Here is a 237341-nt window from a genome sequence, read left to right as displayed (position 1 = left end):
GCAATTATTTCATTATTATTACTTCAGAGGAAAATTTAATAGTTTTGTTGGTGTGATGTGAACCAACACAGTGATAGGCACTGTGGTAGAATTTGTGAGCATTATTTTATATAAACTCTGCTCTGAGGAAACTGACATCTGTTCTTAGAGCAGGACATGGGAACTGAGATAAAAGCATTTCCCAGGGCTGGAGAGATGGTGGAGTGGTTAAGAGCGTTTGCTGCTCTTGCAAGAGGACCCAGATTCGGTTCCTAGAATCCTCATGGCAGCTCACAACCATCTGGAGCTCTGGTTCCAGACGACCTAATACACTCTTCTGGCCTCTTTGGGCACGCAGGATGAATGTGGTGCGTATACACGCATACAGGTGAACTCTTCCTCAGATCTCTTAAAACCTTCACTATCCAGTGTCATGAGATTATTAATGCTGTTTGTATTACACCTATCCAGCTAGCAGGTTGGAGACATGGTAAAGTTCAGGTCTGTCATTTTAGTCTCCTCATGTGGTGGTGTCACGGGTGTTCAGATATTTAGTCTGATTCTGGTTCCCCAATACCCTCCCCCCCACCAAGGATATGGATAAGGCTTAAGGACTTTCCTGCCTCCTTTTGTGTGTGTACACGTGTGTATATGTACAAATGTGAAACTGAGATCAAACCTATGACTATAGGTATTGTTAACCCTACCCTTTGAAATGAATTGTTTTTGTTTTTTTTTAAAGCAGGGTCTCACATATCCCAGTGTAGTCTCAAATTCTACATGTAGCCACAGCTGGTCACGGACACCTCATCCTGCTTCTCAAACGCTGGTTTGATAGGTGTATGCCAGGCTGAGGTAAATTTTTAAAAATTAAGCAAATCATATTCAAGGTAAAGTGGTGAACCTCAGACACTGTCTGGTCTAGGCCCCCAACAGGCAGCTGGCCTCAGTGAGAGAAGATGCACCTAACCCTTGAAGACCTGAGGCCCCAGGGAGTGAGGAGGCCTGGTGGGGTACAAGTGGGATGGGGACATCCTCTTGTAAATGGGAGTGGGGTGATAAGGGGAGGAGAAATGGGATGAGGACCTGTCAGAGGGCAGAATGGGAGGGGGATAATGATTGGACTGTAAAAGAAGATTAAAGATAATATGAAAAAGAAAAGAAAGGAACAAGAACCCGAGTTCTTTTAGCACTCTTTCCTCTGATGGCAGCTGTTCTTTTTTTTATTAAATCATGTCTGTCTATCTGTCTGTCTGTCTGTCTGTCTATCCATCTATGGAGAGCGGGAGAGAGAGAGAGAGAGAGAGAGAGAGAGAGAATTCAGACATTAGGCAGGTGACAAATACTCAACCCTCTTGCCGAAGGGGCTTCCATAGGGATGAAGGCAGTGTGAATTGCTGTCACATTGCATGGCTGACATGTGACATGTGACTTCCCTACACAAAGACTGAATGGTCTCTGTCATATATACCCGGCTTTCCTGCCTTTGACATGTAGCATAGGTCATGCATCCGACAAGCTTGCTTTGTAGTGGTGCAAGGCCTCCCTTCCCTCAGAACCTTTAAGAGTGGACGCTTTGCTTTGGCTGATGAGAGTGAAGCCTCCTGCTTCAGACTCAGGCTGTACCGTCAGCTGTGGCACTGTGGCTGCCTAAAGGAAAATACTGCTTGGTCTCTTTATCTTGAACCCTTTCTCTCTCCCTTTCCCAAGCCCAACTGACTAGAAACTAATTAGTTAAAAAGTTATATCTGACAAACTGGCTGCTTAAACAAGGCAAAGACACCTTTCTGTGACAGCCATATCTCTTTGGAGTGAAAAAATATGCAGAAAGAGTAGGAAACTCTTTCTAAAGCTGAGTGCCAAGCTGGGATTATAGCAACTTTCTTCTTATTGCTCTGTTGAGATTATAACTATAACTATGCTATAAAATCCACCGGTCTAAGCTGTACAATTCACTGGCTTTTACTGTAATGTCCAAGTTTTATTCTCCCATGCAATTTAGATTATGTAAACCCAGGAAGATACATTCAGTTCTCCTGCTCCCCCTATGACTGGTGATCTCTACATTACTGTCCATCTCTAAGAGTCTACTTATTCTAGCTACCCTATGTGAGACCACTTAGCATTTGTCCTTTGATCCTTGGCTTCATTACATCTTCATGTTATAGTGTTGATCACAATCTCATTTCTTTTAACGGCAGAGTAATAATATTCTGTTGAAATGTATATGTTCCACACTTTGTTTTCCCATTCTTCAGTTGTTGGCACTTGGTTTTCCATATTCTGGCTTTTATAAAAAAAATGCTGCAAGAAAGTACTTGTCTGAGTCCTATTTTTAATTCCTTTGAGTTTGTATCTTACAGTGAAATAGGTCATATAATACTTTTATTTTAAATTTGTTGTGGAAAGGCCATATGTTCCCATGGTGACTGTCATTTTGCATAGGTATGTATCTGAGTGTGGGTTTGTGCATATGAGAGTGGTGTCCAAAGAAACCACAAGAGGGTGTCAGGCCCTCTGGAGCTGGGGTTACAGGTTGTGGTGAGCTGACCAGCGAGAGTACTGGAAACGGGATCCAGGTCTCCTGGAAAGGTAGCAAGAGCTCTCCCAACCTTCTTGATGCCTTATGTTTGAACTTAGATGAAACAGTTTTTCCCCTTTTGTTGTTCTCAGTTTTCAGATCCATTACCAAATTGCATATCCCAGGGAATTATCCCTGTGTTTCCTTCTAAGAGCTTTGGAGGTTATTTTTAGGCAAACATACAAAATAATGACTTTAGATGGCATTTTCATACACGTGTGCACTTTGTTCTCACTGCCCACACTGCCAACCTTCGTGCCTTTGACTCCTCCACACAAATACTCCCCTCTTCCTGACTCCCCTCCCCGTCCTTCTCAGGACCTCTCAGTACTTCTTCCCTTCATAGTCCCCTGTGTAGTTTCATTTCACATACATTTGCATGTATGCGCGCGTGCGCACACACACACACACACACACACACACACACACAAGAAAGAAGGAGAGAGTAAGAGAACAAACTTACAGAATTTGTCTTTTGAGTCTGGCTTAGTTCATTTAACATATACATAGAGAAACTTTATTCAGTCACTGAGCAGAAAAAAAAAGGGACATTTTCGGGAAGATGCACGTAACTGGAAATTTCAATGTTAAAAAATAGGATGCAAAACAAGCACAAAAATCAGTAGTATTTCTATGTACACATGATGAACTTACTTCAAATGTGGTTTCTTACAGATATATAGGAAGGCTACTGAACTTTTTGTAAATATGTAAATTCTTTTCTTTCAATGAATGTCTAGGCTGTTCCCTTTTTTCATTTTCTGTTTCCTGTTTTTTTGGTGAACATTACAATAAATGTGGATATACAAGTATCTCTGTGTTATGTTAACACAGTACTTCGGCTGTATACCCATGAGTTGACTAGATAGATCACATGGTCTATAGATTATATTTTTTAGATTGTATTTTTAGAAACAGTATAGGGAAAATGTTGAGGTCCATGGACTTTCTAATGGAATCTTTAGGGTCTTTTAAATGTAGCTTTGGGTTGTCTACAATAGGGACATATTACTTTCTGCCTGTCATATTTGTGTCCATTTTATTTCTTTTTAACTCTTTCTCAAGCTAACACTTTGAAAGATATACTGAATAAGAATTATGTATGTGGGCTCTTGTAGGAGACACAGCATAGAAACAGGAACATAGGCACAGGAGAAGGCATTTGAGGAGCCAGCGAGCCTATTTTCTTCAAAGGAAGAAAATAACGGATACCTGGTCACCTAGAAAGCTGGGGTAGGTGTTGTCTGACAGTTTGGTGTCAGACAACAGATCTTTTTGCTGTTCTACGGAGCCAGCCTTCCGGAACCCTCCCACCCCCGCCACATCCTGAGCATTGTGTAGCCTTGACTCTCAGTGAATAGACCCCGACTTACAAAAGAGGCTCAGTGTACTTTGTATCCTCCATCAATAATCTATCATCCTTCCTCCTTAGGCCCCGAGCTCTGTTTGTCAGCCCATCAAATTCATTCTTATTGTAAATGTCACAAATGCTTTGCTATACTATAGGGAGTTTCTATGTCTCTATGCCTAAAGCTTCATTGTGATAATGGTCACATGGAAACCTTTCCCTAAAGTTTTACTGTGCTTAAATGTGTAAGAAAAAAAAAACTCCAAGGTCAGGTTCTGGAAGTTTTGACCCAGCATCTGCAAAACTGTGCTGATTTGAGTTTCATTCTTCACCTCACACAGGTGGTTTACCTGCTGGCCACGATGCTGCCGAGGTCCAGCAAACACTCTTTTCTCATCTCCTCTGTTAGAGGCAAGGCCGTTTCCCATTTAGCTCGGTCACGTAGAGTGTTGTTTTATATGAGCTTTATTATGCTAGGTTTGGCTCCTTCTAGTCTTAGTTTCCACAGGGCTTTTATCACAAAGGATGTCAAATTTTGTCAAAGGCCTTGTATGTGTGTGTGTGTGTTAACATAATCACATGATATCTATCCTCTTCTACGTTTGTGTTATATTAGATTTATCGATTTGTGTATGATGGATTAACACAGTTACATCCCTGGATATAACAAAGGTGGTCATGGTGTGCAATCTTCCCAATCTGTAATCTGTTCCTAACTTTGATTCCTTGATGTTTACTGAGCATCATCACGTCTGCGCTCATAAGGGATTGATCAATGCTTTTTTCTTTTGTGTTCTTTTCTCTGGTCTCGATCGGGGCTGTGCTGGTTTTGTAGGGTATTTTTGCTAGTGTTCCTTCAATTTTCACCCGAGAAACAGTTTGAGTAGCGGTAGTGTTAGTTTTTCTTTAGAGATTTGTTTGCTGGCTGTGGATATAAGTTGTTTATATCCTCTTGATTTGATTTTGTTATGTTACATGTGTCTTGTAACCCCTTTAAACAATCAATTGATTGAAACAACAAAGCTTGCCTTTGTGTGTGTGTGTGTGGGGGGGTGTTGAGTATACATGTGTGTGGAAGTCAGAGGTTGACATTAGGTGTCTTCCTCAATAACTGGTCCACAAGCTTCAGGATCCTCCAGTCTCTACCTCCTTATCACTGGCTGGGATTATAAGTATGCTCAACCACAACTGGCTTTTTAATGGTCGTACCAGGAATTCAAACTCAGCGGCTCTGTGTGTGTGTGTGTGTGTGTGTGTGTGTGTAACAAGCACTTTAGCAGTTGAACCATATCATAAGATCTACTTTTACATGTAAGAGACAGGATCTTTCTGTGTTGCTGAGGCTGGCCTCAGACTTGCGATCCTTCTGCTTTTTCCTCTCCAATGTTAGGACTACCAGTTTGTCTATCACACCCGGCGACAGAGTACCTTTTAATAATTATGTTGTGTTGACTCTCAAGTGTGGAGACTCAATGAACAATACAAAGAATTTGTTAAACAGCAATGCTTCTATTTTTCAAACAGCCACATTTAAAATTGTGTGTGTGTGTGTGTGTGATGTGTATGTGTGCATACACATGCCATGGTGCACAAGCGTAGGTCAGAGAACAATTTTCCAGAGTCTATGGTTTCTGGGTTCCATCTTCCAAGTCTATCTTCTGAGGGTTCCAGATATCGAGCTTAGCCAGTATGCTTGTATAGTAATTACTTTTATCCCCTGAGCATCTCACTGTCCCCATAGATTTTATCTGATGCTGTTATCTTTGAGTATTATAAAACTTTAGACCTTAACTTAAAAGTGTCTGTGGGTCTTATGTTTGCTGATATGCACAACAGAAGTCTAGGAGCTGTGAGTAGAATTTGTGGTGTTAATATATAGATTAAAAAGGCTCTATGTTGTGTGCTCAGCACTTTATCTCCATGCAGTGTGCGTAAATGCATGCTAGAAATAGATTTCTCTTCATCTGCTATGCAAATATGTACTAATACACACGCACACATTGTCAGTATAATTACTTCTCTTTGTATGAACACCAGCTGCCTTTCCCTGCCTTGGGCCACTCTAGGCTAACTTGTCTTAGATATACATTTTGTGGTATTTGCTTCCCATCAGCAAGTCTTTCTAGAAGCACTTCACAGAATTTTAAGAATAAGATCCAGTTACGAATAAGAATTGAGTCTAGATGACTGAGAAACTAGCGACAGATCAGAGGGCTCTGTGAAAGCATCCGGCTTTATGAACTCAGTGGCCATCTCCTGCAAGGGCCACATTTCCACCCAGATGAACGAAGGTGCATAAGCTTTCTGAGTCCCTTTTCTGTCAACAGACCTTCTTTGTCTGTAGTTGTACCAGAGTTGATGGATCATTTCCTTGAAAGGTCTAGTGGTCAACGTGTAGATAATTGGGTTCAAAGCACTGTTGATAGGCAGAATAAAAATCACCACCCAAGAGGTAATAGTATCTGGAAGAGAAAGATGAAACATCTGAATGATGATGGCGTGCTGTAAGGCATTTCTTGCATCTCTGTCATCAGCCTTCCTTTTCTTTAATGTGACATAATTAAACACCAAGCTATTTTCAGGATGTCTTTCTGTAGTGTGAGTGTTTGAAGGAATGTCAGTGCTGTGAAGGCACAGGCTGTTGCTGAGAGGCTTTGAATACATCAGAGTGCCAATGAAAGACCACTACTGGGAGCACTGATGCAGAGTTACGACAAACCATTAGGAGTCCATTTAAAGACAAACCATGTTAGTTAGCATTTAGTTGTTTGCATAAATGCAAATGTTTTAACCAATAGAAAGTACATGCAGAATTTCTCAGAATATGTAGATTTATCTTGAATGGATTTCTTGTTTGGTCTGTATTTGATTTCCTTCTAGGGATTGGACCGAGGTTGTCATACATGCCAGATGAGCACTCTGCTGGCTCCCAGGCCTGTTTATTTTAAAAATAGGCATATATTTTAGGTCTTGCACATGTGTGTGTGTGCATGTACATGCATGTGTACATGTGTGTATGCATGTGTGTGTGGGTGAGTGATACATGTGGGTACCTGTGTGCTCATGCATGTGGAGGTCAGAGGTCAATGTTAGTTTTTTTTCTCCCATTTTTCTCCACATTATTTTTTGAAACAGAACCTCTCAGTGAACCTAGACCTCGCCAAATGGGCTAGGCTGGCTGGCCAGTGATTTCTGGGATTCCCTCACCTCTGTCCCCTCCCAGAGCTGGGGCTATAGATGTGCTACTACTGCACACTTTGCTTTTCTTGTGGTTGCTGGGTAACCCAAACTCCTGCTTGTGTGGCAAACATCTTATAAACTGAGCCATCTTTGCAACATATTTAGGCTTTTGACCACATGTTTATTTCAGTGAAATATTGTTGAGTAGATTGGCAACACAGGCCTAAAACCCCAACTAATTAGAGCCTGAGAGAAGCCAGGTGTGACGGTGCACATCTTTAATCTCAGCACTTGAGGCAGAGGCAGGCAGATCTCTGTGAGTCTGAGGCCTTCCTGATCTGTATAGTCAGTTCCAGGACAGCCAAAGTTACAGGGAGAAACTCTGTAAAACACTGCCCTTGTTCTCCCCACCCCCATCCCCCAAAAAGAGGCTGAGAAAAATACATGGTCATTCTGAGCTATAGAATGAATGAAGCAACTTAACATGACTACTCAACATACAAAGTGTGTGTGTTGGGGGGAAGATTTAGATATATAGCTGGGTGGTAGAGTACTTGCCTAATGTTATGAGGCTCTAAGTTCAACCCCTAGTGCCACAAAGGAACAACCCAAAACATAAACATATGTGTCACATGTGTGTGGGTACCCAAGGAGGCCAGAGGAGGGAGTCGGATACCCAGGAGCTGGGGTTTCAGTTGGTTTTAAGGCTCCTTGTGTGGGCACTGGGAACTGAATGTCTGTTCTCTGGAAGGAGAGCTAATTCTTTCAACTACTGAGCCATCTCTGCAACTTTCTAAACCTATCTTAAAAATTACCTTTATATATATATATATATATATATATATATATATATATATATATATATATATATAACTACCAAATACTCAGGTTCTTGTCATGATATATTTGATACTATTGTCCCTCTTATTCTTCATGAATTGTCAGATTCTACTATCATCACTTGTGGGATCAAACAAATCTAAATTATGCCTATGTAGATGTCAAAATGTGAACATACACTGGACTACATATACAGTCAACAGGGATACTTGTACTTTTTTGTGATAAAATATGCATGGCATAAACTTGGCTCATTAACCTTTCACAATGCACAGTTTTGTGGTGCCGAGCACATCTGCATTGTTGAGCATCCCTTCCCACCCTGGGCTCAGAATGTTCTCATCTTCCCAAAGGAAACTCTGCTTGTTAAACGATGCCTCCCACCCTCCCCTTTCTGCCCTCCGGCAACCACTAGTCTATGTTCTGTCTATGAATTTGTCTATTCCAGGAGTCTCATGTAAGATGAATCCTAAACCATGTGGCCCTTTTCTGTCAGGGCTACTTACTCAACACAACACCTTCAAGAGTGTCACATGTGCATAATGCAGTACATGCTAGAATGTCCTTCTAAGGGCGGATAAGAAGGCTCAGTGGGTAAAGGTTCTTGCTACCAAGTGTGACAACCTGAGTTTGATGCGCAGAATATACAAAGTGAAAGGGGAGGATTGACTCCAGCAATTTGTCCCCTGACCTCCTCATGTGTGCCCGCATGTATACACAAACATGAAATAAATAAATGTAAAAAAATGTAAAAATAACAATCTTTTTTTATAAACCTGAAGAATGATCCATGTATATGTTTGTTACATTTTGTTTGTCCATCAGTAGACATGATATGATCCATGTATATGTTTGCTGTGCTTTATTGTCCATCCATCTGTAGACACTATACTGCTTCTGCCTATGAATGCTGCTGTCAACACAGGTGTGCTGATATCTATTTTAGTTCTGGTTTTCAATTCCCTTGTGTCTTTATCCAGAAGTGGAATGGCTGGCTTGTATGGCAACTCTATAGTTAATATTTTGCAATCTCTAGCACTCTCTTCTATAGTAGTCCCACCATGTTCAAATCCTATTATCAGTGGACAAGGTGTCAGATTTCTCCTCCTCACCAACATATTCATATTCTGTCACTCAATGTAACAGCCACTGTGATGCATGTGATGTATTTTATAATGCCATGCCATTTTCTATTATGTCACACTCCAGCACAGTGTCCTATGTCATATGTATTGTAGGGAAAAACATTTCTCACAGTCTAAAAGGTAAATTCATGATTGAGTAATTGTTGGGTTGTTTTTCTTCGTGGTCGTTTTAAGCAGGTGGTCAATTTAAGCACCGTGTATCATTTGTTTTGGTCATTTTGTTTTCATGATATAGTCATGGTTTGGTCCTTTTGTTTTCATGAGAACTGTGGCACTAGGCATTTGTGGGAAGAACTGAACAGTTCCTCTCAGTAAGCATTTCATCGACAATGGAGCCAGAGTCCACACTACTCTGACTAATGATTATTGAAACGAGTTGTTGTTAAGAGTAGTAATTGTCTTTTTTCAAGAATAACCCTGCACAGATTTATTCTTTCCAGGAAAAGATTGTACCTGGTATTTCCACCTGAAGCAGTGAAAGAAATTTTAATATAAAAATGGGAATCCAGCACAGCGCATCAGTAAACACGATAAAGAAAAAGCGCTTGGCGAGAACCATCTCCTTCTTCACTTGCTTCTGTATTTCAGTTGCTGTTATGGTGCTTTGATGAACACTGTAAAACATGCTTCCATAGGAGAAGACAATGATGATAAATGCCACCAGGTTAATACCTGTTTAGACCATGAAGAACATTAGTAGTATATGTTAGCATTCTCTTAAGACAAACAAATAAAAAAAATTGGCTTAGATGTTACAGGCCACAGAACCAATTAAGTGGTATTTATTTATTCACTTATTTACTTTGTGACATGCTCTTACTATGGACTTCAGATGAGCCTTCAACTTGACTAGGTAGCCTAGCTGGACACCAACATACAGTCCTTCTGCCTCAGATTACAAATATGTACCAGATATCCTCCCTGACCTCCACTTCCAATTACAGTCTCATCCCCAGTACTACCTCCGATATTGTCTCAGAGGGTCTCACTGTCTTTCCTCTCTGCCTCCATTTGCTGGCGGTTCTGCAGTGACTCTCGACCCAGGTTTCCTCTCTCACCGCATCCCTTTGTGTCATCCACCAATACCCAGAGGCACTCTCTACCTAGACATATGCTGGCCAGTGAGAATCAAATAGGCAATCTTCACTCTCCTTCCTGGCTTTTGATTCCAGTTCCCCAGACTCATCCCCAGCCCTGTAGCAGAACCTGCCTTCTTCTCTGCCTGTCCTTCTCTGACTCCACTCTCTGGGAACTCTAACAAACCTTGCAGCAGACCCAGCTTTCCTTCTTCCTCTAGTCCCTTTCAGCTCCATCACCCTTACAGCCCATCCCTGTTCCTTCATGTTAGCTCCCGAAACCTAGAAACACATTCAACCTGGGACTCCCAGTGGCCACGCCATGCAGAGAATCAAAAGTACTCCTTACCAGGTAAACATAGCCACCACACTCTTTTTAGGATTCAGAGAAGACAACAGAAACCAGGGAGTGGAACACTCAGCCAACAAGGACAAGACCTGATATCAATGTATAGAATCACAATGATCCCAAACTCTGATGCCTAAATGTCAGTGCAAACACAACCCCACAGTCATGAGCAGCCCAGACAATGTTGCTCCAGAACCCAGTAACACCACTGCAGCATTCCCTAAAAAAATAAAGCAATATAGGTGCTTCAAAAACAAGGATTTCAAAATAGCTATTATGAATATGCTTAAGGACCTCAAAGAGGATATGAATAAGTCTACTTACTAATCAGTCTGTGAGAACACAAACTAACAGTGGAACAAAACGATGAAAATGGTTCAAGACATGAAGTAGCAATGAATCACTGGAGAAACCGAAACTCAGGTAAAACTGGAAATGAAAAATGTAGGAAGTCAAACAAAAACCTCAGAAGTAAATGTCCAACAGAGTAGAAGACATGGAAGAGGAAATTTAGGGCATTCAAGACAAGATATAGAAGAAATGGATCAAAGAAAATGTTAACTCTAAAATATCCAAGCACAAAACATTCAGGAAATCTGGGACATCATGAAAAGACCAAATCAATGACTAGTAGGAATAGAGGAAGGAGAAGAAACCCAGGCCAAAGACACAGAAAGTGTTTTCAGCAAAATCATAGAAGAAACTTTCCCCAACCTTACTAAGGAAGGGCCTATCGAGGTATAAGAAGCATACAGAACACTAAATAGACAGAACCAGAAAAGATTACGTCCCTATGACATGTAATCAAAATATTAAAGGACACCAACTCACATATAAGAGCAAACCTACTAGGCTAACCCCTGATTTCTCTCAGTAAGACTGACAACCAGAAGAGCCTAAATGGATGTTTTACAAACTCTAAGAGACAAACACAAATACCATTTCAGATTAATATAGCCAGCAAAACTTTCCAGTCAGAATAGATGGAAAAAGAAAAACATTCCCCAATAAAACCAAATTTATCTATGAAACCCTCTGGAGAAGTCACTAAAAGAGCAGTTGTCAACACATGGACCACTACCTCTTTGAGGTTGAATCTCACGTTCACAGGGGTCACCTAAGACCCGTCGGAAAACACAGATATATACATGATGATTTATAATAGCAGTAAAATTATAGTCATGAAGTAGCAATGAAAATAATTCTATGGTTGGGGTCACCACACATGAGGGTCATAGCATTAGGAAGTTGCTAAACATTGGGTTAGAAGGACCAAAGTTTGTAAACAATCGAAGTTATAAATGAGTTTCATACTGCGAGATACCCTAGCGAGAGCTGGAACACAGGAAGGCTTGCAATGCAGGGTTTCTTACCAAGAAAAATTACCACTGAATAAATCTGGGCTCCAGTACTTCCCGTGTCTTCTGAATGAAGAGGAAAGCATACTCCATTGGTGCCATAGTAGTTTTTGAAAAATTCCTTATTGCCAAGCGGAGCAAAAGCCACTATAAACCCAATAATCCAAATGAAAATCAGAACCGTGATTGTTCTGCATTTTCGAGGCCTTAAACACCGAAAAGGATACACAATGCAGATGTACTTCTCCAGTGTCAGAAATGTTAAAAGTAGAACGGATACTTCTGTGGACAGAATGGCCAATGACCCCATGAACTGACAATGCACACTCTCCATCCACGGCTGGGCGTGCTTGTTGTACTCGCCCCGAAACTTGAGGTCAAAGGCACCAATCACAAACAAATATACTCCCATTAGGCAGTCAGCACCTACAAGGGTCCGAAGGTCATAGGTTCAGAGAAGCAGAGAGTATGCATCTTTACACAGAACATTTTAAATGACCCTCTTCACAATATTACCAAGACATCTTACCCTCTTTAAGAATTCATAGATTGGTTAGATAGCTTGGCAGTGGCGTGCTTTCTTAGCATGAATAAAGAAGAACAGACAGAGTTCTTACCCTCTGAGTCAACTCTCCAGCCTCCTGAAATCCATTTTTTTTAATTGAAAAAAAAAATCATACCATAGATTCTAATTATGCTTTTCCCGTCCCTAACTCCTCCCAGATCCTAACTCCCCACCCAACCAACTCCGTACACTTTTTTCTCTCTTTTTAAATAACAAAACCCAAGAAACACAAAACTAAAAAGCAACCCAAAATAGAAAAGCAAAAGAACAATAAGAAAAAAAAAACAAAATCAAAACAAAGCAATAGGAGATAAAAGTCTACAAAAAGACCCCTGACTTTGCTTGTTTTGACCAAAATACTCCTGCTTGGGGCCCGGCCTCAAATGTGGTTAATATACCCAAATGAGACTCCATTGGAGAAAACTAATTTTTCTCCTATGTGAACATTGACGCTATGTTTTTTTAAACAATGTAGTTATCCTCCAACCTTGCATAGGGAAACTGAACTTGACTCAGAATTTTGTAGCTAACCATACAGAGTTGTAGGCATTTTGTAAATTTTGCTTCTCACATAGCTTGCAAAGGAAATCAATTAGTACTCGGACTTTGCACAGTGTCTGTGATAGTAACTGTGACCACTCGCACAATGGTGGACATTGTATGGAGAGCGGTTTTACTTACCTGAGGGGCTGCACATGCATCCTCAGCTTTGGGACCCAGGCTGTAAACATCCTGAAGTTTTGATTTTTATGCTTGTTTTCTTTGTACAATTATGTTTTAAAAACTTAAAAAAGTGGGCTGGAGAGATGGCTCAGTGGTTAAGAGTACCTACTGCTCTTCCAAACGTCCTGAGTTCAAATCCCAGCAACCACATGGTGGCTCACAACCATCTGTAATGAGATCTGATGCCCTCTTCTGGTGTGTCTGAAGACAGTTACAGTGTACTTACATGTAATAATAAATAAATCTTTAAAAAAAAATCAATCCCTAAATTAATTGAAAGAGGAATTACAAACATTTTCTGATAAAACTGAAGATTTACATGAAAATTTTTGTTAGTCTCTGTCTTTTTATTGGGGAATTGAGTCCATTGATGTTAAGAGATATTAAGGAATAGTGATTGTTGCTTCCTGTTACTTTTGACATTGTTTTTATGTTTGTGTGGATATCTTATTTTGGGTTTGCTGGAAGAAGATTACTTTCTTGCTTTTTCTAGGGTGTAGTTTCCCTCCTTGTGTTGGTGTTTTCAATCTATTATCCTTTGTAGGGCTGGATTTGTGGGAAGATATTGTGAAAATTTGGTTTTATCATGCAATATCTTGGTTTCTCCATCTATGGTGATTGAGAGTTTTGCTGGGTTTAGTAGTCTGGACTGGCATTTGTGTTCTCTTAGGGCCTGTATGAGATCTTCCCAGAATTTTCTAGTTTTCATGGTCTTTGGTGAGAAGTCTGGTGTAATTCTGATAGGTCTGCCTTTATAAGTTACTTGCCCCTTGCCGGGCGGTAGTGGTGAATGCCTGTAATTCCAGCACTCTGGGAGGCAGAGGCAGGCGGATTTCTGAGTTCGAGGTTAGCCTGGTCTACAGAGTGAGCTCCAGGACAGCCAGGGCTATACAGAGAAACCCTGTCTGGAAAAAACCAAATCCCCAAAAAACCCAAACCCAAACCCAAACCAAAACCAAAACCAAAACCAAAACAAAAAGTTACTTGCCCCCTTTCCCTTACTGCTTTTAATATTCCCTCTTTGTTTAGTGCATTTGGTGTTTTGATTAATATGTGTCGGGAGGACTTTCTGGTCTGGTCCAGTCTGTTTGGAGTTCTGAAGGCTTCTTGTATGTTCATGGGCATTTCTTTCTCTAGGTTAGGGAAGTTTTCTTCTATAATTTTGTTGAAGATATTCACTGGCCCTTTAAGTTGAAAATCTTCGCTCTCATCTATACCTGTAATCCTTAGGTTTGGTCTTCTCATTGTGTCCTGTATTTCCTGGATGTTTTGGGTTACAAGCTTTATGAATTTTGCATTTTCTTTGACTGTTGAGTCAATGTTTTCTATGGTATCTTCAGCACCTGAGGTTCTTTCTTCTATCTCTTGTATTCTGTTGTTGATGCTTGCATCTATGACTCCTGAATTCTTTCCAAGGTTTTCTATCTCCAGAGATGTCTCACTTTGTGACTTCTTTATTGTTTCTACTTCCACTTTTAGATCCTGGATGGTTTTGTTCAGTTTCTTCACTTGATTTTTTGTGTTTTCCTGTAATTCTTTAAGGGATTTTTGTGTTTCCTCTTTAAGTCTTCTGCCTGTTGACCCATGTTCTCCTGCATTTCTTTTTCTTTTCTTTCTTTCTTTTTTCTTTTTGGTTTTTCGAGACATGGTTTCTCTGCATAGCCCTGGCTATCCTGGAACTCACTCTGTAGTCCAGGTTGGCCTCAAGCTCAGAAATCCGCCTGCCTCTGTCTCCCAAGTGCTGGGACTAAAGGCGTGCGCCACCACCGCCAGGCTGTCCTGTATTTCTAACAGAAATATTTTTCATGTAAATCTTCAATCTTATCAGAAAATGTTTGTAATTCTTCTTTCAATTAATTTAGTAATTTTTTATGTCTACCATTTTATCTGCATTATTTTTCATGATAATCTTCAATTTTAACATGCTTTTCTATATATTTCTTTTATTTTATCAGAAATGTTTTTCATGTAAATCTCTGATTTTATCACAAAATGTTTTTAATTCCACCTTCAATTAATTTAGAAAGATTTTTATGTCTACCACTTTATCTGTATAATTTTCTACAAAATAGTAATTTTTTTGAAATAGTAAATTTTAACATGCTTTTCTATGCATTTCTTGAATTTATCAGAAATATTTTCCATGTAAATCTTCAATTTTACCTGAAAATGTTTATAATTCCACTTTCAATCTACTTAGAATTATTTATTATACCATTTTATCTGTATAATTTTCCATGATAATCTTCAATTTTACCATGTTTTTCTACATATTTCTTCAATTTCATCAGAAACATTTTTCATGTAAATCTTCAACTTTCTCAGAAAATGTTTATAATTCCACTTTCAGTCAACTTAGGAGTACTTTTATGCCTACTATTATTATATCTATGTAAAATTTTCCATGATAATCTTCAATTTTAACATTTTTATACATTTTCTACAATTTTATCAGAAATATTTTCCACATAAATCTTCAATTCTATCATAAAATGTTTCTACTTCCTTTTTCAATTAATTTAGCAACGTTTTTTATGTCAATCACTTTACTCTTTAATTTTCCATGAAAATTGTCAGTTTTATCGTGTTTTTCTATATATCTCTTCTATTTTATCAGAAATATCTTCCATGTAAACCTTCAATTTTATCATAAAATGTTTTTACTTCCTTTTCAATAAAAGAACATGCTTTTCAGACAAAAGATATACTAATAAAACATATTAGCTTGAATTAAAAAAATCAATCCCACTTGGAGACATTTCCCTATTTATATATTTTAAGCTGTGAGTGAAAATTATTCTAGAAGTAGGAGACCTAAAAAATTTGTAGCTGTAAAGTCAGTGTTTATGAACTGGACATGTAAATCAATCACCGGTACAGGTCTGGGTGTGAAGATGTGATCATGAAAAGCAACCGTTTCTTTTGTTCTTTTTTTTTTTTTAATTTTTTTTTGTTTTCCTGAAAACAGACTTTTTTCTTATGCAATCTATTATGCAATCTCATGCAGTATTTTTTAGCTGGGCAGTGGTGGTGCATGCCCTTCATGCCTGCACTTGGGAGGCAGAGGCAGGCAGATTTCTGAGTTCGAGGCCAGCCTGGTCTACAGAGTGAGTTCCAGGACAGCCAGAGCTACACCCTGTTTCAAAAAACCCAAACCAAAAAACAAACAAACAAACAAACAAACAAACAAACCAGATTTTTTTCTCATGCAGTATATCCTGAGCACAGTTTCTGTCTTTCAGTAGAAAAGAACAGACTTCGAAGAGATAACAATCAAACACAACAAAACAAAACATAGTAAGATAAAGCAAAAATTATTATATTGAAGCTGAACATGGCAGTCCAACAGGAGGAGGCGAGTCGCAAGAGTCAGAGACCCACCCGCTCAAGGTCGCAGTCCTTAAAGTACAGGTGCCCCATAAAGACACTAAGCCCATAGCTGTAATGCACACACCAAGGACCCGGTGCAGCCCTGTGTCCGCCCTGTGCTTCCTGCTTCTGTTTCTGTGAGCATGTATGTGCATTGCTTGGTTGATTCAGAAGGGGAAGGTAACAGTCTCATCTGTAGTAAAGTCATTCAAAATTTAAAAAAAGACTTATTTATTCTATATTTCTGTGTATCTATGTGTGTTGGGGTACATGTGTACATATGTGCACACATGCCTGTCTTAGTTTATGTACCTCACATGTGTACATGTGCTATGGAAGCCAAGGAGTGCTGGAACCCCTCCAATTGTAGTTACAGGTAGTTGTGAGTTGCGTGATTGTGGGTGCTGGGAGCCAAATCTGACTCCCCTGTCAAGAGCTGTGCTTGCTCTTAACCGCTGATCTCCTCAGCCCTGATGTTTGAACCGGGCATGCTTTAGGAGTCATGCCCTGCAATGAGGAGAGAGTTGTGAATGAAGCCTTCTTTAAACTGTGTAAGCTGGCTGAACGTTGAGCTTCTTGGTTTATTATTAATAATAGTATAAATATTTGTGTGTGGGCGTGCCCGTCCATATGCATAGAGGCTGGATGAAAGCATTGGCTCCTAGGGAACTGGAGTCACAGGTGATTGTGAAGTAAGTGCTCTGAACTGCTGAGCCCTTTCTCCCTTCCCTATGCTTTCTTACTGTAACAACTAATTTTCTTATAACTAAAGTGATTCATGTTTTTATAGTAGAAAATGCAGAGATGCCACATAAACAAGCCAGTGGGAGGGGAGGCCCTTGGTCCTGTGAAGGCTTGATGCCCCAGCATAGTGGGATGCTAGAGTGGGGAGGCGGGAGTGGGTGAGTGGGTGGAGGAGCACCCTCATAGAGGCAAGGGGAGGGGGATGAGATGGGGGGTGGTGGAGGAGTAACTGGGAAGAGGGATATCATTTGAAATGTAAACAAATAAAATGATCAATAAAAAAAGATACTTGATAATAATGTAGGTAGAGAATTGAGGGGCTGGAGAGATGGCTCAGCGGGTAAGAACACTGACTGTTCTTCCAAAGGTCATGAGTTCAAATCCCAGCACCTACATGGTGGCTCACAATAACCTGTAAAGAGATGATGATCATATCTATAAAGAGATATGATGCCTTCTTCTGGTGTCTGAAGACAGCTCCAGTGTACTTACATACAATAAATAAATAAGTCTTAAAAAAGAAAAAAAAAGAAAATTGAGGGGATAAATAAATGCCTCCTCTTTTCACAAAAAAGGGAAAAGAAGCTTTTTAAATCTAATTCTAACACTCATGGAACTTGTTTTCTCTCTTAAATTTTCTTTTAAGATTTATTTGAGTATGGTTGTGTTGCTTGTATATAACAATACTTATCATATGGGTGCCTAGTGTGGACAGAGGTCGGAAGAGGGTGTTGGATCCCCTGAAAGTGGAGTTATGAATAGTTGTAAACTACCATGTAGGTGCTGGGATCTGAACCTGTGTCCTCTGTGAGAACATCTCTCCAGCCTCTGTAGCCTCTCCTCTCTCCAACTGTGGGTCATGACTGTGACTTATTATGTGTGTGTGCAGTGGTGCTTGTATGTAAGTATGTGCACATGCCTGCAGGCCCCTTTGGAAGCCACAGGTGTTGGAGTCTGTGGAGCTGAAGTTATAACCTGCTGTCAGCCACCAGCTGGGGTGCTGGGGACCCAACTTGGGTCCTCTGGAAGAACAGTATGTGCTCCAGCCCCACCGATTTTATTTTATTTTATTTTATTTGATATTTTCTTTTTTTTAATTATTCGATATATCTTTTATTTACATTTCAAATGATTTTCCCTTTCCTGGCTCCCTACTTCCTGAAAGTCCCATAAGCCCTCTTCCCTCCCCCGAATTTATTTTCTAGTAGCAACAATTTTGTGCATTTCAAGCCTGCTTCCCTTTAGCCAGGAACTACTCACAGCACAGAGAAATGATGGACATGGCGTGCAGTTTGTTCTCAGATCTGATGTACGGTCGCATACAAATAACAAAAATGTTTCCAAAGCAGGTAACTGCAGATACGACCCAGACAAAGACTCTCTGGATGATGCTTGCCAAGAGGTTCTCAAGAGATGAAATCCCGTCCGTGTTGGGCTTACAGCTGCGCACGTGGGGTGCATATCCACAGTACTGAAATTTCTTAAAATATCTGATCACAAAGGGGAGACAAAATTATAATATATATTTAACTTAATGTCATCATGTTTTCAACATGTTCTCAGTAGAAAATATGTTCATATAAGATTCAGTGGAATGGAAAATATTTCCTTACCAATCTCTCATAATTCTGAAGTTAGAAATTTAACTTTTAATTACTTGACTTTTATAGTAAAAGAATGTGTGGGTAAGAACTACAAGCAGGCACGATGAATGCATGCTAGCCATGTCTTAGCATACGCATAAATGATTAACTTGTGAACAAGAGAAGGGATTTATCTAATGAAGCTTTCAATGGCTGTTTCCACAATTCGATCCATACAAACCAGTGGTTCCCAAACTGTGGGTCATGACCCCTTTGAGAGTTAAATAACCCTCACAGGGTTCACCTAAGACATCAGAAAATACAGATATTTTTGTTACAATTCATAAAAGTAGCAAAATTACAATTATGAACAGTTCTGAAAATAATTTTATTCTGGGGGGGGGGGGTCACCACAACGTGACAACGGTGTTAAAGGGTATGACTGGTATAAACGCATGGTTACGAAGCACATACAACCATAGCTTTGCCACAGCTGATCTTACTGCTCAACTCTTAGGGGAAAAATTAAATTCTTTCTATTTGCTGCTCCCATGGCTTTTCTGTTACAAAAGTTATAACACAACATTACATTGAGTTATTATCTATAGGGGCTGGAGAGGTGGCTCAGCAGTTAAGTGCGCTGACTGCTTTTCTGAAGGTCCTGAGTTCAATTTCCAGCAACCACATGGTGGCTCACAACCATCCATAATGAGATCTGCTTCCCTCTTCTGGGGTGTGTGAAGACAGCTACAGTCGACGTACATATAATAAATAAATAAATCTTTAAAAAAGAATTTAAAAAAGGAAAAAAGTTATTATCTGTAACTACTAACCACATCGATAATTCCTCACACTAGATTTTGAAATGCGACGAGGAATTAAGTGTTGACTGAATTTTTTCATCTCTAGAGATACCTGCTTGGATAAAGACATCACCTGGATAAACAAGAATTGCTCTTGTGTCAGCAGCGACATGAACGCCACTTCCTGGGCATGTTTTAGATACTAAGAATAAATTCTCTAATGAACTCCATGAAGTCAGTGCTAGCAATACCGCAATAGGAGATTAAATCTTCAGCAGAGGAAAAATGTTTGACAGGAAATTTTCTAGTAATTGTCGAGATTGGAATTCAGACTGCATCAGTCTGCCTTATAGGCAAAGAGTGTTGGCAAAGCAGAAATGATCTCTATGGCGTAAACAGTTTAAACAATACAAGGTAGAGGTCATTTTATGTCTTGCACAAGGACAGGGCATTTGCTGCTATGTCCATCTGGTTGTTTGCATTTCTCTATGATCTATAATGGGGTGGAGCAGAATATAAGGATGGGTGTGCTGTTTCTTCTTGTTTAAGAGTCTGAACCACTTTCATCAAGAGAACCTCAGGGGTATTTGTTTGTGGTTAAGCTGCTTAGCATAGACTCATCTTTTAGCAATAGTGTCTTCTGAGGGAAGCCATTCTCCAGCCACAGGAATCATGGTGGATGTTGAGTGGAAGCCTTTTCTAGCTCAGGGTAGGCAAATACCCTAAGAGGAAGGAACCCTGAGCCTTGTTCATGGCATGCAAATATCTTATTTCAGCAGGGCTAGGCTAAGACCACTGGTCAACTCTGGTTCCCATGATTCCTGCCCACTTTTTTTTTTATACTCTTCTTTGTACTTATATCTAGATTCTGTGAGCTGCACCAGTTTCTTGCAATAAACTCTTCTCGGTCAGACTGTTTTGTTGTGAGCAAGCAAAGAAGCTTATAAAAGCCTCGTCTCTGAGGAATCATGGGAAACAGAAACAATGCCCTGTGTTATACGTACAGCTCAAGGAGATTTACAGAGTGGTTGATAAGACACTTCTAAAGTACTGAAAATTACCACAGTGTGAAGAACAGTTTAGTACTTGCTGTGATAGAAGCTCAACTCAAAATATTTATAAGGCCTTTGATCAATGTAAAACCAGACACAATGTATAGAATTCACAAAGGTTACCATTTCACCCACATACTTTCTCCAATCATACTCTGATATTAGGGGCAATTTTCCCTGAGGAAGAGTTCTCCCACCTACATTAATTTGTAGCAATTATTTATATCTATTTAAAATACATATTTGTATATTACATATCATATTTTATATATACATTCATATGATATATAAACACATATTTAAAAAAATAAGAAATAAATAATTGCTACAAATTAGTGTGTGAGATGTGTGCATGTACGTGACTTGTGTGTCCTATGCATGGATGATGTAGGTCAGGAAATGGCTTCAGGAGTTGATCCTGACTTTCTACCTTGTTTCTGAGGCAGAGCTTCTCTTGTGTGTTACTGCACTTTATATTCCAGGTTATGTGGCTCCCAAGCTTGAGGTTGGACTGTCCTGTCCCTGTGGCCCAGCTCACTGGAGGAGTGCTGAGATCACACACACACACATATCCCTCGGTCTGTGCTTAACTTGGGTACGGGGATCTGAACTCAGGCACTTTGACCTGCTGAGCCACTTCTCCAGCCTGTTTGTAATTCTTTTATATTACTTACATACATTCTTGTTTCCTCATCTGGTGGCACTTACACAAAGTGTACACATCACTGGATTGTCAGGTAAATATCAGCATCACATTTTTACTATGTGTCCTCACACAGTGGATGGTGCAAAAGGGATCCTTCTTCCTTCCTTTTCTCCCTCCCTCCTTCTTTCCCTCCTTCCTTTCTTCTTTTCTCTCCTAAAGTTTGATACTTTTAACTTTCTTATTTTTGCTCTTTTGTCTGTAATTCATGGTAAGAGGCTCACGTGGTTCTAGGCTCACATGGTTCTAGGCTCACGTGGTTCTAGGCTCGTATGGTTCTAGGCTCGCATGGTTCTAGGCTCACATGGTTCTAGGCTCATGTGGGTGCTGGTGAACTCAGGTCCTCATGTTTTCATAGCATTTTCCCCAACTGAGCTCTCTCCCCACCCAGGATTCCTTTCCCTGCCCTGTCTCCTCCTTCTTGTGGGAATCCATCAAACCCAGTGCTTTGATGTACTAGTTCCAGCCTTTCTTAAATTCATTTTTTGTTTTGAGACAGGATATCACCATGAAGCTGTCACTAGTTTTGAATTCTCCATATAGACCAGGCTGACTCCCAACTTAGAGATGCGCCATCTCTGTTTCCCAGGTGCTGGGTTTAAAGGTGGTGTGCCACCACCCTCTTTTCAATTCTCGTTAAAAGTGGTACTGATGCTGTTCATGAAGGATCTGCCCTCAGGAGCTTATCAGTTTTTCCAGGCGTTGCCGTTTAATAATACCATCATTTTGGGGTTAGGATTGCAATGTACAATTTGGAAGAGGGACACAAATACTAACCATACAGAGACAAAGTAGTAGAAATTGTTAATATTTTATTTATATTTAGTATGTATAAATTATATGGGGACATAAAAATTAAAATCAAGGTAAACAACAAGAAGACATCTACTTACATGTGAGAGAGATTTATGAGAGGTCTAAACATCCTTTGTTGGATATTTGAAATTTCTATTCCTTCAAGGCTGCTAAAAATACCAAGTAATAGTCAAAAGAACATATGTTATCCACAGTACAATAGAACGATTATTTTTGTGATTGACAGTGTAGTAATGCACCTTTAGTTAATATTAATCTAAGTGAAATGATCAGACTCAGCCTATCTAGACCTTCTTGGTTTATAGACATGTATATCCTTTAAAAAAATAGTCACAGTTGATGGTACAATGCCTAATGCATGCTAACTAGTCAATAAATGTTTGTAGAACAAGCACATACACATTATATTCTGGACATCTTTAATTTTTCCAATACCTTTTAAATCATACTTTTTTTCTAATAAAGTGCTATTTTACTGCAGAATAGTTAGATAAGATGAACTGAGACTTATCTTTCAAAGACAATTAGACATTAACAGAATTTTTGTTGTGCATGTGTGAGTGCTTCTGTGTGTGTGTTTGTCTGTATGTGTGTATGCGTGTGTTTCTCTGTGTGTGTCTGTGTGTGTGTTGTGGGAGTCATGATTTACATAGTCTAGAAAATTCCATTTTAGGGGAACCTTTGTTGTCATCTTGACACACTTGGGAAGAGGGGACCTCGATTGTGGTAACTGCCTCCATTCTTTTGGCTAGTGGGCATATCTGTGGTGCATTTTCTTGACTACTGATTGAAGTCGGTGGGCCAGCCAGCCATAAGCAGCTTTCCTCCATGGTTTCTGCTTCAAGCCCTCAGTTCCTGCTTTGGCTTTTCTCAGTGATGGATTGTAACTTATGAGCCAAATAAGCCCTTTTCTCCCCAAGTTGATTTTGGTCAGTGTTTTTAATTACAGCAATGTTTCATTATAGCACACTAGGAGAGACACCTATAGTAAATCTTAACTACCCAGAATTAATGGAGCAACGAATATGCCCCACACATTCAGAGAACATGAGTGCACAATTCGGTATCTTAATCTTGGTGCCACAGAGAGATGTAGAGGTTCATTATCATTTAATTTTTAGTTTATTAACACATGATATAGGAGCAATACTATATGTCTATAGTCCATTATGGACTCATATATTTTAGTGGAGCTGTAAATAAAACATAATTAAAAGATACAAGAGCATGTATGCTATTAGTATTGAAGTAAAACTGTATATGCATATACTTACAGAGACTTGAGTTTGGCAAGATAATCAAATTGATTTACTTCAATTTTCTGGATTGGGTTATAAGAAATATTCCTGAGTTTAAAAAAAGACAACCATAAGTAATTCCTAAAAATTGTTTGGGGAAAGAGAGTATATTTGTTGACTTTGAATGAATTTGAGACATTTACCAAAAAAAATATAGTACAACTCAAATATAATGAAAAATTAAATGTGACACTGGCCCGGCAGTGATTTGTTTTGGATGTGATTTCCAAAACACAAACAGTAAAAGCAACAAGAGCCAAAGAGGACCACACCAACCCCAAAAGCTTCTTCACACCACGAAAGAAGTCTACAGCATAGAAAAACAATATGCAAGGCACTCTCCTCATTTTCTTTCTCTTCCTCTACTTCTTTGTTTTGTTCTGCGGGGGTAAGCACACAGTCCACCACTAAACCACATCCCTATCCCTGCAGAGCATTTATAGGGGATGGATATTATTATCTAAATTGATTAATATATCAATGCAATATAAAAAAGACAAATAACATGATAAAGAAATAGACAAAAAACATGAGTAGATATTTCTTAAAAGAAGATATACAAGTGATCAACAGATATATAATGCAACCTCAGAATCAGTATTCACCAGAAAAAAAACTAATTTATTTATTAAAGATACAATATAGCTGAGGCTTTGACTTTTGAACTTCTTAACCTCAAGAACAGGGAGCCACATAAAATTCTATTGACTATAAATTAGGCAGGCTGTTGTATTTTGTTATAGTAGCAGAAAATGAACTAGATCAACAGCAATAAAGGGAAAAATATTCTTGTTCATGGCATTGGAAGACTCAGTCCATATTAGTTTATGAATTTATCTAAGGCATTAAAGGAACTCAAATAGCAAAAGCAGTATTGGAAAAAGGAACATTAGGGTTTGCACAGTCTCTACAGCTGTGTAGACCAAAGTGATCAATTACAGAGCCTGGGATCAGCCCCACTCAGATATAATCAGATAACTTTTTGACATAGGTGTCAGAGGCATTCAACAAGAAAAGGACTTTTTTTTTTTTTTTAACAAACAGTGTTGGGAAAATTGGGTAACTTTATGCAAAAGAATAGAATTAGACCCTGACTGGACCATTTATCCAGGCTTACTCAAAAAGGATATACCTAAATGTAAAGTTATCAAGATAGAAGAAAATGCAGGAAGAAAATTTTATCGAGTGGACTTGACAGTGTCTTAGATGTGAAATCCAAAGTATAAATGAGAAAGTAAAAGATACAAAAGTGGCAGTGTATTAATATTAAGGAACACTGTGATAGAGGGAAATATCACTCATGACAGAGGGGAAAACACACGAGCCCTCTGTCTGTAGGACATAGGACTATCTGTAGGAAACACAGGATATATAGAGAATTAAAACTCACAACTATAAAAGGAGCTCATATAAAAATGAATGACGCGTTTGAGTAGATTTTCCCTCAGAAGACAGGCAAGTGACTAAACACGTGGGAAAACCACTCAGGACCACTGTTTTCAGAGCAGTGAAAACCAGATCCTCAAGGATTCTCAGCTAAGATGGCTGTGAGCCAGAGAAACGAAAACAACAGGTGTTGGAAGATGGTGGAAACTGGAGTTCCGTGTACCAAGAGAGATGTACAGTGGCAGCTCTGACAGGAAATACAATTTAAACAGAACAAAGCTAGAACTACCGTGTGACCCAGTCACCTAATTTCTGGGACTGTGCAGGTGGTCTTCGGCCCAGGAATTTTTCACTTTACAACAGTGTAAAAGCAATGTACCTCTAATGGAAGCTGTGCTTTAAGGGCGGTTGTATAGTTTAGTGGTAGAGTGCTTGCCTAATGTGCATTATTCATCCCCAAATACAGTATCACTGTCTTGATACAGTACTATTGAGAAGGGAGGTATAAAGGGACAAATAAAAAGGAGAGTTCCTCTAAGGTCTTTTCGTGGGCTTGAAGTATGAGTTACTATATAGTGTGTGCTGCAGCTCCCAGCCAGCCATAGAAACTCAAGATACTCTACAGCACACTGGTTCCTAATTTACAATGGTTGAGAGATTATTAATATTAAATGAGCTTTAAAGATAATAGTTGTGATTTATGATGCCTTCATTAGGTATGCTTAAGGTTGCTGTGAGTTACGAAGGAGCATAGAGCCCAAATAACTGAGTGTAGACATCCAGACGGGAACGGGCACAGGTGTTCATAATAGCATCATTCAAACTAGCCAAAAGGTGGAATTAATCCAAGAGGGGCCATGTGCTGGAGGATGATTACACACAGTGTATGGGGTTTTATTATTCAGTCTTCAAAGCAAAGAGAATTCTGACACACGAAACAATATTAATGCACCTTGTTGGTATGGTAAGAGAAACAAGCCAGTCACAACAAAACAGCCACTATGAGAGAGAGAGCAGGATGGTAGTTGCCAGGGCTGGGGCTGGATGGATGTGGAGTTTGTGCCTGATGGTTACAGGGTTTCAGATTTTCACTTAGTAAAAATAAATAAATAAATAAACAAATAAACAAATAAACAAATAAGTGGAAGTGGATGTCAGTGAGAGTTGAACAGGAATGTGGAAGATCTTGATGTAATCTAGTGATATATAAACAGATGGATAACCCAAATGCTATGTATATTTTACCACAATTAAAAAATAAGATAAAGAAATGAAGAGGTAAGTTAATGTCTTACAATTGCGACAGCTCCTTCAGATCCTTAAATATGTTCGGCGGAAGGTTTTCAATCTTATTACTTCCTAAATCCCTAGGGAAACAATTGAAACACGTCATATTGTTTTCTGAAGACTTCATTCACTGGTAGAAGAGTCACTCTCCAACAGTGCCATTGGGGAGTTGGGTTAAATACCAAGAGAAGATCTATCTCCCTGCTGTGGGGATTGAACTCACAGCCTCCATCCTGCTCAGTGTGTGCCCTGCCTCCACATCCGTGAAGCCAAGAGGCTTTAAAGGAGGGAGTGAAATAAAAATGGCTTTGTCAAGAGCCAGGAGTGGTAGCACATATCTCTTTTATTTTTTTCTTTTTTTCTTTTCTATATTCTTTGTTTACATTCCAAATGCTTTCCCCTTTCCCAGTTCCCCCTCCCCATATGTCCCATAAGTCCTCTTCTCTCCACCCATTCTCCAATCACCCCTCCCTTTTCTCTGTCCTGGTACTCCCCTACAATGCTGGATCATCTCTAATGCAGACATTTGGGAATTAGAAGCAGGGCCAGAAGCTCATGGACATCCTCAGCACTAAAATGTATTTAAAGCCATAATGGGCCTAAAAATCTTCTCTCTCCGTTCTCATCCTTTCTCTCCCCAAGTTCTCCTTTTCTGTTAGAGTAAGGACACAATTTGAAGCCCCGATTTTTCTTTTGTCCCGGTTTCTTACGGTTACCTCAAAGCATGCAATTTGAGGTTCACGTTTCTTTCAGAGAAATGCACAGGCTCACCCTCTCCTGGGCAGGACATACGTGTGCAGAGAGGGTGCCTAACATGGTGTCACCTTGGAGCTATGAAGGGCTTTCAGCAGCATTGTCTGCTAAGTGTTGACATGACATGTCTTAAACAAGAAAAGGTCTCAGTGAGCTTGAATTAGGAGATTGTGAGTTACGACAGGAAAAGTGACTTCTCCCATCCACCTCTAGGGGTCAGGAGGGAGGAAAAAAACCTGTGGGAATCCCACCTCATTGGAGCAATAAAACAGAACAGTGTAGGTTGAATTTTATTTATTAAATTTACCCCGCTTTTATTCTTTGTCCAAAACTATATTTTCTTTATCTAACCTATCTCAAATATTTTTTTTTCATATTTTATTTTGTATTTACTTTTGTAAGCTATCTGAATTGTTTTGTGACCCATGGGTACATATACTGTTTGGAAAAAGGACATTAATATTTTAAAATATATAAACATTATATGTGTAGCTAATATGAAGTAAAACTGGAAAAGACCATTTTTAATGCAAATGTATATTTAGTTATACTTACAATTCATCTAGTTTCTGGAGGTGTGTAAATGCATGTTCATTTAAGTGATTGATTTTGTTTTTCCTCATTACCCTGAAAATAAAAAAGAATACATGTTAACATGTGGATATAACGATTACTAAATGCAACTCCTGAAAGATATAAAACTTATGAATATATAGATTGCATTCTCATATCAGAATATTTTGAACAGTACGATTGAACATCTGGATTATTTATTTAGAAAACATAGTCTCAGCGATGCAGCCCTGGCTTGCCTCAAACTCAAGATCTTTTTGAATCAGTCTCTGGAATGTTGCAACTCCAGGTGTGTGCCACTGTGCCCAGCTTCAGTCTGAGTTTATTCTTAAATTTCTCAAATCTTTTATTAAGTACAATATGAAAACATAATTCAGATCTGTGATTAGAAATGGAGAAAGACTTCTTCAGAACAAAAACTGAGTGTCTTGCACTATGAGCACAGGCTAGGGGTTAGGAGGAGGAAAGATCCTGGGGGAAAGTTAAAGACAGGTATCCTGCCTCACTGGAGCAATAGAGCAGAACAGTGCAGGCTGTATTTTATTTATTAACTTTACCCTGCTTTTGTCAGACTTGCCTCTTCAGTCTGCAAGGTGTGTCTAACAAAAGGTTCCGTGCACCACAGACCTGTTATTTGCTAGTGCGTGGAGGTAGGATGGAGTGGCCTAAGAGAGACTGGCTGAGGGGACCAACTCAACGTCTCATTAGTTTTTCCAAATATGGGCATTTGGAAAAGAATATGAATCAGATTGTAGCCAGCCCTTGCTCTTGACTGTGTGTGTGTGTGTGTGTGTGTGTGTGTGTGAGATGAGGGTTGAGCCTAGAACCTCATACACAACGTGTACTTGCTTTACTGCTGATCCACACCCCATCCCCATCTTCTTAGATTTCTGTGCTGTCCGCTAGCATAAATGGCTAATTTTGGACATTTTAAATGGCTTCCAGTTGCCTTTGAATCTACCCTTTTATTTATTTTTGCTCAGCATATAAGATAATGGGACTCACTGTGGCATTTTTATATGATGCGTCACAATCCCTTATTTTTATTCATACTAGGAGCTCTCTGTCCTCCTCCTTCTCGCTTCCTTCACTCGTGCTGGTTCCCCCCTCTACCCAAATGGTCCTTCATTTTGCTTTGATAGCACATGTGTGCTATCACAGTCTTTGCCCTCCCCCCATCCCCTTAAGATATCTTCCTCATTATGGTCTGTTTTCTGTTTTCATAACACAATGCACATGCACACAAACACACACACATACACATACACACCTCACAAAAGTAAATTAGATTCCATTTATGAGAGAAAACATGTAGTATTTGTCTTTATGAGTCTGTGGCTTATTTCTCTTAACATAATATCACCATTGTATTAATTTTATTATTTTATTGATTGGCTAATGCCACAATTGTTGAATAAAACTCCATTTGTACCACATTTTCTTTAGCCATTTATCTAGATGACATCTAGGCTAGTTCCACTAGCTATTGTGAATACTAAAGCAATAAACATAGATGTACAGATATATTTGTATCTTGTCGACTTAACAGTCCTTTACGTTTGAATTCACAAGGCATATGTCTGGGTTACATGGTAATTCTGTATTTATTTATTTATTTATTTATTTATTTATTTATTTGGTTTTTTGGATTTTGGTTTTTTTTTCGAGACAGGGTTTTTCTGTTTAGCCCTGGTTGTCCTGGAACTCACTTTGTAGACCAGGTTGGCCTCGAACTCAGAAATCTGCCTGCCTCTGCCTCCCAGAATGCTAGGATTATAGGCGTGAGCCACCACCGCCCATCTGGTAATTCTGTTTTTAGATGGTTGAGGAAACTTCATACTGACGACACCTTGGTACAATCCCACCAAAAGTGTGTAAGTATTACTCTTTCCCCACAGCCATACCAGAATTTGTCACCGTTAATTTATTTCATTAAAATATTTTTATTTATATGTATGTGTGGGTGTCTCTTGTGCTAGCATGTGAATGAACATCTGGGTACCTGTGTAGGCCAGAAGGATGTCGTGGAGCAGGTGGTGGTGAGCTTCCCTGTATGGATGCTGGGAATCAGAACTCAGGTCCTCTGCAAGAGCCACATACTGCTCAGCCTCATCTCCACGCCTGCTTTGCACATTCTGACATCTTGACTATAATATGCTGTAGAGGCTTTTCTCTGCTCATGCCTATTTGGGCTTTTACATAACTATTTGCTTTTCTATGTCCATCTTTTGTCTAGATCTGGGAAATTTACTGCTACAATTTCATGGAATATGTTCAATATGCTATTAGTTATTTTCAGTTCCTTTCTCTACCCTGTGGAGTCTTAAGTTTGGTCTTTTGATTGTATTCCAGAATTCTTGGATATTGTGGCTATGATGACTGTTTTTCCTTATTGTTATTTGAATTTAATATTTCCTGACCTTGGCTTCTCTACATCCAGTGTTCTTTTGTCCTTCCTTCCTTCCCTCCTTCCCTCCTTCCTTCCTTCCTTCCCTCATTCCTTCCTTCCTTCCTTCCTTCCTTCCTTCCTTCCTTCCTTCCTTCCTTCCTTCCTTCCTTCCTTCCTTCCTTTCTTTCTTTCTTCCTTTCTCTCTGGTGATACTTTCTACAGAGTTTTATTGATTCATTGAGTTTTTCAGGTTTAACATTCTTATTTTTTTCTCTTTGAAAATTCTTAATTTCTTTCACTGAAGTATTTTAATATTGTTTATGCATATATAAATATAATTCTCTTTGAAAATTCTTAATTTCTTTTGTTGAAATTTTTTCATATTGTTTATGCTTTTATATATAGTGCAGACTTTCTCATCCCCTGCCCTCATTTTTCTTTATGCTGATAACTTTCCTCTTTAAATCCTAGATTTAATTCATCTGCTTGTCTGTCCTCTGTTAGGTCACTGATAATAACTCTGACCACCAAGCCCTTGAAATCGTTACCTCATGTTTTGCACATTTTGGTCTCTTTGATAAAAGTAGTTGAAGAGTATTGGAGAAGTCATTGTTTTTGGATCCCCCTCCCCTCCTCTCTCTTCCCCTACCTTCCCTTCCTACCTCCCCATCTCTCTCCCCCCATCTCTCTCTCTCTTCCCATCTCTCTATCTCTCTCTCCCATCTCTCTCTCTCTCTCTCTCTCTCTCTCTCTTTCTTTCTCTCTCTCTCTCTCTCTTTCTCTTTCCGTGATGTGATTTGTGATTCTGTAGGTTTGGGCAGCTTTTCTGGTTTTAGAGAGCTTTCTCATTGATCAACTTACCCCCAGTACAACAACTTTCTATGAGCAATAACATGAATCTGTATAAGATAGGAACCCATTGAAAATCAAATGAAGACCACTAATAATCATAAAAGATAAAGTGACAAAGCTGTTGTCAAATTTGCCTTGAAGTTAAAAATCATTTGTAGTAAATGTGGACATAGTAGTGAGATCAAGGAAGGAGTCAGGCAAAGGTGACAGAGAGGAAACCCAGGCTAGACACATGTATAGAGGAGGAGGAGAGGACAAGACAGCCATGGGGGGACGGCTTGTGAGTGGCTTTTGTGAACGATACAAACTAGGGTCACGTGGGACTTTAAAATGCCTCTATCAGATTAGCCCGTAGGCTAGACTCTGGGGGACATTTTCTTGATTTATGATTATTGATTGATGTCAGAGGGCCCAGCTCACTGTGGGTGGTGTCACCCCTGGACAAGTAGGTAGGTGGTCCTGAGTGGTAGAAAAAAGCGTAGCTGAGCTTGAGGCTGAGGAGCAGGCCAGTAGGGTTGCTTATCCGTGGACTTTGCCTCAGTTCCTGCCTTGGTTTCCCTCAGTGGTGGACTGGAAGTCCTGGAATGTAAGTCAAATAAATGCTTTCTTCCCCAAGTTGTTTTTGGGCATGGTGTTTATCACAGCAATAGAGAGCAAGGTAGGAGAGAGGGGGAGAGAACTGATTAAGAGATTATATGAGAAGAGATTAGATTAGATGAAAAGAAAAGAAAAAAGAAAACACAAATCAGTTTTCCAGTAATGTGAATGTATGACAGCAATGAAGTTAGTTAAACGTGAAGAATGTGACTACAAGGGGCTGGAGAGATGGCTCAATGGCTAAGAGCCTGGCTGCTCTTCCAGAAGTAATGAGTTCAATTCCCAGCAACCACATGGTGTGACTCACGACCATCTGTGTGTGTGTGGGGGGGATCCAATGCCCTCTTCAGACAGGCAAATATATATGCAATAGAGCAGTCACATATTAAATAAATAAAATTTAAAAAAAAGAATGTGAACAAAAAAGTAAGTGAATAAATAAGTCAATTAATTAATAGAAATAAGAAAGTTTTGGAAACAACAAAAGCATAAGCAATTCCTCCCAAAAGTACATAGGAGAGGATAAAAGAAGGGCAAGGTGAAAATAAAAGTACTATACAACATGAGATGAATACACAAAAAGGAAGGAAAATAAATCATAACTCATAAAATCAAGTAAAGTAAAAATACTGCTAACAAGAAGTGGCAGGCATGGGGGGGGGGGGAGTGAAGATAGTACACTCATCAAATGCTAGATCTGCTTCAGTGGGAGCTCAGGAAGGGGACCCTAGGCCTAGGCATGATGTACATGTGACTTGGGGATTGGGTGGGCTGAGCTTGTGCATCACGACTGTCATTCTTATGTGCTAAGTCTCTCTACAGGACTAATGTTTAGATGACTATCAGAATTGTCTTCATTTTGGTCGCTTCCCTTCTTTGCCTACCTGAGCTCTTTGCTGGACACATTTAGCTTTGCATCTTGGGGCTTTGTGTCTTCTCTCACCCTTCCAGGGCTTTCCAGATCCTATCCCTGGGAAGCTAATGTTCTAGCAGGGGATGTCTCCTAGGAGAGTTGAAAGCAGAGGAAGCAACCACAGTGCTGAGGTCTGCATGAACTGAGGATAGAAACTGCTCCTTATTTTCTAACCCTCTAAGCACCAATCTGTCTGACGGAGAGATGCAGCTATAGACTTTAAATATTTTTCTGGAACATCAACATTCCTGACTCTACAACAGGGGACAGCTCCAAATACTGATGTACCAGAAACCCCCAGATTCAGGGATGAAAACTCCAGGGTGAGTCTCTGATGAGATCTTCTCAGAGACTCTGCGGCAGGGCTACCTTTCCCTATCCACATTACCACCAGAGCTGAGCCTTGCTGCCTGCCTTCCTGTCTGATAGTAGCTATTCCCGGTGTACCTCCACGCCAGACTGTAGGTGATCTCTTAAGATCATGCCTGACCACTGCCCTCTGAATCATAAAGAGCAAGAGAGGAGCCTCTCCCTATTGCTGACCCATCTGTCAGAAGAATTAGTCTCACTAAAGCCCAGAGCTGCTTTTGAGGCTTGTGAAATAGGCCTTTGAGGCTTGCTTATGGGATTTTCAATAGGGTAGAGCTCCCAGTCTCTTTGTACTAATGTCATCTGGCTTTATTAGATCCTGTCAGTGATCTGTGCCTCTGAAGCTGTACTCTGCTGTCTTACTTTTTGGTGGGTTGTATCTTTTCCCCCATTTCCCCCAGCTGTTCAGTCACTGTCTCTGTGGAGTTCTGAAACCCTTCCTTTCTGTGATTAAAAGAACTCATTCTTTCATATATGAATCCTTCTCTTACTTAATCCCATGGGGCAGCTTCTAGTCTAACTTGACAAAGTGAAATCACCTCAGAAGGAGTTGCAGTGAGGGATTGTCTTGATTGCTGTCTTAGTTAGGGTTTTACTGCTGTGAACCTACTCCAACAAGGCCACACCTCCAAATACTGCCATTCTCTGGGCCAAACATTTGAACAATCACATTCTAGTTCCTGGCCCCCATAAGCTTGTTCAAACATGAGAGTTTATGGAGGCCATACCTAGACATTGAATCACGCAAAATACATTTGGTTCCCATAGTCTATAGCAGTCTAAACAATATTAAAAGTCCAAAGTTCAAAGTCTCTTCTGACATTCGTCCAATCACTTAACTGTAATCCTAAAAGCAAGACAGGAAGCCAGTTGGGCAAACTCCAAACTCTGCATCTCCATGTCTGATGTCAAAGCAGCCTTCATGTTTCCAACTCCTTTTTCATCTTTGTTGACTGCAACAAATTTCTTTCTCCTGGGCTGGTTCCACTCCCTGTTAGCAGCTTTCCTTGGCAGATATCTCATGGCTCTGGCATCTTTAACATCTTGGGTCTCCAAGTCAACTTTAGCTTCACAGCTTCTTGTTCCAGCATCTAGGATCCATACATGATCTTCTGGACTCCTCCAGAGGGCTTGGGTCACATCTACAGGTCTGCTCTCTGTGGCACTCTAGGATCTGGTTGACTCCATTCCATGGCTGCTGCTGTTCTTGCTTATCATCCAATGGTATTGGCATCTCCAATACACTGTGGTCTTCCACTGCAACTAGGCTTCATCAATATCCTCTCATAGGCTCTCTTCATGATGCCAAGCCTCAATTTCTTTGCATGATCCCTTCAGTCCTGGGTTGTCAACTGCAACTGAGGTACCTTTACCAATGGCCTTCCATGGCTTCAGCTGCTCTCCATGATCCCTTTATACCTTCAAACTCAGTACCACCTGGGTAATTCTTACACATTACCAAGTCCAGCTGCAGCATAAGGCACAACCTTGGCTATCTCTGGAACACAGCTTCTTTGTGCTCTCAGAAAACTCTGTTCAGAAGATATCACCTCAATGATGCTGATCTCTTCTTAATCACTGCTAATTTCTTAGCTCTAGCTAAGTTGAATCAATTGTCCCAATAGTTCCTTCTATTCTTGATACTAAAGCCAGAGCCACAGGCCAAAGCTGCCGAGTTCTGCTGCTTGATGGGGCTGGACCATGGCCCTGTTTATTCTGTTATCAGCTTTCTGTTTTCCAACTCCCTCACTGCCTAAGCTTGGCTGCCCAGGAGCTTGTTCTGTAAACTTGCTCTGTAGATTGACCTAGTACTCAGAGATCTGCATGGCTCTGTCTTCTGGGATTAAAGGTGTATCACCACATTTGAATCTAAAATTAGCTGGGTGGGATCTTGCCCCAAAGTCCCTCTCCCTAAATCTGTTATCTCCTAGAACATAGGATTCAGCTTTATTCTACTTCCTGGTGCCCCTTTAATACTTTTTTTTGAACCATATATTTTGTATTTTTTCTTTCTCAGCTTGCTCCTTTTCATTAAAATACTCCTCATTAGAGTGAACTTTAATAACTACACAACAGAATTTATACCAGGCTCTTTTGAGACTTCCTTTTGCAAAGCAGTTAATCTAAATCTCTTCACCTTAGCCCCTGGTAGGCTCTTCAGCCAATGGCAAAAAGCAGCCACATTCTTTACCAAAATTCCACAAAACAGTCTCTTGGCCACACATTCTTCTTCTCTGAAACTTCCAGAGCCAGGCTTCCACTGTTCAAATCACTCTCAGCATCAAAGTCTCTCATATTCCTATTAGGATGGCCCAGTAATCCCACTTAAAGCACTCTACTATTTTACAAATCCAAAGTCCTAAAATTCACATTCTTCCAAACAAAAGCATAATCAGGCCTATCACAGCAATACCCCACTCCTGTCTTAGGGTTTTATTGCTGTGAACAGGCACCATGACTAAGGCAACTCTTATAAGGAAAACATTTAATGGGGCTGACTTATAGGTTTCTGTGATTCAGTTTGTTATCATCAAGGCAGGAAGGAGCATGGCAACATCCAGGCAGGCATGATACGAGAGGAGCTGAAAGTTCTAGATCTTGTTCCAAAGATAGCCAGGAGAAGACTGACTTCCAGATAGCTAGGATGAGGGTCTTAAAGACCACATCCAAAGTGACACACCTAATCCAAGGCCACACCTACTCCAACAAGGCTACACCTCCAAATAGTGCCACTTTCTGGGCCAAACATTTTCAAACCATCATGATTGCCTTAATTAATATAAGAAGACTGTACTGACTGGTTTTGTGTGTCAACTTGACACAGGCTGGAGTTATCACAGAGAAAGGAGCTTCAGATGGGGAAGTGCCTCCATGAGATCCAGCTGTGGGGCATTTTCTCAGTTAGAGATAAAGGGGGGAGGGCCCCTTGTGGATGGTACCATCTCTGGGCTGGTATTTGTGGGTTCTATAAGAAAGCAGGCTGAACAAGCCAGGGGAAGCAAGCCAGTAAGTACCATCCCTCTATGGCCTCTGCATCAGCTTCTGCTTCCTGACCTGCTTGAGTTCCAGTCCTGACTTCCTTTAGTGATGAACTGCAATGTGGAAATGTAAGCTGAATAAACCCTTTCCTCCCCAACTTGCTTCTTGATCATGATGTTTGTGCAGGAATAGAAACCCTGACTAAGACAAAGACCTGGCCTGAAAGTGGGCAGTACCATTTTCCTGGGGCCCAGGGCTGTATAGAAGTAGAGCGATGTAGCAGAGATCAAGTACACCTGCGTTACTGTTCTCTGCTCTTGAGCAAGGAGGTGATGTGACAAGCTGCCTCAAGCCCTGCCACTATGACTTCTCTGTAACGATGAACTATAACCTGGAACTGTAAGCTAGAAGAAGCACTTTTCTCCCTAATTCACTCTTTGTCACGGTGTTTTATCATAGTAGAAATGAGAAATTGACATCTATCTTCTTTCCTCGAGGTCTAATATATTCTTTGCAGATATTTAAATACTATGTGACATGACTTCAAGTAGCCTTGTGCTAACTCTATATATTTAACTCCTTCCATTACTACAATACATTGCCACCAGTAACTTCTCCCAGTACCTCTGGACCTAAACCATAGACACCTCCTGGGAAAAACTCCAATGATTTTTTTCTATATAGAAGTTTAAAAGTCAATGCCAATATCAAAATGGCTATTCCTGAAAACATACATATAAGTAAGATTACATAGATTGAGCAGGTTATATTTATGAGTGAGTTATATATTTATGTTTAACATATCTATCTATCTATCTATCTATCTATCTATCTATCTATCTATCTATCTACATCCAGCTGGCTTGGGAATCACTATGTAGATCAGGGTAGCGTCAAACTCATAGAGACATACTTCTGCCTCTGGAGTACTAGGATTAAAGGTATTGATCTGTTTTTCTTTTATTCTTCTTTTTTAAAAATAATTATTTATTTTGTTTATTTGAGTACACCGTAGCTGTCTTCAGACACACCAGCAGAGGGCATCAGATCCCATCACAGATAATTGTGAGCCACCACGTGGTTGCTGGGAATTGAACTCAGACCTCTGGAAGAGCAGTCAGTGCTCTAAACCACTGTGCCATCTATCTAGCCCCATATTCTTCAGATTAGAATTACATCACTTTCCCCTTTATTTTCCTTTCTCATATCCCTTCTTGCTTTTTCCCAAATTCATATTGTCTTTTTTCTCTGATTGTTTCATATATATATATATATATATATATATATATATATATATATTGTATATAGATATTTTCACTATCTATCATCTATCTGTCTATTATCTAAGTTTCACATAAAGGATTCATTTGGCTTGTAAGGAGAGTCAATATTACTTTTAAAAAGATAGTACTTACAAAACAGTTAAATTATTGCAGGAAGTAAAAGTCAAATTCCTTAAGTTATGGATACGGTTGCCTTCAAAGTCCCTAGAACATAAAAATGAAACACAAATTAAATTGGCTAGGAATTATTTGCTATCAAATATCATTTCTTTACATTCTGTTTACAATAATTTGTATAGCAGCTGAATATACATATATATCTATGCTGTATAGATGTAGTCTGTCTTTTATAGCAATAGTAAAAACAATGTGAGGTTTACCATATTCCCTTTTCCTTTTCTCCCTCTAATCTCGTCCATTTTCCTTAGTCCCTGTCAATTTGCTGGCCTCTTTTTTCTTTGATTTTTACTGCTACACACACACACACACACACATGCGCGCACACACACACAATCTGTTGAATATATACATACATATATATATATATATAAATTATATATATAAAATTTCAGAGCTGACTATTTGCTATTGGATAACCAATTAAGTGCTGTGCTCATCACTGGGGAAGACTAATTCTCCCTCTTTTAGAAATCATTAGTTGCCTGTACTTCTCTAGTGGTGGGGCCCAGTGAGATTTTCCCCCTTTGGCTTTAGCAGGTTTATTAGTATTATCGTTGTTCAAGTGTTGTTTCGGTGGCCATAATGTTGTGGCATTGAGTGTATAGCTTTCTGTCTATTCTGGAAGACAGTCTCACAGCTGGTCCTTTTGTTTTGGCACTCTTTCTGCTCCCTCCCCTTGTGATATGTTCTTTTAGTGCCATGGGTGCAGAAGTTGTGTTGGGGCTGGGCACACCATGACCAGTTGTTTTCTTCGTTTTGATGGTTGTGGTTTTTTTGTGATGATCTCCTGAAGAAAATATTTAGTTCCTGTCTTCCCAAATTTAGTCCTAGAAAAGATTCCTAACAGTCTGCCGCTGCTGGGAGCCATCGTATCTGCCCTTTCGGATGGTCATACAAGCATCCCTTGTTCTGCACTTCAAGCTGGGGAGCTGCCTAGACATTGCCCTGGAGTGCTTGTACTGTGTGGAGCTGACATCTCTCTCTCTCTCTCTCTCTCTCTCTCTCTCTCTCTCTCTCTCTCTCACACACACACACACACACAAGGCTTTGCCCGTAGTAGACTAGTACCCTTCCACTAAGCTATATACGTTCCTAGCTGGGGCTGTTCTCACATTGCACCCCTCCTTTGACCCCAGCAGTAGGTGTATGGTAGAACTTTGCAGAGCACAAGCTTCAGGGGTTTCCTGCCCTGAACACTGCCCTTGGGTCTAAGGGCATCACATACTTAGTTTAATGGTTGCCAGATGGCATGGAGTTACTCAGAAGCAACAGCGATTCATGTGGGTAAAAATGTGGGCAAACTACTAAAACCTCCAAGGAAAACTTAAAAAGCTCTAGAGAAAAGCCAAAGTCTTGTCAGCACCAAGGACACTGTCAGCCTTGCTTTAGGAAGTACACGTTAGTCGACACTGACAGAGTGAAATATATCCGAAAGATTGGGAAGATCAAGAATGAAGGATCTAAATTCTGAATACATTGAAGAAGGTATGCTTACAATGGAGACTAACATAAGAGAGCGTATTTAAAGTCAGGCTGTAGAAGGAACAGCAGATTGCCCTTCTGCAGGAAGAGTTCTTCATTCTATGAAAGTGGCTGTTAAACTAGAGCACTGTTTTTCAGTCTTGTCTTGGTTCAGGCTTTTGGTCTGACCCTGTTCCTTTTATTTTATTGCTAATGGTTATTCATGAAGTCACCACCAGGTGGCAGTGATATACAACAAATCAAAGTAAATTATTAAGTTGCCAGCAGCAACTCCTACATGTAATCACAGCAGTAGAGAGACAGGGTCAGGAGGATACCTGTGAGTGAGTTTAAGGCCAGCCTGGGCTACATAATGAAATCTTGTTAAAAAAAAAAAAGTCTTGATTCACATTTTTCTTTTTGGTTGCTTAGGATTCAACCCAGGACCCTTTGCACTAAGTTACACTCAACCATCAAGCTGTATCCCCAGTCACACAGTGTACATGATTTTAACTGTTGACTGCTTCTGGAAGGTCTGCTTGATTGTGTTTGGTTACTAAGTTTCTCATTGTCTTCCTGATTTTATTACTCAGTGTTTCTAGTTTGCTGTGAATTTGGATACCAAACAATCAATTTTTGAAAATTTCATACAAAACAGGAGGTAAAGGGAGTTTTCTTGATTTCAGTAGGTAGTTTGTGGATTGAACTTTTAAATAGGAATTTTGGTCATTTCATTAGAAGAATAAAAAACAAAACACAAAAGACACAATGAAAAAAATAACAAACCAAAAAAAAAAAAAAAAACCCCAAAAGAACCAAAGACCAAACCAAACCAAAACCCCAAACCAGATACCGAACAAACAAAACCGCTGTCATTTTATTTATTTATTTTGATAACAGAACCTCACTCTACCCCAGGCTGGCCTTGAGCTTCTAGTGATCCCTCTGCCTCAGGCCTCTTGCTTTAGCCTCCTAAGATTATAGGTGTGAGCCACCACATCCTGCCAAACCTGAACTAGAGAACTCTATCTAGTGGAATGACACTATACAAAGCCACTCTGTCAGCGTATCACACAGAACAAGGAAGGGACTTTCTCAAAACATCCAACAGCCCCCATTGTATCGTGATTAGTGCTAAGCAATAAATCCTCATCACTCAGAAATAGGGGTAAAACTAAACAATGCAGTTTTCTGCATCAACCTAATAGGTGAGAGATTGACAGAGGGAAGAGGGAGTGTGACACAGACCATGTCACATCCCTTCCGATTTCCTTCTCCCGGATTCCAAAATACTTTTCTCTTTCAGGCATTGCATTTTGGTAAAAGTTTAGAAAAGTCATCCAATGAGAGTGTTTAATATAAAAATACAGTACTAAAATAATACAAAGAAAATTGATACACTAGTTACCTGGCACAGAAGACCCTTGGTGTCCAATATGAGTTAGTCAAATTCAGAAAATGTAGCAGATAGATAGATAAATAGATGGATAGATGGATAGGTGGATAGATAGGTAGATAGATAGATGAATAAATAGATAGGTAGATAAATAGATACACGGATAGGTGGATAGGGGGATAGATGGATAGGTATGTAGATAGATAGATGGATAAATAGATAGGTAGATAGATAGATGGATAGGTGGATAGGGGGATAGATGGATAGGTGGCTAGATAGATAGGTATGTAGATAGATAGATAGATAGATAGATAGATAGATAGATGGATAGTTGGATAGGTGAATAGGTGGATAGATGAATGGATACGTGGATAGGTAGGTAGGAAGATAGATAGATAGATAGATAGATAGATGGATAGTTGGATAGGTGAATAGGTGGATAGATGAATGGATACGTGGATAGGTAGGTAGGAAGATAGATAGATAGGTGTATAGATGGATGGATAGGTGGATATGTGTATAGATGGATGGATAGGTGGATATGTGTATAGAAGGATGGATAGGTGGATATGTGGATAGATGGATGGATAGGTGAATAGGTGTATAGATGGATTGATAGGTGTATAGGTGGATAGATGGATGGGTAGGTGGATAGGTGAATAGATGGATGGATAGGTGGATAGACAGACATGGAAAGGGAGACTGACTTACAGCCAGTGCAGCCGGGGCATGTGCTGACAGAGGGGTTTGTCAGGCAAACGGGTGAGGGCATTATTCATCAGCACCCTAAAAAAGGAAAGAAACAATGAAAAAAATCACATTTTCTGGTTCTCTTCTGTCTCCAGGTAAACACGGTGTTATCATTACTGTTCAGAAACCTCAAGAACCCCATACTACAACTTTTTGTCTGCACGCCCTGCAGTACTGAAGTGCTTTGGTAGTAAGAACATCTCTGCATACATTGGTTCTCCCTCAGGGAACAGTAATATTAGTCTCTGAGCAAATCGGCAGCAGGCTGGGTAAATGAGGTGAGCTTTATTGGAGGCGTTCCTGTGCTGATGGTGCTGCATAGGGGAGCTGGTGCTTACACACACTTCAGGACAGTACAATGGCCTCCTGTGCTCGGGTCTGGTGAGCTGGCAGAGCACTGTTACAAAAACAGTCAGAACTGTACGTTGCCTTAGAGAAGATGGTCAAGGTGGTTTAGTCAAGAAAGCTTCTTTTAGGTTTTAATAATTATAAATTAATGCTACTGTGCTTAAACTTTTGATGTTTCATTTCCGTCTGTTTCTTCAGCTGGAATACTTTAAAATTTTTATTATACTGATTTACATATTTATTGATGGGTATGTGTGTATCTGTGGTGGATTGAAAATGAACAACCCCCATAGATGCCTGTTTGAATCGTTGGCCCATAGGGAGTGGCTCTATTAGGAGGGGTGTGGCCTTGATGGAGAAAGTGTGTCACTATGGGGTTGGGTTTGGTGTCTCAAAAGCTCAAGTCAGTTCTCCCTCTGCTGCCTGCGGATCAAGATGTAGAACTCATAGCCCCTTCTCCAGCACCTGTCTGCCTGCATACCATCATGTTCTCTGCCATTGCCAGCCCCAGGGAAGTGGTATCTTTTCTAAAAGTTACTGTGGTCATGGTGTCTCTTCACAGCCATGGAAACCCTAAGTAACACAGTGTACTACAGTTCGTATGTAGAGCTGACAGCGGGCAGGAGTGGACCTTTCTACCTCAGAGGTCCTGGGGATTGAACTCAGGTTGTCAGACTTGGTGGCAATCACCTTCTCTCACTGAGCCATCTCACATCCCTGTTTGTTTTAACTGAGTACTTACAAGAGAATAAGAGAATTTAGTCCGTAAAATGTGAGTGGGGAAATTCGACTGAGGTGATTGTCTTCAATTATCCTGTTGGCAACAAGACAACAGAGTTATATGCTTGTTTTCAGAACCTTAAAAACCAGTATAAGGAAACATCACATGAATGAAACATACAGCCATTCCAGTCTGTGGAGATCTTCAAAAACTCCTGGCTTTAGGAAGGTTATTCTGTTGTGACTGAGGTACCTGGAAAGGAGACAGAACAGCAGTGAGTTTATTGTTTTTGATGTTTTACGATCGCCTCCCTATACCACACTCAACACACACGCCACGTCCTGCCTTTGAGTTTCTAAGGCCCTTACCATTTATTATGCCATTTCTAATTTTAAACTTCCCACAGTTAGCTAATGAATTGGTCTACGTCTTAGTGGCCTACTCTACTGTCTTTTGGACAGGTATCAGCCTGCGATCAGTCACTCAAAGGCTTTGTCCACCCCCCACCCCCACCCCCGTGCACTGTTGGGAGGGGCTGAGGACCTTTAGGAAGTAGGACCCCATGTGTCTCCTCAGGTCATTTGGGATGTGCTTTTCTGTGGTGTTCTTACATGATGTCTTTCTCTTCCTTACTTCACAGCCATGAGGTGGGTGAATGCTCGGCTATGAGTTCCCACCCCCTGGGACCGCCTCATCCCAGGCTCAGAGTCATGGAGTCAGCCAATCACAGACAGACATCAAGGGAGAGACAAGGTCGGTCCTCTTTATAAGTTAATCATCTCAAGGATTTTGGTACATCGACAGAGGATTAACACATGGGATACTTTTAGCAAGTACATCAGCCTGTTTGTTGAAGAACATTGAATCCGGAGAGGCAGACAGGGTGTGAAAAGGTAACTGGGCCACGTGTAAAACCCGGAGGGACGGGTACAGCATGTGGTTACTCATTTGCAGAAGGCACCTGATCCGTAAAGATTGGAAACTGAGGAGTTCAGCGGGATGGAGGGGAGAAAAAGGAGGCACAGAAGCATCCCGGATAAAGGCAAAGCAAAGAACTGGCAGGGGAGAAAGAGTGAGCAGAAGCAGGAACCCCAAGGAAGGGAGGCATTAAGGGATCCACCTCATTGTGACAGGGAGGACCCTGGAAAGAACCTGGGAGTCGGAGGGGGCTGTGCATGGTTTGCTAATAATGATTCTGACTTCTGAGGCTTGCTTTGAACTCTTGACCCACCCACCTCTGCCTCCCAAGTGCTTGAATATAAGAGTGCACAACTCTGCCTGGTTTTAAGTGGTGGTGGGGATCGAGCCAGGGCTTAGTGTATGTTAGGCAAGTAGTCTATCATCCCCGGCTCCCCACTTTCAAAAAGTCCCCCCCCCCTTTTTTTTGATTTTCTCACATCTTATAGCTGACAACCTGCAAAGTTCTCCTACCAGGAATGTGCCCTTTTGTCAGGTTTAACTTTGACTCCTTTGTCTTAGATGCTAAGCCACTGCTTTCTCTGCAGGCTTGGGTGCCAGGCAGACCAGGAGGATTAAGAAATAGCGTTAGCACACCTGTGAACGTCGTGGGGCTCTCCCAGGAATGCCCTATGCTCACGAGTGCCCATCCCTTCCAGTACAAGGCGATCGGCCCACCCTTGCACCTCACACACATCTGTACTGCCCCACCCTCCTCACATCTTAGAGCCATCCTGCATTGCTCTAGACAAGAAACGATCACTTCTCACAGAGTACCTGTCACCTTGACCCTGACCACCAACTTGATTGGTTTGAGAAGCATACAGGAGATCAGTAAAATACATTCTGTGTCGGGTCCTTTTTTTTTTTTTTTTTTTTTTTTGTTGTTGTTGTTGTTGTTTGTTTGTTTTTCAAGATAGGGTTTTTCTGTAAAACCCTGGCTGTCCTAGAACTCTGTAGACTAGGCTGGCCTCGAACTGGAAATCCACCTGCCTCTGCCTCCGGGATTAAAGGCATGTGCCAACACTGACCAGCTGTCTGTGTCAGGTTTTAGAGTGAGGCCAGTGGGGACTTCCCAGGAATGTAGGTAGCACCATGTGGTCTGTAGTGATGGACTTCTGAAGCTACTCATCACGTTGAATCTCCTTTAAGTTGTTTGTGTCAGGTGTTTGTCACAGTGAGCAAACTGTCACTGGCACTATTGATGAAGGCAGAGTTGGTGTGAGCAACACAGGTTTCGACTTTGGCGGTATTGCTTTCTCTTCAGAGAGTGAGAGGCTTGATGCCCTCCAGAACAGCTCAGGGAGCCCCAGATTTCTGAAGTATCAAGCAGCTCTTTAAAGACAGGGTGTCTGACCCACTGTGCTGTGTTCCAGAGCTGTCTACCTGAAGACTTTACCCAGTAAAGGACGAATGCGTACTTGTATGCATGAATAAAGGCAGATACTTAGTGATATTTAAAAAACTAGAGCTGACATGAAATCATTAACAGTCAGACAATAGTGCAGTGTCTAGGGACAAATGAGAAGAGATGGAACTTTTAAAACATCTTTTCCATCTCTGTTCTGACTTTCAAGAACGTCTCCTGTATCTAAAACATGAAGCCAAGCGAATGTTTCAAAGTTTCAAACACACCCAAGGAGAGGACCGTGGAGCCAGGTGAGAAGGGAGCTCCTTGCTGTTAAGACAAGGGCAGCGGGCTCAGAACAAAAGGCAGGGGGAGGGGCGGAGGTGCCGAAGTCTCTGCGTCCAGTCTCCTGTGACCAGCTTCCAGTTCTTCCTGCTGCCAGGTGTTCTTGACTGGATCTCACACCTTGAAACTATAGACTATAAAGATGGTAGAAACGGATTTGTTGGGTAACGATCAAGACTGGGGTAGTGAGATGGGACAAGACAGGTAGGATGAGAAACCAAATAAATAGGATTGGCGAGGCGGCTCAGCAGAGCAATGTGCTTGCTCCAAACCCTGGTGACCCGAGTTGAATGCCCAGGGCCCACGTATTAGAACGAGAACACTGAGGTGACAAATTAGACCTCCACGCTTGCCGTGTCCCGCCAGTGCACAGCCCCACCCCTCCCAGGCAAGAATGAAATAAAACTGAAATGAAGAAAATCTAAGGCAAGCGGAAAGAATGAAGACGCAGGGAATCATTTGTTCATCCAAGCTTCAGATGTGCCTGTTTGTCAAAGGCTGCTTGGTGAGGATGAGGATGAAGGCCACGGAACTTCGAAAGTTCCCTGGGCTGGAGAGATGGCTCAGTGGTTAAGCGCATTTGCTGCTCTTCCAGAGGTCCTGGTTTTGATTCTCTGCGTGCACACGGTAGTTCATGTGGATGCGGAGTTCAACCTTGCCTTGAGAGTACAGAGTACATTTGATACTCTTTCCTAGCACTCCCAGGCACTCAATGTACACGGCGCATAGACTCACATACAAGCAAAACATCCCTACACGTAGAATTTAAAAGGGGGGAAACGGTTTTCCTTTTCCGCCACGACACACAACTTCAGACACATTTGGATAGTCAGTATCAAAAGAAGCCACCCAAGCCAGGAAAGGATGAGTGTGGGTGAGGGTGGGGCTGTGGCAGGGGGCAGGGGTGGGGATGGGGGCGTGGCGTGGCGTGGCGGGGGCGGGGCAAGGGCAACTAGAACTTATGTGCTGTTGGAGGGAGATTCAAATGGTGCAGAGGAAGGAGTGTAGAAGATAGTGCTATAAAGGAATAATGGAGAAACTAGAACACGGGGAGTGAAGGGGTGGAGATGGGAGGGTAGGAGGAATGGGGGGTGGGGACGGAGGTCAAAGTACCAGAGGGAGTGTGGGGAAAAGTAAGTAACTCCAAAGGCCCTTTGGCCTATCTATTCTCACAACAGCCTGGAGTTGGCACTGTTAGAGGAAAGTAGAGGGAGCCGGTGCCCAAGGCCACCCAGCGACATCGAGGCTCATCCTGAACACAGTGTGCTCTCAATCCCGTGCTCCCAGACCCCCTACCACATGGTCCCTTCAGCACTACCCAAAGGTACCCTGCCACTCTCTTGAGCAGGAGACCTGGTTTGGACTGGAACCGATTAGCCTGACTGAATGCTGTTCATCCAGAGAGCCACTTAGCGCCCCCTCCCCGCTTCCCCACTTACAGTTTACTGAGGCTGTGCAGTCCTCTGAAGGCAGAGACGCTTACGGAGTGAATCTTATTGTTTTGCAGGCACCTGTGACCAAGAGTAGTCAAAAAGAAAACAATAAAATAGTGTCAGCTTCACAAGATAAAAAGTCGCTGTCACATACAATCGGAAGTGATGGTGGCACATGCTGGTGCCAACAGCCTTGTCCCTGGCATAGCTGGTAAATCTCCTTGAGTGTATTTTACTGAAATTAGAAACTGACCTGAGAGGAAAGGGAGATACAGTGGAATAACTGGCCAAAACTGGTATTTTGCTGTTAAATTCTTGTGTGCTTGGGTCAGTGTTTATTTGCAAGTTGAAGCTATAAATGGAAATAGTATCAGACTGCCCTCCAAGCCTGTGTATCTTTACTCAGGTCAGTGCAGCTGTCAGACCTCACCAGGGAAGTTTCTTTGTGCAGTGGATACTCAGAACCACCAAAGCGCAGAGAGCATGTGCAGTGGAGCACTGGGCTGACTGGACATCTTCATCACAGCCCAGCCTAAGCCTCAGGGACCACTGTGGAGGAGGGGGTGTAGAGGCTGTGAGAGCCAGAGGTCTGGAGCAGTGTGTTCAGTACTTGACAGGACCACTGCTCGTGAGCTCAGGGAGGCTGCTGCTTTGCGGAAGAGCAAGCCAGTCAATGTTTCAGCGTGGGGGAGGGGAAGTGAGGGGGTCCCGCACCCCTGCCCTTAGCTGATGAGGTTCTGGCAGGTGATGGCTTCTAGTGGGAGGGAGATCCAGTTTTCTTTAAGAGTATGCACCCTGGTAGGTTAACTCTGCTCCAGCAAATGCCCCTCCCCGACCCTAAGTACATGGGCAAGTATATGGTGCCTGGAATCCACAAATTAGACTCAGTGCATCATTAAAACACACACACACACACACACACACACACAGAGAGAGAGAAAGAAGTCACATAGCTGGGAGAGATATGGAGGTGGGGGTGAATCTGTGGGATGAATATCATAAAAATACATTGCATGAAATTCTCAATTAGTAAAACTACTACAAAAAATTGAAGCTGTAAAGCTACACCAATAGGAGCTAAAGTATCCACCTAGAATTTTCTAGACAAGAACTAATGCAGAGAAAAGCACTCACTGATAATGTGGGCCTGAAAGCCAGGCTTTTACATTTTCCTGTTATAGTTATTCAGATTTATAAGTGATTACATAGAAACAGACAAAAAAATGTTTGTGACATATGATACCACAAATCTTATCACAAAGCAACCCCAAATCTTAATATATCAAATTTAGTTTGAGTAATCTGATGCCCTAAACCTTGTTTGCAAAAGCTCTTGAGACAACCTGTAAGGGGTTTAAATGGCCAGCGAACTAGATCGGAATGGCAAGACAAAAACACAGGCTTACAGAGTGACCTCGAGCCACTGGACGTCTGGGCTCTATTCTTGACTGAATATTAGAAGGAACAGGATCCAGGGCGAAGCTCTTCCGGTGTGCAGTGTTGCCCCCGTGTGGTTGGGAGGCACAATGAAGCAAAGATGGAGGGCCTGGAATCCACATTACTATTGTTCTGGAAAGTGTCTTAAATTTATATATGACGTATTAGTAGTAAAAAGAGTGTAATCAATATGAGTGGACTTCAGTTAGCTTGATTTTGATTCAAAAATATCCCCCTGATTCTACTTGAAAAATGCAGCCATGGAATTGATTCTTTCATGTGACATGCCGTGGCCCGGTCATGTGGTAGGTACCACATCTTATTTACTGACACACAGGGAGACTTGAAGATGGAGTGTTTCGTTTCATCGGTAGTGAGCATCTAGTAAGCGGCAGTTCGCACTGTCCGTGTGTGGAGCCAAGGTGCGCCTCCAGAAAGCGGACGGGATGTTTTGTCATTAGGCGCTTTGGAATGTGGTTTGGAGTGATTCACAAAAATTCAAGAGTCAGGAGTGGAGGCTTATGCCTTATGCCGAATACTTGGGACACTGAAGCAGGAGGACTTCTCTTAGTTCTAGGCCAGCTGGATCGTCAGAGTGAGATTTGTCTCAAAACACAAGCAGGGGATGAAGAGATGGCTCAGCAGCTGAGGGCACTAGCTGCTCTTCCAGAAAATCCGGGGTCCATTTCCAGCATCTACAACGTGGCTCACAACCATCTGTAATTCTAGTTCCAATGAAGCCAAAGCCTTCTTCTGGCCTGCACAGGCACCAGGCATGCGCGTGGTGCACAGACAGACATGCAGGTAAGGCACTCATAAACAACCAAACAACCAACCAAATTGTTGTTGTTGTTTTTTTTTTTTTTTGTAGGAATGCTACAGAACTGTTACCGATGCCATTTAAATATGTGGCCACAAGGGGGAGCTAGATATCAGGAAGCGCCTTTGGACACCGAGATTCTGGGAGTTTCCCTGAAATGCCTTTTTTAGCTGAGAAATTCTGAAAAATGGATTGTCATTGGAGTTCTATTTTCAAACATGAAACACGTCTTTTTAAAAGCTATCTGGCGCTTTAGAATAGTTTATTTGTATGAAGTAGCTAATTTTTCATTTGGGTTCCCTCTGCTTCCATCTATTATTTAAAAAACAAACAAACAAACAAACAAACAAACAAACAAAAACAACTCCAAGTTTATTACACAGTTTAAAATATCGCAAAGACAAAAATCTCAGACAACACGAGGCAGAGTCTGGGCCTTTTGAGGGTTGTGCCTTTCTTTTTATTTTGCTATCAGAAGACAAAATGGTAGAATTATGTCTGTCCTGAGCACAAGATGTCAGAAACACGGACGGACATATTTGTGTCTTTTCACCCAGTCAGAACTTACTGGATAGCAACAAATTTGTAAAACTTATTGTTTTTGTTGGCTGTAGTTTATAAAATAGTTCTGATAGCTCTTTACAGCAATAGTTCTCAACCTGTGGGTCACATATCAGGTATTGATATTACGATTCATAACGGTAGCAAAATTACAGTTATGAAGTAGCAGTGAAATAACTATTTTTGGAAGTCACGACATGAGGAACTGTGGTAAAGGTTTGCGGCGCCAAGAAGGTTGAGAACCACTGCTTTACAACATAGCTACGGAAATCACAGGTTCTTCTATTACCAATATTAACTCTTTGGTAAACCCCCAACTCACAAAACACACACACACACACACACACAAACACACACACACACACAGGATTGTAAAAAGGTTATCGAGGCTGTAATCTGAGGGCTTTACTGAAGGCAGAGACAGCTGATGGAGACGCTTAGATGAAACATTAGCAAATACAGGTGGAGATTTGTTGAAGGCAGTAGCAGCCACAGTGCGGAACTGGGACCGAGGAGGCAAAACACCAGATTTGGATGGATGAATTGGGCGGGCAGCAATCTGAGCGAATCTTGTCACCTGTTGGTGACTGTGCTGAGCTGAAGTCCTCGGGATGGCTGGGAGTTCTCTGTGTGTGGGTTGCTTGGCATAGCACAGGATGGTCGGATGGCAGGTTTAGGTGAAGATGTCTCACTCTCTGTTGGTCTGCTGGTTCAGAAAGCTCATGGGTCTAGACTTCATGCTGTGGTCTGAATACACCGTGCACCCGCAAATTCCCGAACAACTTAGAGAAGTTGACAGGTTGATTTTCACTTTGCAGAAGTACGTTGCAGAAGTACGTGAGACAGTCAGTGTCTCACGGTTTGTGATGGACAGGCAGCGGCGTGTATGCACATGCACAGACATGATAGGATCAGTTAGCTTCATTTCCAGTGATGTGACAAAACACTGACAAAGAACAACCTAGAAGAGGATGGGTTTATCCTGGCTTGCAGTTTGAGGGGATGCAGCCTCTCAAGTCAGGGAAGGTAGGGTAGGTGGAGCAGGAGGCAGTTTGTCAGCTGTACCTTCAGTAAGGAGAGCGGAGGCAGAACAGGAAATGGGCTACAGAATCCCAGTCATCCATTTCCTCCAGTAAGGCTCCACCCTCTAAAGCTCTATAACCTTCCACAACAGCGCCACCAGCTGGACACCGGGTGCTTAAGCGCTTAAGCCTAAGCAATTCATATTCAAACCACAACCCTGAGGCCTCTGCTTGCTGTACTCAAAATGGAACCAACTGCTACCTTGTAAAACTGCTTCACTCAGGGTAAGGGGTAGCCCAAGGAACAGTGCAGTGGCTAAGATTCTTTCTTGGCAAGAGGAGGTATGGAGTTGGGAGCGCGGCCAAGCTGTCTTCAATCCTGAAGATGGAAGTATCATCTGGGTGTTTGGAGGAGGTGAGGGGTTTGGAGCCCTCTATCCTTCAGTCCTGATCAAGTGAGGTGATATAAATCCATGTAAAATCATTTTCTTCTAGCCAGATGCCTTTCTGGACGGCGCTGATGCCAACCTGTCTCATGGTGTCGCTCACGCTCTGGTTCCTTCCTGGAAATAGTGGCTCTTTCGTTATGAGCAACAGGAGGAGATCTGAGTGTTGGCTGCTGCTGTCCTGGGTTGACTGGTGACCTCTCCCGGACTAAGGTCTTTTCCTGGAAGAGCTCCTACTGGTTCTGAGGAGTCCACTTTTTCTTCGGTAAAACTTTTCCTGGAAAGAGTTCCAACAATTCATGGATAAAAGTTTTCAGAGGCCACTCCCACTTCAGCCATTTGCTTGATAGATGGTCTTGTCACAATGTGGATCACACACCAGCAGCAAATCCAGCTTCTTCACTCTGTGATAGTTGCTGTTTAAAGCCAGTGTCTTGCACACACTGAACAAGTGTTCTTCCCCAGAGCTACATCCCACGCCCACTACGTAATAGTGATAGTGGATCTTGCTGAAGAGCGCCACATCTTTAAAACTTCTTTTAAAAGATTGATTTTATTTTTTGTTATGCATGGGGGTTTGTGTTCATAGGTGCATATAAGTGGGTCTTACACAGGCCAGAGGTGTTAGATCACTTGGAGGTAGAATTACAGACAGTTGTGAGTGGTCACCTTAGGCTGAGATCTGATTTCTGGTCTTCTGAAAAAGCAATATTCATTTTTAACTTAATCATCTCTACAGTCCCTATCTCTCCTTCTCCTCCTCTCCCTCCTTTTTGTACCTTTTATTTCTGTATGAATACACACACACACACACACACACACACACACACACACACATGTTCTGTTACTCTAGAGAACCCTGACCTGTTGTCCAGAAATCACCTCACAAACCACATGAACATTGATCTCAGACAGGGATAGTTTATTGAGCATTTGCCCCAGGATTGATGGTCCAGAGCCATGGTCCAGATTCAGGAACTGAACTGTGACCTTGAGTTAAGGTCCTAAATGGCTTTTTAAGCCTGAGATCTATAAACATTTGTGCCAAGTTATTCCACCAATCAGGATTTAGGGAGAGGGGGATTTCCTTAGGAAAATGTCTTTGTTGTACACTTATCCTGCTCTCATTGGTTGGAGTATTTGACTGTGGCAGGAACTTGCCTTGTCTAACATTCACATCTTAAGTTGCCAACCAGGGTGTCAGTTACTTTTGTATATGTCTCTGTCAAGTTGGATGTCAGTTCCCAGGGAGGTCCTGGGAGCTTAAACTTTACTCCACCACTACTCAAAATGCACATGAAGTGTTGTTCCAAATAATTTCTTATATTGGTGCAGGTGTCTCTCTTATGTCTGGGTCCATCCCAGAGGCAACTTATACCTCTTATACATAGGTTCAGGAAGTGCTGCTGGGTGGTTAGTTTGGGTCTTATTATGGGTAACCATACAAAACAGTTCTACTAACTTCTCTCATTATGGGTTTCTAAGGGCATAAAACAGAACAGAATATGTGATCGACTTGTCATTAGAAAGTTTCCTAGTAACAGCAGAAACATATGAAAGTTTCCTTATAATGGAAGGGTACTGAGGTAACAGTTACCTAGGCCTTGACAGACTGCTATGGCTGATACACACTGAGCCATCTTGGTTGCCTTAAGCTTGTCACACCTTTCTCTGAGATCAACACTGAGCTGAGCCGTGACAGGAGGAGGCAGAAATACATATGTCCGTTCTGTGAAGCATGGCGGAGGACCCGCAGCACACAAGCTCCCATTTGTTTAGGGATAGTTATCTGAGGTTTTAAAAGAATGTCTCTTAAGAGCACTCAGAAGTTTTACATGCAAGTCTTCAGCTAAGGGATAAATACTTTCTCCAGGTGGGATTATCAGACTTAATATGTAGTATGATGCTGTTACAGAAGTAGCAAGAAAAAGGCACACGAGACTGAAGGTTCCCGGAAAGCCCAGAGTTAGTTTTCCTTACAGCTTTTGCAGGTCACGGTACTTCCGGAAGCTGTCGGGAGGGAGTGTTCTTATGAAGTTCCTTTGCAGGGACCTGAAACACATACACAGGTCAGTCTTGCTGAGGGGCTTTTCACGGTGATGTCTTACTTCTAATTATAACACTGGCGATCTTGGGCTGGAGTCTGAGCTGGATGCACCGTAGTCTGGGTTTAAGGATGTATTTTAAACGAATGACTCAGAAAGCCTGGCTAGTTACACTTTCTCCAAGTCAGTCTGGGAGGCTGAGCTAAACCATCCTCTTCTTACCCCTAGCTTACTGATGCTCCCTCTCCTACCAGCGTTCCGACTTAGCTTCCAAACCAAAGTCAGCCTTACTGTCTTCCAGTGTCTATATTGTGGAAAGATAAATTGTGAAATACTTGAATTGGCTTAATGACTTCGGTGAAAGTTCCGTGTGCTCTCAAGTGTTTATTCATTCATCTATCTGTTCCTTTCTTCCTTCATTTATCCATTCTCTCAGCAAACGTCTGCTAAACTCCCACCATGTGTTTTTGTAAGAAAAATAGTAAGTATCTCTGCCCTCTATGTGGATGACTGATGATATCTCTTGTCTATAAATTAGAGGTTTCTCTCAGAGAAACTTATCCCTATTCCCTAGGGATAAGGAGGCAATTTGTTGTCTATTGTTATTGTGTGTGTTTTTTTTATGTACATGTTCTTTTCAAAGTAATTGTTTCAGTGTGTTGGGAATTTTGGAGGATATCTAGGAAAATATGAAGTGGATACGTTTTCCCTTTTCATGAGAGAAGGTCAGGACTCCAAAGACTATGTGAGGAAGCACAGTTAATATCCCTAAAAAGAGGTACAAGTGAAATCCCGAGAGCCTCCAAGCACTGTTGAGTGCAATGGTTTGAATGGAGGTAGGGAGGTTCCTTTAGGAACTTGCAGGAAACCTCTGATGTAAAGTTGGATCCTAACGCATGCCTAGGTCTTCTAAACAAATTCTTTCTAGATGATACAAGTGAAGAGGGGTGGATATTAGTTTCATTGAACAGGAAAGCCCCACATCCTCTCCTCATGTCAGACATCTTTATATCCTGAATTCCCATGTCCTGCTTGGTTCTTCACGAAGCACTCATACACAGTGTGTGCATGTTGTAAGGAGGAGGCACAAGTCAGGGCTCTCCTTTTTACTGGTTATGTTTGGGGATCTAAAAGTCAACTCTCAAAACAAAGTTAACATTTATTGAGCTGGAACGGGGTATAAATATTTATAGCTATCTGTGTTTGCTCACATCACTCTTTAGCATTTATGTGAAGCATTTTCAAAAAGCCTTGACTTCGATAAACACTCATTGGATGATTAGCTTCTTTCATTCTTTACTTACACATGACTTAGGCTGTTTCTGACATTTCACAATAGTTGCAGCTCAAAATCTGGAAGAACTAATTTACTAGTGAAACGTGTGATATTTAGTCTTGTAATGCATTTACACTAAAGCCTAGAGCTCCCCCCTCCCCCCGAACAGAACAAACCGACTGGAACAAGGTGTAAAGTAGAGCCAGGGGTCTGCAAGAAGTCTATATGGACAACTGGACTCAAGTGGTTTAGTCAAAGTACAAGACAATGCTGTATAGTTGTGTCTATCGGTATATAAAGTGCTAGAGTTGCAGTGTGTGTGTGTGTGTGTGTGTGTGTACACTCCTGATATGAATTCAGGGTCCTGTGTATGTTAAGCAAGTACAATATTATTGAGTTAATACCTCAAGTCTGATAATACTCTTTTCTTTTCTCTTTCCTTTTTTCTTTCTTTCTTTCCTTCCTTTCTTTCTCTTTTTTTCTTTCTCTCTTTCTTTCTCTTTCTCTCTTTCTCTCTCTCTCTCTCTCTCTCTTCTTTCTTTCTTTCTTTCTTTCTTTCTTTCTTTCTTTCTTTCTTTCTTTCTTTCTTTCTTTCTTTCTTTCTTTCTCCTTCCTTCCTTTCTCTCTTTTTTTCCTCCTTTCTTCTTTCCTTCCTCCCTCTCTCCCTTTCTTTCTCTCTTTTTCCTTCCTTCCTTTCTTCTTTCCTTTTTTTCCCTTCAAAAATAGCCAAATGTTATAGATTTAAACCTCAGCATTGTACCTATATCTACAAGTGCCTGTTGAATATTTACCAAGTGACTTGTTAAAGTTAAATTGAAATAACAAATCTAACCTTGGTGTCTTGATCCTTCACACTTACTGGGACCTAGTGTCCCAATCCTCCATCAATCTGAAATCCAGGGCAGGTCCTGAAGCCACTTCACAGTTTCTTCTCTTGTCTTCTTGTAGAATATGATCTTAGGTTTAGTTTTTAACTCTCCTTCCATCCCTCCCTCTCTCCCTCCCTCCCTTCCTCTCTCCCTCCCTCCCTCCCTTTTTCCGTTTCTTCTTGGGTTAAAGCTGGCTGATACATATCTATTTTTGTATATATGCTATACATATATGGCCAGAACATTTCTTTTTAAACTGAATTATAATTTATCTACATGATTTACTCTGTTTCCTCCACCTTCATCCATCTAGCATTCTTTATTTGTTACTTTATTTTCCAGTAACTTAACTTGATGTAAGCAGTAGAGTTGATAATTCTCTCTCTCTCTCTCTCTCTCTCTCTCTCTCTCTCAACGAATTCATAGAAACTGTTCCTAGGACCTCCATCTGTTTCTTTGGAGGAGCCATTAACATTTTCTCCAGCAGGACTAATTACTATTCTAACCTTGGTAGGTGAGGAAGGAAGGCCCTAGAGGATACTTCCTCTTTGTCCAGGAAATGTCACTTCCTTCAGAGAGCAAATTTTTGTGGATGATTTCCCCAGGTTCTCAGTTTATGTTCCCAGACTGAGATGCACTGGGGGACGCCCAGATTCTGTGAACCTGACAGCTCTGCTGCAGTCCCATTACCTGTGTGCCAAGCATCTGAGCTGTTATGTAGGTTGTTTGAGAAAGGCAAGACTTGCCAACACCTGTATACTCAAGGGTTACTCTTACTGTGTCTACGTGAACCAAAAAGCCAGAGTCATAAGATATTAAAACAAATGGATGAAGAATCTACACAAACAAAACCCAAAGCCCCACCAACTCAATAAAAATAGACAGAAGCTTCTATTTTCCACCGAGTTCTTTAAAAAAAAATCTGGACCAAAATGTGTGTTTGTGTGCTGCTGAAGTTTGGTTAAGTCAAATAACCATGACTAGAAAGTTAGCATCACAAATGCTAAAGCTCAGCAGGACACTTTTATACAACTCTTTTCTTTTCTATAAGTAAGTATGAATTGTGTATGAAAAGACCACAACATCAATATGTCTGCCTCAAAAATGTGATTTAGAGGTTAATTTAAATGTGAAATTCTGGGAATATCTTTTCCAATTTATTTTATTTGTTTCTCTTTATTTGTACACAAACACACGAAAACCTCTCTGCGTGTAATAATAAACTCTGAAACAGCTCTTGCAATAAGCATCGAATAAAAATTCTGTGTAATGAGAAAGCTGTAAGTATTTATTTAGCCTCCTCCCCCTCTAGTAGCAATTGAAATGGATGGCGTCTTTTGCCTAGATGAAATACTGTGAATAGTCAATACTTCACAGAGTTGTTTATGAGGTAATTTAAGGGGAGGTCTAATATTTAAAAGTATTTCAAGCCATGCGTGAAAAATTCATTATAACTGATTTAAAAATTATAAATGATAAATTATAACTGATTAAATTACAACTGATTTAGGGAGGAAACCAAAACGCATTCTTAGTGATGACCCAGGGTCTGCCCCAGAGGTTCATTCCCTGCAGCACTATTCAGCCTTAAGGACGAGCCAATCTTTGCTACTTACATTACAGTCACATTGGAAGAAACTGATGGTACAGCTCGTAAATTGGCTTCATCACAGTCAAGTTCTAGATCTCGGCACAAACAGTGCGTGGGCACAGAGCCAAGCACTGAACAGAGAGGAAGCGGGAAGACGTGATGAAGTGGGGGAGCAGGGGGAAGAGGGAACGAAGAGAAAGAAAGCAAAGCCATGAGAATATTGCCTACGATGAAAGTCTATCACGCTTTACCTGAGCACTTGGGTGAAGGCTTTAAATTAAGGTTCCACTGTTTGCTCTGAATTTAAGGTCAAGACCAGGCCAGCCTGGCATTAACATTAGACCATATACACGCTGAGGATCCCAGCCCTCTTTCCTTTATTTCCTTTTTTTAAAAAAGATTTTTTTTAAATGTGGTGTGTGTGTGTGTGTTTGTGAGTCCATGGGTGCTCCAGAGAACATCAGATCCCTTGCAGCTGGTGGTGACTGGTTACAGGTGGTTGGGAGCCTCTGCTGCTGGGAGCTGGGGAACCAAACTCCAGTCCTTTGCAGGAGAAGCAAGGGCTCTTAACCACTGAGAAATCCTTCAGCTCCCATCTCAGATGTTTCTTTAGATAACGGAGCGCTGACTAACATGGGGGTGGGAAAAGAATGAAGTTTCCTGGACAGAACTTCTCATCGTCTTTTAAGTTTTCTTTAAACATAAGAGATAACGAAATGGCTTGCATACGAGATGGACTGGTGATGGGAGCAGGGACAGAGGTGCCATCTACCCAGCCCTGCCCATTGGCTTTATTTTCATAGAGGACTGACATTTCATTTGTCGCAAAATGAGTGAAATGTCTGCTTCTCTCACTGAAGGGAGAAGTGACTGCGTGTGCGTGTCTTTCTTTCTCTCTGTGTAGGGGGGAGGCTTTATGTCCATTTGAAGGCTTATGTTTGATAATGAGTACTGAAAGTAATAAATAAAGTCTTTGGTGGGAGACTAAATAATTGTAACCAGAAGCCTGCAAGAAGGAGACACAAGCACAGAGCTGACAGCCTTTCGCCCTTTTGAAAGGGTTTTTCCCTCAGAGCTCAGGGCTGAGAGCACAGAACCCTGGCAGCAACTCCTGCTTGTCCCGCAGTGTTTTAAATGAGCAATTATTGTTTAAAAATAAGCAAGTCTGCGAAGCATTGCGTTTTTAGTGTCTTTGAAGGCGTTGGTAGACATGAATACACATGGTATCCTGACTGATAACAGGTAGAAGTGGTTTCTTTTGTGCACTGAGGCACTGAATATTTATAGCTGTAGCTGCTGCTATGTGGCTCCCAGCACCAGGAGTCAATAGCTGATGCAGAGGGCAACAGTCACTGTCTCGGCAGTGTCTATTCCTCAGCAAGCAGAAACCACAGTGTAGCAGGAAGATGGAAGACAAATGCCATTAGACCTTGGCTTTGTGAATGGGAGGGCTCTAGTAGATTTTAGACTTTTTGAATCACATCCACAAGATGCTCCAGCCCCACAAGAGGGTCAAAAGTCTACATCCCATTCTTCATCTTCCCAACACCCAGTATCAGTGAAAACAGGATGGGCAGAAAAGCACCCATCCCGCAAGTGAAATTTTAGGAGTTATTCAGCTTATTTATGATAAAACCCTTTCAATATTTTAAAACCATCTTTTGAAAAACTTCTGGAATGTGGTGACACACACCCATGATCCAGCATTTGGGAGGCAGAGACAAGAGGATTGTGGGTTCAAAGTCACCCTGGTGATTTAAAATTATATTTAAAAATGTTCATGTAAGAATTTTAACAGGGTTAAAAAAAGATTATTGCAGAGAGGTTAGTGCTTATAGCCAATGAATACATAATTTCTTCCTCAAATCCTTCAAAGTCAAACTCTGATGATGCGTTGGCTATCTTACATAGGATGCTCTCCATGACATTTCTCTGAAGAGGTGACTTTAGAATGTGAGCTGCTCACGTTCTTTCAAGTATTCAAAATATTTTTGGGCTGATCTTGGGGTCATTTCTAACACGAATCTGATGTGAGAAAAGTGTCACAACAGGAACCTTAATTTAAGTTTCACCCCACCTCATGTGCTGCTTGAAATGTTCAATTTAGATATTACGATCCCCACTCTTTCTAAAGAAATCTAATTACAAACTGAGCTTTTTGATGTCTTCTAAGCATCAGCAAAAAATGACCTTTGTATTGATCTCGATCCGTCACTTATTGTCGTGTGCCACACTTCTTGAATAATTCCTTGTGACAAACCTCATCCATAGGGACGGAGCACGCAAAACTGGGTTCTTTTCTGGGTCCCTCTGTTTCCCCTACTGCTTTTGCTTTTCAAGCCACAGTGTGAGCCATAGTGGGTCAAGTTGGCATTTCTCTCCTTGACCTTAATGGTCTGAGCTTTGGATGCAGCTGCTGAATTCTCTCTCTCTCTCTCTCTCTCTCTCTCTCTCTCTCTCTCTCTCTCTCTCTCTCTCTCTTCCTTCCTCCTCCATCTTTCCCTCCCTCGCTCCCTCTCTCTCCCTCCCTTTCCCCCTCTATTTCATTTTGTTTCTTTCTTCCTTTCCCCTTTTCTTCCCAGTGTTTTTTGACACAGGCTCCCACTGTGGCCAGGATGGCCTCGAACATCAGATCTACTGCCCAGCTTCTGGTGCTGCTGGCATTGCACTGCTATATCACTGGGCTTTTAAGGTTTGACATATATGCAGGTGTGCACCGTTAGACCAAACTGAGCATTTTCTTAGCGATTTTTTTTTTTTTGCTATTACCTTCTTTGCCGTTTAACATTTGCCTTTTATAACTTGGTAATGTGTTAATGATTTAATTCTGTTAATGACTATACATTAAATGTTTCTATTACCTTTTCTTTTGCCATTTAACTTTGCCTTTTATAACTTGTTAATGTGTGTTAATGATTTAATTCTATTAATGACTATACTTTAATTTTAAATTGATAAAATATTTTTGGAATATGGTAAGATAGAAGATTCAATTCAATTTTTTTGGATAGGGTAAGATGAAATTTCAATTTAAATATAAGAAATGAAAACATAAAATACAAAAACGAAATTACATTTTAAGATAATATACTTAGTTTATGCTTTTGTATTTTATTAATAACAATGCTATGCCTTTCACATCTTCAAAAGGTTTTTCAGCAATACTCAGAATTAAACCTAGAACCTCATATGTGCTAGGCAAGTGCTCTGCCGGAGAGCTACAGCACCAGCTGAACTTTCACCTTTCCAATGATCCAATTTGGTCCCCCACCTTTGAGAGGCAGGTGTGACACTGACAAAGGTTGCTGGGCAACGAAGGCTGCTGGGCAGAGACGGGCATACCGCATACCGTTTCATTGGGGTTTGTCTTTTAATCTCATTTGAGTAGTAAAGACAAAAACATATCAATATGAAAAGCTAAACTTTAAATTTGTAGTAGAACAACAAGGAAAAGAACACAACAAAAGAACCTTCCTAACCCTTGGTTCATGAGTACAGTTTTGCAAATTACAGGTCCCAGGCACACATGTATATTTGCAGGATTTATTAACTAGAAAAAACGTATTTAAAAGAAACCATTTTAGTATGGATTCCTGATTGACATCACGATGAAGTGACTCTCCAGGCTTTCTCCCTTCCACACCCCGGGCAGCATCTGCAAGTGTGTAGCAGGGACGGCAGTGGCGAGCTGCAATGAACAAGGCTTTCAAAGGCCTGTGGCTTGGCGCCGTGGCTGGAGACCACAGGCACATTTTCACTTGTAGACATGAAGACCCAAGCAGTGAGTGGCTCTGCTCCTCCATTTCCTTGCTTTCCCTCACTGTACAGTTTTTCTTTTCTCTTCTTTCTGCCTGACTGCCTGTCTTTTTTTTTTTAAACATAAATTTTTAAGTTGATTCTTTGGGAATTTCACATCATGTGCCCCAGTTCCGCTCATATCCCAGCCCTTCCATATCCACCCTCCACCCTTGTGACCTCCCCCATGAAAAGAAAAAAGTTAAAATTAAAAAATTGCCTTTGATGGCCAAAAGGACGTTATATAAAATAGCAACCCTGATCACTGGCTTTGATTTTGTTCGTAATACCTGATTTGATTGATTACTCTTAAAAACAGAATTCCAAATTGAAGCTTCCTTTCTTAAGATGCTTGCAACTAGAAAACCATAATTGACTTTCAAAAACAAAATGTTGTATCCAAAAGGTAAAAAGCAATGGTGTCTTACCACGACCTCATCAAGGGGGGTGGGGGGGACTCAGCTGCTGTGGTTACTTACAGCATTCCGAAGTTTCTGCCTCAAAGGAATTAGTGGAAGTCAGTTTGTAGTAATTAGCAAAATATTTGTCCAGTTGTAGAGACCACCCATTGTTGTCTCCTGAAAAGAAAAACCCGATAGCAAGGAAGTTAAAAAAAAGAAAAAAAAAAACAAGCCAATATGTTTTGCTATCTTGGCAAAAATAGTTCCTCTAAAATAAGGCAGTGAATCTCGAAGGTAGTTTGTTAATTATCAAGAACTTCCTACAGGTGCGCGTTTCTGTCCCCTGAGGAGGCCTGGGGTGGCCCCAATCTCCTGTTTATCAAGCTCTGTAGTAGCTTCCTGCAAGCCCTATTTACCATGATCTAGCCAGAGATTGATCAGATACGCTGCAACAGATATGCTCCCGGTTGTTTTATGTTTTCCTAAACCACCCTCATTAACTGAAACTAATTCTCATGTATAGACATATCATCTTTATTCATCTAAACTGGTTTTGTAGATGTACAGACATGGATAGGTGGCGGTGGGGGTTTGAATGACACCCACTTCCAACCTTTCGCGCTTAGTCTCTCCTTGAAAGTGGCTAAGGAACGATTAGGAGGCGTGGCCTTGTTAGATGAAGAGCATGACTGGGCGTGGTCTTTGAGGTTTCAAAAGTCCACAACAGGTCCAGTGTCTCTTTTATCTTTTTCTGCTGCCATCAAATCATGATATAAAGTCCTCAGCACTATGTCTGTCTGCTTCCTACAATGATAATCATAGACTAATTCTATGAAAGTGTAATTAAATGCTTTCTTTTATAAGAGTCACCTTGGTTATGATATCTCTTCGTAATATTAGCAAACCAAGATGGATAGGATGGTTACACTTCACGCACGAAGCGGCAGCCCGGAAAGGGGTCTCAATTGGAAAGGTGCTGGTGGTACAAACACGGGGACCTGGGTTTACTTTCCAGAATCCGCATTAAAACAAACAAACAAAATCAAAAACCAAAACCAAAATTAAACAAAACAGACGTGGGTATGGTGGCACGTTCTTGTGATTGCAGTATTAGGGAAGAGAAGACAGAGAAACTGGATATAAGGAAGAGAGCTGACTCCAGAGGAAGACTGTACTGCGTGCGGGTCGCAGAGCGGGAGAAAGCCGCCACTGGAGTCCTTCGGAGCTCTGATTGTTCCATCAAGAACGCCGGAGGCTGCACTCGGAACTGTAGGGTTTGGAATTTGGCCTTTGGTCTTTGGTCCTGCTCTGGTCTGATCCTTTCTTGCTGTGCAACTTCTCTGTTGGAATGACAGCAGTTATTCTGGGCCATTGTATATTAGAACTCATCTGTAACTTTGTAGAAGTCCACAGCTAAGGCATTGGCTCTAGTATCGGAAGACTTTGGGCTTTTAAATGATGTTGAAACTGTTAAAGCCTGTATAGACTTTTGAAGTTGGAATGGACCCATTCTGTATTATGAGATGCCTACAGGGACAAAGAACAGACAGTTACTGCCTAACAGATATAGTTAGGTGTCAAACTGATAAGGTATAAACTTGTGATAGTTCATACTGTCGACTTGACAGAATCCTCAGTCACTAAAGACACAAGCTTTGGGCATATTTGTGAGGGATTATTGGATTGGGTGAGTTGAGGTGGGAGGCCCCCCACTAGATGCACGCAGAACTACTACAAAACTAGGTTAGGGCTCCAGGTGGGATAAAAAGAAAATAAGCTGAGTACAATAATTTAGCACCCTTTGGGCCCCTTTTCTCTTCAGCACTGAGGAATGAATCTATTCCTGCCTATGAGGTGAATGTTCTACCAGTCAAGCGTCTGGCCACCGGGATTCCCCTTCTCTAATGAACTGTACTCTTGAGGTGAGTGCCAAAAATAAACCTGTGTTCCATTAGTCGAATTTGCCAGGCATTTTGTTAACGCAATAAGAGACCCTCCTAAGACTTGCACATCCTCTCACTGAGTCCTCTGAAGCTGTGAGAGGAAAAGCAATCATGGTTATATAAACAAGCAGACTAGGGTAGAGGACTGGCCTAGTGTGAGTGTGTGTTTGTGTGTGTGTGTGTGTGTGTGTGTGAGTGAGTGAGTCTTTGGGTTGAATCTATAGTACTATATGTGTCTGTCTGTCAGGTTCTGAGGTCTGTGGCACTAACATTTCCCCTTTCCTAGGCTTGGCAGTTTGTTGACTCCTTTGTAAATATTTAAACGCAGAAGCATTTAGGAATTGAAATTTGAGTTTATTATTATTAGGCTTGAGGAAAGTATTGAAATTTACAAAGTGTTACCAAACATTTTCAAAAGAAATGCATTTTTAAGAGTAGTATTATGAGGTGGTATTATGTATTTATGAATAAAATGCACTCACTGGTCTCTGGTGATACTGAGGGGCTTCCCCCCTTTTCCCCCCAATCCCATCTCTCCCTCTTTTCTTTCTTCTTTTGATGTGGTACTAGGGTATCACAACCCAGGGACTCACACACACACACACACCAGGCTAGTGCTCTACCTTGTTCTAACAGCCACGGATGCTTTTCCTGTACAGCTGCAGAGGACTCAGTGAGAGGATGACCAAGTCTTAGATGGTCTGCAGACCTGACCTTTTAGGCTGCAGGGCCTTGTGAAACTGTGGACCTGGGTGACTATAGCTCACCTGGTCAGATGTTCCCATTCAGAAGCAGTGTGGGGGTGGGGCTGAGGGGAAGCAGGTGACAAGGCAGCTCTCTGGAACACAGGGCTGTTTAGTAGATGACATTTCCTTGCTGCGGAGACTGATAGGCAAGCCGGTGACTGACACGGTGTTATTTGCAGTACCTCTTTAGCAGGTTCTATCTTTAACTCACCTTTTTTCAAGTGGACTATTTTAAGTTGTCACATTTTTACTATACACGGTGGAGTGACTTAGCATCATGGGCTTGGTGCCCTTTTCCTGGCTCTCCTCTCTCATGGCTGCCCTCTTGCCCTGCTTCTGTTTAAAGGCATGCAGTGAATGTGATTATCTTAGTTTCCTTACTGTTGCTGTGTGATAAAATATGCCGACAAAAGCAAATTAAAGAGAGCTTAATTTAGCTTCCAGGTTACAGTCCATGGCTTTGAGGAAGCCATAGCCACGCAGGAACTTGGACAGTTTGTTACACTGCACAGTATGAATGAGTTCATACTGCTACCCTCAGCTCTCTTTTGACATCTTTACAAGACCCAGAATGCTTTGTCGAGGGAATGGTGTCATTCCTCAGTTAATTTAGTCTAATAGCCCACTAAACTCATGCTCAGAGGCCTATTTATCTGACAGTTCTAGATTTTGTCCCTGTGACAATTAGTATTGGCCATCACTGTGGCCTTTGTTGCAGCAATTTTGTCAAGTTCAAATGGTGTAGTTGACATTTCAACTTTCTTCCTTTCTTTCTGTTAAATAATGATCTTAGTGGGGCTTTTGCTGGGACACCATCTTGGATCAGGTAGACTGTTGGGGGCAAGGATGGTTTCACAGACAATATTGACCCTGTAGCAGGGGTTACTGAAATGTGAGTGTCCCCATAAACCCCACCACATGCTGTCTGCCTCATAACAGGTATAAAAACATCTTAAATATTTCCACTCTTGTCATACTTCTTTACGGAGCCGTGGGGTCAGAGGGCCCTTCTGCAGAGGACAGGCTGAGTGTAGAGCTGGCCATCGGGGAAGGCGTGGTAATGCCATCTATTATTGTCATGGTTACCATGAGTGGTATGGGGAGGGGGTGGGGTCAGTGGATGTTAGAGATGGGGAAGCCTGCAGCCCAAGTGGTGGTGGGAGAACTCTTATAGATGGGCTGCTCTTGTGGCACAGGGGCTACTAAGGTACAGTGTTAACCACGGTGTTGGTGGCCTCCGTGTTTATTCTCCTGAGGATTCTTCCCCTTCAGAGTGAGTGACAGCCGTGCTGGTGACCTACTCAAAGGTGACATCGCCGAGCAGTTATGGAGGGGAATCCCTGCACGTCTGCTCTTCACTTTGAACTTCTTCCTGTCATTTTCAGTGACTGCTAAAGCTGAGCTGCTGTAATGATAAACCCGTGATAAGCTCATGATAAAGAGTTGTGGCTTTAAACCAACTGCCATGTCTGGGACAGTGCCCTTGACACACTGAGTGGACACTTGAGGTTGGAATGGAGCCACTCCGACTCTTTCTCGCTCTCATTCTTCTTTTCACTCTTTCCCACCTCCCTCCCCTCCCCCCAATACATACAGAGAGCAGTGGCCAAACCAGGGAAAGGCGAAGGTGAAGCCAGAACAGCTGCAAGGAATTCTTCGCCTGGCAGAAACAGTACAAACTTGCCTATTCTTCTTGAGGTTAGATCATGTATTTTGTAGAAATTTCTCTTTAAATAATAAACTAGTCACAGAACCAAGCTCTTGGTAATTAGTTTTTACCCTCTTTTGCTTGCCAAGGCATTTTCTTCTTCCTAGCCTTTGCTTCCTCCCAGCAGAAGGCAGGCACACAGAACAGGAGACATGTGGCCAGAATTGCAAAGTTGGAGTTAGCATTTTTAAGAGAACAGCTTTTTAGTATTATGTGTTTCTATATTTTAACTCATATATGCTTGATATTTTAAGGATACGCAGTTTTTCATACATTAGTAACTATTGCAGAAATTTAATTCTCTGCTTTTTTTTTTTTTTTTGAAGGAGCTCTAAAGTAATCTACTTTATATTGAAAAAAGAGTTTGGGGAAATACTCACTGAATGGATGGAGTTCTTAGATATATACCAGTTGTACTGGCTGGTTTTGTGTGTCAATTTGACACAGGCTAGAGTTATCACAGGGAAAGAAGCTTCAATTGAGGAAATGCCTCTGTGAGATCCAGCTGTAAGACATTATCACAGTTAGTGATCAAGGAAGGAGGGCCCATTGTGGGTGGTGCCATCCTGTGCTGGTGATCCTGGATTCTATAAGAGAGCAAGCTGAGCAAGGCAGAGTAAGCAAGACAGTAAATAACATCCCTCCATGGCCTCTGCATCAGCTCCTGCTTCCTGACCTGCTTGAGTTCTAGTCCTGATTTCCTTTGGTGATGAACAGCATTGTGGGAGTGTAAGCTGTAAAAACCTTTTCCTCTCCAACTTGCTTCTCGGTCATGATGTTTTGTGTAGGAATAGAAACCCTGACTAAGACACCAGTGAAAGAAAACCCAGTCTTCTTTGTGCTAATAGAATTTGGAAATCAAGACACTTATATAGACTCCACTGTTATAGTTCTCATCTATTTTGCCAGTGTGGGGCCTGGGAATCTGTATTTCTATATTCTGTCTGGGTTTTAGGTCAAGTCCTTGGGGAACAATTTAATATCATTGTATTTTCATAGTGAGCCAACTCTTTGATAATGATTGCTTTTGAGGGTAGTATTCTTCTCATGGGGTTGTAATGGAGAGTAAGCCTGATACCCTGCATAACTGTCCAACAGAGGAAAAGAAAACCTCAATATTACTACAACCTAGTCCTCCTTGAAGTTTGCAAATACTTCTACTGAAAGAAGGCTAGTAAAAAATAAGAACAAAACCAACCAAGCAACAACAACAACAAAACCCAAACAAACAAATAAACAAACAAACAGAAAACCAACCCATGACCTGTTTCAATAAATCTAAATGCAGTAAACAGGAAACATGTGTGTCCAAGCCTCCACCTCCAATGAGAGTGAATCACACAGAACCCCAGACAAAGAATTAAAAAGAATAAGATGAGTTGTACAAAGAAATGAAAAAAAGGAGCAAACTCTTGAGTGAATTCCAAGAGAATACAATCATTTGAATGACAAAAGGAAGTTAGCATAGGATACAAAGTAGAATTAAAACAAGAGATAGAAACATTGAAGAAAAACTAAACTGAAACATTGAAGAATTCTATGAGTCAAGTGGAAAAACTCAGTAGAGAAACGTCATTAGAGCTGGAGAGATGGCTCAGTGGTTAAGAGTATGTGTTGCTCTTCCAGAGAACCTGAGTTTGATTTCTAGTCAGGTGGCTTATGGCCACTGGTAAACCTAGTTCTAAGGGATCCAATCTTAAGAACATTATGAAAAGAGAAGATCTCAGAAACATGAACATAGAAGAATGATAAGAATTTATTGCAAAAGAAATTAGAGAATAGTTTCAATAAAATTACAGCAGAGAATCCTCCAAATCAAGGTAAAGAATGCCCATCCAGGTACAAAAAGCAGCGAGAACACTGATGAAACAAGATCAGGAAAGAATTTTCCTACATTACATTAGGTGAAGGATTAACATACCCAAAACAAAGAAACAATGTGGAAAAATTGTGAGAGGGCAATACTGAACCACACATAAGACAGTCCCATCCCAATAGCAGTAGATTTATCAAATAAAATAAAGCAAGCCAAACCACACCTTTAAAGTAAAGAGGGCTTTGAATGATGTTATTTCAAACTCTAAAACACAAAAGCCAACCTAGACTATTATACCCAGAAAAACTAGCTATCACAATTGAATGCAAAAGAAAAAGTTGGCCACTAGTGATAGTCTGCTATACTCATAGATTGGTGTCTAACCCAATTGTTATCAAAGAGGTTTTGTCTAGCAACTGATGGGAGCAGATGCAGAGAACCACAGTCAAATGCTAGGTGGAGGCAGGGGGATCCCCACAGAGGAGGAGCAGGAAGGACTATAGGAGCCAGAGAGGTCGAGGAGAACATGGCCCACAGAAGCTACTAAGCAGGGCTCATAGAGGCTCCAAGAAGCTGAAATGACAAACATGGACCCTGTATGGTTCTGAGCTAGGTCCTCTACATGTATCTTATGGTGTGTAGCTTTGTGTTCTTGTGGGACTCTGAACAATGGGAATGGGGATGTCTGTGAACTTTTTTTTTCCTGTGCTTGAGAACCTTTTCCTCCCACTGGTGGCCTCTTTCAGCCTTGTTATGGTGATTTGTGCCTAGTCTTATTGTATCTGGTTATGCCGTATTCAGTTGATATCTCTGAGAGACCTGCTCATTTTTTTATTTTTGTTTTTTTTTTTTAAAGGGAAATGGAGGAGGAGTGGATTTTGGGGTGAGGGGAATGGGTAGGGAGGGACGGGGAGGAGTACAAGAGGGGAAACCAGTTAGAATGTAATATATGAAAGAATGAAAAAGACAGATGGGGGAAGAAATGAATGAAATGGAAAGGAAAAAGACAATGCAAACTATCAATGGAACTAAGACTTAAATTTTCAAAAGTCAAGTTAAAATTGTCAAACCCTTAGCCAAACCTTAAGACAAAGGGAAGATTGGAATTAATGAAATTAAATATGAAATGGGAGATGTATCTTAAAACTGCATATTCCATAAAATAGGAAAACCTAAAAGAAATAGATAAATTTCTAGTCACATATGACCTGTTAAATTAAGCTGAGATGATTTAAAATGAATCTGCAAATAGCAAGACTAGAATATGAATAAAAAAATTTCCCAACTGAACAAAGTCCAGGTCCAGATGTATTCCCTGGTGAATTCTACCAAATCGTTCAAGAACTAACACATTTACTTCTCATGCTAGTCCAGAGTAGAATAGGAAAGCTACCAAACTGCATTCAGTGAAGCCAGTGTTATGCTGATATCCAGATAAAGAAATGAGAAAAATGAGGAAATGATAGACCAACCTCCCTGATGAACACAGATGCAGACTCTCAGTAAAGAGATACCTGCACATTTCATTCAAGAACACTTGGGTGGGTCCTTTACCACCACCAAGTTCATTAACAAATGAACAGTCTTCAAAAGATAAAATACAAGTGGTCAATAAACATATGAAAAAATTTCCTACCTTACCAGCCATCAGAGAAAGTACACATCAAAGCTACTTTGAGGTTCCATCTTACCCAGTTAGAATAGCATTCATTAAGAAAACAGATAACAACAAGTGCTGCTGAGGATGTGAACAGAAGGGTATCTTTCTACTCTGCTCGTGAGGGGGGATAAAAAGTTATCCATCTATTATGGAAAGTACAATGAGGTCTCTCAAATTAAGAGATCTACCATATGCCTCAGTTCCACCACCTTGGGTGTGTAGCAAAAGGACGTAAAGCTAACATAGCAGAGATGCTTGAACATCAATGTTTATGGCATCACTACTCACAATCATTGAGTTACAGCACCAAGGTTAGATGTCTATCCACAGAAGAATGTATATGGAAATGTTGTTTATGTACACACTGGAACTTTTTAACCACAAAGAAGAAAAGTTGTGTCACGTGCAAGAAAATGAAGACACATTCAGATACCATTAGTGAATTAAGCCACCTGCAGAAAGACAAATATTAAGACTTTCTTTCACATTTGGTTCCTAGAATTTATATAGATACATAAAATCACACTTGCATATATGCTGTGAAAGTGGAAGTGAAACTGTCTAGGGAGAAAGAGTAAGGAGACGGTTGAGAAAACACAGCATGGGAGTTTGGGGAGATGCGTTCAGTGTGCGATATATTCTGGTACGAAAATGTCCTTCTACAACACAGTTCCATCTACAATCAATATACATAATGAAACATATTTTAAAGGCATATGATATATATAGTCTACTGAACATCACAGGTCAGCACATAGAACACTTGAGCGTACTAGATTTTTCTCTACCCGTGTGTGGCTTGACATCAAACCAAAGCTTAATGCTACTGCACGATATTATAAGATAATATCCGGCATACCACTAGCTTGTGAAATGAGCAAAATTCAGAATTCAATGTGTGTTTTTGAAAACCAAATGTATATCACTTTCACATTGTTGTAAAGTTGAAAAGTTGTAGCAAACGTTTGTAAGTCAGGACTGCTAATGTGGGCCTCTATACACTTTGGAAATCTGCCCTACATACTTCAGAGGCTGAGTCTGGGTTCTCTGATGTTCGGATTTCTCTTTAGAGGTGATGAGGCTGGAACCCTGAACCTTGAGTATGTGGTAAGTGCTTTATAGCTGTGGAACACCCACCTCTTAACTTTGAATAATCAAAAATTGAAAGACATATTCCCATTGGAGAGGAACCTAGAACAAAGCAGGGTGTGATGCGGTCTCATGTTAGATGGTCTGCTCCTTTATTAAGATGGAGGAGTACATCTGATAGTCTACAAAGCGTACACCGTATTGGTTGATGAACGAGTAGACCTCATTAGTAAGGTCTGGACTTATGCAATCCAGAGCATTCTTGGTGCTCACATAGTCATTCAACATTCAGCCCACATTCTTGGCAAAAAGTAGAGCATCATTTCCTAATAATGTGATTATCCTTAAAAAGAGAGATCCCCCAAACTACTGGAATGAGCCTGGGGATATAGAGTGAGTTCAGCAGTTTGTCAAAGCAGTTATACGGAGTCTCTTTGAATTTTAACAGCAACAGTAGTTTGCTGTATGAAATGAAGATGCCTCTGTCTGTAGTCTTAGTGCCATCAGAGGCAAATATTTGAAGACACCAAGGAGTGTGCCATTATCCTGGGAAGCTTCTAATGCAAACTAAGGCCATGGAAAAGAACTACATCCCTCTCTTCTTATCTAGTAAGATGTGTTCTGAGAAGAAAATCCCATGGGATAGCATGATCAATACATGATAGTATGTATTACTTTTAGATATTTTCTCTTGATATAGGTTTCATTTTGTGGCTTACACTGGCCTCAAATGCCTGGGTTCAAATTATCTTCCTTTTGTAGTCTTTCAGGTGTCTGAGACAAAAGCTGGCTGCCCCTGGGTCTGGCTCTGAACAGTGTTGGACTTTCACAAACATACTGGAAGTGAAGATTGGGCCGATAATTTTAGAAGAGCTAAGGTTTCTGCTATTTATGCTTTCAAGACTACTGACTATAAAGCCAATTTGTTTTGAACATAAGATACTTGTGGGCATGATGGCGCAGGCCTATAGTTCCAGCTATGTAGGAGGTCAAGCTAGTGGAGACTTAGTTTAAGAGCTTCATAGGATGTAGAGTGAGTTCACAGCCAGTGTGGGAAACTTAGTGGGGTCAGGTCTCAAGATACAAGTCAAGAGAAGGCTGGGTCACGGCTCAGTGAGAATGCTCACTCATATTAGTCCCTAGGACCAATTCTCAGTCCCACAGAAGACGCAAATACCCAAGCATGACTGTACATTCATACCAGAATCATGACCAATGTCACTTCGCTTCCTTTGTTTTTGATGTTAAAAAAGACACCGACTTTAGTGTAGTATCCTGAAATGGGAACCGACTCCTGCTCACACCGCTGGGCACCACTGTCCTCCTGAGAGCAACGTAAGAAGCTTATTTAAAAAGCTATGGAATATTTAGTGTTTCTGAATTTTAAATGCAGGACAAATTAACATTAAGAGTCCTTGAACATACTTCTGTTTTCTAATCCTATTAAAAATATATATCATCACCATCACACTCCAAAATAGACACTATTTATCTAGTTCTCATGATTAGTAAATGCCAAGCCAGCCTCAGATGTACACTCTGTGCTGTTAAAAGTTTTTCTTTTCTAAAATTCCTTGCTCTCCACCCCTTTCCAGTTTTAGGGAACTAGACATTCACACTCTGTCATCTGAAAAAGGATGATTTAGAAGTTCAAAGATCCACAGAGGAATTAAATTCCTGGAACTTTATTTTCAAACCCTGAAGTCTGACCTTTGACAATAAGTTTGCAAGCATATTAAAGACAGGCATTGGGCTTTCCTGGTCACAAAGTAGACAACAAACCCTGGCCAGGAAAGGACAGTTTAAGGGTCCCCCATTTCTGGGCTCATATTTTCCACACTGGATTCTGGAGCAAGGTAGCCTGGGATCACTGGATCATTGTTGCAGAGCCTGGCTTGACCTGGGAGCAGCCGAGTAGAGGCAGCCACAAGGGCTGAGGCGCTGAACATCAACATGACCACAAAAGTCCTCTAGGGGCACAGCTGTCTCAGGAGCAATGAAATGATTCCCTTGATCCCCAGAGGACTAAGGATATAGGCCAAGGAGACCGGGCATGATGGTGGGTGTCTGTGACAGGCTGGTGACTATTCAGAGGTGTTTGTGGCAGAAGACCAGGTTGATTCTTGCATATCTTAGGGGGTTCTGTGGTTTCACATGATGACAGCCCATCAGACCTCTGTCCCTGTGGACCCTGTATAGTATCCTGGCACCACAGAGATTCATGAACTCAGCTGGGGTCCCAGTAGATGGGAAATGGATGAGACTTTTAAGTGGTTTCTGTCTCGTGGAAGGATGGGAAGCTTCTAATGGCAACAACCTCTGCACAGAGAAAGATTTGCATGAATAAAGATTGTTACTCATTTGGGATCGTGAGCTGACATTCTCAGTTCATGCATAGTACAAGGCTTCAGTTTCCTTCACTTGAAAGGTACTGAAATAGTTCCTGTCTCAAAGATTGTCAGGAGGATTAAATGAGGCAAAGTACAGACTTAGACTAGTATTTTATATTTAGTAACTATGGTAAAAACACCAAATCATCCTTGCCATTTTAAATTTGGAGGTATATCTAATTTCTCATATATTACTTTTCTAAGAAGAAACTTAAAAATACTTTCCTTTAAAAGAATTAAAATGTTTTTTATATCATGTAAGGAGAGACCCCATCCAATTTAAATTTTATGAACAAAAGATTTGTTTGAAGGTAAATTCACATAACGATACCACGTAACGAATAACAGCACAGACATTGTTCTTCCACACAGGCAAAAACAGAATGTGGGAACTGTGTTTGGATAAGTGTCCCTCTAAAGTCCCTGTGCTGATAGAGTCATGGTCCTTCACCCATGCCATTCCCGAGAGGCGATGGATCTCTTAAGAACTGGGACTGATGGGAAATTTTAGACGACTTAGAATGGTCCTGGAAGGGGACCCTATTCCCTTTAGGCTCTTGGCCATGAGCGGTTTTCTGAGCACGTGCTCCTGTCACGACTTTGCTGAAGGCTAAAAGCAATAAGGGCCAAGTGATAATGAACTGAAACTTCTCAAGCTCTGGTCCCGAATGAGCCATTTTCTGTTAACAGGCTGGTTATCTACAGTGTGTTGTTAGAGTGCTGAGAGTTGACCACACAAGCCAAACAGTTGGGATGAGATTCTGATGAAATGGTGTTATCAGGGGACTTACGTAATCTTTCTGCATTTTCATTTTCTTTATGTATAGAGTGGATATATTCCAATATATCTAATTACAGTGAGGATGAAATGAAACGAATCATATGAAGGACTTATATTGTGTCTGGCACACATACGTACTCAGACATAGAAGATAATTTAGTTATATCTCTTATTAGATAAAATCAAATACTGCCAAGAAAGTAAGAAGAATCATAAGAAAAGCTATTCAAATTTGGGCTTTCCAGCATAGGGATATTGCCAAATAAAATGTGTTATTACCAATTGATGTGCAGAGGGAGGCACAAAGGAGAAACAGTTAAGGTAAGATCTGCAAAGAGCTTGCTCAAGTCCAGCTTTTCACTATCTCCCAAAGCACCCAAAGGCTTGGTCCTAAGAGTGCTGCTAATGGGATTTTTATGTGGTGGAGCCTAGTTGGAAATCTACAGACCCTTGGGCATGTAGCCTGGGAGAGGACTGCCATCCCTTTCTTTTTGTGTTTTACTTTCTGGACATAAAGTGAATAGTTCTATTCGGCTATGTGCCTCTGCCCTGTCCATCATTCATGGACCAGAACTCTGGACTGGGCCAGGCCCAACTGGCATGTGAGCCATTTGTGAGGCAAAGTAAACCTCTCCTCTTTGGAGGTTTATTAATGAATTTTCTTAGGAACTGGTTACACAGCCAGGAAGCTAACACATACCTGCAATAGAAATTCCAAAAGCGATCATCCCCATATTTGTGGGGAGCTTCCCTGGCAAAGCACTTGCAGTTTTTGCTCTGCTCTCAAAGCTGACTTCTGCGTACTGATAACTTGTTGTTTCTCTTTCGTGTGTATGCTTGTGAGCAGGAAGGCAGGGAATTCACAACTGAACTCACAGAGATGTGATGTGCTACATACTAATTTTTGAGTTCATGTGCCCAGTAATGTTATGCTACTAACCTTTCTGGTTGGGGACAGCTGGCTATCCAGGGCCCAGACAGTTCTCAGCGAGAACAAAGAACACAGCTGTGAGAAAGGCTCATGACCATCTATTAATGAAAAATATATCTTGTCCAATTACATGTGAAACGACCAGTCTGGAGCCAAAGTAGTTCATCTATTTGTTCCAAGGACACAGGAGACATCTTCCTCTGCATGAAATATCTAAGCCTAGGTACAAGGAGACCAGAGATATCCAAGGATCGCTTCTACCATGTGGAGTCCTTTGAAGTTATCCAACCTTAGCCTGTTCACTTTTCTTTTCCTTTCCAATGGCGCTCTCATCAAAGACTCTGGTCTAAGGCTTTCCCTTTCTACAATCTGTCCCCTAAACACCTTGATGTCTTTCCTAGGTGCTCTATGTGGGGGTCTCTGCCTCTTGTTTCTATGAGTATAAGAAATATTCTTCCCTATCTTGTGCCCCCCTCATGGCTATATATGACTAACCATCCCATAAAACAATATAGAATATCCAGAAAAATATTTTTCAAGTTGAGGGCAACTATGAGTGTAGAGAACTTATCTTCAGGGAGTTTACGTCATGTGCAGTAAGGTATAAGATTGAGTCACTGGAAATAGAGTCTAGAATCCAGATTGTGTTCATCTTGGCTGGGACACAATTCTACAGAAGGACTACCTTTTTCTATTTCCCCTGCCTTGACTGCTGTAACAAATTTCTACAGTCTGGTGGTTTGAAACAATAGAAGTGTATTGTCTCATGGTTTTAGAGGCTAGCATCTAAACTCAAGATGTCAGCAGGGTTACTCACTCTCCCTGGGCTCTAGATTTTCCCTGCCCCTTTGGGCAGTTGCTTATTTCTAGTGTCCTGGCAAAACTCTAGCCTTTGCCTCTTTCTGCCTATGGCTACTACTCTGTGGTCATTTTCTCTTCATTGGCTTTGTGATCTATCCTAATGATTAAATCTGAGCGTGGTCTTCATCCTTGTCTTTATTGTTTTTTCAGAGACTCTGCTTCTGAATAAGGCCACGTTCTTAGGTTCTAGGAGGACACAGAACTTTGTTGGATACTGTCTCATTACTGTACACCATTCCAAATATATTGGAAGATGTTTCACCCTCCTTCTTCTATGGCTTACAGAAATGCTACTGTGCAAAAAGGCCAAAATGTCTTCATTCCATTTTAGTGGATGACTGAATGGCTACAGAGGTGTAGACAAGGCAAGAGATGTTCAATGTGCAAATCTAGCAAGGTCAGGCATGATGATTTTGGTCTCCATAGTAGAGTGAGCAGCTGATCTTGGAATGAGGTGGTGTAGTTGAAGTGAGAGGGAGGTGCTTTGTATATTGGCTCTGCTTATAAAACATGAAGAAATGTTGGAAGTGCAGAACTCTATCAAGTGGAAGTCTAGTTGTGGTAAATTGATCATATAACTACATACATATATACACACACATACATATATGAGATCTCTCTTTCTCTCTCACACACACATACACACACACACAGAGAGAGAGAGAGACAGAGACAGAGAGAGAGAGAGAGACAGAGAGACAGAGAGACAGAGAGACAGAGAGAGACACACAGAGAGAGAGAACGCACTACCACTGAGTTTCAACCCCAGCTCTCACTCAGGAATTTGATGATATTTAACTTTACAAATTTACTACAGAGTTGGCACTCAGTTTGAAATGAACATAACATGATTTCTGCATGAGAACCATCAACATTTTGTAATCAAATTCTCTTGGTGTTTATCTAAGCATGTCCTCCCAAATGTCTGATCATTCTGTGTCAAAAAAGGAAAAGTTTCTCTGCTTTGCAACTGACACACCAGATTCCTGCTCTGATGACTTTGGAGTTTTGCTTGGCTTGTACTCAGAATGTGTTTATTAAAAGTCTCAGGAGAGATGAAAACTGCATTAGTGGCACATGATTAAATGTACAGAAACTATATAGGAACTATGTTAAATATATGAACTCGTAGAAATTCTTTTTTATCTTAATAATTACATATTTCTAATTGTAACCAGCATTAATTACACAATTAGACAATAAATGTCTAATCTAAGTAAATTACATATGTAATCTCTATATTTCTTATATTTTTAGAAATATGGGATTCTTTCCCATATTTAACCTTAACTAAAAGATTATAATTTTTTTCACTTGAATTATGCCCGTGAAAATGTTGACTGGTTTAATAATGTTTTATTAATTTTGTATCAGGTGTTTTGTTCTTCAGACTTGGCTACTGTGTTTGTTACTCTTATTTTTGGGATGTAATTCCTGATAGAAATAGCTTAAAGAAGTGAGAGTGCATTTTGTTTCACAATTCAAGGGAATGAATCATGGCTTGGGAGTCATGGCAGAAGATTAAGGGCACAGGCCACCTTGCATATACTGTGAGAATGCAAACAAAGGTGAATGCTGGTGTTTAGTTTGCTTTCTCCATTTTATTCATGTTATGGTAGCTACACAGTTGGGGTGGATTATTCTATCTCAATTAACTTAGTCTAGGAACTGCCTCACAGCCGCACCTAGAAACTGCCCTCTTTGGTAATACTGGATTCTTTCAGGTTGACAATCAAGGTTAACTACTGCAAATCTATCTCTTACAAGCTTGACACACAAATATATCAATTTGAAGCCACTCCTGCTTTTTTGTACCCACAGGCTCATGACCATTTAATAATGAAAAAATATCTAGTATAATTACAAAAGTACCCCATAGTTTTTTTTTTTTTTTTTTTTTTTTTTTTAAAGGTCACTTTTTTTTTATTTGATATAATTTATTTACATTTCAAATGATTTCCCCTTTTCTAGCCCCCCCCCACTCCCCGAAAGTCCCGTAAGCCCCCTTCTCTTCCCCTGTCCTCCCTCCCACCCCTTCCCAGTTCCCCGTTCTGGTTTTGCCAAATACTGTTTCACTGAGTCTTTCCAGAACCAGGGACCACTCCTGCTTTCTTCTTGTATCTCATTTGATGTGTGGATTATGTTTTGGGTATTCCAGTTTTCTAGGTTAATAACCACTTATTAGTGAGTGCATACCATGATTCACCTTTTGAGTCTGGGTTACCTCACTTAGTATGATGTTCTCTAGCTCCATCCATTTGCCTAAGAATTTCATGAATTCATTGTTTCTAATGGCTGAATAGTACTCCATTGTGTAGATATACCACATTTTTTGTATCCACTCTTCTGTTGAGGGATACCTGGGTTCTTTCCAGCATCTGGCAATTATAAATAGGGCTGCTATGAACATAGTAGAGCATGTATCCTTATTACATGGTGGGGAATCCTCTGGGTATATGCCCAGGAGTGGTATAGCAGGATCTTCTGGAAGTGAGGTGCCCAGTTTTCGGAGGAACCGCCAGACTGCTTTCCAGAGTGGTTGTACCAATTTGCAACCCCACCAGCAGTGGAGGAGTGTTCCTCTTTCTCCGCACCCTCTCCAACACCTGCTGTCTCCTGAATTTTTAATCTTAGCCATTCTGACTGGTGTAAGATGAAATCTTAGGGTTGTTTTGATTTGCATTTCCCTAATGACTAATGAAGTGGAGCATTTTTTAAGATGCTTCTCCGCCATCCGAAGTTCTTCAGGTGAGAATTCTTTGTTTAACTCTGTACCCCATTTTTTAATAGGGTTGTTCGGTTTTCTGGAGTCTAACTTCTTGAGTTCTTTATATATATTGGATATTAGCCCTCTATCTGATGTAGGATTGGTGAAGATCTTTTCCCAATTTGTTGGTTGCCGATCTGTCCTCTTGATGGTGTCCTTTGCCTTACAGAAACTCTGTAACCTTATGAGGTCCCATTTGTCAATTCTTGCTCTTAGAGCATACGCTATTGGTGTTCTGTTCAGAAACTTTCTCCCTGTACCGATGTCCTCAAGGGTCTTCCCCAGTTTCTTTTCTATTAGCTTCAGAGTGTCTGGCTTTATGTGGAGGTCCTTGATCCATTTGGATTTGAGCTTAGTACAAGGAGACAAGGATGGATCAATTCGCATTCTTCTGCATGCTGACCTCCAGTTGAACCAGCACCATTTGTTGAAAAGGCTATCTTTTTTCCATTGGATGTTTTCAGCCTCTTTGTCGAGGATCAAGTGGCCATAGGTGTGTGGGTTCATTTCTGGATCTTCAATCCTGTTCCATTGATCCTCCTGCCTGTCACTGTACCAATACCATGCAGTTTTTAACACTATTGCTCTGTAGTATTGCTTGAGGTCAGGGATACTGATTCCCCCAGATTTTCTTTTGTTGCTGAGAATAGTTTTAGCTATCCTGGGTTTTTTGTTGTTCCAGATGAATTTGATAATTGCTCTTTCTAACTCTGTGAAGAATTGAGTTGGGATTTTGATGGGTATTGCATTGAATCTGTATAGTGCTTTAGGCAAAATGGCCATTTTAACTATATTGATTCTACCGATCCATGAGCATGGGAGGTTTTCCCATTTTTTGAGGTCTTCTTCCATTTCCTTCTTCAGAGTCTTGAAGTTCTTGCCATACAGATCTTTCGCATGTTTGGTAAGAGTCACCCCAAGATACTTTATACTGTTTGTGGCTATTGTGAAGGGGGTCATTTCCCTAATTTCTTTCTCAGCCTGTTTATCCTTTGAGTATAGGAATGCCACTGATTTGCTTGAGTTGATTTTGTAACCTGCCACTTTGCTGAAGTTGTTTATCAGCTGTAGGAGCTCTCTAGTGGAGTTCTTTGGGTCACTTAGGTAGACGATCATGTCGTCTGCAAATAATGATAGTTTGACTTCCTCCTTTCCAATTTGTATCCCTTTGACCTCCTTATGTTGTCGAATTGCCCGAGCTAGTACCTCAAGTACAATATTGAAAAGATAAGGAGAAAGGGGGCAGCCTTGTCTGGTCCCTGATTTCAGTGGGATTGCTTCAAGTTTCTCTCCGTTTAGTTTGATGCTGGCTACCGGTTTGCTGTATATTGCTTTTACTATGTTTAGGTATGGGCCTTGAATTCCTGTTCTCTCCAAGACTTTAAGCATGAAAGGATGCTGAATTTTGTCAAATGCTTTTTCAGCATCCAATGAAATGACCATGTGGTTTTGTTCTTTGAGTTTGTTTATGTAGTGGATTGTATTGATGGATTTCCGTATATTGAACCAACCCTGCATTCCCGGGATAAAGCCTACTTGATCATGGTGGATGATCGTTTTGATGTGTTCTTGGATTCGGTTGGCAAGAATTTTGTTGAGTATTTTTGCATCGATGTTCATAAGGGAAATTGGTCTGAAGTTCTCTTTCTTTGTTGGATCTTTGTGTGGCTTTGGTATCAGCGTAATTGTGGCTTCGTAGAAGGAATTGGGTAGTGTTCCTTCTGTTTCTATTTTGTGGAATAGTTTGAAGAGTATTGGTGTTAACTCTTCTTTGAAGGTCTGGTAGAATTCTGCACTGAAACCATCTGGTCCTGTGCTTTTTTTGGTTGGAAGACTTTCTATGACTCCTTCTATTTCTTTAGGCTTTATGGGACTGTTTAGATGGTCTAGTTGGTCCTGATTTAATTTTGGTATTTGGTATCTGTCAAGGAAATTGTCCATTTCCTCCAGATTCTCCAGTTGTGTTGAGTACAGGCTCTTGTAGTAGGATCTGATGATTTTTTGGATTTCCTCAGTTTCCGTTGTTATGTCTCCCTTTTCATTTCTAAGTTTGTTAATTTGGATACTTTCTCTGTGCCCTTTGGTCAGTCTGGCTAAGGGTTTATCTATCTTGTTGATTTTCTCAAAGAACCAGCTCCTAGTTTTGTTGATTTTTTGTATGGTTCTCTTTGTTTCTACTTGATTGATTTCGGCCCTGAGTTTGATGATTTCCTGCCTTCTACTCCTCCTGGGTGAAATAGCTTCTTTTTGTTCTAGGGCTTTCAGGTGTGTCATTAAGTTGGTAATGTATGCTCTCTCCATTTTCTTTTTGGAGGCACTCAGGGCTATGAGTTTTCCTCTTAGCACTGCTTTCATTGTGTCCCATAGGTTTGGGTATGTTGTGTTTTCATTTTCATTGTGTTCTAAAAAGTCTTTAATTTCTTTCTTTATTTCTTCCTTGACCAAGGTGTCATTGAGTAGAATATTGTTCAATTTCCACGTGTATGTGGGTTTTCTGTTGTTTCTGTTGCTATTGAAGACCACTTTTATTCCATAGTGATCAGATAGGAGGCATGGGATTAGTTCTATCTTTTTATATTTGTTGAGGTCTGTCTTGTGACCAATTATATGGTCGATTTTGGAGAAGGTACCATGAGGTGCTGAAAAAAAGGTATATTCTTTTGTTTTAGGATAGAATGTTCTATATATATCAGTTAAGTCTAATTGGTCCAAAGCTTCAATTAGTTTCATTGTGTCCTTGTTTAGTTTCTGTTTTCCTGATCGGTCCATTGAGGAAAGTGCAGTGTTGAAGTCACCCACAATTATTGTGTTAGGTGTAATGTGTGCTTTGAGTTTTAATAGAGTTTCTTTTATGAAAGAGGGTGTCCTTGCATTTGGAGCATAGATGTTCAGGATTGAGAGTTCTTCTTGTTGTATTTTTCCTTTGACCAGCAAGAAGTGTCCCTCAGAGTCTCTTTTGATGACTTTGGGTTGAAAGTCAATTTTATCTGATATTAAAATGGCTACTCCAGCTTGTTTCCTGAGACCATTTGCTTGTAGAATTGTCTTCCAGCCTTTTACTCTAAGGTAGTGTTTGTCTTTGACCCTGAGGTGTGTTTCCTGTAAGCAGCAAAATGTAGGGTCCTGTTTACGTATCCAGTCAGTTAGTCTGTGTCTTTTTATTGGGGCATTGAGTCCATTGATGTTAAGAGATATTAAGGAATAGTGATTGTTACTTCCTATCATTTTTGACGTTATTTTTTAAATTTGATTGCTTAACTTCTTTTGGGTTTGATGAAAGGTTACTATCTTGCTTTTTTCAGGGTGGAGTTTCCCTCCTTGTATTGGTGTTGTCCTCCTATTATCCTTTTTAGGGCTGGGTTTGTGGATAGATATTGGGTGAACTTGGTTTTGTCGTGAAATATCTTAGTTTCTCCATCTATGGTGATTGAGAGTTTTGCTGGATATAGTAGTTTTGGTTGGCATTTGTGTTCTCTTAGAGTCTGCATGAGATCTGCCCAGGACCTTCTAGCCTTCATAGTCTCAGGTGAAAAGTCTGCTGTGATTCTGATAGGTCTTCCTTTATATGTTACTTGGCCTTTTTCTCTTACTGCCTTTAGTATTCTTTCTTTGTTTAGAACATTTGGTGTTTTGATTATTATGTGACGGGAAGTATTTCTGTTCTGGTCCAGTCTGTTTGGAGTTCTGTAGGCTTCTTGTATATTCATGGGCATCTCTCTCTTTAGGTTAGGGAAGTTTTCTTCCATAATTTTATTGAAGATATTTGCTGGCCCTTTAAGTTGTAAATCTTCACTCTCATCTATGCCTATAATCCTTAGGTTTGGTCTTCTCATTGTGTCCTGGATTTCCTGGATATTTTGGGTTACAAGCTTTTTGCACTTTGCATTTTCTTTAACTGTTGAGTCCATGGTTTCTATGGAATCTTCAGCATCTGAGATTCTTTCTTCTATCTCTTGTATTCTGTTGTTGATATTTGCATCTCTGTCCCCTGATTTCTTCCCAAGGCTTTCTATCTCCAAAGTTGTCTCCCTTTGAGTTTTCTTAGTTGTTTCTACTTCTGATTTTAGATCCTGGATGGTTTTGCTTAGCTCCTTCCCTTGCATGTTTGTGTTTTCCTGTAATTCTTTAAGAGATTTTTGTGTTTCCTCTTTCATGAGCTCAGCCTGTTGACCAAAGTTCTCCTGTATTTCTTTAAGAGATTTTTGTGTTTCGTCTTTCATGACCTCAGCCTGTTGAGCAAAGTTCTCCTGTATTTCTTTAAGTGTTTTTTGCATTTCCTCCTTGTTGGCTTTTGTATTCTCCTGGATTTCTTTCAATGATTTTTGTGTTTCCCTTGCAAGGGCTTCTAACTTTTGATCCATTTTCTCCTCAATGGCCTTCATGTGTTCCTGTACCAGCATCATGACCAGTGATTTTAAATCCAAATCTTGTTTTACTGGTGTGATGGGGTATCCAGGACTTGCTGGTAGAGGAGAATTTGGTTCAGATGTTGCCATATTGCCTTGATTTCTGTTAGTGACGTTTCTGCGTTTGCCTTTTGCCATCTAGCTCTCACTGGTGTTACTTGGTCTTGTCAGTGCTGGACTCACCAGTGCAAGCTGCCCCTTCCCCGTTGGCCTCTGGTGCACAGCTTACACTCTGCACTGCCTATAGACAGGGTGCTGTTGTCCAGGCTGTTCAGATCCCGAAGCAGGCACCTGAAGGCTCCCGCTGGGGCCCGCAGGATTTATTGGAGCACACCGACTTCTCCCAGCTGGCCGCCCGGAAGCCCCCACTAGCCTCTTGAGGGACCTGGAGATGTGGCAGCCACCCAGGCTGATCTGAAGCGGAGAGAGTTGGGCTGGGGGCTTCTGCCTGAGGCCTTGCCCCAGATTGTGTCTGTGGACCAGGTGGAACCCGTGTGCACCCCCAGGGAGCTCCGAAGGTGAATGTTGCTGTGACCTCCCCTGTGCTCCGCTCACTCCGCTGGGCAGCCGATTTCCCCAACCGGGCTGGCGCACACTAGGTTAGCCTTGTCGCCTGGGCCCTGAGTCCAGGCAAACGCCTGGGAGGCCAAGGTCCGAGCAAAGTTCCCCTAGGGCTATGTCTGTTATTTGGGTCCGCCAGGTGACCCGGATGGCGGGCGTGCGCGTCCGCGCTCCGCGAAAGCACCGGGAGAGTCTGTTGTGCTAATAACCTCCTGGGCTGGTTGACACACAGATGGCCCACCAAGCCGCCCAGTTCTTGGGGTCAGTCCTGTGCCTTTTGGGGCCTAGACCCCCGTTTTGTTAGCCTCAGGCTACGCTTGTTAGCAGTCTCTGCCCTCCCGAGCACTCTGGCTCCTGTAGGCAAAATGGCGGCGCGTGCACCGGCCGGGGCAAAAAAAAAAAAAAAAAAAAAAAAAAAAAAAAAAAAAAAAAAAAAAAAAAAAAAACTCCTGGCTGGGTTGGCGCCCCGATGGCCACTCGAACAGCCCAGGGCCTGGGTGCAGGCCAACGCCCGTCTGGCTCTGACCCCTGCGGTGTTGGGCCTAGGATTATGTTTGTGTACCTCGGTCTGACCGATCTCTGGAGCCCGGGATCAAGATGGCGGTGAGTCTCTCCTGACTGGCGGGCAGCCGAGTTCTGAAGTGGCTTCCGTGCAGCGAAAGGCTCCACAGAACCGCAGTTGCTTGCCGCCCGGCTGGTCAGCGAAGGTCAGTGGTCGTGGGCGCAGGGCCTAACTGGACCCTGTGTCGCCTTGGTTCCACCGCTGATGGCCCTTCAGCTGGAGCAGCCACTGCTACCGCCGCCGCCGCCGCCGCCGCCGCCGTAATCCCCCATAGTTTTTTAAAGCAGTTCCAACATAGTTTAAAAGTCCAAAATCCAAGTCTTGTCTAATATTCAAGACAGTCTCTTAACTATGACCTCCTATTATAAAAACGGACAACAATGCGCACCTTTAATACAATGGTTCAGACGAAACATTTCCATTCCAACAGGAAGGAATGCAGACATAGAAAGGGAAGGGCCAACCAAATCAGACCAAAACCCAGGAGGGAAAACATCAAATCCTGCAGCTTACTGTTCGGCACCTAGGACTTTTGGCCAAATCACCTGGGCTCCACAGGGGCTTATTAGCCCTGTTTCTCCAGCTCTGCCACCTACAGCAGACACAGTCTTTCTGATGCTTTCTCTGTTCTCTTCAGCTTTTCTTGGTGGCATCTCCCACATCCTGTAGTCTCCACTGCAATGTTGACTTTACCTTTCCAACTTCGTGCAACTGTTTTTCAGAGTCTCCTTACAGGAACTCCAACCCCACCACCTCTTGGATGGCTCGATCCACGTTTAAGGATCTTGCTGCAAGCCTACACGACTCCCTCACTCTTGCATTTTTCATGTGTATAAAATCAGTACCGTACAGATGCTGTTGCCAAGCTCTGCTGCCAGCTCCAGGTGTAGTCTGGCTCCCTTCAACTATAGCTGTAGCCAGGGCTGTGTGCTGCTGACGCTGAGGTAATTCTTCTTTAGGGGATTACTTTGGAACAAAGAACTAAGCACTCTTAGTTTATGCTCTCTCCTTCCAAATTAATTTGTGGTTTATAAGTTGGAGGCTTTGCTTGGTAGGATCTTGTCCAGTGCATATTTCCTGTTGTTCCACTGCAGAACATGATGTTTATCTTTTATGGTGCTAATCAATTTACATACTAAAGTGCATCTGCTACACCTTATCCATAGCCTCAAATGTGCTGACACTCTTTTCCTTGCTGGATTTAGTTTCTGTGACTTTCTTTTCTCTTTCCCTGTAGATCTGAGCAAGAAAGTGAGGAGAAGTCAAGCCACAGCCTGATCTGATTCTTCGCTCACCAAATGGAGTTCGTTAGAGCTCCTAGTTTCTCATCACCTCACTCTACAGAGGTGATAAAGTTCTGCGGTCCTTCCTGAATGCTCTCTGACATGGACAGAAAGCAGCAGCACATATCTGGACACTTTAAAGGTTTGATCAGAATAAAGACTTGGACACAGGCAGAATGAAGTCCTCAAAAAATGGGAAAACCTCCCATGCTCATGGATCGGTAGAATCAATATAGTTAAAATGGCCATTTTGCCTAAAGCACTATACAGATTCAATGCAATACCCATCAAAATCCCAACTCAATTCTTCACAGAGTTAGAAAGAGCAATTATCAAATTCATCTGGAACAACAAAAAACCCAGGATAGCTAAAACTATTCTCAGCAACAAAAGAAAATCTGGGGGAATCAGTATCCCTGACCTCAAGCAATACTACAGAGCAATAGTGTTAAAAACTGCATGGTATTGGTACAGTGACAGACAGGAGGATCAATGGAACAGGATTGAAGATCCAGAAATGAACCCACACACCTATGGCCACTTGATCCTCGACAAAGAGGCTGAAAACATCCAATGGAAAAAAGATAGCCTTTTCAACAAATGGTGCTGGTTCAACTGGAGGTCAGCATGCAGAAGAATGCTTCTAGCCTTGTTCTTTCTAAAGCTTTAGGAGCTGAGTCTCCACTGTCCACCTTTCCTTTGGCATTCTGATCTTTCTTTTTCTTTTTTCTTTTTTCTTTGTTTTGTTTTTTAGTTTGTGCAACACTTTATTTGCTTTTGGTAAAGCAAAGGAGTGACTTCAACTCCTGGTACACAGTTTTTTTTTTTTTTTCTCTATATTCTTTGTTTACATTCAAAATGCTTTCCCCTTTCCTGGTTCCCCATAGGTCTCATAAGCCCTCTTCCCTCCGCCCATTTCCCAATCACCCTCCTCCCATTTCCCTGTCCTGGCACTCCCCTACAATGCTAGATCGAGTCTTTTCAGAACCAGGGCCCTCTCCTTCCTTCCTCTTGGGTATCATTTGATATGCTAATTGTGTCTTGAGTATTCAGAGCTTCTGGGCTAATTAATATCCACTTATCAGTGATTGCATTCCATGTGTATTCTTTTGTGATTGGGTTACCTCACTTAGGATGATATTTTCCAGTTCCAACCATTTGCCTAAGAATTTCATGAATTCATTGTTTTTAATTGCTGAGTAGTATTCCATTGTGTAAATATACCACATTTTCTGTATCCATTCCTCCATTGAGGCACATCTGGGTTCTTTCCAGCTTCTGGCTATTATAAATAAGGCTGCTATGAACATAGTGGAACATGTGTCCTTATTGCATGCCGGGGAATCCTCTGGAATGCCCAGGAGAGGTATAGCGGGGTCCTCCGGAAGTCTGATCTTTCAACCTTCCATCAAGATGGCCCCTTAAGCTCTGCTCCCTGAGGCCTGGAACTTCCTAATCCTGCACTTTGTTCCTCCCACAAAGCAGTTTTAAAAGCCTATAAGTTATGGGCCATGCTAATCACAGCAATGAAGCTACTTCCTGGTATCTATTTTCTGTATTAGTTTCTTAAAAAAAATTATGTGTGTGTGTGTGGGCCCAGAGGGAAAAACAGGTTTCCTAAAGCTGGAATTACATGCAGTTGTCAGCCTCCTGGTGTAGGAGCTAGGATCAAACTCTGGTCCTCTGGAAGAGCAGCAAGTGCTCTTAATTGCTAAGTCAATCTCTCTAGAGCCTGTATTAGTGACCTTTAATGTTCACTGCTGTGATGAAATGTCTAACAAAAGTGATCAAAGAAGGAAGGGGTTCTTTTGGCTCACAATACGAGGGTATCATCCAACTTGGTGTGGCAGGAATCGGCCCCAGGAGTCTGAGCAGCTGGTTATAGTATAATTATGTCTAGGGAAGAGAGAGATGTGCACACAGCTCCCTCCCCCTTATTCAGTTGGCGCTTCAGACGTGGAAAGGTGCGTTGCATGTTTAGGATGGGCGATCTCACCTCAGCTAACCCCATCTAGAAACCCCCTCACAAGTCTTCCTAGAGGTTTGCCGATCAGATGATTCTAGATCCTGCCAATGGGACAGTTTTAGTCAGTCATTAAAATTACAGACCATACTGGATCCTAACTCACAAAGACCTTTCTGCCTTTGCCCCCTGCATGCTGGGGTTTTAAGTTAAATTTCACCTTGATTTTTTTTTTTTTTGTTAAGGAAATATGATCTCTTCCACCAAAAAAAAGGATATTTTATTTGACAATATACTTTTAATTGCCAATGATCATTTTCACAGTTACCTGTGTATTCATCTCATTTATATGGTCTAATACATTTTACTTTTACACAGTTGGAAATATATCTAATATGGCTTCGTCAAATATGCATGAAGTTTATATATTCTGAAAAGGCCAAACTTCTGGTTTAATTTAATTAGCATTAGCAAGAATTTAAATATGGATCTCTTAAAAATGAGCAGCCTTGGGAGCATAAGTTATCCAGATACCCGAAAAAGAAGAAGAAAAAGAAAAAAAAAAGCCACAGCTGGCCAAGGAAATTAGAACAACAGGAGTCAGAAATAAGTCAAGTTCCTAGTCCTTATCATCTGACTCTACAGATGGTGATGAGTTTCCCTGCTCCTCCTGAGCATTGCAGCCTACTCTAGCCTGGACAGACAGCAACAGCGCATCGTATAGGTTTGATCACATTGCTTCCCTCTAACATCTTTACATGTTAGAGGGTAGCATTCTCTTGTGCGAACTTGGGGGGTGAGGCAGATGCTTTGTACTTATCTTCTGCTAACCATCTCCCATATAGCATCACATTTAATGCTCTTTTAAAAATTGTCTCTCTCTTCTTTCCCTGTCCTGCTCCCCCCTCCCACTCCACCCTGTGTTTTACCCTTGGAGGGAGTCAGATCCTCTGGAGCTAGAGTTGGAGATATTTCTGAGTCACCTGCCATGGGTTCTAGGAACTGAACTTGGGTCCTCTGCAAGAGCAGTAAGTGCTCTTAACTGCTGAGCCATGACTCCAGCCTTCATTAAATTCTTTTAGTAAACTGTGGCCACAGGTACTGTTTTATTGCCATTTTCTAAAAAAGAGAAGAAGGGTCACTCACCAGCCTTCATATCATCACTGAAGGAGAAATCCTGGAGGCTGGGGCGCTGTCTGGAATGCCTTATTGTCTAGGAGTCTGAGGAAAGCACCTAAGGACTATTACCACAAGGACTGCGACTTATTATTATTATTTTCCAATATGATTTCCTGGAGGTTACCACCAAAGTTGGACTTCCCTTTATGCCGAGGACCTGTGTTTACTGATGCCTTTGAGACAGCCACCAAGCCTCTGCCTCCTGGAAGCATCCCACTCAATGGGGCTTTACCTAGGACTGTGTCCAAATAACAAACAGGTGCAGAGAGAAGTGGCTGGCAGCCTGCAGATCACCGCAATATTTTAATCTTTAAGAACTATGCAATATTCAGTTATTTTAGCAAGTGGTGTTATTTAAAATGTTGGCCGCCCTCTAACTCAAAGGGAAGAGGAGCTCTGACTCATCAGTTTAAGTGTCTACCAATGTGGAGCTAGTGTCCCAAACTGAGTTCTGAAAATAAAACCAGGGGAAGGTGTTAAAACCAAACCAAAGCAAATCAAACCTAATCAAACCAAACCAAGCCAAACCAAGCCAAACCAAACCAAACCAAACCAAACCAAACCAAACCAAACCAAACCAAACCAAACCAAACCTAACCTAACCAAACCTAACCTAACCTAACCAAACCTAACCAAACCAAACCAAACCAAACCAAACCAAACCAAACCAAACCAAACCAAACCAAACCTAACCAAACCAAACCAAACCAAACCAAACCAAACCAAACCAAACCAAACCAAACCAAACCAAACCAAACCAAACCATAAAAGCCTGAGGCTGGAGGGTGCAGTTCTGATGCCAGAGCTGACTGCTTGCCTAAATCAGACCTTCAGTTCCATCCACTTGGCACAGTTATTAGACAGAAGGCAATTGTCACAAAGTAGGAAAAAGTACAGCTTGCTGTTCAACAACTTAGCCCAGGGGAGAGGCTCCGCAGGGGAGGCCTAGGAAGTGAAAGTGAGGACAGTGCTAGCGCTCGCTCTGTAGACTTGGCTACTGCCCTAGGGATCCCCACATGCTGAGCCTGGATAAAAATAGTTACTTTGTACCCCTTAGGAAGATGACTTAGTTTTGTTTATGATTTTAAGATTCATCATCATGAAATGACCTGTTTCTCCTAGGCACAAACATCGGTCTTACAACATAAACTGGGTGAAGTTTTGCTTATTCAAAGTGGAGTTTTAAAGCTTGGTCTCCCTCTAATTTTATTTGAAAAAAAAAAGTTTAATTCATTCAGGGTGGTGCTTTCTAAAAACTTACCATCCAGAGTTGCAACAGCAAGGCCTCTCATAGGCTCACCATTTACACAGCGCTTCCAGTGTTAGCGTTGTAGGTATATATGTATATGTGTACATGTGTATGTGTGTGTGTGTGTGTACTCTCATCTAAAATTAGTACCATATTTTCCCACAAGTGAGAATATTCTTAACGTGTGTATTGATTAACAGATTAGTTTTGCAGTGAACCAGTTTTCTGGCTGGTATCAAATTGTTTTGATAAATTTGTACTTTAAAGTTTTAGAAATTTGAGCAGGAATCTCAACTATATTCCTAAATATTCTACCGTGAACAGCCTCACTTACTGGCCTTGCAAGGCCGTGGGGCAGGTTGTTGCTGGGACAGGCAAGTCCCATTTCCCTACTTTTGTTTTTAAGTTTTCCCCTCTCCTCCTTAGCTGTACTGGATAGACAACAGTATCTAACACGTTGTGAGTCTTGCTCATCAACCCACCACTTTCTGACTCTTTTATACTTAATCTCCCCAAAGTCTCATAGTTGAGGTACAATTATTAAACCCCTTTATAAAATGAGAAAATCAAGGCACACAGAGGTCAAGAAGTGTTCTTAAAGGTTTGCATAATTGGTTAATTTGGTTTGCATAATTGGTTAATTCAGTTTCTGGAGACCATATTCTCCATTTTGACACCACTGTGCTTCAAAGACAGGAACTCTGCAGACTTCTTGGTTTAAAACACTTGTGCAGAGTAACTACTTTCCTGAAATCTTGGAGATGACACTAAAAAACCACAGGCATTAGATATGGCATTTTATCCCTGTAATAACAGCACCGGGGAAACAGAGGCAGGAGGATTGTGTTAGTATAGTAGAAGCCAGCCTGAGTTTCTTAGTGAGCTCCAGACCAGCCTGGCTTTAAGGTGGACCTTACTTCAAAACAACAAACTAACAAACGAGTATATACTGAGGCAAATCAACCGTTTGCCAACACGCACTCTGAGTTCCAGTCTCTGGAGTTCCGGTTAGAGCAGCCAGGCCTGGCTGGCTGGGCCTCAGCTGCTCACTCACCACAGTTGTCCTCATCAGCTTGGTTCCCGCAGTCGTCCACACCATTGCAGTGAAGCGGCTGGGGCAGGCACTTGCTGATGTTCCCGCAGGGGAAGGAGCCAAGAGGACAGCTGACATCCTGCGCACTTCCAAGGGTGACTGGGGAAAGAGGGAGAGAACTATGACGGTTGGAAAGGTTAACACAAATGTAGCACCCAAGGTAGGCCCCTTCACAGCTCCCACATGTGTGTCCCCTGGTCTGGTCAGTGTAGAAACCTGGCATTGCTGTCACCAGGGCCATAGCTGCTTTCCAGAGCCCTTGCCTCACTAGGGAGCTCTTACCAGCTTCTTTCCCTAGGAGTTTCTTACCAACCCCCATTTCTCTGTCCTCTGTCCTCGTCCTTCTGCTAGTGCCACATGGATCGAAGCTATAACCTACTGCATGCTGGGCAAGTATTCTACCACTAAATTTTGTTTCCAGCTTCCAACTCTGGGAAAGTTTTCTTATCTCCCCTTGGAACAAAAGGTTGCTTGCTCACACTTTAACTTCAATTCTACTCCTCTCTTCTATAGAAAACTTTCAGTTGTATTTTTGTTTGTTTTTGTTTGTGTGATGGTTTGCACATGCTCAGTCCAGAGAGTGGCACTTTTAGAAGGTGTGGCCCTGTTGAAGTAGGTGTGGCCATGTTGAAGTAGATGTGTCACTGTGGGTGGGGCTTTAAGACCCTCTACCTAGCTGCTTGGAAGTTCGTATTCTGCTAGCAGCCTTCAGATGAAAATGTAGAACTCTCAGCTCCTCCTGTACCATGCATGCCTGGATGCTGCCATGTTCCCACCTTAATGATAATGGACTGAAACTCTGAACCTGTAAGCCAACCCCAATTAAATGCTGTCCTTATAAGAGTTGCCTTAGTCATGATGTCTGTTCACAGTAGTAAACCCCTAAAGACATTTTTTTAAAATCAAAAATTTACTGCATCTTTCCTATGGACTCAGAATCAAGGCTGCTCTGGTTTGAGGGCATGGAGAAGTGAGCACCACCTGCTCATTTTTATATCGGATGTTCCTAAGTGTGAGGCCTTGGCAAGACTGTGTTGGCGTGTTAGCTAACTCCCAGCTGCGGTCCTGGCAAGGGCTGTTCTCCATTGGAAGGACACAACTGAACAAGTCAACAAGTGATTCCCAACTGAGAGGCACACTAAGAAATGAAACCTGAGTTCTTATGATATAACTGCTGGTATGTGTACGTAGGCCTCCGAGAAATGGGTCTGAGTCAACTGAGAGGAAAACAAAAGAGGAGAACCTGTGCAGCAGGAGGAGGGAAGGGTGTGGGAGAGATGTGCAGGGGTGAGTAGGTTTAGGTTGAGGATCAGACACCTTAAATAGGTTCTGAGGAGCACAATGAGCAGGCGTGTGTGGCCTAAGCTAAGGCTGGGGAGACAGACAAGCTCTGGAGAAGACTTTGGTGTTATTTAAAATACAAGAGAGGAGACACAGCCATCTTTGTGCCTATGACTGAGTAGCAAGGATCACCAGAGTAGCGGATCACTTGGTACACACACTGCCAGGACAACACCTGCACCCAGGAACTCGGCAGCACCACAGCAATCTGTGCCAGGGGAAAGCAGGTCACCCAGGGTTGCTGAGATAGGCTTGCAGGCACACAGGACAGGCAAGAACCAGCCAGTGTCACCAGGACCAACTAACACCAGAGTTAACCAGATGGCAAAAGGCAAATATGGGAACATTGCTAACAAAAATCAAGGGGATATGGCACCATCTGAACCCAATTCTCCCACAATAGCAAGTTCTGGATACCCCAACACACCAGGAAAGCAAGATTTGGATTTAAAACAACAGGGCTTCAAGAAGGGCATAAATAACTCCCTTAAAGAAATACAGGAGAACACAAGTAAACAGGGAGAAGCCCTTGAACAAAACAGGTGAAGGAATTGAACAAAGCCATCCAGGATCTATAGGAGGTAGAAACAATAATAAAATCACAAAGGGAAACAACTCAAGACATAGAAAACCTAGGAAAAAAGTCAGGAGTCATGGATCCAAGCATCAACAACAGAATACTAGAGAAAGAAGAAAGAATCTCAGATGTAGAAGATACCATAGAAAGCATTGATACAACAGTCAAAGAAAATGAAAAATGCAAAAAACTCCTGACCAGAAACGTCCAGAAAATCCAGGACAAAATGAGAAGACGAAACCTAAGGATTATAGGTATAGAAGAGTGTGAAGATTTCCAACTTAAAGGGCCAGTAAATGTCTTCAACAAAATTATAGAAGAAAACTTCCCTAACCTAAAGAAAGAGATGCCCATGAATATACAAGAAGCCTACAGAACTCCAAATAGATTTGACCAGGAACAAAATTCCTCCTGTCACATAATAATTAAAACACCAAACATACTAAACAAAGAAAGAATATTAAAAGCAGTAAGGGAAAAAGGTCAAGTAATATATAAAGGTAGACCTATCAGAATTACACTGGACTTATCACTAGAGACTATGAAAGCCAGAAAAGCCTGGATAGATATCATACAGACCCGAAGGGAACACAAATGCCAACCCAGACTGCTATATCCAGCAAATCTCTCAATTACCATAGATGGAGAAACCAAGGTATTTCATGACAAAAACAAATTTACACAGTATCTGTAAAAAACCAGTCCTTCAAAGGATAATGAATGGAAAACACCAACAAAAGGAGGGAAACTACACACTAGAAAAAGCAAGAAATTAATCTTCTTTCAACAAACCCAAAAGAAGATAACCACAAAAACGTAAAAATTATATCAAAAATAGCAGGAAGCAACAATCACTATTCCTTAATATCTCTTAACATCAATGGACTCAATTCCTGAATAAAAAGACATAGACTAACAACTGAAATGTTGGGTATGTAAACAAGACCCAACATTTTGCTGCATGTGGGAAATGCATCGCAGAGTCAAAAACAAACACTACCTCAGAGTAAAAGGCTGGAAAACAGTTTTCCAAGCAAATGGTCCCAGGAAAGAAGCTAGAGTAGCCATTCTAATATCCAATAAAATAGACTTGCAACCAAAATTCATCAAAAAAGAAACAAAGGGATACTTTTATACTCATCAAAGGAAAAATCTACCAGGAAGAACTCTCAAATTTGAACATCTATGCTCCAAATACAAGGGCACCCTCATTCATAAAGGAAACTTTACTAAAGCTTAAAGTACACACCACACCCCACACAATAATTGTGGGTGACTTCAACATCCCACTCTCCCCAATGGACAGATCAGGGAAACACAAACTAAACAGAGACACAGTGAAACTAACAGAAGTTTTGGGCCAAATGGATTTAATAGATATCTATAGAACATTTCATCCTAAATAAGAAGAATATACCTTCTTCTCAGCACCTCATGGTACCTTCTCCAAAACTGACCATGTAACTTTTCACAAAATAGACCTCAACAGATATAAGAAGTTCGAACTAATTTCATGCCTCCTATCAGATCACTATGGAGTAAGGGTGGTCTTCAATAGCAACAAAAACAACAGAAAGCCCACATACACATGGAAGCTGAACAATGCTCTACTCAATGATACCTTGGTCAAGGAAGAAATAAGGAAAGAAATCAAAATCTTTTTAGAATTTAGTGAAAATGAAGGCACAACAACCCCAAATTTATGGGACACAATGAAAGCAGTGCTAAGAGGAAAACTCATAGCTCTGAGCGCCTCCAAAAAGAATCTGGAGAGAGCATACACTAGCAACTTAACAGCATACCTGAAAGCTTTAGGACAGAAAGAAGCTAATACACCCAAGAGGAGTAGAAGGCAGGAAATCATCAAACTCAGGGCTGAAATCAACCAAGTTGAAACAAAAAGAACTATACAAAGAATCAACAAAACCAGGAGCTGGTTCTTTGAGAAAATCAACAAGATAGATAAACCTTTAGCCAAACTAACCAGAGAGCACAGAGTGAGTATCCAAATTAACAAAATCAGAAATAAAAAGGGAGAAATAACAACAGAAACTGAGGAAATTCAAAAAATTATCAGATCCTACTACAAACGCCTATAATCAGCACAACTGGAAAATCTGGATGAAATGGACAACATCCTAGACCGATAACAACTACCAAAGTTTAATCAGGATCAGATAGACCATCTAAGTGGCCCCATAACCCCTAAAGAAATAGAAGTGGTCATTGACAGTCTCCCAACCAAAAAAAGCACAGAACCAGATGGTTTTAGTGCAGAATTCTATCAGACCTTCAAAGGAGACCTAACACCAATACTCTTCAAACTATTCCACAAAATAGAAACAGAAGGAACCCTACCCAATTCCTTCTATGAAGCCACAATTTCGCTGATACCAAAACCACACAAATATCCAACAAGGAAAGAGAACATCAGACCAATTTCCCTTATGAATATCAATGCAAAAATACTCAATAAAATTTTTGCCAACAGAATCCAAGAACACATCAAAATGATCATTCAACATGATCAAGTAGGCTTCATCCCAGGGATGCAGGGATGGTTCAATATACGGAAATCCATCAATGCAATCTACTACATAAACAAACTCAAAGAAAAAAACCACATGGTCATTTAATTAGATGCTGAAAAAGCATTTGATAAAATTCAGCATCTTTTCGTTTTAAAGGTCTTGGAAAGAACAGGAATTCAAGGCCCATACCTAAACATAATAAAAGCAACATACAGCAATATAAAGCAATATACAGTAGCCAACATCAAACTAAATGAAGAGAAACTTGAAACAATCCCACTAAAATCAGGGACCAGACAAGGTTGCCCTCTCTCTCCATATTTATTCAATGTAGTACTTGAAGTTCTAGCTAGAGCAATTAGACAACAAAAAGAGGTCAAGGGGATACAAATTGGAAAGGAAGACGTCAAATTATCACTATTTGCAGATGATATGATAGTATACTTAAGGACCCAAAAAACTCCACCAGAGAACTCCTACAGACGATAAACAACTTCAGCAAAGTGGCTGGATATAAAATCAACTCAAGCAAATCAGTTGCCTTCATATACTCAAATGATAAACAGGATGAGAAAGAAATTAGGGAAATGACACCCTTCACATTAGCCACAAACGATATAAAATATCTCAGTGTGACTCTAACCAAACAAGTGAAAGGTCTGTATGACAGGAACTTCAAGTATTTGAAGAAAGAGATCCAAGAAGACCTCAGAAGATGAAAAAATTTGCATGCTCTTGGATTGGCAGGATTAATATAGTAAAAATGGCCATCTTGCCAAAAGCAATATACAGATTCAATGCAATCTCCATTAAAATCCCAACTCAATTCTTCAAAGAGTTATAAAGCACAATTCTCAAATTTACCTGGAACAACAAAAAACCCAGGATATCGAAAACTATTCTCATCGGTAAAAGAACATCTGGGGGAATCAGTATCCTGGACCTCAAGAAGTACTACAGAGCAATAGTGTTAAAAACTGCATGGCATTGGTACAGTGATATGCAGGTAGATCAATGGAATAGAATTGAAGACCCAGAAATGAATCCACACACCTATAGTCACTTGATCTCTGACAAAGGAGTGGAAAACATCCTGTGGAAAAAAGATAGCCTTTTCAACAAATGGTGCTGGTTCAACTGGAGGTCAGCATGCAGAAGAATGTGAATTGATCCATCCTTATTTCCTTGTACTAAGCTCAAGTCCAAGTAGATCAAGGACCTCCACATAAAAGCAGACACACTGAAACTAATAGGAAAGAAATTGGGGAAGAGCCTTGAGCACATGGGCACAGGGGAAAATTTCCTGAACAGAACACCAATAGCTTATGCTCTAAGATCAAGAGTTGACAAATGGGACCTCATAAAATTACAAAGTTTCTGCAATGCAAAGGACACCATCAAGAAGACAAAACGGCAACCAACAAATTGGGAAAAGATCTTTACCAATCCTACATCCGATAGAGGGCTAATATCCAATATATACAAAGAACTCAAGAAGTTAGACTCCAGAGAACCAAATAACCCTATTAAAAAATGAAGTACAGAGCTAAACAAATAATTTTCACCTGATGAATTTTAAATGGCTGAGAAACACCTAAAGAAATGTTCAACACCATTAGTCATTAGGGAAATGCAAATCAAAACAACCCTGAGTTTTCACCTGACACCAGTCGGAATGACTAAGATCAAAAACACAGGAGACAGCAGGTGTTGGCCAGGATGTGGAGAAAGAGGAACACTCCTCCACTGCTGTGGGGTTGCAAGCTGGTACAACCACTCTGGAAATCAGTCTGGCGGTTCCTCAGAAAACTGGGTATAATAGTACCAGAGGACCCTGCTATACCACTCCTGGGCATATACCCAGAGGATTTTCTAGCATGTAATAAGGACACATGTTTCACTATGTTCATAGCACTCCTATTTATAATAGCCAGAAACTGGAAAGAACCCAGATGTCCCTCAGCGGAGGAACGGACACAGAAAACGTGGTATATTTATTCTATGGAATACTGCTCAGCTGTTAAAAACAATGAATGTAGGCAAGAGGGTGGAAGTGGAGAACGTCATCCTGAGTGAGGTGTCCCAATCACAAAAAAACGCACATGGCATGCACTCACTGATAAGAGGATTTAGCCCTGAAGCTTGGAGTACCCCGGAACCAATTCACATAGCAAATGGTGCCCAAGAAGAAGGAAGGAGAGGCCCTTAGTCCTGGAAAGTCTCAGTGCGACAGTGTAGGGGAATTCCAGGACAGGGAAGAGGGAAGGGGTTGATTGGGGAACAGGGGGAGTGAAGAGGGCTTATGGGACTTTTGGCAAGGGGGGGATCCAGGAACGGGGAAATCACTTGAAATGTAAATAAAGACTATATCGAATATAAAAAATAAAATACAAGAGAAACAGAAGGTGGGCCTAACCTTCCGCCAGGGAGGACGTGTGCCTTCCTCACATTTCTTTGGCTACTGAGCTTGGTCATAGGTCTCAGAGAGTGAGAGTGGGGCTGTCAGGGGCCTCGGGGAGACTGTGGCGATCCAACTAAAAGACGGTGGAGTTATAGCCTAGGCTATATGGAGTTACATTTCAAACACACACACAAGTGGAAGTAGTGTGTGTGTTTGTGGAAGTGGAAGTGGAAGCCAGGGGCCAGAATGTACCTTTACTCAAGTCTCCTGGGATACGACGGGCGCAACGAGGCACGCGGCACATTCTCTCTCTGTTCCATCCTTCACCTGAGCTTGGGCATGTGACATTCTGTTTTCTCACTCAACATCACATCCACTCCCCATTGCACCGCCTTTAGAGGCCTGCAAGCCCATCTCCTACCTACAGCCATGCTGCCTAGTCTCACACTTCCGTAGTTTCTGGGACCCCTGAGGCACATTCTCTCTTTTAATCTTTTCCTTGGAGAGCTAGAATCCAGTCTTGCTGGGCTTCCTGCCTCAGTCTTGTTCTAGGTGAGATTCTACACTTACTAGGTAAATATTTATTCATCAATTGGTAGAAAACTAGTTACTATTTGAAATCACGCTTTTAGGACATAATGCGTTCTGAATGTCCCAAACAATTTTAAAATTAAATGACACATATACCCCTACGAGCACATAATAAAACAAGGAGGATTATGGGAACTTTGGGACTTCCAAAGAGTTGGGCACATTATTTGCCCCTCCTAGACCCCAAACACATTGTAACAAAGTCCCTGACATTGTTTGCCCCTTGAGGGGTTTGGAAAGGGACTTACCGAACAGGAAAATTAGAGATCCAGGCATCAGGAGTAACAATTGTTCCTAGATATTTGGAAGAAAGTGTATGGAGTAAGCACAGGAACTTAGTGCCTTTGTTTTGAAGCTGGGGAAAGGATGGAATGACCCAGATTCTTGAGAACCTTTTCTTTACCCTATTCCAGCCATATAGGAAGGTAAAGTAGATTTTATTCTTTAGAGACATTTCCATTGCACAGCAAAATAGAAGGGAGGGTACCTTTCCCTGTATGCTTCTACGCCCACCCAAGCAGAGCCTCTTCTGCCATCAGAGTCCTCCACTAGAGTGGTGCATTTGTTAGACAAGATGAACACACACACGTCATTGCCTGTCGTTGATGGCATAGTTCCTTCTTGGTCTTCTTGACAAATTGGGATTTTTGACAAATGGGTAAATGTGTAGTCACCATAATTTATTGTAATGTCGTGACATAAAACTAGGCTCCAGGACCTGGAGAGGTGGTTTTGTGGCTATGAGCACATTGCTCTTACAGAAGGCCCAACTTCAGTTCCAGGCAGCCATGTTGGGTGACTCACAACTGCTTATAACTCCAGCTGCAGGGAGATCCAGCTTGCCTCTGCAGGCACCTGCACTCACGCGCATTCTCCCATACAGACGTGCACACATGCATCTGCAGCCCCCCACCCCACCCTCAGGAGAAACCTGGCAGAGGAATCCTAACTCCTGTGTCATTCACTGTGCTGTGAATAGTGTTCTCACTTGGGAAGTTATCTTAAAATTAATCAGCTCATCATTTCCCCCAACTATTGATTAAACCACATTGGAAACTAAAGATTGTATATCCCAGAACAGAGATATCAAAAGCACATTCATGTTGACATGGATTTTTTAATAACTTCTTAATTAAACTTTAAAAACTGAACTTTAAAGATCAAGATTATAAATTAAAAAAAATTCTCTGACAACAAATTGTCAATCTTCAGCCTCAGCCACTGCTTAAAGTTTTAGCTGGATGGACATGGTTATACCTTCACGCTGCTGTTTTGAATATTCTGAGTTACTTGCTTTGGTGACTACTATGTTTTTATAATTTTGTTGTTGTTGACAGTACCAAGGTTAAGTCCAGAGCCTCTGGAATGCTGAAAATATCCTCTGCTGCTGAGACAAATTTTCAGCTTACATCTTATCTCTTAAATTTAAATTTATATTCATTAGTAAATACAGATTTTCAATGTCAGTGCCATGAAATTAGCTTATTTCCTTAACATTATGATTCAATAGATACATTAGAAGCCTTAGATATTATGTTATCATTAGAATATAATTAATATTTTATTAGATTAAAGCTAACAGAATTTTAAACGGTCAAACTGACACTTGCAAATTGAGGATAAAAATCTTTTTATTTCCTTGACTTATCTGCGCGTAAAGTGCTCACCTGATATTACCCTTAGACACTTTGATATATATTTCCTACAAGCAAAGACATTCTTCCACTGCATGACTCAACCATCAAAACAGATTAACACTTACTTACCCTTCCCCAAGAATCCTTAGCTTCTGCTCGAGCTGTGGCTCCCAAATATCTCTTAAGCAAAGAGGCCTAATTTGGACTTGTCCCTTGAGATAATTTATGCCTTCTCAGAGCTCATTTATCTGACTAACAGCAGAAACTTCTGGAACCACTTTTGTTGCCTTTAAAAATCATTGTGTGTGTGTGTGTGTGTGTGTGTTTGTGTGTGTGTGTATGTGTGTAATGTAGGGTATGAGTGGGCATGTGTGCCTCAGCATGTGTGTGAAGGCCAGTGGACAACTCTGTGGTCTCACTAAGTAGGTTCCAGGAACTCATTTGGTTTCAAGTACCTTAACCTGCCGAGCCGGCTTACTGCCTTCCTCCTCTCACAATTCACCATGTGTGGCCACGGTAACAACCTCTCAAGTTGAGTTTGATCCTCTCAAGCCTCAGAAAAACCCATGGGGTCTTGGAGGACTTCCATGCTTTCCGACACTGAGCGATATTTCAGAATCACCTATTTTCCTTGCTGCAGCTCTGTAATCCACCATGCCTCTGAGTTCTAGCTTCTTCCAGGGTTGGATCATATTTAGAAGCCAAGATAAAGACTCTGGGTGTACAAATTGCTACTGGGATGTTGCTGTTCCCAGTGTCCTCAGCAGATGGACTGGGACTGTGTAGTTATTAAGGCCTGTGGACACAGACATCTGCTTATCAGTACATCTCTCAGCAATGAACCACGAGCACCTCTCCTACCTGCCCCCACTCCCATGAAGTCCCATAAGACTAAGTTTAGTTTTCTCCTCTTAAGTTTCTCTCCCCACTTTTTCTAACAGTGAAAAGCCTGCTTTCTATTACTTCAGTATAATTATCCTGACAACTTTCCTCTTCTCTGATATATTAAAATGCAAATAACCATTGTTATTAGAGATACAGATTTTCTGTGGTAGAAATGAGATGGTGAGATACATTAATTATTGTCCCATGTTACTGATTGATTTTGTATGCTTTTATTCCAGCATTTTTATTGACTAAGAACCCTCCCCCCACCCCCATCCCCTGCTTCCTGAATTACCACTGGTTCTCTTATTAGTAAATGTCGTCAAGACATTTTGATTTTATGTTTGCATGACTCATGATTTTTATCTCTTATTCACCTCAATTCTTGTTAAATTATCCTTTAACAGGGATGGGGATTTACTTGGAGTTCCAAAGTTGATATTTTGAGCTGAATACATTTAAGACTCAGCAGATGGAGAGATATGCCTTCTCAGAGCTCATTTATCTAACAGCAGAAACTTCTGGGAACTAAAGCTGGGGTTGACTCTTTCTTTGGGGCCAGTCTACTTCCAGGAGAGAGGACAAAGGTAAACTTCCCATTTAGTTCATTTCCTGGGGCTGTTCACAGACCTTTAGTGGTCTGAATGAGAATGGCCCCCAAGGCTCATATATTTGAATGTTACCAGGTAATGGAAATGTTTGAGAAGGATTAGGAGGAAGTATGTCACTGGAGTTGGCTCTGAGGTTAAAAAAGCCTCTGCCAGGCCCAATCTCTCTCTCTCTCTCTCTCTCTCTCTCTCTCTCTCTCTCTCTCTCTCTCTCTCTCCTGTGGATCAGGATGTAAAGCTCTCAGCTACTACTCCAGTGCCATGCCTTTCTTTCTGCTCCTCACCTTGATGAGAATGGACTAACCCTCTAAAACTGTAAGCAAGCCCCAATTAAATGCTTTCTTTTTGTAAGGACACATGGTGTCTTTTCACAGCAATAGAACAGTAACAAAGACAGTCCCTAAGAATGGGTAGAGACCCACATCAAATCCACATGGATGGAGATATCACAGACTTTCTTATTTACTATTTGTTCTCTTAAAGACCTCTTTGGGAAACCAGTTAGAAGGACAGGTGAATGAGGCCCTGCCAGTTGTGAATTCCTTTATCTCCTAAACAAGTGAAAGACCTATAAGAGGACCAGGAGCCAGAGGCTGGATAGCCCAGTGATCCATGATAGAACCAAACAAATGTTAAAAAGAGGGCCAGTGAAATGATTTCTAATAATATTTTGCTATACTCATAGACTGGTGCCTAGCATAACTGTTATGAGAGAGGCTTCATCCAACAACTGATGGAAATGGATGCAGAGACCCACAGCCAAACATTATTCACAGCTTGGAGAAACCCTTAGAGGAGGAAGAAGAGGAGGAGGGAGAGGAGGAGGAAGAGGAAGAGGAAGAGGAAGAGGAAGAGGAAGAGGAAGAGGAAGAGGAAGAGGAAGAGGAAGAAGGGTTGTAAGAGCCAGAGGGGTCAAGGACACCACAAGATACTGAACCAACCGACCAGGGAGCCTGCATGGGACTGACCTGGGCCCTCCACACCTACATTACACTGTGTAGCTTAATCTTCTTGTAGGATTCCTTGTAGGATTCCTAACAGTGGGAGCAAGAGCTATCTCTGAATCTGTTGCCTGCCTTTGGGACCCTTTATCCTTGTCTAACCTTGATAGAAGAGGAGGTGCCCAGATTTACTGCAACTTAATATGCTGTGACTGGCTGATATCCATCGAGGCCAGCTTTTTTCTGAAGATAAGCAGAGGAGGCCTGGATGGGAGTGGGGGTGGGAGATGTGGAGGAGGGACTGGAAGGAGTGGGGAAGCATTGGTCTGTATGTAAAATAAATAAATAAAATGTATAATATATAAAGGATCTTTTGGGGTAAGTGAGCTGGCCTAGTGGGTAAAGTCGCTTACCATCAAGTGTGATAACCTAACTTCCATCCTGAAGCCCACAAGAGAGTAGGAGAGAAGTACTCTCGCAAGTTATTCTCTGACATTCACGTGCGTGTTGTGGCATGAGCATGTAAACAGACAGACAGACAGACAGACAGACAGACAGACAGACACACACACACACACACACACACACACACACACACACACACACCTGACTTGCTTGTTTGAGATGAAGCTCTGCCTGATTTGTATAATTCTCTTTTTAAAAGATATGCATATTTTCTTTCTTATGGTTTCTTAGATTTTTTTTCTTGAAAAATTATTTATATGCATGTGTGTGCCTCTCTACCACATACATGTGGGGGCTGAGGAGGCCAGCAAAGGGTGTTGTTGGATACCCTGGAGCGGAAGTTACAGGTAGTTGTGAGCTGTCCAGCCATGGTGTAGAGAACAAACTTGGGCACCCTGGGTATTCTTAACCACTGAATCACCTCTCCAGCCCAGCTATAGTTCTCCTTCCTTCCTTCCTTCCTTCCTTCCTTCCTTCCTTCCTTCCTTCCTTCCTTCCTTCCTCCACCCCCCTCTTCCTATCTTCATTTCTTCCATTTTTTTTCTTTTTGAGACACAGTATTGTTATATTGCTCAAGGTGGTTTGGAACTCTTATCCTCTTACCTCAGATTCCAAAGCACCTGTGGTTATAAGTAAGCATCACTGTGTCGGATTCTACATGTGCACTTTAATAAAAAAAAATGAAATGAAATATATAAGCAACCTTGAAATGCTTTAGAAAGTTGACATTTGCTGTATTTAAAATACATTTTATTAGATTTTTCTAGAGGTTTAAACACACATTTTAACCATGTAAAATAAAATTAGTTTCCATGTAAGGTTCTCTCCAAGCAGCAGTTCAATATATTTGTAGAAGGGACTAATTGTTAGGAGGAGCTCAGTTCATTCAACTTATAACTCTATAACTTAGAAAGTGAAGGTAAAAACCCCAACACTATTGTGAATGCCAAGAAATGCTTGCTGAAAGGAGCCTAATATAGCTGTCTCCTGAGAGGTCCTGCTAGAGCCTGACAAATATAGAGGCGGATGCTGGCAGCCAACCATTGGACTGAGTGTGGAGTCCCCAATGGAGGTGTTAGAGAAAGGACTGAAGGAGCTGAAGGGGTTTGCAACTCCATGGGAAGAACAACAATATCATCCCAGGGACTAAGCCACTAACCAAGGAGTCCAAATGGCTCCAGCTGCATATGTAGCAGAGGATGGCCTTGTCTGACATAAATGGGAGGAGAGGCCCTTGGTCCTGTGAAGGCTCCATAGATGCCCCAGTGTAGGGGAATCTAGGGCAGGAAGGAGGGAATAGGTGGGTTGGTGGCAGAACACCATCACAGAAGCAGGGGGAGTGGGGATGAGATTGAGGGTCTCTGGGAGGGGGGAGGGGGGAATTGGAAAGGGGATAACATTTGAAATTAGATGTAAGTGTGTCTGGCACTGCTAATTTGCTGATTAAATGGCTATTCCAGAAACCCTGCCCTCTCACTTCCTCCCATTGAAGAGACTGGAAGGAACACCTGTCCTAGCTTTCTTGCTTTCAGGCAGCTACAATGCATTCTTCTCTCCGCTGAGACTGCATGGGCTCCCTAGGAAGTCCTAGAGGAGGTAGCATTCTTGAAACAAGAAACAGATGCCACTGTTGCTATCCTTTCCATATTCCAGCCTCCAACATGAGATGCTACACAACCGCAGCAGCCTCCTTACAGCTGTGATTTAACAAGCATTGGAGAACCAAGGAAAGAGATGCTGAGACACACCCCACTTTAGAACTACCAGCCCACCAGACGGCTCTCAATGAGAAGAGTAAACCCATTTATTTTAGACTGTGGTAGGATCAGATTTCTTCTCTACTAATAAGTTTATTTCTAATGATCTGGTAGGTGGCACATGCCTTTAATTCCAACACTTGGGAAGCAGAGACAGGTGAATCTCTGTGAATTTTAGGCTGGCCAGTCTGGTCTACAGAGTGAGCTCCAGAACAATAGCCAGAGCTACATAGTGAGACCATGACTGAACCCAACCCAACCCAACCCAACCCAACCCAACCCAACCCAACCCAACCCAACCCAACGAACCAATGAACCAACCAACCAATCAACCAACTAACCAACCAACCAACCAATCGATCAACCAACCAACCAAACAACCAACCAATCAACCAACCAACTAACCAACCAACCAACCAACCAATCGATCAACCAACCAACCAACCAACCAACCAACCAACCAACCAACCAACCAATCGATCAACCAACCAACCAACCAATCGATCAACCAACCAACCAACCAACCAACCAACCAACCAAATAAACAAACAGAAACACAACTGTCTTTTTTCACCAAGTTTCCTTTCAAAGGTGTAAAGTCTCAGATTGGCAATGTATTCGAAAGGACATCAGGTCCATCAGGGAAACTATGGAGGCTACAACCCTGTTCTGTTTAAGAGGCTGGGCCCCAGCAGCCTTGCAAGCTTCAAGTTCCCATTCTCCACAGAAGCTGGGGAGGAGCAGCTGAAGGAGAGCATGGACCCTTCTGCTTCCTGTTGATACCATGCCAGCATCCCAGGTTATGCCTTTCCTCTGAGGGAGAAAAGTTACACTAAATATTAGAATATTCTACAAGTCTTATACCTTGTTTTTCCTTGAGTGAATAGTCAACAGTTCTGAGGTTCCTTTGGCCTAAATTTCACTTGTCATTTAATTTCATGTATCAAGCTCATGCCAATTTGATAATATCACCAAAGCAGAGGAAAGCATTTAACATGTCTGTAGAATTTTATAGGAATGTTACTTTTCTACTAAAAAGACAACTGCATCTTGACTGGCTTCCTTCTGTCCCAGTTTGCAAGTTATAATCTTGCACTTCATATTAGAAAAGAAAATTAATCTTTCTTTGTTAACACACAAGCCATTAATTGAGAATTTGTAGCCACTTGTTTAATATTGGATGCTCAATTGTTATACAGATATTTGCAAAGCAGATCTGTCCCCGAAGATGTTTCTTGTTTCAGGAATGCCACCTTCCTAGGGAGTCCATGCAGCCCATGGAAGAAAAGCAGTGAGTGCTGGAACTCCATGGACTAGGGGCCCAGCCCTCGTCTGTGAAGGTATGAAAGCCTTGACTTTAGCTTTCCTTATGTGGAAAATCAGTGAGCACGGTAATTAAGTGGCTTTCCTTCACACTGACAGCCCCTCTTCTGCATCATGTCATACCATATAGTTAAATCTAGGTTCGGTATATAGAAGAAAGAAAATGCATTTTGTCTTTCTATGTCCCATGAGCTTCTTTTGTTTTTTCTCATCCTTTTTGATAACTTCTTCCATTCTTATCATTCCCTATATTTATGTCTTAGGGGTGTGTGTGTGTGTGTGTGTGAAATATTAAATTTTGATCCTACTTATGAGAGAGACATGTACTGTTTGTCCTTTTGAGGCTAGATCACTTTATTTGAGATGATGATCTCCAGTGCCACTCATTTTGCTGAATTACACAATTCCATTCATCTAGTTGGTGTTTTTCTTTATCCATTAATGATTTGAGTCTTTACCTTGGTTGCTGTGGCTAGTGTTGCAACAAACATGGAACAAAAGGATCTTCAGGTGTCTCTGCAGTACACCCGATGGTTCTTTTGGGTATTTGCCCAGGAGTAGAATAGTTTGGTATTATGGTAATTCTATTTTTGCTTTTCTGAGGAACTTTCACAATAATTGCAAGTTATTCCAGTTCCTAATTGGGTTGACTTGTAGTCGCTTGATGATAAGACTGTTGGATATATTTTTTCAAATACTGGTTAGCCATTTGGCTTTTTTCCTTCTTCCCCTCTCCTTCCTTCCTTCCTTCCTTCCTTCCTTCCTTCCTTCCTTCCTTCCTTCCTTCCTTCCTTCCTTCCTCCCTCCCTCCCTTCCTTCCTTCCTTCCCTTCTTCCCTTCCTTTCTTTCTCTGTCTCTGTTTCTCCATCTCTCTCTGCATCTCTATCTCTGTCTGTCTCTACATACATATTTATATATGCATGTAATGGTAGGGTCTCACTATGTAGCTCTGGCTGGCCTTGAACTGACAGAGATTTTCCTGCTTCTGCTTTTTCTAGTCAGCAAAGAGGGAGAAGCGCTGAGGTTCTGACACTTTCTTCAAACGCACATCCCCAGTGACCTAGCATCCTTCCATGAGGGCCTACCTCTTAACGACTACTTCCTATTAGTGTCACTGTCTGGGGACCAGCCTAACATACACTGCTGGGAGACACTTTTGAACCACAGCAATGCATGATAGAAATATCCACAGACTGCTCATTATAGAAGAGATAGTTAACTATTTTTCTGGTTCTGTGTCTTATTGTTATGATTTTATAATTGATCTCAAGACAATTTGGAAGTAGCTGGACACTAGCAAGTAGGGGCAAATGCTTTTTTCCCCCCTCTCTTTTGGAAGCAGTGAAGGTTTTTGCTCTGGATAAATGTCTTGGGAAAGAGACTGAAGTTTATGTCACTTGTACCACAGGGGCATATCCATAAGGAGTCATTTTATAACTATGAGGATTATTAAAGAATAGACTGAATTACTGAAATAATTTTGGGAGGTTTCAAAAAGTTAGACAATTCAAGTATGTCCTACTCAAGGAAAAGACAGCCACAGAATATTTTCAGGAAGCATGCATTAGTTCCATAAACCTATGAATACCATCAAAAGATGCTACAGGGGACTCAGAGAATATTTTAGACTTTGTATGAGATTTTTTGATGTGTGTACTGTGATTTCACAAAACACCTTGATGTGGTAAATCTTTATTGAGTCTGACCAGAATAGTAAATATTTTTGAATATGGATTTTGTTAATTTAGAGAAGTTAGAGTTTATACCTAACTAGACTTAAAGCATAATTTCATTTTGTGGGGTTGAGGAAACCTGTTCTGCTCAGAAAAATGAGACCCTAAAGCAGTGGTTCTCAACCCATGGCTTATGACCTCTTTGGCAAATGTCTAGCTTTAAAGTATTTAATTATGATTCAGAATAGTTGCAAAATCTCAGTTTTGAAGTAGCAATGAACTAGTCTTATGGTTAGTAATCACCACAGCATGAGGAACGGTATTAAAGGGTCACAGCATTAGGAAGGTTGATAATCTCTGTCCCAAAGTGAAGTCAGAAGCAGGCTCAGAAGCACAGGTTCTGCTTTTCCCCTGTTTTCCTACCTCCCATCCCTATTTCTCCTCCTCTTCACTAGATAAGCCATAGAAACTGGAATTCTTCTTCCCCATGGTAGGTTATAGAAACTAGAACTTTCCCAAAAGTCACTAACAAAATCTAAAAATACTGCTGTGACTTTCCCTTGTTTTTCTGTGTGAGCACTGGCCATAAAGAGCTTCTGTGACCTGCCCTTGACCCACAGTAGGTCAACGATCTTCTGTGGGATGCCTGCCCTACTTGAGAAGAAGAAATGCTTAACAGAGAGGCCAGGAAGAGCTCAAGTGCACAGCTCTTCTGGATCTCCACCCCACACAGTCTGCTCCCTTCAGATTAGACATTTCTAGGCGATCACATTTCCACAGAGCTGTCTATATGTCAATAAACCAAGACAAAGACAGACAATTACAGACCAACTTCCCTTATGAGCAAGATACAAAATTTCTCAATAAAATACTTGCAAACCAAATCCAAGAACACATTCGAAAAGTATTATCCTCTATGATCAAGTAAGCCTGATCCCAGAGAGGGAGAGATGGCTCAACATATAAATTCAACATATCTCATAAACAGACTGAAAGTAAAAAAAACACATGATCATCTCAGATACAGGAAAGGCCTTTGACAAATCCAAACATGCGTTCATGCTAAAAGTCCTGGAGATACCAAGGATAAAAGGGACATACCACAATATGATAAATGCAATTTACAGCAAGATCACAGCCAACCACAACCTAAATGATAGAAACCCAAAGTATTTTAACTAAAATCAGAAACAAGGATGTCTACTCTCTGCCCATCTGTTCAATATAGTACTTGAAGTACACACACACACACACACACACACACACACACACACACACACACACACACACCAACCAAGTGAAACTTCAAGTGCCAGAAATGAGTTACATCTGATTGAGTTGCTGGCCGAAGAGGCTCTATATAAATGTGCAAAAAATAGCTATTGCCAGGGCTATTGGTTGCTCTCCACAAGTTGACAGTAAGGCCTATTGCTGAAGACAATACTTAAATATTTCATTCTACACGGAGAAGTCAGGTTGGTACCTTGCTGTTGACTAATGTTCATGGTACTGAACGGTATTCTCCCTGTTATCAGCAGTGAAAGGTATCTACCAGCTTAGCCACAGACCCTGAAATCTACAACAATATCCTTCCTGTATGCTATGTGGAAATGACACCAGTGGCACAAACATTGTGGGAGTAACCGACTACTATCTTACAAATTTTCAATTAAAAAGGGGTTTTGTTTTGTTTTTGATTTTGTTCCTCTTTCCCATTTCACTTAGATCCCCATTTCTTATATCTCTCTTGTAGCGAAATGTGTGACAGTTCCAGTTCTGATAGACTCCTGTTGGCTTAGCTTTACTTCAGAAGTTTCCATAGTTTTCTGACTGGAACATCTACCTTGTGAAGCAGTCCAGGATGCTCTTAGGCCTAATTGATTTTTTTTTCTGTGTCCTGTGGAGTTCTGTCACCTTTTGTTAGCTTTCCTCCCCTGTATTTTCACCAGCCATCCACTTGTGTCATTAACCTGTCTGGCTCTGTGATATCATTGCTACAGTTCCGACCTCTTAATAGCTGAGTCCGCTACAGCTGAAGACAGATTCTCATGGCTGTTAGTCCTCTGTAAAGAGTGAACAGAGGTGCTCTGAGTAAACACTAGTTACCTTCTCTTTTCTTTTTGTTTTTTAATGCTTGCGATGTTAAAAACCAGTTTTGAGAGGATTAAAAAAATACCTCAATTGTGAGATGTGCTACATATTAATCTGGGCTCACTATTTGTTCAATAAACACATGAACACACCCATTTCCCAATACAGAATAACTGAGATTTCTGTGCTTTGCGTTTATGTATTTCCAAAATGTGTCAGGCTGTGGCATTCTTCTGCCACCAGTCTCAGTCCATTCCTTCTCTCTGATGTGGGAATGGGCAGTTCCACTGATTATCCTGCTGGAGCAGCCAGGAATAAGATACAAAATCAAGGGCACTTGAGTTATATTTCTTCTCAATACCTTTTCACTTAACACTTAATTTCCACCCTTACTGTTTCATTCACCATTCCAATCTGTACACTTCAGACACTCCAAAAGAGGGAGTCAGGTATCATTACAGATGGTGTGAGCTACCATGTGGTTGCTGGGATTTGAACTCAGGACCTTTGGAAGAGCAGTCAGTGCTCCTTACTACCTAGCCGGTAAGCTCATGTCCAGGAGACAAAAAGGTACTGTCTACCTTTTGTTTACTGCTTAGTCTTATGGTCAAAATCTCCCTGATCAGCCATTATGACAACCTTCTTTTTCCTTAAGGAGTATGTTTTCAAGATATTACCATTAAATTATTAGTAGTGTTATTACACTGCTGGAGTTTGAATCTATAGTTTTTGCACATTCTAGGGAAGTAGTTGGATTATAGAGGATCACACTTTAGAAATGATGCTGTGGGTTATGGAGATGGCTCAATGAAGATTTTTCCATGTAAGGTTGAAGAGTTAAGTTTGGATTCCCAGCACTTACATAAAAAAGCTTGGTGTGATAGCTTATGCCTGTAACTCCAGCATTGTGGGGAGGTAGACAGAGACAGTGTGTCCTTGGATTAGCCTCGCCTCATCAGTGAATTCCAAGTTCAACAAGAGACCTTGCTTCAATAAATAAGGTGGAGAATGAGTGGAGAAGACACCCAAAATTGATCTTTTGTCTCTACATTCATAAACATGAGCATGCATTTAACAGGTACACAGAAACACCAGCACTCCACAACTAACTTTGAAAGCTAGAGGAGATGACTGATGTTTCATAGTGAACACTGGCTGAGAACAATTAGAAGACCACAGACATGGAAAACAGGAGATCCCATGAACCATGGTATGAAAGGTAAATTGAGGTAGTTGTGAAGACTTGCTAGAACTCAACATGCAGATTTCCCCTGACTATTCTTAGGACAGTTTTGCTACCGTCTGTGTTTCCAGTGAATGCACATTTAGCTCTGTATTAAACATGTGCTTGGGTGGCTGGAGAGATAGCTCAGCAGTAAGGAACACTGACTGCTCTTCCAAAGGTCCTGAGTTCAAATCCCAGTGACCACATGGTAGCTTACACCATCCGTAAAGAGACCTGACTCCCTCTTTTGGAGTGTCTGAAGACAGCTACAATGTACCTACATATAATAAATAAATAAATCTTTTAAAAAATGTGCTTAGATCAGACAAACTCAAACTGAGGAATACTGCATTATATACTGTAAAGAAATTTTGCCGGGCAGTGGTGGCGCATGCCTGTAATCCCAGCACTCTGGGAGGCAGAGGCAGGCGGATTTCTGAGTTCGAGGCCAGCCTGGTCTACAGAGTGAGTTCCAGGACAGCCAGGGCTATACAGAGAAACCCAGTCTGGGGGGGGGGGCGGAAACAACAAAATCCCCCCCCCCCCCAAAAAAAAAGAAAAGAAATTTTAATTCAGCAACATGGTTGTTCTGGCAAATGACCACATATCTTTAATCCCTTAGGATGGAATACACATCTTTAATCCCAAACAATGAAGGTAAAGTTAGTTTTTAGAAGGAAACACCATGTTTGAAAATGATGTCTAATTGAGAGGCAGACAAAATGATGAACTGACAGAGAAAGATTTGACAGAATAGGATTTGCCAAACTCTCAGGAGGACAGAGAGGAAAGAGAGGCTATTTAAGAGAGAGCAGCACAGTTGGGGAGAAAGAGGAGGCAGTTTTGCCAAGAGAGTTTTAGACAGAGGTTGCAGAGAGAGAGAGCAAGCTAGACACAAGTGAATACAGAATAGGCCAGACAATGAAAAGGAAACAGAAGATTAGAACATATTGCCAGAGTTAGTATAAGACCAAGCAGAGCAATTCAGTCAGGAGCTGTGATAAGCCAGTTTGAATCAGTCAGCTAAGAGGAGCTTGAGCCAGAATATTTGAGTTGAACCAGTCATCCAGAGTTCAGAAAGAACTAGGAAGGGTGAGCTTGTTCAGCAGTAAGTCTTAGAGACTGAACACATTTTAGGCCTAGGTAAGATTGTATGGAGGCTAGAAGCTTCCAGGACTAGGCCTACATTAGCAGACAGAGGCAGTGAGCCTCCAAGATGACAATTACATCTGGCAAATATAAGGTACTTTTATTAACCCTGAGATTCCAACTCACACCAGTTGGAATGGCTAAGATCAAAAACTCAGGGGACTGCAGATGCTGCTGAAGATGTGGAGAAATAGGAACAACCCTCCATTGCTGGTGGGATTGCAAGCTGGTACAACCATTCTGGAAATCAGTTTGGTGATTCTTTAGAAAATTGGACCTGAGGACCCAGATATACCACTTCCTGGGTATATACCCAGAAGATGCTCCAAAATGTAATAAGGGCACATGCTTCACTATGTTCATAACAAACTTATTTATAATAGCCAGAAGCTGGAAAGAATCCAGATGTCCCTCAGCAGAGGAATGGATACAGAAAACGTGGTACATTTACACAATGGAGTACTACTCAGCTATTAAAAACAATGAATTTATCAAATTCTTAGGCAAATGGATGGAACTAGAAAATATCATCCTGAGTGAGGTAACCCAATCACAAAAGAACACACATGGTATGCACTCACTCATAAATGGATATTACCCCAAAAGCTCAGAATACCCAAGTTATCATTCATAGACCACATGAAGTTCAAGAAGAAGGAAGACCAAAGTGTGGATACTTTGATCCTTCTTAGAAGGGGGATCAAAATACTCACGGTTCACAACCAAACAATGGACTGAGCATATGGTCCCCAATGTTGAAGCTGGAGAAAGAACCCAAGAAGCTGAAGGGGTTTGCAGCCGCATAGGAGGAACAACAATATGTACCAACCAGTACCCCCAGAGCTCCCAGGGACTAAACCACCAACCAAAGAGTACACATGGAGGGACCCATGGCTCCAGCTACATATGTAGCAGAGGATGGCCTTTTCAGACATCAGTGAGAGGAGAGGCCATTGGTCCTGTGAAGGCTCAATGCCCCAGTGTAGGGGAATGCCAGGTCAGGAAAGTGAGGGGAGGAGAGGGTAAGCAGGGGGAGGGGGAATGGGATAGGGGGTTTTCAGAGGGGTAACCAGGAAAGGGGATAACATTTGAAATGTAAATAAAGCAAATATCTAATAAAAATTTTAAGAAAAGATACTTTTATAAATTACAACTGCCTCTATCCTATCTCCATGCGCCGAGAATGTCACACATGATACAAGACAGGGGAAGCTAATGAAATATGAAGATGAATTTTACATTAAATAGTATTATTTTATTAATGCTAAATTTGCAGCATTTAGTAATTGTGGGGGGGCCTTAGACAATGAAATTCTTAGAAACACATACTCAAGTATTTTGCCATGAGTAGTCACAATGCAATTTGCTCTGAAGTCAATATATTCTGAAATCACTCAGCAAAGAAATGTATGTAGCAATGATATCATGTACAGGAAAAGGAACCCAGAAGAAAGAGCTTTAGATATTATTTTTGCATGTATGAAAAAGTACAAAATAAGTTTGGTGAAGTGGTGAAGTTTTTGAATAGTTATTTTTTTTCCAGCTGAAAGTGGTTTTTCCACAGTTTTCAGATTTTCAGTGTTTGGAGATGCCTTTCCTCCTATCTACCTCAAGTTTGGGCTGTGTGCACCAGCTTTGAGGAAATAGAAAATGACGCAGGCATCATACATGTGTGCATGCTTTAAGTTCTCTGATAATTCTCAGTATGAAATAGGAAGACTTTATATGCTGGGAATATTGTTCATAAGACAGTTTATTTCACCCGTGTGCTTATGACTTGGGATGCATACTTTTGGAAAAACCTGTGAGAATGGGACAATCTCAAAGACACACGAAGGCCATGAGAGCTAGACATGGTGTGCAATGGAGATCTTGGCTGCATGTCCTTGGGTCACGAAGGGAAGTGTCTAGGGCCAGGGAAAGCCTGCAGGCTACAGGCTAGGTGGTGAGGCCTCCTTAGGAGTCATATGGTCCTACTATTCTCTTAGTGATGTCTACTAAAGGCTTAATTTGAATCTGTTTCCTTCAGCTACTAACAATTAATCAAAAGCAAAGAGGCTTATTTAAATGTAATTAAATACTGTATTTTCCTTCTTTTACCCTCTCTTGGGATTACTCTAGTCTCAGACATGAGTGGCTAATGCTGCTCTCTGTACTTGCAACAGGATCCCTGCATAGACTAACGGGCTGTTGTGACTGTTATCTGAGATGTGCCACTGTGGGCTTTGTACAGGATTTAAAAATCACACACACACACACACACACACACACACACACACACACACGTTTTTCTTTTGTTTTTAGACAAAATGAGAATTGACCTAGCAGTTAAGAGCACTGGCTGCTCTTCCAGATGACCTGGGTTCAATTCCCAACACCCACATGGTGGTTCAGAATTATTATTCCAGCTCCAGGAGATCTGATACTCTCTTCTTGCTTTTACATCAATCAGGTATGTACATAGCAATACATATCTATATCTATATCTTTATATCTATAATCTATAGATAAAGCATTTATCATACAAAATAAAGTAAAATTTAAAAGTATCTTAAGACATTTTTATTTGTTTTTGTTATGTGTGTGAGTTTCTGCCTGCCTGTATGCATGTGCACTGCATACATGCTTGGTGCCCACGGAAGCCAGAGGAGGCCTCTGGAACTCTGGTTCCAGAGGGAACTAGAGTTATAGACAGTAGTAACTACACATTCTATTACCACATGTAGCTGCCATTTGAATTTTGAGACTGGAACCTGTGTCCCTTGCAAAGCTAGTAAATTTTCTTAACTCTGTTCCCTCTGAACAGATTCTTAAATGTGTATTTTAGAAATAAGGTTCAATACCTCCCAGGTATTAAGTGCAGTTAAGTGAAATTAAGGGGTATAAAGGAGATACTTACTGCTGCCTTTTTCTGAGTACAAAGGTTAACTACTTCTGTCTACCTACCTTAACTTCTAGGTTAGTTATATTGTAGTTAAAATCACATTTCAGGGACTCCATGCCCAGCATCCCACCAACATCAATCCATACAATTATAAGCACTGGGTGTTAAATACCTGCTGTCACACACATGTCCACATGGGAGGAAAGGGCCTCTTTCCTATCGCATGGACATTACTGACGTCTTTGATCTTGTCTTATGAACGTCTGACAGGAACTAGCTGATAGTCATGCTCTTTGTGAGGCGCCTCCAAGCCTCTCCTCACTGCCCCGTGAGGAAGATGCCTTCTAACAAGCACTTAGTTTATGTGGCTGGTACCACAGCCTCCTTTCTCTGTCCACGCTGCCATCTCAAATTAAGAGTCAAGCTTGTGATGGAGGTGGCTGTTCATTCAGGTCACCAGGTTAAGTAGTGAGGGAGGATTTATTTTCTCCGCTTCAGCTATACTTTGTTACAGCTGTTGCCATCTGGCCTTGCTTTGTGTGACTGCCTACTGATTACCCTTCTGTATCCGGCTCACAAGATCATCCAGCGGGTTAGATATGCACCTGTGGTAGGTAAGAGGCAACACCATCCCTCTCAAGTAGTGATTAGGGAGAGAAGACCTAGATTCCTACACATTCTTTTGTGGGGGAAGAGGTTGTTTTTTCAAGACAGTATTTCTCTGTATAGCCTGGTTGTCCTGGAACCAGCTCTATAGACCAGGCTGGCCTGGCACTCACAGAGATCCACCTGCCTCTGGCTCCTGAGTGCTGGGATTGCAGGTGTGCCACCTCTGCCTGACTCCATAGTCCTTTACGGGCAATGACTGGCTTTCCTCTGACTCTCTGAGCCATTTTGCTTCCTCTTATTTTTTGGGTTAAGAAATTCTTTTTCTCACCCTTCACCTGGTTTTAAGTGTCAGAGAACTTTTGTCTACAACTGTTATTGTGTAGATAACCAAGCTGTCTGAACAGGAGTCTTCTCCCCTTTAGCAGCTGGCTTTCTACTCTGACTCTTGCCAGCCTGGCCATCAAGCAGCAGCTAGAAGATTCTTCCAAACCTGAGATCGCAAAGTGTCCTAATTCCAGAATTCTCCTGGGACCTTACTGTCCACCTTCTCACCTTTACCCTTGTGTCATACATGAAGAGGTCACATCTGTCCGTTGGCTTGCTTCCTTCCCTTTCTCCCCCTTCTTTTCAGCACTATCCCCTCTGTGCTCTCAGCTCGGTCTTACTTCCAGGTCTTTGAATGAGTCCGTCCACGTGTCTGAATAAGCGGATTACCGATACCAGGATCCCTACAGAGCAAGGGGTTCTTCTCATAAGTAGGGGTCCCTTAGGAAGACTGCTGATGTTTGCTAAAGTACTGCCTTGATCTGGAGCACTGTGGGCCTGGTTAGTACTTGGATGGGAGACACTTTAGAATCATTCTAGTTAAAGTTCCCTACACACCTTGCTAGTTACTGTTCTATTCTATTCCGTTGTGTTTCTTTACTTTAGAACATATTACCATTGGGAAATTCATTTATCAGCGTGATGGTTAGTTTTGATTTTGGGCTTGGTACAATGTAGATAAAGCTAGGAAGAGAGTCTCAATGAGGAATTCTCTAGATTAGGCTGACTCGTGGGCATGCATGAATTTTCTTTCTTGAAGTTTCCATTCTATTTTGAGATTCATACATGTTCTGTATTTATATCCTCTCCATCCCATCCTTTCTCCTGTTCAAATCCCCCTTTGTCCTCCCACTGAAATTATTACCTTCTCTTCTTTAAATATTGTTACATTGAGTTAATTGAGGTGGGGAGACCCCTCCTGAATGTGGGAGACGCTATTTCATGGGTTTAGTCCTGGGCTGAATGAAAAGGAGAGAGGGGATCTGAGCGCAAGCGCAGATTCATTAATCCTAGGCCTCTGGTTGGTTGTGCACGTAATGTAACCACCGCTTCCGGTTCCTGCTTTCACCCCATTCCAGCCTGGCATTGTGAGTCAGAGAAACCTTTCCGCCCTTCACTTGTTTTTGTCAAAAGTGACTAGGGCAATGAAACTAAGGCAATCAGTCTACCTTCTGTTAAGGATCACTTCTAGAATGTACATCCCTATTGGTGAAGGGTCTTTGTGGTGTTGTTTCCCAATGATTTTTTTTAAATGATTTTATTGGTGGTAGGCATACTGTCGTCAACTCGGAGTTGAAGGAAAGGAGCACGAACAGACAAGAATTTGTGAACTTGGATCATTTAGGACAGAACTTGAAGAGTTCTCTGCAATATGCACGGAAAGGTCGCCACTTTCCCGCCCTTCTAGAAACACCCTGATGTTTGAGATCGGTAAGGTCAGCCAGTGAGTCCTTGTTTTCTCAGAATACATTGCCCCTCCTTGGCCTCTCAAAAACTCTAGAGTCCATAGATTCTTTCTATGGAATAACTAGACTAAGGAAACTTCTTTGTAGTTTTTTTTTTGTTGTTGTTGTTGTTGTTTGTTTGTTTGTTTTGGAAGGAGGTGAAAGACGAATAAAGGGAAAATAAGGGCAGGAAGAGATAAAAATGAAATATTTTAAATTCTGAGGAGCTCTTGAGTAAAGCCAGCCATGGCTTCAACACAGCTGTGGTTATCACCAAGTGGTGACTAAAAATCCCAGAGAGACTGGACTTTTTAGGACATTGTGCAAATCAAGGGAACAGAACGAAGCTTTTGTAAATTAGCTCAGTTCCTATAAATTGGAGTAGCACTCGTGGTGGCTTTGTGATGTGCCCTGCCCCCAGCATTCATGTCTCATGATCCCTAGTGGTTGGCTGTTTAGGGAGGATTTGGAGGTGTGGCCTTGAAGGCAAAGAAAATGTGTTGCTGTGGTGGGTGTGGTGGTTTGAAAGAGAATGGTCCTCATAGGGTCATATGTTTGAATAGTTTGGCTCTAGTTAATGGAACTGTTTGGGAAGAATTAGGGGCTATGGCCTTGATGAAGGGCGTGTGGCACTAGGTTTCAAAAGCTTACATCATTCTCAGTTAGCTTGCATGCACTCTTTCTGTCTTCCCTCTCTCCCCACCCCTTCTCCTCTTCTCTCCATCTCTCTGCCTCAAGCGTGTGTTTGAGGATCAAGTCTTCAGCTAGTGCTCCATGCCTGCTCATTCTCGGCCTGATGGTCACAGGCTCATCTTCTGAAACTGCAAACCTCTTTAAACCCTTTCTTTTATAAGTTGCCGTGGTCACAGTGTCTCACAGCATTAGAAAGGTAACTAAGACGGTGGGCTTTCAGGCTTCAAAGGACCCCAGCCATTTCCAGTTAGCTCTCTCTGCTTCCTGTTGGATTGAGATGAGAATTCTCCACTGCTGCCCCATCTGCCAGCCACCTGCTGTGTTTGCTCCACCATCATGGACTCTAATCCTCTGGAATGCCATGGTATTTTGACACAGGAAAAGAAAAATATCGATGACAATATATACTGCTTATAAGAAATGGCAAACATGGTGTATTCTCCATTTAAGAAATTTCTTTAGCTTGCCTGTGTGAACTTTATTCAGTTCACTAATTTTGAGACTCCAGAATGTATTTGATTTCATGGGTGTGTCATTTTGAGAGCATGCACACAATTTGCAAGTGTGCATTTCATTTATATCATCAAGCAATTTACCCACTGGAGGAGCACGGCTTGGTTTAGCTGAAGGCAAGTCCCTAATCTTCGTAAGTATTTTCAGGCAGCTCAGACATTTTCTAATGAACCTATATTTTTGTCCAGTCACATTAAAAGCTATAGTCAATGTCATATAATGTACACAGTATTCACAAAAAGTCCATTTTCAGATCTATTTTGGCTACATTATTAATTTCTTGTGAGAATGATTAGGATGCATTTTCTTATTTTAAAGATTTTCTTCAAACTAATTAGTTAACATGACTACAGTTATGCAGCTTTTATGGAAATTAAAAACTGTGCCGAGTGAGGGTGTTCCTGGCACATTTTGAATGGTGTAGCTCCAGTTTTCCCATCATACAGGAAGAAAGTACATTAAAAGCATAAAGAGGCCCTAGAAAAACATAGACTAGCAACTGAGTAGGCTGATCTATTTTCCTGGGACTCGGTGTAGCCACCATGCCTCCTCTTTCAAGGAGTCTGTCAGGGCTTCCCATTCCAGCCCATTTCTCTTCACTCACAAGAGCCACTTCCTAAGGCAAACATTTCCTGCTACCACTCTGTGAAAAACTTCTGTTGCAATTCCTTATTTACTGCAGTGTGAACTCCCGGAGTGTGGTGGTCAAAGGCCTTCCTGATCTGGTTGCTACCATCCTCTCTAGCTTTTCTCAAGCATGTGTTTCAGCCTTTTATAAGCCACTGACATACTTGTCGTACTTGTTGCCTCCTATGTCTGGCACGCCCCTCCCTTCCCCGGAAACTTTGAATATGCAATACCACTGCTATTTGTGCAGTCTCTTCCTCCTTCTGCCGGAGCATTGCCTGGCAGATCTGAACTCACTGCAGCTTGCTGGATCAGTTTGCTCATCTTTATATGGGAACAGGAATAATGGCCAAACAAGAGACAGATCATGCACATAACCGGACAACATGGTTTTGGGGTTGGCATGGTGAATAGAAAGAAACTCTGGTCTTGGGAATTCCATGATCCCAAGTCCAGCTCTGAGTATTTTGTGAGTCTGTGACCTAGGCAAGTTCGCATATCTCTCTGAAACTGGGTCTTGCAGTAGGAGAGACAAGGCTATACTACCTTCCATGGTTTAACTATTACTTGTGTTGTCCTTTAACTAAAACTTCAATAATGCATCTGACTAGGCTACAGATTTAGTAAGGTCAATAGTTCACATAAACAAACAACGTGTAGTGACTGTGATCTAGCACATCTGTGTATTTAAGTACATAGAATAAAGAATATTAAAACTCATATTAAAAACTTCCTGTGATTTCTCTCGTGCAAATGTTAAAGTAGAACACATTCCTCAGTGACTGATCAGACAGTTCAGCTTCCAAGTGAAGGAGATTACCATATCAGATCATTCTTTGCTCTTTTCAATTATGGATTACACATCTTATTGCTTTAGGGATTTCATTGGAAAAAAATTGTATAATAAAGTTAATAAATAACTTTGACCATTGGGATTTTTCTATATTTAGAGTAACATTTCTGCATCTGGTTATTTTATTTTTATAATATTGTGAAAAATATTGTTAGAAAAAAGAAATAAGCATATGGTCACTGCTGGGACATAGCTAAAACTCTGGTGCTTTGAGTTCATACCTCACCCAGATTTTCACTACAATTGTATTCCAAAGTACTCAGGCTTTGTGGTTACAGCTCTTACGGTCAAATGCTCTCTGATTTCATGATACACCTCAATGTGTTTTTTTTTTTCATAGTGCAGAACAGGGCTGTGTGGTTACTATAAAGTGAACCATTTTTTAGCTCATCCTAGAGGCAGCGACAACCATTCTGGGGAAGGACATGGAATAGTACTTGAATTAACATAATTTCCAACGTGTGTGCATTTTTTGGTTTAAAGCCCACTCTGGTCCTAAGTCTCGCATGGCCACAAGGCCTTCTTTTATATCATGGAGCTCTCTCTGTGCCTAAAATCGCTCAAAATATCATTTGTCTTTACTCAGTTCTGCTTTCTTCATTTTTCCTTCCTTCCATAGTTCACTATCTTGCTAAATTTCAGTTTTCTTCATCAATACCATACTTATAAATTCATCCATTCTTATCTCTTCAGGCATTTTTTGTGACTATGTTATAGCTAAACATAGAGGAATATAATAAGGATGGTACTTGGCATTGGCATGTTTCTCTCTTCATGCTTTAGTAAGTCAAGTTTGTGTCTAGTTGAATTTATCTATCATTGATTAAGAGAAAAATAAGACTGTCTAATTTTTTTTTTTGTGTGTGTGCACCTCTTTCTACTTACTGAAGAGTGAGAGTAATTTTGGACCTGCTCTACGGGTCAGCAGAGAAACTTGCAAGCAGATGCCTGAGAGCAACTCGGAAACAACATTTGCATCTTTCTACATTAAAGTGGATTTGGTGGCCAAATGCTAGTGCATTGCTCTGGCCAGGGCTGGCGTGAACTCAGCTGTCCAGAATATCATTGAAACAAAAAATAAAACCAATCACTTTTTCACAGACTTAAATTGGGCTGTTAGCTTACAAGGTCAGGGGTAAGAACTACAGTCAGAAGAGCAGAAATAAAAACATAAACTTAACTGAGCCACTGGCCACTTCTTTGGACCTTAACACAGAGGAAAGCTGGGAGAAGTTAGGAGAAGCTGACAGAAAGCCTGCCTGAGAGCATCGTCTTCCTACATTTGAAATGTGTGAGAAAGTAGAAATATTTATAAGCCACGAGGCCATTTGTAATTTCTAACAAATTAGCCACAACTGGGAAAGTAAAAATGCCCAGCCTATCTTCTGGACCATTCAAAACTCACCAAGCATTTCCAGCCCACAGTGGGAAAGCTTACTAAAATGACCACAGCCAAGAAGTCATAACAAATAAAACAGCAGCAATGAATGAGAAGAGAAGGTGGCAGAAAGGCAATGGGCTGGGCCTTGTGAGGGAATGCGGGGACAGAGATTGGTGCTCATTCCTGAAGCTGGTGCCTGATGCACTGAGAACTTGATCCAGCTACTTTCTTTAACATATTGGAAGTGCATGGCCTGGATAGAAACTCCCAGAAAACCATTATATGACAGCTTATTTGATCTCTCTAAGTAGATCAAGATATGTACACTTTTATTAAGATCTGTAAGCTCATATTCATTTTTATCCCATAACATTTTAATTTCAAACCTATGAAGTCAAGTTTATCTGTTTAAATGAGCAGGCTACAGAAACCTGAAGGATAATAGCTTCCTTATATGTTTGGGAAAGATGGTGGAACCAATTTATTCAATAACTAATTCATTCAACACTGAGGCTAAAACACTAGCCCCAATGCTTATGAATTCAGATTGTGTGTGTGTGTGTATATGTGTGTGTGTGTGTATGCATGTGTGTGTGTATATGCATGTGTATGTGTCTGTGAGAGTGAGTTTGTGTATAGATGTAGGTATGTGTCAAACAACTCTTCTGTAAAATTTGGCTTTATGAGGTGGGCAGGCTTTGGGGTCAGTTAAGGAGAACATATCACTGTGGATACTTTATTAGGAGTCACAGTGAGACTAAGGAAAACAGTGGTAAGTTAAGACAAGAAGGAGAAGCCAACACTACAGGAACAAGAGGACATGGCTGATCCTCTTAACACCCCAAATCTGGGCTGCCTGGAGGTGGGAAAGGAGATGTATAAGCACACTCAACAGCTAGCAGCTTCCATGTTGGGGAGAAGCGAGGAGGAACAGAACTCACAGAAGAAACAAGCTGGAGAAGGCTAGAAAGTGGCCCAGGATAACAGCTAGGCTTTCAAGTGCCCATTTCATCCCAAAGCTTGTATCTCAAATGCAATGACAGCCTTACCATGGATAATGAACAAAAAGTCAGATGCCTCTGAATGCATAGTGACTACCACTGTAGGATTTGCAACGTAGCAAGCCAGGGCTTGTTAAAGCCCACGGTGGCGTTCCACATTGAAGACTCACTGCATGCTCCCCAAGCACCTTTTACTCCATATAAAAGAGAAAACACATCACCTACCTCTGCAAATAGGGCTGGAAAGGGAGAAGAGGACCAGAGTGGGTTTAGGTGATGCTGTGTATCAGCAGTATCCCCATCGTCCTAACTGTATGGTACCAGAACAAGTGGGAAGGCAGGAGGTGGCATTCTTTCTGAGGGAGGAAAGGTCTGGGAAAGCTGGGATATATGGGAATTCAATGCCTACGCAACTACTGAAATTGGGGAAAATATTGACTTGGGGAGTTGGAGAACAGAGGTCACCATTTCCATCAAAGGGCCTAACTGTAAATATTGACACTGGGGAGGTTGGACCAGAGCCTTTCTCATTGGCTGTGAGAAAGATCTGAAGTGTTTCTTCTCATTGGCTGTGAGAAAGATCTGAAGTGTTTCTTTACCAGGCAGGTGCAAGACAAGTGACTACATTAGGGTAGCCCATTGACTAAGTCATAACATTCGAAGCTAGGATTTTGATGGATAATAAATTTAATAACTTCAGTCTAGATTATTTCTATTTTTAGGCGATATTCTGCCCTTTTGTCATTTCCTGTCCTTTATGGGCCATGTGTGCAACTGGAGAGTCATGTTTAGAAGTGCACCAAGATAATGAAGAGAAGAGGAAAAAGCCTTAACCTCTTCCTACATCAGAGCTGAGTGTTAGCCTCTGAAAACATTATGTTTCCATCCAACTTAAAGAAACTTTACTTTTATAAAACTGAAATTTAAAAAAAAAAAAAGAAATTGCCTAAGGCAATAGCAGTTCACTAGAGATTTAGGCTCTAGACAGCAAAAAAGGAAACTTCACATTATTTCTCTGTAAGTCCAGGGAAAAGGTGATTGGGAGACCTCCCTGAAACAAGATGCTATAATCAGCAAAATGGTTCATAGTTACATAGACTCACAGTGCAAGTGCCCAAGTGTTCTCTAACAAAACCATTTAATTGCTTAAAATGCCAACTACCTCTTAAAAACAGCAAATCTCACCACTGAAGAGTGTGCCAAAGCCTCTGCTGTCCTTTTCTGTAGTTAATCATGAAGGTGACATTTGGCTTTCACTGGGCACCCTGAATAAAGTGGGCCTGCAACTGTTTGGGAAAAGGCCAGGGACAGAGTTCTACACTGTTGCATGAATACTGTTGTTCCTGAGACAGGACTTGGGGAGTCCTGAAGAACCATGTGGAGAGAAAGGCAGGAGGGGACATGTCCCATAGCCGGAGGCTGGGGTGCTGCATGGCCCAAAACAGCCAGTGAGAGTGTTCTGTGAGCCCTCTTCTCAATGATGAACTGTGAGCTTTTGATTATTTCCAAAAGATACATTTGTTATTACAGAAACGTGAAGAAATGAGGAACTTCAGTTAATTCAGATAAATATTGAACTAATTATGAAATTAAATCCATTTAGCAACAGACACAATATTATAGGACACAACAATTTAACAAGAAAATATCATTTTTTTTAACACAAAGGAGAGAAGAGAATGCTTTATACTGTCCTCTTTTTGTTACTTGATTTTTTTTTTGTTTTTGTTTTTTGTGTATGATATTGGAGATCAAAACCTAAATCTGAAGTTTTAAAAACTTGCTGTTGCCTATAAGCAAAGAAAAAAAGAGATTCCTTGTGTCAAAGGTGGATTCTGGGTGTTCAGACCTGGACAGTGCCTGAAGCTGTAAACAGAAACAGGAAGAGGTGGCTTAGGATCTCTCTACATAAGGTAAGAAATGGAGCTTCCAGAGCTGTGGAGCCAGTGAGGGAGGACATAGCCAAGGAAGAGGGAAGAGGGAAGAGGGAGGAGGGAAGAAGGAGGAGGGAAGAGAGTGGAGGGAGGAGGGAGGAAGGCGCTGACACAGGAATTAAGCTGATGTTGATTTGTACTTGCTATATGGTCGGAAACAAGTGTGTTTTCTATACATACAAGTTGCTAACATACGTATCCTAATCCATTCATTGCTGATATGCATTAATTGGTGTATAGAGCCTCCCACAGTCTGGAAGAAGAGATGTGTGGACACTGAGGGTGAACTGGCCTGACCTCCTCCTAAGTGGTAGAAAATCTGAATTCCTGGCTTTGAGGTTGTGGGCTGCTCAGGTTCTGAAGTGGGCACTACCTAATTTGTGTGGAACTTGTGATCGAGTGAGCCAGATCAGGGTGTGTGTAAGTACCTTTCCATTCTCAGACACTGCAATTAGAACCCAGCCACTCTTTGCTGGAAGAGTGCTGTTAAGGAGGTAGACTTGAATTCAAGTCTCTTTTGCAACACTCTTTAGAAAGTAAAGCCAAGGTTGTACTGGAGAGGCTCCTCATGTTCTACTGTAAGGTAGGAACATCTCATAAGTTATAGGGGATCATGAGATATTCATGGACATTTAACATGGTTCCTTGTTCGTGGAACGCTCACACTAAATGGAAAATATAAAATCTGTTACCACAAAGCTAGAAATTAAGTTGTCGAAAGGCTAATAACATTTCTTTGTTTTTTAAAGAGAAAAACAGAGAAAAAGAAAAAGACCAAAGTTAACTGAGCTACCCACCTCCAGGCACATCAGTTGAACAAGTTTGTTTTGATGTGTGAAATCATGCTTGACTGCCTATTTACTTCACAAACATAATTTGTTACCTTTTTCAGATGTAATGTACTTATACAGATTTATTAATTTTCTATCTAGTTGAAATTTAAAAATGTGAGTCCAGATTCAGAGTAGGAACAACACAAAACTGTAACAACTAACCTTCACAAAACTGGCATATATATTATATTATTATAATATAAAATAATATATTATATAATATATATATATATATGGTAGTCTGTGCATTGGTAAATTTATTCTCCCACATTTGGACATGGGTAAGTATGTCCGTGTGCGTCTGTTTTAATGTCTTCCTAAAGTTTATGTGGATTTTGTGTGATTTTGTGGGATGTGGACCAAATGTGGCTTGGTTCTAATTACAGTCTTTCCTTTTCTTTTTTTCTTAGAGAGATGCCAAGAAGTTACATGGAGCGGTGGATGGCTCGAGGGCCAAGACCAGGCAGTCTGCTAAGCCCCCGTGGCGTCCTGAAGCTGAGCCCTCTGCATCTACACCAGTCCTTCAGGAAGTCTGAAGAGGATCAGGCTTGCTTTTGAGGCTCTCTCCCTCCCTCCCCTTCCCCCTCCCCCCTTGTGTGTTTTTTTCCTGCCTAAAGTGTTACATAAAATGATTATTTTGCTTGAGATATTGCTTAATAGGTAAAAAAAAAATTATGAAAAGGATTTATGGTACAACCCATCCTGAGGATGCTTTTGAAAGTTGTAATTCTGAAATAATCGTAGACTGACAAGAACGTGGGGAAATACCATAGTGGGGTCGCCCATGCAGTTTGCTCTGCTTCTCCAAAGGCATAACCTTATATAACTAAGCTAGTATCAAACTGCAGATGAACAGTGGTGTCTTATGACTGACTCATGGATATGGGTAGGGGACTGAAGGATAAAAAGCCAGCTTTTCTGAGCCCAGATCAGCTTTGGTGTCACTGAATGGCATTTCTGGGCTAAGGCACTGCTGTGGCCACTCTGCCCCTTCAGCCCAAGGCTGAAGTTGCAGTTACACTTTATCCCATTGCTTGTTAACACATGTGGCATCCACTTGTGTTTTTGGTTAACACATGGTCAATAGCTCTACATCTATAGGGAGTGTGGCTGTTTTCAAGGTCCAATTATTTGTGCCATCCATGCTGAGGATGATCACAGTGCAGGAGAAAAGGCAGGGATCCAAATCAGTCAAATCTTGACATTTATTAGTGTGAACCTTGTGACAAGGCACAAAATGTCCTTGGGTCTTGCTGAATTCTTTCTACACGATCGTGGTTGTGAAGACTTAATTTTCTTTCCTAGCAAACTCTGACTGCACGGGCACTGGGAAGTAGACAGGATAAAATATTTGATTGCCATTTTTACAAACTAAGGTTCAAAGATGGCAAACCAGTTGCTGAGAATGGTGGAACCAGGACATAGCTCCACAGCTGCACATGGTAGAATGGTGTCTTCCTTGATATCACATCACCTTTCCAAAGTACCAGAGGTCAGGATCAACCCAAAACAACCCAACAGCACACTACACAACACCACAGCACACCACAATATGGCACAGTGTAACACAATACAACAACCAAACAAGGCAAACAAAGGAAACCCAGTAAATAGAGCAAACAATTCAGAGCTCAGGGCAGCAGTGGCGGGTGAGGAACCTGGCCTGCTGTATGGCAGTTGATGAGCTTTGCTGATACCTTTCGCTGTGTGCAGAAACTTAGATGGAGTTGAGTGACAGGCTACAATAAAGGTGGTCTGAGCTTATTATGGGTTATTATTTGGGGGATTCTGCAAAATCTTCCTCCAGTTGCCCAGATAATACAGTAGTCTGGAATCCCATGGTTCAGCCCTGTGTTACCAAGTTGCTCTCACCACAGTGGAAAGCGTGGCATGTGGAGAATTTGGGAAGTGCAACTATACAACTCTTTACACTGTTTTCTGTTTTTGTTCTTGTTTTTTGGTTTATTGGATTTGATTTTTTGAGACAGGGTTTCTCTGTATAGCCCTGGCTGTCCTGGAACTCACTCTGTAGACCAGGCTGGCCTCAAACTCAGAAGCCCGCCTGCCTCTGCCTCCCGGAGTGCTGGGATTACAGGCGTGCGCCACCACTGCCTGGCTGATTTTGTTTTTTAAACCTAAAGAAAACTTAAATGTAAAAGGATGGAGGGTTCTGGTATTATCATCAACCTTATCACTTGCAAAGTTTCGATCATGAAAATAATTTATTGCAGGGAAGTAGTGATGCATGCCTTTAATTCCAACACTTGGGAGACAGAAGCAGGTAAAACTCTGTGAGTTCAAGGCCAGCGTGGTCTATAGAGTGAATTCTAGGACAACCAAAGCTACACAAATAAATCCTTTCTAAAAAGAAAAACATTAAGACATTAATTTAACATGAAGAATTCTTATAGCCTGGAACATCTTTAGTATCACACCAGTCAAAATTCCTTAATTTGCTCTGAACACTTTGTATATATCTTAAGTTCTTCCTACTAGATCATCTGTTGTAGAATGACTCCTTTGGGTCTCTCAATATTGGTATCTCCTTGAGACTGAATAGGAAATATTAAAATTGATCATTAATTTCAAAGAGCTTTTGCTGTAAATGTCAAAAGCCCAGGTATAGCTTGTGTGTGTGTGTGTGTGTGTGTAGCTCTGATACCTTAGGTTAAGTACTGGGCTATAATTAGAAAGATTAGTCTTTTATTATGACTCTCAGTCTGAGTTTTTCATACTTTAAAAGTATGAATGCCAGTTAAGATTGAGATATAGAAAATTAGGAGCAGAATAGTCTCAGGGATTCCTAGTCATTTCTCTAGTTTTGAAATTGTACTGTGGTCAGAAGAGGAGAAAAAATCATCAAAGTATAGTATATGCTATCAGAGTTAAGAGATGTAAGATGGACCCTGAGAAATTCAGTACAATATAATAGTATAAACATCACGTTTGTAGAACTTGAGAGACAGAAGAATATAAACATGCCTGTCCTTTAAATTTAACGATGCTCATGACCGCCCCCTCCCCTGCAATCCTAATGTATTAAAGAGACTCAGAAACTTTCATTCTTAATACGGTGTTGGATTATTTCATTGTTCTAACAAGCATAGATGTCTTCTTAACTCAGAGAGGTGATTTAATGAGGCATAATATATAATAGCCCTTTCCCTTGAATTTTAAATGAGATTTAAAAAAAATCCCATGCTTAATATACAAAGGAAATTTGCCATTATAGAAAATGTAAAATGACTTTTTATTTTCTTGGGTCCCTGTGGTTTTCATTTCTTTATGCTTTCTCTCGCTTTTCTTTCAAGGAACAGTGCAAAATCCTGGCAGAAGAGTTCCACGGCTACATCTCTGTGTGGATGCCATCTCAGGCAGCACATCCCAGGATGGCAGTGTGCTACAACCACACAGAAACGAGCAAATATCAGGACCTCTCTGAGGCAGAGCAATGGGCATAGTCCCTGCGCAGAACTTACAGAGTCTCTCTAAATATTAAAATACTGCTGATCAGTGATAAAAGTTAGCTGTAATAAAGCATAGGCTTATAAAATATGTTAGTTTTGCTTAACTTTTAACTATGACAAAGATATTCCAGTACAAATATCAGAAATATCCTAAGAAGAATGATTCTAAAGTGAGCTTGCAATTTTTATCAGAGCATGAATGTAAGGAATGAACATTTGTACTTGAGACTATTTCACAAAGCACTAAGGCACAGAAAATTAGACGCCGAGCATACTCACAATATTTTCCAATAATGAAGATGCAGAAGAAGAATGGACCAGATGTCATTTCCTTCTTTCTGAGCAACTGATTAATGAAAGATAAAACGTGGTCCTGGATGAGATGAGTCGCGCACAGCTCACAGTGGTTGTGCTATTTCTGTCTGCAGTCTTAGCAGCTATAAGGCAGATTCTCTCTCTCTCTCTCTCTCTCTCTCTCTCTCTCTCTGTGTGTGTGTGTGTATGTCCTTCCCTCATTCCCTCCCTTCCTTTATCCCTCTGCCCCTCCCTCTTTTCTCTCTTGAGTCCCTTTTCTGAAAGTCTTACAGTCTTTCTACACACACACACACACACACACACACACACGGGAGATAAAGGAGAAAGAGAGAGAGGGGGAGAGAGAGAGAGAGAGAGAGAGAGAGAGAGAGAGAGAGAGAGAGAGAGAGAGAGAGAGAGAGAGAGAGAGAGAGAGAGAGATTGGTGTTAAGGAAAGTTTCTGAGAGCACATAGGCTCTGTTCATGCTAAATATTTTGTTTCTATGCTCTGCAAAAGTCTCCACATACATATATGGACATTGACCATGCTGTTAGGAAGAACTTGACCTGAGGTAAATCCCAAGCAAAATAACATTTTCCCCCCTCTGTGAATGCCTTTGTGGCACAACTCTAAAGGAGGAATTAAGGTGTGACTGCAGTGGCATTTTAAATCTGTTTGGAAATTTGAGCACTAGATATGGCTCAAACAAAAACATAAAAATCACCTATCTCAAAATCCTTTTGTACTCCTGGATTTCACTTTATTAGAGACCTTGAAATGCTGTGGCTAAACCCCTAAGTCCTCCTGGGTCCAAATCTTAGGGGTTCGACACTTTGGGGCAGGGAGCTGTTATCTGGACCTGGTTTTCAGGAATAAAATTCCTGTTCAGCAACATGGCTCTAGCTCTCTCTATAGAGCACACTGGATGTGTGGCACAGCAGCTAACTACCAAACGGCAGCCACTCATGTGAAAAGCTTTAACCTGGCCTGCATGGGAAGAAGAAAAGTATACAAATACAAAGCGCAGCATTTTGTCTTAGCCAGAGTATACAATTCTTATTTTGACTTGGTAGTGCATTTCTAGTCTTAATAGTTATTACAATCACATAATGATTTGAAGGGGGATGGAGAAAAGAGGGGACAGAAGAAATGTCATCTAAGGTGAAGGGCACATGGAGCTACTTGGGAACCTATGTTCTTGAACCCCAATACAAAATATAATAAGAGTGGATTTTAGAACACATGTGATATATAAGATTGGAGGGTGGTATTTACCACCAGCTAAAGGTTTAAGCAGGGATGAGCTCAGTGGGTAAGGGAATGGAGGGATCAGGGCTGTGTTAACCAAATTAAGAGCATGTGAAGAACCCTTATGAAACCGACTATACTCGTTTGAAAACTAATTAAAAAGTATATCCACAATACGGGCAGTGTGGCCCACACCTTTAAGCCCAGCACTCAGCAGGAAAAGGCAGATGGAGCTCTGAGTCTGAGGCCAGCTGGTCTACAGAGAGAGTTCCAGGATATATCTATCCTGGAGTTTAAACAGAGGAAACACACATGCATAAAAATGCTTTCCCCAGAAACACGAGTTTTAAATGAAAACCTGTGTTACCTCCCTATAAGTTATTGGTCAGGAAGGCCCGGAGGCACTCACACATGTATAGTTATTGCTCATTAACTCATATATTATGAGTTATAGCCATTGCTCATGTAACTAGATGATATGACTCTTGCTTGAAGACACCCACACTTTGATTGTAAGACATGGAAAGACAGACAGATCTTGAACTGATCAGGAAACACTTCTTATAACAGCAACAGCTGTGTAGGCTACTGGTGGGGGGGGCGGAGAAAAGGCATAAATTGTCTTATCAAGAACCCTGTCTGTGGCAATACTGACCTGACAGACAAGATGTGCCCATTGGGTGCAATGGGCACAAGGGTGTTTCTGAGGATAACCATTTACTCTCTGATTGGTTTGAGGTCTGTTATACAGAAGGGAATTGGTAAACTCAGTCAAAACTCATGGTCATAATTTTCTTGATATGAAATAAACTACATCTTCAGGAGAGAAAAAATTAAAATATCTTTTCGGCCACTATTTAGAGATAGGCTTCACATATTAAAGTCGGTGAAACAAATTCTTTTAGAGTCTATTCTCTTCAGACACTGGTAAAAGCTCCTTGGGAGCAAAATTGCCTGTAGCCAAGAATTACTGTATTTTAGTTGTATGCTCTCTTGAATAATGTTTAGACATTGTTTTGCTTTCTGTGTTTTTGAGGCAGGGTTTCTCTGTGTAGCTCTAGCTGTCTTGGAACTCCCTCTGTAGAGCAGGCTGTTCCTGAACCTGGAAATCTGCCTGCCTTTGCTTCTCTTTTTTTAATTAAATAATTTATTTTTAATCTTTTTTAAATTGAGTATCTTCTTCATTTACATTGCCAATGGTAAAACCTTTCCCAATTTCCCCCCTCCCAAAACCCCCCTCCCCAACAATTCCCTACCCCTCCTCCCACCCCCTGCCTCCACATATAAGCCCCTCTACCTGACACACTCCCACCTCCCTCTCAACTCCCCCTCCCCCCTGTCTGTTTCCCTTTGTTGTTTCCCTTTGTTTTATATTGAGCCTTTACCTGACCAAAGACCACTCCTCCCACTGATGCCCAACAAGGCATTCCTCTGCCACATTTTTGGCTGGAACTATGTGTACCCCTTGGTTGATGATTCAGTCCCTGGGAGTTTTGGGGTGTCTGGGTGTCCGAAGTCATTGTTCTTCCCATGGGGCTATATACCCTTTCAGCTCCTCTGGACAATCCTCCAGATCCTCTGTTGGGGACTCCAAGCTCAGTCCAATAGTTGGTTGCTAGTTTCTGCCTCTGTATTTGTAAGGCTCTGGCAGGGCCCCTCTGGAGACAGCCATGGCATACTCTTTTGGTACACGCTTCTCATCTTAGTGTCGGGGGGGGGGGGGGGGTTGGTGACTGTTTATAGGATGAATCCCCAGGTAGGGCACTCACTGGGTGGCCTTTACTTCAGACTCTGCTCCACACAATGCCTCCCTTGTTGCTCCTGTGACTATTTTGTTCCCTTTCTCAGATGAACCATAGCACGCTCACTTGAGTCCTCCTTCTTCTTGAGCTTCCTGTGCTGGGTGAATTGTAAATTGGTTATTTTGAGTTTTGGACTACCATCCACTTATTAGTGAGTGCATACCATGTGCATTCTTTTGTGATTGGGTTACCTCGTTCAGGATGACACTTTCTAGTTCCATCCATTTGCCTGAGAATTTCATGAATTCAGCCATTAGAAACAATGAATTAATGAAATTCGTAGACAAATGGATGGAGCTGGAGAACATCATACTAAGTGAGGTAACCCAGTCTCAAAAGATCAGTCATGGTATGCACTCACTGATAAGTAGATAATAACCTAGAAACTTGGAATACCCAAGAAATAACCCACATATTAAATGATGTCCAAAAAGAACAGAGGAGTGGCCCCTGGTTCTGGAAAGACTCAATGCAATAGTATTGGGGAATACCAGAACAGGGAAGTGGGACGGAGATGATGGAGGAACAGGGGGAGGGAAGAGGGCTTATGGGACTTGCGGGGAGTGGGGACCCAGAAAATGGGAAATCATTTGAAATGTAAATAAAGAATACATCGAATAAAAAAAAATGGGAAAAATGCTGTCTTTTTTTCCCCACTGGATATTTTTTAGCTCCTTTGTCAAATATCAAGTGATCCATACATGTGTGGGTTCTTTTCTGGGTCTTCAATTCTATTCCATTGATTTTCCTACCTGTCTGCATACCAATACCAAACAGTTTTTATCACTATTGCTCTGTAGTAGAGCTTGAGGTCAGGGATGGTGATTCCCCCAGAATATCTTTTGTTGTGGAGAATAGTTTTTGCTCTCCTGGTTTTTTTTTTTTGTTATTCCAAATGAATTTGAGAATTGCTCTTTCTAGATCTATGAAGAATTGATTTGGAATTTTGATGGGGATTGCATTGAATCTGTAGATTGCTTTCGGCAAGATGGCTATTTTTACTATATTGATCCTCCCAATCCATGAACATGGGAGATCTTTCTATCTTCCGAGGCTTTCTTCGATTTCTTTCTTCAGCTGCCTCTGCCTCTCATGTTCTGGAATTAAAGGTGTATGCCACCACTGCCTGGCGAAGCTTGTTTTTAAATGTCTGATTGTTAACATCAAATTTTTTTTACATAGACTTTGGGTTAAAGTGAATTTTCTCATTTTGAAATTTGAAGACACACACACACACACACACACACACACACACAGAAAAACAAAACCAAAAAGAGGTGGAGTAGATTCTTCCTCCTTTTCGTGCCCACGCTGGTTGATTGTAGACATGCTTGAGTGGTATGGGAGGTCTCAGGGTGCCAGAGCCTCTGCGTGACTAAGCACTGTCCTGGTTTTCCATCTAGATTTGGTTCTATTTAGGTTAACAGAGCTGTGTCATATCTTATCACAGGGCTTCTTTATGAAGCCTATAGAAGCATTCTGAGTAATAACAATGCCCTCTGCTTGAAAATCACTCCCTGTAACAGTCCAGGGAGTCAAGCCAGAAAGGCATTTTGGCCAGCCACACTTCCATCTGTTAGACCTGTGAGACTCCATGACCTTTTCACCCTCTTCACCTAAAAGCCATCATGATCTTCTGCACCAGTCAGTCAGCCACTACCATGTTCAACAGTAGAGATAGCCATTTTGTTAATGCCTTTTTATTTTAGACACAGGTTTCCCTGAGGTCAGAAGCTTATGAAAGCTCACTCAGTGCGGGATAGAGAGTCTGTAATTCACTAACCACAAATGAAGAACATTAGTACAAGCCAGGGGCAAAAGAAGTAATCTGTCAGTTGTTCATCTGTGGCTCCATTTTGATCATAGGTGACAGCTGCCAATCAGTTAAGACTCTCGAAGTATTCATCATTTGTAAGTTCCACCCAAAGACAATTTTAGCTGTCTTAATTTAGCCATAATTGAACTATTCCAAAATGAGATGACTTTTAGAGAATGATATTGACAACATTGCTGAACATCGAATTGGATGGAACAGTTAATAGGTACAGGTATTTCTAAAGATGTTTTATGAAAAAATCCAAGCAAATTTGTCACTGATGGAAAGTGACCAGAAACATTATTATTGCAGAAAATCATCCAGTAAGTTGGAAAACCAAGTCCCAATTCTTGTATTACCAAATGACCCATTGAGAAATATAGCATGGAAGTAGAATTTAGTATTCTGCAGTAAAATCAATAGTATGTAGAAGAGGAGGGAGGGACTAAAAAGTATAGCTTTATCTCCCTCTGCTTGTCTATGGATGTGTATAGAAGCATATATGTATCTCCCTACCATTTGAAAGTAAATAAAAGTAAATGGTATTTGTTAAGTACAAACTCTCTGAAGACCTTAGGATTATTAGCTTTGTCTTAATTAGTTTCCTCGGCCTACTATAGTCTTATTCTATGTAAATTATGCTCATCTGATTCGAGTCCAATAGTACGGTCTTGGATATGACTGTAAGCAGCAATATGGTATACTGATTAGGAGCCTCCATCCAAAATGGGAGATTTTAATCTCAGAAAAAAATCACTATACAATGCTAAGCTGCTGTAGTTTATAGTTTGATGTGACTGTACAGTGTGCAAACAAAAAACATTATCAAAAATAGCAGTCTGATTTTTCTCTGAGACCCCTTACTATGTACTCAGATTAGCCTCAGACTCATAATCCTACTGCCTCACCGTCCCCGAGTGCTGGTATCGCAGACACGTACCACTATAATGGACTACAAGAATTATTTTAATTGTATTTATTCATAAGATAGTTTGATTTTAGAACAGAGATGCCTAATAGAAATAAAGGTGAGCTATAGATACACTTTTAAGGGTTTTTAGAACCCAGATCAAAGAAGTAAAATAAAAGTCAAATGACTTTAGCTTTAATGATAAATTTTTATTAAGATCAATATACCAAAATATTAGTTACACTGACTGCTATATGTTTCTTATAAGCTCATATGTTTGAATACTTGGTTCTCAAGTGGTAGCACTTTTTTGGGCGGTTGTGAAACTCTAACAAAATGGGAAATAAGTGAATGAAGTTGTTCATGGGATAATTAGACCCCGAGGGTTATAGTCTTTCCCACTTTCTCTCTTATTTCTGTTTTCTAAAATGCCCAGAGGTCAGGGGTGTGAGCAAATGCCCACAGCTACAGGTTCCAGAGGTTTCCTTTCATTATATCTTTTCTGTTGTGAGAGATTCTACCTGAAACCATGAGTCCAAATAAATATTTCTCCCTTGCTTTCCTTCTCGTGAGGTGTTTGACTACCATAAGAATTAAAAATAACTAGTATACAAAGATGGGGAGGGGGAAGTGAATATGACAGCTCAAAAAACATTATGTACATGTTTGAAATTCCCCCAAAATAAGTGAAAATATTATATTGAAAATCAAAGTAATGAATACACAAAATTGGTACCAGATATAAAGTCTTTGCTGTGACTACCTACCTCACTGTTTGATTTATAAGCCTTTGGAACTAATTTGTGGGAGGAATGTGGAAGAGTTTAGACTTGCCTGCTAGAGAAGTCCTAAAGTGCTGTAAGCAGAGATTAATGGGTCGTTAAAGAGGAAACTCAGAAGACCAGGATGCTGATAAAAATGTGGACAGTAAAGACTGGTCTTATAAAGTTGGAGAGAAAAACAAAGACTCTATCAGGAATGTGACTAGATGTCATTCATGCTACATCCTGGCTGTATTCTCTGAATGTCCCCCAAAAGCTCCAGTGATAGTAAACTTAAAATCAATAGACTAAATTTGCTTAGTGGAAATTCCAAGAGAATAAATCATTCAGCTAGTGGCATGGTTTCCACTGCATTTACTCAGATTTCAGTAAAAGAGATTAAAGAAAATGGAACAGAAGATATGAGAAGACTTTTTGGTGAGGGAAGGATTTAGAGTTGTAGGCAGGACCTGTGCTGACAGAGACTGTATTATTAAAGTGATTAGTGCAGTTCAGAAAAACTCATACTTTGACCCAGTCAAAAAGACCTTCAGGGAGTAAACACGTTTGCAGAACTTTTATTAAAAAAAAAAAGGTACATGAATGAAAAGCCTCTTTCCTAAGGGCATCTTTCTCAGCAGGACTTCCTGGAGTAGTCTTTTCACAGGTCATCTTTGAAAGCACATAGAGTAGTGGTCCAATGGGGCTAGGGCATGTCCAGCTATCAGCAGAAACTGACATAGTCCATATGGTACTGATTTATAGGCATGAAAACTGTAAGAGTTGGAGGGTTATAGAGACTTGCATCAAGGTTCCAAAAAGCCAACAAGGCTAGGTAATATGAAATAAGGTATTATTCCCCATATAGTGCTCCCAAGACAGCTACATGTGAAGCTGTAAGGGTGAAACAGAGACCACAGTACATTGGAGATGCTTGTAAGAAGCTCGTTGAGGAGAGCTCAGTGTATCAGGAGGAACTGACCAAGATAGATAGAAAGGTAGGTAGGTAAGTAGGTAGGTAGGTAGATAGATAGGTAGGTAGGTAGGTAGATAGGTAGATAGATAGATAGATAGATAGATAGATAGATATCTTGTGTGCTACAGGCAACACAAGTGGAAGAGTGAGCAACCCAACCCTACTTGCAGACCAAATGATGCCATCATTATCCCATTGATACCAGATGTGGGCTTTGAGGTTTGATTTTGTCCTTTTGAGTTTTGATCTATTCTATTTATTATAATTACATACATTTCTTTATTTTAATTGAAAATAGTTTCCTCTCTGATACAATACATCCTTACCGTAGTTTCACCTTCCTCCACTCCTAACTACCTCTCACCTTCCCTCTCCTACAGATCCATGTTTCCTGTTTCGTCTTCAGAAAAGAGCAGAAGATCAGATCTCTAAGAGACAGCCAAACAGGACAATACATCCAAACAAGATGTGATAGGACAAGACAAAAGCCCTCATATCGAGGCTGGACAAGGCAACCCAATAGCAGAAAATTCATCCCAAAAGCAGGTAAAAGAGTCAGAGATACACGCGTGCTCTTACCATTAGGAGGCTCACAAAACCACCAAGCTATCAGCCATAACATGTACCCAGAGAACCATGCATGGGCAGAGACCCAGGCAGGCTCCATGCTTGCTGCTCCAGTTTCTGTGAGCACACATGAGCCCTGATTAACTGACTCAGTGGGCCGTGTTGTCCTGGTGTCCACCATACCCTCTGATTTCTAGAATCTTTCCTCCCGTTCTTTTGAGAGGAGGGCCTCAAAGGCGATCTTTCATTTATACTCTTTCTGTGTATAATGTCTGGCTGTGGGTCTCTGCGCCCACTCCCATATGCTGCCAGAGGAAGCCTCCCTGTTGATGACTGGATAAGGCACCAATCTGCGAGTATAGCAGATTATCATTAGGAATCTTTTTTTTTTTATTTTTTTTTTGCATTTCATTTGATTTGTTGATTGCTCTGTTTAGCTCTACCCTAGGTTCTGCTGCCCAGTCTCCTGTTCCTGACCATCCATGCAGTCTGGAGCATGGGCTCCCTCTTGTGGAGTGAGCCTCAAGTTAAACCAAACATTGGTTGGCCACGCCCACAAGTTCTGCTCTATCATTGACCAGGCAGGACAGATTGTAGGTGGAGGGCTTTGTGGCTGTGTTAGTGTCCAGGTTTCCCTTTCCATAGCCTGCAGAGTACCTCCCTGCACCAAAGAGACTAGAACGTAGGGGTGAAGGCTCCATGCAGGCACCAGACGGACCTCTCAACAATCAATAGGCTATGTGGAATTATCCTAGCAATGGGGCCCCACTGTCAGTTTCCAGAGATCAACCTTCTGTCCTACCATCAACCTAGATTGTTTGAGGATCTCCACAGGACTCCCTTGACCAACAATTCAACCTAATGCAACCCAGCCCCACCACTGGGAGCCTTGTTGGCTACAAAAGATGGCCAGTTCAGATTCAGTAAACTTAACTTATTTTTGACAGAAAAATTTCACATGAGATTGGCTTGAGTTTAGAAGAAGCTTTGGACTTTTGGATAATGTAAAGTTGACAAACTTAATGTCATCATATAAAAACATTAGTAATAAAAATGAAAGCTACTGTTTGTTTTCACAACCATTCGATAAATGAATTGGGATTTTCATATTACAAAGTTAGGAAAGTCATCCTTTAAACACTATACAGCTCTTTAAATTGAATGCATTTCATTATGTTTAGACAGTCATACTATATTTCTCTCGTTATCCTTTAGACTAGTAAAAACTTCACATCACAGCTAGAGCTACACAGTGGAAACATCTGATGTACTCCAGGCTGAAGTGGTGGTGGAAGTCTTCAAAAATATTTATGGAGCAGGCTGTGGTCGCATACGCTTGTATGCCCAATACTTGAGAGCCTGAGTGGGAGGAGCATGAGTTCAAGATCACTTGGCAGCTTTTGGGAAGGCCTTTCCTTTGACTACCTTGAAAATCTATGTCTGAAGTGGATGTGGGAAGACTGGCCCTCTTTGGAGACATGTTGAATTCAGGACATTTTGTAAGCAAATCTATCAGTCTCATATTTTGTTAACTAGACTGGTCATCTCTGTAGTAACACCCATACTGGATTAATATCACTAGATATTTACTTTTTCACTCCGGTTAATTTCACATGTCAATAGCTACTTAGTACTTCCTCAGGGTAGTTCTGTGAACACAGCTCTCTGGTTTGCTGTGCTGTTTCCTTCCTTTCTGTCTTCTCTTTTAAGGAACTCACCGAGGAGTACCTTGCCTCCACCAGGCTGTGGTTAGACAGTCAGTTCTTTTGTCTTCTCTACAGTGATATAATGACCCAGATCACTCTATTTCTTATTGAAAAGACTAATTTGAGTTGACATTTGTTGAGAAGAGACGTTTCCATTTTATCTTTTACTGGTTGTGGTTAAGAAGCATCTGTAAAAGACTTGGTTTAAGTCATGGAGTTCTGAGTTTCTAGGCTCTGTTATTTCTTCTTTCAAGTTTCCCATTCTCAAAAAAAAATTGTTACTGCTGTCTGTGTATGGTGGCACAGGAGCATGCCATGGTGTAGATGTGTAGGCAAAGAACAATTTTGTTCAATTTGTTTTCTCTTTCTACCTTTGCATGGGTGCCAGGCATCCAACACAAATGCCATGCTCTTGAGGCAAGTGCCTTTACCCACTGAGCCATCTCCCTCTTCAGTCCCTTTATTCAACTGGCTAATTGTTAATAAGCTAATTTGGTATTTTTGTAAGCATATGTGAAACAAGGAAACTAACATTCATCATTAAATTTGTGTGATCTCTAGTCCTAGAATTATAAATTGATCAGCACTCTCTGCTTGCCAAGTTGCCATTGGAAACTGTCAATAGATGCCTTACCTTGCTTAACAAGCTTGCTCCTCTCAGGGCCTGCTTCAGGGGTGTTCTTCCTGGCTACCACCAGCCTTGATGCCAATACTGCCTGTACACACATATGTACACGATTTTATAATACATCTTATAAATAATGTCATATAAATGATAACATCCCGTATCTAGCCCCTGTCTTTACAGTCAGTTAGCATATGCTAGGTAGGGACACACTGATGGCCGCCCCCACTTGAAGCTTATTTCTCTCATTCTGCTCAGGCAGGGAGACTCAAGCTGATAAGACTCTCTGGTTACACAGTCCCACAGTTCTGTGTAGAGGGAAGGTGGCAAGGAATGCCAGAGGCATAAAACCCAGAGGCGAATGTTTAATCAGAGGCTGTGTCTCATTTGCATTCTAATTCAGCTTCTGGTGCCTTTTCCTTTTACTTGAAAAGTTTACCAAACCATATGTCAAATAATCTTTCCACAGTTTCTTTGATATAATCTTTACCAAAACCCCTTTTACGTTATGATTACACACCTATTCAAGCCTCTTCATTTGTAGCCTTTAGTTTCAAAGTATATGGGAAGTTTTATGATAAAATATCACATACTAATAAATATTTCTACAAGACTTTGGAATATCTTTGAAATACTTTTGAGATATTGTTATCAGTAGTGGAATATGCCTCTGTATTGCATCTTTTTCAAAAACATTTTATTAGTTCTTTAAGAATTTCATACATGTTTTGATTATATTTATCTCTCTCTGCCAAATCTTCCCAGATATGAAGGGATTTTTTAAACAAATAGCTAATAATAATAGCTAATAACTAAATTACTGGCTTCCCAGTCTGGGACAAAGGCATCTTGTAATTTTTCACCTGTCACTGCTAAACATAATTCTCACTATGAAGAGAATGAGAGAGGAGTTATTTTGAGCTAATGCACAGGCAATGGCCTGGAAGCAAGGATGCAGGCCACTCCCAGTCATGTGTTCCAGGGTGGAGGCAGTGATACACATCTCCATAGTCACCTACAGCAGACAGCCGCAAATCAAGATACTTTCTAAACACATTGAGGAGCATTAGGGAGGCAGGTCACAGCACAGTGAAGGGACCTGTGTGATGGGTGCTAGAGATAAATCTTGACTTCTGGGGTAAAAGTTAGGTGTCTGTTAGTACATTCCAAAGGCTTTACTTGATTGTTGAAAGAATGGTAGGTCAGACAGACATAGAGATGGCTATTAATGGCTATTGAGATAGATAAAGATGACCCAGGGTAATGTGGCTTGGGATCTGCAACACTCTAACTCTCTTATCACCAGAGTTGTAATCATTATCACTCGTCCCTGAAGAATCTTTTGGAAAACCTCACTTCATTACATTTGTGGTAAGAGGAAATTTGAGAGGGTTGGATCTTTCTTTCCGTGTTATATAGGTCCAGCAGATGGGACTCACCTGGCCAGGCTTAGTGGCAAGTACTGTTATAGAATCCAGTTCAGTTTCCTCCCCTATCAGCAAGGCTCCCATGCTAGCTGCTTTATTGTGTCATCTTCTTCCCAATTCTGAATTAGTCAGATTAACTGGAGTGCAGGTGGCAGGAATCCAACTCAACTGAGGTCACCAGATCTACTCCGACTCTGCTTCTGACCTTCCTATCCTGTACCTCTAGCCTTCTTCTCCTAATCTCTTCACTTCCTGTTTTCTCTTAGCTTAGAAAGGCTTCCACTGTGTGCTTGGCTAAATGACTGCTGGTGAGTTCTGGTTTTTCTCTTTTCAGTTTCAGCAGAGCAATGAAGCACCTTCAAGGGTTCTCAAGAACTGGTGGCACTGTTCTCTGACTAAGTTACAGTTTTAATCTAAACTAAGAATTGCGTCTAGGGTCTCATGATCTTGCTGATCTGAGACTATTATGACCCATTCTTGATTATGGGACACAGTTGTAAATAGTTGAAGGTAATGTTTATGTTTTAACCATAAACTGAAGTTTCCTTCAGTGTGTATAAAAGGAAGTCATACTAGGCCTGAAGAAGACATGGGCCATGTTATGAGTTAGTGGAACTTGGTGTGTTGACTCACACTTGCAAACCTAGCACTAGAGATGTTGAGGCTAGAGGATTATGACTTTGAATCCAGCCTAGACTTCACAGTGAGCTAAAAGTCAGTCTGGGATAGAGAGCAAGGCCTTGTACTAGAAACTAAAAAAAATACAGAATGACAACAATGATAACACAAAACAAAACAAGCCAAGGTGACAGTGGGAAAGAAACAGTTAAAGGAAAACACAGATAGATAGCAACACAGGGATCATCAGTGCAGGCGAATAAGACTACTGTCTTGCACTGTGAGTCAGTGTTTGTCACACAAGGAATGCTAACTATGTTATTACTATGTTATTAACTATGCGATTAACCTATGCTATTAACAATGCTAACCATACAATTCAGCTTATGATTTTTTTTCACGTGAAGACAGATAGGTTCTGTTTACATCTCTGTTGAGTGAAGACTTATCAGACTCTACTAATAAAACAGCCTCTTGCATAAGCAGCCCTGGTTTTGAGGACAAAGACATGCCTTATTTCTCACAACCTTTAGAATGAACAGTTCTAACTGGAGCTCCTAGGATATTTCATCTACATCCCAGATAACTTTCTATTACTCATGTTTGGTACCAGGCAGTAGCCATAGAAACCTCCCATCTATTGTTGCTTCCAGAGGTTATTGGAGCACTTCACACAACTGCCTCTGATTGTGAAAAAGCTAATGGAGATAGATTCTGGGTCTCTTGTTGGTATCATATTCCCAGGATACTCTTCACTTTCTAAAATACAAAGTGAGATTTTTTTCCCCCACAGCCTGTCTATCTCTAAGCATATCAACTAGTCACACACTTGACCACATTATTTATATGTTTGTAAGATGCATGTGAGTCTTGGAACTAGATGAGGTAGAGAAGAGATGCTAGGTGCTGCACAGCAGCTCCAGTCATACCACAGACAGGTGAGTCACGGAATTACTCAAGCAAGCTATTTCACTAGTAGAGTCTGTAATAGAAGATGAAATAGAATGTAATGTAATGGAATAGATCAGTCTTCATGTAGAAATCTATGCTTTCTTAGTGTGATGGTGACCATTGTGCTGGTTGTAGTTACATTCTATGTGTGACATAAACACTACGTGATTGGGGGAAGTCACGTAGAAACACCAAGAGAAAAACTGACCAAAGGTTAGAGTGTTGAGCGCTATGTTTACTGGATGAGAAGAATAGATGGGAGAAGAATTGGGCCCGGGAACGGAGGCTGTCTGGGTTGATTTAGTGTGCTGAGCCTCTTGCATTTGAGGTTGTTTTTAAGCAGCTGGTGAGATCTTGTGGTCAGCATCTGAGGTTGAATGCCCAGAGTGATGGATGTGGAGGGGAGGAACTGGAGAACACGGTGCTGGATTACAGCATTAGGAAAGACAGGTTGGCTGTATGACGATGGGTGTAGGTGCTCGATTTCAGCATAGTCAGCCGATGGCCAACTCTACCCACTGCCATATCTACAGCGACCACACACATCGCTTTCCCTCCTGTTAGCCAGCAACTATTCACCAACTCCAACAATTTATCCATTTTGTTAATTTTAGTCAATTATTTTTCAGAGGAAGAGAAAACATCACCAAAACACATTTTCTGGTGGGGTTGTTGCTAAGACCATGCCTAGTTCTTAACTGAAAGATGAAATCCTAGAAATCAAATTCATTCAAAGATATGTCACAACAACAACAAATTCTTTTTAGCTTATTTAACCCATGCAACTGAAGGAATACATTTCAGAGAGCCAAATAGTGGTAGCAAAACAAGCATAAGTTGTCACTTCAAAAGAAAAAAAACACCCTACTTTGGTAAATATAAAAATAAATGGAGTGTGAGATCAATTAAACCTAAATTCAAACACACATACTTAGTAATTTGCAGTTTTAAATCCTTAATTACTAAATCAAAATACTTCCTTTGAATGTTGAAGTATACCATATAATTTATGAAACTAATATTTGGTACAATTATTGCAATTATAATATCTTTTACTTTCTGTGTAATAAATATTTAGTTCTCTCAGGTGTATTGATTTTTTTTTAGTTATTATACTAGAAATGGTAAGAGATATTTTGAAATATAAAATTTAGCATGTAGTTTCAGCTTAATAAAAAGTATACATAATTGGTAGAAACCATAACTTTATTATTATTAATCTCCTTAGAAAAATTTACTTCATATATAGTGTTTATTATTTTAAAGGTTTTGGAAAATCCTTAAACATAAGTGAAAATAATTTAAGACAAAAATCTTATTATCTATCCTAGGCTAGTCTTGAACTTGTGACCCTCCTGTCTCAGCTTCTGAGTGCAGGGATTATAGGTATACACATCACCACACCTGGCTTTGTGAAAGGAAAATTTAAATGAGTTTTTATTTTAATTCAGTATAATTTCTTTAATTGTATGGTACATTGAACTGAAAATTTCATACTCTTTCCAAAATTGCCAAGCTAAAAATAAGTGGCTATGCCTAAACTTCTAAATATGAAGACAAAAAAGAGATTCAGTGTGCTGATGCTAGGCATACTTTTGATGTTTAAGAATGCATGCTGGGGCCAGAGAGATGGTTCAGCATGTGAAAAGGGCTTGTTGAAGAAGCCTGCCAAAAAAGTCTGAGCTCCAGAACTCACAAGTTAAAAGGACAGAACCAGTTGCTAAGTTATCCACTGATCTCCATACCACAGTGTGGTGCTCCCAGTAACCATAATAAATAAAGTAAAAATTAAAGTCGTAAAAACAAAACAAAACAAGAATAGATACTTACGTGACGGTTACTCACTAAAACTCACTTAAGAAAACTCATGAGGGCAGAAGATAAATTTTAGAGTTAGAGGTAGGATTGTTTTCATCCTGTTTAACAAGGACTCAAAAGATTATTTTATTTATTCTCTCATGTATTACATTTAGACCCCAGTTTCTCCTCCCTCCTCCCTTCCTAGTACCTCCCTTTCTTCTCCCTCCTGATCTATTCCTTATCTATTTCCCTTCAGAAAAGGGCAGGCCTCCCAGGGATAGCAACCAATTAGGGTATATCAAATTGCAGTAAAGCTAGGAACCTCCCCTCATATGAAGGCTGGAGGAGGCAATTCAGTAGGAAGAAAGGGGTCCTAAAAGCAAGTAAAAACCGCCAGAGATAAATCCCACTCCCACTTTTAGGAGTTCTGCAAAAAAGACCAAGCTACACAACCACAATATATATGCAGAGAGCCTAGGTCAGACCCACGCAGGCTCCCTGATTGTCAGTTTAGTCTCTGTGAACCTTATTTTTTTTAAATCACAGTGTTTGTTTCCTTCTTGATCTATCTGACAGTTCTTACAGTTGTTCTTAGAGAAGCGATGGGCCCAGTGGTGTGTGGCTTAGCAATCCCCTCTGGTTAGTCACCACACTCTCTAAAGCTTGAGAACCACTGGCGTAGAAGGGGTTGAGAACGTTCTGATGTTGTTTGTGTGATGAGAAGATGTCAGTGTTTTTGTCTCCATATTTAGACTCTGCTCTTTCTTAGAGTGGAAAGAGTCAGCCTGTTAAGGGATATCCATCTTCCAGATCATTGGAAAAGCTTGAATGATTTCCTTGTATTGCTTTGGAGAGCTGTGCTTCGGAGATGAAACCACAGTGACGTAAGATGACAGGGTCGATGATATGTGTATTTCATTTCCAGAAAAAGATATTTTGAAAGTGGTTGTAAGTGGTCATTGGGTTTGCATCAGATGACACAAAGGAATCAAAGTGCTTTGGTGCCTCATTTTTATGCCTTTTATGTTCAGACATTGAACTACACATAATTATGTCTCTGGTATGAACCGTTAAGATCTGATTACTTAAGTGATTTCAAATATTCAGCATAGCATGGTTACACATACTCACTGTATTTCATCCTCAGTCTTCATGACTTATTTACCTTGTATAACTGAAGCTTTGACCATCGCCTCTCTATTCTCTTTCCTGTCTCCAGCTTTTATCACCACATTTTTTCTGGTTTTATAAGTTTTCCTATTTTAAATTCTGCATGTGACATCATATAGAATTTGTCTTATTGAATTTGATTTTTCACTTAATGTGGTAACCTCTATATCCATCCAGGCTATTGCAAATGGCAGAGTTTTATATGTTTTAAAGACTGCTTAATAATTTCCCACTAGATATATATATCAGATTTTTTTTATGTTTACCCATCTGATAACTTAAATGTTGACTTCATGCTGTGTGAGTCTGGTGAGAAATGGAGAACGTGTGTAAGCAGAAGAGATACACACACATATATGTATGTCTTCCGTCCCTTGATACTCCCTTTGCCTATAACCTTTGCAAAGCACTAGAGCCGCAGAGATGTAGCAGACACATAATGCATGGGAACCAATCAAAACCCAATGGGAACACAGACATAATGTCCTTTTTCTGATGGACTGGGGCACTGATAACCCTGAGAGCTTTGCTCTCCGTTAGAATCAGAAATGTCTCAAAAGTGGACAGTGGCATTCTAAGAAATACCGACAGCCACGGACCACCAGCGTGTTCTTGCTGCTTCTCTTTACAAGCTAACAATCTGAAAACCATGATACAAGAGAAAGTGAAAAGCAGAGCTATATTGGGCAGGGCAACACACAGTTAGAACCATGGCACTGGGAAAGGGAGACTGCAGGACCCCTGGAAGTGGTGGGCCAGATGGTCTAGCCAAAGTGGCCGGCTCCAGGTTTGATGGAAGACCATGTTTCAAAGAATAATGTGGGGCACAGCTGGAGAGATGTCCCAGCAATTAAGAGTGCTTGCTGCCCTTGCAGAGGACTCCAGTTTGGATCCTAGCACCCACATGGTGGCTCACAACTGTCTACAATTCCAGTTTCAGAAAATTGGACCCCGTCTTCTGGTCTCTGTCGGCAACAAGCATGCATGTAGTACATGTGGGAAGATAATCATCCATATAAATGTTAAAAAAAATTAGAAAGAAGATGGGGAGTGAGTGATGGAAGAAGACACTTGAGTCAACCTTTGACCTTTATATGTGCACATACACACAAGCATCACACAAATAACACATACATGTACAAAAGGGAAGACTTTCATAGTTTCTTGTTGCTTAAGTCTTTCCTGATTTCCTAGTAAGCCAAAGGTCACAGATGTCCATAGACTGTCGTAAGAAAATAAAAGTAAAAACAGGGTTCACACAATGTGTCCTTTGTTTTCCTAAGAGCAAAATGAATATTCATGTGTGAACCATGAAATGCGAATTTTGTAATTTTGATGATCTTGCATACAAGGTGAATGTTCTTATATTTAAATTTTAAACCTGGAATTGCATAATACAAAAATTAATGCCAACATTCATGTTAACAATTTAAATTTTTAATTTTTCTTTCCTATAACATTAACAGACAATAAAATTACAGTGTTATAATAGAGACACACAGAGAAGCTATATATATTAACTTTATATATGATTTTATAATGTATTATACATACTAAAAATGGAAATGTCCTCCTGTGTTTTGAAAGAGAAGTACCAAGCTTTCCTTTGGCACCTGGTCTGCAGGCTCCATCCCTGGCTCTGACTGTGCCAGCACAAGGCAGCACAAAAGTGACAGTTTTCCACCCTTTCTTATGAATTCACATAGGAATGAGCTGTGACTGCTGTTTTGTTTTCCATATGATGCTGAGAATTGTTCTTTCAAGATCTGTAAAAACTTGTGTTGGGATTTTGATGGGAATTGCGTTGAATTTGTAGATTCTTTTGGCAAGATGTCCATTTTTACTCTTTATCCTACCGATCTAGGAGCCTGAGAAATGTTTCCATTTTCTGATCTTCTTCAATTTTTTTCTTCAGAGACTTGAAGCTCTTGTTGTACAGATCTTTCACTTGCTTGGTTAGAGTCACACCAATATATTTTATATTATTTGTGCCTATTGTGAAGGATGATGTCTCCCTAACTTTTTTCTCAGCCTGTTTTTTGTTTGTTTGTTTGTTTGTTTGTTTGTTTTTGTGAAGGAGGCTGCTGATTTCTTTGAGTTAATTTTTTGTTCAACCACTTTGATAAAGGAGTTTATCAACTGTAGAAGTTCTCTGGTAGAATTTTGGGGTCACTTATATATACTATCATATCATCTGTGAATAGCAATACTTTGACTTCTTCGTTTCCTATTTGTATCCTCTTGATCTTCTTTTGTTGTCTTATTGCTCTAGCTAGAACTTAAAGTACTATATTGAAGAGATAGGGAAAGAGTGGACAGCCTTGTTTTGTCCGTGGTTTTAGTGAATATACCACTGTTCCTAAGAGTATTCATTTTAGACACCTTTAAAAAAACAAAATATTGAATGGGTAAATTGCATAGTGGCCTATCATGCTCAAGAGCCCGTGTCCCACGCATAGCAGCACACACATACACACACACACACACACACACACACACACACACACAGAGAGAGAGAGAGAGAGAGAGTGAGAGAGAGAGAGAGAGAGAGATGGTGGTGGTGGTGGTGGTGGTGGTGGAAGTGAGAGACAGATAGAAACAGAGACAAAGACAGGGAAGCAAGCAGCTTTAGTTCATAAACTCTGGGTACAAAGGCCTTGAACTGTTATTACTGGCGTGGTTTCCCTTATCATCTGGTTCATTCACTACCTCCACTTGCATCTAAAAATATAGGGTTTGATACTTTCCTTTTGCAGAGTTGGGGGTGGGAAAAAAGGCCTTGCACACATGAGGCAGTCACTCAACAATAAACCACTTTAAATGTTTTAAAATCAAATTCGAATGTTGTTCTGAGCCCTGGCAAGTGGAAATGTGAAATGTTTGACCCCAAATGACATTTCTTTTAGCTTTGTAATTTATTTAGGACAAATATTAAACATGGCTTTAATAATAGTAAGGAAATGACTATTTTCAGCGATGAATTTTTCTGTGACTTTGAGGAATAAGATATTTAATTGGAAATGAGTTGAAATTACTTCTGTTCTTTTTGTTTAAAGTGACTAGCAAAACAAATTTCCTTTTTCTTAATGGACTCTTACAGCGTCTCATTTAAGCACCCCAGGTGCCTTTTCAGTGGCTTGTTATAAAGACATGTTCTTCTGTATACTTTGGCTTTAGGAGTGGTTAATAGTGCTGTATCTTTTCCTCTACAGAGTACAGTAAAAGGATGATGTTTATTAAAAATAATTGCTAGTAACAGAATCCAAGACTGAGTAGAAAGTTTATTAACTTCCTTTGTTTGGTGACTTTGTTGCTTAATTCGGTTTCTCCCACTTCTGTCCCATATTCCACAAAGGCCCCACAACTATTTTTACTTGAAATATAAGGAAATAAACTGGAGACTTTTTCTCATTTGTTTATTTAGCCATCCAATCAGAAATATTTAAGGATGAAATTTTAAAATTTTAGAGAGTCTTTAATGCAAGGAAATACATCTTTCTTCGAACATCTCAAGCAATCATCCCTTTTGCTCCAACCCCCAGATTCAGGGTTCCTGCCCACACCAGGGGGTTTCGTGTCAGTGGGGAGATGCGGGAGCATGGACGGATGGACTAAGGTGTCAGAGAGGGCCTCACCTGACAGTTGTCGCACTAGTACCATGTACAGTAGAACGGACTTCCTCATGCTTGAAGGGCTTCTCCTTGCTTGCTGGTAACTTTCCAGGCTTTTGCTTCGCTCCCACTTCTGTGTCAGGGATTTCATAATCTTTAGAATGTGTTTCCCAGCTACCTTCACTTCAAAATCAAAATTTCCAGCTCAAAACCTTTTTGAATAGCAAACTTTTGGGGCTCCAGCGAGTACTGGCTGGATGTGGACACTCTGTTTTCTCTACTTGCGGATTGGGCTAGATGTGAGTTAAGTCGCTCTGTGCTCTTGCCATCACTAGGGAAAGCTGTGAGTGCTGCTGTGCTTTCCCCAAGACCTGGTAGTGTATCCTCACGCTGTGAACCAGACTAAACCCTTCCTTCCTTCCTTCCTTCCTTCCTTCCTTCCTTCCTTCCTTCCTTCCTTCCTTCCTTCCTTCCTTCCTTAAGTTGCTTCTTGTTGGGTATTTGATGGCAGCAACAAGAAAAATAACCAATACAGAAAACTGGTTATTGAGAAGTAGATGACTGTGATAAACTTGACCACGTGGTTGACGGGCTTTCATATTAGTTAGTGAAGATATGGGGGAGAGTTTAGGAGTGAGGGCTGGAGAAGCTTTAGGATGCAGTAAGCAGAGATTAAGGGGACATCCTGCTGGAAGGTTGGAAGACCAGAAGGCCAAGAGAAATGTGGATAGTGGGGCCCTGCCTCATGGGGTTTCAAAGGGGACACATACCCTGCTGGGAACTGATAACCTGGCAAAGAGCTTGGTCTCTGCCTCAAACACTTGAGTGAGGTTGAATTTAAAAGTCAAAGATTAAGTTGTTTGGTGGGGGAAGTTGGAAGATAGGGCACCTTTCAGGCTATCATGTGGTTACTGCTCACTGACCTCAGCCAGACTTATGGTGAGTGAATGGAAGAAAAAGACAGGAACAGGTGAAATTTAGTGAGGAAAGGATATTGGTTGAGTTAAAAGTGGAATCAGCCCAAGTGAGTTTACATATGTTTCTGGAAACAGAGCTGGAAAAATGGGAGGATCTAAGTCTGATAGAACATAGGTAATGGCATCGGGAGCCTAAGATAGAGATGAACACAGAGAGGCAGTTTTGTGCAGTTTGGGTTTCAGTCTTGCTTTAGTCTAATCTTCAGTTGTCATCTTCCTAATCTTCCCACCTGCAATGGCAATGTTCACTCTGTGCCACTGTATGTTGTAAGTATGTGACACAGGCTTACATACACTTATATATTTGAAGATATTTGGTCCCCAGTTGGTAGAACTGTTTGGGAAGGATTACAAAGTGTGGCTTATTGGAGGAGATGGGAGTAGGCCTTATGGTTTCAGAAGCCCATTTCATTCTCTCTCTCTCTCTCTGCATGTGTGTGTGTGTGAGTGTGTGAGTGAGTGTGTATGCCTCAGATGTAAGGTCTCAGCTACTGCTCTGACAACAGCCATGCCTGACTCCCCTGCTCTCTGCCATGATGGCTATGGATATACTCTCTGAATTTATAAGCGCCAAATAAACCATTTTATAACTTGCATTAGTCATGCATCTCTCCACAGCAATAGAAAAATTATGTCAGAGCTGGATGTGATGATGCTCGCCTTTAATCCTAGCACTCCATAGACATAGGCAGGCAGATCTTTGTGAGTTTGAGGGTAGTCTGGTCTATGTGGTGAGTTCCGGGACAGCCAGAGACACATAGTGAGACCTTGTTTTTAAAAAGAGCGAGATGGTCTTGTATAACTTTTGGGGATTAAAAGAAACTTCTCCTAATTACTCATAGCACTTGTGTGGGTCTATGAAACTCGAGTGGAAGTCTCTGTTTACTTTCTGTTGTTGGTTTCAGCCATACTTATAGCTTTGTCCATGTGAAGAACTTTGACCCCTCTCCTTAGCCCATCACCAGCTATATCTACTGCTTGTTCCAAAAGTATTGCTTAAGAAAGTGTGAGAGGAACTCATACTACTTCACGGTCCACTACATTTCTCTGCTCTCCCATCTCTGAGTTTTTCTTGCTCAGTAGCAGCAGCAGTCACTGGGGTGGAAGCCCGGGTCACTGGCACATCTGTGCCTCTTTTTATGTGGGATCAAACCTTCTTTCTGTTGCCAGGAGCCTTCACGGTACTCCTCCACCCACTCACCTCGCCTCCAGCTCTACAGCCTCAGTAGTTACTTACACTTATGTGTGGCTCTCTTCTGCATATCTTCAGAAAGAGGGAATAGTACAGTGGCCTTGAATAATGTGATCAATGTCTGGAAAAACTGTTCAGGAGATCAAGTCCATTTGCTGATTTGGGATTCACATTAAGTGCTGAGGGGCAGCCAGTTTTCAGTAGAAGGAAGTGTTCCCTTTCTCTCTCTAAACCTCTCATGAAACATTAAGGGTTAAGGTAGTATCCTATTGTAATTTTTCTCCCGAACCTGAAGCCAGTTATTAAATTTCTCATTGCCTTATCGTTGGCCAGTGAAATTGATTCAGTTTCTTTAATTTCCATATATTTGCATATGTATGACTATCCTTTGCATCTTTCCAATATTTTTCTCATACATTTTAATGTCTAATTTCAAACTAGATGTTGAATCTTGGTAATTTTGTCAATTCCTCAATTAAATGTTCTTTTGGGGGCTCTCGTGATAGAAAGGAATTAGGGATTAGGTTTATATAGAACACAATTAAGCAAAGGCATTTCAGGCAATGTACAGAAGGAAAAAATAACATATCACAGACATCAGGTTTAAGGAATCAGTATGTATGGGATTGATAATGGTAGAAAAGTGTAGGGTCAGTTGTTAAGCTGAGTTCTAACCGCATGCAGATCAGTGATTTTGAGGGCCCTGAGAAAGTCTTAATTAGAAAGAATTAGTCAGTGAGGAAATGTGCTGCAGAGACAATCCTTTCAGCCCTTCTCTTCTTAGTCCTCAGACTAAGTCATTTGTGCAATGATGAACTTTTCCTAATTTCCCCCCACAAGGAGTGATGCTTAGGCCTGACTCTCAGCTTCCACAGAGATTCTAGTTTCCGTATGTTCCCCACAAGATTTTATTAAATCTACAGATTCAGGAAAGGTTTAACAATGAAACATAAAATCATCATTATGGGTATTATTTAAATAATACAATGTTCAAGGGTCTGCAGAAAGGCACTGACAAAAATTGCTCTTTAGGAGAGCGTTACCGGGAGAGTTATAGTATCATTCTGCAGATAGTGATGATGGGAAGAATGAGAGAAAGTTTTGGGGCACAAAGCTTCATTAGCAGAGATAGCCATGGTGGATAGCATGATGTGGTTGCTGAAGGGAGACACAGATGCTTCAATGCCAGAGAAACAAGAGAATATCTTACATTTATAGGTGTCTAGAGAAAATGATGCTCTAAGATGAGATATAGCTTTTCCTAGAAAGAATATGTTACTTGGAGACATTACTATTTAGGGGCATTAAATGAGAAGTAAGGTTGTAGCTAAAGACTATCTTGGGCTGGAAAATGAGGTAATGCTTGTCTGGAGAGGCTGAGATGGAGCAGGGACCCTTGATTTCTGCTGGACCTGCAAAGAGTCAAGTCCAGCTGTAAGTAAATGTGGTTACGTTTTTTCCAGGATGTCATATCTGCTCTCTTGAAATGGAAGTGTCTAAAGTCACAGGCCCTGACCTAAAAGAAGATTATGAATAAAGTTATTATACATTTTTTATTGTTCGTATTCTCATGTCAAAATTCAAAATGTTATCATCTCACCATAGGCAGGATTTTATGTTGCTGTCTTTGTTCATTTATGTTCCTTTCTGTGTGTATGTTCTTATCTGTGTCTTTGATTCCTTTCCTGTGCCTGTTGTTACTCTGTGACTATGGTTCTCATCTGTATTTATGGACCTATATATATATAGTGTTCCAATCTGTGACTATGTTTTTATCTGTGCTAAAGGTTCCTACGTGTCTATAGTTTCTTTCTGTATTTATATTCCTCTCTGTTCCTTTCTGTGTCTATGTTCCTGTGTCTATTGTTTCTATCTGTGTCTACAGTTGCATTCCGTGACTATGGTTTCTATCTATTCCTGTGTTCCTTTATGTGTCTATGTTTCTCTCTGTGTCTATGTTCAATCTATGACTATGGTTTCTGGTTTCTCTTGGTGTCTATGGTTCCTATGTTTGTCTCTGTTATTATCTCTGTCTATTATTCCTGTCTCTATCTATGTTTCTTTCTTTGTCAATTGGAGCTATCTGAATATATTCTCTTATCCATGTGATTTGGGTCTATCTGTGTTGATTGTTTTTGTCTGTGTCTATATTCCTATCATATAATAGGAGCATAGATAAAAATAGAAACATGGACAAGGATAAGAACCATAGACACAGAAAGAAACCATAGATATATATAGTAACAGACACAGATAAGAACACACACACAGATAGAAACAGACACAGAGATAGAAACAGACACAAGTAAGGAGAAAGACACAGATAGGAATGTTAGCATGAATAAGAATACAAAACATAGACAGAACCCATAGACACAGATACACAGAGACACACAGATACACAGATAGACACAGACAGGAACAATATATACATGAAGGATCATAAACAGTTAGGAACAATAGAACAATTAGGAACAATATATATAGACTCATGTAGAAACATAGACATACATAAGAACTATTGACATAGATAAGAACAATAGACATAGATAGAAACCATATATACAGATAAGAACAGAGATGAAAAAAGAAACATAGACATATATAGGAACATAAAGATAAAAATCACAGACACATATTTAGATACAGAAGTGTAGTGAATTTAATTGTCAACTCAATGACATTTTATCTGGAACTAAAACATCCAATGTACAGATCATACCTGTGAATGATTTTTACTTAATTTGAAGTAAGAAGATCTGCTTCTAATCTCGATATTTGAGCTGGGATAACACAACTTTAATCTAGATCTAATCTGGGTCATGCTTTGTGCTAGAAGCCTATATAAGGACATGGAAGAAGAAAACTTGCTCTTTGACTGATTACCATCATCTTGCTAGCAAGTCCATTCCTTCACTGGCATTAGAACTTCCTTCTTTGGATTATAGCATATACTGAAGGCTAACTGATACAACCAGCCTAATGCACTGAGCAACTATTGGATTCTTGGATTTTCCATTTTACCACTCACTGGTAGCCATTGTTGGATTAGCTGGACCTTAGCCTTTAGGGCATTCTAAATATATATATATATATATATATATATATATATATATATATATATATATATATATATATATATATATAAGAGAGAGATTCATTCTGTAAGTTCTATTACTCTAGAGCCCTGACTTTATAGCATTTTTATAGCATTCAAAAATTCTTCAAAAAATATGGTGAATAGGCACAATCATTATAACTGTCATTTTCTACAAGAAAACATTTAGTGAAGTTAGAGGCAAGGCTAATACAATCTTACCAATATGCAGCTTTGCAATCATTTTGAGTATTCTGGTTTAAGGGTCAATTATTTTGACTATTTTATGGCTTTATTATTTTAGTCTTTCCTGATACCACAGAAAGTGTAAACTTCTTATATTTGAGACCAGATATAACTTTTATTTTCTTTATAAGTCAATTCTCTTAGTATATTCATTACCTTCCCATTGCTGTGATAAAGCCTTCCAACAAAAGCAACCCATAGAAGAGTTTCTTTCAATTTATGGTTCCAATGGGATAGTATCTATAATGGCAGAGAATCCCTATCATGCCCACAGGGCAGGAAGCTAGGGATCACAGATAGCACAGAGAGAGGGGAGGCTAGGTTAGTAAGTTTCAAATCTAACCCAAATGATAAACTTCCTTCAGTAAGGTGGTACCTCTAGAGATTCTACAACCTTCCCCGAAAGAGCCACAACTGTGAACTAAGTGCTCAAGTACATGAGTTATTGGTGAAGTCTCTAACTCAAACCATCACATTTTGCCTCTCATTCCCATATGGCTATCTCATAATACCAAATGTATTTGTTCCAAATTTAAAAGTCCCCATAGTCGACCACCAAGCAGGCAGCATACACCAGCTGGTATGAGGCCTTGAACACATATACAACAGAGGACTGCCGGGTCTGAGTTCCATCAGAGAAGATGCACCTAACCCTCAAGAGACTGGAGGGCCCAGGTCTCAGAGGATTCCAAAGTGGTCTGGTAGAGTCAGAGTTGGGGGTTGGGAGTTGCATGTTGGTGGTGGGGGATGAGGACATCCTTGTGGAGACAGGGGGTAGGGAGGAGGTATGAGATAGGGAACCGTTAGAAGGTAAACTGGGAGGGGGATAAAATCTGGAGTATAAAAAAAAAGATTAAATATATTTTTTAAAAAGTCCCCATAGTCTTTAACAGTGTCAACAATGTTTAAAAGTCCAAATTCTCTTCCGAGGTTCAAGGCAATCTCTTCATTGTTACCCTCTGTAAAATATAAAAGCAAATTCTATGCTTCTAACATAAAATAACAGGTCTGTTATAGACCCTGGACCACGGTTATAACAATTTCTGTACACAGAAGCAATTGCTTTCTTGGAGGAGGAAACCACTCAGGGTCCCTTTCTCAACTGGGCAGGTTCTTGTCCACTGTTTCATTGTAGAGCAGGACTCTTTTTTTCGATGGTGCTACCCTGCCTCTGTTCTGTAGCACATGGCTTTGTAGTAACACTGATTCTCAGTGATGTCTTCATAGACTGCACATTTAAAGCTTTTCTTTCTGTGACAGCTGTAGTGCTTTTTCCTTACAGGTCTGCATAACAATAATCAGCAATAACTATACCACACACTCAACATTCTATTGTCTTGAAATTTCTTTTATCAGATAAAATAACCCATTATATTTTAATTTAGCCTTATGTAAAAATTTCAAACATGGGTATAATACAGACAGATTCTTTGCCAAAATATCACACGAGTGGGTGCTACCCTTGCCCCCACTGTGGAATCCTCTGGATAACATCTCTGCTGTTCACACTACTCTCTGCACTGCTTTCCCCAAGATGTTACTACAATGGTTTGTTAAGCTCTGCACACAGCAATCCGCTGTTTTTCTAACTACAAAAATACTCCTCCAAAACATGACATGATCAATTTCTTCACAGATACATTTCTACTTTCCTGGTATCAGTCTCTGTGTTATTTACTGACAGTGTTTTATCACTTTGATAGGACACCATGACCATGACCATGATAAATCTTATAAAAAAAACAACAACATTTAATTTGGGCTTGCCTAGTTTCAGAGATTTTATTCATTTTCCTCACATGGGGAGCATGGCTGCATACAGGCAGACATAGTAGCTGAGAGTTCTAAATCCACATCCAAAGGCAGCAGGAAGAGAGTGCTACAGGGTCTGGCTTTGCCTTTTGAAACCTCAAAACCCACTCTCCATTACACACTTCCTCCAACAAGGCCACATCTCCCAATCCTTTCAAAAAGTGCCACTTCATGGTATCTAAGCATTCAAATATATAAGCCTATGGGAGTCATAATTATTTAAACAATCACAGTCTACTTCTTGGTTGCTATAGGCTTGTAGCTATAGTGTAATACAAAATGCATTTAGCTCAGCTTCAAAATACCTCATAGCCTTTCACAGTTTCAAAGTTCAAAGTCTTGTCTGAAACCCACGGCAATCTCTTCACTATAACCTTCTGCAAAATCAAAATCAAAGAGCAGATCACAAACCTCCAATATACAATGGCACAGAAGTTATGCTACCATTCCAAAAGAGAAGAAAAGGAGCACAGTGAAGACATATTGGCCTGAAGCAAGCCAGAAAATGAGCTGGACAAGCTCCAAAGTCTGCTTCTCCAGGTCTGATGCGAAAGCACTCTTCAGCTCTCCAACTCCTTTCAGCGTTCTTCATTGCAACATACCTCTCTCTCTTGGGCTGACTCCATTCTCTGTTCCAGATCTGCTTGGCAGGTGTTCCATGACTCTGGCACTTCTTGGGATCTCCAATGAAATCCAGGCTTCACTTTCACAGCTCCACATAATGGCCTCTCTAGACCTCCATGCAGGGACACCCTGACACATGCCTGGTCTGAGTGGCTTTCTTAGCAACAGAGATTGCACAACCTCTTGTATCCTTGACTCTGAGGACAGAGCCATGTGGCCAAAGCTGCCTAGTTCTACTGCTTGCTGCAGCTGGGACATGGCCCCCTTGCTCAGTTTCATACACTTTCTGCTTTCAGTGGTCTCCTTTCCTGCTTAAGCCTTCCTTTAATTCCTTTTTTTAAATTTTTTTTTTTTTTTTACAAATTGGATGCTTAGCTGGGTGGAAACTTGCCATGAGTTCTCATGAGTTCTCTATTCTCTCTCTTTTTTTTCATTTAGCATCTGGCATTGATTGTTTCTTCTCCTTGTGTATAGGATTTAACTCCATAACACTTAGTGATGCTCCTTTTCCCTCAAACTATACATATTTATTTTTTCTTGCAAAACATGGTTCTTTTCAAGACCATATAAAAGTAACTACATGATACAGTTATTATAAGATAATAACCATCTGACATAGGCTGTCTTGTAATCTCCTCTGCCAATGCTATTAATCCCAAACTCTTCAATTAAACCTCAGGGAGATATTTAGAATAAGGGCAAAAAGCACTTATATTCTTCTATGAAATATTGTAAGAATGGTCACTAAGTCACTTACTAATATTCTTTTCTTAGAAACTCTCTTGAGCTAGGCTGTCACACTCTACTTTGCTCTCCACAGCGCTGTCTTCCATGCTCCTTCTGGGATGGCCCATTAAGCTCTGCTTAAAGTGCTCCACTGCTTTCCCAATTCAACTTTCCCAAGTCCACATTAGGCCAACCAGCAGCATAGTCAGGCCTGTCACAGCAATACCTCACTCCCTGGTACCAACTTCTGTCTTAGTGTTTTACTGTTGTGAAGAGACATAGTGACCACAGTAAGTCTTTTTTTTTATTCAATATATTCTTTGTTTACATTTCAAATGATTTCCCCTTTCCTGGATCACCCCACCCCAAAAGTCCCATAAGCCCTCTTCCCTCCCCCTGTTCCCTAATCCACCCCTCCCCACTTCCCTGTCCTGGTATTCCCTTACACTGCTGCACTGAGCCTTTCCGGGACTAAGGGGCTTCTCCTTCCTCCTTCTTGGGTGTTATTTGATATGTGAATTGTGTCGTGGGTATGCCAAGCTTCTAGGCTAATATCCACTTATCAGTGAGTTCATACCATGAGTGATCTTTTGTGACTGGGTTACCCCACTTAGAATGATATTCTTCAGTTGCATCCATTTGTCTAAGAATTTCATGAATTCATTGATTTTAATGGATGAATAGTGCTCCATTGTGTGTGTGTGTGTGTGTGTGTGTGTATACATATACAGAAAATGAATAACATTTTCTGTATCCATTCTTAGATGTTGAGTGACATCTACGTTCTTTCCAGCTTCTGGCTATTATAAATAGGGCTGCTATGAACATAGTGGAGCGTGTAGCCTTATTGCATGCTGGGGAATCCTCTGGGTATATGCCCAGGAGAGGTACAGCAAGGTCCACCAGTAGTATCATGTCCAGTTTTCTGAGGAACTGCCAGACTGATTTCCAGAGTGGAAGTACCAGCTTGCAACCCCACCAGAAGCGGAGTGTTCCTCTTTCTCCACATCCTCGCCAGTACCTGTTTTCTCCTGAGTTTTTGATCTTAGCCATTCTGACTGGTGTGAGGTAAAATCTCAGGGTTGTTTTGATTTGCATTTCCCTGATGACTAAAAATGTTGAACATTTCTTTAGGTGCTTCTCAGTCATTTGATATTCCTCAGGTGAAAAATTCTTTGTACCCCATTTTTAATGGGGTTATTTGGCTCTCTGGAATCTACCTTCTTGAGTTCTTTGTATATCTTGGATATAAGCCCTCTATCGGATGTAGTGTTGGTACAAAAGTTTTCCCAATTTGTTGGTTGTCATTTTGTTCTTTTGACAATGTCATTTGCCTTACAGAAACTCAGTAATTTTATGAGGTCCCATTTGTAGATTCTTGATCTTAGAGCATAAGCTATTGATGTTTTGTTCAGGAAAATTTCCCCTGTGCCCATGTCCTCAAGTGTCTTCCCCAGTTTCTTTTATATCAGTTTCAGTGTGTCTGGTTTTATGTGGAGGTCCTTGACCCACTTGGACTTGAGCTTAGTACAAGGAGATAAGAATGGATCAAATTGCATTCTTCTGCATGCTGACCTCCAGTTGAACCAGCACCATTTGTTGAAAAGGCTGTCTTTTCCACTGGATGGTTGTAGTTCCTTTGTCAAAGATCAAGTGACCATCCCAACCCAATTCTTCATAGAGTTAGAAAGAGCAATTCTCAAATTCATCTGGAATACCAAAAAAAAAAAAAAAAAAAAAAAAAAAAACCAGGATAGTGAAAACTATACTCAACAGTAAAAGAACTTCTGAGGGAATCAGTATCCCCCACCTCAAGCAATACTACAGAGCAATAGTGTTAATAAAACAAACAAACTGTGTGGTATTGGTACAGTGACAGACAAGTAGATCAATGGAATAGAATTGAAGACCCAGAAATGAACCCACAGTAAGTCTTATAAAAGAAACTATTTAACTGGGGCTTGCGGTCTTAAAGGTTTTGTCCATTCTCCTCTCAGCGGGGAGCAAAACTGCATAGAGGCAACCAAGGTAGCTGAGGACACTAAATCTGTATCCAAAGGCAGCAGGAAGAAAGAAAGCCTTTAGGTCTGGCTTTGCTTTTGAAACCTCAAAGCCTCCGGAAGTAATGTGCCCAGTTTTCTGAGGAACCGCCAGACTGATTTCCAGAGTGGTTGTACCAATTTGCAACCCCACCAGCAGTGGAGGAGTGTTCCTCTGTCTCCACATCCTCGCCAACACCTGCTGTCTCCTGAGTTTTTAGTCTTAGCCATTCTGACTGGTGTAAGGTGAAATCTCAGGGTTGTTTTGATTTGCATTTCCCTAATGACTAATGATGTTGAACATTTTTAAAGATGCTTCTCTGCCATCCGAAGTTCTTCGGATGAAAATTCTTTGTTTAGCTCTGTACCCCATTTTTTAAATAGGGTTATTTGGTTTTCTGGGGTCTAACTTCTTGAGTTCTTCATATATATTGGATATTAGTCCTCTGTTGGATGTAGGGTTGGTGAAGATCTTTTCCCGATTTGTTGGTTGCTGATTTGTCCTTTTGATGATGAGTCTTGAATTCAGGACATGTAACAGTCAAGGCTCCATCCAAGTGCCCACCAAGTCCAGCCCTGCTTAGTTTCTGAGATCCAACAGAATAGGAGCTAGAAGGAAGTACATCCTCTGTTGCAAAAATACTACTAACAAATAAGGCTCTTGACTAGGAGACAAATCATCTGGTCTGTATTTCTTTCCATAGACTTTTCTTTCTATCACATCTGTACAGTGAAATAAAAGACCCCCCCCCCCCCCCCCGCCAATCTGGAGTCTAGAATTGCTGTTTTGGACAGAAAGGGGGATACTGTCCCCGTTCACTAAGATAGGGTTAATATGAGAGGAAGAAACCTGGCTTGTTATATATGCCCATGTACCTCCTAAGCTCAGCTCAGGAGCAAAAGGCCAGGTGGTTTAAACTAAAGCTTCAACTGTGGGTTATAAGCTTATATAGTGTTTTGTCATTGACTGTGGAGATGGTACAAAAAATATTGGCAACAAAAAGTTTCAGGACATTCAAAGACCAATGATTAATCCCAAATTAAAATTTAATGAGTCAAATGTGTTTCTAGCAGTGCTTGTCCTACTGTGATGCACAGGTTCTCAGTGGCCTTGATTTTGAACACAGGACATGCACACTTCATACTGTGCATGCCCTGAAGCCATAGAATGCAAAACAACACTGCAAGGATATATCTCAGCACAAGTAGAGACTATTTTATGCTAAGAATGTCAGTATTTTTACCTTACATAAAGTTTTCTGCTCTTGTTGGAACAATGACCTAATTACAAAAACAAGATTCTTAAAAAATATATATTTCCTACCATCATTTTGGATTAGTATCTTCAAGACAAGCACATCCTTGAAGCAAGACACAGATTTGCTTTCATTTTTAACAAATGCTAAAGTTATATTAACACAAAAGAATTTATTTAAATTTATGATTTATTAACAATAAAAATCAATAAAAGAAAAAAAAAAAGAAACCTCAAAGCCTACCCTCAGTGATGCACCTACTTCAACAAGGTCACACCTCCTAATCCTTTCAAATAGTGCTACTCCCTGGTGACTAAACATTCACAAATATGAGCCTATGGGGCCATTCTTATTCAAGCCACCACATTTTTCTTTTCTGTTACTGTGATAAAACATCTGACAAAAACAACTTAAGGAAGGGTGCTTACGGTTCTGTAGGGATAGAGTACACAAGGGCAGCGAAGAAGTGATACAGTGGCAGCCGTAGGAAATAGAGTGATCATACACAAGACACAGAACAGCAGGGACAGTGAGGCTATAAATCTCTGAAGTCTGCCCCCCTCCCCCTGTGATGCATTCATTCTACAAGGGTATATCTCCCAAAAGTTCCATAACTTCTTTAAACAATGCCACCAAAATTGGGGGCATCAAGTATTCAAATACATGAGTCTATGGGGTATATTTCTCATTCAAACCACTTAGGTATTTTATTATATTCACTCTCTCTCTCTCTCTCTCTCTCTCTCTCTCTCTCTCTCTCTCTCTCTCACACACACACACACACACACTTCTAAAGCCTTTAAAAGAATTCATAGATTAATTCTATGAGAACATGTTAGGGTCCAGAGCAGATTAGTTTTTGACCATGTCTACCTACAGAAGCTGCTTTTTAATAGGCACTGTAGCTGTAAGGATATGGCCTGTTCCCTACTAAGAGTCTGACTGTAAAGCTCTACCCCTCCCCCAACCCCCAATAGATTCTCAGGTGCCCAGCTTCTAGGTGAATGGCTGGTTCATTCTCAAGTTCCCCAAGGAAATCTATAGACCTCAGGTTGCCAGACTTCCTAGGACAATAGAGCGTCAACACATGCCCTACTCACTTAATATGTACACATCAACTCTCTGTGTCCCTCCCTTAATTCTCCATATAATTTTGGATGTACATAACATTTCCCTAACATTTTTTTCATTCTCCCTCCTGGTTTTGCTGGGAAGCCTTTCCCCTTTCTGTGAGACCTGTAAGAAGAGACCCCTAGTCTGCCTTGCGGACTTGAATAGTCCTACCCTGTTGTCTGTCTTTGTATGGTGCTGGAGCCTGAACTTTCACTGGGGTCTCCACCACTCTATTGTCTGGCTTTCTGTTTATATGCCCACAGTGTTAATAACTCTTCTAATAAATGTTTTTACCCCAAAGGAAATCATCCTCAGTGCCTCCCTTGAATTTCAATCCCAAGACCATTCAATAATTAAAAATTAATAAATAAGGATGGCTGTATGTGTAATATAAGCCATGCGTTTTAATGATCCCACATTACCTTCAAGGTTACCTATGGGACCTTTTATGCATGTTTACAATGAGAAATGGAAAGTTCTGTTTCTTGCTGAAATCAACAGAGTTGATAGAAAGCTGAGAGGAACTGTCATCAGCTCAGAGATTTCACTGAGAGGCCAGTGCTTGCTATGTCTGTATTAGAGTTGATTCATTCAGATGTACATGTCCATTGTTCGTGAGAAATCCTCAAGTTCTGATACAAGTCCCTGCACTGGGCCCCTCTCCTGCGAATCGCTGGGCTCCTTTGTAGCCCTCAGCTGACTCAAGTAGCCCAGGCTTCCTTTCAAGCCTTTGGAGAAGGCTTGGTTCACCTCCGTCCCTGCCCATGTGAGTTAGTGCTGCTCTACTCTGGGGCTGGCTGCACACAGAACATTTGAAGCCATAAAATGAGAAGTATTAAAAAGCAGATGGTTTTGTTTACTCTGACTCGGAGACTCTTCTGGAACATACCTTTAAACAACTAAAATCTTTACTGCGAGAGGACAGAAACTTTAAGACACATAGTTAAGGACGGTTTTAATACCTATCCGGCATGTAAGAGAATACGATTTTCTTTTCTTGTTGTCCCAGAATTGTGGCTAAAACCTGAGTTGAGAACATATGGCACTGAGATTCTCTAAGTCACTAATGGCCATCGGGGCTTACTACATGACAGTTGTCACCATTACTTATCACTAGTCACCCCAACTACCCCATTTCTTCATGCTTTCCCAGAATTTGAGGGAGGGTAAACATTCAAAATTTATGGCTGATGCTTTCCTTTCCTTGCCCTTGGAGGAGTCAGTAGAGCTATTCTGTCCACAGAGCCAAGTGACTCAGTCTTAATGGCATCCTCATGCAGATTGGGGCCATCTTGGGAAAGGAGAGATTGTCAGCCTCTCCCTCCAAATATTTACTTAGGTGCAGAATCTTGAAACATGTTCTGTCGCCGAATACATGATTTACTTCTCAGTTTTTCTCCTTCGCTTGGGGAAGAGATGGGAAAGTGGAGCTGTGGTTCTAAATGCTTTGGCACATGCTTGTGGTGAGGTAGGAGGTAAGCTGTTCTGTGGAGAGGCTCCTGGAGATTGAGAAGGTTTCAGACACAGAAAGGCTCAACCTGAAGTTTCACATGCATGCCACTGATGCATATACACCACGTTGGGAGGTTACCACAGTCATGGAAAGTCAACCTGAACCAGGGCAAGAGCGGGGACGCCTCTTAACCAACCCCTCAGACACAACCACATATGGAGAATTTCATTGTGCATCTGTAGTCCTGGTCTCCTCTGAATCCAGAGTGGCAAATACTTGTGGCAAGGGAGAAATGTCCCTTTAGACACTACAGTTGAATGGGGTCACAGAAGGGGGTGGTGTCTAAAGGTGCTCTGAACTAGGTATGACACAGATTTTAAAAAATGTTAATATTTGAGCCATAGTTATTGGAAATGGAGGGTTATTTTGAGTATAAATGGCTTATTTGGAGTCATCCTAGGGTATTAAGATACCAGTTACCCAGCTCTGGAGGCTAGCTTACCCTAGCAAGACAAAGTCATTTGCACTTAAAAGACAATAAATTGTGATACGTTGATGAGCTGTGTTTTTAAAATGAATCCTTTTCTCCAAGTTTCCATGACATTTTCTTCATGAGCAGGACTGTAGCTACTTTTATGTTGTCTAGGTCATGTTTGGCCCATATAAGGACACATGCTCCACTATGTTCATAGCAGCCCTATTTATAATAGCCAGAAGCTGGAAAGAACCCAGAAGTCCTTCAATGGATACAGAAAATGTGTTATATTTACACAATGGAATACTACTCAGTAATTAAAAACAACGAATTCATGAAATTCTTAGGCAAATGGTTGGATCTAGAAAATATCATCCTAAGTGAGGTAACCCAATCACAAAAGAACACACATGGAATACAGTCACTGATAAGTGGATATTAGCTCAGAAACTCTGAATACCAAAGTCACAATTCACATATCAAATGACTCCCAAGAAGAAGGAAGGAGAGGTCCAGGATCCTGAAAAGGCTTGTTCCAGCATTGTAGGGGAGTACCAGGACAGAGAAGTAGGAGGGGGTTGATAGGAGAATTGGAGAATGGGCAGAGGGAAGAGGGCTTAGGAAACTTATGGGGAGTGGGAACTGGGAAAGGAAAAATCATTTGTAATGTAAACATAGGATATAGAAAATAAAAATTATATATATATACAAAGAAAATATTTGGTACATGTGAATATAACAGCATACTGTATTGCTATAGTATGGATGTGGGATGTCCTTCAAAGCCTTGTGTGTTGTTAGGACTGTAAGAAGGTAATAGAAATTGATTTGGAAGTCTTCCAGTGTTATGGGAAGTCCATTGTCTAGTAGCTTCCTCAGTGTCCTTAATCAAAGCCTTAAAGTTTTAATCATCTAGACTTTTCATTTCTTTGATTAGTTTTATTAGATAATTTAATTTTGTTTTTAAAGTTATCATGAGTGGACTTTTCCCCCCGATTTTCTTTTTCAGTATGTTTGTTATTGGCATATAGGAAATTATTGCTGTCAATTAGTGTTAATTTTGTATCACTTAAGAGACTTTGGTGGAGTCTTTGGAGTTTCTTATGCAGAGAATCATATCATCTGTAAAAGAGATACTTTGTCTTCATCTTTTCCTATTCATCTTTTTTATTTCCTTGTCTTATTGGTCTAGCTAAGGTTTCAAGTACTATACTGAATAGAAGCAGAGAGAATAGACACCCTGTACTACTCCTGATCTCTGAGAATGATTGGAGATTTTTTTTCCCATTCAGCATGGTGTTGGGAGTGCGCTGCATACAGCCTTCATTATGCTGAGGCATGCTCCCCCCATTGCTCATCTCTCACCCCCCCCCTTTTCATGAAGAGATGTTAGATTTTGATAAAGGCCTTTTTTTTGGGGGGGTCCATTGAGATGAAGTGGTCTCTGTCTCTGAGTCTGTTTATAGATGAATTATATCTATTAATTTACACACATTGAACCACTTCAGCCATGGCTGGGCTGAAACCAACTTGGTCGTGAGGAATGATGTTTTGTAAGTGACTTTGAATTTGGTTTCCAAGCATTTTACTGAGAATTTTCATCTATGTTTATCAGGGAGATTGGTGCATATTTTTCTTTGTCTGTGTCTTTTAAATTCTGTTTTTCATATCTTATATTGACCACTGTCTTAGTTAGGGTTACTATGGTTGCAATGAAACACCATGACCAAAGCAACTTGGGGAGGGAAGTGTCACAGTTTATCAGCAAAGGAAGTCAGGTCAGGAACCTGAATGCAAGAGCTGATTCAGAGGCCACAGAAGGGTGCTGATTACCTATGGCTTGTTCTACTTGCTTTCTTATAGCAACGAAGACCACCATCCCAGGGGTCTTCTACCCACAATGCCCTACAGTCTTGTTTACATTCTGATCTTGGAGGCATTTTCTCAGTCAAGGCTCTCTACTCCCTGATGACTCTAGCTGTGTCAAGTTGACATAAAACTAGCCAGTACAACTGACCACATGTCAACAACTTGACATACAAACACATCACTTTTCAATTAGACCCTTTCCTTTCTCATTTATTCCCAGATGGACTATTAATATTAATATCACAATATAAAACATAAATAACTTTAAAAGTTCCCCACTACTTACAAATTCAAACACATTAAAAGTTTGGTCTCTTTAAAATATCTCTTTAAAAATCCGAAATCTCTTTTAAAAGTTCAAAGCCTTTCACCTGTGGGTTCCTGTAAAAATCAAAATTAAGATAAATACTTTCCTCAAGAGGGAAGAATCAGGGCACGGTCACAATCTGAACCAAGCAAAACCAAACTCCAGCAGTGTGTAAATAACTCAATGTTGAGGATCTATGATGAACTCAGAATCTTCTTGGCTCCTCCATAGAGCTTGGGTCACTTCTCCAGCTCTGCCCTCTGCAGCACACACAGCTTCGCTTCTAGGCTTAGGCTGGCCTCAGCTCCATTGCTATTGACATTCTTGGTGGTCATCCCACGGTACTGGCATCTCCAAAACTCCTGGGGTACCTTCCTTCAACTGGGCCGCACTTTCACAAATAGCCTCCCCTGGCCTCTCCTCGGGGACTCCAGTACTGCCATACAGCAAGAAGCCTCAGCTGTTGCCCATGACCCTTCTTCATGCCTTCAAAACCAGTATCACCTGGCTGACTCTTACCCTACCAAGTTCAACTGCTAGCACAAGGTACAGCCTCAGTCACTTCTGGAACAAAGCTTCTGTGTACTGACCCCGAGAAACACTTTTCCAAAGATTTCTCTTCAGTGATGCTGGTCTCTTCTTTATCACCATTAAGTTCCTCAGCTCCAGCTAACCAACATTGATTGTCCCAGTAACACAAGTTTTACTCCCATGGTGCTGGTCTCTTGTTAATCATGCCTGACTCTTCAACCCCCAAGATGACAGCATCTTCATTCAAAATAGCAAATGGCCCTGGTAGAGTTGTTAGATTTCCCTCTGAAATTTCAGAACCCAGACTCCCATCATCTGCACTGCTCTCAGCATTCTTATTTTCCAAACTCCAACAGAACAGCCCACTGAGGTCTCAATTCAAATGACTCTTTTAGCCCAGAGTTCCAAATCCTTCCACAATCCTGCCCCCCCCCCCAAACAGTCAGGCTATCACAGCAACACATCATTACTCTGGTACCAAGTTGTCTTAGTTAGGGTTATTATCTTTGTGATGAAACACCATGATCAAAGCACCTCGGGCAGGAAAAGGTTTATTTGGCTTACACTTCCACATCATAGCTCATCAGGACAGGAACCCTAGCAGGTCAGGAAAATGGAGGCAGGATCTGATGAAGAGGCCCTGGAGAGGTGCTGCATACTGGCTTGTTCTCATACTTTTTCTCAGTTTGCTTTCTTATAGAACCCACCAGCAGCAGCCTAGGGATGGCAGCATCCACCATCGGGTAGGCCTTCCCACATCAATCCCTAATTAAGAGAGTGACCTATCAGCTTGTCTACCTCTGGATCTTATGGAAGTATCAGATTGAGGCTCTCCCCTCTCTGAAGATGCTAGTTTGTATCAAGTTGACCTAAAACTAGTAAGAACAGGAACCTTATTTCTTTCATTAGGCTGTTTGTTTTTGTTTTCTTGAAGCATATGTGCATCTTGTCCGAGTTGTATAAACAGTCATTCTTTTGAGTTCTCTGGAAGTTCCTCCAGGTCATTCTCACTGAGGCTAATTTCTGCAGGATTAGTAATTTTTGGAGGAGACGTTTTGTTTTCATCAAGTCAGGTTTGTTCATATACTATGTCTGGAGTTTGCTGATTCCATCAAGTCAGGTTTGTTCATATACTATGTCTGGAGTTTGCTGATTCAATCTCTTCCTTCTTCCTCCTTTGTTCTTTTCTTCTTTGCTTCCTATCTTTCAACTCAAGTCTCCATTCTTCTGTCAGTGGAAGGATTTCCAAAACTCTTTGGTAGAGAACTAAATCCTGGTAAACTTGAGCCCTGGGGTTCCCCTGTGAGGCTGGTATTCAGGGCCACAGGCTCTGTTCCAAGCCTTCTTCTGAGAGTCTGCTACCGCCTGCACTATCAGTTACTAGCCTCCAGCTGGTCCCTGCCTCTGCCATCCTCTGGGGCGGCTTTCTGCATCTGGATGCCCTCTTCTGGATCAGCCCTGGCATGTTTCCACAGCCTCCTACATGTATTGTGCATGCTCTTGTTCCTCCACGTCTTCCCCTGGGCCACTTCTAGCCCAGACCCCCAACTTCTGCTATGTGTTGTGCAACCTCGTACGTCTGTGGACCTCACCATGGTCTCCTTGGTCCACACTTTAACACGATTGGGTAGAGGGAGAAGAAAATTTCTACATCAATAGTTTTTAATTTTTTTCCTGTGAGTTTGTTCTATTTTCAAAACTATGGTATAGAAGAGTCAATGTGTACTCATGTAGCCAGAATTTACTGTTATCTAATTTAGAGAAAACATTTAAAACTAAAAATAAGACACATTAAAGAAAAAGTATGTGTTTGGGTTGAAAGAGTAAATTGCTTGATCCCAGCAAACACTAAGCAGACAAACAAAACAAAACTTAACCAGATGTCACTTTCCCAGGAATATTTGCTTTGAGTTAGAAATGATCACGCCTTCCTTAAGTTCTTCTCCACACCATCGCTGGCTCTTAGCTTCAGTCTTCACTACATCAGGGCTTGAATAGAGAGAGAGAAAGGGGCTGTGGATCGAGCCCACTGGCTGGCTTCGTGCATAGCATGCACAAAGCCCTCGGTTCATTGTCACAACAACAAAAACAGTTAACAAAGCTGAGATAGGGCACGGGACACAGTGAGCATATGGAGTCTTCATTGTATTTCCTGCAGAATGAAGGCAGGTCAGGCATGTCTTTAATCCCAGCACTCAACAGGCAGATTCTGTAGCAAGCCAATTTCTGTATGTTCAAGGCCAACCTGGTCTACATAGTGAGTTTTAGGAGAGCCAGGGCTACATAGAGAGACTTTGTTTTAACAACAACAACAACAACAACAACAACAACAAAACCAACAACAACATCCCAAGAACTACAATCATGAAATATAGCTACATCCCAATGCCCAGGTGACACATATTTAATATGGCAAGTGACCTAAGATTGTGTGATTGTCTTTTTTTATTTTAGAAAATATACTTTTAGAAAAAAGTATAGGGAAATATGGCATTTTAAAGTACCTTTTCTTAAAAAGTAAAAATGTCAACAAATAGAAATAGATGTTCTTTAAAATGTTGCTTTAACAAGAAAAATGGACATAATATATCTATAGCTTAGAAGATAATGACAATTTGTTAAATTAATATATAGCTAATATCATATAGCCATAGAAAATGGTATTGACCGAAATATATTTAGTAAGTGAAAACTGTAACATCTTTTGGTTAAAACAATATGTGTATGTATAGATCTGTTTTGATGCACAGAAAGTTCTGGAAACATGCATCGAGGCATTAACACACGTCTCTGAGTTGTCAGAACAATACATATTTAAGGCGGTTCTGTTTTCCTACTTTTTTTTTTTACATTTTTTACTTTGACATTTTGTATTATTTTTTTACATTTTAAAATCACAATAAAAGCAATTATTTAAATTAGACAATAATGATCAGTTTAGGATTTTTTTTTTTTTTTGTCCTGAGTGTTTTCAGAGGTAGAGCAGGGAGGAAGAGTGGCTACAGCCAGCTCCTGCCAGTCCGCTGCCGGCCGGCGTGGAGTTCGGTGCGGAGATTCACAGTACACATCAGCTGGAGGAGCGCGCAGGCTTTCATCTTCTGCTCAAGCGTTCCCAGGCGCTGTTTATCGCCTCCCGGTTAGTGTCAGCAGAGAAGATGACAAGGCTAGACACCACCTGCTCAGTGAACCTGCTTTGATTTACCAGAGATGAAAACAAAGCGATTTTTATAGATGTATCCACTGAAATTTATCATCAGTATTTGATCTTCCTGAGAGTGTTGGGAAAAAACTATGACATAAAACGGTCATAAGAGCTACTCTTTGATCCAGCTGTGGATTTTGAATGAGAAAACTTAAACTACCCTAAAGTATGCAGCTTGTGGCACAGACTTGGAACTGGGGAGAACGAGAACTGCTCTGTGTAAGCAGTCCTTCAAGTCCAGCCCGCAGAGTCTTCTATCCCTTTTTGCTTCCTTCTGATTCTTTTACAGTGCAAGCTTGTAAATTATCTGTCTGGAGTTGGCAGCGAAACCCAAAGCTTCTATTTCCAGAGAAGAGTCACTTTTTAAAAAAACAAGTCTGGTCATTTGTCATCTTCCAGAAATAGACAAGAGGTTCCAGCACCATTTGGGAACATTCTAAAAGTGCAGGATGCCCCCAGTAAAACAGAGCTGGCCTTGGGAACATGTCTGAGCCACGTGGTGGCTGTGAAGCGAGGGCAGCCATGTGGGAAGGGCTGAATTGTGTCCAGGCTGGGTAAGGCTTTACAACCGAGGTGAATCAGTGTCTGTGCTCAATGCGGCCGTTAAGTCACTTTCATGGTTGCTTGTTGATGTTATTTCTCTGCTAGTGAAATGAACCAGTTCAAGCCTGATTAGACAATATTAAATGAAGGGTTTATTGGGAAGCTGCTTGGGGAGGCAGAGGGGGGCAGGGCTGGCGAGGAAGGAGGCCAGGGAAGTTGCCATGGTAAGAGAGATTGGGGAGGGGGAAGAGAGAGAAAGAAAATGCAGAGAGAGAGAGAGAGAGAGAGAGAGAGAGAGAGAGAGAGAGAGAGAGAGAGAGAAGGAGGAAGGGAGACAGAGAGGGAGAAGGGGGAGGGAGAAAGAGGCGGAGGGACAAGGAGAGAGACATCTGGATTGTCTAGAGAAGAGAGGCTTGGGGAAGAACAGCCCAATCACTGGGCTGAAAAGTTCAGGACTGGGGGCAGGGTGATGTGTCAGGTAGGGACTGAGGGATGCTGGGAGAACCTGGAGGCCAGGTCTGCTTTGATATGTAAAATATACACTTCAGTCCCTTGTCTCAGGTCCAAATCAAATACTCATCTGGTTCTCCACTAGCTATGAAAGGGCTGTGTTGTTTTAAGGTTTGCGTCTTTTAGTGCCAAGCTTTACACTTTGCTCAGATGCCATGAACATTTGTTTATTGAGATTATTATTATTATTATTATTATTTCTTTGTTCAAGTAAAGACTCATCCCAGTAAATTTGACTGTTTCTTATAGCCTCCGTCCTAAATGGGAGGGTTGTTGTCCTCAAATCTATACAGCAGAAATACTTTTTTTTTGAGATCTGCTTAGTGCAGGTCACATGACTCAAGATGACTCAAGGAGACCCAAGGAAAGTGGGCAGTGGGGGTGGGGACTCTTATATTTTAAAAAGGAGCTATACTCTGGATGGCTTATGCCATTCTTTGGCCGTAGCCATATCTAAGACCCGCTTCCTGGATCCTACACAGTTGTCTTGGGCGCTTGGGCTGGAGTGGACTTGAGAGTGCATGAAATGAAGACAGCAGAGAAAAGGATGCCTCTTGGGTCTTTGATGACTTGGTTGGGCTGCGTCACCGAGCAGCCTCACAAATGAAACTCTCTGGGCATTGACTTTTTAATTTTTCATGCTACTTTGATTGAACTTGGGCCTTCAAACCCACTAGGCCAGTGCTCTGCCACTGAGCTATAGCTGACCTCTTTTACAAACAGTTTTTGCATTTTTAACAACACGTGAGGTTTAGCTGTATATCGGTGGAGGTATGCCTTGAATGTGCTCCTCCAGTCTCAGCCTCTCAGTTACTTGGGATTACAAGTGTATGTCACCATGCCGGCCTCCTGGGGTGGTGGTGGGGGGGATTCTTTTTTTTTTTTTTTTTAGTTTTTTTTTTTATTAGATATAATTTTTATTTACATTTCAAATGATTTTCCCTTTTCTGGCTTCCCACTCCCCGAAAGTCCCATAAGCCCTCTTCCCTTCCCCTGTTCCCCCATCCACCCCTTCCCACTTCCCTGTTCTGGTATTGCCCTATACTACTGCACTGAGTCTTTCCATAACCAGGGGCTACTCCTCCGTTCTTCTTGGACATCATTTGATGTGTGGATTATGTTTTTGGTATTCCAATTTTCTAGCCTAATATCCACTTATTAGTGAGTGCATATCATGATTGATCTTTTGAGACTGGGTTACCTCACTTAGTATGATGTTCTCCACCTCCATCCATTTGTCTAAGAATTTCATGAATTCATTGTTTCTAATGGCTGAATAGTACTCCATTGTGTATATATACCACATTTTTTTGTATCCATTCCTCGGTTGAGGGACACCTGGGTTCTTTCCAGCTTCTGGCTACTACAAATAGGGCTGCTATGAACATAGTGGAGCATGTATCCTTATTACATGGTGGGGAGTCTTCTGGGTATATGCCCAGGAGTGGTATAGCAAGTTCTTCTGGAAGTGAGGTGCCCAGTTTTCGGGACAACCGCCAGACTGATTTCCAGAGTGGTTGTACCAATTTGCAACCCCACCAGCAGTGGAGGAGTGTTCCTCTTTCTCCACATCCTCGCCAACACCTGCTGTCTCCTGAGTTTTTAATCTTAGTCATTCTGACTGGTGTAAGGTGAAATCTCAGGGTTATTTTGATTTGCATTTCCCTAATGACTAATGATGTTGAGCATTTTTTAAGATGCTTCTCAGCCATCCAAAGTTCTTCGGATGAAAATTCTTTGTTTAGCTCTGAACCCCATTTTTAAATAGGGTTATTTGGTTTTCTGGAGTCTAACTTCTTGAGTTCTTTGTATATATTGGATATTAGCCCTCTGTCAGATGTAGGGTTGGTGAAGATCTTTTTTCCAATTTGTTGGTTGCCAATTTGTTCTTTTGATGGTGTCCTTTGTCTTACAGAAACTTTGTAATTTTATGAGGTCCCATTTGTCAATTCTTGATCTTAGAGCATAAGCTATTGGTGTTCTGTTCAGAAGCTTTCCCCCTGTACCGATGTCCTCAAGGGTCTTCCCCAGTTTCTTTTCTATTAGCTTCAGAGTGTCTGACTTTATGTGGAGGTCCTTGATCCATTTGGAGTTGAGCTTAGTACAAGGAGATAAGGATGGATCAATTTGCATTCTTCTGCATGCTGACCTCCAGTTGAACCAGCACCATTTGTTGAAAAGGCTATCTTTTTTCTGCTGGATATTTTCAGCCCCTTTGTTGAGGATCAAGTGGCCATAGGTGTGTGGGCTCATTTCTGGATCTTCAATCCTATTCCATTGATCCGCCTGCCTGTCACTGTACCAATACCATGCAGTTTTTAACACTATTGCTCTGTAGTATTGCTTGAGGTCAGGGATACTGATTCCTCCAGAATTTCTTTTGTTGTTGAGAATAGTTTTAGCTATCCTGGGTTTTTTGTTATTCCAGATGAATTCTTTTTTTTTTAATATTAGCATAGTTTTACTTTATTTCTACAGATTATTTTCTAGCAGTTACTTTCTTTTTTTTAAATTTTCTATATTCTTTGTTTACATTCCAAATGATTTCCCCTTTCCCAGTACACCCCTCCCCATAAGTCCCACAAGCCCTCTTCCCTCTGCCTGTTCTCAAATCAACCTCCTCCCACTCCCTGTCCTGGTACTCCCCCACAACGCTGCATCAAGCCTTTCAAGGACCAGAACCCTCTCCTTCCTTCTTCTTGGGAATGATTTGATATGTGAGTTATGTCTTGGGTATTCAGAGCTTCTGGGCTAATATCCATTTATCAGTGACTGCATTCCATGTGTGTTCTTTTGTGAATGGGTTACCTCACTTAGGATATTTTCTAGTTCCAACCATATGCCTAAGAATTTCATGAATTCATTGTTTCTAATTGCTGAGTAGTACTCCGTTGTATAAATATACCGCATTCTCTTTATCCATTCCTCCATCAAGGGACATCTGGGTTCTTTCCAGCTTCTGGCTATTATAAATAGGGCTGCTATGAACATAGTAGAGCATGTGTCCTTATTGCATGCTGGGGAATCCTCTGTGTATATGCCCAGGAGTGGTATAGCAGGGACCTCTGGAAGTGTCATGCCCAGTTTTCTGAGGAACCGCTAGATTGATTTCCAGAGTGGTTGTACCAGCTTGCAATCCCACCAGCAGTGGAGGAGTGCTCCTCTTTCTCCACATCCTCTCCAAAACCTGCTGTCTCCTGAGTTTTTAATCTTAGCCATTCTGACTGGTGTGAGGTGAAATCTCAGGGTTGTTTTGATTTGCATTTCCCTAATGACTAATGATGTTGATCATTTCTAAGGTGCTTCTCAGTCATTTGAAATTCTTCAGGTGAAAATTCTTTGTTTAGTTCTGTATCCCATTTTTTAATAGGGTTATTTGGCTCTCTGGAGTCTAACTTCTTGAGTTCTTTGTATTGGATATTAGCCCTTTGTTAGATGTAGGGTTGTTGAAGATCTTTTCCCAACTTATTGGTTGCTGTTTTGTCCTTTTGACAGCGTCCTTTGCCTTACAGAAACTCAGTAATTTTATGAGGTTCCATTTGTCAATTCTTGATCTTAGAGCATAAGCTATTGGTGTTCTGTTCAGGAAATTTTCCCTTGTGCCCATGTGCTCCATGCTCTTCCTGGAGGGGGGTGGCTGGATTCTAATGAGAAGTTACAGACTTTGTTTTTGTTTCAGACAAAGTATAGAACATGTTTATCTGCAGCTAAAATGTATCCTAACTACTCAACTTCCAATGTAGGTTTCAAGAAAACTGGAGATAGATTAGCCATCTTCTTCCTTATGCTCCAAATACAAAGGGCTTCTGCTTCTAAGAAGGAGAGAGATGGCCACCCTGCTGGCGGTTTGCAGCCCTGTGCCCCTAATGGTTTCTCCATCCTGGGTTCTGGAGTGGAACAGAAACACTGAGCCAAATCAATAGGTAAAGTTTGATGGGCTCATGTGTTTGAGCACTTGCTCCCTGCTGGTGACAGTTTTGGAAGAAGGCTGAGGAGGTGTGGCCTGGTTGGCCACAGAAGGCCCAACCCTGGTGCAGTCTTGCTCTCTCTGCTTCCTGCCTTCTGTGATGCTCCTACAGACAACCAGGGGCTACATCTGCCACCAGGCTTCCCTGAAGCCGGAACGAAATGTGACAAAATAAATCTGTCTTAAGTCACTTCTGTAAGTTTTTTTTCCCCTCGTGATAAGAAAAGTAGCTAACATTGTGAATAAAGCACGCTAGGTGGAAGAAACAGAGCTGAGAAGCATGTGGGGTAGACAAGTGAGGCAATTCACCGGGGTGCCTGGTCTGAGACAGCAGTGTTCCCAGAGAAACCAGGGAGGATGAGGGACTAGAAGGGCTAAGCCCTGGGGACTGAGTTAATGAGGATGAACGGTTAGTTTTATGGGAGAGAGAGAGAGAGAGAGAGAGAGAGAGAGAGAGAGAGAGAGAGAGAGAGAGAGAGAGAGAGAGAGAGAAATGGGGGAAGGGGAGAAGGGAGAGAGGAAAGGGAGGGGAAGGGAAGGGAGAGAGAGAGAGGTAGTGCAGACTTGACTAGATTCCAGATTTATGGGTCTTAAAATATACAAAACAACCCTGAGATGTCACCAGTCAGAATGGCTAAGATCAAAAACTCAGGAGAAAACAGGTGCTGGCAAGGATGTGGAAAAACAGGAACACTCCTCCACTGCTGGTGGGATTGTAAGCTGGTACTACCACTCTGGAAATCAGTCTGGCGGTTCCTAAGAAAACTGGGAATGATACTTCCAGAGGACCCCGCTATACCACTCCTGGGCATATACCCAGGGGATTCTCCAGCATGTAGTAAGAATACATGCTCCACTATGTTCATAGCAGCCCTATTTGTAATAACCACAAGCTGGAAAGAACCCAGATGTCCCTTAATGGAGGAATGGATACAGAAAATGTGCTATATATACACAATGGAGTACTATTCAGCAATTAAAAACAACGAATTCATGAAATTCTTAGACAAATGGATAGAACTGGAGAACATCATCCTGAGTGAGGTAACCCAGTCTCAAAAGAACAGGCATGGTATGCACTCACTGATAAGCTGATATTAGCCTAGAAGCTTTGAATACCCAAGCCACAATTCACAAATGATGCCCAAGAAGAAGGAAGGAGTGGCCCTTGGTCCTGGAAAGGCTCAGGGCAGCAGTGTAAGGGAATACCAGGACAGGGAAGCGGGAAGGGGTGGATTGGGGAATAGGAGGAGGGAAGAGGGCTTATGGGACTTTTGGGGAGGGGGATACAGGAAAGGGGAAATCATTCAAAATGTAAATAAAGAATATACTGAATAAAAATACTCTAAAATAAATGAATAAAAACATAGATACAAGATATTATGGCTATAAGATTCATTTTTATTTATCAATCCACATAACAAATATTTTGCTTATTATTAAAAGCTTATTGAAGCCCTTCCAACACTTCGAGTAGTTCGTCTCCTCAGTGGTTAAATTGAAGACCATTCGTGATTAAAATGTTAGAAAACTTAACAGTAAATCACAATCAGGATTCTAAATAGGACTTCTCAGAAAAGATTTTCTAAGCCTACTTTTTTTGGTTTCTATTGAGCCCTCGTTCCAAAAAACAAAGATCTGTTACATGCCTGGGGAGGGGTGTCTTTCATTTCTTATACAGATTTATTTACTTTGGCATGTCTGAGTATTTTGCCTATCTGCCTCTGTGCAGTATGTGCACGGGGCCTGTAGAGGCCAGAAGAGGGCGGCAGAGCCCCCAGAAACTGGGGTTAAAGATGGTTATAAACTGCTATTGGATGCTGGGAATAAAATCCAGGTTCTCTGCTGGAGCAAGTGCTCAAAACCACTGAGCCAACTCTCCAGCCTCTGCTGGGTGAGGGGTGGGGTGGGAGTTCTTAAATTTTAATGTAAGTGAGTCCTATCGGCTTCATGAGAAACATAAGACCCTAAAATTGGCTGAACTTTTGTGCAGTAGATATAACCAATATATAGTCACACACATACACACACACACACACACTCACACACATACAAATACACACACATGTACATGCACACACACATTCACACACATCTACATGCACACACACATGCATACACATACACACATACACATACACACACATACACACATACACACATGCACACAAGCACACAGGCACATACACATGCACGCACACACACATACACACACATACACACACATACACACATGCACATACACATGCACACACACACACACACCTTCACAAGACACTCAATCCAGCCTTAATGTGACAGATATGTATTGACTTGTGAAACAATGGCGCCGATTCTCAGAAACAAAGGAACATGACTGAAAACTCACTGCCAAGCCACCTGAGGACACAGGCCACTCAACACGGTGGAATGAACTGGGAATAGTTCCCTTCGCCTTTTATTTCCTGGTTAAGGCGTTGTTTATGAAAACACAAACACCATGTAAGGTCCTATTAGGAGCCTTCCATTGATGCTGCTAACAAAATTAGAAACAAATCATTTTGGATCTCCTGCTCTGGTCAAGGGATTCTAGTTGATGAAGATTATGAAGCAGGATCACTTTTAAAACCATAGATTTGTCCAATCTGTGTATTAATCACAAACTTGTAATGTTTTTACATTCATTTGTACAAAAGTTTAAGCTCAGATCATCTAAGACAGGGCTTTGAAACACAAGTGTGGCTTTTAGTGTTTGAGACTTATTTACTCATTTTTACTTATGTGTACAGATGTGTGCCTACATGAGGTTATGTGCACCACATGTGTGCAAGTAGCCACAGAGGCACGGGGTGTCGGAGACTCTGGAACTGGAGTTGCAAGCCCTTGTGAGCTACCTGATGTGGATGCTGACTACCAGACCCGGCTTCTCTGGAAGAGCAGTGAGTGTTCTTAACTGCTGAGCATCTTTCCAGCTGTTAAGAACCTGCATCTAACCTTTCCTTTATCATAGTTTGCAAACATGCAAGCAATAGATGAGGTCTCTTTGGCGCTCCTTGTTGATACTGCTAACAAAACTGGAAACAAGTATTTTGTGATTAGGAAGCCTTCAAACAGAAAATGATACTACCTTACCAAGTTTACCCTTAGGAACCTATTATTGAACATGTTTATAGTTTGTTTTCAAACTCCATGTCAATTTAGAAATACTTTGTATTATTGATAAGATATGTACCAAATATGAAAATATTTCTAAAAACAAAACAACTCTCATATAGCTTATATTTTCTATTTATAATTACCTGTTCTACTCAGCCCCAGAGTATTGCAGCCAACCCTAGAGCATTCTAGCTGATCCCAGAGTAGTCTAGCTAGCTCCAGAATGCTCTCTGTCTTCCTCTGTGGCAGAACTTGCATGCCACTCTCTTGAGAATGTGTGATGAGAGGGCCTCTTAGGAACTCAGGCTCACTTCCCTCTCTCAGCCCCCAACTCATGAGAATCCCCCTCAGCCTTTTGCCTTCTCTCCAGCACTCTTTCCCCCAACCCCATTCTCTCACTCCTTTTTCCCCTCCCCAGTTTCTTGCTATATGGTAAAGGCCAGCCTTGAACCCACATTTATGACTCTCCTCCCTCACCCTCCAGGGTGCTGGGATTGCAGGCACGGTCCACAACACCCGACAGCCACTTTCTCTTCATAAGCAAATTATAACCATATTTCAAAGCCATTTTGTCTTTCTTCCTGATAAGCTTTCTTTTTTTTTTCTTTTTTTTTAAATTTTTTTATTCGATATAATTTATTTACATTTCAAATGATTTCCCCTTTTCTAGTCCCCCACTCCCCGAAAGTCCCTCAAGCCCCCTTCTCTCCCCCTGTCCTCCCACCCACCCCTTCCCACTTCCCTGTTCTGGTTTTGCCGAATACTGCTTCACTGAGTCTTTCCAGAACCAGGGGCCACTCTTCCTTTCTTCTTGTATCTCATTTGATGTGTGGATTATGTTTTGGATATTCCAGGTTTCTAGGTTAATATCCACTTATTAGTGAGTGCATACCATGATTCACCTTTTGAGTCTGGGTTACCTCACTTAGTATGATGTTCTCTAGCTCCATCCATTTGCCTAAGAATTTCATGAATTCATTGTTTCTAATGGCTGAATAGTACTCCATTGTATAGATATACCACATTTTTTGCATCCACTCTTCTGTTGAGGGATACCTGGGTTCTTTCCAGCATCTGGCAATTATAAATAGGGCTGCTATGAACATAGTAGAGCATGTATCCTTATTACATGGTGGGGAATCCTCTGGGTATATGCCCAGGAGTGGTATAGCAGGATCTTCTGGAAGTGAGGTGCCCAGTTTTCGGAGGAACCGCCAGACTGATTTCCAGAGTGGTTGTACCAATTTGCAACCCCACCAGCAGTGGAGGAGCAACCCCTCTTTCTCCACACCCTCTCCAACACCTGCTGTCTCCTAAATTTTTAATCTTAGCCATTCTGACTGGTGTAAGATGAAATCTTAGGGTTGTTTTGATTTGCATTTCCCTAATGACTAATGAAGTTGAGCATTTTTTAAGATGCTTCTCCGCCATCCGAAGTTCTTCAGGTGAGAATTCTTTGTTTAACTCTGTTTCCCATTTTTTAATAGGGTTGTTTGGTTTTCTGGAGTCTAACTTCTTGAGTTCTTTATATATATTGGATATTAGCCCTCTATCTGATGTAGGATTGGTGAAGATCTTTTCCCAATTTGTTGGTTGCCGATTTGTCCTCTTGATGGTGTCCTTTGCCTTACAGAAACTTTGTAATTTTATGAGGTCCCATTTGTCAATTCTTGCTCTTAGAGCATACGCTATTGGTGTTCTGTTCAGAAACTTTCTCCCTGTACAGATGTCCTCAAGGGTCTTCCCCAGTTTCTTTTCTATTAGCTTCAGAGTGTCTGGCTTTATGTGGAGGTCCTTGATCCATTTGGATTTGAGCTCCTGATACGCTTTCTAACCCTTCTTCTGAAAGTTTCCTCTCTCTGCACTGTACGCGGAGACTCCATCACACCCTCAGGGGTCTGGCCTTCCAAGTGTGCCTTCAGGGGTTGGTTCTTAGGTGAAGGTTACATGAACAGTCTTAAATGTTGTGGTGTTTGGTGACTCTTCACAATCTGAACCTATGTAGCAGATTTTTTTTTTTACTGATTATTTCATTTCATTGGAGAGAGGCAATTAGGAAAAATGTCTAAAAACTTATCTTTAGAAGAGTGATAATTTTAAAAGGTCAAGAAACACTATTACAAATTTTAAAATATGTAATTCATTGTATGCAGTTTTCTGTTCAACTTATCTATCTCCTGGAGACACTAACTATTCCATTTTCTCCTCTCCCTCCTTCTTTCTCTCCTTCCCTCCCTCTCTCTTTCTGTGTGTGCATATGCACACATGTGCATAACACTAATGTATCCATTGTTTACGGCTAAAGATGACCTAAACTCCATCAATGCAAGGTCCTTATGGCTGTATTTCACATGAGTAGGCTACAGTATGGTCTCAGAACTCTGTGCATTGGCCCTGATGTTAACTCAGGCCCTGCATCTGACCATGCTCCATATACGGCTACTCATTTCCCAAGCCAAGTTGTGTGGTAAGTGGTTGTGGGTTTCTGTGAAGGATGAGACATCATTACCAGAGATTACAGCATTACATCATTGCTCTAGAGATACGGGGCCCTTGTGCCAGGGGTATAGTTTAGTTAGTTTGGAACACGAAAATTAACCCAGGTTTGGAAAGGGGGCAGTGAATTATGACTTTCAAACGGAGAAGCTATTGCCAGCTCTCTGTTGCCCCTATTGCTCCAGCTCAGTAGAAGAAAAAGGGGGAAACTCTCTCCTCTTCTCACATGATACAATGTATTCTTTCCTTCATTCTTTCTGGGCTAATGCAAAGACTCCGGCAAAACAATGTTGTTTGCAGACAGGCTTGCTCTCCTGAATGCTCACCGTGAACATTCAGAATATGGCAGCTCACTAAAGCAAGGTTAGGGAAGAGGAAAGGCGCAGACGCCCGTGGAGCCTGCCGTACCCGCGGCTGCTGCCTTGAAGATGATCTTGTTCTCCTCTGTACAGAGTTAGTGCACAGAATGCTGACCTTCCCCACCCAGCTTCCTGGAACCGAAGCCCGACTACCTCATCGCAGTTTCCATCTCCAGCAGAAAGCACTGGGGATGGATTAGAAGAGAAGCTTTCAGATGGTGTGAGGCGCGAGCAGGGAGCGAAGGGGCCCAGAAGTTTATAGGAATAGCTTTATTTCCAGCACAACAGACTTCTGAACAAAATGTTTAGGAAGAGGGGAACTGGGTTTCTTAGAGTCTGGCATAGCACATAAAACCACTGAAATGGAAAAGAATCATTCCCCTCATAAAATCAGGTAACAGATTTGCTGCACGTATAACCTGATATTTTAAAGCAGTGTATTTTGCGTTCTGTGGTTACAGTGTACGTCATGGCTCAGAGATGCTCCCCACTGGGCCTGTCTTCTGAAGAGGAATTTGCAATCGATAAAAGAGCAGAGTCCCGGATGGTGTATCAATAGGGAAAACAAATGCGCAGTAAGCTTTGCCTTGGGTTGCTGATGCTTAATATTCCAACATAATTAAGCTCACTTGAAGCCACCGTTTCCTTCTAGATACTATATTATCCCTGAAAACCAGTGAGTATATATTGCTTTCAGCAATACGGTTTATTTTGATGGGCAGTTGTAGCCTACCTACATTTAAGTTTTAAAAGATGATTAACAACCCACCTTTCCAGGAAGGCTTTCAGCTCATTGATTTCTTTGGAATGAACATCATGGCCAAGTTTCTTAGTAGAGAGAAAGAACAGATCTCATTTCAAGGCAGATCAGTTCTTCAAAGGGAAATACTTTTATTGGATATGATTGTGTTAAACCTCACCTTAATATTAGCCTATCATAATTAATAAATAATTTTGTGTGTTACATGAACTAGAAACCCACATAGTATTTAAAAAAAAATCAGACAGTAAAAAAATCAGACAGCATTGTTTAGTTGTTCCTATGTCAATGTTCTTTTATTTTGTAATTTTTAACTGATTGTTTTCTACATTGGGAAATAAGCAGACACACACACACACACACACACACACACACACACACACACAGAGAGAGAGAGAGAGAGAGAGAGAGAGAGAGAGAGAGAGAGTCAGAGACAGAGATAAAGAGGTTGTGGGGGAGAGGGAGAGAATACTCTGTCTCTTCTTTGAAGCTCTTCTAAGTCCCATATTTCTTTTAAAAAAGTTTTTATTGATTCTTTGTGAATTTCAAATCATGCATCCCAATTCCACTCATTACCTCATTCCTTTATATCCATCCTTCACTCCGATAACCTCTCCCCCAAAACAAAACAAAAAAACGAAACTGAGAGCCACCACTACTACCAAATGCCACTGTTGAAGCTGCAGTGTGTTAGAGTGTGTCACGTCGTCTACCCTTTTACTGAAACACCTTTACTTGCAAACATTCATTGCAATGAGTCATTGGCTGGTTTGACCCCTCTGGCTTCTCCTACACTATCAATCTCTGGATTCTCATTGGGATTCCTCCCAGATATTCCGTTGTTGCCCCGTATCATGGTGATCCCGCAGCTTTGGATCTGCAGGATTGGCCCCTTCACGTGCTCCAACCGTTCAGACGTGGACGGGGTGGATGTTGGGGTGGGCCAACTCAAAGTCCTGGATCTGGGCCTCGGTGGTAGCTGAGTTGGTGAGCCCATCAGCTTCACCACACCCATGCTGTCAGGGCCAGCTCCCCTGAGTGCTACACCTGGTGAGGGGTGGGTCAGCTCACTTCCCCCCCCCCACAGGTAGACGTGCATAGCAGATGAGGGGCGGGGCCAGCATAGTAGATGAGGGGCGGGGCCAGTTCCTGAACCCATTCCATCAGTCCCAGCACTCCTGCACCAGCACCACCAGAGCCAGCTCTCCAATGATTCCCAGGTAATGGGGCGGAGCCAGGTCAGTACAGTGCTTGTCCAAATCAGGGACAGCTGCATGGCCTTTGATGGTAACTTGGGACATAGACATCGACACCAACCCCAGCTGCAGCAGGATTATGAAGCCAGACATGGCCCTCAGCAATGACCCAGGCCAGGATGTCACCATGGCCTCAGCTGGCAGCCAAGGCCACTCAAATCAGTTTGGCCCTCGGCGTCAGCTCAGTCCCCAGACATCAATATAGTCTCAGGCAGCGGCCCAGACCACTGACAGCCAGATGGCTTTCAGTGGTAACTTGGGCCACAGACAGCAGATTCCAGAGGCAGTAGGGCCGTGGACCCAGGCAGCCCTTGACGGCAGCTTGGGCGCACCATCAACCTGGCCTCAGGTGGCTGTGTAGGCTCCTCATATCTGCCTGCTTCTTGCCTGTTTCTAGTTTTTAGTTTTACCTCTCTCCATGGTGCGGGAGCCACTTGACTTTTCTTTCTCTGACATCTCTCAACCTTGCACTCCCTGCTTCCCATGTCTCGGGCACATACTCATTTGCTGCATTGTCTTTGCTGGGCTGAGCACTTGTGTGTTTTTCTACTAGTCAGCTAATTTATCTTCCTTAAAAACTGTTGGCCCTAGGCTGGAGAGCTGGCTCAACCCTTAAATATATTTGTTGTTCTTGCAGAAGACCAAGATTGGATATCCAGCACACACGTAGTGACTTACAACTCCACTCGCAGGAGATCAGATCTGATGCTTTCTTCTGACTGCCACAGGCACCAGGCACATACATGGTACATGTATGTATATGCAGGCAGAACATTTATACATATAGATTTAAAGAAGAAAATCTGAACATGTTGGACATGAGTGGAGAATCCCCAGTCATCACCTCGCAATGTGCACATAAAGAAAGCCTTGTTGAAAGTCCCACCAGTTCAACTGAAGAAACTTCAAAGGAAGAAGCTGATGGTGGTACTTTGTGCAGGGGCAACTTGTGGGCATCTCCATGCCGCTGGCTGGTAAGTATCTATCTAATAAGAACAATTCAAAGGCAGATCAGTAGGAAGTACTCCAGCTAAGCCCAAGGACGTGACTCTTGGAGCCACTGGTAACACTACCTTCTCCCCCACTTTGTCACACTTTGATGTGACATTTTCTCCACTGTTGCAGACTGTGAGGTGCTAGAACACTTTTGCACAACCCCATGAACACCCAGCCACTAAGTTCAATTTTTCCAAGTTGAAAACCCAAAGGCACAAAGAAGTGACTTGTTTAGGGACAAACACTGAGTATGTTCAGGGCTTGCTAATGTAGCTTCAAAATCCATGCGCAGCTCTCCTCTTGATCTACATCACTGTGAGCTCTTCATATCTATTATCTTAATGAAATCAAATATATCATCGGCTGAAATGGCTTTCATGCTTTAATATCATAATTTGGATCTAATGGGATTAACAAGCAAGTGCCTGCATTGATGATGAATGAAAACCTACCCCATGAAAAAGGCACCAACTGACACATAGACAGAACCTGCTGTCATATCATTCCCCATGTCCTATACATGGACAGAGCCCACTATCAAACCACTCCCCATGTCCAGTATGTAGAGAGAACCCACTATCAAATCATTCCCTGTGTTTATCTTCACAAAAAACAAATCTATAAGACAGTGTGGCTGAACATGGGCCTTGTTCAGTTCTTTTGGGTGAAGCAAATGGACTCAGTATTTTGGTATATCCGACATCCTGCAATTTTTTTTTCAAAATTTATTATATTTTTTTATTCAATATATTCTTTATTTACATTTCAAGTGATTTTCCCTTTCCTAGATCCCCCTCCCCAAAAGTTCCATAAGCCCTCTTCCCTCCCACTGCTCCCCAATCCACCCCTTCCCACTTCCCCATTCTGGTATTCCCCCACACTGCTGCACCAAGTCTTTCCAGGACCAGGGGCCACTCCCTCCTTCCCCTTGGGCATCATTCAATATGTGAATTGTGTCTTGGAATACTTCTAGGCTAATATCCATTTATTAGTGAGTGCATACCATGAGTGTTCTTTTGAGACTGGGTTACCTCACTTAGGATGATGTTCTCCAGTTCCATCCATTTGTCTAAGAATTTCATGAATTCATTGTTTCTAATGGCTGAATAGAAAGTTGTGGCTGTTAAGTACACCCAAGCTTTGTTCCCAGGAGATGGTTTTGGTAAATATGTGTCACTCTCTTGAGCAAAATGCAGTAGTTTGCTTTCTGTTATTATGATAAAAGCCAGGACCACAAGCAAATTGGAGAGAAAGGGGTTTACTAAAGCTTACAGTTTATACTCTGTCATGAAGAGAAGTCAGTGCAAGGACTCAAAGCAGGAACCTGGAAGCAGGAACTGAAGCAGAGACCATGGGAGACTATCTTACTCCTCATGGCTTGTTCATCTTGTTTCTTTACACAACCCTGGACCACCTTCCCAGAGATGGTACCATCTACAAAGAACTGACCCCCACTCCTGTCAATTACTACTCAAGATTTGCCTGTAGGCCATTCTGATAGAGGCAATTCCCTTTTCTCAGATGACTCTGACTTGTGTCACAAAAAAAAACTGGTCAGCACAAACAAGGTAGATACAGATTTTGAAAAAGACAATAGTGTTCTTCTCTAACATGGTTCTACATAAAATCAATCACAAAAAGAATAAATTCTCTCCAATGGCCACCAAGCTTCAGAAGGAAAAAACATTGAAGATACACCTTTAAATAAAGTTTTCTTTAACATATAATTTGAAGTGTGGTATTGACAACTTCCCAAAATTTTCAAATTTGAGATTTTCACGCTCCTTCCTGTCCTCCATTTCAATGTCTTCTGTTTCTTTCCCAACCCTGAATCAACCTGTTTGAAGGTACCACCCCTCCTACCCTTCCCTCAGTCCTAGTGTACTCTGCCAAGCCTTAGTATGGACCCAGATTTCCTCATTCCCGTGGACCCTCTCAGCCCCAACTTTTAACCCAACCCCCTTCCTGCCTGTCAGCCTCCCAGTACACCTTTTGTACCCAGTCCCCACAGCTACACTATCAGGGACTTGGGTGGGTGCATTTTTTCCAGTCCTCCATTCTGATCTCTCTAGTCTTGCCCTCAGTCCAGTAACAAAGTGCTTATAGATGTCTGTCCTCACATCTCAACTGCATTCCTGGAGACTCCAATGATTGTTTCAGACCCAACCTTCTCATCCCCATCTCTCCAGAGTTTCCTTGCCTTATTGCAACTTATTTGCAGGATCCCCTTTCTGCCACACCTCCAACTCTTTGGAGACCCCACCTCTTGGTGTGCACAGGATTCCCTTAGCTCTTTCCTGATGTCCCTGTCTGGCTTTTCTCCCAGGCCACCTCTGTTCCTCTCTGCTACCCACTGACCTGCACTCTTACCAGGCAACCCAAGCTATCACAATTTCCCTGAGATTCAACAAAGACCAGACCAGATACCAACACCTAGAATTACCTCAACCATCCCAATGCTAGATGCCTAGGCAACAGTGCCAAAACAAACATTAACAGCTAAAGCAGAATGCCTCCACCAGGACCCAGTAACCCTACCATAGTAGGCCCTGAGAAATGCAGTATAGTTGAGTCAAAAGACAAGGACTTCAAAAAAGTGGTTATGAATGTGTTCAAGGAACTTAAAGAGGAGATGAGTAAACCCCCAGGGCCCCCGGCAGCCCACTCCTCCTCCCCTATGCCTGGTTGTCCAACCCCATTACTGGGCAGGGATCTATGGCTAAACTATACTTCTCCTCTGTTCATCTAAGTCCTTCCAGAATCTTCTTTCCCCTCCTAGCCTCTCAAGAGTCTTCTTGTCTACTGGCTGACACCAATACTTTGCCTCATCCTCCTTCAGAATCCCTCCTTGAGTCTAAAGAATGAGATATCTCCTCTCCCTCAGTGGCTTTCCACCACGCCCCTGCTGTGATCCTACGCTGGGACCCTTCCTCATCACTCCGTTGCTCGAAATACCTTATCTTTTAAAAACGTAGACAAGGCTTAAAACCTATCATGCAATGCCTTCCTAATAAAGTTATTCTCAAGACTACTCGATCACCCCATACCATTCCTGTCCTAAAACCTGAAGACTCCTGGTCTAGGACCTCAGGATTTACTAATTCTGAGTAATGTGGCTGTCTTTCCTATACACCCAGTGATGTTCAACTCTTAGTTCTCTACTTTCCCAGATCCCCCTCCATCTTTTACTTTACTGTTCTAGCCATTAAGGATATTTATTTACCTTCCATTTACACCTAGGTTCACTCTGCCTTCATGTGGTAGGACCATGACACTGGGTCTCTTAAATTAAAAAAAAAAAAGCTTCAAAATTAAGGTTCAATTACCTGCTAGCCCAAATTGCTTTCAAATGTAGAAGTCAAGTCTTGCCTTTTCTTAGAGCCAGAGCAGTGGTTCTCAAGTTTGCTAATACTGCAGCCCTTGAATCCATTGTGTCACGGTGACCCCTAACCATAAAATTATTGCTACTTTATAACTGTAATTTTGCTACTGTTATGAGTTGTAAAGTCCATATTTTTGGAGCGAGAGATTTGCAAAAGGGGTCTCCGCTCACAAATTGTGAGCGACTGAGCTAGAAGCATAGGCTTCAATACAAAAAACAAACTCGAAACTACCATGCAGTTCAATTGCTTTTTGTTTGTCCTTTATTTCCAACGATGATTTAAAGTGTCTTACTTTTTCTATGACTACCCTCAACATGCAAGTTGTAATAAAGATTAAAATGACTGGATGTTTTCAAAGGGAAAGAAAAATAGATGGTTTATGCAAGTTGTGGGGATCTGAGAAAGTGATTTAATGCATGTGGAAACTGAGACAAAAATGATACATAGTATGTTAAGACTTCAAAGCTCCAAGTTTAACATCAGCAGAGTTCTGATAAGTTATTAATCTAGTCTCGGTTATTAATCTAGTCTCGGCGACAGTTAGAAACACTGATTACTAAAGTTTCTAAGAAAATAAAATTATCATAGTCACAGGCTCAAACAATTTTAATTTCTTTTGGCTGTTTTCTAAATCTAGACTTCAAAGTTTTTGCTGAAAACATCTCTATTCATTCTCCTCCATCTACCCAGTGCTCTGTCCAAGAGGAACAGGTATTCACATTTCTACCCTAGGACCATCTTCTGGGTCCTCAGTCTTCCAACTTGATCCCTTTCCTCCCAGGACATGCCTGCCTTACTACAGATGAATGTCCATGCTTCTATCACGCTGATAACCTTCAGGCCTTATTTTTGTATGGTCAAAGATCTGAATCCAGTTAGACTCTTTGTAGATTTATTAACTGCTTTCTCTACATTGGGGACGTCAATGCAGATTACAGACAGTTGTCCCGCTAACATGTCTAGAACTTCTGTCTCTGTCAACTTAAAAAGAAAAAAAGTTATGTAAGGTTTAGAGAGTTGTGACTTGGATCCATCTGTCACAGCTCAAATGGGCTCTAGATCTCTCGCCCGAGACAGGCCAGCAGATTTCTAGCATATGTCTGTGATAAAACTCCTCCTGGGTCTTTTCTGTCCACAGTCTATATCTGTCCCGGTAGATTTCCACTCAGCAGACAGACACCATGCAGGGATCAGCTTCAGTTCTGCTGCTGCACATCTTCTGGCCTCAGGTGCTCCTGCAAAACTGCTTAGTCCTTAACTCAGCTGGCATTCAGAAAACTTCCTCCAGGAGAGAATTAGTGAAATAGCCGCGAATAGTTACTGACCGCGGCCAGTAAACCAGATGCTTCTGATAGCATTTCCTAGGGTCTCTCATCATCTGCTGCCTGCTTGAACCCCTCCCCGATTTGGGCAAACATTCCAGGCCTCCCTCTTCTCAAGCTCACAGCCAGAAGGAGACAGCCAGAAGGAGGCATCCAGAGGACGAGCATCACACCTTATTAGCAACAAAAGGCTACAAAGTTAAGCCCAATGAAGTCCCTAGAAAGACAGTGCTAGAGATAACATCCTAAACAGAAAAAATTAGGCTAGATAAATAGAGGGATTATTATTGGGTAAACAGAGACCTAAAGATGGCTTCCTGTTTGCTAGGAACCACCCTTAAATCAGCAGGACCCTCCTTTAATCTGACTGAAAGGTAATCTGCATCTCAGGAAAGGGCATCTGGTTCCCTGGTCAATTCGGACAAACAGCACCTCCGCCCCGTTGACAGGCACATAAAAGGTACTTGCTTTCCCACAATTAAGCTCCTCTGTGTGTCCCCTTCCTCACCCCAGAGATAGCCTTGGCAGTCTGATCCCCAGTAAACCTTTCCGTCTACCGATGGGGCAGTCCAGTTCAGTGGCTTCCCCGAGTGCTCACTTACAATATCAATGTATCTAATCAAAGAGAAAGCGTTCAACAGCTCCTTATTGAACATGCAATGGCTTGTGTAAGATTCTACATTTGAAAGACAACTTGAACACGAAGTATACATGAATGAATAATTTGTCTTGTATTTTCATTAAAGATATATCCTGGCATGTTTTTCTGTGGAAGCAAGTATACCCCAAATCAGGCTTCTGTGACCAGTAGCTCCCTAGAGAGTCTGCTGCCAGGACTCCTGGCCATGATGAACTGAGTGTGCCTGGGAACTATGAGCCGAAAGAAAACCTCTTTCCCGAGGCTGTTCTTTTCAAGTGTTTTTCTTACAGCCTCGAGACAACAAAGGCATAAATTGTGTGGTATCTGTTCACCTCAAGTTGGTTTCTATCGCTTGACATCTAGAGACATAGTTAACAGATGAGCTGTGCTACAGGGAAGCCAAGCAGAAGTTTCCAGCTGCCTCACACTGCCAAGGCTCTACCTCTGCAAATACCTGGAGTAGAGTAAGGTGGAAAAGTCCAATTATTGGATATTGATTTATTTAGTGATTTACTTAAAGCACTGTTTGTACTGTGTGTCTGCCAAGCATGACTTCACTGCTACCTGGAGAAATAGCTGAGATGGTGGGTCACTGTCCTTGAAACCTGCTGACTGCCACATGCTCTGTGAGACCTTGCCTGCTTTCCTGACCCACCTTGTGGTTTTAGAATATAACATGAGAATATAAATGACCCAGCATCGAAGCCTTTCGTGAGCTGTCCTGGCTTTGGTCCACTGATGATATCTCCTCTCTTCCATTCTCACTGAGTGTTTATCCCAGAAGTATTCCCAAAGACACCCGAAAGCCTGAATCTGCCCTTTTGGGAAACAGGGGAAATCCCGAGTTTCTCAATTTTGTATAATTCAAGTTCCCACAAAGCACAGGACTCCAAAGTCTGATGGATTTTGGCAGAAAGACTGTTAGGCCTTTGGTGTTTTCTGAGTTTTTTGTTTGGTTGGTTTTGTTAACTTTAAGATGAGCGTTGGGTCAGAGGATGACCGAGAGACACAGTAACTAATCTCAAACCCTAAAGCTACTCATTTTAAGGGTTAAAAAAATACCCTCAAAACTGAAGCAAATTCCACTTTCAACAGGTGACTCACAATTCTGATTTCATAGGTTTTCCTTCTTAATGAGGGTCTGGCATTGTTTGCTGTACAGCTTTAACTGACAGGGTTTGAGGGGGTAGGGGGAAGGAAGAGCGTTAGGCTGGGCAGCAAGGGGGGCACGTGGTGATGCACGGTGGCCTGCTTTTTGCTATAGAGGAGCAGAGGAGGATGGGCATGAGAATCGAGCCACAGTAGAGAAACACTCAGAGGAGAGAAAGGAGTCATATGCTTTCTCCTTGAGCCTTGTCCTTCCCTGGGCAGCAGAGGACAGAGGTCTGTTCTCTCAGAAGAAATAACACGAGAAGAGACCAGTCGCCCGGCTGGAACACTTAGACACACTTGAAAATGATCCTGTAAGATTCTGCCTTAGTTAAGACTGGATCACTAATCTCACACTCTCCCAGAACAATATTTGAACAAATATTCAGACCTCAGAAAATGTGGAACTCAGGGATGTCTGGGACGGAACACATAGTTAGATAACAGAGAACATCCATAAGAAACAAAACGCAGCAAGTAAACGGCAGATAAAGGCAGACATGAAGAACTGTTTTCCAGAAGACAAAGAGTTAGACAGTTCTTAGTTTTAGGAGCCACTTCTAAGTGAAAGGAACGAATCTCTTGAAAATAGGAACCAATTAAACATTTGGGTGAGAGAAAGTGCAAGGTACGCTGTCTCACAGAGCAAGGCACGCACAGAAGAACTAAGGCTGCAGGAGTTTGGTCCGGAGTCTCAGGATGGGCATAGGGAGGGGTTGTAGTGTAGAAGAATCAAGAGTAATGGACATATAATTAATTACATAATCACATAAGCTCCCCCTGGCAACTGTTGATGTAATCAGTTATTTAAGCAAAGTTACCAGTAAGCGCTCAAATTGTTAGGCAAAAGTTGTTGGAGAACTGTCTCGTAGATGAAACAATAAAAACAATGATTGTAAATCTGAAGGAAGGGACCTTAATCCAGTTATCAAACTCAGCACCACCAACAATGGGATAAGCTAGCAGTTTGTGGCGTGATAACTGTCAACCAAAGTGAAAACTGAGCAGATTGGAGAGCCCGGGCTAAGGGCTTCCTCTTACAAATTGTAAGTCTAAATTCCAAAGCGAATGAGAACCAGTTATCGAGAGATTTACATAGAAGAAAGTCCCAGAAAGGCAAGCAGAGGAACCCAAGGAAAGTATGTCTGATGCCTGCTCACAGACACAAAGGCATTCACGGATGTCACACGCAGATGTCACCCATGTGGCCGTTACTCCTGTCACAGTGGGAACTCACTTGAAAATCACTTTGGCCACAGTGTGAGGGAATTTTAGTAGGGATAAAATTTGCTTACAACATTTTTTATAGATCATTTTGAGGGCATCGATCAAAACTTTAAATGCGCACCTATCTCACTATGTCTACTAGACATGTATTGTAAACATTCACATCAAGTGTGCAAGATAAACACACAAAGACATTAATGATGTCCTTTAACCTTGGTAGGGAAATACTAAAAACAATCTCTAAGACTGTATGAGAAAACAGAAATTGAGTGATTGGGAGAGAATAGGAAATGATATTTAATTCTTGCTTGTATCTTTGCTGTGGTTTTGAAGACACATTTATCTGTTGAAATAATAAGCAAACTTAATTTAATGACATTGATGTTCATTCCAGACAGAACTGATGGACACCATAAGAGTCTTCCAGAAAAGGTCAGACTCTCATCCTGGGAAGAGTTTTCTTTGTGACAGCCCTAACCCATAGGTAGAGTGGTTTTTGCTTGTGTACTCTTGTAGGCAAGGGGATTTCCTGGGGATGGGGCCCAAGGGGCTTCTCAAAATGTGTTCTGGATGAACAGAGTTGGGGAGCTAATCAATAAAACCAGGGAACACCACGTACAAGCTGAGACAATCATACTGTCTTCCTTGGCTCTGCAGCCTTGAAACAGCATCTTCTCAGGGAGAAAATGTAGTATTGTCCAATATTAAGGTTAATCTTATGTGACTGGACATCTACAATTGTTGCATCAGCCACTGAAAAGAGGTACACCTACAAGAAATCAGGAGGCACGTGTTGTCTATTACTCACGGAAAGTCTCTCTGGTGTGCGAGTTCTCTCACCTCAGAGTTAAGAAATATGTCCCATTCTTCTTTTCCTTCTTTTTAGAGATTTGTTTATTATTATATGTAAGTGCACTGTAACTGTCTTCAGACACACCAGAAGAGGGCATCAGATCCCATTTCAGATGGTTGTGAGCCACCATGAGGTTGCTGGGATTTGAACTCAGGACCTCTGGAAGAACAGTCAGTGCTCTTAACCACTGAGCCATCTCTCCAGCCCCAATGTGGGCCCATTCTTAAGCTGAACAGACTTATTGCCAAGATGGTATACAGGGAATATTACTTTTTAAGCTTTGGGAGCATGGAAGAATAAAGTGCCCTAATGCAGGGCAGGGCATGACTCTAAGCCCGTCAATGAGGTAATTCTGCAAAGCATCTTGCCTTGTGATGAATTTCAGGCACATCCAACTTTCTGTCTTCTGTAGAATTTGTCTTGTGATTTTCCACTAGGTGTTTCAGAACTGGAATAAACACGGTACCAGGCCCACATGTCACCTTTGTCCAGTATATTTCCATACCCAGGAGAAAGGGACAGTGACATGCCTTCTCAGTCCAGTCTGCCAGGGAGAGTTAAGTCTGTAAGATTCCACGTTCACTGGACGTGTAGTTACAGCAAGTGCTTGATTTAATGAGCCCACTGGGGAAACATTTCAGCCTCTTATTGGAAAAGGGCCTTCAAAAATAACAGGGCAAATAGTTCCAGGTCTCTGTGACCTGAAGCGTCTAATTAAGCTGAAGAATTACTAGTGTAGCTTTGAGAAAACTGAGGCTGCACAGCCCGATGAGTGAGTCAGTCAGTGGGGATGCATTGTCATGCGATCAGAGAACAGTGTGGCTTAGTCGTGCCCCGGGGGTTGATGGCATTCGACAAGGACACACTCTGCTCTTACAAGATTGTTTGTGGTGTCTTCACTTTATAGGACACTACATGATGAAGTCCAAACACCAGTAAAAGGATGGCGAAAGCAATCATTGAGAGACAGATGGCACATGGAGAATTAGAGGCACAGCTGGGACATAAATGATATGGTAGTGATTTCAAACACATGAGCATCCTCGGTACAGTCACCCACGGGCCACATATGTGAAGCAGGATAGTTGGAGGAGAAAGCAGCGCCTGGCAGAGGATGTGAGTGTGCAGTTTCGGAGACAATCCCAAATTATCAAGCAGGCACATACTGCCGTCTGGTGGTCAATTGTGAAACTGCATTTCCATATGAATAAATGATTTAATAGTCCTTAAAGATTAAAGTTGGGCAACCTGATATTGTGAGAATAACTCATTTTAAGCATTTGATTGAATTTTCCACAGTCATTGAAGTTGAATGGGCCATCTTAGTGGAGCTCCAGTTTTATAAGCTTTTCCATCTTTGGCATCCAAGGAAGACAGATAACTGCATCAGGCCGAGACTCAAGCTGTCCACTTTAGGGTTAGGACATCTTGTCAGCAGATGCCCATTTGATCCTCAGGAGAATAACACACCCAGAATTTAGTGAGCAGTAAATAAGAGTCAAGTACAAAACACGGACTTTTTAAAAGAGAGATTTGTTTTATTTATTTTTTTAAAAAAGATTTGTTTTATGCATATGAGTACACTGTTGCTGTCTTCAGACACACCAGAACAGGGCATTGGATCCCATTACAGATGGTTGTGAGCCACCATGTGGTTGCTGCGAACTGAACTCATGACATCCGGAAAAGCAGTCAGTGCTCTTCCTAATCACGAGTCATCTCTCCAGCCCTTGACTTATTTATATGGGTGTTTTGTCTGTCCGTTAAGTCTGTACACCAGAGAAAAGCACCAAATCCCATGAGACTACAGTTATAGACAGTTCCTAGGCTCCGTGTGGGTGCTGGGAATTTAATTCAGGACCTCTGTAAGATCAGCCAATGCTAAGCCGTCTCTCTAGCTCCCTAGTTGACTCCTTGTAGTTTACCTGGGAGAAGGACGCTCAGCCTGATAAGCATCGGAAATTCTTTTTCTTTCCTCCATGCCTAAAGGTTTTCAAGATAAAATTCATCCATGCAGGTGTTGGTGGCTTACTTCTTGTTTTTTTTTTTTTTTTTTTTTTTGTCTTTTTTTTTTATTTGATATAATTTATTTACATTTCAAATGATTTCCCCTTTTCTAGCCCCCCCCCCACTCCCCGAAAGTCCCGTAAGCCCCCTTCTCTTCCCCTGTCCTCCCTCCCACCCCTTCCCAGTTCCCCGTTCTGGTTTTGCCAAATACTGTTTCACTGAGTCTTTCCAGAACCAGGGACCACTCCTGCTTTCTTCTTGTATCTCATTTGATGTGTGGATTATGTTTTGGGTATTCCAGTTTTCTAGGTTAATAACCACTTATTAGTGAGTGCATACCATGATTCACCTTTTGAGTCTGGGTTACCTCACTTAGTATGATGTTCTCTAGCTCCATCCATTTGCCTAAGAATTTCATGAATTCATTGTTTCTAATGGCTGAATAGTACTCCATTGTGTAGATATACCACATTTTTTGTATCCACTCTTCTGTTGAGGGATACCTGGGTTCTTTCCAGCATCTGGCAATTATAAATAGGGCTGCTATGAACATAGTAGAGCATGTATCCTTATTACATGGTGGGGAATCCTCTGGGTATATGCCCAGGAGTGGTATAGCAGGATCTTCTGGAAGTGAGGTGCCCAGTTTTCGGAGGAACCGCCAGACTGCTTTCCAGAGTGGTTGTACCAATTTGCAACCCCACCAGCAGTGGAGGAGTGTTCCTCTTTCTCCGCACCCTCTCCAACACCTGCTGTCTCCTGAATTTTTAATCTTAGCCATTCTGACTGGTGTAAGATGAAATCTTAGGGTTGTTTTGATTTGCATTTCCCTAATGACTAATGAAGTGGAGCATTTTTTAAGATGCTTCTCCGCCATCCGAAGTTCTTCAGGTGAGAATTCTTTGTTTAACTCTGTACCCCATTTTTTAATAGGGTTGTTCGGTTTTCTGGAGTCTAACTTCTTGAGTTCTTTATATATATTGGATATTAGCCCTCTATCTGATGTAGGATTGGTGAAGATCTTTTCCCAATTTGTTGGTTGCCGATCTGTCCTCTTGACGGTGTCCTTTGCCTTACAGAAACTCTGTAACCTTATGAGGTCCCATTTGTCAATTCTTGCTCTTAGAGCATACGCTATTGGTGTTCTGTTCAGAAACTTTCTCCCTGTACCGATGTCCTCAAGGGTCTTCCCCAGTTTCTTTTCTATTAGCTTCAGAGTGTCTGGCTTTATGTGGAGGTCCTTGATCCATTTGGATTTGAGCTTAGTACAAGGAGACAAGGATGGATCAATTCGCATTCTTCTGCATGCTGACCTCCAGTTGAACCAGCACCATTTGTTGAAAAGGCTATCTTTTTTCCATTGGATGTTTTCAGCCTCTTTGTCGAGGATCAAGTGGCCATAGGTGTGTGGGTTCATTTCTGGATCTTCAATCCTGTTCCATTGATCCTCCTGCCTGTCACTGTACCAATACCATGCAGTTTTTAACACTATTGCTCTGTAGTATTGCTTGAGGTCAGGGATACTGATTCCCCCAGATTTTCTTTTGTTGCTGAGAATAGTTTTAGCTATCCTGGGTTTTTTGTTGTTCCAGATGAATTTGATAATTGCTCTTTCTAACTCTGTGAAGAATTGAGTTGGGATTTTGATGGGTATTGCATTGAATCTGTATAGTGCTTTAGGCAAAATGGCCATTTTAACTATATTGATTCTACCGATCCATGAGCATGGGAGGTTTTCCCATTTTTTGAGGTCTTCTTCCATTTCCTTCTTCAGAGTCTTGAAGTTCTTGCCATACAGATCTTTCGCATGTTTGGTAAGAGTCACCCCAAGATACTTTATACTGTTTGTGGCTATTGTGAAGGGGGTCATTTCCCTAATTTCTTTCTCAGCCTGCTTATCCTTTGAGTATAGGAAGGCCACTGATTTGCTTGAGTTGATTTTGTAACCTGCCACTTTGCTGAAGTTGTTTATCAGCTGTAGGAGCTCTCTAGTGGAGTTCTTTGGGTCACTTAGGTAGACGATCATGTCGTCTGCAAATAATGATAGTTTGACTTCCTCCTTTCCAATTTGTATCCCTTTGACCTCCTTATGTTGTCGAATTGCCCGAGCTAGTACCTCAAGTACAATATTGAAAAGATAAGGAGAAAGGGGGCAGCCTTGTCTGGTCCCTGATTTCAGTGGGATTGCTTCAAGTTTCTCTCCGTTTAGTTTGATGCTGGCTACCGGTTTGCTGTATATTGCTTTTACTATGTTTAGGTATGGGCCTTGAATTCCTGTTCTCTCCAAGATTTTAAGCATGAAAGGATGCTGAATTTTGTCAAATGCTTTTTCAGCATCCAATGAAATGACCATGTGGTTTTGTTCTTTGAGTTTGTTTATGTAGTGGATTGTATTGATGGATTTCCGTATATTGAACCAACCCTGCATTCCCGGGATAAAGCCTACTTGATCATGGTGGATGATCGTTTTGATGTGTTCTTGGATTCGGTTGGCAAGAATTTTGTTGAGTATTTTTGCATCGATGTTCATAAGGGAAATTGGTCTGAAGTTCTCTTTCTTTGTTGGATCTTTGTGTGGCTTTGGTATCAGCGTAATTGTGGCTTCGTAGAAGGAATTGGGTAGTGTTCCTTCTGTTTCTATTTTGTGGAATAGTTTGAAGAGTATTGGTGTTAACTCTTCTTTGAAGGTCTGGTAGAATTCTGCACTGAAACCATCTGGTCCTGTGCTTTTTTTGGTTGGAAGACTTTCTATGACTCCTTCTATTTCTTTAGGCTTTATGGGACTGTTTAGATGGTCTAGTTGGTCCTGATTTAATTTTGGTATTTGGTATCTGTCAAGGAAATTGTCCATTTCCTCCAGATTCTCCAGTTGTGTTGAGTACAGGCTCTTGTAGTAGGATCTGATGATTTTTTGGATTTCCTCAGTTTCCGTTGTTATGTCTCCCTTTTCATTTCTAAGTTTGTTAATTTGGATACTTTCTCTGTGCCCTTTGGTCAGTCTGGCTAAGGGTTTATCTATCTTGTTGATTTTCTCAAAGAACCAGCTCCTAGTTTTGTTGATTTTTTGTATGGTTCTCTTTGTTTCTACTTGATTGATTTCGGCCCTGAGTTTGATGATTTCCTGCCTTCTACTCCTCCTGGGTGAAATAGCTTCTTTTTGTTCTAGGGCTTTCAGGTGTGTCATTAAGTTGGTAATGTATGCTCTCTCCATTTTCTTTTTGGAGGCACTCAGGGCTATGAGTTTTCCTCTTAGCACTGCTTTCATTGTGTCCCATAGATTTGGGTATGTTGTGTTTTCATTTTCATTGTGTTCTAAAAAGTCTTTAATTTCTTTCTTTATTTCTTCCTTGACCAAGGTGTCATTGAGTAGAGTATTGTTCAATCTCCACGTGTTTGTGGGTTTTCTGTTGTTTCTGTTGCTATTGAAGACCACTTTTATTCCATAGTGATCAGATAGGAGGCATGGGATTAGTTCTATCTTTTTATATTTGTTGAGGTCTGTCTTGTGACCAATTATATGGTCGATTTTGGAGAAGGTACCATGAGGTGCTGAAAAAAAGGTATATTCTTTTGTTTTAGGATAGAATGTTCTATATATATCAGTTAAATCTAATTGGTCCAAAGCTTCAATTAGTTTCATTGTGTCCTTGTTTAGTTTCTGTTTTCCTGATCGGTCCATTGAGGAAAGTGCAGTGTTGAAGTCACCAACAATTATTGTGTTAGGTGCAATGTGTGCTTTGAGTTTTAATAAAGTTTCTTTTATGAAAGAGGGTGCCCTTGCATTTGGAGCATAGATGTTCAGGATTGAGAGTTCTTCTTGTTGTATTTTTCCTTTGACCAGCAAGAAGTGTCCCTCAGAGTCTCTTTTGATGACTTTGGGTTGAAAGTCAATTTTATCTGATATTAAAATGGCTACTCCAGCTTGTTTCCTGAGACCATTTGCTTGTAAAATTGTCTTCCAGCCTTTTACTCTAAGGTAGTGTTTGTCTTTGACCCTTAGGTGTGTTTCCTGTAAGCAGCAAAATGTAGGGTCCTGTTTACGTATCCAGTCAGTTAGTCTGTGTCTTTTTATTGGGGCATTGAGTCCATTGATGTTAAGAGATATTAAGGAATAGTGATTGTTACTTCCTATCATTTTTGACGTTATTTTTTAAATTTGATTGCTTAACTTATTTGGGTTTGATGAAAGGTTACTATCTTGCTTTTTTCAGGGTGGAGTTTCCCTCCTTGTATTGGTGTTGTCCTCCTATTATCCTTTTTAGGGCTGGGTTTGTGGATAGATATTGGGTGAACTTGGTTTTGTCGTGAAATATCTTAGTTTCTCCATCTATGGTGATTGAGAGTTTTGCTGGATATAGTAGTTTTGGTTGGCATTTGTGTTCTCTTAGAGTCTGCATGAGATCTGCCCAGGACCTTCTAGCCTTCATAGTCTCAGGTGAAAAGTCTGCTGTGATTCTGATAGGTCTTCCTTTATATGTTACTTGGCCTTTTTCTCTTACTGCCTTTAGTATTCTTTCTTTGTTTAGAACATTTGGTGTTTTGATTATTATGTGACGGGAAGTATTTCTGTTCTGGTCCAGTCTGTTTGGAGTTCTGTAGGCTTCTTGTATATTCATGGGCATCTCTCTCTTTAGGTTAGGGAAGTTTTCTTCCATAATTTTATTGAAGATATTTGCTGGCCCTTTAAGTTGTAAATCTTCACTCTCATCTATGCCTATAATCCTTAGGTTTGGTCTTCTCATTGTGTCCTGGATTTCCTGGATATTTTGGGTTACAAGCTTTTTGCACTTTGCATTTTCTTTAACTGTTGAGTCCATGGCTTCTATGGAATCTTCAGCATCTGAGATTCTTTCTTCTATCTCTTGTATTCTGTTGTTGATATTTGCATCTCTGTCCCCTGATTTCTTCCCAAGGCTTTCTATCTCCAAAGTTGTCTCCCTTTGAGTTTTCTTAGTTGTTTCTACTTCTGATTTTAGATCCTGGATGGTTTTGCTTAGCTCCTTCCCTTGCATGTTTGTGTTTTCCTGTAATTCTTTAAGAGATTTTTGTGTTTCCTCTTTCATGAGCTCAGCCTGTTGACCAAAGTTCTCCTGTATTTCTTTAAGAGATTTTTGTGTTTCGTCTTTCATGACCTCAGCCTGTTGAGCAAAGTTCTCCTGTATTTCTTTAAGTGTTTTTTGCATTTCCTCCTTGTTGGCTTTTGTATTCTCCTGTATTTCTTTCAATGATTTTTGTGTTTCCCTTGCAAGGGCTTCTAACTTTTGATCCATTTTCTCCTCAATGACCTTCATGTGTTCCTGTACCAGCATCATGACCAGTGATTTTAAATCCAAATCTTGTTTTACTGGTGTGATGGGGTATCCAGGACTTGCTGGTAGAGGAGAATTTGGTTCAGATGTTGCCATATTGCCTTGATTTCTGTTAGTGACGTTTCTGCGTTTGCCTTTTGCCATCTAGCTCTCACTGGTGTTACTTGGTCTTGTCAGTGCTGGACTCACCAGTGCAAGCTGCCCCTTCCCCGTTGGCCTCTGGTGCACAGCTTACACTCTGCACTGCCTATAGACAGGGTGCTGTTTTCCAGGCTGTTCAGATCCCAAAGCAGGCACCTGAAGGCTCCCGCTGGGGCCCGCAGGATTTATCGGAGCACACCGACTTTTCCCAGCTGGCCGCCCGGAAGCCCCCACTAGCCTCTTGAGGGACCTGGAGATGTGGCGGCCACCCAGGCTGATCTGAAGCGGAGAGATTTGAGCTGGGGGCTTCTGCCTGAGGCCTTGCCCCAGATTGTGTCTGTGGACCAGGTGGAACCCGTGTGCACCCCCAGGGAGCTCCGAAGGTGAATGTTGCTGTGACCTCCCCAGTGCTCCGCTCACTCCGCTGGGCAGCCGATTTCCCCAACCGGGCTGGCGCACACTAGGTTAGCCTTGTCGCCTGGGCCCTGAGTCCAGGCAAACGCCTGGGAGGCCAAGGTCCGAGCAAAGTTCCCCTAGGGCTATGTCTGTTATTTGGGTCCGCCAGGTGACCCGGATGGCGGGCGTGCGCGTCCGCGCTCCGCGAAAGCACCGGGAGAGTCTGTTGTGCTAATAACCTCCTGGGCTGGTTGACACACAGATGGCCCACCAAGCCGCCCAGTTCTTGGGGTCAGTCCTGTGCCTTTTGGGGCCTAGACCCCCGTTTTGTTAGCCTCAGGCTACGCTTGTTAGCAGTCTCTGCCCTCCCGAGCACTCTGGCTCCTGTAGGCAAAATGGCGGCGTGTGCACCGGCCGGGGCAAAAAAAAAACTCCTGGCTGGGTTGGCGCCCCGATGGCCACTCGAACAGCCCAGGGCCTGGGTGCAGGCCAACGCCCGTCTGGCTCAGACCCCTGCGGTGTTGGGCCTAGGATTATGTTTGTGTACCTCAGTCTGACCGATCTCTGGAGCCCGGGATCAAGATGGCGGTGAGTCTCTCCTGACTGGCGGGCAGCCGAGTTCTGAAGTGGCTTCCGTGCAGCGAAAGGCTCCGCAGAACCGCAGTTGCTTGCCGCCCGGCTGGTCAGCGAAGGTCAGTGGTCGTGGGCGCAGGGCCTAACTGGACCCTGTGTCGCCTTGGTTCCACTGCTGATGGCCCTTCAGCTGGAGCAGCCACTGCTACCGCCGCCGCCGCCGCCGCCCCCCGCCTACTTACTTCTTGTTTTTAATTGGCACTCCACCATAGTTCGAAAGCATATCGTAATGTGCTTATCTTTTCCATTATTTTTTCTTTTGTTTCTTTCTTTTTTTGAACACATGTTCTTTTATTGAAAAAGGAAGTAAACACATTTTATGATAAAATAGAATATTTACATGGAAAATATTCCTGATAAAATAGAATAGATATATAGCAAAACATATTAAAATTGACAGTTTTCATGGAGGATTAAATAGTAAAATGGTAGACGTAAAAAGCATTGCTAAATTAATTGAAAAAGGAAGTAGAAACATTTCAAGATAGAATTGAAGATTTACATGGAAAATATTTCTGGTAAAATTGTAGACAAATGTAGAAAAACTTGTTAAAATTGAAGTTTATCATGGAAAATCTTATATAGATATAATAGTGGTAGGCATAAAAGTATTCCTGGACCTGGATATATGTACCGTTCTCAGCTGTCCACTCATGGTTCTATGTGTTCTCTAGTTCTGTGTGAGTCTGCAGGATCTAACCCTGGCTGTCAGGGTTGGCTGCGAGCATCCTATTTACTCTCTTGAGTCAGCTGGCTGGCTGACTATTGCTCTGTGATGACTAGGGAGGAGTTAAAGAGTTTCCATTAGACTAGCTTTCATACACTGTATAATCGTGTGCAAGCAATTGTTAACAGATGCCAAGAAATTGTAAACTCTCTTGATTTCATAATTACTTAATGACTACATACATCAGTGAGGGGAAACTACAAGATGCATAGAAATTCTGTCTGGTGAAATCAGGAGGCTCATGTACTTAGGGAGGGTTCAAAAGGGTGTGAAAACCAGAAGCCTGTGGTGCTGGCGATGGGGCAGCTCCCTTACCTGTGACAGACACAGTGCTGATAAAACGGTGGGTTTCAAATGCATTCCCGAATTTACAGTGCTCAGAAGCATGACAGGCATGGTCTGGGTGGATCCAGAAGGCTCGAAGGAGCACAGAAACAGATGCAGGAAAATATGCACCCATTCTGGAAAAGGAAACCTTCCCAGTGCTCTGTCTTCTCCAAGGGTTCTGACAGAGAGCTGTAAGTGCGCATGTGCTAGATTGAAGCGGCTGTGCTGGAGATGTAGCAGTGTAAATGGGCTGACTTCACACCCGTCCCTCGGTCACTTTAGGTTTCTGAGAATGTACACAGTAACCTTGCACCCGACCAACCTACATTGCCAGGACACCCAAGGCTGTTTTCCTCTTCATCCACATTTGCTTAATTTCAACCCAAAGACTCAACTTCATTGTCTATACCGGAGAGAAGTCCTGTGCCCTCCTGCTCCAGTTCTTTTAAATCTTTTAAAAAATTACAAAAGACAAAATAATACAAAATGTATCAAAAGATACCAAAAATGTGTCATAAGTAACAAACGCTAAATACTCTCTTCACATGGTTTGCCTAAAGCAAACAGCTTTTCTCTCCCCACCCCCACACTGACATGCCAATCTCTGTCCAGGGCCCAAAAGGCATCTCTATGAGTCTGACACATTGTTTTTGTTTGTTTTTGGAGTCAGGGTTTCTCTGTATAACCCTGGCTGTCCTGGCACTCGCTCTGTAGATAAGAGAGATCTGCCTGCTTCTCCTCCCAGGTGCTGGGATTAAAGAGGTGTGTCCCTAGCACTTGGAGACACATTGGTTTTTAATGCTTTATATAAAAATACATATGAGTCACTTTGATCACTTGCAATATTCTTCAAGGTGTCATGCTCTACCCAAGGTTGTACAACTTACTTTTTCCAACTCAGTGTGACTTTTAGCACCGACAGGTATAGTAGTCACTACACTAAGTGAAGTAAGGCAGGAATAAAGACACGTTAGTAGCTCAAAGGAAATGCTGTATTGCTAAGCCTGAGATGCCTCATTTTCTGTTCTGCATGTCCCACAAGGTGAAGATCTGCCTGACTGGGTGGCTCCTTTTACTTTATGCCGTTTCGTCTCTGGCCACAAGGGGGCAGACACTCTTTGGAACGAACATGGTTGTCATTTTCATAAAGGCGCAGTAGAAAGCACAACTTGAAAAGATCAATACAGCAGAATCTGGCTGTACTAGACAAGGGAAATGAAAACGGCAAAACCTCACCTCTAAGGGTGAATGGACAGAGTGAAGATTATGAAACTACAGGAGGCGAGAGACAAAAACAGACAGATAGACACCAAAACCTACATCAAGATGAACATGCAGAAACCGGGGCAGAGAGGATTGGAAGCCCTCCCCACTAGGCTGCCTACAACACGTGGAGCTACAGCCTGGATTAGGAAGGGTCCTGTGGTTTCTGGCCAGCACTGTGTGAGCCTTCCCTTCAGCTCACCAGCCCACTCTGAGGAGAGTGCCTCCCCTCTCCTGATAACCACACGGCCCTGTTTCAAAAGACACAGAACCTGGCAATGCCAGCGAGTGTGCTGGGACTCAGATCTGCCCCATAATGTAACCGTGAACGTAAATTGCTTGGCAACCATCGTGGAAAAGTTTGTTTTCCCCACAATACTTTTATCAACATTGTAGGCATTGCTTGGATGTTTGGGGTGGAATAAAGCTCCCTTTTTTCTTTTACTATTTTTTCCTGCAATTTCCTTACTTTCTGTTTAAAACTGCCAACCTCACAAAGAATAATTAAAGGCTGCCCACCGTGAAATTCTAAAATATATGTAAAGAAGAAAAAAAAAGAGCTTTTCTGTCATAAGTTTATTCAGAAGGTGTCAGTCATATAAGCATAATTTAGTGACACTTCAAGTAAAAACTGAAATCGATAAAAGACCATATTATTATCAAATATTATTTGTGTGAGCAACTTAGTGATTAGAAGGGACTCCAGTGATATTTCTGATTTGGCAAGACAAAGTATAATTGGGCTGAGGGTGGTAAGTCCAGTAGCTTTTATAAGTTGTAAGGTTTTCCTATCTGTAAACTTTGTTTCCCCTTGATTAATACGTAGCAACATTAGTAACCAAGTTAAGGGTGTCTGTCAGGCAAGGAGACATTTGAACCTGGCAAATTCAAGACACATACTATCATTAGCCCTCCTTCACAGGTAGCAAGCATGCGGAGAGCTCAGGTCCGAAGCCACAGAACTCAGGTGGAGGACCCGAGGCTTGAGCCTCGGCAGGTGCAGGGTACTCGTCTGCGGCTCTGGCACAGCAGAGTACTTCAATATCAGGCGGGGGTGGTGAAAGGCACAGACAAACACCATTATTGTATTAAGGGTGCAGAATGCACTGCAGCGAGCAATGTGCTCACAGGTTTGTTTCTTTAAAGAATCAAATCACTCCACTTGCTACATTCTTTTGTCTCCTGGAAATCTGCTAAAGTAGGATCAAAACAAACACTTCCAGTTAAAATGACCTTTTAAGTAACTGTGTTTAAGGTGAAAAAAAAAAAAAGCTGTGCAGTCAAACAAGTCTGCTTCCTTTAGATTGAACCCGATGAACTAAAACTTTTTATTTTAGCAACTCTAGAATGTGTCCACATCAGGAGCCATGATGAGTGCTTGGGACTGTGTGTGTAGTCATTATATCACATGTACATATGAGTGGCGGTGACTTGCTTTCTGAGGAGCGGTTGTATCTGGAATAATTACCAAAACATTTTGAGCTAAGCAGGGCAGGCAATGTAAAGAGCTGAGCAATATTAAAGGAATAATTTTTTTGGCTAAAAATAATGAACTGGCCTTTTAAATATTCAGGTAGCAGCTATGACATTTACTTTGCTGGCAAAGGGACCGATATCTTTGAAATTAAATTCCATAAGGTATGTCTGTGTTTCTTCCCTCAACCAAGAAAGTATTTATTTTTTATCCTCTTTATTAATAAATTATAAACTGGGATTTCCTCTGTACAAACGCCATCCTATTTTCTGGATTAGAATATAAGTAGACAATGATGAAGCTAGCACCGGCAGAGAGGATGGTCCAGCCTTTGAGCCACCCAGCGAGGTCCAGCCTTCGTTAACAGCTCATCGGAAGGAGTTTCCATACACGCCGAACCGAAACACGGTCTCTCTTCCTTTGTGGAGCAAACAGTCATGTATCCAGTCATTCCCAGAGTGGCAGAGACCCACCCTGCTCAACAGTAGCATTAGCTTCGGTGGTAGCTTCGCCTGGCCGCTGGCGCCATCTGCTGCTCTCGCTGTGAATAGCTACGTTTTAGAGAAAGCGGTGCACAAGGCCCCAGTCAAGACGATGCAGAAAGCAAGCGTCATCAGCAAGTAGTTCCGGAGACCCTGATGATCAAGACAAGAATGACTGCACTGAATAAAACTTGAATCGAACTTAAACTTACAACATGTGTATTTTAAAAATGTCTGTTGTGGATCAGGGATCTTCATCGTAAACCAGTACTCTGGCTACTGGTATGCTGCTCTCTCTCTCTCTCTCTCTCTCTCTCTCTCTCTCTCTCTCTCTCTCTCTCTCTCTCTTCCTTTTTTGTCCTCTTCTGGCAATCAACAAATCTCCCAAGAAAACCTGCAAGAGTCTTACGAATTCATCCACTGAATAAACATATATGAGTGTCCTTAATGCACGCCCTGGGAAATCAAGTAAAGGAAGATTACAGATGACGGCAGATGAGGGCTGTTAACAAGCGACCACCTTGTTTGTGCATGTGTTCCTGGACTCTTCCTGGAGCTGGCTGAGAGCTTAGACCTGGGCTTCCAACCTTAGGCGTTGCCCAAGAAGGTGGGAGAAGCAAGTGGAGACCCCTGGAGGAAGGAATGTTCTGAGCGAGGGCTGTTGTTCTTAGGAAGCACAGCTGTCTCTGGGGTGGTTTCCTATGCCTGGAGCTTGAAGGGGAGTGTGTGGTTTGAATGAATGGCCCCCATGGACCCATAGGGAGTGACACGAGAGTAGGAGGTGTGGCCTGGATGGAGTGGGTGTGGCTTCGCTGGGGGAAGTGTGTCCCGGTGGGCAGGTCTTGAGGTCTCAGATGCTCAAGCCACATCCGTCCGGTGTGGCAGTCTCCTTCCTGCTGCCTGTAGATGCAGATGTGGAACTCTCAGTTCCTCTCCAGCACCATGTTTGCTTGATGCCACCATTCCGATAATGGACTAAGGTTCTGAACTACGAGCCAGCCCTAGCTAACTGTTTTCCTTTGCGGTGGTCATGGTGTCTCTTCACAGCAATAAAATCCTAACTAAGAAAGTCGAGATGGGGCCTGCTGTGTACTTTTTCAAGCTATAAGAAGGTATTAAAGGAACAGGTATTAAAGGTACAGGAAGATGTAGGTGTTGAAATTTTAGATTTGCATTCTGGAAAGTCTACACTCTTTTTTCCCCCTGAGGATACGAAACAGATGGGAGGGACAGAATGAACGTGAGGAGACCAAGGAGGCAACCCTAGTCTTCCAGAAAGACGCTGGAACACGGGTGGCGAGATGGAGATGGGTCTAAGGAAACGATGAGACGTGCGAGGAGGACTAGCTTTTGCTACTATGTATGGGTAGTAGTATTAAAGATGGAGGACATGGATAGCCTCATCCTGAGGCAGCTCAGGCATGGTCTGAGTCTCAAAGAAATACTTTCCCGCTGTAAGTAGACATAGTTCATTCCCCTAAAGAGATCTATCTTTAGGGGTACACATAGACTGATTTCAATAGCTCCCTCCTGAGAATAAACTCTCAAACACTGAGAAACAACAATCCTCTATCACTGAGCATCCTTTCTAGACAAATCTTAGCCCCTTCAGCCATTTTTTCACATAGAATGGTTCATATAAATATACATAAATAAATGAAAAAGCAAATTAAAAACGATTTCTAAGAGTTAGTAATTACCCTTAACATGTAATTCAAAGACCTAAATTTTACATACGCTTTTTGCAATCTAATAAGGAATCAGGTTAGAGCACACTAATTTGTCTTTGGTCAGAGCTTTGTAAGTTGGGTGTAGGCCAGGTAGGTTGTCTGACTTGCTGGAAGCCTCAGTACTAGAGACTGTCTAATTCTCTATTAGTGAAGTGTAGCACTTAGAGCTGCCAGGTGGGGCCAGCTTCTGCTGTGCCCAGCCCTATGTATGTGAGTCCCACACCAGCACTTTGGGTCTCCTAAAATCTTTGTCTTAGTTTTCAGAAGTCTTAACCTAGCAACTAGTACTAGTTCAGAACAGGCACTCAGTAACTTTGTTTAAAGAAGAAATATATTCACGGGCTCTCCAGAGGAACTTGGCTGTTGTGGGTTGTACTGGTGCTGCTGGTATTGATATTAATTCTGCTTCCTCAAGAGGGGCTGCTCCGATGAGGAGTGGATCCCATTCTCAAGTGATATAATGTGAACCGTCATCCCATTTTAACTGGTCAAATAAAGGCTAGAGCCTGTGATTGGGCACTGGAAGCAAAAGGTGGGGCTGGAGGTTTTAAAGAGTGGAGGGTGAGAAGGAAGAGGAGGAAGATGGAGGAAGAGGAAGTGGGAGGAAGATGGAACAGAACCATGTGACCTGGAGTAGCCACAAGTAGCAAGGATCTCATAGCTGGGAAATGGAGTAGTGTGGTGGTACATCTGCCCAATCTAGGCAGGCGTACAGCGTATAAATACTGTAACTGAGTTGTGCGTTTTCGCATGGGTTTATTGGGGCTGGAGATTTACGGCAGCACTTGGTGAATTAGAAAGAAAGCTATAAGTTGATACAATTAAATTTAAAATCCGAGCCTTCAGTTATAAGTGCCGTACGCCCGACTATGGGAGTGCTTTGCTAAGCCCCATCCTATCTCATAGCAGAATCATGATGTTCTCCTGGGGTCTGCTAACCCTTTGAATTTAAGTGTCTATCCAAAGTTCTTAATTTCCTAGAGGAGACTGAGATTCAGAGCTAGCAATCAGTTCTCCATCCTTACCTGTATTTCCTTGAAAATGAAGATCCCCCAGAGTGCGGCAATAAGTCCAGGACCCTTAAAAACAAAACAAAACAAAACCCTTAGTTTTATTGGATTTTTAAAATATAACTGCACTCTAGGAAAATACAGTAAACTACAAGCAACGTAATTTTTTTTGATGGGGGAAGCCCTTTAATCTAAACTATAGTTCCACATTGATCCAAGAATCAAAGTAACATCCTTAAATAAGATTTCTTTCTTTCTTTTTTCTTTCTTCCTTTCTTTCTTCTTTTCTTTCTTTCTTTCCTTTCTTTCTTTCTTTCTTTCTTTCTTTCTTTCTTTCTTTCTTTCTTTCTTTCTTTCTTTCTTTCTTTCTTTTCTGTTTTGCCTTCATGGTCATTATTGCTATTATTTTGGTGATGCTGTAATATTTTATCACACTAAACAATTTTCCTTAATGTGATATGCTTATGATAAACTATTTTAGTCAGGCCTTGTAGTGTGGGTGTGTGGTCCTGGGGACCTGGGAAGCTAAGGCAGGAGACTGAAAATTGAAGGCTTGCCAGGGTTAAAGGCTGAATTCAAAGCCAGCCTGGCTAGTGTAGCAAAACTGTCTAATAAAGTCGAGTAATACTGGAAATGGGAGGGGCTATACCTCAGTAGTACAGTGCTTCCTTCAAGGGGGGAAATCCTGGTTTTACACCTAAACACAAAACCAACCAACCAAACAAACAAACAAAACCCCCCAAAATAAACCAAAAAGAAAACCCAACAAAGCAAAAGATAGAAGAGAAACAAATAACCTTCCTCTTTAAAATGAAACAGCTTGTTTTTCTCTTGATGTACTTCTTAGACACATACAAAAAGATTGGTAAATAAAGTGTGTGACTACATCTTACTTTTCCTCAACATTAGGTCCATGGTCCGAGCTACTAATCGAAGCAAGCACATCTCTGACAGACAATGGCAGTACCAGGCCTCCATGCAGACCAATCAACTCTGTCTAATGCTAAACCCGAAGGGACGCTAAAGGTAGCTCTATATAAAAATAAAACCATGTAAGCAAGCAATGGGAGTTCTGGAGGTGAGGACAAGCATGACAAAAGTATAAAGAATGGGAAATGGGAAGAAACAAGAAAAGGCACGTTTCTACAATTTGAAAATGCAAAGCTGTTCGGATCTGGTATGAGTGTATTTCACCAGCAAGGAAAACAGTGGAGTTGGCTTAGCTGTGATGTGGGTGAAGCGGACAGACAGATGAGAGCAGAATTTTAATGACTCCTCTTCAAGCCCTGCAGAGACTCTGGAAGAGCTTCAATAAACAATTCCACAATGTTCTCTCTCCGAGCACTACTCCCACTGTCTACAGGCCTGGCCCAATAAAGTTTGATTCCGCTGCTTCTAGGATGTAAGGGAAGCAATAAAAATGCCTTGTTCTCTATTTATCGCCATCTGCGAAGTCAGCATCAAACGGGTAAGAGAAAGAGGTTGAAGGAACCGCCTGCCTTCCATCAGATTTGTAAAGTGCTGATGCCGGGAATCCAACTCATTGAGAGTCATGCTCCTCGGATGACGGGTAGACGGAGACATCAATATTATCGGGAATCTTCATCCTCTTCATTCTGAAAATGCATTTCCCTCCAGGGCATAGGGTGCCCCATAGGGTGCCACTGGCCTCTGAAGCTTCCTACCTGATGATTTTTTTTTAATTACCCCTTTACCCATGCTCTGAGCACTGCTGCAAAGACACATGTGGTTTGAGGAAGTGCTACTGTGCTATTGTACAGCCCAGGCTAAGGAGAGCCGTGGGAGAGAGAGAGATCATTTCACAGCAGCTGCAACTGCTTGGGACGCTTGAACTGTGTATTTTCCTGTTGTAAAATAATACACGTTGACATCTAAGTCAGCCTTTGAAAGGGAAGGTGGGTTTAGTACTGTCTTAGGAAGCCTAAGGTGCTTAGCATGATACTTGGTACTTAGGTACTGATAATGAAAAATGAAACCTTCTGAATGATTTATTTAGTTTCAGGGTTGCCAGAAGAGAAACAGAGTGAGGGGGTCTGTGCACTGGGAAAGGGGGTCTCCCTTCCTTCTCCTCCCTCTCCTTCTTCCTTTCATAAAGACTTTGGATCTAATAAAAAATCGAGACTTGCAGAGTTAGGCTGTTTAAACAAACAAAAAAAATCACTTAGATTTTATTTGAATTTAAGTTTTGTTTGCAGATTACTTAATGAATATAGAACAATCAATCTAAAGAATGCTGTGTGAGTCAGGCTTGGTGAGACATGATTGTGATTTCTAACATTCTGGAGGCTAATGCAGGAAGAATTTTAAATTTGAGACCAGCTTGGGTTACAAAGACAGGGTCTTGGAAACAAAATACTGTTTGGAACCCACATCAGGCCTTTATAAAATCTGTTTTAGATTAGTCAAGGTTTAATTTCTTAAGTTTACACAGGTGTGCTACTAAAATGACTTAAAGAATGTCTGCGATGATGATTGTTTAGGAATCAGGAGAATAACTGGTCAGCAGAGAGGAACACTGGGATGGAGGCTCAACAGGTAAGGTCTCCGATTGCTCGTGCTAAGGACCCAGCGTCAATGTTGTGTGGCTCACAACTGCCTGCATCTCCAGCTCCAGAGGGATCTGCACTCAGTTACACATGCTCCCACACAGGCACACGTGCATAAACACAATTAAAAACAATGATAGGGCTGGAGAGACGGCTCAGCAGTTGAGAGCACTGACTGCTCTTCCAGAGGTCTTGAGTTCAAATTCCAGCAACCACATGGTGGCTCACAACCATCTGTAATGAGATCTGATGCCCTTTCTGGTGTGTCTGAAGACAGCTACAGTGTGCTTACATATAATAAATACATCTTTAAGAAAATGTTAAGATTCTTAAAGAAAATGCCCATTAACATACTAAATATAGTATTATATAGATTGATAAATCTATATCTATCTATCCATCTATCTATCTATCTATCCATCTATCTATCTATCTATCTATCTATCTATCATCTTTATATATACTATACTTTTTTTCACACTTGTCTTTGCCTCCAGGAACTCCTATTGCTTGCTCACACAGTTTTATTTTTATATACAGCTATAGAAAGAGAAGACTGAAGACTGCCTAGGGTGATGATGAGCCAGGGGCCCACAGGAGCTGTGGGAACTGTTCTTGGAAGTTCTGGTTTCTGCCAGTTCTGTGATTCAGGCTTTCTACCAGTTCTGTGATTCAGGCTTTCTACCAGTTCTGTGATTCTGTGATCTTGATGGTGCCTCAACTTCCTCATCTTCAAAGTGGGTATGATTGCAGCATTTTAGTTTACTTATGTTTTGTCAAAATAAGCACTTTGGATTTTGCTGTTACCTGTGTTTCACATACTTAAGCGCTGTAGAGATGACTCAGTGGTTGAGAGCACTGACTGCTCTTCAAGAGGTCCTGAGTTCAATTCCCAGCAACCACATGGTGGATCACATAATTAAGCCCTTCAAACCCACGGAAGCAGTTCCCATGGTTAATGTGATCATAATTTCTGAAAACTTCCTCAACCCCGGGACAAATAGTGAGTGCTAGGAGTTCGAAGAACTTTTCATCTCACATTATATTTATACAGTGTCACACAAATGAGCCCGAGAGAGTCATGAGTAGAAAATTGTAATGTGTCCCTGATGTCATTAGGTAAAATGATCGGAGGAAACACTTTGGGGATGTAGAAGATTGGGTATTTGCAAACCTGTTAAAAAAGAGGTTATGAATGTTTGCTCCTTAGCAACCAAGCACGTGTCGACTCCAGTGTGGCATTTTGTCTATTTTTAGTGTCAGAACAACCCAGGAAACCGGCCACTTACAGCAGTGATGATCGGGAAGCTGATCACAGCGCTTAGTGAGTGGTTGGCTAAGAACCAGCAGCAGGTGGCGATGGCCCACAGCACCCCTGACAGGAAGCCTGGAACACAAGGGAGCTTAACTGGAGGCAGGCGGTCCTCTGCTGAGGACCTCCTACCCCAGGGACTGTGAACGCACACGGATTAAAGCAATCCTCTATATAAACAACGCGGGCCCCTCTGGAGTTCTGACCTATGCTCTGTGGTCATTTTAGAAGGCGAGAGAGTCCTCGGCTCCAGGCTGCCGTGGGGAAGTTATTCCCTTTGTGGATGTTAAGGAGCTGAGGACTGAGGAAGGGAGCGGGACCCAGAGAGTACCAGATCTGACGTGCGCTCTGTGCTCTGCTGAGTGAGCTTGGGACTGGCACTGAGCGGAGAGAAGGCAGAAGCTCATGCTTTAAGAAATCCACAATGCACTAGCCCGGTGTTCAATAAACACTCTAGTGCTGCGTATCAACCAGACACGCAAAATAACCAGATGCTTTATTTTATGTAAAACTATTTACGAGCACCATATTGAATTATGCTGAACTCGTTTAACAAGAAACTTATTATAACAATGACTGAAGGATTATGACCCAAAACACACTTTGTACTAACACCCCAGGAACTTTTTTTCCTTTTGAATTTTTTTTGAGAAACTACTTTCCTAAGTGACTTCAGACTCTTTATCTGTTGATATTTCTAATATTGTAAATACAGGTACAGGGATCTGGCTGGCTTGTAATACTAATCTTAAAACGGTAGAAACAAAATAGTAAAAACTGATGACCCTAATAATAGAAGAGCCTTTAACACAAGAAACATCAACATTAATGTTTTGACAGTTTAGGTTTTATACTAATCTTATATACAGTTTCTTGTTTATTCTTTTTATTCAGTGCTTCATATTTTATGGTAAACTGAACCAGGACACTTAAGAGAACTCTCTCTCTCTCTCTCTCTCTCTCTCTCTCTCTCTCTCTTTCTCTTCCCTCCCTCCCCCCATCAGAGATCTTTTCTTTCTTTCTTCCCCACTCTCTAATGATTATTCAAGTCCATTTAGTGAGACTGGCACTTACACGGAATAATACGATTTTGTAGTTAATATTCTTTCTTACCTGGTAAGACTGCCTGAGGATACAGCTTTGGTTGATTTTTCATGACCACACAGTAGGTCACAAAGTAGACTGTACTCGTAAGAAAGATGCCGCTGGAGTGTGCGAAGACGTAGTCTAAATCTGCAAACGCGGAGGACAAAATGCAAACATCATTTTAGCCACCTCAGCAGATTTTAATTTCTGAACATAAAACAAACTCACAGAAACTGACCTTAAATGAGCAGGACCAGGCATTATACCTAATTATTCTAAATTTCCAATGTGCTGTTTGTTTCGAATTTTAACAAATGGATTTAAAACCTAGACATGTTAAGTAAGTTAAGTACAGCGAGAATCTATCAGGCTATGTTTCCTATAACCCTGGAAATCTCAGTAAGAAACAGTGAATAGTGTCTGACTATGATGTCAAGTTGCCTTTTAGGAAGGAATAGGCATCTAGCCCTATTTTTGCCATGGAGGTTAGCAACTGTGGTAAATCTTGATGTGGAGAATGTGGATTAAAAATGAGGACTTGTGAGTCGCCAAACTCCAAGGTCTGTTGATCCACTCAGAGATCAGCTCTTCTGCTGCACATGACAGCTGAGTTGGAGGTCACAGAGTGTTGCAAGTTTTTCCAAAGACATCTTTGTCTAACTGTTTACAACAAATCGGCTGCAAGGCGGGGAAGGGTAATGTCACACGGTGGTGGCCCATCCTGGGGACCCTAATATCACTAACAGCCTGAGCAGATGGCACTGTGCCACCCAAATGGGTGCCCTGCAGGAGCTTGGCTAGGAAATCTACCTTGGAATCAACGCTTCTCTCATTTACAGTTTTGACAGGGGTGTGCGGTGTGCTCAGGGATGTAGACTCGAGCCACAGGCCTATCTCTTCTTCTAAGCCAGAAATCACATAGATTGTGGAAACGAAATCTATCCATCTAGCCACAAAAGGATGTCATAACGGTGCTGTAAAAGTACAGACCACAAAGGCGAGCCCTCCCTTACTGACGTGGGACTCTAGAAACCTGCCTAGGAGTGATCTGACTTAATCAATTTCAGCTGTGAAATGGCAAGAGCAAAGGTGTCAATTGCTATAGAGGCTAACCAGTTGGTTTCTCCAGAAGATATTACAACAGAGCGCATGATACAGACCTGCTGATAAACAAGACAGGGTAATGGCCGCTGAGGATAATTGTTCAACACACTGGAATAAAGTTTGCTCCTGCCATAGTGCATCATACAGCCAGAGTTGGAAGAACAGCACCTAAAAACTCATTGTCTATTGATAGAAGAAGACACTTGAGGGCATTATTTATTATGTCCCAGGGCCAGGAGGGGCTTTCTTCCTGAACAGTCAATTGTTTTATCTGTGTTCACTGACTCCTGGGACTGAACTGATTTCCCTTGTGGCTGCAAGAACTCTGAGCGCCAAAATCATGGCTTATTTCAAGCTGGTGTACATGAGTTCCACAAAGACGTTAAACTCGCTTTTTTTCCCCCTATTTTTTGTTTTTTGTTTTCCCTCTTTCGTTCATTAAGTCTCCCTTTATCTTTTAAAAGGAAAAAAAATCTAAAAAGGAATTTACATGAAATCTTAAAATAAAGGAGGTCCGTAGGATGTTCTGGTACTGCACGTGGAGCCAAGTACAGAAAGAAGGAACGGAGCCTCAAGGTCATCGGTCAAGGTCAAACCTCGGGGACAACTCAGGTTATCCCTGTGGGGACCCACCTGGCCTTGAGCTTGTCACTTTCCTGTCTCATCCGCGTCTTAGGAGTTCTACATTTCACAGTTCTCTTATCTAGTTAATAAATCACATTGGTTTTTCTACGTCACGTAAGCCAGAGCTTCCTCTCCTTCCTGCTTCCTTGGAGTCACACCATGCCTCCCACAGAAGATCCTCTCATCTCCCTTGCAGTTTGCCCGGGGTTGCTGCACAGAATGCTGTTTGCTTCTGAGACACTGGTTTTAGAACTGGAGGCATTACACTAACTCTTTCAGATGGACCACTCTGTGCTTGGAAAAGAATATCCTCTGATACACTTGGACATTTACTTCTTTTAAGAGTACTGTGTGCTATACTTTAACGTTTTAAAAGCACAGAGCACATATCTTCCCAGAGGTCGTGATTTTAGACGTAAATTGCTCTTCACAATCTCTCAGTCTTTAGTGGAAAGCTGAGAACCCTGTGCAGAGATCCCAGCACTGGAAGTGAATCCCGACCATAGTTGATTCCATTTGTATGTTTCAGATCCCAAGAGAACATTTCAGTGTCCACTGCTACCTTTTTATTCCTGTTGCCTTTTAATCCAGCACTTATAAATGAAAAGGCACATTCACGCAGGAGTACTGACTTGACCACAGCTCTTTTTTCTATTAATAGAATATCAATAGGAGAGCTCACTCACCGTACTGGCTAGCCCCTGCGTAGATGCTGTCATTTCTTGTGCTGTGATCCTTGATGTAAATGATTGGCACAAATGTAGATCCATAGAGTATTCCAGATATTACCGCAAGGCTGCAGCCACTTAAGAAACAAAAAGAAAACCAGTGTGTATCTTGGCCAGAGGAAACATTTCCGACACACGAATGGAACCACAAGTAAAGCTTTCTTCAATTTTAAGCAGTTTAGCAGAAGCCAGACCTCTGACTTGGCCTCTGTGAGTTATGAGGAGAGAAGTGTAGCCCCAGCCGTCTACTGTGTCATGGTGGAAGGGCTAGACATGCAGAGGGAGTAAGGAACTGTTGTAGTACACTACAAATGTCACTGTGCACGAGCTGCTGCTGAGGGCTGTACGCCACACAAATAAACTGATGTACGAGGCACAGATAAAATGATGGACATTCTGTTTTACGTTTCCCTCAGATATAAGTTCCAGGATCCTCATGGAACATGGACAGACTACGGACAAATGCATTTTTTCTTTAGAATGGCTGCAGAAACAAAACCGATTATGGTCAAGTCAAAAGAGTTCATTGACTCCGAGAATCTGAATATTTTAGGTATAAAAAAATTTCTTTATGAGAAGAAGTAATGTTTCATTTCAAACACTGTCAACTCTTTGGCCGTGGGCCCTGTACGCATAGAACAGGAACTGGCGTTTGGGGAGGGGGGCGGGTTTGAGGGAGAAGATGGGCATTTTAGGACAGTCCCTCTATCTTCATACAAACAAGGATTTAAAAGAGGGAAGCCGTTGTAGACCAGACCCCTGTCTTCAAAGCCTGGTGCCACAACCCTGTAATCTCAGAGAGAGGAGGAGTGTTGTTTGAAGCAGCATGGAATATATACCAAGATTCTGTTGAAAAACAAACAAAAACCAAAACCATAAAATGAATTAAAAACTCCCTTAAGCCTAAAAACAAATTGCTTATCAATTTTAATAGTTTTATTTAAAGATGTTTAAAGGACACGAGAATCCAGAACTCTCTGTACATGTTGGCAATACATTCCCTGTACATTGCAGGCCTCTGACTTGAAGGAAGACAAGATTCCTTGGTTCCAGACACTTAGCTATGAAAAGATAATTAGAATTTCCTTTTAGGTAGTCCTTGGGATAGATCCCCGGGCCTCTTAGACACTAGGTGAGTGCTTTAAGCTATATCCCCAGCCCTAAAAACTTCCCCTTCACAGATATTCTGTTAATGAAAGACATGCTCTGTGAGAAAATATATGAAAATATTTTTAGGAAACTAGTTCATCCTGAATGCAATATATTCTTCTTTCACAACTTGATTAATTTTTGTCTTTTTGACTAAATTCACTTAATTTAGTCAAACATTTATTCTATGGCTTCTTGCCCATTGTGAAGACAATGTATCTACTGTCTTTAAGCTGGGGTCATACAGCTCAGTGATAGTGTTTGACTGGTATGCCCCAAACAAGAAACCACTTCAATGTCCTGGGTCTGAAGGAGTTATCCCAGTCACAAAGTTCAAACAGCCAAGCCAGTGAAAGGGGACCTGTGTACTACAGTATGTATTAAATAGTTTGGCTCTCCAGGAAAAAAATAAAAAACAAACAAAAAGTAAGTTAAAAAACCAAATCACTAAACCCTTCACTATACCCTTTAGTGAGATGGGCTGCTTTAAGGCATCTCTGAAGTGCTTATGATGGAGACATGGGGTTAGGACTTATACAGGGACACAATGTTTTATTATATTTGACAACAGATACCTGAGATCATAAAACAGTCACATGGGAAAGAAAGGTATCCCTCTGCTGATCAAATGGAGCACACTATTTAATTAGACTGAATACTCACTACACGGTTATTACGCAACCGCTATACTTTTGGTACTAAAGTCCTACAAAATACACTTGCTCTTGCCACTGGCTCCTTGTCAGATACAGTATGCCTCGAGGCTTCTTCTGTACCGAAATCTCAGCAGGGTGTAAAGAACCCTGTCGCCCAGGAGGTGGAGGTGCAAGTTTTCACGATCATTTTCTTCCTGGGATCAGATGAATGTCACCACATATCTCTGGACCCTCTCTTTTAGAAAACATGAAACACAACAGGAGAGAGAGAAGCTTCCCAGCCTTACACAATGCGTTGGTACGTGGTAGAAAGTCTATCCACCCAGGAGGAATCCACACACGGGTCTTCGGTTCTGTTGATCACCTGTGGAAGCCATCAGAGATACCCACATACAAGGACCTTCAGCAGACAATTTCAGTGCCACACAAAGCCTTCCAGCGTTTCCTCCCCTCTCAACCATGTCTTAACACACACACACACACACACACACACACACACACACACACACACACACACAAAGTCATCTATGAGCTCTGGGAGTTTAGAGCCGCTCTACTGACTCCACCCCTCCAGTTTGCAACTTAAACATTTTCCACAGATTAATGTGTAGCTACTTGATAAATTTAGATTTCATGGTTCACTAGTGTATTTAAGTAAACTGTAAAGAAATTAGACCCAAGAAAAACTCAGACGTTCTACAGCAGAATGCATTAAAATCAATTAACATTTTAATGTCTCTTTTCTCTTAATAACATTATTTTATTTATTTTTTATTTTTTTATTTTTTTACTGAATTAAAATACCTCCAGCCACATCTCAAAGTTAGGCTGATACTTTGAGTTAAGGAAAATCTGTGAGACAAACTTGAAGAATATTTAACATTGCTAACATTATGGACTGTAATCCTCGGTGCCTCCCAGCTGACCATGCTCTTGGTGTACATAAGGAGGGAGATCTGAAGTCACTGTCCCTGCCGTGTCCGGTTTTCCTGAGTCGGTGCTCAAGCCTTGCAAAGTCTTCCTCATCCATCCTAATGACTTTAATCTAATCTGACTTAGAAGATCTAGTAAGCCCACCATGTATCTCTCTGCAAGGTTTTTTTTTTTTTTTTTTTTTTTTTAACTTTGTTCCTTTGTTCAAAGCCCGGTTAGCCGCAAGGCATCATCTAGATCCCTGGATCGGGTAAGAAGGACAAGAGCTTCCTCTCAGGGCCAAATTATCTTTTCTTGAAGCACACAGCCCTTAAAGATGCCCAGAAATCAATATCCCTCTTTTCTCTTTTTAGGTCAATTTAATGCGGGTATCAGCCATCTCACTTGATAGCCGGAAAGGGGAGGGGCAGAATCCCCGCAGAGTGGGGAAGCTGCCAGCGAGGCAAAGCCTGTGGCTGTGGCTGTGGGCCCAGGGACCTAGCTGATGGGAAGCCGGGTGGGACTGAAGGACTGGCACGGGGTCCTGGCAACGTGGACTGGGCCTCGTGCAAGCTTTGCAGCGGGGCCCTCGACAGCTGGGTGAAGTCACGTCTCTGTAAGGTCGGTCCTGTTTAACGCTGGTTTCAGACCAACTTATATTCCTCATGGTCAAAACAGTGCCTCCTTGTATATTTTCTGTCACTGCCATTACACAAAACATAAATGAAGATAAAGCCAAACATGAAAAAATGGATCCAGCCGATTTCCTACTGGCGCGAGATCTCACTGTGCATCGTGAGCTCTCTCTGCCCATTCCTTCCTTCCGTCTTCTCCTCAGCCTTCTCCCTCTGCCTAAGCTACTCTCTCACATCTCCACAGGGCTATGCAAGCACCCAAAGGATCCTCAATGAAAAACTACAATCACATACCCCACAGAGATCCATTGTCAAAAAAGTCACCCTCATCGGTGGGAAGGGGAAAACCTGACTCACTTTTGATAAATATGCTGAACTACTTTTATAGCCTTGAGGGATGGAAAATACCACCTTCCCTCATGTGGGTCAGAGTTAGGTTTTGTCTTTACATTCTGGTAGTATGAATGAAATGGTCCCTATAGGCCCACAGGAACTGGCACTATTAAATGTGGCCTTGTTGGAATAGATGTGGCTTTGTTGGAGGAAATGTGTCACTGGGGGCAGACAGCGAAGTTTCATAAGCTCAAACCAGGCCTAGTAGTGCCGTCTCTTTCTGCTGCCTGCCAATCCAGATGTAGAACTCCTGGCTACCTCTCTAGAACATGTCTGCCTGCGTGCCACCAAGTTCCCTGCCATGATGATGATAGACTAACCTTCTGAACTGTAAGCCAGCCCCAATTAAATGTTTTCTTATATGTGTTGCGGTGATCATAGGGTCTCTTCACAACAGTAGAGACCCTGAGACATATCCCGATCTTAAGTTTCAAATCGAATCGTGCCACACAATACTCACGGGCTCTGCCATCAGTGGTGTGCGGTCCGCGCTGCCTGGGTTATTCGGAATTTCACTTTTGATGAACAAAAACGTGAGCGCACTGCAGGAAAATACATTCCAATGAGATTGGTCCTGACATGGTTGCTTTGTTTTGTTTTTTTTTTTCCGAGGGAAAACAAAACTTAAATGATTCCTGGTAACAGAATTACTTTCACACACTCCCTGTGTGTGTGTGTGTGTGTGTGTGTGTGTGTGTGTGTGGTCGGGGGTGGGCTTGCTGTCTCTTCAACGTCCCCTAACCATGACATAGCACCACATGAAAGGGAAAGTGAACACAGCCCTGAAGGATCCCTTGTCTATCGGAACGGCAACTGCCCAAACTTTAACAATAACTTGCTGGACAGCTGTAAGAGATGGCCACTTCTATGTGACAGTCACATTTGTGATAAAGGACACTCTTCCTGGAGGAGAAATTAGGAAGGTGATGTCTCCTGACCCATAGTGCCTGTGATCCTAGCTCTTGAGAGACCAAAAGAGGGGGACCAAGTTCAGGGCCAGTCTGGGCTTTGCATCCTAGGGCAACATGAGCTGTATAGCGAGACCTTGTCTTCAAAACAAAATGACGGAAAGAATGGATTTTATGAGATTAAATGCAGCATACATTTTGTGTTGTAAAGGGGGAGTTAAAGGTGGCTATGTTCTTCTAATTAGAATTTTGCCCTTGGATTGTCACCTCACATGGATGGATCAGGAAGTACTGTGGAATTTTAGTAGGGCTGTCCAGACTGGTCCATTGTTAGACAAAGGACTGCAGCCCTATGAAAGGAAAGCTTAAAAAAACGAAGGCCTGCACTTCCTCACAATGCAGCATAATGGCGGAGGTTGGGGGGGGGGGAAACACCACTCTAGAGAGAGAACAGAACAGACGCTTGGATAACCCACAGCACGTCCTTTTATTTTTTAATAGGAAAGAAAATCTGTCTGGAAGTTGAGGAAAGAAGACAGAAAGTTCAAAGCCATTCTGGACTAGCTAGTGAGGACTTAGGCAAGCAAGCAAGCAAACAGGCAGGCAGGCAGGCAAACAAGCAAGCAAATAAGTCCTCTGCTGATTCAAAGCCCTCGAGTGGCTCCTGTTGTATAAACAGAGAGCCATGTTATACAGAGAAAATGTAAAACTAGAAGTTGTCTCACCAGTCCTTTAAAGACTGAAGCGTACAGTGGACTGAAACGATCGTTTTAATTATGAAAAGAAAAGAAGCGCCTGAGCTGGAGAGATGGTCCAGTGGGCAAAGTGTGTGCTGTGCAAGAATGAGGACCTGAGTCTGAATCCTCAGAACCGATGTGAGAGGAAACACATGCAATGAGAGAGGGTGGAGTCCTAACACTCCTGCAGAAGGATGGGACACTGGGACAGAAGAGTGCCTGGGACCTTGCAGGCCAATTGACCTGGTGGTGTATGCAGCAGCCATGAGGGTCTATATCAAAAAGACAGAAGTCAAGCAGTAGTTGAGGTTGTCCTCTGACCTCCACACACCTCTGCACCCAAATGCATACATGAATATGTGTGTGGGCACACACACAGAGAAACAGACACAGACACATACACAAGGGACATCACCCCCCCCTCCACACACACACACAGAGACACACACATAGGCTTGGACATACACACAGATACTGACACACACACACACAGACATACACAGACACAGACACACACACACACATACACACACACACACACACACACACACACGCACACAGAAAGAGAGAGAGAGAGAGAGAGAGAGAGAGAGAGAGAGAAAACAAAGCCACTTTGTAACCAATGAAACTATATTTTGTTTCTTCACACTACCACAAGCTCTAAATTCACTCAGCCAATGCCCTTCAAAATGAACCTCTTAAAGCCATTAAGTTAAACTAATTAAATAACAGATTGGTGCAGTTCCACTCAGGAGAGCAATAGAGATGGGGCCTGGATGCCTCACAGGAAGAGATCCCTGCATCCTCTCTGCATCCTGGAGCTGCAGATCCAGCTCTTAACAGAGCTGCAGAGTCCCTCCGGTTCATTGCCTAATCTAACATTAAGTTGAGACACCAACAAATGTCCCAAAGGGCTACTATGCGAGAATATAATAGTACAGGTATTTGGGTGCTACGTGTCCCTAAAAGGCTGTGTCAAATGTTTGGTGACTGGTCTCCTTGCTGTGAGGAGGTGGTCTGCCTCTCAGAGATGGAGCTTAACCAGAGGGTCAGTGTTAGGGGCATCACTTTAAAGGGGTTCGTTGAGGTTCCTTGTCTTTCCCTTCTGTTGCCTGTGGTAGATAGCTTTGCTCCTCCATACACTGTGGTCTATTGGGCAACTTCTCCACAGCCCCAACCATGGGGCTGATTCATTATATCAGGCCCCATGGGACCTTTTCACTCACATTGATGATTTCTAGTGTTTACTACAGAAGAGACGGTGAATGCTGATGGAGGATACCTTACATATGGCGCCTTACCCATGTGTCTAGGCATGCAAAGCTCTCAAAACATTTACTCTTCAAGTTATCTTAGAAGATTGGTGCTAGCACTACCTCCTCTTTAAGGATGCAAAAACCAAGGACTTGGAGAAGAGCTCTGTGCAAGGTCATCTGGGTAGAAGTGTCAGAGTACGAGAAACTAACCGATTTGTAATTTTAGGGAAAAATTTGGTGTTTTTAAAGAAGAAATTGGAAGGAGAAAGGTACTTAATGTACTGGATAGACCAACGTTAAATTATTACCATTAAGTTAAAACTAGACACGCTAAATTAGAATTTTACAGTGTGAAGAAATGGTCTCAGAACTACTGAAAGCTAGAGTTCCGTGTGAACTGTACAGAACACATAAAACTGCCTCTAACCAAATGTGTCAAGAATTTACAGTTTTAGGATAAGCTTTGCTATGCGTCCCCAATTGCCTAGGGACTACTCTCTAAGGCAACATTTCAATGACAAAGAGATTGTTCGTGAATGTGGCTGGGGAAAAACACCGTTACTGGAGGAAGGAAGATATACTGTTCTTTCCCAGAAGACTGAAAAAGTACTGAAGTCTTTGAGGGCAATGCTATTCAGTATGTGCAGCACTGACAGAGGCAGATAAAAATGGAACCCAGAGAGAGAAGGTGACTGAATTTAAGGTGACCTGATTCTTGCTTGAGTTTTATTGGCAAAACTTCACCACCGTGTGGAGATTCAAAGTCATTTTCATCCTTAGTGATACAGTATACACAAGAGAAGGAGACATGGAAAACTCAGTATTCAAAAGAGAATGGGAAAGGTGAGAGAGCTATAGCTGGGTTAAGAAGAAGGAATGGGGGAGTGGGAATCAGAAGCTGGAATCAGCAAGGCTCCCCTTCCCTGCAGTCAGCCATGATCTGACATGTTGAATGCAAGGTATACATTTCTCTACCTTGTGTACCACATAGCATGGTGCTGCCTCCTTGTCTCAGGCCCTAGGCATGCATTGGCATTCCTTTGCCCAGTTAGCAAAGAACCACCCAGAACTTAGTCACTTGCAGTCAGTCCCCTTAGTCAAACCCACTCCGGTGATTTGCAGTGCTGGATTCAGCTAATGTGAGCACAAATCACAAGAGTGGCGAGGCAATCTGGCAGAGCCATGTGCCATAGAGGACCATTCAGAGTTACCTTTCAGTGAGAAGGTAAGGACGTCCTTAGCTTAAAAAACAAAGGGGAAGAAAAACCTGCACTAAAGGCTCTAAGACCTGTAGTGAGAACAAAACTAACTCATAATGTAAGACATAGATATTTTGCCTAGCTATTTTGCCTTACTGAAACCATAAAACTATAAAAGTGTGGCCTTAGTGCTTAGTTAAAATGGAAAAAGCATGAGGTCATAGGTGTTTGGTACTCCTTGTGTTTTAGCAATCCTCTGAGGGTCAGTATATCCTCTTGGATGGTCAAGAACTACTGAACTAAATAGAATAAGCAACCATTCCAGTTGCATAGAGGAAGCCAGAAGAATATTGACTTGAGTAGCATACTATGGTAGCTATTCAATACATCCAGGTTCTTATTCATCTGCAATGTATTTTGATTTTCTCTCTAGTATAGATATTGAAATTCTGTAACTTTTCTGAGTTTCTCAGAGTTTTTGAGAATTAAAATTAGGCTTCCCAACATCCCTCCCAAATCTGGTATTTCTTGTGCTGGAAATAAGGTCTGTCTTTGAAAATTAAGAACCGGGAAACATAAATTTTATGAAGTGTAGGTTTAAAGAAAATGTAAAGATATTAAAAGCTATAGAAAGTAGGGCTGGAGAGATAGCTCGGTGGTTAAGGGCACTGGCTGCTCTTGGTGAGGGTTTGATTTTGAGCATCCACATGTCAGCCCACAACCATCTGTCATTCAAGTTTCAGGGAATTGGACCCTCTTCTCTGACAGGCACACACGTGGTGCACATACATGCAGGCAGAACATTCATACACATAAAAAATGTTAAAACAAATCTTTAGAAAATACTCCGAATGACTGAAAAAACTAAGGACTAGAAACATCTGCAGACCTTACTACTGACAGCCCAGCTCCAAAGTAATTCAGCATTGGCTTGGACACGTCTTCTGCATCCATCCCAAACCAGCCAAACCTGGAAATCCAGAAACATAGCAAATCAGATACTGCTAAAATGTTTTACAGTGATGCTTAAGACTAGGACTTGGGGCTGGACTCTTGAGTTTAAATCTTGGTTCTTTCATGCACTATCTTTGGATATGTTGCTTTTCTAAACTGTTCTTCTAATGTCCATGCTAAAGTAGAGAAAATAGCAGTTGAGGTATGGTGACATGTCCTTGCAGTTTCCAGAGGTAAGACAAGAAGAACTCAAATCCAGTCTGGGCTATAGTACTCTGGAGGCAGAAGCAGGTGGATCTCTGTGAGTTTGAAGCCATCCTGGCCATATATTAATTTCCAGGCCAGCCAGGGCTACATAGTGAGATCCTATTCCAAAAACAAAACAAAAAAAAATAAAACAAAAGCTCCTAAATCAAGCAAACCAAACCCAAACCCAAACCCAAACCCAACCCAAACCAAAAAACAACCATGAGAAAACACAGATACATATATTTCAACCCCGGGGAACAGCCCTGCACATGCTAGACAATACTCAAATCCTAAGCTACATCTCAAGCCCTTTAATAATCTTTGAGGTATTTGAAATGACTTCTTGGCTAAAAATTTCTACTCTTTGACATTAGTTTACACTCTTTTTTTCCCCACCATGGTTCAACTGTGTCACAATTATTAACACTCTTCATGGAGAACTACCCAAGGGTAAGAGAGTGAGGCAGGGAGAAAAAGCATTGTATTAAAACAAATAAAACTGCAGGGCACTGGGAGAGAAAGGATTGGGAAAAAAAACATATATATATATATATAGTAAGCTAGCAGACTGATTTGCCTTGTTCTTTTGGAGAGGTTACAACGCTTTTGAATAGGAGGGAAGCCTTAAAGTGAGGCAAGAGTAACGTTCTGTCTTCTCACTTCCCCAAGCCTGGCCTGGCCACAACCCACACCAGATGGGGTTTCTCTGTGAGGCCCTGGCTGTGGTAGAACTCACTTTGTAGACCAGGCTAGCCTGGAATTCAGAGATCCACTTGGCTCTACCTCCCAAGTGCTGGGATAAAAGGTGTGGGTCACCATGCCCGGTTCCTTAAATGTTTTGCTATGGCTACATCTCACTAAATCTTTACAAAATGCCAGGGAGATGGAGCAACACAGATTGTTGCTCTATTCTAAGGAAGAGCATCTACTTTAGAATGGATACCTGGTCAGGCAGTAGAGAGGGAAAGCAGGCATCAGCTGCCTTTCTCTCTCCCCACGTGAGTTCCAGATACAGCTTTTTACTATTTGATTTCCTTGACTATATCTTCATAAACTATTTAGATCACTTATAAAGAGCTTCCGGCAAATGGACAGGGCTCATTTATATGTGCCAGCCATATCTGAGATGGTTACCTTGAGCTTGCCCAGCCAGTTAAGGTGTTAAATGATCCCCAGATTAAGATTCCAAGACCTAAACCGATGGTTTTGATAATTGGGACAACGGCGATGTTCCCTGTAGATACAACATGCAGGAAAAACAGATCACTTCCCACACAAGTGCATTTCTAAGTGAAATTACTATTTTTTCCTGAATTTCACTTCTGCCTCAACACAATCCTAGAATGTACTCTCTCACACTCACTGGCTTTCCTTCCAAGATTCTCACAACCATTGACTTATGCTCTTGGGGGTCACCAGGGCCAAATCCCTGATGGTGTAGAATGTTGTCACTAGCACAGTTGCTATGGAGACAAGATTCTCGCTATGTTGCACAGGCTGGCCTCCCATTTTAGGACTCAAGAAATCCTATCTCATCCTTCCCAGTAGCTTGGACAATGCATGCTCCACCCTACCCAGCTCACTGCTGCTTCTGTAAAACACTTCCTACCCTCTCTGAATCCGACTCAGTCCTGTAGTTTCCTCTCCCAGGTTTCCTCTTTAGGCTTGTGAGCCACCTCTGTCTCCTGATTTGAACCATTGATCAGAGAGGGTCATGTACCCTGGTAACGTAGCTCCAGCCTAGACCGTCTGGAGTCTCAGTGTTCTGCTCTGAACTGCGGATGCAGCCTGAAGCTAGTGTCCTCCCCTGTGGTGAAGCTCAGAGGGTACCATGCTCCACTTATTTTCCCATTTGGGAAAGTTCTTCTGGTTTCAAGGTGTTAGTCTCCCTTCTAATCAGCTGGAATAAAGTCCTTACACCACCAGCTCCTCCCTTTCCTCTGTGCGCCAGACCGGTTGGTGGTGATAACCTACAATGTGCTTATATTTCTCAAGTTTGGCTCCCTACTTATCCACCCTGAGCTCTGTGGAACCTGATTGTGAGATAAAGATCTACAAGATGGGCCTGGCATGGGGACACCTATCTTTAATCTCAGATTCTCTGTGAGCTAGAGACCAGCCTGGTCCACATAGTGCTTCAGGTGAGCCAGGGCTACGTAGTGATACCTCTATCTCAAATAAATAAATAAGTAAATAAACAAATAATTTCAAAAATTAAAAAAAATGTTCATTTTGGCAGTGCATGTATTAAAACTGAAGTGATACAAATAGGGTTAGCATGACCCCTGCACAAGGAGGACAAAGATATCCACAAAGCATTCCACATTTTGCACTAGCCTTGACCAATATATATATATATATACACAGGATGGCAAAGGAGAGATGTCTAGTATGAAATTACATCAGGAAGCAGAGGCAGGAGGACTCAGAGCTCTAGGCTGGCCTGAACATCATGATGAGAAGTTGTTTTCAAAAGCCAAGAGAATGAGGGAACAGACACTGTTCACTCTCTCCAGGTGGTAAACAATCACAGAGACACAGCCAAGGTCCAAGGATTGGTAATGCAAATTCTGTTTTTTTACTTTACTTCTTGATCTCTGATTAATGAATTTCATTAAATCATTTAATCCCTCAAAGACTAAAGTGGGTAAGTAGCATCATTTTAATATTTTAAATTTTATTTGCATCTAACAAATTTATCTTTTAAAGATTGTCAGCAATTCTCTCTCTCTCTCTCTCTCTCTCTCTCTCTCTCTCTCTCTCTCTTTCTCTCTCTAAAATGGGAGACTTTTCAGGTTGAATTCATAGTGAGAGAACTGTTTCTGAATGGCTACCTGGAGATGTAGATTCTACTGTAGACTGTTAAGGCATTGATAAAGCAATGAGGAGATTTTTAATTGTCTGTTTTCTCTTTGCTAAATGTTACTCAAAATGTTTACATGCTGCTATTTGCCAGCTTTTGAGGATAAGCTCACAAATGATGTTATAACCAAGGGCTGCTCTCTAATAAACACTTTCTGATAAACATGCTGGAGGAAGGTCAAATGATACGATGGCATTTGAGTTATGTGTTAAAAGGATCAAATATCTTTAATAATTTTCTAGCAAGAACTTAAAACATTTAAAGGGAAAAGAAATCCAGAAATTTCCCAAAATGTATGAAAGAAAACAATATACAGCTCATGTCTGTCATGTGTACCTAATGACTATGAGTTCACTGTGCTTTTTCTCCTGGTTGTGACTACGACTATATGACCCATGTATAAGATGAGTATGCACATTACCTGTTGCCCAAATGCAGCCACCAAGCATTGCAAATGGCCAGAATTTAGGGCAGTGTAGTGTCAAGTTGACCACCAAGGCAACCAACCAAATGGCAGCACAGAGCACCCACTGAAGGAACATCCCTACAAATGAGACAACCTGGCATTACTTGGCAGAAAGATTTGAGTATATGCATGTTTAAGAATATCTGCAAGATGTTCTTAGAGAGACACACACAAATCCTGACATGTCTCCATGGTAGGCACGTGGTGCATTTATTCTTACAGCTACTTTATGTCATGGTGGGCCCAACCACAGACACCAAGGAAACAAACCTGGTCAAAAATCTGTAGGTACACCTCTACCTGGACTGTAAAGTCTAGATGCTTGACCCCGAAGACCACAACGGGTTCCTGCTTACCATGCTGTTCTTCTACTTTGTAGTCAAACCAAGAAATGCCTATTAAAGAATTTGGGGAAGAACGAGTCTGTATTTCTACTCTGATGCCAGTCTCAGCGCAAAACTATCAAGACATGGCACCGAGAACTTCTCAACTTAAGCCTTGGGATATACTTTGCCTTTTGTGGTTCACACAGTTGGAGTTTAATTCCCGAGATGAGACAGATTTTACAAGCCTGAGACTTAACTTTCTAGGCCAGCACTCCTGGGCTTTTTTGTGAGACAAGGTGCTACTGGCTAGTTACCAGAAGATGAACATAGCAGTGGCCAATCAAGACTCCTGTACCATCTAGGTCTCAGGGACTGAAAAGGCAGATATTCCACACCAAATGAAGCACCAAGGAAGCTGTCAGTCTACGCTGCCATTTTTGCTTGTAACTTGCAAAACTTTTGTCTATTTCTGTTCATTCTCACAACAGAGTCAAGGGAAAACAATGTCTTCTAACTTTTGAGACTTGTAACAAAGCAGTATTGGAGTAGAAAAGGAACTTCGTGCTACAAGTGAGAAACTAAAAACAAAAAACTGGTAAGACTTGCTGGGTTGGCAGTGGCTCAGACTAGAGCGTTCTACTATGTGAAGACGCCTTGGGTTCAGTTTCCAGAAACAAACACACACAAGGTGTAGAGGGTTGATCTGGTGCTGCCTGTACTACAATGATAAATTCTGTACTCCCAAACCTGCAGACTGCAGATCCTCACGTATACCAGCCTTAGTTGTGTAAGCATTGACCCTGATTGGTTAATAGAGAAACCTACAGCTATAGCTGGGCAGAAGAGAGGTAGGTGGGGTTGGCAGACCTGGGGTTTGAGCCTCAGGGCGGGACCACAGGGAGAGTGAGGGAGGAGGAGGAAGTAAGAGGTTGCAATGGGGTAGGTGGATCCTGAGCACTGGCCTTGAGGAGTAGGAGTAGGACTGGCCCAGGCAGAACATGGTAAGTAATATCTCGGGTTATTGACAGGGAAGAAGACAAAATAGCATAGAGGGTTGATATCTCCCTAGCTCTAGTGCTATAAGACTTATTATAAATATAAAGGCTTTGGGGTCTTTTATTTGGGAACTATATGGTCAAAATAGGGTAAACCTTCCCCCCAAATAATATTGACCACAACTCATGGGACCTGTGTCTAGGATCACAAACCCAACAGGTAGACCAGCTGTCCATTTTGGTAAGGGTTTTTTTTTTTTTCCTTGTTAACTTCCAAAAGAAAAGGCTAGGAGAAAGGATTTGTAATCCTTTTGTCTAAGCAGTATGAAGACTGAGGAACTAGGGAGATTTAAAAGTAACTTGGATGTTGCCTTCCTGTAGGTGTTCACTGTTGCCTCCACTCCCTTTTTGAAGGGCATGGGGCAGGCTAGGGCAATGCCTGCTTTCCTTCACTAAACCTCAGCTTGTACTCTTTCGCTGCACTGTGGCAGTGCATTTCTAAAATTATGGTCCTGAGCAAAACCATGCAGGAAAAAACCTCAGGACAGAACCACCTCTGGTTTGGAGAAAGACACTGATAAACTGCACCAGCAATACATTTAATTAAAACAACAGCAACAACAACACCCCAGAAATGAACAAAAATAGTTTTTAACTGATTAAATAATGGTTAAGTATAGTAACAGTATATTAGACCTAGACCTTTAATTTGTAAAGGACTGGAGGTTTGTGTGGAGGGCCCACTGCAAAGATTGTAGCCTGTGGATCATTGCAGGGCTGCAGGAACAGGGCTCTGACATCAGATGTGAGTGAGCCTGAGGCACAGCATATACGGTAAACTCGGGGATCGTGTGCGGTGAACTGAAAAAACACGGTATATGGTTTTGTGGTAAGGATGTGTGTCTGTGCATGCACACGTGGTAAACTGAGGCCGGGTGCAGAGCTCTGTGGAGAGGGATGCATGTGCGCATGCCCAGGTTACAGTACTGCCACGCATCTTTATCCGAGAGCGGCGTTCTGCGCTTGCCTCATGGTTTGTTAGAGATGAGCTGGCTCACTCGTAAACAGGTTTGTGTTCTGCTCAGATTGACCTCTCACGTATCAGCTGTGTCGAAAATTGGTTTTCAAATGAATGCTGATAGTGGAACTGGCCATAACTTACCTATTTTCTGAACACGGCAGCAGACACAGTCAAGAAGATGTTCCAGTGGTACCCACACCCTGCCTTCACCACAGAGCACCATCTTCCTTCCTGTCCTGACGCACCCTCAGTGCGCCACAAGGGGCACTGTGAGATGATCTATGTGAGTTCTAGTTACTAGGCACTATGATCAATAAAATGTATGTTTTTTAGCTGTTATTTTAAAAAGATAAAACAAAAACAAAGCAAATAACTAAGACACTTAAAAGCAAGTTTAGGTTAACAATAAAAAAGCCAATTACCATCACCAGTGTCGTATTTTTTAAGTGGTACAAAGTTGGAGCCATACAAGAGGATTGCTACAGCAGAGGAGAGGTAGCCGGTGGTGAGGTCTGTTGAATTATTGCTCATGGTGGCAGGGTGGCAGCTTGCAGACCGGCTCACGTTCGATCTGTGTTTTACAGGAGTTTCTGAAATTCAAAAACAAAAAATTCAAAAACAACAACAACAAAAAAATGAAGGTGAGAAGCTGCGAACCTGTGAACCAATTGTGATCCAGATATGAAGTCTCTGGGTCGAAAGGGGGCCAAGGCTCCTATTTGCAGATAGGTCGCTAAACAATTATCTGTCGTTTGTAGGCGATGCTCTTGCGCTGGCTTTGTTCTTTATCTGTACTACCATTCCTTTTTAAATCACTAACTTACAAGAAGAAACACCATTTTCCCCCTTCAGGATTTGAAAATCTAACTTTTTACAGGATCTGTACCCAGTTTTTATTTTCTGCATTTCAAGGATCACTCCCCTGTAAAGTTGTCTGGCATGACAAACAGGTTTCTGGACTCTTCTGTTGTGTCAATCAAATCCAAACTTTGCCTGAGAAGACTTCCAGAACTATTGTTTTCTAAGTGAGTGTTTGCTGTACTTCAGACATGAGCCTGAAGATGCACTCAGGTTGCAGGGCCATTACAGATACAGAATCTTTCCTGTCCATTAGTAGAGCCCTAGGTAGGAAATTCATAGCTCCAGAATCTTTCCTAAGGTACAGATCCGTGAGAGCATGTGCTTAATATGACTGGACCCTGGGTTCATCCCCCAGCACAGTGCACATACATGGTGTACATGCTGTGTGCATGCATGAATAAATATCTATACCATCAATTTTTAGAAATGAAGATAGACAAGAATCTCATAAAATCCACGATTGTCAGCAGTGTTATTCCCAAGGGCGTCTTACAGGAGCGTGCAAGGCAGCTACTTAGACATCCCTGCTGTGCGGTCTGGAGGAGACAAGCCATATAAGGTAACTGAGCTTTCAATAAAACCATTAAGGTCAGGACAAAGAAGAAAAAAATCAGGTCTTCAGCTAAATTATATTTTAAGTACTCTGTTGCTAAAGGTGTCCAGCGGCCACGATTCTGAACACTGCAAATCGAGAATTTTCTGTCACTGCAAAAAGTTCTATCAGATATCATTGCTACAAAAAAAGTTCTGAGCTGGACGGTGGTGGTGCATGTAATCCTAGCACTCTGGGAGGCAGAGGCAGGCGGATTTCTGAGTTCGAGGCCAGCCTGGTCTACAGAGTGAGTTCCAAGACAGCCAGGGCTATACAGAGAAACCCTGTCTCGGACAGTAGGTGAGGTACCCATGACGTGAGCTCAGATGCCTGACACCCACATAACATCCTGCAAAAAGCATGTAACTATAACTCCGTGGCTGGGTGAGGAGGGAGAAGAGTGAGGAGGGTCAAAGGGGCTCACTGGTCAGCCAGCCTGGTTTAAATGGTTAGGTTCAGATTCAGTGGGAGACCCTGTCTCCAAACGCTAGGCGGAAGGGCTGGAAAGATGGCTCAGCATTTGCGTCTCCTCCAGAGACCTGAGCTTTTGGGTTCCTGGTACCAAAGCTGAATAATGCCACCACCTGTAACCCCAGCCCCAGAAGATACAACACCCTCATCTGGCCTCTACAGGCACCTGCACACATGAACACACACCTGCACAAAGGTGCACACACAGGCACAACCATACACACATAAATTAATAATGTCTTTCCTCTGACCTCCACCCACGCACTCACAGGCACACATGCACACATATATATCACACACATACACATAAAAGCAAAAGGATCAAGCCCACCAGGAACCAAAAGTCAGTTACTTTGCAGTGACAGTATTTGGTAAAGCCTGCTGAACACAAGTCACTGTCACCGGCTGCATCCGCACCATGCTATTTCAGATTTATATTTTGTATGTTGATCCTTTGTAATAACCTCTCTGAAATGGAATTCAGAATAATACTGAGCTCTTTTTGTTCTTCTAGACTTAATACAGTGATGATACCCTGTGGGTATGTATTGAGGAAGGCATCCTTGAAGCCAATCTTATTTTCTATTTTAAGGGAAAAATATTCAAAGTTCACACATTGCTCTTCAGGTGGTCTTGTAGAGACCATCCTTATATTGGCCAGGCGGTAGTGGCACAGGCTTTTAATTCCAGCACTTGGGGGGCACAGACAGGTGGATCTCTGTGAACTGGAGGCCAGCCTATTCTAAAGAGTGAGTTCCAGGACAGCCAAGGCTATGCAAAGAAACCCTGTCTCGAACTCCCACACACACTCCCAAACCCAAACAACAAGACTCGACATTGTTATGGAGGATTTAACAGAAAACAGAAACCACTTCAAATAAGTGTTCACAATAAGCTTTGGAAAAGAAAATGTCTATTTGATATATGTGCATATATACATATATTTTCTTAAAAAACAAAATCATGGTGGGTAGAAAACATTTTCTACATTGGGGTGCAGCTAAGGAAGAGACAATGAAGTCTTTTAAAAAAGCTATATAGTAATTATTCAATATAGAGACTATACTGCCTGTAGGCTCCAAGAAAGTTTATGCCTTTAAGTGGCTTACAATGGCCCCTGCTCAAGAGTCAAGAGGGATGTGGGATCAGGAATACTAGGCGCAAACCAACAGTTCCAGCACTGGGAAGCTGAGGAGAGACTGCTCTTTGTTCAATAAATGAATAAGACAGATAGATAAATATCAGGGCTTTTAAATATGAGGCAGGAGAGCCCATCTAGAATTAATAGATAAATAAACAAATAACCAATAGGACTTTTAAATGTGAGGCAGGCGCTATTTTGGAAGGCTGTTGTGGGACTGAAAATACAGGTTTAACAGCTAAGAAATATTTTTTTTTCCTATTTTAATTAAAAGAAGCAAAGCAAGTGCAAGGATAAGAGGACAGCGCCTAACTGTTTAATGAGGTAGATTATTTTACAGGGAAGAAGGCTCCACTAAGGAATATTGATGGGCAGCCACAGGTTTCAGCCTGAATTGAATGAATAATCAGTAATGCTAATTAGAGCGCATGACCTCATTTGACTGCTGAATCAACTCCAGTCAGTTATGGCCTTAGATAAACGATGTTCATTTACAGCACACAACTCCAGCACATTTCAAAAAGCACATGATCTAATTCCCTGTGAACCAACAATCCCAGGCTGCCACAAGGAAGAGACCATCTTGCTCTAAATCAGTGACATTTCTGTGGTAGAAAGAAGCGTCATTACCTTACCAGACGTGCACTCCCAATTCCCCCTTAGCACACACCTATCCTAAACTATTCCTTTAAAAATCTTATTTTCAGCCCAGGTTGGTAGCAAACTAATTTTCGGCACTCAGAAGGCAGAAGCAGGCGGATCTTTGAGATCATCGCCTGCCTGATTCATATAGCTAGTTCCAGGCCATCCAGGACTACACTAGGGAGACCTGTCTTTAAAAAAGCAAGCAAACAAAATTTATTTATTATTATTATTGTTGTTGTTGTTGTATTTAAGTTATTAGTCCAGCATGCTTGGCAAACGCTCTGCTCAGCTATACCGGAACCCCCCCTTTTTTTTTACATGTTTGATTTGAGACAGTATCACAAGTTTTTCTAGGCACTTTAAACTCACTCCAGAGCCCAGTCAATCCTTAAACTTGTGATATACCCCCCACGTTCATTTAAAATTTTTTCAATTTTTAGTTAGACAATAGAATCATAAACATCACGTGGGTGGGTCAGGTAGCATGTGACCTGCCCATACAGGTTTACCTTAGCCAGATTATCAACCAGGCAGCAGCTATCGAAATAGTTCGCTTTTCTCCAAGGTAAAAGCTTTCAACAATCTGTGGAAAAGTCTCAAGTCCAAGTATTCTAAGGTTTACGTGTTAAGTATCCACTGATATTTTATTAAGCTACATTCATTCTAAAAGAAACTTTGTTACTTTCGTTTCATTACTGGTATATCTGCTGTTTTCCCTACTACTTTAAAGTTTTAAGTAGCTCCTCCCCTCCGTTTAAGATAGTGCCGGCGCTAGATCAATACCGCCTGCTCTAGTGTAAAGATTTCATTTCTGGTTTCTTTTAATTTCCTCCAATCTGAGGGCGGCTTCGCCTGTGCTGACTGGGCTGACGTCACTTGTGCTGGCACTTACTTGCTCTGCGAGTTTTCCCAAGGAGCTGCAGGCTGCAGGGCGCCTCTCAGACCCAGGGCCACCTCAGACTCAGGTGACCCGTGGGTACTCACTCAGCTGGCTCTCCCTAGGACTCCTGCGGACTTCCTGCCGGCAGCTGGAAGCACCAGAGTCCCTCCCAGGCGGAGGCTCGGGACAGCCTCCCAGTCAGTCAGGTGACTAAGGAGTCGTCGGGTCCTCTGTCAATCAGCTAGTTAACCAGAGAGGTTTTTTTCCCCCTTAAAGAAGAGTTCAGTCGAGGAGTGTTCCTCTTTCTCCACATCCTCTCCAACACCTGCTGTCTCCTGAGTTTTTGACCTTAGCCATTCTGACTGGTGTGAGGTGAAATCTCAAGGTTGTTTTGATTTGCATTTCCCTAATGATTAATGATGTTGAACATTTCTTAAGGTGCTTCTCAGCCCTCAGAAGTTCATGTGAAAATTTTTTGTTTAGCTCCATACCCCACTTTTTAATGAGGTTATTTGGTTCTCTGGGTTCTATCTTCTTGAGTTCTTTGTATATATTAGATATTAGCCCTCAGTCGGATTTAGGGTTGGTGAAGATCCTTTCCCAATGGTGCAACCACTTTGGAAATCAGTCTGGCGGGTCCTCAGAAAACTGGGCATGACACTTCCTGAGGACCCTGCTATACCACTCCTGGGCATATATCCAGAGGATTCTTCAGCATGCAATAAGGACACATGCTCCACTATGCTCATAGCAGCCCTATTTGTAGTAGACAGAAGCTGGAAAGAACCCAGGTGTCCTTCAATGGAGGAATGGATACAAAAAAATGTGGTATATTTACACAATGGAGTACTATTCAGCCATTAGAAACAATGAATTCATGAAATTCTTAGACAAATGGATGGAGCTGGAGAACATCATACTAAGTGAGGTAACCCAGTCTCAAAAGATCAATCATGGTATGCACTCACTGATAAGTGGATATTAGCCTAGAAACTTTGAATACCCAGGACATAATCCACATATTAAATGATGTCCAAAAAGAATGGAGGAGTGGCCCCTGGTTCTGGAAAGACTCAGTGCAGCAGTATAGGGGAATTCCAGAACAGGGAATTGGGAAGGGGTAGATGGAGGAACAGGGGGAGGGAAGAAGGCTTATGGGACTTGCAGGGAGTGGGGACCCAGAAAAGGGGAAATAATTTGAAATGTAAATAAAAAAATATATCAATAAAGGAAAAAAAAGAAGAGTTCAGTCTGAGTAGCAAGTCACTGTCTCTTAAACATTACACCTTCAATTGGGCTGTTTGTGGATAAGACAAAGCAGGAGCGATCTCACACTGTCACAAAAAATGACCACTCCACCCCGTTTTGCTTGCCTTTATTGCTAGGCAAGCACTATCCTAATTTACACTCCCAACTCTCGTTTCCCCCTTTTAAAACTGACACAGCTTATCCCAGGGTTGTCTAGACTGGCTTACGGCCTCTCCCATAGCCCAAATAGGCTCTGATCTTGTGATCCTCCTGCCTCAACCTCCCATGTAGCAGAATCGTGAGCTTAGACAAAGGCATCTAAACAATTAATGGACTAATGTGTGGGTGCTAATGTAATGTGTATTAGGTACCTGTAGGACTGTCACCTTTGTGGCTTGCTGGCACATTTCAATGGACAAGGGAGGTGGCTTTATACAAATCCACACACTGGAGTAGTTAAAAGTAAAAATTGGCCTGGGAGTTAATTTCTTTCATGTGAAAGCAGGCTGTGAATCACATCCCAGATCAATGCTTGTCTTACCTCAACAGCTGTAAGAATCATCGGAGCAATGGGTTAGTGTGCAGATTCTTGATGTCTGATGGAGACAGAGAAGAAAGCAGCCTCTAGGGTACAATGTAGACTTTCCTGCTTCTTCTGTAGCTGAAAACCACCCGTGTGTGTGTGTGTGTGTGTGTGTGTGTGTGTGTCTGAGAGAGAGAGAGAGAGAGAGAGAGAGAGAGAGAGAGAGAGAGAGAGAGAGAGAGACCTCCCCTAGATGGCAATGCTGTCTCTCTTGAATGCATACTAGCGTAGCAGAAGATACAGACGTGGATTTCAAGAAGAGGAAGTGCCTGGCCCTGCCCTAGTCTGAGTCTGAGGCAGGCAGGCCTCTTGGAGTTGGTTTAAGCCGACACCATCCACTAGCTGGTCATGTGAGATTCCCAAGAACGAGAAGAAAAGTGGAGACGTTAGAAGATAAGGTTTCCTGAAAGGAAGCCTTGCTTTTAACTCTACATTCATCAGAGAACTGCACTGGGAGGCAGAGTATCATGAAGAATGAAAGAAGATAATTTTCTTAAGGGAAATGATTAATTTAGCGATTGAAAAAAATTGAGAAACAACTTCCTGTTTGTGTGCACACATACACAGGTAGAGATTTGCTTATTGAGTTCAATTTTATGTACTTTGTAATTAGTTTCTTTAAAAACTTCCATATTAAATTAAGGGGTTTTAGCAACAACCATAATGTCTATGCAGAGGACCTAGTGCAGACCCGGGCAGGCTCTGCGACTGCATGAGCCTCTATGAACCCGGCTTAGTTGATTCTGTGGGCCTTGTTATTGTGTTCCTCTGATCCTACCATTCCCCGCCCCTTCCGCTAGGCTCCTCCAATAGGAGGGACCCAGCGGAGATCTCCAATTTGGGCTCTATGAAACTAAAGTTTGACTGTGGGTCTATGCATCTGTTCCTGCCAGAGGAAGCCCAACTGAGTACTTTAGATTAAGGTATGTTCGCATACTTTTTAGACGTAATCTATTAAACACTCAGTAGACTACATTATAGGAAAAACAACTTGAATATGCACTGGGAAAGCAAAACCATTCCCAGGATTCACTTTGCTATTGTCTTTGCTCTGTTGCAGTCATCTGGAGAAGAGTCTACAGGGTTTTCAAGTTAACCCTACAATACACAGACCCAGACTCTTTTACAAAGATACAGAGCATAAACAGAATCTAAGACGGCTCCACTTTATGACGGAGAGACCCTATGGCCACATCCTTCACTACTGTTTTAAAGTGACTGAACAGCTGAGGCTCCCTCTGTTGAGAACTCCCTAAAATGTAAAAGTATGCTGGAGTCTGTTTCAGGCCTGAGAGCTCTTTCTACGGACGTTTCTATCTAACGCTTTGTACATCATACTACAGAGAAAGCCCAAGCATGCCAGACTCTGCTCCAGGCTTTTTTTTTTAACTGTACCATTTGCACTAATAGCCAAACATAAATGTCTCTAAAGTAAGATCTAGATTTTAACTTTAGCTTCCTCTGTTAGCAGTATTTCTCTGGGAAAGTCGCTTTCAGAGGATTTAATTTTTTTTATTTCTCATACAAAATACTGGATTTCAGTTATGACATTTTCATCCACTGACCTTGCTATACCCTAACCCTGTTCTCCTCCCCTCCTCATTACCGCCCATCTGATGAGCCTAGGACACAGGAACTGGCAGAACAGTTTATAGGTAGTTCCAGCAAAGTCCTTGGTTCTCTAGCCGCAGTGTCTAAAGGGAATTAACTCCTTGTAAACCAGCACCCAGCCTGGAAGCTATACCTGGGGGTGGGTCTGAAAGTCGAGTCCAGGCATTGATCCCGTCGGGTGAAGCTTTAGAATTTGATGTCTAGATTTTCACAGTAAAAATGATTTAGATATTTAGTGCCCAACTTTATCCCATATGAATTTACCTCTTCAGAAGGGAAATGCTGCAGTAATCTTTCTTGATGCTCCACTGACTCTCCTTATGAAAAATGTATTTCAATGGCCCAAGTGGAGATCTAACATTCTAAGCTACCCAAAGCATGAGAGTTAATGCAGTTGGGCTGGTCAATCTGCAGGCTCACTAGCCAGACCTGGAAAGGGTGATTTACCTTAAGGGGTGGTAAAGAGGTGGGAAGAATAATCATCCCTTTATCGAGATAAAACGTCTTCCTCACACCTATAATGAGGTTTTTATAGAGTGAGCCTCCAACAGGCTCTGCTAGCTGTCCTTTCTGAATTTGGTTTCAGAGAGTTGTAACTTTTCCTTTTTATTCTTTTCTGTCTCTTTCTTTAGGATACTGGACAGGACATACACATGCCTTTCCCCTCTATTTCTTAGCCACCCCTGATCATCTACCATGTGCCTGCCTTCAAATGTCTTGATTTCTTTCTCTCCATCTTCTTCCTCTGGGGAGCTGTTGACTTTTGAAGCTTGCTTGTCCTAAGCTTTTTCCCTTTAGGTTCTTTCTTCAGAAGTGTTCTTCTGAGTCAATCACTAAATTATTTTAGCCACCTTACTGGTCTTCTTCTCCCATACAGTCCTGTGCCCTATTCTCTCTCTCTTTCTCTCTCTCTCTTTCTCTCTCTCCTCCCTCCATCATATACACACATGCCTAAATATAGACTTTGCATATGAAAGAAGACTTTTAAAAAAAGATTTATTTATTATCATATGTAAGTACACTCTAGCTG

The 237341-nt window shown here is 41.6% G+C and overlaps 2 protein-coding genes and 1 non-coding gene across 4 annotated transcripts; 1 reads left to right on the top strand and 2 right to left on the bottom strand.

Annotated features, from left to right (window-relative positions):
• Window positions 1-6068: 6068 nt before the first annotated feature.
• Window positions 6069-176767, bottom strand: Rxfp1 (relaxin family peptide receptor 1). Its single transcript, XM_052180957.1, has 18 exons — window positions 176677-176767; window positions 89045-89182; window positions 60174-60272; window positions 55925-56030; window positions 52099-52170; window positions 45839-45910; window positions 41930-42001; window positions 41771-41842; window positions 40642-40716; window positions 37026-37097; window positions 27494-27565; window positions 26194-26265; window positions 23489-23560; window positions 22292-22363; window positions 18518-18747; window positions 11872-12282; window positions 9527-9745; window positions 6069-6370 (listed from the first exon to the last, which is right to left on the bottom strand). Exons 1-18 carry the CDS (start codon window positions 176765-176767, stop codon window positions 6069-6071), a joined length of 2319 nt encoding a protein of 772 aa, XP_052036917.1.
• A 25931-nt stretch (window positions 176768-202698) lies between these two features.
• Tmem144 (transmembrane protein 144) lies at window positions 202699-233004 on the bottom strand. 2 transcript variants are annotated; one of them, XM_052180319.1, is made up of 12 exons: window positions 232882-233004; window positions 228702-228869; window positions 225893-226015; window positions 223743-223842; window positions 222295-222375; window positions 217766-217847; window positions 215653-215729; window positions 213519-213637; window positions 211132-211251; window positions 209996-210093; window positions 206155-206208; window positions 202699-203552 (listed from the first exon to the last, which is right to left on the bottom strand). In XM_052180319.1, exons 2-12 carry the CDS (start codon window positions 228808-228810, stop codon window positions 203469-203471), a joined length of 1047 nt encoding a protein of 348 aa, XP_052036279.1. In that variant the 5' UTR covers window positions 228811-228869; window positions 232882-233004; the 3' UTR covers window positions 202699-203468. The 2 variants fall into 2 exon arrangements, with proteins under 2 accessions (XP_052036279.1, XP_052036280.1); XM_052180320.1 differs by lacking the exons at window positions 223743-223842; window positions 228702-228869; window positions 232882-233004 and having other exon boundaries at window positions 225893-225979.
• On the top strand, window positions 224836-224938 carry LOC127683840 (U6 spliceosomal RNA). Its single transcript, XR_007977638.1, has one exon. It is a non-coding gene; the product is annotated as a U6 spliceosomal RNA (small nuclear RNA).
• Window positions 233005-237341: the final 4337 nt, after the last annotated feature.

The sequence above is a fragment of the Apodemus sylvaticus genome, chromosome 4, assembly GCF_947179515.1.
Source record: "Apodemus sylvaticus chromosome 4, mApoSyl1.1, whole genome shotgun sequence".
Taxonomy (NCBI): Eukaryota; Metazoa; Chordata; class Mammalia; order Rodentia; family Muridae; genus Apodemus; species Apodemus sylvaticus.
The sequence above is the reverse complement of the archived record's forward strand: the minus strand, read 5'-3'. Positions and strand labels throughout refer to the sequence as shown.

What these genes read in the sequence shown, in the direction of transcription:
- Rxfp1 (XM_052180957.1), bottom strand. Translation starts at nt 176,767, where the DNA reads ATGGCTTTGAAATATGGTTATAATTTGCTTATGAAGAGAAAGTGGCTG. An exon ending in CAATCCCAGCACCCTGGAGG is followed by an intron (nt 89,183 to 176,676) that starts GTGAGGGAGGAG and finishes CTCTTTCCCCAG; the next exon opens with TCACCCTTGGAAGTGCGCAG. An exon ending in CTGAAGGAGCTGTCGCAATT is followed by an intron (nt 23,561 to 26,193) that starts GTAAGACATTAA and finishes TTTTAAACTCAG; the next exon opens with GAATATTTCTTATAACCCAA.
- Tmem144 (XM_052180319.1), bottom strand. Translation starts at nt 228,810, where the DNA reads ATGAGCAATAATTCAACAGACCTCACCACCGGCTACCTCTCCTCTGCT. An exon ending in GCTGGGCTGTCAGTAGTAAG is followed by an intron (nt 217,848 to 222,294) that starts GTCTGCAGATGT and finishes ATTTTCCTGCAG; the next exon opens with TGCGCTCACGTTTTTGTTCA. An exon ending in TCATTTTCAAGGAAATACAG is followed by an intron (nt 203,553 to 206,154) that starts GTAAGGATGGAG and finishes CTTGATCATCAG; the next exon opens with GGTCTCCGGAACTACTTGCT.